This window comes from Alligator mississippiensis, chromosome 8 (genome assembly GCF_030867095.1).
Source record: "Alligator mississippiensis isolate rAllMis1 chromosome 8, rAllMis1, whole genome shotgun sequence".
NCBI lineage: Eukaryota > Metazoa > Chordata > Crocodylia > Alligatoridae > Alligator > Alligator mississippiensis.
Genome location: NC_081831.1, coordinates 76,161,762 through 76,450,119, shown reverse-complemented (window position 1 = coordinate 76,450,119; position 288,358 = coordinate 76,161,762). Strand labels below are relative to the sequence as shown.

The following is a 288,358-nucleotide window of genomic DNA, read 5'->3' as shown; positions in this document are numbered from 1 at the left end:
AGTCCATTTCTGGCTGTAGGGAAACTAGCGCCTTGCCCTAATGCCATCTGGTTTGGATGCCAACTGCTTATCTACACTTTCCGTCTCTCCCCCAAACTTGTTCCATTTTAACTACTGAGATGATCAAGACACTCTTATCAACAGGCCCCAGGTTGGTGCAGAAATGTCAATATTAGAAGATCGTTTGTTATCGACAGTCAATTAGGCAGTTGCGGTAGGAGACATCCAGAAATGGCAAAGCTTTTCTCTACTTCCCTCCACTTTGAACCATGCAGAGGCCCAAGCCAGCCAAGCTATAATTGTGATGTGGAAAGTGCCACATCACAATAATAGCAGAGGATGCTGTGATGTTACAGAAGGGAACATGATATGAAATAATGCAATGCAAATAGATCATTTCCCCCCCCCCAACTATGCCACATATGAAAAGTTCCACTATACACAGTGAAAACATTGAATTTAATATTTACTAGCAACTCCGAAAGGAATCAGATATTTTAGGATTAGCATATGTATACTAGCTAGACCAAAATGTTAATGAGGATGTTATGCTCCTGAAAAATGTCACAGTTGGTTCTAAGATGTTTCTCGATGATTGCTCTGAACTGTTCCAAGGCTCTAGTTGAAGGATGTTACAGTGGGGGTGAAAACTCCTCTCTCTTTAACCTGAAATGCAGCTTGACCTTTCCTCGGTGAAGGACGCAGCAGGGTAATTGTCCTGGCATTCCCTCCGGAAAGGCCTGAGTAACAACCATACACTGGCCATCCAATTAAGCAGTGATTGACATCAACTTTGAGGTGAGACAAGGTTACAGAACAACACATCATTTTAATACAACACAGTGCTGCACTGCTCGTTTCTAATTATATAACACATTACAAGCCACTGTACTTCAGGCTATATGCTGCTCTGAGGTTTATGCACGCAGCTCCCACTGGTATCAATAGGAGTTCCACTCCAACACAGAGCATAAGGCAAATGTAAACACTTGAATGCAATGCTGTGCTGTGGAAGATGACACTGATGTATGAAAATACTTATTTACATGTGTGTGTTAACTATTAGAATTAAAGGATTCAATAGATTTTTAACCAGGGAGAAAGTACAATAGCTATAGGCTATAGGTGAATATGCAGAAAATTCACAGGAGTAATCTAAGTGTATATAAAAATTATGCTGACCCTTATCCCCCAAGCTTGGCTGCTCCAATAAGGGAAAGGGTATCCAGAAATTTAGATCTGATATATATGCAAATTGTGTACTACTGTCATTATCTGTAACCAGTGTTCTTTACACCATTCAGTTTTCTTTACTATTCTTTTTGTAAACCATCAGTGCAATTATACTGGTCTGATAATGTCAGTACAGTCACACTGTTTAAAAGCCTTTTATACTGGTATAGTCTATTAATCCCTCCCTATATTGCAGGCACCATAAACACTTTTATGCTGGTATAACTGTGTCTACACTCGGGGAGTTATATTGTTTGAATTTTCTCTGCATAGTTATAGTGCAACTTTTGTGCAGATGTGAGCAATCCTCTTTCTTCTATAAAAAAGCTCCAGTTGTTGGTGGTAGGCCATAACCTGTTATCCCTGCCAACTACCTTACTCTTACTTGGCTGCAGTGACACTATCTGTTCACAGGCCTTCTGAAAAGGCTCATTGAGATACTACATATAAAAATGTATTACATTCATATTTCTCCTTCTTTCCATAGCTCAATACAATAATTGTTAGATATGAATATAGACACTTGTATAAAGTGTGTGTTTCATTGCGTCTAACCATGAGTAGACCATTTTCTTTTAATTGTTCATACCAAGAAGAACACATCAATGATTAAAAACTTGCCTTTTCCATAATGTCAAGAACCAAAAGTAATTACAGTACTTTCCTGAGCAATAAATGCTTTCAATAAAACTTTCATTTCAATCTAAAGCAGCTTCCTGGGGTTTCCAACTTAAGGGATGATACATTTTCATTCAAAACAAAATGTCCTTACCTCATTGCAATCTTCTTGGGGAAAAAAATATTCTCTAAATAAATAAATGCTAGTCTGCTCTTTCCCAGGGCAACTCTGAATTGATAAAGCAATTTAGTACTATTCAGATCAATTGTTTTCCTCCAGCTGGGGTAAACTCATTTATTTAACATCATTTCATCTACAGCCTTGGTTGCCCTTGCATCAAAATAGTTTTGGTCAGTTTTCTAGCATGTTGCTGTGCTCCTGGTTCTATGCATTGTCTTTTAAACTGGAAATCATTATGACATTGATGTGAAATACAAGGAAATCAATGGAAAAGCTTCCATTGGCCTCAATATCCTTTGCACCCAAGCCTTGTTTCCTGATGCATTAGAAGGGTTGGATTTTCAGTCCCAGCATTTGTCTTGAGCAGGCACAAAACACCATTCCATTGGGACAAATGGGCTTTGCAGATGTCAATACTCCCATCTGTCTGCTGGCACATAATTGGCCATTTAAGAGGACATTAAAGCTTCCACATAACTAGAAGGCTTTTTGCACCCTTTAAGTGCCTTTTTCTGCATGTACAGGTGTGTGTGAGGATGCTGGGAGATGCAGGTCTCATAATACACCCCAGTAGTATTGTTCCTCACCTTTCTCTCTCTGTTCCCCAGTAACCAATGATAGTCACTCACTCTCTGCATTTGGAAAATCATAAATCATGATCTAGAGAACAGAACTTGGAACTTCTCCCTGTCCTCCTCTCCCCACCCCTTTTTTAATACATGCACCATTTCTGACAACCCTTCCTTTAAGCAGTTAATTTATTTCTATTTAATGCCATCCTGTGATGTCAAAAGCCATTTGTTACACTTGCTATTTGGAAGGAAGACATTTAACAAGTGAAGAAAATGTAATTAAATAGGGCGGTTTTGCATACGGGTTGCAGAATACTAAAGCATTGCTGAGGACACACTTGTCAAGAAAGTTTTCTTTGAGTTCCTGACTGCCCTCCTCACTCAGCACTCCAGTCCCAATGATGAGCTTTAACTGGAGAAGATGTGAATTGTTATGTCAAAGGGTCTCCAGCAGAGACAGTAAGCAGAAAACCCTCTAGTTGCATTCACACAGTATCCAGCTTGATCATATTTAGGAATCCCTGAGCTCTCACTCTTTTCAGTGGGCACTAGTGAGTCCTCAACTCCTTTGAAAAGCTGGACACTTAAGGACCCAAATGGGAGGTAAGCTCTTCAAAACCTCTGACACCAGCTGTGAGTATTTATGGATCCAGGCCATATTCTATCAAATGGAATAATCAAACTGAGCGAGACCCTGAAAACAACTGAAAGCCAAAATAAAATGGCAGCACTTTCTACCTCCTGCAGCTGGCCTAATTCAGCTACCAACCACATCCCATTTGGTTTCTGTGGAGAAGGCTAGGAAATCCCTAGCTGCCAGAAAGTTGCGTTTTACTAAAATTAATTCGAAGACACAGAACTTCTCATCAGAACGTCTGGATGTCTCTCTACCCAATCATTATCATTATTGTTTAGAGCAGTAACTTTTATTACTTCATTCATCAGCAAAACATTGAGGAAGATTTGCCTAGGGTTGTTCATATTTTCCATTTAGCTTGTGTTTCAAGAGGTTGATTTAACCTCATGTGAAGAGCGGGCGAAGACAGAGGGAAACGCCATTTAACCAAGGGAAAGTAATAAGCATTAACATTGCTTTATGCTTTGAGGAAGCACCGTGTGTAAACTCTGAGTTGGGTTCCAGGGCTTGAAAGGATGCGATGGGCCTGATAGGGGGTAGATATCAGACAGGGAACAGACTACGTATTGGCTGCTTTTCTCCAAAGCATTTCTATCTAGAAATCTGTAGTCAATAAATGCTACCCTAATTGGCACTCGCTCCCCACTCTGTACCAAACTGCCCGCTCACATGTTGGGACCCTGAGGCCTTCAGGCCTGGGTTTGACCTTGTGCTTAGCTCAAGATACATGCTTAGCTTGAGTTATGGTCGAGGCATGCACCCAGTGAAAGGAGCAGATGGAAAAATAGTGCCCTTGACTTCAAATGAATTGGGAAGTTGGCTAACTACCTGAATAAATATAGCCTTGCTAAAAGTGAAACAGTCAGAGCAAGACCTACCCCCACCTAAGAATGAAGAAGGTACCTCCACATAGAAAATTCCAGTTAAAAGTAACCATATTTGGTGAACAGAAGCAAGATTATTAATATGCATTAGGAAGAAGGCTTAAGCTAGTGTTCTGTATTAAGAAATGCAAGCTATATGGTATATAAAGAGAGGTGAGAGAGTGTGCCCTGTGGAACAATCCTGAAGAAAGCCAGAAGAGTTCCTGTCATTGATCACAGACAATCCCAGCAGGGTGCAGGGCCTGGGGCAAAGCAGCCTGTATGGGGCCCCCCTCCCCATCCCATGGCACACTTACACCGGGGAGTGCAAGCCCTGGCACACCGGATGCAGCGGGACGGGTGGCAGCTGGGACTTCTGGCCAGAACAAGCCAAGAGCCGTCCAACCCACCCGGCGAGCGGGTGGGCTAAACTACAGCTGTGGCCTCTCTGCCCAGCTCTGCGGAGCCCCCCAAAGCGCAGGGCTCAGGGCAGTTGCCACCCCCAGGGACGGCCCTGCCAATCGAAGATCCTGCCTCAACATCAGATGTGGGAACCAGTGGGGGAAAAAGATGAGGTGGATGAGAAGGACAATACTGGAGGGGATCTCCACACAAAGACAAGTGGGTAGCACACTGAAGGGATTGCCACACCTGTGATACTACCTTCTGGACTCTCATGTTCTGTATGTGTTGAAAGCATGTCTCCTGTCCCTTGCCCAAGACCATGATCCTCAGCCCAACAGTGGGAGAAGAAGAGAACAACTCCGCACGGCATTCTGCTCAAATTTTTCATGTAAATGTAACCCTCACTCATTTAGGAGAACATTTAGACTAAGGCTAGTTTAATACCTTACACGTCCTGAAACGTAATACCAATTCCAGTCATTATGTGACTAGAAAACTGGATGATAAATTAAAATTGTGACTCACTGAATGTTGTAATTGCTACTTCACCTGTGTAGACCAGAATAACGATAAGACTCTGAAGATATGACACCGTGTGATTGTGACTGCTTGAGCAACACCAGCTTTTTTAAAGGAGAAACATCCATCTAGGTAGGGTAACATTTTCAGAAAAGCCACAGTGCTCTCAGGTCACTTAGGCCCTTCTAAGTATCCCATCAGAAACCCAGAGCAGAATCCCGGTACGTAAAGAGAGACCACAAGCTTAAATGAGAGCACTGGTGAAAACCTCTCCTGGTTATACTATCTGGTAATCTGTACCAGTACAAGGAGACGTAATGTAACTGGCTAGTAGAGCTGAATGGGAAACTGCTCTTCTGTCCCACAAGAATATTTGAGATTTTTTTTCCTATCCTGAAAAAGATGAAACAGCAATATCTTAACATTTTTCCGTGACTGAAAATCCCCACAAATTTTGGTTCTGGTCAATTGAGAAGTTTCATTATAACACCAATAATTTCTCTACACTGATTTAGATTAATTTATATTTTTTCCAGAAATTAAGTTGAATTTATTCAATAAAAGTCATTTTGAACCAAAATATAAGGGATTTTTTCCACTTAGAAAAATATTGAAAGAAGCTGCTTTGACAATTTTGATTTTTTTTCCCCATCTTATTTTCTGATGCAGGAAATGTTGAAGGTGGTCCTTTCTGAGGAACAGGTTCAATTTCAGCAAACTGACATTTTCTGACAAAGTAAAATGTCATCAAAAATAAATCTTGACCCCCCCCTGTACTGGGTGGACCATGACGCACCAAAATTGCAGAGTACTGTATTTCCACAAATCACTCATAGCCAGTTGCTGCAGCAATCTTGAAGTGGAGAATTGTCCCTAGATGTTAAAAAATAACGCACAAACCTGTTAGATAGAAAAAAGAACAAGTTGGTAAAAAGAAAGCCAACCGGTATTTCATGAAGCAGCATGTAGGTAATTTGGAGGACCTGTGACTGAAAGTAAAGCAATTAAAACTAACTCTCACCCCCTCTCTCATTTACTGATTTCATTTATTTTGTTTTAGACTAATTTAAGATTATGTTCCAGCATGTGAAGAAAGGTTGCTCTCTCTCATTTAATTGTTAAGCTTCTCTTATTTAATGGCTCAGCTAGCCTACCTACAGAATTACTTCCTTCCTCTGGTTATAAAATGCCAGTTTCTCCCAGCTTTGCCTACAATTTTGGAGAATCCGGGGGTGAGATTTTCAGTATAAACGGACTGCATTGCTATCCCCTTATCATCATGGAAAAAATTAAAATAGAAACGTATCCTGTACTCCCAGCACTGATTAGAAACAAAATGAACTGAACAAAATTCAATCTCTGATAGAGAAGTGGCAGCTAAGTACGGCATCACATGGACATTATCTGCAGCAGAACGATTTTGGTCACACAAACTTAAAGGCTTATGGAAAAGTTTTAATAAAATATTTAACAGACTTCCTCTGCTCTATGCTTATGCCACCTACACACACACACACACACACACACACACTACAAAACAGTAACAGCAGATCTTGTTCTGGGATGTGGTGTTAACAGCAAGCAAATTAACACACTACAAAAAGAATAAATTCTCTAATTAATATGTAACTTTAAAAAAGCTCCACAAGAAGTACATGATTTGAGAAGGATTTTAGCTTAGATTAAAGAGCATCAGAACTATGACAAGGACTGTTTGTTCTTAACCAATGAGCCATTTGTCATGTTCAAGAAACAGATACAAAATAATGACCTTCGCGGTAGCATATCTAAAAAAATACTCAGTTATTCTTTTCCATACTAAATACTTTGAGGGAAATTTCAAACTCAGTGAATTCAATGACAAAACTCTCATCCATTAAAATTGGGCTGGGATATTGCTGATAGTCTGTGTGTTTATAAAAGTTCTACATCACCTACAGCAACTCCACATGCATTGTCTATATTCAACAACCGGTACACATTATGTTTTAAAAGTGACTTTAGATGTTCAGACTACGAGTGCCCATCTTCCAATGGCTTAAAGGGGCTCTATTTTCAGCTGTTCTAAATACCAACTCTCTGGCCACATCATCCAGATGAGCGTGGCCATGCGGTATGTGGCACTGCGGACACATCTGCAACACCATATACGGCATGTTCAGCTGTTCTCTGCACTGCAAGGGAGCAGCACAGGGTTTTTGGTTGGGGGGGTTGACCTCTGAATATCCAGGGGTAAAAAAACCCCCACCAAACATAAAGCAGGATGGAGTACGTCGAGGCAGCGTGCACCGCTCAAAACCGGAGTTAGCCTGCCTGGAGCCATACCCTGGCTGCTGGTTGGGCTACGCACAGCAGGATCATTGCTGCTGCAGTCCCAGGAGGCCCCCAGGACCGCAGGTAAGGCTGCTGGGGCCATCCCAGTGCTGGCTCCAGTCTCCCCTACCCCACCTGGGGTAACTTGATGTGCAGCAGAGCATGCATGGCACAGGTGTTCCCTGGGGACAAATAGAGGTGGCACAAAGTATGCCACTGTCAGTTGTCCCTGGGGAAACAAACATCCACACACATGTGGATGCAGTCTCTAAGAATTAAGTTTTGTTCAAGAGATTCCAGTTGAACATTCAGAACATGAAACATATGCACATAGGCAACGTACAGACATTGAAAAAGCCTGAGGTGGAATTGGTCTAAGTTGCAGTTTTCTGTAAGTGGCACGGTTTAGGTCGGTGGCGAACAGAACACACACGTGCCCTTTGGTGGGCGGGGGCACAAATCTTAGACTGGATTCTGCCATTTTAAAACCAATCTGTGTGCGCCAAATGTCTGTTCTGTTATGGGTGCAGATTGCTTTGTGTGCTGAACTTCTGTTATGACCATAAATCAATTTCTGATCATTTATACCGGTAAAAAGGTAATGCCTGTACCTGGACACAGTCTTTTAAAACATACAACAGATATCCACTGGGTCCCAGATATGACCATAAAATGCATCTGATGGGAGGCCTTGGTGGTAACATGGTGGAGCTACTTGTGGTGATATAGTTGGTATAAAATACCACAATTTTGCAGCCTCTGAAGTAAAGTAAGTATAGGGTGCTTCAAAATCCTAGCCCCCACTGCTTTATGGGTACTCTTTGGTTGGAGACAAGCTAAAGGACATCACCGTGACAGAAATAAGCCCTCGCTGAGGCATTACGCAGTCAGCAGCAGCTCTAATACGTTGGTCTGGCAGAAACTACAACCATCAAGGCACTGTCTGAACTCAGTCTGGCCTTTGGACTCCATCTCAATGGTCTAAAGTGGAGATGGTAGGTCTTTGGCAGTCTTCACTCTTGCCTAAGCATACACACTGAAGGTCTTGGGTGATGGTTGCACGGACCTCTTGCGCATACACCATGATCCAGAGGATGGATCGTTGCCAGGACGATGTCCAGAAGCCATTTGCTGTGCTGTGTAGTCTAATACCATAGCAAGCCCATCTGCTTATACTCGGATAGTTGAGTATTGCAAGAACGCATGAAACTATATTCATGCATGTACATTTAACTTTGATTTCTTATTTTAAACTGCATCTCCAATACCACTTGTAGCTGTCCTAAAGTCAGAGAAATCTTAATCATGCTGGTATGTAAATCAATCCAATGAATAACACCAAAAACATAAAAAATGCATGTATGCATTATTAATGTGCCTTTAATTGCAAATATCCTTGTAAGTCATTAGGAGCCATGGTCCTCATCTCCATCTTAGACCTAGGTGGCAAGTAGGTATGTAGATGTGAGCCTGTTCAACCCTTTGTGAGTCCTTGAAAAACCACAAAACCACGTGTTTCCTTCTATTGCATGTCTTAACCTCGTCATTAAAGTTGCAAAAAGGAGGACTCGCCTACCTTTGGCACAAGCAGTTTTTCAGGAACTTGCTCAGGATGGACCTGGGTTGCATTTAGATGACCGACAGGTGGAATAGGATCTGATTCTGAGAGCTGTTAAAGAAACTAAAGCATGATTTCCTTTGTACATACATACTGGTTATTGTTTTGTAAGCACACTCTCAACCTTTAATAACAAGGGTTTGATCCAAAGCCTTCCGTCATCAAACAGAAATATGTCCATTAACTTTAATGGGCCTCTCCACTTATCCAAAAACAAAGAAAGCATTGATATTAATGATAAAAATCTTGATTCAAGATTTTCTAATCATAAAAACATAAAAACCTGTATCTCATTTACACATTTAAGGAACCGTTGCTGATGTTAAAGCTAATAGCTCCTTGTAACTCCTTCATAGGATATGTTGGAACTGTTGAAAACAACCTACTTTTATTTCAGAGGTGTACAAAATCATCAATCTTGCTTTTAGCTCGACTCAGTTCCTTCAAACAGTCTGAGGATACCTATTTCTCTGTAGAATATGATGTACTACTTTCCTTTGCAACATTTCTCCAAGGATTAGCCATCGTTTTCAATCGTTTCCCCAACAAAACATCAGGTGGCATATCATGACCTGAATAATATTTATTGTACTCCCGAAGATGTTTAGCTATGCTATTCTCTTCCACTATAATAAAACACTGAAAAGCACTCAACTTAGCTGTATGAGGGTAAAACAGCAGCCGATTCTTTGTGAAAATAAAAAAAGCAAACTAGAAACCCTACCAGGAACAATTTTGGAATTTCTCAATTGCTGCCAATCTCGGGCCTAACAATTCCAATTTCATGCTACTATAATTTTTATTCTCTTCCTCTCTAGGCTCTCCACACCTCCTGTCAGGGTATCATCAGTCTATTTTCTTTCAGTCCTTTAACAGGACTGCCCTGACCCTTTATCTTCTTAATGAAGGGACTACCATAAATCACAGCATTCACCAGTGGGAAACGTGTTAGTAAAAGCAGTGGTTTCATCAGGATTCAATACAAAATCTACTACTACTACTATACTGATTTGCCTGATCCTTGTACTTTTACTTTATTACAATCACTTACTAAATAATGAAATGATTTTCCCACTCCATCTTGTCTTGAGAAAAGGAACACAAAACCAAGCACAAAAATACAACACAGGAAACCAAGATGCACACATGCCTAACAAGGACTAAAATCTTAACTGGGGGCAAGAACCCCAAAACCCAGCTGCCTTTCATAAATGGAGGATCCAGGAGACTGTCAGGCCTAAATGAAAACTTCCCTTATTTTTTCACATGTCAACAGTTGCATGGGTTATTAATGCAATACCTGAAACTTTTAGAGGGAACAAAAACTGCTCTATCTTTTGAGCAACCATAAAAATCAAGCAGCCCAGACACCATGACATTGTAAACTTTGACGATTTCTTTCCCAATGTGAGTGAGAAAGCATGCACAAAACCGGGGAGCCCTAAAATGGTGCAGATCGAAGCGCTTCTTCAGTGTAACTGGAGCTTGCCGAGTTTGAGGGTTTGAGTCCAGCTATCTGCTTAACAGGCACAGTTAAGTAGCTAGTGGTGCAGGTGCTTCAGATTTCCACATCAATTGTGAGCATCCAAACACCAGTAGCAAATTTTGTGGGCACAATGTGTAGTAGTTCACTTTTCTGAAAATCTATAGTGGTGCGTCAAATGCCTGAACTGATTTGATACATCATAGGCAGTCAGATATTCATGCAGGGGATCATTCCCAGTAATAATAACAGTGCAAGGAGAAGAGAGTACACAGTAGTGGCTGACATAAAAAAAACATGTTAGAACAAGTGCTGAGGAAGAAAGGATTAGCAGTTCGGAAGATGGTATTTCAGGACTTAAGAAGGATAAACAATGTAACGAGAAAATATCTTTCTGAAAAAGCTGACAATTTGGAAAATAGCCACAGAGGATCCAACATGAGAATAATCGGCATCCTTGAACGTGCTCAGGGCTATGACTGTAAAATGAATTCAGTCTTTAAAAGTTGGCTGCAAGGCGAAATTCCAACTTTCCTAGCTACAGAAAGGGTTCACTGACACTGGAAATGTCAGAAAGTAAAAGCAATTCTGGTGAAACATTTAATGGATAGAGATATGGTATACATATTACATTTGTATACATACAACTTTACAGAAGCAGGACATTGGCCACTGTGGTCCCTCTGCTTTACCCGTGCACGGCTAGGATGTTACATCTTGTGCTGTGTCAGGATTGACTACCTGTAGTTTTGCTGAAAGGTTACACGCTGGATTTGTGCAGGAGGGTTTGTACAGAACTGAGCCTGCCTGGGGCATAGGGCTGAACTAGATGACCCCTGAAGGTCCCTTCCAGTCCTACTTCTATGATGCTATGAAATATTCTATTACAAAATTTAAAGATCCTAACATTTCTCTGCAAAAGTGTCAAGAGGGCAAAAAAACCATCAGCTCTATGAAACTCTAGTGCTTTGGTATGCTCAGCTATACCTAGCAACTTTGAGTGGGCTTTGTGCTTCACTGAATCTAGTGAAATATGAGCACCGACTGCTACTTGCTGACTAATAATACAGGGCTGGATTGCCACCCTTGGTTTACAACCCACAGACAGAGGCTCGGACCAGTAAAGTCCCACCCACTCTGAGGGCTCTTCCTCCCTCGTTCGTGCGAGCGCTGCCCTGCCCCAATTGATGACTTGCTAAAAATACTGTTTATCCCTGGAGGTCCAGGGGATACTCCAGTGGAGAAAAGCATCAAGTGGTTGGTCAGATGGTTTCATGACTTCTCTTCAGGCAGAGCCAAAACTCTTTGTCCAGCCCCACAATGACATAAATGACATATGGTTTCTCTAACATGGCACACATTTAATAGTTACAGCTTGCACAGTACATGCTGCTATGAGTAGACTCCTCAGACTGCACTGTCAGCTGAGAAATCCCCATTCATCTCTGCAACCTTCTGAGCATCAATTTGTGGATTAGCCATTGTGAGATTAATCACCTTGCCTTTCAAACTAAGGTCTGAAGCCCATTCCCATTGCCTTCAGTGGCTAAGTGACCATGTTATTCAATGGAACAAAACTTGATTAGGTCCTGATGCTGCAGAAAAATACTTATGGAATGCCTCGTGGACTTCAGTCAATCTAATCAGGGAGATGTGCACATTACATTATATTGCAATTTATTTCATATTTGCAAGTTGCACATTAATAGTGACTAAGGCTATGTACCCATATTGAGTTCACTTCGGTCTTTCAATAAGATCAACCACTAGGTTACTGCATAGCACAAATTCATAAGGCTGCAATATCCTTGGAGGGAAAGTCAATCATAAGTAAGGATCTTTCTCCTCTGTGACAAGGGAGACTTACTTTTCCCTGACAGGTCCCTGGACGCTACAGACTTTGGCACAGCAGACTAGAAATGTATGCAGCATCCATAATTAAATGTTAAAAAAAAAAAGATTTTTTTTTATATGCATCCACTATGAAAATGAACAATCAGTACAGCAATGAATTGTTCTCGGTACTCAGATATGCCACAAGGCAACAGGTTGTTCAACAGTCAAAGGCAGTCTTTTAAAATTTATTTGCAATAAAAAGATATATTTTAAAAAGGATATTCTTCCCTCTTATTATTCACTGATCTGGGTTTAGTCCAGCTGGTGGCCTGTATTCATTTGCAGTAGCTCAAAATGACCTTCACAATTCATCTCTCTCCAACACAATTGATTTACTCTCTTCTCTGGAACAATCAGGTGAACACAAATCTTACATATCATTGAGACAGTTGTTTAAAATATTAATTTGACATTGTACAGATTTAATTGTGCTCCATTACAATAACAAACTGTTAATCCTTTCCCTTTGTTGCAATAAAGAAAAAAGCATATCGAACCCTAGGGGAAGCAGACTGTGATGGTCCCATTCATTCCATATCTATGCTATTAGCTGCTTAACTAGATACAATAGATCTTTTAATTCATTACTCTGTACGCAATAGTCTAAAACACAATTACACAGTAGTATTAAAGTAGAGAGACACCAACTCAACCTTACAATTTCAAGCTTTATTGTCTTTTTAAAAGAGCAACGATATTGACTGTGTTGATAATATTGAAAAGAGGGTGTTTCATGCCATCCTTTTCATTTAAGGTTTGGCAAAAGATGAGCATAGTTTGGTAGTGGTAGTGACAGAATATGTTAAGAGGTGTACGCCTAAGAGAGCATATTGAATGGGCTATGGATCTATCCCTCAGGGCATGTCGATACCTACTTCTAAGCTAACTTAGGCATGCGACAAAGAAAAATTCTACCCATATGCATGTTCTTAGGCCTACAAATTAGACAGGATAAACCACCTAGGAACAAGCCTGAGCAGCTCAAAAAGGACTTGAAAAATTCAGGTTACTGACCTTGGCACCGAAAGAACCCAATAATAAGGCACAAAATTGACTTTGCAACTTGCATAGGGTCGAGCAGTATGTTAAAAATATGGTGGTTCCAAGAGCAGAAATTAATCACAGCACCCAGTTCCTATTAATCACAATTGGACAACAGGGATCCTTTTCTTATATCATATAATGCTTAAAGCACTATGCCTGCCACAAAAGCAAGAAGAGCTGATCATTACCCCGCCCTCCAATCAAAAGTTCTTTCATTTTTCTACCCTACCTACAAGCAAAAATAAAATCTTATCCAATCCGTGTCTTATGGTAATATCATGCATTACATCAACATTTTTAATTAACCTAGCTCTAGTGCATTGAACATTGTACAATATATGCTCCATGTATTTACTCCAGAATCACATTTACCCACACATTGCAAGGTAAGATAATAATTTTTTTAATGCACAATTTCAAAGGGCTAGATATTTTGAAAGGGCAAACAACTGTACACCTAATGTGAGCATGCAGTTCTCACAACTCTGTATACATGCTGAGTATTTCCGTACATCATAATGTAAGCAAACAAGACATGAAATTGTGCTGCAGCCCTTTAAAAAGGGAAATCAAGCCTTAATTGGTAACTCATCTAAAAATTGCATGCTCACACCTCTTTCTGGAAAAGGACTTTGAAGCTCAGTGTCAATCCTAGTCCTAGTACAGGCTGGTAATACCAGATAGCTCAACTATTTTAGTAACAGGAGACTGTCTTTTCTTCTTCCTCAGCTGCCAATTCTGAATAGCAACTTTCAACAGTCCTTGAACACCTTTTCCCCCGGCCTTTCTTCTCCCATCCCAAGTAAATATGAGGTCCTCAAGAGAGCAATTTGGTTGATGAATAATTTATTTGTAGATAGATCTTCAAGGAGAGGGCAACCACGTATGACTCCACGGGAAACATTTGTCCTTGGCTAAGGGATTGCACAGGCATAGTCTGGACACAGTAATGAGACACCTGAATGCTCTGTCACTTGAACACTGGGGCCTAATCCAGCCAAGTCCTAAGCACTCTTCTCCCACCAATGCCAATAGAAGCCAAGGTGCTAAGCAGGTCCATTACAACATGCACATGCATTAAACAATGTGTCCAAATATGTGGTTTAAGCGTTCTATTAAGATGTCCTTATTTGAGATCATCTTTCCCCCTCTCTTCCTACTTTTTCATATAGTTCCTGGGATAGAATCATTTCATTGTTTCCTTGTGGTAAGCTTTGCCATGTAACCAAGAGACTTTATTTAGTGAATGGGGACTAAAATGATTTAATACACACACACACACACACACATAAATATATATATAGAGAGAGAGAGAGAGAGAGAGATCTATCTATCTATCTAGAATAAATCTAGAATAGATAGATAGATAGATAGATAGATAGATAGATAGATAGATAGATAGATAGATAGATAGATAGATAGATAGATAGATAGATAGATAGATAGATAGATAGATAGATAGATAGATAGATAGATAGATAATGTTTCCTCCATGGTGATTAAAAAACCATAGAAATAGTTCCAGTCCAAATCCTGGTTCCAAACACCCCAGTCAGCTAGGGAGTTCAGATGGGCATTTGACATTTGAACTTTGCATCTCAGCTCATGTCTAAAGCTCAGGAGTGAGAACCGCTCTGCAAGACTATATCAGGTCAGCACACATGGCACATAATGCTTATGCTGCAGTCAATGAAATCTGCTGGTGGAGGACTAGTTAGACTAAACAGATGGATTCAAATACCATTATGAAAGATGAAAACTGGGGTGAGAACACAAGCCTCCCCCTACTGAAACATAAAATCAGTTTTCTTCTGTTGGTAAATGTTTAAATAAATTCTGAGAGAAAACTAAGGGGGAGAAGAGAAAAACCTCTCCAATTAAACTCGAGTGATGTTTGAAAGCCTAGGCCCTACAGTACAAATGCTTCCCCCACTCTGAAACTCCTGTCTGTTGGTATAAAGACGTGTCAGCATTCTGCTGTTCCGACTGGTATCCCTTGCACTGCATCAGCTCACTTTTCGGACTTTTTTTTCCTCTGGAGTCAGTTCATAAACATAATTTGGCTTGAGTTCTACAGGGCCTAAATTATTCATCGGTTTGTGAACTGACAAGAAGAATTTCATTTGGACAATAAACAGGGGCTGGCACGTCTCCATTAAACATACAGAGCTTGATTTGAGGAGATAGTGGAGTCCTGGAATCCTGTTGATATATGTTCATGCATAATAAATACATTGCAATATTGATTTCTTATAGATGCTAACTGAAATGTTTATCTCAATCTGCTTGCATGGTACGCTTTTAAATCTTCTCCATAGTACACTGACAACAAACCAGAGAGAAATAAAGAGGTCACATTTTCTATCACCAGAGGTAAAGACAACTTTACTAAAGTCAGTGGATTCAGACCCATGGAAAATACAGCTCCAAAACACCAACCTTTTCAGGAAGGGAAATTTTAAGAAGAGTAGACACACGGAGGCTATGTTGGGGAAGTAGACCACTATCCTAATACCCCAACTGTGGCTACTGCAGCATACCAAAAGAAGATGAAGGGAACCTTGAGGTAGGCAATTATGGGATACATTCCCTGGGGGTAAATTAATTATTAATCTCAAATGGTTCCAAGTTGGTTTATGCACTGAAGTATTCTGCGTTCTGCTAAATTCAACTCCAGTTATGTCCCATAGCAATGAATTCCCCTGGCTACAGTGTCACTATGTGAATGCTGTTTTCTTCAGTAGTTTGGTAGTTTTTCATTGTAGGTCCCCTTTCTGGATTATAGCAAAAAACAATAAAAATTAATCTATTAGGAAAACCTCCCCTCCCCCCCCCCACACACCGTATAAGGAATTGCTAGAATAATTCACATAGAAATATTGTATCATTAGTCTATTAATATTTAAATCCCTCTTTGACTTCATCTATCCACACTTAGATCCATTCAAACAAAGTAGCATGTTTTAAAAAATCATTACTACACAATGTGGTTATTATATAAGTAGAACTGATAAACATACAGGGCATTTTAAAGACACCCCCCACCACCTCTGCCCACAATTGTTGTTGAAATCTGAGTTCAAGAAAAAAGCTGCAAATTATTTTTTTCCAACTATAGTGATAATTATTGACATGAGAAGATCAAATGTAACCACACTGCATTAAAGCTGTTGAAATGAATTTGCCTGGCTGAAATACCCATGGCAGGAGAGACTGGTTACCAAGGCAGTCTCTTGGTTACCATAGCAAAGCAAGTCTTCAGCAGCTTTGGTGGCCAGAGTTTTTAGTGTCCTTGCTTTTCCTGATTAAAACTGTTGCTTAACACATTACACTACACTAAATGAGACAAGACAAAAAAAAAGACAGCACATGCACGGCAGCTTAGTTAATACGGTTTTAGAGCCGTCCTGTCTTTTAGTCATTTTAACTGTGTAAGAAGAACATCACCTTAACCATGCAAGCTGTTTTGCAATTTATGTATATTTTAGTTGGCTTCATTTTACTCAATGGTAACATTCACATACTCTGTATATTCAAAGCCCTAACTTTAGGTCATAGGTTTAACAGTTAAATACATAAGTTGTGTTGGGAACAGTGTGGCCATCATCACTGTCATGGCACTGAATCAAGGATCTAACTGCAACTTTCTCTAAGTGTATTTATTGCTATGCTGACCTGGTAGGGTTTCTGATACGCAACAGGCCAAGGAGAGGATAAACGCCCAGTGATGACTAAATTTCATTCTAAGCACAATTGCTAGAATAATTGAAGCTGCCTTTACAGGCATGGTAGACCCAAACCATGATGGCTATACAACCTTATTCTCTCTCTGCAGAACAGTGCTTCCTTTGCACGGATATCAAACTGCTTTGTAGGTTATCACTTGTGCAGATGTAATGCTAAGTTGTAGCACCTAACAGCAAGAGGAAAGGTACCTTTTTGATATGATAATACAGCTCTTTCAAAGACATTTAAAAATTGCTAAATCTATTGTACTTTGATCGCTAGTTAACAAGTACTTTTGCTGTTCTCAATGGATTTCTTGTAAAAACCACTTTGTAACATTTAAATGAAAACCATTTTGCTTTCTTCTTTGTTTTAGATTTTATTTCCATGTTTGGAAGAACACAAGCATTTTTTCACTCAAGTTTCTTTGTTGTGAACTGAATGCATCCTATAGGAAAAGGCTAGCTACTAACCCAACTCATTGGTTCAATGTGGGCAGTATGCCGTCTCCATCACTGATCCTGCAACCATGAGTGACTGGTGCCGCCTGAATCTGGGAGGACACCTGCAGAAGCCGCCGACAGCAGTGGCCCTGTCAGGTGGAGCGCCAGCTCTACCAACAGCATCAGTGTCGGTCATCGGGGGGCACTGGCACCTTTGGGGGGGCACATGCACCCCCTATAAGTTGCCTATGCCTGCAGCAAAAAGTCAGGGGGAGTCATCGTTGGCTTCAACAAACATAAATGTGAATTCTTAGGGTGGGAAAATGACAAGTAAGGACTGGAAGGACAGAAGAAAGATGTGGTCTTCTTGGTCAGGTACAGACATTACACTTTTACCAGTATAAGTGATCAGAAACCAGTCTATACCCCTAACAAAATAGAAGTTCGGCACACAAAACCATTCTTTGCTTGGAACAGAACAGAAGTTTGATGCACAAACTAGTTTAAAAATGGCAGAAGCTGGACTAAGATTTATTCCCCCACCCCCTCCAGCAAAGGGCAAATGTGTGTAGTGTTCACTACTGATCTAAACTATTCCTCCTCCAGAAAAGATCAATTCCACCTTTGGCTTTTTGAATGTCTGTACCTAGCCCTTAAGGGGTAAAACATGGAATTTGATTCCTTACCTTGTGAACCCCTCTCTCTCCACTAGTTCCAAAATTATAGAGTCCTGTACAAAATTCAGTGAGAGTATTTATCCATGCAAGGCATTCCACAAATTGGTTAAAAATGAAGTGAAAGCTACTAACGTTTTCTAGGCTGACCTAACACCTTCCACGCCACGTAGATATTCTATCAACTGACAGAGATGGTGCATTTTGCATTTCCTTTTATTATTTTTTTTCTAATTTACCAGGCAAAAATGTCAACACCAATGTTCTAGCATAAGTACCTTATGGACTCAGTAGCATTTATACCATGTAATGCCCATGTGAGCAGTCTAGATCAAATATTATCAGCTCAGGTAAATAGTACCCTGCCCATAATCACGCCAGGACATTCTCTCCCCTCATCCGAACAAGCAAGATCAAATTAGGCATTTAACACTTTTAGAATTTACTAGACTTTAATTAGATCAAATGTGGCGCAACCACGTTCCGCGTTTTAGCTTCTGAGCTCTAGAACTTCCTCGTTTATACTGTTTGCTCTTCTCCTTACCATGTCGTGCTTGATACTGCGTGAATGACCCAATGTAGGATTCTTCATGATGTACCTGATGTACCATGGGTCAAAGCATTAATCTGGTCTCACATGGCATTCATATGATTTAACAGCCAATTACCAAACTTGCTTTTAAGTCCTTAACTTAATACCACTCTGTGTGAACTTTCCAAGAACAACTCAGACAGCTCTTCCTGCCACTTCATGCATAAATTATCCCATCAAAGAGCTGGTGTTTATTCTGAACTCTTTGAAATTCTAATCACTTGTACACACCTCCCCAGGCCACTCTGTCCTTGGAAATTTGGATTGCTTACAATTGGCTATTCATCGGATTGGCCATAGAATGTGGGTTGCCGCCCATTTGCAAACCTCCATGCATCCAACAGCCGTCGCCATAGCCTGCTGATTGAGATTTGTCTCCAAATTAATTCCAAATCCTTTTGTTGAACCAAGATATGGAATTGAAAGCTATTTACATGCGAGTGCAAATACCAGTCACTTTGTGAGAGTACGTGTGCATGTGTGTAATTGTACAACGCCATGGGCTAGCTGCTATTCCCAGAAATTTTTGCAAAAGTTTGGTGTGAATATTGACTAGCAGAGTAGAGCAGCAGCCATGAAACTGGAGCCCAGCTCAACAGGGCTAGCAGCAATGGCTTAAATTAACCACTTAGTTCGAATGACAGCTTGCTTTAAATACCATGAAACCATAAAATCAAGTTAGTCACAGAATAATGGAAACTAATTGCCTGGGGTTTCTGGAAGGCCTAATAGAATAATGTTTTTTTAAGTTTTCCTTAAGCAATTCCTTATAGGCAGATAGAAAAAGATTATTTATTAATGAATTATCTGCCTAAAAATGTAAAGACAACATACTATTTCTTCCTGTAAAGCCTCAGCCCCCAGCCCCTATCCCCTTTCATACCGTGAATATCCACTTTCAGATCTACCTATATGAAGATCCACCTTCTGATGAAGTAGCTTCCTTAGTTTATCTGGTCTATTCAGTCTTTAACTGATGAATAACCTACTCACAAGTTCTACCCACCTGTTTCTGAAATCAATTGCACTCTTTATATTGACTTCTATGTGAGCTAGAGTAGACACTAAATCCTGACAAATTAATAAATTAACAATGAAAAAAAATCCTTTCTCCAATCAAGTCTAATGATCTTATACCAATTTGTCATTTTCTCTTATTGTTTTTGCCCGGCCCACACAAGCATCACTTAGGACAGACTCCAAATTGAAGTCTCGTGCTCCAACTGGTTTGATTGCTTAGTACCCCTTTTATCGCTATTCGAAAATAGAAGTAGGTTCCTCCAAAATGTCTCTTCAAATTAATGGAATGTCAGGATACTCAGCATGTCTAGCAGCACCAGACAAACTCATTTTCTGGATATGCCTGGTACATTTCTCTAGCAGCAATGAGGAAAAATAGAGAAAACTGACACTTTTTTTCCCATTTAGTCTGTCATAATGTATCATAAGTGGGACATCATGTATATTTGAAAGTCAGATTTGCAGTTGGAAGAACTAGAAGAACTTTAGATTTTATCTTTCTTTAAATTCAAGAGAAACTTTAGATTCCACAGTACAGTAGCAAGTGGGTGGGTGCGACTAATTTTTGTGCATTTCAGTGATTCAGCTGCATGGATTTCTCATCAGAGTAAAAGGTGAAATAAAGGTTGGAAGACATATTGCAGGCCTGTCTCCTGTCACATCGGAGAATTTCCCCCAAAACTGGTATATTAGAATGCTTGCCAACCATGACTGTATATTAGGTGCATTTACAAGCTTAAACTAATTGGATGCATGGCAAGGGGTTTTTTGTCAAAAAGTGCAAGACCAGAAACACAAGAATAGTAAGTGCATCAAGAGGAAGCCAGGGGAGATAGATCTGGGTTTAAACACTTAATTTTCTATAGCCATAGCTAAATTATATGGGTGGGTACAGAAATAGCACAAAAGAACCATTTGCTCCATCACCAAATTCTGCTTATTGTCACAGTTCACAATTGTGTCCCAGATATCCCTATTTTTTTTTCCTGCTTAGCTACAGCTTTTCAATCGTTGCTACTTTGTCAGTCCGCCCCCCCCTTCCCCCTGCCTCCCTCCCCAACCCTCCAATATAAAACGGTTCTGTTACTTTCTTCAGTTTCATCAACAATACTTGCACAGATTCAGTCAATATTTTGTGCTACAAATGAAAGATTCAAAGACAGATTTGTGGTTAATAAATACAAGATCATTTATTACAAAGTGGTCCCTTATGGAAATTCTTATGCACATTTATCACACAACAGAAGAGGGAAGATTGCCCTCACTACTACTACTATGAATTAATGCTTTCTGAACATAACCAGTAAGTCAGATTTATGAAACCTGGCTCTCTCAAAGTTTCTCCATATTAAATTTTTGACCCAGAGGAACTATGGCAATTTACATCAGCTCAGGATCCTATCCAAGGGTAGAGATATAGATTAAGGGTCTGAGTGGGATTTTAAAATAAAGAACTTTGATATACAGCGCAATCTGGAACTAGTGAAGGCTTCTGAAGATGGAGTGACAAGAAAGGAGATGCTTTTGGAAGCAATGTACTAAAATTATGCCCTAGTGCTAAGACTCCCTTCAAATAATTTTTTTTTTCCTTTGCACAAGAGCAGCCAACTCCAGAGATGGTCAGACACTTTACAAGAGACTTGCTTTCATCCCAGTGCAAGACAACAACACCAATGCACACCAACTTCCCTGGATTATTAGCAGCTTGGATCTCATTGATTTTAACAGGTACCCTTTGTATATTGAAAAGGGGTCTCAACTGGGCCATCTCATCAGGCCACTGGATACTGTAGCCGCCTTTAATTTTTCACCTTACCACCTAATAAGTAATTCTTCTCAAGGTCAGATTCCTATCTATTCTTCAGAGATCTGCTCCATGCTTTTCCACAAAGGATCCCCCTCCTTCCAACTCATATCCTTGTACAGGCAATGTTGGGATATTATCCATGCTTTGCCATAAAAATCAAGCTCGGTTATTATATTCCTATTTCTTCTCATCACTCTATCTGAGGCAGAGATTGACACGAGATCATACAGCAGTTAAGGTTAATACACATTAAATATTGAAACATGACTAATCAGGAGATGAGCCAGACATTTTCTAGAAATAGTTAAAAAACAAAAAAACCCAACAAACTAAGCTATAGGTTAAAGGCATTGTCTTGCAGTCATCCCCCCTGACACACACACCTTTGCTGGAAGTCTCACCTTTGGTATATTGAACTGCAGTCCCTTTCCAGAATAATTCAAGATTCTTTATATGACACAGCAAGTAAATAGGTCAGTTCACAGCACCCATGAGGCCAAAAAAATATAATAAAAAAGAATGGAGAGATTTAATTTTGAATCAGAACTTATTACATTATTATGTAGCATTTAAAGTTTACTTTCATGCCTTTATTAGCTCAACATGGAGCTTAAAATGTAGCTTTACACAAAAGATTAAACAAGGCAGAACCAAAGTTAACAATACAGCGAGAGTGAGAATCTTATCAATGTTTCCACTGAGACATTCTGATGGGAAATCGTTATGCATAGATGAACTCTGGAGCTCAAACTAGCTAGCTACTGTGCAGCTGGAAGAATAGAGGGCATTATCTATTATTTTACATGCAAAAAAAATAAGCTATTTCTAACATTTTTCTATAGAAAAGATTTTGGGAACATAGTTCAAGTATTTGTTCAAAGTATTACATTTGCTCGGCATTTTATTAAGTGGCATGTTGGTTGTTTTTTGGGGTTTTTTTTAACTTCTTACGTCACTAATAATACTGGGGTAAAGTAAATAGCTTGTAACCCATTTGAACCTGCAACATTCCAATGCTGTGACCATTAGAAGAAAATAATTGGCGTCGTACAGTCTGCTAGAGAAGCACGACATTATGTGGGGCACTCTAAGGTCTGATTCAAGTTTTTTCAACTCAATGGGAGACTCTCATTGACTTCAATCAGGTTGGATCATGTCTCATACCAACAAAGACAGCGACATTACTTGCTGAAACTCCATTATCTGCACAATGCACTCATGACTAGATCTACTCATTCAAGACAACTTACTGACCCATAGAAGCTGATGAAGCTACGACTATTATTACAAGATATTTCTTTAAAAAAACTTTTTATTTTAATACATTTTATCTGTAAACATAACGCAAAAAGAACCCCGCAAACAAGAAAAAATAAACTAGGGTCAACCAACCTTGGCATTACAAAAGGAAAGCAGAAGGCGGGGTAGATGTGTGCCTTATAGACTGACCAAAGTGTGTGTGTGTGTGTGTGTGTGTGTGTGTGTGTGTGTGTGTGTGTGTGTGTGTGTGTGTGTGTGTGTGTGTGTGTGTGTGTGTGATGCTGTGAAAGGTCATCAGATGCCATGAAAAGTCCTCACTGATGAAGTGAGCTTCAGCTCATATATATCTAGATAGATATAGATATAGATCTATATATCTAGATAGATAGATAGATAGATCAATCTATATCGATCTATCTATAGATCAATATAGATCGATCTAGCTATCTGTCTATATCTATATATTATATAGTACAAGTTTTATAAATTTGGGAGGGTATATACACACACACACGCACGTATGCACAGACAAATATATATATCTGTATCTACCTATCTTGCTAGATAGATTCTATCAATCTACATCTGTCTGTTTATTAATATATAGGTGCAAATCTACCCTGCCTTCTCCACGACTTCAGTCTAACATGGCTGACTAAATGCGATTATAAAAGGAAGCCAAATTCACACATTAGAGCATGAAACTAATTTTCTAATCAAATAGGTCATTGTGGCAAAAAGGGATAGCCTATTAGGGATTCGGATGGACATCTAACGATTTTTGAAGTCTACAAAAAAAAAATCTTATTTTTTGTGCTTTTACTTAGTTTACAGAGTAGAAAATTTATTTGTTAAATATATTTGTTAAAAGGCAGCTTGAGGTGTTTTTTCTGTTTTGCAAAAACTTTACATCTCCATTTTTATTTGTTTACCGCAGCCTCCTGCTACACAAACCACAACAATAAAAAGTCCCTGCTTTGAAGAACTTGCAATATAGAAACCAGAGAAAGAGTATGCAAAACACAAAGACAGAACTGAATTGGATAACAGTGTGCTAACCATTATAAAATAAGTTATATCTTCATTTCTGGTGGGACCAGTGGAAAGAAGAGGGACTTGAAAAGGAACTTGAATGAAGAAAGGAAAGTTCCGGGTTTGGAAATGGCATTGCGTGTGCCTTTTCTTTTACACATTAATCCCACAAGGAAAAGACGCCTGACTCATAAGGAGCGCTGGTGTACATGATGCATACACGGCATTGATTTAACAAAATCAATTTAAAAAGCAATTTAGCTACATGAGGGCAAAAACTGTGTGTAAGCAAATCTTAAGCACTTGATAAAATGTATCCCAATCTGAATTTCTTCAATACCTGGCTTTCAAGGCTGGAAAGAAGAGGCAGTGGATGACAGGAGAAAAGATTGTGCATAAATTTGTTACAAACAACGAGTAGCAAACAGGTGATGAGTTAGTACAGGGGTGGGCAAAATGTGGCCTGGGGGCTGGATGCAACCCACCAGGTCATTCTACCTGGCCCGCGGGGCCCCTAAAAAATTTAGAAAATTAGTATTTATCTGGCTGCCTGTCATGCGGCCCTCGATGACTTGCCCAAACTCAGTAAGTGGCCCTCCGCCCAAAATAATTGCCCGCCCCAGAGTTAGTAGCTGGACCTCTGATCCCTCCTTTTATCAACCACTAGCATCCGTTCCCATTGTTAAAGCAGTAAGCAGGTATCCCTAGTCCCTCTCTCATGTATCAAGAGCAAGATTATGTTTTGTAATATCTCCCAAGGAGTTATAACATTTTGGGGGCTAATCAATTCTTTCCCATATTCTCAAGCAAGGTCACTGCCACATAATGGCCTCATTCCCCGGGCAAGCATATTGTATCCTCCTTCCTGAAGACACATAACTCAGCTGGGATGCGAGTGGGTGCATGGTGAGGAAAGCAGAGAAGGAATCTGGTGCTTTCCCTTCTTTTGTGGGCCATTCCTAACAGTCCCTGTGCATCACTGCCCCCTACTCTCCTCTTTCCTCCAGTAGGTGCCATTCTTGTGCCCCTCAAAATCAGCACCTGGGGCTACTGCCTCAGTCATGCACTTCTGTGTGATGTGTAGCATCCTAGCAGGAGTTGTGCATCCAAGTCCTAGGGAAACTTTGCTTCCCGGGACATGATCTCCCTAGGGTTCCCCAGGCAGTAGCTAAAGTGTCTCCTGATCTTAGCTACTGTAGCATCTACCACAGAAACTTTGGCTCCTTCTCTTTTATGATGTAATGTCACTTAATCAATGGGACAGAATGATAAAGATCTCAGAAAAGCTCCTAATAAATTCATGCGAGCTCTCAGGCAAAACAACTGTCTCAAAAGGTAAGTGCTATGAAAAATTAACAGCAAAGAGGAAACCTGGTTTAAAAATAATTTTGGGGAACTCATTCTCCTTCGCAGAATATTGATCATGACTTGTAACCTCTCCCTGTGGTCACTTAACTCCTTTCCATTCATAAATCATGAATTTGTTAAAGATTTTTTTTATAGCTCACTGCCTGCCATTATGTATTTTCTAGTTCTCTTCTAATTTAAATGAATGTGGCCTGCTTGCACCGTGACAGAGTTGATTTATTAACCTGTTATATGATGAAATGTTTGTGCCCGCAGTTTTGCTGGAAGTATATGAACTGAGCAATATTATTACAAATTTTAAGGACTATCCCTCTTTTTTTATTGATGCATCATCACTCCACATGCATTCCCATAGAGGAAACTCACCTTCTATGAGAAACATTCGATTCATTCTGCTCAAAGCTTTGTAACAAAAGAAACTATAGCAACAAAAACAATACCAAATTTATCATGTTGACAACTCACTTACACTAAGACATGTGCTTAGTATGATATGAAAAAGAAAATCAACAGGATAAAAAGTAGCAGGAAATGGCAGATACATAGCAACCAAACCTTGAACTTTGGGAGTGTTCTGTTTTTGTTTAAAGTTGACTGATGTGCTTCTTTCAAGGCATTTTCCCCACCTAAAAATGCTTACTCTTGGACAATATGCTTGGGTCTGATTTCTCACTGCCTCACACCTAATGTCATTATTTGTACTCATGCAAAGCAAGTCATCTTGATTTGCTAATACTTTATATCTCACTCATCTTCCTTTGCAGAGCTGTAAGGGCGACATTTAGGGCACTGGGGAAACAAGCCAAGATAAATTCTGGTTTTATGGATCTTGATCTGGAGTAATGTCGCATTCTACACTTACATGTGTAAAATACTGCTCAGTTCATATACTTCTAACAAAACTGGATACGCATAAATGCACAAGTAGCACATAGAGGGTTTAAATAACTGAATCAGGAAGGATTCTACTTTTTAACAAACCAGCTTGTGTTTACAGAACCGAGGGTGGTGTATCCCTCCTGCATGTGTTGCTGATAGCTATAAAGTAGAGTTCACATACTTGTAAGAGTTGTTGGTTGTAGCCGTGTTGGTCTAAAGGACATAGGCAGTAGGGCTGTGCAAAATGGGCCCTATTCGATTCAGATTCAGCCCAAATTGGGGACAGCGATTCGATCCATTGATTCAGGTCATTGTCCTTGATTTGATTCGGCCAAAACCAAACATTTGATGCTGATTCGGCGAATCAGTGATTTGGACATGGGCACAGCTTTAAAAGTTTTTTTCTACATACCTTGAGGTAGAAGTGAGGCTCGTAATCGCTGCGGTGCTGGGGTGGATGGAGCGTCCCATGGGAGTATGGGGGGGCTCTCCAGCGCGTTTGGCAGTGAACCCAGAAGTGGACTGGAAGTACTTCTGGTCCACATCCGGGTCTCCTAGGAAGTATGCTGAGGGTCCCACACCCCAAGTTCCTCCAGCTCAGCGACTGGCCACAGGGGGACCCCAGGTGCCCCCCCGACCCAGAAGGCACCAGTCACCAAGGCGGGTGGGGGTACACCCCCCCTCCCACGCACTGCCTGATGGACTAGTAAGTGGACCAGAAGTGCTTCTGATCCACTTCTGGGTCTGCTGCCGAGCACGCTGAGGAGCTTCCCCCCATGCTTCTGTGGGATGTTGCATCTGCCCCAGCACTGCAGCATTCACAAGCCTCTGCTACCCAGAGGTATGTAGAAAAAAACATTTAAATCTGTATCTACACCCAAATCGCCGAATCTCTCTGAATCAATATGGAGGATTCTGAATTGATTTGGAAAGATTAAAGGGTCCTCTGATTCAATTTAGATTTGGAGATTTGGCCACCAACTTGGGCTGAATCTCTGCCAAATTGAATCAGGGACCGAAGATTCACACAGCTCTAATAGTCAGACAAGTTTCTTTGGGTAGATGTGATATATTTTATTAGACCAACTAAATAGTTAGAAAAAATGTTCTTTGCAAGCTTTTGGGCACAATCACCCTTCTTCAGGTCCATTTTGTTTTGACTTCTGTTTTGCCATTTTGAAGGGACAGTGTTTCATTTTGCTGTTTTGAAGCACTGTTCCATTTCATTTCATTGAAACTGTTTTGCTTTTCACTTGCAGCAAGCTGTTATCCCACACACAGATCCAGTGGCCTGTGCCCCCCAGGAGGGATGCAGGGCTGTGCCAGACTCCTCCTGGGGGGCACAGGCCCCAGATCTATGCGTGGGATGACAACAGGCTGCCACTGCCAGCTGGGATCAGCACCAGCATCCAAGTCTGCCTGGCACAGCCTGCGTCAAGCACCAGGTAGATTCAGATGCTGTCGCTGGCCCCAGTCAGCAGCAGAAGCCTGCTGTCATCCTGCACACAGATCCAGGGGATCACACTCCTGGGAGGAGTCAGGCCCAGTCCACAGCCGCACCCAGGGGGTGCGGACCCCAGATGTCAACATCCTACGCCCTCTACCCCCTCCCTCTCTTTAGTTTCTGTTTAGCTGCAAGCAAGCCGAGCTTCGAAACTTTTGAAATGTTTTGAGCACCCTTATTTCGTTTCAAAGCTCTTTCAAAGCCTTTCATTTAATTTTGATTTTGCTGTTTCGAGCTCGGAACGCGTCGAAACAGCTTCAAAACGAAACACCCATCGAAATTTTGCACAGTCCTAGTAATTAGTAGCATGTAGGTCTTTTTCACTCATGTACTCATGCTATTTCTTGCCACAGAGCAGGACCTCTTTATATTCCATCTTCATTTACAACAGCCAACCTGCAGCAAATTGAAGCCATAGGGCTATCATGTCAGGCAATGGCACACTCAGATATACTGCACTGCTATACGAGAGCTATCTCCTGGGCTGGAATCAGTGCAGCTGCATTTACGGTGCTGTGGGGAGAGGAACAGCAGGGCCTGTTTGAGGGCACCTCTGCCTTGCGCAATAAGCATGCATATAGCTAGGCATATATGCCTTTGTTTGGTTGACAAAGTCAGAAAGCTTCTAGCACCGAGGAAAGAACTCGTATAGATCTAACAACTCAGTGGCCTTCTGCCTCAATTCACCAACAGCTGGGACCAGAGAGCTCCTAACCTCTAGAGCTTAAGGCTTCAAGTCCTACAAAGGTGAAGACTCAAAACTAGAGCTGCCTTTAAAAAAAAAGACCTACCTCACTATTTTTATAATCTGACAGAAATTAAATGTTCAGGAGCACAGAATCTGCCATGCCAGAGTGAGAAATTGGTCCATCAAGTTCAGTATCCTGCCTCCGGCAGTGGCCTTCCCTTGAAATTTCAGCTGATGATGGGCAGGGGGCAGAAGAAATAGCCAGCTGCACAGTGCTATACCAGGGGAATATCTTCCTGATCGTAGCATGCAATCAGTTCATGCCCTAAAGCAAAAGGATTGATATCCCCTATAACTTCCATATCTAGCCAGAACTCTAGCAGTTGTTATTTTTGTTCATTTGGGCTCTGAACATAAGGTTTAAAATAAGAATTGCTAACACAAGATGTGGTAAGTTTTCTCAGACTAATGTGGCACGGTGTGGATGCCTAGTATCTCAAGTTTAAATAATCTGTTTCTAAAAAAATAAAAGATTAGTTTCAAGGCAGACTAACATTGAAAGTTTTGCTCCCAGTGGATATCTTGAATTTAACATCTTTTGAACTTGAAAAGACTGTCATGGAAACATATTTCTTAGCCTTTTATATTTTAAGTTGAGAGACAAGACAAAAGCAGCCTTTTTTCCAAGTACTGTATAACACGTTTGAGCCCTGATTAAAATATACTGCCCATAGAAACCATATATTCTCCCCTGCAGAGCAAAGAAGTGAAGAAAGGGATAAGATCTTCCCTAATAAAGTGTAGCACTGAACTGCATAAATTACCAGGTGCTATGACATGCAGATAAGAGAGAGTCCTCACAGACCATGACAGATATATTGCATGAAATTCTCAAGTCAATGGGAATTTGGTCTGGATTTTGCCCCTGAACTCTGCAGAGCTTGGGTAGTTTTGCATATAATAGGCATCATTCATCTTGCTACAAACTTTTTGCATTACCTGCCTGTTGCCTTTGGGGAATGAGTACAGGCAGTCCTCAGACTTATGACATAATTGGTTCCTGAAAACTGCATCTTAAATCAAAACGTTGTAACTCAGAACCAATTTTCCCATAGGAAACAATGTTATAAATGGTGGATTGCTTCCTGAAGCAAGGCCTGATACCCTATTTTCACCAAAAATAACACAGAATTTTGTACTCAATCAATTATAGATGAGTAGGATAGCTACATTAATGTATTTATATTGTAAATAGCAATCATATTGATTTGGAAGGACTTCTTTGAGGTGACTTTGCTGGACTTTTTGAAGGGCTCTTAGTTGGACTTTTTGAAGGGTTCTTGGCTGGAGTCTTCTCGGGAGTCTTGGCTGCAGGATTTCTGGAGTCTTGGCTGCTTTCTTAAAGAAAGTGTCCAAGGAAGTTTGGACAGATGTTCTCCAGGGAGATGGGTGATGCAAGTGAACTTGTTCGCTGGCGTGGCGTCGGATCAAGTGTTGTAAAGTTGAAACTGATGTCAGAAAGTTGAAACAGGACGTCAATTTATAAATGTTGTAAGTGTGAAACATTGCAACTCAAAACGGTGTAAGTTGAGGACTGCTTGTACTGCTAGATACCCTATGTACAAATGCAGGATATGGATTAAAGCCTGAGCTATGCTTTGGTTCATGCTGGAACCAACCCACTTGCAGTGAGGAGGCAGATAAGATCATTCAAATGTTTTCAGTCCTCCAAAACTTTTCTGATAATCCCCCAAATACTAGACAAGTTCTACCACAATTTGCAAGGGCAGAATCCTGGAATATCTCATCAGCAAGAAACATGGGATATGTCCTCAGACATAGAAGGATGAAGAAACATGTCATGTGGGTAAAGCTTTGATGTGGGGAAATAATTCATGCTCTGACTACATTAACCCAAATACTCCAAGGAAGGAATGGAAGTCTATGACCCTAAGCTCAGAATAAGCATATCCTGAAACAAAGGCTAAGAGCACAATCTGCCCCCATCCACCCACATGCACACACACAAAAAAACCAAACAGTTGTGGAACCTAAACTGAACTTCCTTTGAGGGAGTCCAGATGACACCAAGCTGAGGGGAGTAGTAGATGCACTGGAGGGTAGGACTAGGATTCACAGTGACTTAGACAAATTGGAGGACTGGGCCAAAAGAAATCTCATGAGGTTCAACAAGGACAAGTGCAAAGTCCTGCACTTAGGAGGGAACAATCCCATGCACCAGGACAGGCTGGGGGCTGACTGGCTGGGCAGCAGCTCTGCAGAAAAGGACCTGGGGGTACAGTGGACAGTAAGATGGATATGAGCCAACAGTGTGCCCTTGTTGCCAAGAAGAGCAATGGCATCTTGGGCTGTATTGGTAGGAGTGTTGCCAGGAGATTGAGGGAAGTGATTACTCCCCTCAATTCAGCACTGGTGAGGCCACATCTGGAGTACCTTCTCCAGTTTTGGGTCTCCCACTACAGAAAAGACATAGACAATTTGGAGAGAATTCAGCGGAGGGCAACAAAAATAGTTAAGGGACTAGGGGACATGACTTATGGGAGAGGCTGAAGAAACTGGTCTTATTTAGTGTGTAGAAAAAAACATTGAAAGGGGGTTTAATAGCAGCCTTCAACTCCCTGAAGGGGGGGTTACAAAGAGGATGAAGCTGGACTGTTCTCAGTGGTGGCAGATACAGAACAAGGAGCAATGGGCTCAAGTTGCAGCAAGGGAAGCTTAGGTTATATATTAGGAAAAAAATTCTCACTGGGAGGATAGTAAAACACTGTAACAGGTTCCCCAGAGAGGTTATGGACTCTTCATTCTTGGAGGTTTTTAAGACCCAGCTAGACAAAGCCTTGGCTGGGATGGTCTAGCTGGGGATAGTCCTGTTTTGTTCGGGGGGTTGAACTAGATGCAACTTCCTGAAGACCCTTCCAACCCCCATTTTCTATGATTCTATGAAAACGGGTCATATCCTCACTTGCAGCATTTTAAATAAACCTCATCCACATATGCTATGCACAAAAACCCATCATTATTTCTTAAAAGAAAAATATTAAATTCACAAGCAACATCAAGAACATTATATGATCTTTCATGTTACTTCCCCCTCCTCCCACTCTTTGCATAATCCTTTGCTGTGTTCTCTCAAAATTAGTCTGATTCTGCAAACATTCATAGAAAAAACACCCTGGTGAGGGAAGAGGCTCAGCTTTTTGACTCATTTTTCTCTGTAAATCACAAGGCATGCCAGATGCTGTATTAAAGAGAGAGCGACACAGATATGCAAGTTAAACACAGACACATTAAAAAGACTGTTATTGCAAGGTAAGATCTATATCCTCTGCTGATATAGATCTGATGTAGCCGCATATACATAATAGAGCTACATGAACTTATACCTACCATGAATCTAGGCCTAGAGGCAGGATACAATAGGTACTTGAGATCCTCAGCTGTAGTGAACTGTGATAGTCATTTTAACGTCAATTGTGTAACCACAAATGATGCCAGCAGGAAAAATGCCCCTTCAGCCTTTAACTGTGATATTCTGCCCTTAGCCAGTGTAAGTTATAACCCATAATATTTTAAAGCAGATTTCTGAAAGTGCCACAAGATTATTCTTTTTATGATCCATGCTTTTCATTAGCCAAGGCATATGACTTCGGCATATGTTTACAGGGGTGCCCCACCATCCATTATGCTCAAAGGAGAATCTCATGCTGTATATCACTGTGACAAGCAATTAAGTCCTGCTGAGTAATTAATTATTAATACAAATATTTATGTAATAACTATTCAGAGCATACATTGATACAATTATTTTCTGGTCCATAAAGACAAGTAATGCCAGCAATTATTGCCATCTCATTCAAAGTGTTACATATGTGCCCACAGAATGAAATGACAAAGTAGCTAGTGGCAAAATAAAGACTTCCCTGTCTACACCCCAAGGAAGACACAAGTGGTGTTGGGTTAGGAATGCAACACAGTCATCCGAGCTTCCTGTGCAGTGAACAAAACCTGGAGGAGGAATAAAGTTACAGAGGGAATTCTCAGCATTAAACACTCAAATTGGCCTTAGCACGTGAACCTGATCCTCACTTCTCCTATGCCGATTTTACTCCACGGACTTAAGTGAAAATTATGTTTTACCCCAGTACAAATGAAAGAAGAATGAAGTTCAACGTTTGTTGAAAGTAGAGAGCATTGAAAAGATGCCATTAATGATTTTTTTTTTAGAGGTTCTTTCCTTTGAGAAGCTATCATTTCCCAGAAATGACAATTTCTGGCCTGATTTGGATGAAACTTGCAGAAACAATAGCCCCTTCTGAGGGCAGGAAGCCTGCCATGTGTCAAGGAGATAGGTGCAGGGGTTTGGGGGAAACTGCACCTCAAGATACTGACAAGCAAAACTCATGACATGGGTAACACTGTGTGTGTTAAGGCGCAGCGGGGTGAAAGCTGCAGGGATGGTGGCCCCTGCTGTGGCCACAAAGCCCACCAGCTGTCAAGGAGATAGGTGCAGGGGGTCTAGGGCCCTGTACCTCTAGCTGCTGACAGACAAAACTGGAACATACAGCTCAACGACTGACACCAAGGAAGAAAGCAGGGCAGTTCAAACAATCCTGCCTTTTATACAGTATTTCCATCCCTCACCCAGAGCACTGGGATTGGAAGGGACCTCAGGGAAGGATGACAGTCACTGGCCAGCTACACAGTCACTAATGAGAGCATTCCTTCCTCCTCAACTTTGTTTTGAGGCTGTTTCGAAGATCTCCGTTTCATTTTGATTTCACTGTTCCGAGCTTGAAACGAGTCGAAACAGCATCGAAACGAAATTGCCAGCGAAATTTTGCATAGCCCTAATATAAAAGTCAACCTAAACAGTCTAACAGCTCCCTGGCCTTACACGCTATTGAAAGTCAAACAACCATAGGAGCCAATTTGTTTGCTTTGGGGGCAAAAATGGGCAAGAAACCACCCAGTTTCACACAGAGTTTATAACAATAATTATCCCCAGTTTATTCTTTATATACCAAACATAAGCTAAGTTTGAGGGTTGATACAAAACCAACACCAGAGCAATGACTTACCCATTCTCAGTTATAAAGGCATTTCATAACACTTCAATGCTACATGCTGCAGCTTCTGCATCATACCACACTGGACCAGAACAGAACAGGAACAATGACCCTGAGGCTAGGGACAGAAATGACACATAAACCAATATAAGTGATTGGAAAGTGGTTCAAATTTGTAACACAACAGAAGTTCAATGCACAAAACTGCTTTCAAAATGGTTAAAGCCAATAGAAGATAAAACTGGATGGACCTGGATAAACCAGAGCTAACTTGAATCTAGAGGGGATCTGGCACAGAAGTTCAATAAATTGATTTGACCTAAATCAATTAAGTGAAAGTGCCCCAGCATCCCAGGATGCTTTGCATCTCCCCTGCAAGCCCCTCTTCTTAGGGTGGACAGACTAGCTTTGGCCCAAGCTGTCCACTTCAGCCCAGCAGGGAGGTATTCTCTAGCACCCCCTGGCGGCTGACCTGGGCCACTGCGGGCATGTGGCTGCATTTCTGGAATCAAAAGTGAATGTGTGTTCACTTGCTTATCGGTTCAACCTACACAGCTTAGACTAACCTGTGAATATTGAATTGATTCAACCTTGGGCTTTTTGACTGTCTATACCTAGCCTGAAAGGCCAAAGCTACCCGAGTCATAATGACCACTTACCATATCTCTACTGAAGTAAAAGGAGTTACTCTAATAATGTTACACCTGGGGTGTATTTGGCCATAATGCTTGTTAGGTTTTTTGCTCTGATGCTATGCAGCAAAAAGTAAATGAAGACCTTCTTTTAAAAAAAAAAAAAAAAGGTTGATTAAATATTAATGGTGTATAGATTATGCTGTTATTTTGTGCTCAAAAATTTATTGTTCCAATAACCTACTGCAGACTTCTACCAACCTCTGAATGAAACTTGGGAAGTGATACTCAAAGACAGGTTGGTGTGCCCTCATATTTTCAAACTGATGCTTCATTGAGAAAGAATGACTTTAATATTAATCTGTAGCATAACAGGCTTGATGCTTGCTCAGAGAGGACAGTTTAGATTTTCTTGGTGGAGAGGGTAAAAAAGAAGTGATTATAAGGTAAAGAAACTAAGGGTGTCTATACACATGCAGCAAAGCTGCTCTGAGATGCTGTAATTACAATGCATGGTAATTACTGTCCTCCAGCCAACTCTAGCATCATGTGCATCAGCATCCCCACGCTAAAAAATGGTGGTGGGGGCATTTTAACTAAAGCTCATTCGAGCTTAGTCTAACCTGCATAGATTGAATTGATTTAGTCTTGGGCTTTTCAACTGCCTATACTTAGCTCAAAATAGATTTTGACACCTAATTATTTTTTCTCTTTCCTGCATTTGCATAGTATTTTTTTCCAAAGAAAAAACATCCCCATAAACACCTGCAAAGCTGCCTCAATAGCCTCTTTCAACATTCCCCTCCTCCCCAGTAAAATCAGTACCAGTACCAAGGCACTAGATTTCTACTGCTATGCTGTAGGCTCATTCCACACCTAAGATATGTCAAAGCAGAGAAAAATAGGTGATTTTTGCCACTGTAGGGGTGAGCTTCTTGCTATACATTTTTTGCCTTTTATCTCAAGAAGGATGTTTGTAAAAAAAGCAAATCCACTTACTGAAAATAAATATTATGCTATATAGTTTACCAATTTGTTAGTGTGTGATGAGTGTGTATCATCTCTGAAGAGACCTCTGTTGCTTTCTTTCTTAAACTTATTACAATACAACTTTTCACATATTTCAACAGCATAGTGCCCAACTGGATTCTTGAGTTCTCCTATTTTTTTCTAGTAACCTTGGACAAAATGCCAACACCAATGTTTTTAGTCAGTTGAGTAAATTAAAAATGAATTATTTAGAAGAGCGAAGCAGGAAAGAAACAAAAATTCATTAATTAATTTTGACTTAGCTGATTTGTGACTGGTTAAATCAAATGACAGCAGCTTCGAGCCACAGGCTTTTGACTGAGCTGGATTTAACTGGAAGAAGTTGGGGCGGGGGGGGAAATAGCCGACGAAGCAACAAAATAAAAGCCAGCCCAGTGGCACTGGATGGCATGTCTCTTTATTTGACATAGCCTACTTAAGATGCAAGGTTGTAAGCTTTTAAAATAATGGTGAAGGGAAGAGGTACATTTGTGCGTGAAAGCTGTACACTATGGTTATGCAGAGCTTTGGTCCCTGATTCGATTTGGTGGAGATTTGGCCTTATTTGGTGGCTGAATCTCCAAATCTGAATTGAATCAGGAGACCGTTTAATCTCTCCAAATCGAATCAGAACCTTCCATAATCGATTCAGAGAGATTCAGAAAGATTCAGGGATTCAGACATAGATGCAGCTTTAAATATTTTTTCTACATACCTCAAGGTACCAGGCAGCTCGTGAATGCTGAGATGCTGGGGCAGATGGAGCATCCCATGGGAGTGTGGGGGGCTCCCCAGCTCACTCAGCAGCAGACCCAGAAGCGGACCAGAAGCACTTCCGGTCCACTGGGGGGCACCCCCATGCCCTCCCATCTCAGTGACTGGTGCCTCTTGGACCTGGGGAGTCACCCAGGGTCCCCCCATGGCTGATTGCCAAGCCATGGGGGGCACAGCTGGGCCCCCCACGTGCTTGCTGGAAGACCTGGAAGTGAAGTGGAAGTACTTCCAGTCCACTTCCGGGTTTGCAGCTGAGCACATAGCCTGTCCCCCTGCCCACCACGCTCTTGTGGGATGCTTCATCTGCCCCACCATCTCAGTGTTAACAAGCCATGCCTGGTACCTCAAGGTATGTAGAAAAAACATTTAAAGCTGTGTCTAAGGCCAAATCACTGATTCTCCGAATCAACATCGAATTTTCAGATTCAGATCTGGCAGAATCAAATTGGGAACAGTGATCTGAATCAACAAATTGAATCACTGTCCCTGATTAAGGCCAAATCTGAATGGAATAGGGCCCATTTCACACACCCCTACTGTACAGTAGCAAACCTAAATGCAATCTTGCAATTGGAGCAGATGGATCATGTGCTGCAGAGTCAGCAGGGGCCTTTCTATCCCTCTTGTACTTAGAGTTAAGTTTTCAGATGCATATGGCTCTATTGAGTCCAAAAAAAAAAAATAATGTGTGTGGGCAAATGCATGTGTCCACATGGAGAATTTGCTTCCTACCTGTAAGACAGATTTGACAGCTTGCCAGAAGAGCTAACTGGTTTTGCTTTTCCAAACAAAGGAGGAACTTGGGCAAGCTCTGAAATAATTGAAGCATTTAAGTGAAGATAAAATAAAACTGAATGCATTAAAAAGTGCTAATTTGACACAGAGGCATTCGCCAAGATTAGAAATACTCCATTATTTGTCTCTGTGGGGCTTGCCTTATAAACGTTTCACCTGAAGCCTTTCTTCTCCTAGTCTGTTTTCTCTAGGTAGTACTTTGGTGTTTTTCCTGAGAAGCATATTTTTAAAATACTGTAACAAAACATGAATCAAACTTCTTTGCAGATGCATCAAAGAGATAAGGAAAAAGCCTTATGGAGTCGTTATTTTGTAGGAAACACACTCTTAATCCCCAATTCTGAACTTAGCTCTGTGTGGGTGGATGCCTAAATCTTTCAAAGAGCCCTACTGACTTCAATAGGACCTTGAGGTCTAGATCCGACCCTGGGAAAGCAAAGTTTTGGATACCCAACCCAGAGGTTAAAACCAGAGCCGGTCTTCCCAGTGCTTCCTCACACCACTGATAAAGGCCTTTTTGCTAGCTGAAAGTCATGCAGGGCTTTCCATTTGCCTTGCAGCACTTAATAACTCTGGCCCTCAACATGAAAACACTTCAGCACCTGCTGTACCATGTCAAGTTTTGGCCCTACATTTCAAGAAGAATGTGGAAGGATTGGAAAGACTCCAGCAGAAAGCAACAAAAATGATTAGGGGCCTGGGAAGCAAGACTTATGAGGAAAGGCTGAAAGAACTAGGCTTACTTAGCCGGAAGAAGAGAAGACTGAAGGGGGATTTGAAAGCAGTCTTTAAATACCTGAAGGGCAATTACAGAGGATAGAGGTGGTCTTTTCTCTGTGACCACAGGAGACAGGACTAGGAGCAATGGCCTCAAACTTCAGCAAGGAAATTTAGGTTGGAGCTTAGAAAGAACGTTGAGACTATGAGGGAGGTCAAGCATTGGAATAGGCCACCTAGAGAAACCATGGACTCCCCGCCTCTGGAAATTTGGAAAAGCAGGTTGGACAGTGTTGATTTAGTTAGGGACGATCCTGCCTTGAGCAGGAGGCTGGACAAGATGCCGTTGTGAGGTCCCTTCCACCTCTACTTTCCTATGAACCTATGATAATTTTACCCAAGTGAATACTACTTGAAGGATCAGCACAAAGATCATCATCATGCACCCAAGCATTTGATCATTAATAGAAGTTTCCTTCCTAGAATTTCCATTCTTCACTGGAAGTTCTGGGGTACGTTTCCCACCCTGCATGACGGCAAAGAAAACCTTCAAAACGTAAATGAAGCACAAGGTTTGCTGAGAGCCTGAAACCATTTCACTGAGAAATCAAGTGCTGGAGAGAGAATGGGAGCTATATGGACTTTGCTATTGAGCTATTTGCATTGGTTTAAGGTTAATACAGCATTAGGGGAAAATACATAAAACACACAAGTAGGAAGGAAAAAAGGATGAATCAAAAAGGATGGCTACTACCACCACTGGAGGATTGCTAGTGCTAAGACAGGAAAGGCATGGAAACCAAATGATCCAAAGGACAAGGGCAGTCTAAAAAGGAGTGCCATTTTGGGGGAGGCAGAGATGTAACAAGTGGTTTTTGCACCTTGGACAGTAGCAGCAATCCATATTATACCCTCTACACTGGTGTCCAGAGCTGGCACCAATCCCTAGTTATACTACTGGCGGAGTGGTGGGGAGAGGTGTTCTGGAGAACTGTTGGGGACCCACAGTAAGGTGCAGACATCCACTGGCTGTCTAAGGATAGGTTATATCACCAGGGATTGATCTGTATGCATGTCTTTATGGACTAAGCATCCTTTGGCTCGATATGCTTTTTTTTCCTATTGTTATAAAAACAGACTATACTGTAGTGACGTGAGAAGGCAAGTCACCTCACACACGGTGCAGGTATCAAACCCAGCTGGTTACGCACGATACGAGTGAGGGAAATGCACCCCTGGAAAGAAACCCACTCAAAAAGAACAGAAAAGAAACTGAGGATTAGAAGTAACCACTGCAATATGAACTGCGCTGGTTCATCTCAAGGCCGTAACAGCTGTTCATTTAAATGCAAGCATGAACTATTTTTGCTGCTGATAAAATGTTGGAGAAAAAAAGTAAGGATCACATTGTGAAGACATGCGCAGAATCATTGTCTCCTACCCACCCACCTAACATGCCCAAAGCTGGAGTGGCTCATCTGCTAACATGATTCAAACTAGGCTGTACATTTGTACAATCCCCTGCAATAATTAACATTAAACAAATAGTGCTTTATGTAATAGCATGACTATGAAAAACATTTATGGACCTTAACATTGTATGCACAAATTTAAAAAGAGAGATAGAGGGCTCTTTTGGGGGATTGATGTCCCCATTTAGGTTTTCTGGATTCTAGTCCATCTGTGTATGCTTCCATTTGGGAATTTCTAGGATCTTCCTCCTTGTCTAGCTTTCTGAAATGTCGTTCCACGCTTCTTTCAAAACAGTGAAGTCTGATTACTCTGCAGTGCTTCAAGTGGTCTCAAGTAGTACCTGATCATCAGTTACTTGCCTGTTGTAAGCATGGCATCGGCCACTATTCTTCCAAACCAAATCCCAGAGAACAAGTAGGAGTGTCTTAAAAAAAGGCTTCTTGAAGGCAACTTCCAACAAGGAGTTGCAACAAACTGAAGAGAGCCATTTATCCCTTAAAAAAAAAAATTGTTTTATGAAAAATAAGTAGTAAGCTGATGCTTCTCTTTGAACCTTTATGCTAACGTGTAGCACAGAGCTCATTATTTAATGAAGTTAAAGATAAACTTAGCATTATAATCATAACATTAAAACCAATGGAAAGGTCACGCAAGATTGGTATTATGCACTTTGATCACTCCAGGGTAAAAAATGGTGATCGTACTGACAGCCAGTCCTTTCATAACATTATGGAGTTTGTCTTTCAAATATATTTATCACTGCATTATCAGACGCATACAATTTACTCTAAAAAGGTTATACTTTTCAGCACGGAGAATTAGGCATGCTTTGAAAGGCATTCAATAAAAGAATGAAGCAAGGTAAAAGCTGTCTGCAGATTCACTAAGTGTTGATTCAGCCTGAATGCAGTTCATTGTAATGTTTTGCTGAGTAACCAGCTAGAGAACGGGTAGGAGTTCATTAACATACAGGGAAAGAAATGAGCATGCTGATGCATTGTATCATCTATTTCACAGCTTCACATTTTACCTATAGGAACTGTGGAAAGTGAATAACTTTTAGGGGACCTTAGTAACAATCAACAGTCACACTCTGCCTACAAACAAAACCGCAAATTGGTTTAAAACCTCGTTAGCATATGCAGCAAGAGCTGTTACATGCTGTCAACATTTTAAGTCACTTTGCTAATGTGATGGGACAGGCAGCGTGAAAGTAAAAGCAGCATGCTTGTTGGTGGGGCAAGGCAATGCGCTTGTTAGATCAGTCCAGAGGTTTCTTGGTGCTAGTCTCTAATTAGCCACATGTTTCCTGAGATCCCTTTGGCCGCTAACTCGTATCCCAGCACTCCAGCTTCCTAAGACGTTACAATCCTATTCTATAGTAACCTGCCATCACATTGCATTCCCCTGGACCAGGAGAACAAGTTCTGACAAGTGACATGGGAGCCACAAGCTCGATCACTTGAGCCTCATTACCCAAACAGGTGAGATAAGCTGGGCTTTATATCTTCAGCTAAAGGCAGGTTATTACAATAAATGTTTGTGTGACCAGCCATCTGAAACATCAGATGGAGTTCCCTGTGATAAAAGAAGTGGCTCACATAACATGTTAGAAGGTATAATAGATCAGTTAATGTCCTTGAGAACTACCTCTATTTCCTGCTGTGATTAATTAAAGGAATTAAAAAGGATGACTGTTATTTAAAAAAAAAATGCCATAAGAGGTGTCATCTGTTTGTCTTCCAGGATGAATTAAGGACATATCTTCCGACCTTTTAAGAGGGGCCGTAGCTGCAGAACAAAATGTTAAGCTCCTGAGAACTGGGGAAACATTACAGCCAAAAGGAGTATGATGAGCCAGGGGGCTAGACATAGGTGACAGTTTTGGTCATAAATACTGTGCTTCTTACATCAAATGACTCACATTTTTGGAGCAAGGGATTCACGCCAATATTCTTATTCTGGACATTCAGTGTACAACTATCCTCTATCATCCCCCAGTCCCTCACCTTGGCACCTTGGCAGACTGAACTCCCAAAGTCAACCATGATTTACTGGAGAATGAATCTGGCCTCCTGTTAGGCTAAGGAAAGGAAAGTTCTGCCTTGGTCAAAAGACAAAATACTAGCCTATAGGCAAAAGCAGTGTCAAACTTATGATTGCAATATAGGTTACTTCCTAAACTACAAGGCTGAGGAACACTATCTAGAAGTCAGTAGGTATCTGAAATAGCTCAGCTTTCCAAAATGGCAGAGAATTTTCTTGTCGCTTATACAAGTTAAATGTGGACATACCATCACTGACTTCAATGGAGGTGCTTTTGATTCATGCCAAGAATCAGGCCTTTTGTATTTTATCTTCAGAGTTCTTGAGGCAGAACTAAAGAAAAATAATGCTACAGGGCCATCATTGGCAGGCCAGGGCCCTGCTCAATATTTCAAGACTGCCAAGTCAGTGGAAGTCACACCATGTGTACGCGAGAGAGCGAACATAATGCTGCAAGAGGGAGAAGGGGAGGAACAAGTGCCATTTCACAAGATGTTCTACTTTGGACTTGTAATCTGCCTCTCTTGGCCATCCATTTGCTTTGGTAACTGCAATTTTGATGAGGATATTTGTTTTGAAATGCCTATTTATTACCTCACTAGCTGACTTTATAAACCTCTAATGGCATGTAACTAAATGCTAACTAATTAATTTGCCTTAGAAATAAAGTGAACGTCCTTATTTCTGTCTTTTTAAACAGTTTAGTGATATTCATGGTTTCAGACGAGCCATGAATGTTTGTAAGAGCTGTGATAAGGAAGGACAGGGATGGTCCAATGAGCTTTCAAACTCTATTATTTTCACTCATCTTATTTATGTATTATGCTCTAAACACTAAGTGCTTTATGCATTAAAAATCTATTACAGGGTGGCAAAAAAAGTGACAAGCCAGGCCATTTAGAAAAATCAATGGTAGAGGGAACACAATTAGTCCATATAACCCACTTAATCCAAGAATAGCATGCCACAAATTGATTGACCATGTTTAAGGCTGGCTGTAGCAAATTAACTGCACAGATAAGCCAAGTTTACTGGAAACAATTCATTTACCTGGTGCCAATGGCACTGCACCCAGTCCATCATTCAATATTTCAAATTTCTATAACCATCCTTGAAACTGAAAAGGTTTTTTAAAAGTGGAATAACTTTTACAATTCTGGTAATCAACTACAAGGGGCAGGAGGAAAAAAATATATATGTTGGGTCAGATGCTACAATCCTTACTGGAGTGAATGATCTCATCTCGACTCCTCTCTATTTATATGATGGGGGGGTCCAGAATCAGAGCCGGCCTTAGGAGTGGGCGACATGGGTGACTGCCCAGGGTGCCACGGTCACGGGGTGCCACACACACATGCACAAGCACACCTAAGTCAGTGGTGCTGCTTCAGGCAGAGGCAGGTGGGCAGGGGCATGGGGTGCCCAACCCCCCCCCCCCCCCACAGCTGCTGCTCAGTAGGAGCCGAACTAGGCAGTGTGGGCAGCTCTACCCCCCTGCTGGACTGAGCCATATGCCTCTGATTGCAACAGTGCTGCTGACTGACAGTTTGGGGGGGGGGGGGGGGGGAGGAACAAAATATAAGTCTGTCCAGGGAAGCCATTTTCCCTGAGGCTGGCTTTGTCCAGAATCTCACACAACACGTTAAATGATCATTTATGGATCCAAAGTGAAAGTCCTATTTGCAAGCAAAACTAATGCTTCAGGCATATGCATCCTCCATGTGAGGTACCAAATATATATTTTTAATTCTGGCAACTTATATCTTTTTCTTAACAATAAAATATTCTACATAACTCATTACCACATTTTGATCTTTCAGCCTTTATCCAGACCCTTGAGGGTGCTCCTCTTGTTGATTAAATAGGAATAATGGGTTCAGACAGAAGTGACATTTTTTGCATGGCCAGAGCTCTGAAAGCACTCTGCAGCCTTGACACACGTGCATTACTGAAGAGTGCTTTTAAAATGGCCAGTCATGCAAAAAACTTAACCCTTGTCCAATCAGGTATTAGATTAAGGCGCTTTGCTTTAGAAAACTTTAGGGAACTTGTGTTCTCTTGAGGGTTAATTTTTCATGTAGGGCCAGAGCTATCAGTGAGGAGGGAGGGGGAGCATGGAGCTGCTGGCTTGCCTGGCCTGAGCTAGATGGTGGTGGTAGAATGCCCCCCCCCCCAGCTACCCCCAGCTTGGGTACTGGGGGGGGAGCCAGGCCAGGCCTGTGAGACAAGAGGGCTCTATTCTGCCCCACCACCCCTCTCAGCTCTAGCTGGGCCTCTTGAGAGCAGCAGCAGCAGCTGCCAACTGCTTTACCTGGCCTGAGCTGGAAGGGAGTGTGGGAGGGTGGGTATGGAACAGAGCCTCCTTGCCTCACAGGCCCAGAAGCTCCCCCCCAATACCAGAGCCATGGGGTGGCCTGTGAGGCAAAAGGGCTCTACTCCACCTGCTCCCACCTCAGGCTGGGCAAAGCCAGCTGACAGCTCCATGCTGCTCCCTTCCCCCTCCCTCTTCATTGACAGCCCTGGAGCTGAGGGGAAGGGGCTGGGGAGAAGGGCAGTTCAGCAGCCTCCTCTGACTGCTGGAGCACCCGCACCTCCTGGCCAGGGCCAGTGCAGGCAGGTTTCAACCCTCCCCTCCCACACCTGAACAAGTAAACATCTGCTGGGTCAGGACAGGGGGCTCTAACTCATAGCGCTTTATGTAAAGTGTCATGAGTTAGAGCAGGGGCCTGACTGTCTGTAGACACTGTGAAAGCAAATAAGAACTTAGCTGCAGCGGTTACCACTCTTAAACAGGCCCTCAAATGATGAATTCTACATCAAATATGGGATCAGGTATCCTGCAATATAGCTGGAAAGAACTGAGCCCTGTTTTCATGGAACGCTACAAAGGGGACAGAGAATGTAAATGCTTGATGTGAAGTTAGAGGAGCCTCAAATTTTGCTGGATTAGGCCATACATATACAACATGTAAATTGTGAAAGAAGAACTGCTGGGTGCTCTGTTACCCCTTTGGATGCAGTGTACAGATCAGTTCAGCTCATTCAGTGGAGACTATGAGACTGAACTTTGTCATTTTTCACAGTGAGTTATGGATCAAAGAGAGAAACAGTGATAAATAACTGCAGCTATAAATGAAATTCATCTCCTCAGAGACTTCAGATAAGAGACTCTACCCTTCCTGTGGAAGATCTTTTCTTCTTGCCTATACCTGGTCACTGGAAATGCTAGACATGCACGTATCCATCTGTGCATAAAAGGACAAGTTTTCATTAGGGTGTAATTAGGCATGCAACTCCCATTATTGTTAACAATGCAATGAAGAAGAATAAGGCAGAAATAAGAACATTAACATTTTTCAAGGTAACAAATTATTCTTAATGGAAATTGTGTGCCTAATTCCCTGTGCACAGTAATAGAAATGTATCTCATTTTGTCAACGAAGAAGGAGAAATAGGACAACCTAAAAAGACACTAGAAAAGGAAGAAAAAGCAAGGATGAAATTTTGACTTCACAAAAAGTACTGGGAATATTCTCTTGACTTCAATGGAGTTAGGTTTTCACCCCAATATTCCTTGTCTACTGATTTACGACGTGCATTATGCTTCCATGCTATTTATAATCTCTGGAAATGTGCAATAATCTTGAGCTTGGCCAGACCCAGTATGTACTGAAGAAAATGGGTTATTTCCATCTACAGATTGCAATTCTGTTCAACAAAATCCATTGCCTAAAAATGTTCAAATATATTTTATTTTAATGCTGTATTAAAGACAGATAGATAGCATCCAGAAAGAGTAAAGCAGGAAGTTTTATTTTCCTCATTACTGAACAGAGTATAAGCCTCTCAAGCAATGAATACAAAAACATACACTTTGTTAATGTTATTCTGGAAAAAGTTATTTTCGCTATAATTATTTTTATTTACTTCAATTTCTTACTGAAAAAAGGCACTTATCCACAGCAGCTGGCAACCACGAGATGACAACCTGACTAAACAATTTATGTGATGTCTGATTTGCTGTGTTTGGTGATCGTGACAGAATGCTACTTTGCTGGAAAGTTGGGAGTTCAAAATTAAGACAAACCCCTTTTATACAGTCCTATAAGTTTTCTCGGCGTGCAGCTCCGAGCGACCTCAAGAAGGGCTTACACAGGAAAGAATTTCAGAAACAGCACACTACAAGAAATATCCTACTTCAATACTCATACTCAGAGCACTAATCCATCAGTTTAATAATTTTGCCTGTCTCTCAGAGAGATTATTGGCAGATGTTTAAGAGGAAGGTACAAATCCCAGGCAGGAGGCAGTTAGGGGGTAACATGCCAGTAGGGAAAGTGCTTCTTAACCCATTTATTTAGCGGCTGGCTTTTGCCCTGAAGCCAGAGCATCTCTAGCCATTCCAATTTTATTTTTAAATCCTTACTGATGCAATTATGTTTGCACAATTGCACATACATTTTTATTAAATTCCCAATCCTTTTTGAACACTGCTGAGCTGTTGGCTTCAGGGATTGGACACCCCATGAATAAGGTTTACTAAGAAAGTACCAGAACCTCACTCTTCAGCTACTAGATAACCACAAGGCTGCCACTCAAAAGTTGGTATTGGCTAACAGTTTTTAGTTAAAGAACTCTAAAATTTGAAGGATAGATTCTCTATGCGTGCCTTTTTCCGTCTCTACTGGAGACCTCAGTAAAACATATCGAGAAACAGTTACCAATTACTTCGAAGACCCCAGTGGCATCTATACAGAAGCCATTCAATAGGCGTCTAAGAATATATTCCTGATAACTCCTCTGTGAATCAGCAACTGGTCTCCCGCTTTCTTAATAAAAGACCTTGGGTGAAAATGAACATCTAACACATGTATACACACACACACACACACACACACACACACACACACACACACCCCTCTTAAAATGCAGAAGAATGACTCCTTTCCAGCCTCAGCTATGCATAACAAAGTATCACCAGCAGGATTAGTACAATATTGAAGACAAGGATCATGCTGGTGCCACTTCATGAACTACAGTTAAGTATCTCTAACATCTGTTTGACTATACTGCTTTAAATAAGGATGGTTTTTAACACTGATATTAATAAGATTACTTTACAGATGCCACTGTGCAAAGGAAAGAGTCCTCTGGTTTACTCAGTACACCTCAAAAGTATTGCCAACACTTGGTTTTTCATGTTTTCTTGATTAATTCTTTTTAATAGCTCCTACCTGAGAAGATTGGTGATTGGCTGTAGGAGGACCCTGGGTGACCCCCCAGACCCAGGAGGCTGAGCCAGGCGGTTGTGGGGGGGGCCCCCAGTGCACTCTCTGGTGAACCCAGAAGTGGACCAGAACTGCTTTTAGTCCACTTCCAGGTCTGCTGCCGAGCATGGTAGGGAACCTCCCCCCCGGCTAACACTTCTGTGGGATGCTCCATCCGCCCCACTATCTCAGTATTCATGAGCTGCCTGGTACCTTGAGTTATGTAGAAAAGACATTTAAAGCTGTGCCTATGTCTGAATTGCCCAATCTTTCCAAATCTCTCCAAATTGATTTGGACGGTTCCAATTTGATTCAGAAAAATTAAAGGGTCTCCTGATTTGATTCAGACTTGGAGAATTGGCCACCGAATCAGGCCAAATTGAATCAGGGACTGAAGCTTCACACAGCCCTAGCAGCCACAGCTTTAATCATGCCATGCCACATACTAACAGCTGACTACAGTGGCACAGATGAATACAAATATATTGTATGGAGGTAAGCACAGAAGTTTTTGGGTACTGTATTCTGATTTGCAGTTGAGCTGGCCTTCTCCATCCCTTTTTGTGACTGTCACAAATCAAAAGCATGTTGCCATTACATGTAAGCTATCTTCTGTCACACAGGAGGCCACAGGCATATCCTTCCAAGCAATCTAAACCCTTTTGTAAATGAAAGGGCACTGCCATAGCAACACTCCAGGAAGGCATGGTTTGAAATACTGAAATCTAATGGATCTGCTTGCCAAAGGAAAAGAAATGTGATTAAAAAAATCAAAGAAAAGAATTCTGGGCAGTAATTCCTCAGAATACACAGGCTGAAGATGGGTTTTAAAGAAGCCATAACATAGACTTTGAGGTCCTGTTTTCTTCTTTGTACCTGGGAATCCTGGTATTACCCATAGCAGCACTGACCCTGCATCTCTGTCCATATGAAACTGCCACTGACTTCTGTAATGGACTGCTACCTCTCAAGTGGAGACACCCTTGACCCAGCAAGTTAGACTAATATACTTCTGGACTCTGCCTATGATTACTAAGGGTCAACTTAACATTATGTTAGTTCTGCAAAAACTGTGTGCCCTTGCTACCAATAGGCTTCTTGCTCAATGTACCAAGCAATGTTCATTTAATTTTCACCCTTCTGTATGACACTCATTTTCAACTGATGGATTTTTTAAGTGTGAAAATCTCCGTCAAGTATTTTGCACTGTCCTTTCTCATACTTTCCTCCCAAGGAAACTTGCAGGCTTTGCTTTATTTTTCCTTTTCCTTCTCAATATTGGGTGAAACTCTACTCTATTCAACATTCAAACAAGACCACTGACCTCAGCACAGGCACAGGTCATTTCTTCTGGTCAAGGAGAAGGACCCTGGCAGGAGTGGATGCATCTTGCAGATCAATGCATGACTGTGCAGAGTGGTGTTGCCAGCAGGCATTTGGCTTCTCTGACCATGGGATGTTGTTCCATGGAAGAGGATTGCTAGGAAGAGATGGGATACACCTGATGAAGAGAGGGAAGAGCATCTTTGCAGACAGACTTGCTAACCTAGCAATGAGGGCTTTAAACTAGTTTCACCAGGGGATAGAGAACAAAGCCCCGAGGTAAGTGGGGAAGAAGGGGACCTGAAGGAAGCAGAAGAGGGCAGCAGGAGAGGCTTCATTCTTCCTGAAAAAGTAGGGAATTGGCTCATCACCTCAGATGTCTATACACAAATGCACAGAGCCTGGAGAAAAAGCAGGAAGACATTGAAGTCCTAGCACAGTCAAGGAACTATGACAAGATTGGAATAATAGAGGCTTGGTAGAAGCTCGCATGACTGCAGCACAGTCATGGATGGGTGCAAACTGTTGAGGAAGGACAGGCAAGAGAGAAGAGGAGGAGGAGTTGTGCTGTATGTAAAAGAGCTGTATGATTGCTCAGAGTTCCAGTATGAAACTGCAGATAGGCCTATGGGTTAAGGTTATTGGGGAAAGCAACAAAGGTGATGCTGTGGTGGGTGTCCGCTATAGACCACCAGCCCAGGAGGATGAGGTAGACGAGACTTTCTTCAAATAAGTAGCAGAAGTTTCCAGATCACAGACCCTAGTTCTTGTGGGGAACTCCAATCCCCCTGACATCTGCTGGGAAGGCAATACAGCAGTGCACATGCAATCCAGGAAGGTTTTCAATAGTGTTGGGGACAACTCCCTGGTAAAAGTATTGGAGAGACCAACTAGGGGCCTAGCAGATCTTCTGCACTTACTGCTCACAAACAGGTGGGTGATGTAGCGGTGTTGGCAAGTTGAGCAGCACCCTGAGCAAGTTTGTGGAGAACACCAAGCTGGGGGTTGTAGTAGATACACTAGACTAGAGGGTAGGGCTAGGATTCAGGGTGAGCTAAACAAATTGGAGGACTGGGCCAAAAGAAATCTCAAGAGGTTCAACAAGGACAAGCGCAAAGTCTTGTACTTAGGACAAAAAAATCCCAGGCACTGCTACAGCCTGGGGACTGACTGGCTAAGCAGCAGCTCTGCAGAAAAGGACCTGGGGGTGACAGTGGGCAATATGATGGATATGAGTCAGCAATGTGCCCTTGTTGCCAAGAAGGCTAATGGCATACTGGGCTGCATTAATAGGAGCATTGCCAGCAGATAGAAGAAGGTTATTATTCCACACTATTCTCACTGGAGAGGCCACATCTGGAGTCCTGTGTCCAGTTTTGGGCTCCCCACTACATAAAGGCTGTGGACAAGTTGGAGAGAGTCCAGCAGAGAGCAACAAAAATGGGGAGGCGGGACATGACTTATGAGGAAAGACTGAGGGAACTGGGCTTATTCAGTCTGCAGAAGAGAAGACTGAGGGGGATTTGATAACAGCCTTCAACTACCTGGGGGGGAGGGGGGTTCAAAAGAGGATGGAGTTGGACTGTTCTCAGTGGTGGCAGGTGATGGTGCAATAGTCCCTAGTTGCATCATGGAGGATTTAGGTTGGATATTAGGAAAAACCTTCTCACTGGGAGAGTGGTGAAGCATTGTAACAGGTTACCTGGAGAGGTGGTATAATCTCCATCCTTAGAGGTGTTTAAGGCCTGGTTCAACAAAGCTTTGGCTGGGATGATGTAGTTGGGGCTAGTCCTGCTTTGAGCAGGGGGTTGGACTAGACGTGACCTCCTGAGGTCCTTCCAACCCTCATTTTCTATGATTCTATGAATATGAAAGATGGTAGGAAATTTGACCCATTCAGTAATATACAGCATCTACCTCAGCATTAGATGTATAAAACCCAGCAAATTCCTGTTTACATAGGAACTGATGTCTTTGATGTTGTTTTCTGAATAAATGTGTTCATCACTGAAACTTTTAATATGGCAAAGTTTGCACCTGCTTCTGGCAAAGTGTCATTGGTTCATCCCTATTTTGAGAAGTTTCTTATATTGTATCAATGTATATTTTATTTATTGATAAATGACTTGTCTGCTTCCTAATCATCTTGATGACTGCGATTTCTTTCATCTCCTATCTTCTTAGTTTGCCCCACATTACTTTATTTTACCCCAAACATCACCATTTAAAACCAGATTTCTTCTTCTTTCCCTAACTCCTCTGTATTCTTTCTGTAGGTTCCCAGGCACCAGACCTGCTTACTCAGCTCCAGTCTATGTCTCCAATCTACCGGTTTGTTTTTAAGGTTTTGAATATCAAATGACACCTATGCTGTATCTTCTCACTCAAATCTCTGTGCCATCTTCCACATCTCTATGCCTTGAATATTCTCCACATCACAAAAGCAGACTTTCCAACTTTTTCAAAAATTGATTCCTGTGGCAAGGCCTCATAAGTGATGTAATTAAATGTTTTATTATGGAATCAATGATCTATTGAGGTCCCTTCCAACCCTAACATCTATGAATCTATGAATCTATGGAATAAGAAATTTATTAAGAAATGTATATGAATTAGTTCACCGTATGATTTGCATAATCCCAACACTAGTTTGTTAGTTCTAAAGAAACAGATAAAAGAGTATGTCTGTGTGTCTATACCATGCAGTATATATACTATATATATGCAGTGTAGCACTGTGTAGAGATACCTGAGGTAACTCCAGAACTAGAAGCAGTATCCATGCACCAGTCCAGTCTAAATATGGGGGTCAGGCTAAATGATCTGTTCAGGTCCCTCCTGACCCTAGCTACTACAAAACTATGAAACTAAAGGACTGTCCAGCACCAGGCCTGAAGACAGCATAGCTAATTAGCCTGGCTGGGGCACCATACTTATGCAGTTATGTTGGTGATGGGACCAAATGCACCATGGAGATACTTCAGTTTGTTCAAAGCTAATGTGAGGATCTCTACATGGTACTGCCTGAAAGCAGAAAGGCATGTCTTAAGTGCTCTTACTCATGTATTTTAAAAGGAAAATGAGATTGAAAGTTTGTCTACATGGGGACATTTAAGAAACTTGATACAAACTAACAAAAGAAGAGCGTTCAAAATGGTTAATTAAACCATGCTAAACTGTGTGTGGACATTATTAGACTCTGTGCAGTCCTTAATCATGAGATTTTAAAGGTATTCTTTTCCCTTCCATTTAATAGGAAGTCTACTACATCCAAAATGTACCTGATTGAAAAGTGTTCTGTCCCCAGCACAGAGGCAAAATTGGGATCAGCAGTGCAAGATTACAAAGACTGCCATCCCGTGACCTTGCTCAGGACCACCATGGGTCAGTTTACATGTCCTTTCAAGACTTCCCCATTCCTGACTTGCCAACAAGTTATGACATTAATGATGTCAACTGAACCCTGGACAAACAAACAGCACTTCATAAAATACAGAGCCTTGGACAAGCAGATTAGTTCATTTCAGTGTTATTACCCCCATTACACAGATTGAAATGGACCAAGTGAGGGTAAGTGGCTCACTTGAAGCAAGCCAAAGGTCAAAGTCCAGAAGAAAATTGACCATATAACTTTATTAGATTATCTATCCCATGCTCTTCTTCCCTACAAATAATATCTTAGCAATGAATATATACCATATAATAACAATTTCTGGTTATTAGCCTCTGGAACTGATAGGAACCAAGAGAGTAAGTTCTACCTCCCATTACAAATTGGTTTTCCCCTCGATCACCTAGCTCTTTTGTTCATCTCTTCACAACATTTCCCAGTTCAAAGTACAGCATTTTTTTTCCCTCCAAATTCCACAACCTGCTGTTTCCAGGCTTGGACTCCTTTCTAGAAATAAAAGCAGGCTGTCAAGTTGTATTACTTCCCTGATATTCTCTTGAAGCTGAAAGTACTGTTATGCCTCTAAAGCTCTAAAGAGAAAACTTGAAGGACAACTGATGGCATCTGTCATCAAAATACTCCTTGGCTCACCGGTCTTCTCAGACACTCCTGTCTACCAAGTCTTTGCCCACTAAAGGTCCTTTAGGAAACTCCACCCCTCTACAGAGGTAAGTGGTTATAACTGTTAATGGTTTTGATACAGGGAGTATTCAGTATGGCACAGAACAGCAGGGAGCAATGCTATTCTGGAACAAATATAAAAGAGAGAGTGCACCTACTGATATTTGATACTTAATCATGGGTTACACTCGTCTCTCACACACAAAAAAAGATGAGCTATATGGAAAATATAACTCAATGTAGTGCTTAATGTAGAGCAACTGTAATTTTCCTTAGACATATCATATACCAAATGATCACAGGATATTTTTATTAGCCACTCTGTTTCTGCTTTACCTTATTATTCCAAATGTCAGACCAAGACGATATTTTTAAGTCTTACTCAAAGCATCCGCATTCATCTGCATTCCATTTATGTTTTGACAAGACATAGGATATTACTTTCTCTGACTTTTGTGCTCAATTATTAGACTTACATGTCTTTAATAGATATTTATCAGGTGAGCCAAAGTACCTACTCTGTCTTTCATTACACATCTGTATTTGCATTACTGTTTTATGTACAGGTTTATAGGTAATAGAATAGATTTCAGCCCAAATGCTCACTGTATTTGATCAGATTTGTCCGCAAATGGAGCTATTCTATTTGAGCTGCATTAGATAAATCATCTCCAGAGATCAGCAGATAGTATAATATTCATGGAAATGAGCTATCTGTATGTGTTAATAATTATGCAGCTCTTACAGGTATTCATTTTATTTCATCTCAAAATCGTATATGTAATGTCTCCATTCAAATGAATGAATGAATACCCATCTAACAGCCTTTTGCCAGCCACCTCTGTAATCTCTAGGGTTTCCATTTTTGAAAGACCAGCATATTGCCATAAATATTCCAGGAGGGCAAAGATCCCATCTTTATTTAAATCAAATAATTGGTTCATAACCCAAATGGTTGCATTCATGTACTACCATTTATAATAAGTCACATTCAGAAGGACATGAAAATATGAATTAAGTATAAACAAAACCAGACAACACATGCCCTTCAAGTAATACTGTCATATATACCAGTCACATTTCAAAAGTGATTAAGTAAGAAATATGTGGCAATACCACATGATATTTAGACATGTAAATGTGCTTCTGAATGAAAAGGAAGTATGTTTGTAAACATGCTGTCAAATGAAAGTAAAAAAATCTCATATCAATGTTGGAAGAAAAATAAGTGATTAGTATGACTGATTTTATGACTGTTACAGTAAGGGGGAAATATGAATGTCATTGTGGACCCAACTCATGCTTTTATTGACTTCAAATAGTCAAAATTCTCCTGCTTTCAAATGAAAGCCTGACTAGTCAACTGTAATTAGGGTCTGATCCCAAGCCCAGTAAAATAATCTTTGCATTGACTTTCAGACCTTTGGGTTAGTATGATCCGTAGGTGACTTCCCCTCTCCTCCCCCAGTGTCACTGTATACACGTCTTTTTGTTACTGAAGTAGCACCTGTCTACACTGTATTAGAACACTCAGCAGAAGTGGATGGTAATGTTTCGGTTGGTAGTTGATATTTTACTTGGAAATCACTGCTGTGAATAAACCTTCCCTAAAGCTTCATGCTATATCCCAGCTGAAGTGACAGATTTAGCAATTTTACAACTATTCACCTTGCTCCTAAATGGCTTGTTTTATCTCTAAGGATCACTTCTCACACATCGACTGACCAATGTATTTACATTAGAAGTACTTTGCTTCTAGATTAAACACATTTGAATGTTTAAATTAAGCATGCCAATATGGTCACAATCTCTTATGATTCTTCTCGTAAGTACATACATTTTTTTTTAAAATTGCAATCATCCTGTACATAATGGATGCAATGTGTATATATATGTATCATGGCCTAATCATCCAGCAGTGCAGTGGTGCTCAAACCTTTTGCTTAGTGGGACAAATGGGCAGGGCCCGGTCCATCTGTGGGCCAGATCCAGCCAGTGCTCCCTATCTGGCATCCAGGGCAGTCATGGTGGGGCCCCATAGCTATGTACAAGTGGGCAGGGGGCAGCCCCAGCCTGGCTCTGTGGGGGCAAGGGGGCTTGATGCAGCCCCAACACAGCCCCACAGGGTAGAGGGAAGGGAGGAAATAAAGGCATGGCTTAGTCCCAATCCAACCATGGGGGGGAAGTGGGCTTGGCCTGACCCCTGACGAGCTGTGCGTGGGAGGGAAGAGGATCTTGGCCCAGCCTTTATCCAGCTGCAGGAGGGGAGGAGAGCATGGCCTAGCTCAAACCCACCATGCAGGGTTTGGGGCTTGGGGAATTTGGCAGCGGGGGCGGGTGGAAGCATTAATTGCTGCTGTTCCCCTCTGCCAGATTTCCCACCCCCCGAGGAGCTCCGTGGGCCAGATGCAATGGTCCTGTGGGCCACGTTTGGCCATGGGCCAGAGGTTGAGCACCCCTGCAGCAGACCAAACAATCAAATTTCTAACGTCACTGTGGGGAATTTCTCAAAAGATCTAATAAGTAGAGATTATGCTGTAAAATCCTTCAGGCACATGAGAAGCACCTTTGTCTAACTGCCCTATGATAAGCCGTATCTTTGGACTTCCTGATTGACAGACTTTGAACCAGTGCTGTGTATATGAGGTAGGTCTAGCTATTCTTCTGCATCACTTACAAGCTGGCTAACAGAGCTGATTTATAAGGAACGGCATGATTCTGTTGGTAGTATTGCTCTTGCAAAGGCCCTTCAAGGGCAAAGATATCTCTAGCCTGGTATCTTGCTCCCAGCTATCATTTATAGTAGCTGTTTCAGAGACAGTCAAACCTATGACACGTATGGCCAGTGGTGCAATACTGCCTACACAAAGCAAATCAAAACCACAAGATGTAGAAACTGCTGTTAACAGTTTGGTGTGAAATTGTGGCTAAGGATATGCCCTGCCTGAAGCTGGGATGCAGGAAAGACATTCTTAAATCATTAATGGGTTTGGCAGATAATAAAGTTGCTTTAAAAAAAGAGCTTAGATTGTGTTAGTCTGGGAGCAATTGGCACCATAATGCATTTTCAACACTATGAGTAACACCTGGCAGGGCCTCCTTGTAGACCTATAAAGATGGTTACCTGTATGACTTGGAAAGAAGGCAATTTACTGAAATTAGGTGACTCACCACTTGGGAACGCCTGTTCTGTGCTTCGCTTGGAAAATCCCATATTACCCTTAAGCAAGGCACTTTGCACCTAACACCAGCAAATAAAGCAAAAGAAGCAACAGATATTCATTCAAGAAATACTCATTCAGGGAAACACAGGATTCCCATTCTGGACCTCACAAGTGGCCCAAGTAATTGAGTTTCGTGTTCATGACACAAGCCAACTCCAGAATGTGCCAAAGGAAGGTGCTTCAGAGAAATTAAACCCTGTAGCAACCACATCAGCAATGCCCATAGGCATTTCTTCCTCCCCCCATCATCGTTTGACAGTTTACTACCAATACCTGGATCAGTTATGGTTTATACTGAGTAGGCCACAGGTTTTCCAAACAGAATAACTTTCCCAACTGAAAAATGCTTTGTTAGTAAAAGAATATTTTCCACAGGAAAAATTCAACTTTGGACACTATGTTATATTTTTAAATCAGGAGATCTGAATTTCTTGCTCTCTACCCACTTGCAGGGAAAAAGGGAAATTGATTTTCAGAGACTTCCAGGTGGATGCTTAGCAAGCTGAAATATTCAGTTCCCTTTGGGGGAAAGTGAGAGAGGGAGAGAGAGAGAGAGAGAGAGAGAGAGTGTGTGTGTGTGTGTGTGATGGCAATCCATTCCTGGAGAGAAAGTAAGAGAGAGAGAGAGAGAGACAGAGTGTGTGTGTGTGATGGCAATCCATTCCTGGAGAGAAGGAAGAAAAAACACATTTGTCCCAGTTTGAGACAAAAATTTGCGTTGAATTTTTTTTACATTTAACAGGAAAGGATTTCCTGTATCCAGCACAGCACATGCTATTTAAAAAAAAAAATCTTATTAAGCTGTTGGCTTCAGTGATATCTTGTAACAGATTAATAGAGACCATACACAAAGACCACTTAATTATCCAGTCCTTGGCATAGCTGGCTTTCAACCATATTTCAAGAGCTTTCAGTGTCAAGGTCTTTTCCACTTGTGAGACTTTCTGGTTTATGTTTGTGCACTGGTTTCTAAACATTCATCGTTATTCTTTTTTGAAAGTTGTCTGTATTTCATTCATTTATACTCTTGCTACTTTCCCCCAAATTACCTGCTCTGCTCCCAGCTCAACTGTATTTTCTGCCCTTTGCTTATCAAGATATGGAAATATCTTTGTATTATCATTTCTTCAGTAGGAGTTTCTGTCTGATGTCAGCACTTCTAGATATTCTCCCAGTTCCTAAATTAAATGATGGCCTAGACTACTGACGATTTCCTGGGCCAGCAATTTGGTTCTATTTTAAAAGGAGGGGCTGTGAGTGAGTAGCTCACTCTGAGCTTCTGCCTAATAAATTTGAAACTGCTCTTCTTTATGGCACCTTCTTATCCATTCACTGAACTTCCTGTCTCGATCCTGTGCTGGATTCTCAATCCTGTCTCAATCCCAGGTACTGGAAGCAGGCAGAGAAAGCTAGTGGAATGAATCAAGACTCGAGCCTTTTTCTTGGTATTCTAAATTTATTTTGTCATCTTTTGCACTTTTGTAGCTCACTGGTATCCATATGTGCTGCAACCACTTGATCCTCTCTCACATGAAGCAGAAGTTAGTTTAGGAGCCTTCAGCTTGCCATTGTGAATCACCCAACAATTTTCAGTCATTACTAGTGCACTTAGGTCCGCTGCACCATACCACTTTAGCAAGACCAGTAGGTCCATTCTGCTTGTGTGGAAAGGCATAACAAAATATGTTAAATAGGTAAGTGTGAACAACTGCAGCATAACCTAATAATTTAGGAATTTGCTTTTTCAAAAATAATCGATTTAGCAGCAATAAAATCCAGTCTGATTTGCAGAGGAAACTATATTTTTAGAAGGATTATTAGATAGGCTTGATCCAATTTGAGGTGGAATTAAATTAGGTCTCAATGTAATACAAATTGACAGAGCTGGCACATCATTAAAGGTATACCAAGCTATTGTTATTGCTTTGTTAAAAGTAACATTTGGAAAGACCAAAATATCCATGTTATGCAATATTTATTACATACAGGCCAACCATCAGGTCTGGTAAAAAGGCAAAGCAAATTTAAGATGCATATCTCTACTTCCTGTGCAGCAAGCAAAATTGCATCTCTACCATGGCATAGGTTTAAGCTAAAGTCAGATTCTATAACTAAATGTAGCAGCAGCCATATTTCATTCTGCTGACTTTGATATATAGCATAGCCTCAGGCATATTGTTTGACTTCTAAGTGTCAACATCGATTGCTGTCCCTTGGAAGATTCATTTAAAAATCTTAACTCCTTCCCTACTCAAGTATTTCCAGTACAAAGGAATGCACACATTCATCTACAGTTCTTGTGCAAATTTGGGGGCATATATGTTTTGACCTATTGCCACCAGCAGCCCTATAACAGCAAGGGAGAAACTTAGGGTCACTATATGCTGACCCCAAGATACTGCTTATTTGCAGACAGAGCAAAGCCGGCTGGCTTAGATTTCAACTTGCTTTCTTTACATGCTATTGTTTCTTTTGAGTGTCTGAGTAGCATGAACTAGATTGAAATCCTCAGTGAGTTGAGTCACCCCTGGGGAATAAGTGCACCTTGAAGCCCCCCACGCCCAATGGCCTGGTTTTGTTTTTACAGGTCATTGGGGATGGACCAATAATCTTAACCTCTTCAGTATAACCCTCAGAGAGTCTGTATGAGACATCTCCAGCTATAATAATGAGAAAGAAGGTGAGCATCAAAGACTAAATAGGTCTGGCCCGGTTCTTTTTTCCCATTTGAATGGTTTTTCCATAGAAAATGATGTTTCCCATCTCTGATCTTCACAGGTCTCTTACACTTGATCCCAACAACAGCCCAATATGTCTCTTTAGGACTGAGATGAGGTACTATACACAAGAGCAACACGGGAACTGGATGCTTGCAGGTCTGCTCAGCCTTGTTCTTATTACCTTGTACCTATGCACAGATGATGATACCCTAAGTAATGAAATCTAATAATCCCAAGTGAATTGTAATTTCAATGGTTACTTTTCTGTACTGTTCCAACTGAAATTCATTGCACAAAACCTGAATAATCAGACTTTATCTGAAGGAGAGCTTGGAGAAAAAAAGTATCTACTGACTCATCTTGGGTCAAAGAAATGGGTCGCCTGCCATGCAGCTTCTTTTTTCAGTCTGTCACCTGGAAAAATGCCTACAAGCTCTCCAAGCAAAGGCTGTAGGAACACAGACCACAGCACCACTCTTGGAACCAATCAGAGCAGGGCTAGCCTACACCAACAAGCTGCTTGTAAGATGAGCCACCACGGTTTACGTGATGGGTAAAACACAAGAGCAAACCTCAAAGCAACAATCAGGGATAGAGATCCCTTCCATCTGCACTTCCTCTCCTTCATGTAGTCATATAGTCAATGTTCACTTTTTATCTTTTGTCCTCTAACATTCTTAAAGAACTTCATTTTTTTTATGTATTAAATGTCTTTTTGTAGGGAAGCTTGTGACACACATCCCCACCTATAGGATATATCTTCCATACACAAACATTACAGTATTATGGCACATTTACTGTTCTTAAAAAGTATTCCTCAGCAACAAAGTCAAGATCTGGATCAAAGAACATACTACAACCCTTGTATGGTGGGCATGTCAGTAGCAACCCAGCTTGCTGGCTCAAAAGGGCTTCACTGATTGGGAGCAGCGAGCGGTGTGGCCCACAGCCACGCCGCTGAGAAGCATGATGGCAGTGCACAGGTCAGTGCACAGAGTCAGACCCTGGGAGCTGTATGAGGCAGGCCAGGTCTGCACCCCTGGCATGCAGTCAGAGATGCGGTGCACAAGTGCTGCATGGAGCAGGGACCCTGGGGGCCGCATGAAGCAGCTCGGATCCACAACTCCTGGCATGAGGCCAGGGGTTCAGTGCAGGCAGCGCTGCAATGCGGATCCAACAGGGACCAGCACCCTGGAAGCTGCATGAGGCAGCTCAGGTCCCCAACCCCTGGTAAGCAGCAAGGATCTCAGTGCATGCATGGTGCACAGCATGGTCCAGGTGGGACCAAGGCCCTGGAATTGTATGAGGTGGCTCAGGTCTCCAAACCCTGGCATGAGGCCAGGAAGTGCAGGCAGCATTGCATGGAGGGTCCCGGAGCGGATCCAGGTCTACAACCCCCCGGGATGAGGCCAGGCCTTTAAAGCTGAAGCCTTGCATGGAGGGCCCCGGTCAAAACTGCGACCCCAGAACCCGGCAAGGTGGCTCAGGGCCCCAACCACAAGCAGAAGAGTAGAGGCCTCAGTGCACACCATGGTGCACCAGGCCACTGGCAGTTGGCAGGCCCAGAGGGGGCCAAAGACAGCTGGAGTCTCAGCAGGAGAGGTGGCAGTGCACCAGGAGATACATGAGGACCCTTCCCTTGGCTCCCTGGAGTTGTGAGTTCCCCAGGAAGGGGATTCCCAACAAGGGAGGGGGAATCCACCCAGGTTGGGGAAGCCAACCACTGAAGGGGAAGCCTAGAAGGACAGGGCTCCCCACGTTTGAAGTTTTATTTTGTATTAAAGGATATTTTGGCTGGGCTAGGGAAAGCCTGAAGGGCACTGGAGGAGCTTCTTCTCTTCCTCCCCACCCCCAACCCCAACCCCCCAGAACACAGCCAAGGCTCCAGAATAGCCTGGGCCTTTGGGTTCCTGGAAGAGTTAATATTATTCAAAGGTGCTGCACCTTATATTTTGTAGGTGAGTTCTGGGTATTGTGTGGTTTATATTTCATGTTTTATAAGTGAAAGTTGTTATAGTAAAATCTTTAATCTGATATTATGAGGCTAAGTATTTGATAGAGTATATATATATTGCAATTCAAAGGGGGGCACAGCCCCAAAAGTTTGCAAACCACTGTCCTAGGGACAGAAGTCGGGGAGAAAAGAAAGAGAAAGTCTGTATGAGAAGCATGAATGCTGCATGCCCCGAGGGGCTGGGGGGACACAGCAAGCTCCCATAGGTAGCAGGCAGAGCTGTCAATGGTAGGAGCTTGGTGGCAGCAAGCAGGGAGCTCCCACAGATGGCCATAGCACTGCTGGCAGCAGTAGGAGCGGGGTGGCAAGCACCGACTGGCGGTTGGCGACAACCCGCAGAGACTGCTGGTAGCATTGGCAGCAGCCAGCAGTGATTGTGGACTGCCTGCAGAAGCCACTGGTGGTGTCGGTGGCGAGCGGGGGGCAGGGGAGTGGTGACCACCTGCAGGCACCGCTGGCAGTGTCAACGGCACCTTTTTGCAAGGGGTGCACCACCACACTCAGGGGGTGTATGTGCACCCCCTACACGTCACCAATGGTGAGAAGCCTGCCAACAGCAGCAGAACTGAGCCAGGCTACTTCATGGGGTCTGGGAAAAGACCCAGGGGCTGCGAGGCTAGAAGCAGGAGCACGGCAGCGAACTCATGGCAGAGAGAGGGAAGGAAGATGGTGGTGCTGAGAGAGCTGCAGGGAGCTGGAGTCTCCTTCTCAGGGGGTGGAAAGAGACCCTAGGACTGTGTTAACCCCGTATGGACTGTTATGTTTGTGTTATTGAGGGCTGATCTATGTTGTAGTGTTCCTGTGAGGCAAGTGTGCCCAGGAAATAAAAAATGGTGTGAAATTTTAAAAGGTTTCAGCTAGCAATGAATGCACTTGACATTCCCCATCTCTTCCTGCACAGCATGGGCACAGATGGCTGTAATGGAGAGTGCCTCCCCACAAAGGAGGCACCCCTCTGCCCCCACCTAGTCTTTGCTATGGCAGGTGCAGTGGGGGGTCAACCTTTTACATTCCCCATCCCTGCTGCTTTCCAGTGTCAGCACTGCCCAAGGCATTGCAGAAGCTTGCTGCGTCTACACTACTCATATCCTCAGTGTTTCCCACCTGCTGTAGGTATCTAGCCAAATCCCGGCCTCTGTTCTGGCGCATACGGTTTTAACCTTATCTGATAGCAAGGGTCTGGACTGGAAGTTTTCTTAGAAACTTTCAGCCAAATTTAACTGTGCAGCCTTCTCTCCTCAGAGCATCTGCCATTGCTCACTGTTTCGAGCACCACATGCTGTTTGCTATACCGGCAATGCGTAGATGCACTTGGCAGATACCGCAGCACATTAGTAACAAATGGCACTTATGGAAAGGATCATATAAGGTTCCAGGGCCTGTGCTGCTTGAAGGAGCTTTTCTATTTGAAAAAGAAAAATGTGGGAGAAAACAGCAAAGAAAAGTTGAACTATAGCACATGAAGTCAATCCGCAGCTTCAGCTGGTGAAATCAAATCAGACTCAGTGGGGAGGATCTCCCCCCCTGCCATCCCAAAGTGAATTAGAGAAGCATGGACGCAAAATTGCATCTGCTGTTTTCTATCTGGACTTCTGGTAAAAAATGTTTGATGTAGCGTGTCACAAAATGTTACTTGACAATATTAATTCAGATGGCCTTGCTGGTAAATATTGCACAGCTGAAGGGATACACACAGAGGGCAATGATAACTGCATGTCAAGTTGCTGAAGGATGTGAACGGAGAGGCAATATCCAGTGGGATGCCACACAGAGCGGCATCGGCCCTTTAACATCTTCATTAATGATGTGGCAGAAGGGGTAAATGGCACATTAAATTAAATTCACAGAATATATTACATTGGGATTTGCTCTGAACTCTACTGGAGACAGAAAAGTTACAAAGGAGCTGGCAAGATTAGAATTATAGACGAGAAATAAATGAGATTCAACCTGGGAAAATGAAAAATAGTGTCTGGGGGAAGGGAAATAATTTGCAGTTCCTGGCCTATCTAGCTGTCCTAGGCAGCACAACTTGGCCCAATTTCCATGGAATTCATGTGCCTCAGTCTTACATACATGAATCTTCATTGCACTCACCTGTGAGGGAGTAAGTGCTATTAACCCATTCATCCAGACAGGTACCGACGTGCACAGATGCCAAGGCGCAGAAGGTAGTATTTCCCCATTTCCTATGAAAATTAACCGATGATTTTAAGTAGGTCTCACATGAAAGACAATGGTACTGCAGGGATTGAACCCAAGACTGGAGAAGCCCTGGCTCTATCAGTTGTTTTCCATTTTGAAAATACGCCTATTACAAAATTGAAATGTCATGCACGGAGAAAAAAAATACTCCAAATTTTGGTTTACTTTTGGGCGAATCCTAGTGGTTACTTCCAAGTTACCTAACAATAATATAAAGCTATTTGCAGCATCGCTTTCACTGCAGATAAAGTGACAAAGTGCCTGGCAGGCAACCAGCAGAGCAAAATATTACCATTTCCTTTCTCCCAAAACAGAATGCCTTCCAATGAAATACTGCATATTCAAAGAGCTATTCCATATTCAAGGAGTCTAATGAGTAATCATGTAATGAAATTAAGCAAAAAGAAAACACTGACCCAAGTGTCCCTCCTAACAAACCTGATTGCACTCTGAAGTATTTTGGCTAGAAAATGATGGGAATTTGATTTCAAAAGACATTTAATATTGGATTGGACAATACACAAAGTGTGGGGGGGGGGGGGGGGCAGATACGCTGTATCAGGAGAGGCATGAGTGGGTTCTGATTTCTGTATTTGATACCTGGGCATTGTTACTGGCTTTCAGTAAGACAGGAGTCATTTTTCCATGTGACAATACGTGAAACCGGGTTCAAGGGTTTCTTAAAATTGCTTTTGTTCACAGTCTGTGTCGTTGTTTCAGTAGCAGCTTTTTCTGGTGTTCTTGTTGATACACCTGCCTCGCTGGCCAATATTTGGTTAAAAGGAAAAGAAACTACTTTGGCATCATCAATAATTCACATGAATGTCACCGAAAACCCCCAAAAACCTACTGGCCCATTTTCACAGGATCCCAGTATCGTCTCTGTGGGGAATATGCTGCGTACTGTTTTTCACTGTCTAAGCTCCTAACAAATGAGGAATGCAGCACGTCCTTTTATCTACGTACCTAGACTTCAGGCTTATGCTGAATGAGTTTAAAAGGTTTGCTTACCGGTAACATGTCAAGCCAGGTGAACAGCTGGACAAATCATCTGAATTCAGCTAAAAAAAAAAAAAAAAATCAAGTGAAAAGGGTGATATTTTTGTGGCTCTTCACTGAATTATGTGAACTCAGTGGTCATTCCCAGTCCAGTTGCAGTCTCTAATAGATAGGCATCTATAACTTGTTTCTAGTAAACAGTACCAACTACAGCTGGTAACTATTACCAACTAGTATTCTTGGCAGATACTGTAGATGAGCCATAAGGTTCACTAGTCAGAGATTGAACTGACAGAGATAAAACCAAGCCACCCTGATAGGACTGACTTTTTCCGAACGTGTTTGACCTGTCCTTTCAGTGACTTTTGATCCTTGTGAACTACGGCTAAATAATAAGCCTGAAGATTGAGGTCTGGCTGGTACTTATTGGCTATCTTTTTAAAGCTAGAGATTAAAATAAAATCTGGGTGAAACACATAGATAAAATACTAACCTTTCAATATTGATTATTTGACAAAGCAGAATCGACTCTTTAATGGTTTCTAAGGAAAAGCACCAAGAAATCCTGGACACTAATATTTAACTAAGCTACGCTAATACGTCATATCTCATTATTTCCCAGAAATTCAAGAACAGCAAAATTTATTGGGGGAGGTTATCCGGCATTTATGGGGGGGTGGGGGGGGTGCAGACATACAGTTCAGAAGGAAGCCTAAAGGTGAATGGCACTTGGGCTGTTAATTTTAATTAGGACCCTTACTTCAATATATTGCCCCTGGTATTTTCAGTGTATGTTATCCTCCATAGGAGAGGACCTATTATAACTGCTGCATAAGGGGTTTCAGCTCTGATAGTACAGTCCTGTGCTTCTGAAGCGGAAGGGTCAGCATTCTGGTTCCCACTTGTTTGCCCCATATATGCAAGTGTGAATTAACAGCTACATTTAGCAGCTTAGTAGGCATATGCACCTTGCAAATTAACACCTATATATAGCCCATTAGTATATATAGCAATTGTGCATCTTTGTATTTTTATACGATCTTTGGCATAACATCTAAAGAGGCTGTATCCAAATTCCCAAATCCCAAGCTTGGAAATCATGCTGTGAAACTCAGTGAATCTTTCTATTTATGTCTGCTTGCATCCCAAGCAGAGCCCGTGTAAAAAAAAAACTGAGACAGAGAGAGCAAACTGGCTAAATATTATCACCATCCTCAGCAATAGAACAGAAGAGCCATTACCATAATTTACAAAGGGATGAAAGGTCTCCTATTAAAAATGCATAGAAAATGAGAGTAATCAGGAAATACCCTGAACTTGCTGTTTTCAGAGTTACAGTTGCAAGTGGACGCAACCCCCCTATTGTATTGTATGAGAAAGCAGCTGTGCCATCATAACACTGTAAGTCATGAACCAGTTCACCATCTGCCCCATGTTGGATTTCTTCCAACCTGTTAAATAATTTGAACTGCTGATCTTTCATCTTGACATGTGTTTTTTGATTTTGAAAACATTTTTTTTTTTTTAAAAAAAGCATCTTTGGTGAATACAAGCATTACATTTCTGCTGCTGGAATTGCATAGAAATCGTAAGCATACAAACATTCACAATACTTAGTGGGTGTGTCTACATGTGCGCACATACTGTGCAGTAACTGAAATTGCTGCACAGTACAGGCATGCATCTATACGTGCACACCTGTAAATATAGCAACTTACACTGACTTGATCATAAATTTGATACCTGCATTATGCAGGGATTAAAGTTGCACCCGATTAATTACAGTGCAGTAACGCACGTGTAGACACCTTACTGTGCAGTAACACTGTGTATGTGGACTCACGTGGGAATAACTTTAGTCCTAAGTCAGTCCACACACAGTGTTAATGCACTTTAATGCCTGCATGTGTAGATGCCAGCCTATTCCTACTTACTGCACAGTACATATAAGCCAGCATAAATGCACGTGTAGACACATCCGCAGGGACCTAAAAATGGCGCACAGTATAAATTTAAACCTTGCCTGACAAGGTAGAAGTCTAGTTCAACAGGGATTCTGCTGGTTTAACAAATGCTTGTCCACTTACCTCTGATAGCAGCTCTCACTGTCAGCAGGCATCCCAGCATGCCTTGCTATGCGCTCCACCCTTCAGTGACAGAGAGTCTATGCCTTGGGCTGTGTTCTACTGCTGTAACCCAAGACACAGGAAATCACTCCCCATGACAGCTGAAGAACTGGGAAAGCCTTGCCCCTCTCCACAGCCCCTGGACTGTGAAACTTTTAGCCTCTCCACTCTATGAATCACTCCCTGAGCAGGTAGAGAAAGCAACCTGCCATCACCGAATCCCTCCACCATTCCTGGAGCCGCCCATCTTCCTCCCCCCTGGGACACTGACTGGCCCAACCCCACCATTTCCAAAATCCCCTGACCCTTGCCCCTCTCCAGACAGACCAGCCTACTCCTGCCCTCACCAGGACCAGCTGTCTCTAGGCAGACTGGGGAGTCTGCAAGCATGCTGGGATGCATGCTCTGCCCTCTACCCCCCCCACCACACACACGCACACACACACACCAGGTTGCCCTTCTCAGTGTAGTCTGTCTGCAAAGAAAGCAGCTGGCCCTATGAATGCTTGTTCACCTTTTAACCAGTACAGTTTCTAACTGCTAAACTTTCATTTGAATGCTTGAATGCGTCCCTTGTTTCTGATATATCCTATATATTTAATCATATTGTAAAAATTAGTATTACAGATTTAACCATTGCGCTGCCAATTATCCCCAATAAAGAGTGGATATGGGCTTGTTTACATCTTGCATTTTTCCACTAGTCAAAAGGAGCCCTATCTTGAAGCCACCAAAGAACCAACCTATTTCTTAACTCATGGAATGGTATCATAAGTAATCATTTAGTCTTTGAGAGTTTCCAGAGTCTGCATATGTGATAGCAAAAAAACATCCAGCTGATATGTTGATATACAACTGATTACCTCACCTAAGGTTTTCAATAATTTGTCTTAAAGATAGTGTTGTAGGGAAATCAAAAGAAAAGATGTCATAGCAAGCTTTAGAGATATCGGATTCACCTGAACTGCACGTTAAAAACAACTTCACACAAATGACCTTATGATTCCCTTTAGCAGGCCAAATAAAAATTACAGTATTCACCTTTTCCATTTGAGGATCCCCAAACACTTTTCAGTATAAAAATTATTTTACTTTGCTGCACTTCTAGACAGATACAGTACCCATGTTACAGAAGAGTCAAGTCACCAAAGAGGCCAATTCATTTCTATTTATACAACTACTGAATTTATATTTAAATTTATACTTAAATTTAAATATAAATGTATACAATTTATATTTCTATTTGTTATTTGAACCACCTTCAGCAGCAGTCTATGCCGAACCTTGGGGGCAAGAACTTCTTTCCTGTCCAAGCTCCTAAGGTTTGGAATAGCCTGCCGCCAGAGGTGGTTCAAGCACCTACTTTGAACACCTTCAAGAGACATTTGGATGTTTATCTTGCTGGGACCCTATGACCCCTGCTGACTTTCTGCTCCTGGGGCAGGGGGCTGGGCTCGAAGATCTTCCAAGGTCCCTTCCAGCCCTAATGTCTATGAAATTCTATGAAACTACTAAAAAGGACACCAAACTTACTGGGCTCTTGCCATTGGTATTCTTGACCTATCTTAACTACAACTGAAAAAACCATACTTCAAATCCCCTACACTGAATGAGGCACAAGGTATTGCTGGTATTAGGATCTAACTCCAGATCACTTCCTGAAGGTCACACATGGAGTTTGTGGAAGATTTTACAAGAAATTCCAGGAATCTAATCATTACATTTACTTGTGAGTAGTATGTTGGTAGATAGGGCTTAGAAATGCAAGCTTAAGCTATTTGTGACCTGATCTTGCCATAGCCTCGTAATTTAGTTGGACTCTTGAGACACTTAATTAAATTTACAAAGAGAATGAGAAAAAATGACAGAGGATAGTTTGGAAAATTTCACTTTTCCACCTCACCTGCATGGAAGGGGAAAAAAAAAAAAGAACATCAATTCGGTGGGACAGCTGCTGCCAAAAATAATTAGGATTCCAAAAAAAAATCTATGACCCCTTCCAAGCTGCTTTGTCTTGCTTTCCCAGGACACTTTAAATAAATGAACCAGCTAAAACAACTATTCACACTGTATATGCCAATGTAGCAAAACCCCCAATTTTTCTTTTTTTTTTTTTTTAATATTTATTTTTAAATGCATTCCCTCCCCTTCCCCAACCATTTCTGAACTTTTCTCTCCCTCTCTATTCCCTATAGATAAGTATAAGTGAGCTCAGACTTAGGATGAGCTTTAAACATTTTTATTTTGGTAGCAAATTTTTGGTTTTGGATATCCATTGTTTTATATTGTATTATTATTAGGTTTGTATTGATTCTTACTGTTGTATATTGTATTATCATCATTTTTGTACTGATTTTTATTGTTTCAAATGGATACTGTATGGTTTAGGCCTGTGTATGTAAGTGAACCGAAGTCATGCCAAATTTCCATTTTATATGTCAAGCCTCCATCTTCTGTCCTCTGCCTGGGCATCCCATGTTGCAACAATATGATTCATTGTACCCCTCCCATGTAAATTGGTTCCCAGATGAATGAGAATGATTGGGAATGATTGAAATACAATGGTAGCAGGCCTCTGCTGCATGGCCTGTAGCAACTGGGCCATCACCTTGCATTGATTCAACCAGGAACCATGGACCTCACCCAGGAACAGAGACAAGACCAGCATTTGAAAGACAAAAGACCCTCCAAAACCAGCAACTCTCACCATTAGACACCCGAAACTGCACATCCCTGCATGGAGCACACAAACTCAGTACGCCAGGGGCTGACCCTTGTCTGGGCATGCCTCCTGTCACTAGGGTCACACAAAGTCTGCCCCTATAAAAAGAGGCAGTGAAGACAGACCCAGTGGGACGCCCTCTCCATCTGGACCAGTACCATGCCACACCACCTATCCACCCAGAGGCCCTGCCGGTGACCCCCCTCTAGTCAACATCTGCTAGACAAGGACCCCTTTCCAGTCTGGATAGGTAGATATTACCTGCACACCTCCTCCTACAATTTGGACACTCTCTCTCTCTCTCTCTCTCTCTCTGTCTCTCTCTCTCCTCCTGGACTTCAGTGAACTTCAGCCCCTGCACCAAGCCTCTCTCACCCCTGCTGCCATTGTGTGTGGGTGGGTAGGTAGGTGGGTGCAAGGGAACCAATAAGACATTGTGTCACCATCTCCCCCGTTCAATAAAACCACTGTCATTTGCAACCCCAAGCTGGGTCATGTTTTACTGAATCCCAGTCCCTTCCCTATCTTAAATTTCAGTCTCATTTTCTCCATCTCTCTCAGCTCTAGCCCCTACCCCTCTCCACTCATTTCCCGATCTCCTCTCAATTCCTACTGCCTTTCCCTGTGACTTTCTGCTGCCTTTCTCTGCTTTCCTGCTGCCCTGCTGCCTGCTGCTTTTCCTGTGATTTTCTGCTGTCTGTCTCTCTGTTTTCAGGTTTCGCCTGCACCTTCTGTAATCCTCCCCCCGGCCCTCCCCCTCCAGATTCCCAGCTCCTCTTAGCTGTCCTGCAGTTTTCTCCAGCTTCCAGCACCTACTACAGCTCCCTGCAACTTCTCCAGATGCCCCAGAGCCATTCTCTGGCTCCCCACACCCAGAGCCCCTCTTTAACACCCACACTTTCCCTTAGTCCCATTTTCCCTGTCCACATCTACCTTTTCAACTCCCCTGTAGCTCTGGCTCCAGTCCCAGACTCTGTGCGGGCATGCTTCCCTGTTCTGCAGGCTTTTGGCATTGTCTTTTAATCAATTAAGATCAATTAAACTAAAGTTACCCCCAAGCCTCAGTCCTTCAGCTGAGGCCCCTCTAGTCTACCAGTTCTAATCCCAGTCCCAGTGCCTTTCATTTCCAGCAACTTTCACTCCCTATACTTCTACTTTCTTACCTTAACCTTTCCCCAGGTATCCCAAGTACACTAAGCAGATACATACATACATACATACCTATCACAACACCCAACTTAGCAACTCACTTGTATGTATGTGTAGGTGGGTGGTATGTGTGTAAATTACTGAATATACATACATATACATATATAGATATCATTGTGTGTGTGTGTGGTATATGAATTAGTAATCCACATATGTGTATTGGATGTGCAGGTGTTGGTAACTGGTAACTGATTCTGTCTAAATTTGGTGTGTGTAGCGTGTATGGCCTTAAACTGGTGATAGGTGTGCATGAACCTAGACTGGTTATTTTGAACATGTGTGTATCTGAGTTGCTAATGTGAGTGTGTGTGTGTGTGTGTGTGTGTGTATTTTATATATACATCTCATTGTGTGCATGATATATGAATTAGTGATCTGTCTAACTTTTGGGGTGTATAGTGTATGTGCTTGAATTGGTGATAAGTATGCATGTGCCTAGGCTGGTTTGGATGTGTATGTGCCTGAGCTGGTAGTGTGTGCATGTATGCACCTAATTGATTTGTGTGTTTTGTATATGTGCAATTGTGTCATACCCTCCTGTCCAACAGCACAATATTGAGATCCTGAGAGTTGGCCTGACCCCCCACGGCAACACCAGTAGGTAATACTACTACATCTATTCATTTTCCAGCCACAGTCCTTCTGCTGCTGAAGGACAGCAGTCCTTCAAATATACAACTACCTTCAATAATGAGGCAATGGGGGTCAGATTTCTCACAGACCCCCTCCAACAGCAGAGTCCACAGAAAAAAAGCAGCTCAGGGAAGGGCAGGATGGCTTCATATGATCATCAAGGAGAAGGACATGGGGGGTTTTCCTTGCCCTATAAAATATGCTGTGGAGGCTGCCCCACACAGACTCCAGGCTACTTGTGCACTCAACTCCCTTGAAGAGCTTCACTGGAAAAATGCACACTGAAGTGTGGTCGTCTCTTGCGGGAAAAGGAGGAACTCTGTAAAGTGGATAATGAGCGAGTTTTATCTGTGTCACTTCTTGGATACCCGGTCTTAGACACCTTAAAAGAAGTAACCTGATTTCCAGGGGAGGGATGCCAAGCATTCTATAAAAAGGAAAGACCCTTTACAGTTTCTCTAGCTGGGTGCCCCAAACATGAAGTCTTCTCACAGATCTAGTCATGTTACTCCAGGCTTTACCCTCCTGTCCATTTTACCCTCAGTGGGCCTAGAAAAATGATAAGTAGTCTCCATAGCATCACAAACCACATCTTAGTGGATGGCAGGCATCTTAGTGGATCGCTTCCTTTAGCAGATCCACTAAGATGCCTGCCACATTTATGATATAGCCACTAAAGAGCTGGGATTCTGGTTAATGGTGTCAAGGGTGTGAGTACACTGGAATCAGAAACAGGAGCAGCGAAGGCACAGCACAGCCTCCAGCTCCCAAGTAAGGTCTCAGGTCCTTGTTGGGCTCGTGCAGACCACAACTCCATTATTCTTGATACCCAAGATAGACAGACAAAAGCTACTAGGGTATGTCTACAGGGGTGTAGGTTGGTGTAGCTACTTGGGTATGTCTACACATTTTGCACCCCCACTGCAGTGAAGACATAATGTAGGATTCTCCTTGCAAGTGAGGGTATAAATGTGTGTACAAAGGGTCCACTTCAGTGACAGATCTCTAAGAGGGCAGGAGGGCAGGTCATGTTATAGTATGTGATTTTTAAGGGACTTTAGAAGAGCACTGAACAAATGTGTGGCAGCAAATGAGGGGTGTTTAACTGTTTTAAGCAATTCTCAAACAATTATATATGCTAACAGCATAGCATTTTCCATTATACATTGATCACTGCTATACATAGCAATAACATTTGGCATGGGCTGACTGCAGTAGCAAACATAATGGAAACATTTTCCTTGGTTCCAATTAGGATGTGAACATTTCTTCTAATTTATTTCAGTCGTGAAAGATAATATGTTCACTGGAAATTTTGGTGACCTCATCTTTCCACTGCAACGGAAAGGAACCAGGCTGGCCATTAATTTTTCACAGCAATTTGAGACGCCATTCAAACAGGAAACACTGCTCTTTTCCCTGAGAAGGAAAGAACGTTTCAGAGAAGTGGTCATAAAACAGACTGTACCTGTCTTGTTTTCTTAAAAATCATGCCCAACTTGTGTTATTCACAGGAGAATTAATGTCAATGTTACGCCTTGCTTTATTAGGAGGCCATTATGAGTTATTAGACCTAAAAACTATTTCAATTAACATATCTAATTGCCAATATTAGCAACTGCCAATAGAGACCAGAATGCTACAGACCATATTACAACATTTGTGGGGGCTTTGCTTGAGTGCCCGAAGCAAGCACATTCCCTACCAGTTTGTCTACGTGAAGAAGTAAACGCATTTTAGCAAAGGCATAAATCCAAAGGTCAGATTAGCTGAACTATTTCCAAACACCAAGTGTGAGGGGGATTACACCACTGAGAAAGGGTTCTTGACACAAAAGCAGAATTTTTAAAACCTCCAGACAGATAAGTTCCAGAGCACTGGACTGGTGACAGAATGATATACTCAACAATAGCAGTTTACTTACCTTAAAATGTCTAAATTGAGCCAATCAAACCCAAACCCAATGTATTTTTCACTTCAGAATACACCGGGGGTGTCAAACTTACAGCCCATAGGCCAGAATCAGCACTGTACCTAGACTCCTGGTGTCCCCGGGCAAACTTTTAGTATCGGGCCTGCCTTCGCCAGAGATAATGATAACAATAGTAAAAAAAATACCATTTTTGGGCTCCCTTGCTGTCTGGGCCCCAGATGGCTGCCCAGTTCGCCCATGCCTGTGACCAGCCCTGGCCAGAATGCAGCTGGTGAAGCCCTGCCATCCAGCTTCTGATGCTGCCCCTGTGTCTGAACAGATCCACACAGGACAGGTCATGAGGCTGATGCAGCACAGGTCCTGGATGGCAGGAGGGGGTGCCATTTGCAGTGTGGTTCCCAGAGTAGGTGCCCCATGTGGCAGAGTCTGGCCAAGGCAGGCACCCTGTGCAGCACAGCACAGCACTCTGCCCGCTCCACCCAGGCTGGGTCCCATGCTATAGGTCCCCAACCAGACTGCACCACACACACCTATTCTGGCTGTTACAGAATCCCTGCCACACACAGTGTAGATCCTAGACTGACTCAACCAGCTTCCAGACCTAGTATTTTGGGGGAGGAGGAAAAGGAGGGAACCTGTGGGCCTGACCTGGCCCATTGATGGGCCTGGTCCCACTCATCAGACCCACAGGACAAGTTTGACACCCCTGGGCTAGGCAGACCACTATCAAGGCATATAACAAACCTATGCTTGTCACTTGAGAAGTAACATTTGCTATTAACTATATGATAACATTTGCCACAGTAGGGTCAATACTATAAGGGTGATGTTGCTGTGATGAATTACAGACTTTCAACAACTGAAGGCAACTCTCTGCACACCTGACTTGTGAGGGATGATTTCCAATGTAAATCTGCTTGTCCACCCACTGAAAGAATCCATAAAGTTTACAATCAAAGCTTCTACAATCAAATAACTAGCAAGAAAGTAATTTTGGAAATGGAATATATACACTGGTACAGCAGGTACAGGTTTCCTAAATTGAATTTATATGTGCTATTGTGTTTAATTAAATCTCAGGCTCAGATTTCTTGTTCATGCTATGTACTTACTGTATGAGGAATGCATACAGTGTGCTGGGGCCATGAATGAAAACCAAGTAAATGATCGACTAGGGCACACTGCGTCTCATAATAGCTAGCTGGAAAGGATATTGCCAGGCCATGTAAAGCTGCTCAAAGGGACCCATTCCCCTTGATTGTATTTGCTGCTCAAATTATAAAAGATGGATAAGAACTAGTAGCGCCTACAATCAAAGATTTTGCTTGGCTAAGCTCCAAAATGTAAAAGTTCAGGAACGTTCAAGTGCTGGTGAAAAAGTGCTCAAATTGCCAATTCACAACCAAGTGTGAGCTTTGAACAGAGAATGGTGCCAAAACAGTGCTTGAAACTGGGGGGTCTCTATGCTGATACTTGCCACCTAAGAATCTGGCCATTGGCTAAAAAGTTAGTGTGCTGGAATAGTGCACGCAGGATGATAAATGCTAATAGAAGGACATCCAGGGGATAGTTGAGAAGGTGCTGGAAGAACACCAAGCAACTGCTTAGACAACAGAATGTATTATTACTGCCACTTGTGCTAATTCTGGTACAGTATATCATGGAGAAAGCCAGGATGCTCTTTATGTAATCAATATATAATGACAGGCAAAGAGTGGATGGCTTGAAAGTTAAGCAGATATAGCCAAATGACCTGAGCAGTTGCATATGAATCATCATAGCACTGGACACAAGAAAAAAGAGCAAAGCCAGAGATAGCAGGCCTTTGATCAATACAAAAAAAAACTTTACTGGGCCAAAGGAGAAACCCTCAGGTCTTCTGAGTCATTGCATTATAGTCAAGATGGAAGAACATAGGTAGTTTTCTGCTTCTCCCCCTCCAGGACATGAGCTAGTGTTTTAATTCTCAAAGACCTCCCTGACTCATACATACCTCCCACTTCATTTCATCCCCATCTTTATGGGGATTTTGGTTTGGCATCTTGTGCTGCTGAACACAACTGGCCCAAAGATTTCAGCTACACGTGTCCTGTACAACTTTTCAGAATTTCCCCCAAAAATTCAATTTTTCCATAATATGATATTCATAGTGGGCACAGTGTGTGGTCGCATTCCTCCCCAATGTTGACACACGCTCAAAACAAAATAGATCACTTTCCATTGCTGAATGGTAATCAAGGGCACTGAAAAATGAGGCCAAAATAAATGGAAAAATACAAAATCAATAAATACATATAATTTCCAAATTAGAAAGTAGCCATGGTTCCCATAAAATAAGCCCTTTCCTTGGCACAGAATTAATGAACATGGATGATTTATAACTCCAATAAGTCTGATAATTACATGCTTTTAATGCAATATCAATTTTCAGCAAAATTTCACAAGGACACTTTGAAAGATGTGGGTCTACATTCTGCTCATGCATCATGGAGACTTGGGTCAGTGCTTAGCATAGGGCATAAGACAGTGGGCAGCATTGGTTGGCACTGGATTTATGACCCAGATACTTAGTTCCAGGCAGACCCCAGCCCTCAGTCTGACTGACATCTCCATTTGATAATAAGTGAATTTTACTGATATACAGTGATAACGGATAAGAATAATGTAAACAATTATATATCTGCCACTCCTAGAGCTGTCATCAGAGTCGAGGTATGTCTGACCAGTATATGAGCTTCACTCCGAGGTTGTCTCTTTAAAAATATCCGCAACCTGGAGGTTGGAGGCTGAACCTCCCCCCACATCGGGTGGATGAGATGAGATAGGTTGGTGGTGTGCCCTCTGTCCATGGTGGCCTTGGGTTTCCCCTCTTGGGGACACTGTTGCTCTGAAATCCCTTCTTTTGTATTCTTTTCCCCTCCTGATGACTTTTCATCTATAGGCATCGTTGATTGGTCTTTCTACGGTCATCATATTGTCCATGTTCTGTCCTGTCAGCATATTCCTTTGTTTCACAAGCCCCTCACATGCACACATCCTAATTTAGGCTTTCCCAGCGTCCTCCTAATTTGGTATGTTCCCCCAAACCAGAAAGCCCACGGGCTCTCAGTTGGTCGCTGTGACCTGGTACCACCTTCTCTCACGTTCTGGAACAGTGTAGAACATGCCCTCAATTTCCCAGCCTGTGTGTCTATCCCTGTCTGCCTTGAAGGCTGTGAAACTGTGTGACAACTGGGCTTTTAGAAATCAATTAACCCTTGCCATTGCCCTGGACCATTGTTCTAATACATATCTACTTTACCTATAAGCCAATTCCCAAAAGCAAACCTCTAAATGCCATTTCTAGTCATCAGCATCCCTGAAAGGCCTTGAGTATGCTGGGTATAACGTAGGTCAAGAACAACACCTGCCAGGTCATGTACAGCAGGCTAGTCCCTCTATCTTTAGTCCACTGAGAGAATTAACCACCTCACACTCAGAGCACAGTATGAGATCCTCCACACAGGAACAGAGTCTAAAGTAACTAGTTCACTCTGAGTTCACACCCAAGCTTATTGCTTACTGTACTTGAGCGAACTACCTCATGCAGGCAAGCCCTCAGTGCAGAACTGCTGCAGCAAGACCGTGTGGTTTAAGAGGCAGCACTGGACTGGAAACTTGGGCCCCAAAATTTATCTGTTTCCCCACAGTTCTGTCTTGCCTATAAAACCTGTAAGGTCTGCAGGGCAAGGGAGGATGCTTGCAGTGTTCAGTGTTTGAGTAAGGGGCCCTGATCCTGGTAGGAAGGGTCTTGTAGGCACTACTGCACCCTTGGAAAGACTTACCACACGTGTTATTTTTTTTTTTTTTATAAGGGGCCAGAGACCAAGCATTGGGACTCAACTGCAAAGCAGATTTGAATTAAATCTCATGAGAATACACACATGCATGCATGCACACACACATAGTACAGACAGATATAAACACTGGAACTCAACTAAAAAATGTCCTGACTCAGGATGGGACATGTGGGAGAAGGCAGGGAAGGGAGTTCCATTCTGGGGTTTTCTCAGACATGCTGGAGGGGGGTGGAGGTGGTTTGGACCCCTACACCCTGAGGTAGGGGGCTCTAATCGATCTGGACCTTCACCCCTGGGGAAACCCCAAAATGGAGGACCTCCCTTCCCTGCCTTCTCCCCCTCCCATCCTGAGTCAGCACTGGGGGGCAGGCTATGCTGCAGCAGCCCAGCACCAGAGCAGACAGAAATTAATGAAAGCACTCCACTTTGGAGTGCCTTTGTTTGAACCCTCATACAATGAAGGTTAATTTGTCATGCGGTTGGAGTGCTCTGCAGCCATGCTCTTCTGTTAGGGCATGGCTTTAGAGTGCTTTCAAGGGTTGATCGCATGACAAAATGTAATTTGTCTGTGCCCAAATGCTTTCTGCTTCCTCACCCTTGAAGACTGTGGTCTCTGTAGGCAATAGATCTTTGGGCAGTACGGTTCTGGCTGCATCCCAGAGCAGTGCCATTGCCCTGCATGATTTGGGGGTTGTGAGGGAGGGGGCAGGTGATGAGAAGTGGTACAGTTTGGGATACCAAGAGGACAGGGCAGGCTCTAGGCATAGAATGCTCTATGTCCACATATACTCACTGATTCAAGGAGGACAAGCTCAAAATACTTGATTTTGCTGGCTTGCTTCTGAAATGTTCCAGGAAATTTAGACCAGTCTAAAGTGGTGCACATGTCTATGCTCTTGGGGTTTAAAGTGTATTTATAAAATTCTAGGCATTACATCAGTTCACATTCACACACCCACGCAACTTCCTAGCTGTAAAGACTGTAGGGCAATGGAACAACAAGCTGCTTAGAGTTGTTGTGGCATCTCCTTCACTGGAGGTTTTCAAGAAGAAACTATGCATTAGTGTGGGAAGATTTAGAAATATCAAGTTCTGTATTCATGCAAGAAGTTGGACTAGATGACGCCCAAAGTCCCTTCCAATTCAATGATTCTAAACTGTTGGGCCTAATTCTCTTCTCTTCTTCATTCCAGTGGTTTTATCATTTCAAAGAAGTTAATCTGGGTGCCAACAGATGAAGACCTTTATCCACCTGAATATTAAGAAAATGTTCATAAGGACACAAGTGCATGTAACCCAAGCTTTAACTATTGCATGTGATATTTGAATACGAATGCCAATGGCAGAAAGTGCCTTGTTTTGCTTTTCTTCTTCCTGGTTTTTGACACTTGCTTTTTGTTTGCAGTGCAAGGGTACCCAGAGACCACAAATCAGGATCCCATTCAACTGAAGTAAACACCGTACATGCACACCGTACATATAGCACACTGATAAGGTCAATGATACAACACAGTTTTCCAGATTGTCCTTTGTGTATTTGGTGGGAGCCTAATTTATTTTTTAATTGTACATTGAGACCACTGCCTATCCAACTGACCAATATCAATGGTCATCATGTTTACTCTGTACTCCCCTCTTAGTTTGCGTCCATCTCTTACATATTTGGAACATTGACTGAAAGCTTTTTGGAGCAGTGATTGTCTTTTTGTTGGACATTTGTAGAGTGCTTATCACAGCAAGACTAACCAGTGATGTGGCTCCTATGAGCAAAGATAAAGACTATAAATCATTCAAACACCATGAACTTATGAAAACCGTAAGTTTACCTGATGAATGTTAGTTAATTAGCTTTGCCTACAGGAACCCCAGTTTGACAGCAATCTTTGGACTCTTGCTCATTGAGCTAGAGAATTTTTAAGAGGAAAGGCCATCTATCTCCAGGGGAGAAAGTTCATTAGCTATGCACTAGAGACACCACTTAGCAGATGCAGTAATACTGTGCTGATGCTTCAAGCGCGTCAAGAGAAGAGGCAGTGAGGAAAATGAAGGAAATGGCCTTGAATGAAAGGCTACAATAAGCTATAATGGAAGTTGGAGATAAAAATCAGAACTTAAAGAAAAAAAAAAACTTACCTGTTGAGCAATAAAACAAATACCAAAACACTATATATATAATCCTATATATATATATATATATATATATATATATATATATAAAATCGCTCTTTATATAATCCTGGGATCAGTTTGATAAACCTGGGCTGATTCCTCCTTTTTGTTTCAAAACTGTACAAAAATAGTTGTTTTCCAAGTTTCAGATGTGATGCCAGGACTACAGCCATGAAAACAGGTCCTGTCCACTTGTTCCTATTCTCCACACACTTCCAAATGTCTCAAGTACATCATATAGCTGCCAGTTGGTGCTTGTCAGGTGCTCTCAGCCTTTTGTCTCTGGCATACATATGGAGACAAGGATAAGAGCACTCATATCGCTCCAATATTGGCTGTTTTTCATCATGCAGAAGGGAACAAGTGGCCAGACCACGTTCCTATAGTGGCACTCAGTAGCTTGGCACAAGATAATATGGCCATGCCCTATTATATTGATAGTGATCCAAGTGAAACACTCTAGTGTTTACTTCTTCAACATTTATGTTCAGCAGAAAAGTTTGATTTTAAGCTATGAAAATAATTGTGAAGTGTGAGAATTTCCCACCAGATAGCAATTCTGGTTTTAATCAGCATTTTCAATTGAGATTTGGCCCACATCCACATACAGCCTTAGGCTCCACCTATGAGTTCCAGAATCAGGCTGCAGTGTGGAAATCGAAAGTGCAAGTCCAAGTTGAGGCATACCATACATTGATTGAAATTAAATGTAATAAATTTAATTTACCTGCCTGACTAACCTGGTCTCATTTTATGACCAGGTCACAAAGTGCTTAGATGCAGGAGTTGAAGTAGATATTATTTACCTGGATTTTAAAAAGGCTTTTGACACAGTGTTGCACCCAATTCTTACGATCAAACTGAGTAGCTGTGATGTGGATTTTTTCACAGTAAGGTGGGAAAAAAACTGGCTTATGGGATGCACCCAGAGAGAAGTGGTAGATGGATTGGGTTCTTCCTGGAGGGATGTGGGCAGTGGTGTTCCCCAAGGCTCTGTCCTTGGACCAGTACTGTTTAATATCTTCATCAGTGAGTTGGATGAAGGTATTGAAAGTACCTTGTCCAAATTCGCAGATGACACTAAACTATGGGGTATAGTAAACACACTGGAGGGCAGGGAGCGAATTCAGGCAGATTTGGATAGACTGGGGAAATGGGCAGATCAGAATAGGATTAAATTCAACACGGATAAATGCAAGGTGCTGCACCTGGGGAGAAGGAATCTCCAACACACCTAGACTGGGGGGTACCATTCTGAGCACCACAACAATGGAAAGAGATCTTGGAGTCCTGGTTGACGCAAAAACGAACATGAGTCGCCAGCGTGACGAGGCAATAAGCAAGGCTAACTGCACTCTTTCTTGCATCAGCAGGTGCATCATGAGCAGGTCTAGGGAAGTGATAATTCCCCTCTATGCAGCATTGGTGAGGCTGCAGATGGAGTACTGCGTCCAGTTTTGGGTGCCACGCTTCAAGAGGGATGTGGATAACCTTGAGAGGGTTTAGAGGAGGGCCTTTCATATGGTTGAGGGCCTATAGATAAGACCCTATATGAAGACAGACTGAGGGACCTGAATCTCTTCAGCCTCCACAAGAGAAGGCTGAGAGGCGATCTTATGGCTGTCTACAAACTCATCAGTGGGGGGTCAGCAGGGAACAGGGGACACTGTTTACTGAGGCGCCCCTTGGGGTTACCAGAAATAATGGCCACAAACTGAAGGAGAATAGATTTAGATTGGACATACGGAAGAAATTCTTTACAGTGAGGGCTGCCAAAATATGGAATAGGCTTCCAAAGGAGGTGGTGCTTTCCCTTACCTTGAAGGTGTTCAAGAAGAGATTAGAGAGGCATCTGGCTGGGGTTACTTAACCCCAGCGCTTTTTCCTGCCTGGAGCAGGGGGTTGGACCTGATGACCTACCAGGTCCTGTCCGACCCTAGAAATCTATGAAATCTATTAAATGTAATAGCAATTTCACAGAAAGCCTTGCAAAGGTCTTACCTAAAGTGGCTCTCACAAATATTCGGTAAATAGTTTATGTTTTAAACCAATGGTGTACTGATGAACACTGGTAAGATTGTTCATTTTATGTATGAGTCTCTATATATTCTATTTCCAAATGCAGGGTATTTGAAAAACATTATAAAGCTGCTACTTTTAAGCCCTTCAAGCAAAAAAGGTTTAAACAAAGATGACCAATAATCTAAGGAAAGAAAAAAGAAAGGCATTGCATTACACTAACTCAGTCACATAAGGATGTTAAAGATAAAAGGACAATTACTTAGAGAATGGAAGTTAAGTTACAATTAAACCTTCAAAGAAGCAGAGAATCAGGTGAAGGAGCTCTGACAAGATTTTCCCATGCTCTGCGTGTACAGGGCAAACAGTTTGATGAGACACTTTTCTGGAGTGAACTGTAGGTCAGAAAGATCTATGATAAAAGTAAAGATTCTGCTTTTGAAAATCTGGGGGTCAGAGGAATGCATGACAGGACTGCAGAATCCATTTTGTTCTACACCAGCAGTTTCATGCTGGAGTTTTCCCTTCTGCCCCAGAGCTGTACATTGCATTTTGAGTCACATCACGTACCATCTCTGCCTGGAGTTGCTAACTGATAAAATGGTTTGTTTTAAACTTATACTCTAGTAAAGCAGGCACCTTTGCCATTCAATCCCTAGAACTTGTTAGTACGTATTGTTAGCTATGACTTTTGCTAGTCGAGATCAGTGCTAGAACCTGGGCCTACACCTAACATGAGAGGCACTGAAGAGCTGATGGACTGCAACAAAGGTGTGAAGGGAAAGAAAAACTCAGACATGTGTAATGTCCATTGAAATTTCATCCAGGTCTGTGGCTAAGCCAGAGACAGAGTCCCGGTGACCCATTCTACTGGCCTAAACCAGCATTTCTCAAGTGTCTGCAGTTGGCAGTCCCTTGTTAAAATAAAACAACAAAGGCAGTCACGTGCTTTTTCCATTTACCATGAAAGTTAAGGGAAAAGTGTATTAGAGATAACCCTATATCACCGATATACGCTTTGCAAGGCTGAGCTTACTAAAACATACAGGGAAAGATTTTGGTTGATTTAGATTATATATACATTTTGACACCTCATTAGAGCTTGGGAATCTTCTGACAAAATTTATTGAACAATGGTTATTCAATCAAACCAAAAAACACCATTTTTTTTTTGCAGAACTGTGATGCTAAGGGCAAAAATTACACACAAACTGGTATAAGTGATCAGAAACAAGTTCAAATCTGTAACACAACAGGGCTAGGGACAGACATTCAAAAAGCCTGAGCCTGAATTGATTCAAGCAGGGAAGCTTGCTCTAGTGCCCCCTGGCTTCTGGCCTGGACCACTGCAGTCATGTGACTGCATTTCTGGAATCAAAAATGAATGTCTGTTCACTTGCTTATCTTTTCAATCTACACAGCTTAGACTAACCTGCAAAAATTGACTCAATTCAGCCTCAGGTTTTTAGATTGTCTGCACTTTGCCTGAAAGGGCTGATGACATTTTCATTGAGGAAGGAGTCTTGTGTCCAGGATGGAATTTTTGGACTTAAAAATCAGAGAACAATCACCTGACCTACTTCATGGACTAAAGCTTGAACTCTGCCCCCAAACATTGCTAGTTACCAGGAGGACTGGGATATTGAGTATCTGGGGTAGGCGAGACTAAAACCCCCACAAAACACCATTTAAAAAATCTGTTTTTTCCCCATGCAGAATAGGAAAAATGATTAAAGTTATAAAAAATGTTATTTTCCACCTAAATTCACCACATAGGTGCCCTTCATCATCCTGCCTAAGGGGCTGAGACCCACCAGTCCAGAACACTGCATTAGAGCATGCTCTCACAACTGACAGTTGCTTCAATGCAACCTGCTTTAAAAACACCACCCAGAATATATCTCCCACTTAATATGTGCTCCAGATGCATACACTTCTTCCCTGAATTTCTAGTGGGCTGTCCCTGTTCTGTGTGCTTGGAAAGGTAAAAATTAAATCAAGGCCAAATCCAGGTGTTACCTCTGACAGCTGCTCAAGGAAGCAGAATGTTGTCTAAAATTGAGCTTTGACATTGGACTCCTATGCCAGCTGTACTAGTTGCTGTTCTAGCCTGATAGTTGTTGACAGTAGCTATAAAAAGCATAATATATTCATTTTCAAAACTGTACTTGTACATCAGACTCCCATGACAGCTGGGCTAGTCATTCTCCTTTCCTAATTGCTGCATGTTTAAGGGGAGGGGGGAAAACACACACTTTTTTCCAACTATAATTTTAAATCTGGATTTTCTGTTCTTTCAGTGTTTGACCTCATCAGCTTTCTTTACCACAGCTTCTTTCATTCAAAGTGAATGATAAAAGGGATGCTGAATGGTACTATCACCTGCAACTAATTAAAAGCAAAGCATAATTTTGGTAAGGAAGAAGAATACCACAGCATCAGTTCTAAATGAGACTGGGCACATCTACACAAGATGGTTTACTGTGCAGAAGGCTAATCTATTGTGCAATAAAGCATCACCATCTACACATATACAGCATTTACTGCACAGTAAATTAGTCGGCTACTACTGAGTACTACCTATAGATTCAGGTAGCAGATTAACTGCATGGTAGCTACTGCACAGTAGCGCACATGTGGACAGCTGACTGGGACAAATTGCTCCTGGTCAGCCCAGGCAGTAGGGGGCAGGGGAACTGTCACCTCCCCCAGGCAGCTACCTCCTAGCCCCATCCTCCAGTCTGCCAATTGGAGCACAGGGCTAGAAAACAGCTGCTGAGGGAGGGGACAGTTTCTCATATGCTAATCTGGGTGCAGGGCTGGGAGACAGCTGCCCCGGAGGGGAGACAGCTTCCCCTTTCGCCAGGAGTCCAGGCCTGACCCTGATGCCCCTTTCCAGCCTGGGGCTGGCACCCAGAGGAGCCTGGAGCTGCCCTTGGCTGCTGTAGGGGGGGAAGAGCAAGACTGAAGTAGCCCTGCACTGAAGTGCTCCGATCAGGAGCATATTTGCTCCTGAGGGGAGCACGTATAGACACACTCCCAGGGAAAAATTACTGTGCAAGCTTACAGCATATTAACAGCACATGTAGACAGGCCCAAAGACACCTAAGTCCGTGGTACAAAGCAAGAAGCAACAACTACTTCTGTAATAGGTTGCATCTGTCACAGAAAGCAGTAAACTTCTTGGGATTGTGTCCTCTAATTCACCAAAAATCAGTGTTTTCTGACAAACATCAGAACTGACGCTTTTCATGGTAACATATCAGATTTGTCAAGAAATTTCATTGGGAAAGGTTTCTGAGAGAGCCAGGATAAAATTTCTGGTCAAAACAAGAGACACACTGGAATAGCCAAGTTGACAAGGGTCTTGGGCTGTGGGAAGCCTAAGGGAAGTCTTTGTCTTCCCGTTCTCCCACATCCAAAGCAAGTGCCCTAGGTTATTTGACATTCTGGTATGCATCTCTATTTCCCCCAAAAATAATGGGATCTTGGTTCAGTGCTGATCCTGAATGGGAAAATTTTTGAAATCTCAAAATATTTTGCAGTATGGGAAAAAGTTTCCCACACCCCAACCCATCAGACCACGGCAGCATATTCTACAAGGATAGGACAATACTTTGATGATCAGAAAACAGAAACAGCTCCAAGATTCGATTGCTCATTTCTTTAGCGGCACCTTTCATGCACAAGCATATTCCCCAAATGCTCTATTAGCTACATGGAGGGTTCGATTTCTGGGAAACTCCATTCCTCCAGTACTTTAGGGTGTTTCTACATGTGTTCTGAGAGCCACCCTAATTAAAGCACTGCAGCGTCTCATGTATCAGTGTCCCTGCATTTCAAAATGGCAGTGGGGGCAATTTAGTGAAAGCTCGTCGAATGAGCTTGAGTTCGATACCCGAGATGATACATGAGATGCAAAGGCTGCCTAGAGTGTGCTTATTAGCACACTGTAATTACAGCACATTGAAGCAGCCTCCCGGCATATCTGCAGGCACCCTTAGAAACAAAACTTTACAATGAAGGCGAGCAGTAGAAGGCAGGAGGACCTTGATGCTTATTTTGTTACTTCCTGCCCTTTATTGTTCAAGGGGATGATTGAAGGGGTAATCAATAGCTTTGGGGCTGTTGGGTGTAGCCGGTTGGTCCAAGGACATAGGCAGACAAAATTTTTAGGGTAAATGTGATCTCTTTTATTAGACCAACTAGTCTAATAAAGCAGTGACACTCTATTGTGCATCTAGTTCAGGGGCGGGCAATTATTTCAGGTGGAGGGCCGCTTACTGAGTTTTGGCAAGCCATGGAGGGCCACATGACAGGCAGCCAGAGGCAGATAAATATTAATCTTCTTAATTTTGGGGGGGGGGGCCTTGCAGGCCATATAGAATGGCCTGGCAGGCCACATCTGGCCCCCAGGCCATATTTTGTCCACCCCTGACCTAGTTGGTCTAATAGAGATCATATTTACCCAAAGAACCTTGTCTGCCTAATCAATAGTTTCATATTCAAATACCAACAAGGGTATCTAGAGACTTATTTACTTGTATGCACACTAAAATTAAAAAAATAAAACAAAGAACACTGTTAATGATGCTTCATTCATCAACTCAGGCATAAAATAATTGCTTTAAAATTACTGCCTCCCCCCACTCCCCATTCTGACTTCAGAGCCAATTGGCAGCTAACAACAAAAATGCCCGTTTCCCGAGTTCCTGCACGCGTTGCAGAGCACTACAGATGTTGAATTGATGTCACACATGCTGAACAAAGTGTCTAAATATAGAAGCAAAACTTACACATGCAGACACATTCCAGTCTCTGCAGAGCTCACCAGACAAACAATTACAAATGTTTCAGCAACACACCACCAGCTAAATCCTTGCTCACAGCACAGCCATCATCTTCCTTTGATAATTGGCACATTACAAACCACCTCACCTGGTGTGGCAGGGACTCGGCGTCTATATTGGTAGCCTCTCTGCATTACGTTGCTGTAACTGTAGTGGAGTCAACTCAGATGTCTTGGATGAGAACGTTATTCTTCCGAAATTTCATTCACGTGCTGCTTTCATGCTAAATGGAACACAAAGACCACTAATCAGTGGCTGCCACAGAGCTCTCTGCATATGCCAGAACTATGTTCAAATCAATCCCCTTGTTAGAAATAGCAAGCTATGATAATAACAATGTTTAAAACTTAAAAATTACCTGACACCTTCAAAGCACCATGCAGACATTCAATTAATCCATGGCAGATATTATTTGCTTCATGCAAATGAGAGAAAAACAACATGGCAAAGCTAAAGGTTGCTTAGGGCCTCACAGTTAGCAAATCATTAGCAGGGCTGCCATCATGACTCAAGAGCTTCTGGGTCCTAGACCCAAGTTCTAATGAGTAGGCCTGTTGTTTTCCAAGACGTTTTTGTCCATGTTGTGTTAAGTTCTGAGATAGTCTTCTGTCAAGTTCGCCCTTCAAATAACCTCCTATATATGCCAACAGCCAGAGAAACAGTAGATCATTATGTTATGGCTGTCATTAGGTGAAACATTTGGAGGGTCTAGAGCAGGTTGCAACAGCAAAAAAAAATTAATAATAATAATAATAATAATAATGTGCCTGGGACATGAATGGTCTTTCAGGAAAAGAATTTAAGCAAGTTCACTTACCAAAGAGGAGGTTAATAGGAGACTTGATCACTCTGAAGGAACCCACTCAAGGAAGAGGGCTCATTAAACCAGCAGAAAAGGGGATAAGAACATGCGGTGGCCGTGAACTGAATCTTCATCATTCAAATGAGAAATGGGGTGCAAGTTTTAAGGCCTTGAAACCTTTAAAATTAAGATTTGGCCTCCAAGGGATACACCGTAGTTCAACAACATGAAGGAATTACTGAACAGAATCCCATGGCTTTTGTTATGTGTTCTCCCCAACGCTCACGCTCTCTCAACAAAAATTTCATTCAATATTTTCTGGGCTGCTCTTTTCATGACCTATTAGGTCAGATGATCTAGCCCAGTATCCTGCTTCCAACACTGGCAAGTAGCGGATGTTTTATAGGAAGGGTATAAATAATAGGGCATATGTGGAAGACCTCTGTTATACCCTCTCAGGCTAAAAACTGACATCATCCTTGGAGCGGAGCCAGCTGTGCTAGGATGTGTCCAGGCAGAGATTATCTGGTTCCTTGGGTGACGCTGGCATCACCTGTTGTCCCAAGTCCAGACACAGCAATGCGATATATATGCCGGGGGAACTCCCTGCTGGAGGATTCCCGTGATGTGAACCTGCAAGCAGGGAGGCATTCCTGGGGCCAGTCCTGCAGGAAAAGTTCCAGATTGCACAGGATGAAGCTCCAGGAGCATCTGCCCATCCTCTCGCACCATCAAGTAATCAGACATCCATCACAAAAAAACCAGCACACGTTTTTACCATCTATTGTCAGAACCACAATTTTGGACATTTGTGGCGTGACAAAAATCACAGAAAACTGTTTGCTTGGGCTTTGTGTCGCCATAAAAAATGCATGGGGGCACAAAGGCAATGTGTTTCCAGCCTGAGTAATCAGCAGACATGACATCATGCAGAATGGCAGACACTAGTTTCATTTTTGCAAAGAGCATGTTGTCACCAGGGCTGGGCAGAAAATTATACTCTTTGACAAAAATTTAAGGATTTTTTTTTTATTTTTTGGGGGGTAGGGGGGAGGTTCGGCTTTCATTAAAAACTGCAAACCTGAAGTTTTGGGAAACAGAAAAAATGTATCCATCTTCAGTTGGTAAAAAATGGGAGGAAGGCGAAGTAAACAAAAACCCAAAGTCTTCCAAAAAATATATTTTTGCAAAAAGGTCTATTTTTAAAATGCCTCCTGATCTTGGGAGAAAGTTTTCAGCAGAAACTGTTTGGTTTCTTTCAATCATCATTGTGGCCAAGGATTTACCATTGGCTCCTACTAACTTCACAAAGCAAAACATTGCAAACTGCAAAGAGAAAGGATACCAGAAAATAACTAATTAAACCAAAAGTGATGTTAAATAGAGCACCATACCCTAAATGAGTGAAGCTTTCCTTCCCTACAGAGACAACCCAGTATGAAAGAAAGAAGCTCCTAGTGCAGTATTTTCCAAAGGGATTTGATTCTGCCCTGTTTTGCAGGCCAAATCAACTGCAAGCCCAGCTAATGCCATTTACACATTCAAATCTTTAAACCCCCTTTCACCACAAAACCCAGATCACTTGGGTTATTTGAAAAAAAAAAAATCTAGAATTCAGTTCTTAAAAAACAAGCTTATATGATAGGATAATAGAAGTTTTGATGGAGTGAAGTCAGCAGCTTAAAATAGCCCTGGCAGTCCATGACAGTTTTTGTAGAGTACATTGAGTGAGACAGAAAAAGAAAACTGCAAACATTAAATTTAAAAGGTGGCTTCTAGCAGCTTGATATTTAATAGGCTTTCTTGTAACTTATTTGTTTTTAGTATATTTTATCAACTCAGAAACTGGATAGGTGACCATTAAATGCAACATTGATCACCACCGCTGCTTTGTGACAGCTGTTGCAAGAAAGCCTATCGGACTCGGTATTCATTGAAGATACTACCACCCCAAGGCACACAGATAGTTAAATAGAGGTTTAGGCCCTGTTGAGAAGACTAGATTGCCAATGAGAGAGAGATTAATTTCCAAAGCTGAAGCAGCAGCCAAGGAATCGTTACGTGGTTCCTGTTGCCTCTATCAGTCCTGTGCTATAAAGGGACTGCTAAGAAACTGCAGACTCCTTTGCAACAGTGGGGAATTCATAGGCATTTTGGAAGTGTTGCAAAAGCAGTCATGGGACTTCCACCATGTTGCTATGAATAAATTTAGGAATACGATGAGGCTGAGAAAGGGCTGCTAAAGTGCTGTCTCACCAGCCTTGAGACTGCTGTAACGTTACCAACGCTTAGTTCGAAGTACCACTGGAAAGGGGCTTGTAGAGAATTCATATTGTACTGTTAAAATTTCCTACAGCCTTGCAGAAATTATAACTCTCCCTTAGTTCTTCTCACTGTACCAAGATGAGAAGTGCCCCCAAATTAATTTGATCCTGGCCTTACAGATGTTGTTGGCAAAAACTGCACGTAAGAGCGAACAAAACAGTGGGCTCACTTGTCCTCTTGCAAACCTTCAAACCTGCAGCACGTGGGCAGGCTTTCCAGGGATGGATGGCCTGCCTGCTGCGATGGCCAAAAATAACAATGCAGAAACTGGTTTCAATTAAAGCCGAAAGAAATATCCTGTGAATGGGAGATTCCTGTTCAGTGCAAGACGTCAGTGAGGTCTCGTCCAAGCCATGTTTGCGGCTAGACACCATTGCTACTCTGCTGTGTGGTGGATATTCTCTTTGAACTCAAGAGCAGAAGCAACTTTGTTTTAATGGGCTAAGCCCTACCATTGCTGTGCAGATGAGTTTGGAGACAGTAGGAAACAGAGGATAACTCCAGATCTGAGAAGGTAACAGAGATGGTTTCTTCTCTAGCAATCACCTGGCTCGCTCTAAGGATTAGCACTCTTTCATTTAAGCAGCAAGCAAGAAGCAACAGGATAGAGGGACCACATGCAGCTCCTGAAGGAATAGTGACCCGCACTCAACTCCATTTATACATCATTCACACCCAAGAAAGAGCTGAGGCAGAGAATGCACTTGCTAATGCTCTTGCTTCTCTGATCACACTGATTAGGTAAGAATTTGGTCTTTAAAGCATCTACTTAGCGAGCGAGATAGTAAAGACAGTTATGTGAACCCCATACTCTAGTACAAGTCTGGACCCATCGATATCAAAGGAGACATTTTTTCCATGTGCTGTGTTCACTTGATGCTGAAAAATTCCCAAATATAATATTGTTTATGGAACACAAGTTCCTAATAATGGCCCTTTAAAAGAGAAGAATAATTAAATACTCAGGGCTTTCAACCTTCCAAACAATTTATAAGTACCAACTAGATATCTTTTATAGCATCACTGGGAGGAAAGTAATAATCATTTTTCCTATGACGTGGATAAAAAAAGCAAGACAGACGGCAAGTTGAAAATAATCAGGAAAGCATGGAGTCATTCTGGGTGCCCAATTTAAGGCAACAGGAACCAGTACTCCAAAGGTCAGTCAATACTAGTGAGGAAAATGGGTAATAAGCACCTCCCCTGTTCCCCTTCCCCTGACACCTCCCAAAGTCTTAGTTATCAAAAATGGAGCACATGAAAATCAACAGTCCCTTTGAAATTTTGATATAAGCTATTTGCCCCAAGCCAAGGAGACAAGCAATTCCAGAGGTAAATGATTTTCTGGCTCCTGGTCCTATATTCAGCTTCCTAGCAATTGCCTCTATTTAAATAAGCAGATTCAAGAAACAGCAGATAAGAAGAAACAAATGCAAGAAGTGAATCTTTTATAGAGATTGCAGCATGATATTCAGAATAGATCACTGGTATCTTCTGCAGCCAGCGTGAAAGAGGCTTCACCCACTGGAGGTGACAGAACAGGAGTGCTGTGCTGCAATGATGACAATTTACCTATGACAGCTGATCTCAGTTGCATGTTTGACAGTCTTCTTGTAAAATCAAGTCACAGCACAGTTGTTAGGCAGTCCCAGAGGTATCTCCATATCTGTTTGATTGGCTCCATTCTTTTATATAATAAAATGGGGGAGGGGGGGAAACTCTGTGGGCTTATTTTATTGGACTGAAGGAAAAAATTATACCTATTTCTGCAAGAAATGCCAACCCACTCATTTCTATTTTAAGTACAGATACTGTAAAAAGATACATCTGGGCATCATTTGTAACATTTAATAAAAATATCGAGATTCCAAACTATGCCAGTAAGATGGATATAGTCAATCGAGTTAATTTTTACATTTCTAAACAGCATTTCCATGTACTTGCCAGCTCTTGGCTAATCATCTTTTGCATTCTTAGAGTTCTTTCTACTTTGTTAATCAACGAGATGAACATCGCTTTGCTTAGTTCCAAGTTAAATTTATTGGGTGAGGTCCTGAACCCCTTGAAGTCAATGGGAGTGTTGCTACCAACAGCAGTGAGGCTAGGATTTCATCCACTGTTTTCAAAGCATGTGACACTATCTACCTCCAGACCCATCTTGCAAACAACTCCACCCAAAATTGCCCATCCAAAGAGAACAACTGTTTGAAAGGCAATGTTCGGGGGTGGGGTAAAGAGTGGAATAAGCTGGGTATTAAAACATCCTAACAAGTTGGTTACTGAAGATGCATCTGTAGAAGGTGTCAAAATACACAACGTAGTCAGAGCCTTCCCAAATATAAAAACAGCTATCGCCACAAATACATACTAGAAAACCAGGGTACACATAGCATGCTAGAAAATGAAATGGGGACAATTTTGTAACCAGTCTGGGAAAGAGGAAGAGTAACAAAGGTATTTTTTTTCTCCTTCCATGTCCAAAATATCAAGCAGCATGAGTAAGATACTTCTTCAAATTATAAGTAGAAGAAAAAAAAAAATCTTCCATTAAGGAGTAAAGTAATAAAACTGTGTATACCTTAGGGAAGAGAAAGAGACTGAAAAATCCTCATCATGATTCATGACATGTCGATACATTCCTTCAAATCTGAAATGGAGAATAATGCTAAGCAGACACACAGGGTAAGACTTGCATACCTTGGCAATAAAGAGTAGGCTAGAAGGTAGGAGAGACATCCTTGATATCTAGCCAGAGGGAAGTAGTACCACTTACCCCTACTTTGAAGACTTTAAATGCTACTTAGATTTAAGTTGGGAAGACTGGGGGATCCATTAACATTAGACCTTTTTTTTTTCTGGTCGGTAACATTTTATTTAACGAATGAACACGTTTCCTTTGTGAACACAAGAAGATCTTCAGTGGATTTCGTTGAACTGTTGGCCGGCAGAACTTTCTTATTCAGAGTCAAGGATTTCAATTTGTTTTAGCAAACCAGAGTTTTTGTTTTAAACACTACTGGGATGAAATAGGCATTGTTGCTAACTCCTAGAGAAAAAGCAAGATTTTTGGTCTACAGATGCTTGTCAGAAAAAAACAGGGGGCCAGGGGGGGAGTTCATTCCCTATCACCATCTGATTGGGAGATTACGAGCTAGGGGATGGGAACATGTGCCTGATAAAACTTGAAAACTGAAGACTTAGTAAGGAGCAAAAATCCTAGGTCGAGGTTTGCCTTTGAGCAAGCTCACACACAGCTCCCATTCTCTTCAGTGAAAGTGGCTGAGGCACAGCTGGGATTTAGCCTATGATGTTTTCACCAAAGAAGAGCTGTGTTTTACATGGTATTGCTGCCAAACAGAACAGAGCAAGCACACAGACTTCCGCTCCTTGGCAGACCAACACCGAAAGAGTGTGCGTGCACACACATCTCAAGAGAATGTCTGACACAGCGTTTTCTTATTTGCATTAGCTACCTCTTATTAATGAGTTTTAAATACTTATCCTTTTGTGACTACTTAAAACAAATGAACAACAAGGGGTGCTATTAATGTGCATGAGAAAATGCAGCGTCACACGTTAGCCTAAACCTAGCACAATTTACTCTCTAACAATAGCATTATCCCGATGTGATTTGATGCCTCTTAGCACCTGATGGTTGTCTCTTAATTGGCTATTGCACTAGGTAAACATAAGTTGTTGGGCCCACAGAGTCAAAGGTTTTATTGATGTACAGAGTTATACTGGATTATATTTTTAAATCAATTTTGCTAGAACCAGTGGGACCATTGAGTAGATTTCTCCACACAACTTAACATATTTTATCCATTTACCTTAATTCAAATTCTATGCAAAAATTGATTGAAACCTTGATGGCTTCCATCTGGAGGTATAACTCAGTTGACATAAAAATTGGTTTGAATTCAAGAAAGTATTGCATCTGTGTGTTTATGCAAAGGAAGAGCAACACAACATACATGTCCACCTTAATGCTTTTTTGCATCAAACCACCTCTTAACAGCCTCATGCACCATATCACAATCATTAGGCATGTAGGTTGTGTAACAACATGTCAGATTCATACCAGCTATGGTTTATTGATCTCCTAGACCTGTTATAACGTCCCAAAATGTAGCTTGTGCTACGGATTCTAGTCTGATGGAGCGGCCATGTGCAGTTCCTGCAGTCCATGTTCGGCAACGGATCAGTGCTCACATCATGCCAATTGTCAGGACCTGGTCCATACCAGGGAAACTAATGATCCTCCTAGCAAACTGAATTCTAAGAACTTTACTAGGAATCAGATGCTGAGCCTGTACTCTGAATCTTACAACTTAACATTGAGTGTCTGCTACGCAAAAAACATGTAATGACCCTATTGCTCAGCTGTAAGAAATAAGTATCACAACTGTAAGAAACACCAGATGCCTGAGTTTTCATGCTGTACATGCCTGTTGGCACTGGTTTTATGACCAAGATACCTTGTTCCAGGCAGACCCAAACCCTCAGACCAACCATGATGTCTCCTTTTGATAATAGGTGAATTTTATTGATACACAGTGATAGCAAATAAGAATAATGCAAACAATTCTATATCTACCAGTCCCACAGTTCACAGAGTCAAGGTACATCTGGCTAGTATGAGCTTCACTCTGAGGTTCTCTCTTAAAGGTCAGATGTCAGCAGCCTGGAGGTCAGAGGCTGAGGCCCACCCTCCCTCCCTGCAGTAGGGTGAGTGAGATAGGCCAGTGGTATGCTGTCTGTCCACGGTGGCCTCAGCTTCCCCTCTCAGGGGCCCTTTGCTGCTCTGTAATCCCTCCTTTTGTATTCTCTCTCCCTCTCTGATGACTCTTCATTGCTGGGCATCGTTTATTGGTCTCGTAGTCATCATACTGTCCGTGTTCTGTCTTGTCAGCATATTCCTTCATTTTACAAACTCATCACATGTACACATCCTAACATGGGCTTTTACCAGTTTTTCCTAACTTGGTCCATCTACCAAAACTGGAAATTCCCAAGGGCTCTGCAGTTAGGCACTGTGATCTGGCAGCAATGCTGTGGAGTCCCTTATCTCTGGTATGGAACAGTGTGGTACATGTCTTCAGTTTCCCAGCCTGTGTGTTTGCTCATTGCTTGCCTGTGTCAGACAAGGCAAGCAAGAGCTTGAAGGAAACTTTTGTCACAAACAGGCTTTTAGAAATAAATTAAACCTTGACATTGCCCTGACCCATTGTTCTAATGCAATATCTACTTTATCTACAAGCTAATTCCCAAAAGAAAAGCTCTAAATACCATTTTCTAGCCATCAATATTTTCAGACTGTTCTGTGACCTACAAAGCACTTGCACATCTCTGAAGGGCTCTGCCCAGGTGGTTGTATCAACCAGATGCCAGGTCTGCAACCCTCTTTCCAGGAAACACACCTTGAGCACGAATTTCTTCTATTGCTGATGCTAGAGGTTGCAATGATTGAGCATTTACATTCTCCTCTGGTTAACAATTAAATGTGCCTGGTTCACTTTGGGTTTCTGAATACTGTATTCCCAAGCTAGCCTTAGAGGTTCTGGGGGCTTAAAAGGGAATTAAAAACTCTGTATGTGGGATTTAAGAAACAAGCATATATATATATATATATATATATATGCTTGTTTCTTAAATCCCACATGGAGAGTTTTTAATTCCCTTTATTATTTATAATATATATAGTCATGCTAAGATATATATCAATACAGTAAAAGCTTTAGGATTCCATTTGCTCTTGAGCATATTTTGTCCTCTTGTATGGGTGCACAAAGTGAAGTATGTGGTAATTAAGTATAAAGAGAGAGCCCAAGAGCTCTTCCTCATCATGGATTAGACTGGAGGTGCTTACATTGAATTAATTGGTAGCAACTATTCACTATTTAAAAGGATAAAAATAGAGCACAGTAGGTAGTCCTGGGAGAGAAGCTACCTTATACTGTAACCCATACTGTACACAGTTCACAGAAGATGAGTCTGTTGCACCTAATAAGCCAAGCTCTTGGACTCAACATGTGCTCAGCTCAGTTTGTATCATGGCTACCAAGCCAAAACATACATTTCTATAGCTTCAGGGGTTTAGCCAAGTTTTACAGCTCCAAGATGGAACAAAACCACATCCTCTGTATATCAGACAGAGGGACACAATTCACACTGACCAGTGGATTATGCCTGAGGCTGCTCTTTCCATGGTTTACTGGACTTCATTCCCTTTCTGAACCACTGGGCAGAGTTCTTTTCCATTGCTTCATGCCAGTTCAGCAACAGGTGTATTTCAGATCTGGCTGAAGTGATCCATAGGAACAGACATTTTGGGGTCTTTCAATATTGTTAAAATGAGGGACTGTGACAAAGAAGAGAGCAGGTCTGACTTCCAACACTCACTACCCGCTCCACTCACAATCCTTTACATTTAGTGAAAGGTCCAAGAACAGTCTATCTGGAAAGAAGATCACCAACAGGATGTTTGTTTTGGCTAGAGGTGGAAATTAGCAGACTAGAAAAAATATTAAATATTTGTCAGAACAGTCAAGACCTCACCTCTGCTTGCCTTTGTATCTCAAACTCATTTGAGGAGTAACTGAACCAATCTCTGATCTTATTAATTTTACTGTGTTGCCTGAACAACAAGCTAGCCCAGAGAAAATATTTCCTATCTTTTTATTTCTGAGGTATTAACTTATTAAATGAAAGAGAGACCAAATTAAGGTCCACTGAAGTTAACAGAAGGTTGATTCTAGCATAGTTCTCAAGGAGAACAGAAATCGTCATGCTCTTTCACATAGATTAAGGGGAAAAAAACATGCATCATGTGATCCCGGTTACCAGTAGAGCTCTTAACATGTTGCAGTGACTGCTTTCTGTTTCCCTTAAGAAAAAGGTAACTCGGGTGTTGGAGCAAAGTTTAAAGGCTCTGGATGTAAGAGTGGCAACACTATATTGAACAAGAAAGGTCAATATTACCTTTTCTATCCAGCTTAAAAAATGCAGCAGCAGCAAAAGAAACAGAGTCAATTAAGTTAGCCAGATCCGAGTCTGGCCTTAGGCCACAATGTAGCTTCTCCTCTCTTCTGAGTAAAGGAGCAAGCAGTAAGATTGGTATTGCAGCCAAAGCATACACAACAAAAGCAGCAACACATCTTGTCATTATGCCTAAGAATACGTTACAAACCACCTTGGGCTCTCATGACCTACCCAAGTAGAACCACTGAACACATGAATCAAGACCACCCCCCTCTCATCCAGGATTAAGTCATTTCCAGTAATAAAGTTTGCTTATCTAATTTTCAAGCAGTGGGATTCTGGAACCTTTGCCAACAAAACACCACAGTAACAGCATGGCCATTGCTGCTGGCACTACAGCAAAACGCAGGGGCATCAACAGAAATGACATTGAGGAAAGTGAAGAGTGCTAACTTTGGCAGGAGTGGTCAGCCTTCAGGTTGACTGAAGCCCTAGTACAGTGGATAGGAAAGAATCTGGAACTAGCATTGTTTATTCAAAACATAATTACAAGTCACCTTATCTTCCATAAGTAGAGTTCCAGTTCAGGGCACCAGTTATTAGAAAATTATAAACGTAACTATAGGAATCACCACATTTCCTAGGGATAGTGGCAACTATAATCTCACAAAAAAAAAAGTTTGGATTTCAATTAATTGGCATCTTCCAATGAAGGATGTTGTAAAAAAAAAAATCTCAGCCAACTCTAATTAAAACTCTCATGGTTTGACATAGCCTCAGGAATCTATTTTGTTCTTCTGAAAGTCTTATTGATGCCCAAGATTAATAGCCACAGGCTTGCGGGCTGGGTGAAGGTTACTTCCTAGAAATGCTGAGTCAACACCTATAGGTGTTGCTGAACTCCTTCTTTCTGAGTGGCCAAGGAAGTAGACCAAGAACAAGGCTTTGTGTCAATCACAATAGCAGTGTAGGGGCAAGGACCAGCAAACAACAGTTACTACAAGTGCCACAGTACCTTCAACTACTGAAAACAAATAAAGCTGTCAGCAAGGCTTCTTACTTTCTTTCCATTTTTAAGGATGGTTTCTTGACTTCTTACTCTGTCTTGGAGTCCATCTCAGGACCCTTTTTGTGAAGAAGCATGGAATCTGTCTCTTCTGACACCACAGAAGGCATCCAATTAGGTCACTTTTATGAAAATAAATGACTTATCCAATACCTATAACTTCAGACTCAGGAATTAAAAAGATTCAAAACATATAGCTGATAGGTCGACAAGTTCAGCAATAGAGGCTTAAGGTTCTCACCATCACCTCACCCATGCTGAAAATATGGTTAATTTTACAAAAATATCAAAGGCAAAGCTAACAAAAGTTTGCAGTTGAATACATGGGAAATTATGGGATATGCATTCAGCCAGGCCCAGAAAGCAACTCTTATCTTAGACTATTCATGCTTAGCATCTCAATGTTTAATGGTAATTTACACAAAAAACCTGGAAGAAAGTTAGATGTAATTTGGCTGCATTTAATGTGTCTTTTCCTCCTAAAAGCCAATTTTGGCATGTGACTTTTATGTATAGGGCTACCTCCACTGTATTAGAGATCATTTTGCAATGAGAAAAACATGATTCTCAATAAGTAAGTTTAAACCAGCATGACAAAGACCTGTGCTAACTTGTCTGATCTAAGACATCATGAGGAAAACAAGAATGTATTAGAAGTTGGTACTCATCAGTGCTGGACAACTTTGTTACCTGCATCAATCTGGCGATGATAAGCAACAACAACTATTTTGCATCGATTCAGACTAGTCCAGTCTGTTACATATCATATTGGGAGCTAGAGGCACTTAATTTTTATCAAGTTTAGTTAATTAAAGAGCTTAATTAATTAAACTCTTTATTAAGAGTTTATTTAAAAAAGTGGAGTGGCAAAACAGAAGCAAACATTAGTATGCTCTTCAGTGTACTTTAATGCCAGGAATTTATAAGAATACGCTAGCTGGAAAGATAAGATTGGAAATAAAGTGACGAGAAAAAGTCAACAGAATGCCTCAATTTTAAAATGTATGAGTGATGTATAAATGACTAAAGATTTCATTCATAGTCCAAGGGGGTAAAAAATCCACAATATTGCCATGTCTATACGAGATGAAAGAGCCATAGGTTACAAAAAGAAGATCCCTAAAACAGAGTATAGGCAGTCCTCAAGTTACAACATTGTGAGTTACAACGCTTCGCACTTACAACGTATATAAATTGAGACCCAGTTTCAACTTTCTGGTGTCAGTTTTGACTTTACAATGCTTGATCCCATGCCATGCCAGTGAACAGGTTCACTGCATCACCCATCTCCCTGGAGAACATCTGTCTAAACTTCCTCAGACACTTTCTTCAAGAAAGCAGACAAGACTCCAGAAAACCTGCATCCAAGACTCCTGAGAAGACTCCAGCCAAGAACCCTTCAAAAAGCCCAATCAAGATCCCCTCAAAAAGTCCAGGAAAGTCACCTCAAAGAAGTCCTTCCAAATCAATATGATTGCTATTTACAATATAAATACATTAACGTAGCTATGTTACTCATCTATAATTGATCAAGTACAAAATTCTGAGGTATTTTTGGTGAAAATAGAGTATCGGGCCTTGGTTCAGGAACCAATCCCCCATTAATAACATTGTTTCCTATGGGACAATCGGTTCCGAGTTACAACGTTTCGACTTCAGACAGTTTTCAGGAACCAATTGTGCCATAAGTCTGAAGACTGCCTGTAACTCAATGTGAACTAAAAAATTTGCAGCATTTTCATAAAATCTAAACAATGCTTTAGATTTTAACATTAACTTTGATGCGATTCCCATGGCCTCAGTTTGTATCATAACATGTTGCCCCACAACTTTTCACCCAACTCAGTACTTAAAACTCCCATAGTCACGTCAAAGTCTGGGGAAAAAAAGGAAATCAGGTCCATTCCCACCCCCCCCCCTTAAGTTGGGTTTGTTCAGTGGTTTCCATCTCCCCTCTTCATTTTGGCTTCAGAAAAAATTTAGACATTCTCATGATGTGAGACAGCAAGCAGTAGGGACAGTAGCAAATAAATTACACAGCTATGGACTCCCTGCAGGGAATAGCCAACTTCAACTTGTTCTGTCCATTACTGGTCTCTGTTTTCTGTGCAGCAAGAACCACAACTGGATGATTAGTTTATTTTCTTAAAGCTGCCTTTGCTTAGGAGTGTGTTCTTGCTTATTGTCTCCCTTTCCCATTCTTTCTGAAGATGAATCAACTGACAGATAATCTCAAAGAGACTCACGTGTAACCTTCTTCCCCTAGAGAAAGGAAAAACATTTTGTCTCATCATTCCTGTTCTCTGTAACCTCAAACTTTGCAGACATCGCATCTATATTGCCTTTTATCTCTGCATCTCAAAGTGCTGTATCCAACCTTTTCTCCCCCTTTTGGTTGGTAAAACGTTAAGTGTTGTTTATTAGTAATAATAATGTAATAAGTGAAACGGTCGCAGAAGGAATTCTCTTTCACAAAAAGAGCTGCTTTCACTTGCACATTTTCAGAGAATAACACATAGTCATTTCACCCAGCTCAAATCAAGCAAGGTGACATACATGCTGTTGGCGATATATTTGGGAATGAAGCGAGTAGATTTCCTCGCTACAGATACACATCACAGTAATGGGCTTCTGCAGTTAAAAATAACTCTATTACATATATTCATATATATTGTCTGTGGTCTATTTTTAAAAAATAAGCCAGCGGTAAAAATGCGCTTTGGCATTTCAGATAACTTCGTATCTGCAGTGAACATGGAAAGAATTAACAATTCAGGATTAGCCCAGAGCTGTAAGTGTGTGAGATGGTGACTTCAGAAACTATTGCTGTAGTATCAGCAAGGACAGGCACCCTACTTGTCAGGATAATTCTGCCTGCAGTAGTGCAATGAGGTGCAGGGTAGGGGTCTGGTGAGGAAGGGCTGAAGAACAATGACACTTTTTGCTTCTGGAGTTAGGTCATTTGTTATTTGGACACACAACGTGGGGAGGTTACATAGGCCCAAAAGAACTCAAATAGCTGTTTCTACACCTAACTGCACAGCAGTTCTGTCTGGGTTTTGGTGGCTTCTGAAACAGAGACAAGAAGAACACAAACTATATAAAGGGATGCCGCCCAATTTCTATGCACTGAAGAAGAGTAATATACATTCCCATGAAGTCAACCTTGGGCCTGGAAAGAGAGTTGAGCTATCGTTCTTCCCTGTCCTACCTAGTTACTGTCCCCTTGGGAAACTTATCATTGAATCATAGAAGTAGGGTCGGAAGGGACCTTGCAGATTTTCAGGTCCGACCCCCTGCCTGGGCAGGAAGAAAACTGGGCTCAAATGATCCCAGCCAGGTAGGCATCGAGCTGCTTCTTAAAGACCCGCAGGGTAGGAGCCAGCACCACTTCCCTTGGAAGTTGGTTCCAGATCCTAGCCGCCCTGACAGTGAAGTAGTTCTTACGGATGTCTAATCTAAACTTACTCTCCAACAACTTGTGGCCGTTATTCCTTGTTATCCCAGGGGGCGTTAGGGGAAACAAGGTCTCCCCCAAACCCTTCTGGTCCCCCCTAGTGAGTTTGTAGATGGTCACCAGGTCCCCCCTTAGACTTCTCTTGTGAAGGCTGAACAGGTTCAGGTCCCGTAGTCTCTCATTGTAGGGTCTACCCTGCAGTCCCCAGATCATGCGGGTGGCCCTCCTCTGGACCTGCTCAATGTTGTCCACATCCCTCTTGAAGTGGGGTGCCCAGAACTGGACACAGTACTCCAGCTGTGGCCTGACCAGTGTCACGTAGAGGGGGAGGATCACCTCCTTGGCCCTACTTGAGATGCATCTGTGGACGCACAATAGGGTCCGGTTAAGCCTGCCGACCGTGACCTCGCATTGTCGGCCCATGTTCATCTTGGAGTCAATAATGACTCCAAGATCCCTTTCTGCCTCCGTGCTCTCAAGAAGGGAGTTTCCCATCTTATAAGTGTGCTGCTGGTTACTACTGCCCAAGTGCAGCACCCTGCACTTGTCAGTATTGAAGTGCATCCTGTTTTTGTTAGCCCACCACTGCAACCTATTCAGGTCTTTCTGCAGTCTCTCCCATTCTGCTAATGTGCCCACCTCTCCCCAAATTTTGGTATCATCAGCAAATTTGAACAGGTTGCTTTTCATCCTGTCGTCCAAATCGCTGATAAAGAAATTGAACGGTGCGAGCCCAAGGACCGAGCCCCGGGGGACTCCACTGCCCACTTCCCCCCAGGTCGAATATGACCCGTCCACCACCACCCTCTGAGTATGACCCTTCAGCCAATTAGCAATCCATCCGACCGTGTAGGCATCGATGCCACAGTCACCTAGTTTTTTAATGAGGATGGGGTGGTCAAGTGTCAAAGGCCTTGCTGAAGTCCAGAAAGACTACATCCACGGCAACACCTGCATCCAATGCTTTTGTGACCTGATCATAGAATGCAATCAGGTTGGTCTGACATGACCTGCCCCTAATGAAACCGTGCTGGTTGCCCTTGAGCATCATCCCCGATGCCGGCCAGTCACAGATGTGCTCCTTGATGACCTTCTCAAAGAGTTTCCCCAGGATTGAGGTAAGACTGATGGGCCTATAGTTGCCCAGGTCCTCCCTCCTCCCTTTTTTAAAAATGGGGACCACATTGGCTATCTTCCAATCATCTGGCACCTGGCCCAAGCACCATGAGCGCTTGTAAAGCCATGCCAAGGGCCCTGCAATAACCCCTGCTAGCTCCCTCAACACCCGGGGCTGGAGAGCATGTGGACCTGCTGATTTGAACATGTCCAGCCCCTCCAGTAGCACTCTGACCCGGTCTTCCTCAACCTTAGGTCTTGAGGCGTTCCCCTCGAGTCCATCTTGAATCATGGTGGGGGAGTCCCTGTCCCTGCAGAAGAAAATGGAGGTGAAGAATTTATGAAAGAGGTCTGCCTTCTCCTCTGGCGCGACCACCAGATTGCCCAGCATATCTTGCAGGGGCCCCACGTTTCCCGGTGCCTTCTTCATCCTCCCTATATATTTGAAAAAGGACTTTTTATTATCTTTGATCTTGGACACTAGTCCTAGCTCTATGTCCATCTTAGCTTTCCTAACAGCCCCCCTACAGGCCTGAGCAGTGGAGGTATACTCCTCTTTGGAGATCGCCCCCGCCCCTTCCAATGGGTGTACACTGCCTTTTTGGCAACCAGGCATTCCCAGACGTCCTTGGTGAACCAGGGAGGCTTTTGGGCACTCTTGCCCCCCTCGCTTCTAGTTGGGATCATCACCCCTTAGGCCCTGAGTATCGTCTCCTTAAGGAATGACCACTCATCTTGGGCACTGAGTTCCCCTGCCCTCGAGAACCCCAGCGCCTCTCCCAACAATCTCCTCAACTCGTTGAAGTTGGCCCTCTTGAAATCTAGGGCTATCACCTTACTGCAGGCCCTTGTCACCCTGCGCTGGATGATGAATTCCAGCAAGCGATGATCACTATCACCCAGGTGGTCAAGGACCTGGAGGCCCTTTACTAGATCATCACCTGTGGCCAGGACCAGGTCCAACAGGGCATTTCCTCTGGTGGGACTGTGCACCTCCTGGGTTAAGTGGAGGTCCTGTATCTCGGCCAGGAACCTCCTGGATCGGTCCGACCTGGCTGACTGCTCCTCCCAGCAGATGTTGGGGTAATTTAGATCACCCATGACAACTACATCCCTTGCCTTAAGTGCCTCTGCAAGCTGGCCCGAAAATTCCCGGTCCAGCTCCTCCCCTTGGTTGGGGGGTCTGTAGTTGACTCCCACTGTTACATCCCTCTCCCCACGACCCCCTTGTATCTTGACCCAAATCACTTCAGCTTGCCCCTCCTCCGACCTCATTTTGCTGGCAGAGGATGTGAATTGCTCTTTGACATAGAGCACCACACCCCCTCCCTTCTTTCCTTCTCTATCCCGCCTGTAGACCCTATAGCCCCTAATGCTAACTGCCCAGTCATGGGATGAATCGCACCACGTTTCTATGATCCCTCCTATGTCTGGGTTTGAACTGGCTATTCTGAGGGTGAGTTCCTCCTGTTTATTCCCCATACTCCGAGCATTAGTGTAGAGGCACCTGAGGCCTCCTGAGGGTGCTCATGCCTTCCTCTCACTCCCAGGACAGGTGTGGCCTCCTGCTCCTTGGACATTTATACTTACCTGTGCTTCCCTTCCTCTTGTCACTCTGTGTGCTGGTGAAGCATCCTCTCCACTCGAAGTGGCCCCTTCCCCTGGCAAAGCGGCCCCTTCAACTTAGTGCTGCTGGCATTCCCCCGCCCTCCATTTGATCCACAAAGCTCAACAAATAGTGCAAGGCACTGTCTGGCCTTCAGTCTCCTTTTCTGGGGTTCCTGTTCTGCTTCAATTTAATCTACATTTATCACTTCAGTATAATTCATGACCTACTTTATATCCTAGTCATGAAATTGCAGAGCCCCATCTATATTCAAATCTCTTACCCACCAGGATATACCATGTCACCTAAGGCTGTGATCCTGTCAGATCTGACATGCCAGGCAAGGCTAGATGTCATTAATCCCAGGGCACTGCAATAAAGGGATGCTGGTTATTCAGAAGGCAATGCCAGTCTCTTTTCACAGCACTAATCCAATGGAATGCATTTGGCTGCTAGAGAAATCTTTTAAATGAGTTATACAAAATTATTCCTAATCATTGGTGTTCATTAAGGAACCCATTACACTTTTCTTAATAGAACAGATGTTCGCCTCTGTCCAACATTAATTCCTACTCAAGTTATTAATAAATTCCTACCAAAATGGCTCCTAGAGTTTCAGCTGGATATGCTACTCGCCTTCAAATCTTGCTGTCGATTTGCTTTATGCTAGCAAACATCCCAAATGTACAAGCAAGAGATTTATGGATTTCACAAAGGGATGAAGTAAGGTGGATATAAATATATACACTTACATGCTTTTAGATGCATGAAGCACTCTAGAAACCTTTAAAGTGAGAGGGTAACTAAATTAAAGCTATTTTCTGTAAAGTCTTATGTTCTACATTAAACTAAACTATCACCATCAGGGAAAAAGGGATACACAAATAAAAACATACCCAAATAAACCCAGTGGTCCGATTATACCACTGGTCAGATGTCAATTCATTGAGAAGAGAAGCAAGAGGCAGAGTCAAGCATCATAACCCCCCTCCCCCCCCCCCCCCAGCTCCTATAATCATGCTTTTTTTATTTTCTTCTCAAAAGCTAGTTTGATCCAGGGGCTCAGCAGCTCATTCTAAGATGAACTTGCTTGCCAGGCGAGATTCTCTAAGGTCTCACAGCTTTAATGTTAAAAGCATTTTTATCCTCACATACAAAGTCATGCTATGATCAGCGTCCTAAATAAAGCACACATTGTAAGAGGTGATACTTATGTCTGCACAGAAAGCCTCGATAAATTCTGTCAGCCATATAGTTCATCAGACCACTGCCTAGCAAGATTATCCATTTCTGGTCAGTTAATCCTGACACTCTATATTCTACAGTAACTGTAAAATTCATCAATGCATTACCACTAAAATAAGTTACAAAGGACAATGAATTAAGGCATCGACTGTCTTCATAACTCTCCTATGAAGAGATAAATGAATGCATTTAGACATTGGCCAACTCTTCATTCTTGCTAAGAACAATAGCAGCCCCACACTGCACTTTGGATGGAAGTAGGGTGTTATATTTAAACAAAAAAAAAAATCCAAAAGAGGTTTAGGATGCATAATGTGTTGATCATGCCAAAACGCCAATAAAGCAAAAACTCCAGCAAAGTGCAATATTGCATGGCTTGCTATTTTAAATTACATTGTCACACTGCTGGTATCCTTTTATTCTTAGCAATTATTCATCAAATTTATCCCATTACGAGCTCATTTTTAAAGTAATCTACAGACCTCTCCCATCAAAAGGAAAGAAACATTTTTTCTTGCTTAACAGGTAGAAAATTGTTGTAATTTGTAATTGAATATATAGGATACACTCTATGAAGAACTAAAACAAAAAAAGCTAAATCTAGCCTATGGGTAGATGGTCACCCCAACTGTAAGGTCTTTGCTTTGGTGGCAAGAAGTCACAATATATTTGATTGGAAGCCAGATCAATTGAACAACGAGTTTGAGTTCAAGTGCTAGAAAATGAAACAATAAACCTATTCTGAAATCTATGCTTCCAATCTAATATCACAGAGTTTAGCTAACTCTAAGATCCAAATCCAACCAAGAAGCCATTTGTAAAAGAGATGGAGGTGTTTAAATAAATGAGCAAACCTCACAATATTAAGAGACACTATTCACACATACCCACACAAAGTTATAGGAAGATGGTCACTTTTACTGCAGAGACAAAGACATTAAAACAAGGGACTAACAGGTGTTCAAGTTAAATGCCTAATACCTACAGGATTTAACATATATTTCTATCTTCAGTACAGAGGGCTTGAAATTGTATTCCCTGCATACCCTAAACTCCAGGGGGAATTGAAAAGGTTTAAGATGGTCAAAGAAGGCAGGACCAGGCACCAAGTTTGCAAAGGTGGGAAGTTCACTCCAGCTGTGCAGAGGATGGTTTCATACAATCTTGCACACGATGGATGAGCTCTCAGGACTAGCTCTGTAAAGCTGATGCTGAAAGCACAGCAAGAGATGGGATAGAAGTAATTCAGAAACTATGCTGCTGTATTAGAGGTGAGTGTTGGCCCAGAGATTTTGGTGTTACCTACCATTGAGGAGACCCGGATTTGTTTCTCTGCTCTGTCTTATGCTTTTTGCATAATCTTAGGCGCATAACATGGGCCCAGATCCACAGTTACGTAGGCAATAATTTCTATCTATGCCTCTGTGTATAAAAAGAATAGTAATATTTTGCTAACTCACGGGGGGTGTTATGAGGTTAAGTAGATTAATGACCAAGACATATTGCTCATATAGTATGACAATGGAGTTCTCTGCCATTATACTAAATCGAGTGACACTGATAGCCACTCACATTGGCCAGAATAGCAGCTCTACTGCTACCCTTTGCTTTGACCTTATTTTGGGGGGATAATTTCACCAAGACAATTTCCCCTAGACTTTGTGAGGGTTAAGTGGTATTAGAAGGGCTATATATAGGAGACTTTCTGCCTTACATTCAGTTTATTGAGATGAAAGGATTTCATTTTTTTCCCCACATTGAAAATATTCCTTTTCTCAGGAGCTATTAAGAAAGGAAGTTTTGATTCTTGGGTCCAAGAAGGTAGATAAGAGACATTCTTGATCTTCAAAAGCCGGGGGAAGTTAGCTGTAGACTTCTATAAATATTTTAGCTGAAAATTGATCCTTGTTGCCCTTTCCCCTTTTATCCCAGAAACTTGTACAAGATTAGTCAAATGCCTTGAGGAGGGCTACTTTTTGTATGTAGACCTTGCACATAGCGTTCAAGGGGCCACTAGGTTCATTTACAGCTAATTTTCAGGATGACTTCCTTGCCCTTTCCTATGCAATAGATATATGAAGTGTATAGGGTCTGTATGGAGGTGCATTGGTCACAAAAATAATAAGGTAAACTTCAGGACCAGCTGTGCACCAAAGGTAGTTTACAGCTCTTATTAGCACAGTGCCCACTAATCTATATCTAGCTTTAAATCAGTCCTCCCAAGGGCATACCAAACGTACCCCTTCATTAGTGTTTAGAAGCGTAATAGAAATTGCTTGACACTTTCTCTCTCGAATGTACTTTCCAAATGTAGGGAGGGGTGAGTCTGTAGTTGTCATTAAGCCCTATTGCTCAGAAATGTCTACGGGCAGCCCGCACGGGAGGAAGCTTGGACTCTGAGTGAGAGTCATTAGGAAACAAATCCGGTCAATTCACTCCAAGTTCAGAAGAATTAGCAGGATTGGTATGAAGACAGAGGAGAGTTGCATAACTCCCTGGAGGTAGGCAGGAGATAAAGGATATGCCAATAGGGATTACATCTCTGGAGGAAAGAGAAGTTTCTCTCTCTCCAAATATTGACATTCCCTCAAGGCGATGGAGGGAATGTCAATTATCACTGACCTATGTCTCCTTGAAAGGCAGGAGGAGGAAAACTGAAGATGAGGAGAACAGCAAAGTCAGGCAGTTGCTAGCTAGGACCCAGAATGCCACCGGAGGAGTCTTTGCCGCTAAGGCCTGGGACATGCAGGACAATCCTACAGAACATCTACATTTGCAAACCAGTAATCCTCCCTTTTATTAATTAATGTTAAATAACAGCTTCTGGTACAGCTATCAAGAAGTAAGATGCAGGTAGCCCCATTCATTAGGAGTCAGGGAAGTCAAATCCTCCTACCTTATTTCAGATTAGATCTTCTGGTATCTACAGAATCTACCCTGGGGGAGCAAAAAGGGAAAGCGGGCTACTCACCACAGGAGCAGCCCACGGGCATTTTTGCATGTGTCCCAGGAGGTATGGGGTGGGGGGGCACTTTAATTAGTGAGCCATGCTAATTAGAAGCACCTGACCATCACATGCATCAGTGTCCCCACGCTGACAAGTGGTGGTGGGGCGCTTTGAACTAAAGCTCATTGGATAAGCTTTAATTCACAGTGTCCCACCACCATTTTTCAGCGTGGGGACGCTGATACACATGACGCTAGTCTGCTGGAGCGCATTCATTTCCATGCTCCAGCAGAGTCAATTAATCAAGTCTGATCCAGCACACTGGATTTCTAGTGCTTCAGTGCAGGCTCCCTGCACGTGTATATGAGCCCTAAGAGACTAGTATGGAACTAATCATACCAGAAACCCAGAGAAACCTTTGGGTGAACCTGGTATCTTTTATTAGACCAACTTAAATAGTTGGAGGAAACAAATTTCACTCCATCCAGGAAGAGCACACACCAACTACAGAGACTTCCTCAGCCTGATGAAGGGTTTTTAAGCCCCAATTTTTTTTCCAGCTATTTAAGTTGGTCTAATAAAAGATATCAGATGCACCCAAAGAACCGTGTCCGCCTATGTCCTGAGCCCAACAAGGCTACAACCTACACCCCAGAGAAACCTTTTAAAATCCCTTCAAAAGCTCACTACCTTCTCAAAATAACTCTGGGGTGAGAGGCACCATGTACAATAGCTATGTTTTAGGACCAAGACGTCATAGGAAGCCCTGGAGGAAAAAAATAGCAAAGAAACGAACCATGTTTCACAGCCAAAAAGAAAAGTGTTGTTTAAAAGTTCTGATATGTGGAAAGGCCCCGAATGGGCTGCAGGTTAGTGTTTCTCCCAAATAGAAAGGGGCGGCTACCAGGAAAGCAAAGAAAAGAACAGGCAAGGAAATGTATTGTTTCACAGTGAGACCAAACAAAGACTTGCATGATGGAATAACAAAGGGAAAGTCTTTAACTTTGACAGCCTGCGGTGTCTGAGATTTTCATAGCTGGGACTCTGTGCATTAGCTGTAGAAAGATGAAAAGAGAAACAAGTGAAAAAGATATCTATTGTATGTGATGAAGTCCTGGCCCTGCTGCAGTTAATAGGAATTTTACTCCATCTTCAGTGGACCGAACGTCACCCTTTATGTTTATAAAACAAAACTCCGGAGTCTTTTTGGCCATCAGTTGGATTTTTGTGTGGGCATCTTACCCTCACACTCTCATCAAAACAGCAACAGGAACTTCAGCCTATTTGCAGCGAGCCGTATCAGTGGTTGCTGTCAAATGTGGGCTCACACAGACCGTTAACATGGTGAAGAGTTTCTTAACAGTGCAGACTAACCTCTAGTGGCTTAATTATATATTCTTCAAGTAAATCCGTCATTACAGACCTTACCAAAATAAAACCCACGCACACTTGTAGGGTATGAAACTTGGTGTTTTACTAGCATGAATATTAAAGTCGAGCAGAAAGAAAAGTGGAATCCTCCTGTAGTGATAAGCACAGTCCAAGTGCTTGCACACTTGACAGATAGAGCTACTAGCATCCCCAGATTTTTTAGGTGGGCAATAACTAATTACTGGCACTACTTTTGTTTGGGAGGCTCTCTTTGCTGCTTCACATTATCCCCCAAGCACCAAAACAATTCCATTTTCTAACTTCTCTTTGCACTTCTGTAACTTTTTAGACAAATTCTCAGGGATTTTTAATGTGAAAGACATAAGAACAGGATACTTTAAAAGCACATATATGATACTTCTGGCCTTGTGGAGTACTGTTCAACATCATCTTCAGTTCTTTCGGAGAAGAATACCAATTCTCCTCGTGTGCCATCTTCCATTCAGGATTGAGAGTCTCATTTCAAAAAGCAAGTCAGTGCATTTTGAAATAATAAAGATATTTGCTTCTGGATAGGGACGACAAGATACTGGGTAGCTTGGATTCAGGCTTCACTAACAAACTTACCGGGGCCGTTACTTTAAAAGGGTGAGTTAAGGCAGGTGAGACAAAAAAGGGTTCTGTATTTGATACCACTCACTCATGTGGTACAAAAAGAGCAAATCACTTTGATCAACTGCATTGATTTTGAGCTCGCAGTTTCACTCTGAAATTGTCACAGTTTGGCATTTAGTTGTATTATTATTCTGCTATTTTAGATGATTTCTTGTTGCTGGCAGTTCTGGAGAGCCTCTGTATTTCATCCATAACAGAAATAGCAGAGCTGAGGGCTTGTATGTTAAACTTTCCACAAAGCATACAGAAGTAGAATCCACAGTAACTATGGACAAACCTCTTCTATTTATTACTCTTTGATTAAATTTCTGACACATTTGCACCCTCTGAAAGAATATAATAAAGAAAAATAGCGAGTCTGTCTCTCCCCTGTGGGTTTTATCTCACCATCCTAAACAGCTCTCACTAGCACCACATTTGAAACATAAGTCTGCATCTGAACTACTTTTAAAGACAGAGGAAAAAATACCCAAGGTCCTTAAAGCATCACCCAAGAGAGATCTTCTTTATTCCTCAACAATGTCTTACAACAAAACACAAGTATTTAAATTCTTTCTTATAGACTTTCATCTACTGCTCAAAGCGTGCAAGAAAAAAAAAGAAAGAAATATTTGGGCCGTCTTCTTGCAGAAACCCGGGGTTTCTTAATATACAACTATATATACCAGGCCACTCCTTGGCATGTATGAATGTATGGAAGATGAATGGACAATTCATGAATTTCAAACTCGTTCCACACTCCTTGCTTTACCTCTATAGCTTTAATTTAGTACTCCTTGAATAGCCGTAAGTAAGCACATCACTCCTGGGCCATATGCAACTATTAGTCAGGCTGCTTTCTAGAATTCCCTGTTCTTCTGGGAAAGAGTAGAGAGCAATTTAAAAGCTAAAGCATAATCAGCCCCTCAAGCTGACCCATTCTGCACACACACATGGCAAAAGAAAAGGCACCTTGATAACAGATATTGGGTTCCTCCAAGTACCAGGTGCCATAATCAAGGAAGCCCCAAGGCATCGGGGCAGGAAATGTTGCTCCCCTTCATCCTCTACCTGCTTGCATGAGAGTTAGGCATAACCTAACTCTAGCAGTGGGCAGCACTGTGGGATTGTTTTTGCGTTTTATTGGCTAGTCACAATTATCTTCCTCTTTTCCTTTCTCTGAAAGGAGGAGGGAGGCAGTGGCAGTAACACCAGTACATTCTGCTTGCACAAAGGAAAAAAAACCCAGGAACATCTTCTTAATCTCCCATGAGAGAGGTGAGGGAACTCTCCGCTACCCGAGAAAGAATGCAGGTCTTTTGTCAGACCTCATCTCAATTTCAGATGTGCCGTCAAAGTAGAGGGAATAAATACAGGCCCTTTGTACTCATCAGAACATTCCCTAGCGTCAGTGCAGGGTTCAACCTGCTGAACGTAGACAGATCTTTTACTTTATCATTCCTCGGCATATTCCACGTTCCTTCTCCACCCCCTTAGGATCATAGGAAAGCAGGGCTGGAAGGTACCTCCTGAGTCTCTTCTTTCTCAGTCAAACAGATAAATAACTGGAGGGTTAAGGGTTCAAGCATGTATATACCAAGCACATGAGAGAGAGACTGTGCTCAGGAAAAGCCAAATCAAAGATGAGTTTTGCTGGGCAAAAGGCAGCTGGCCTCACCTTACTTTACATTGAAGGCATTGCTGTTGGCTGTTAGACCAATGCACTGGAAGCCATCTTTTTTAAGTAAGCCAGATCCCAGTAAGATGCCTCCCCTCTGATCAAGTTGGATCAATCTGCAATATGGCATGATGGAAGTGTGTAAGGCTGCTTGTTGCTCTGTCTTCTGTCGGAAGAGATAAGTTACGCCTGGTGCAGGCCTCGCTGGAGCATTGTTCCATCTATGCGGCTCACACAAAGGCTTCGCTAAAGCATTGGCCAGTTGGCCTCACTAGCAAATCTGAGCAATGCATGAACACCTCGCATAAGCAAAAGTTGGCATGTGGGCCAGATGTGCACTCCTGCCAAGAGATGGGAGGGAGAGATGATGGTACAAGGTTGCACAGTCCAGTACCCAGATGCCAAGGTTGGAAAGTGAACACTTAGGTCAGTATGCGAAACAAGGCCACAATACAGGACGGTTTGAGACGTTCAAGGTGGAATGCATTATGTAATTTGTTTTGATTAGTCTATAAAAGGAGAATTGGAAAGCAGCGAAATTTTGTAGTGGCCTGAGACAGCCTGCATGGTGTTGTGCCAGCTACCTTGTCACAGATACAAATGGCTTAGCTCCTGGTCTGATGTACTTGTTAGACCAAAATGTGTTAGGGCTATGCTTGTAGACAGTAAATCTGGCCAAATCTTTGCCACCAAACCAAGCCTGTGGCTGTTCTTTAAGATATTAATGTTGGGATTTCCAGGCTGCGACTTTGCTGGCACTGCAGTTCCTGAGACTTCAACACTGACAGTACATCAATAACACCCATCAAGGACAACGGCAACGGGGACACTGATAACCCCAGACAATACCTGGAATGAACAGGATCAACCTCTGGAGGTGAACATGGATGCCCACTAAAGGAACGAGAGACATAGGAGCCTTAGCAGTGGAACAGAATAACTCCCTTGAGCCTGGAAATGTGTATTTGAGGCAAGCGTTGCATAAGTCTCAGTCATCTTAGAGGCAAAATAGGATAAGGGCCTAAAGGTGTCTATACATCTGCTCCAGGCTGAGCGACAGCACTTTAATCAGAGCTGCTCCCAGACAGCCACTCTAATTAAAATCCTGTAGCATCTTGTGTATTCAGCATCCCACATTTCGAAATGGGCATGGGGGCATGAGGGTGCTTTAACTAAAGCTTGTTTGACAAGTTTTAGTTAAAGTGTCCCCGGCACCATTTTGAAATATAGGATCTTGAATACATTTGATGCTGCAGCATGCTGGAGCTTTCTAATTAGAACGCTCCAGCAGACTCGATTAATCAAGTCTGCTCCGACACGTTCTAATTAGAACTCATTGGAGCACGTGTATAGGCACTTTAAGTGACCACACAGGGGTTTACTGTTGAGCACTTGTACTGTTCTGTAAAGACATACTGACATACTACATATGGACTTCCTCACCTGGGCAAACCCTTAATTAGCATGAAAATATGTGTATTGTTAACTTTGTATATAGAACACTTCAGCTTGAACTGTACCCAAGTCAAGATGCTTGCTTAGGAACCTAGCAGATCCTGTCATCTGGAGCACAGTATCACAAATACTAAAGTGTCCCAAGGCTGAACTTTTGGCAACCTATGTGATCTGCCTAAAATATTGGATGCAAGCAAATGTGACTTGTGAAAAGAAGAAACCTTGCAGAGTAGTCTTGTAAGACTTAGAGTGTACTGGGAATCTTGTAAAAGCATAAGAATAAATTGTTGTGTCCTAGAAAAAGTTCCTTTGACCTATATAACATTAGAGATTTGCGGTTATGTAGGACATGCCAGTGATATAATACTATCCCTAATGCCAATACAGTATCTCAGTCAATAGACACTCTATAGGGAAAGCTATTTCTCTTGACTAGTTAAGTTTCTGACATCTCTTTGAATAGCTGCTGGGAGGATAAAGTTTAGCTGTCATAGCTTAGCTGCAGGGATACAGTCAGCATAAGTAAAGAGAACTAAGTGCATTAAAATAAATTGAAAACAATGAAGACTGAAACTGTGTGCAGCAAGAAACAACTATCCTACCTGTTGGTGCACTTGTATATCCCATTACTTTTAGATTTTGGACTACCCCGGTCTTATTGTCTCATTTCCTAGCAATGAGGTAAAGGGCCTTCTATCTATAACTTGCTCTTTTGAAAACTTGATAAATGTCTGGCATTTGCCTCGACATACTTATGCCAAATATGATGTAGGCAACACTGTGGCAAAGGCAGAAAATCTTGTGGTTCCAAATGATTGTGCATTTCTACACCAATGATGACTAGAAAACTCCTACTTATATGCCTTGCTGCAAAAATTCTCAGTGTACCTGATCATGATGCCAGTGACATGCCAATAGTATATGGTGAACTAAAACCACTGAAAAAAACTGAACACAAACTCTAACAAAAAGTGAAAGCAGCTTCAGTTATGTTGAAGATTTCTGGGCCGCATGTCAAATGCAACAATCCTTTGCTCTTCAGTCTTCAATTATCACCACTAGGGATATAACTACAAATTCCTGAGTGACACCTAGCCCTACTGAAGTCATCAGCCGTTTTGCTGTTTATTTCAGTGGAATCGGCATTTTGCCTGTTATGTCTAGGAAGGATTAGTCAAACCTTGAGAGCAGTTAATAGGCAAAAGAGGCAGCAACCCTAGAAACACCTGGCTCCAAGGGAAGAATCCTTTGGCTTTTCACCCTCAGTACAACATCCAGGTGAGTGTCTCCATGACACCACTATTCCCAAAGAGGGACCCTGTTTCTCTGCAGGAGTCATCTCCCCATGACAGCTAACTTCCAGCGGAATAAGAAAGTTGTTAAGTAACAGAGTGGCCTAAATAGAGGAAACGGTTTTACATTGCCACTTCAGCCAGGTAGAGACATTAAAAAATCCTGAGATGGAATCGATTTAAGTTTCACGGTTTTCTGTAAGCAGTGTAATTTAGATCAGTAGCAAACAGAAGACATTCGCCCTTTGGGGGCAAGGCCAACCTTAGTCCAGGTTCCACCATTTTTAAACCAGTCTGCGCATGCCAAACTTCTGTTCTGTTATGGGTACAGACCAGTTTAGCACGGCAAACTTCTGTTCTGCTATGGGGATAGACTGGTTTCCAAACATTTATGCCAGTAAAAGTGTAATGTCTATACCTGGCCTGAGAGACCAGTCTTAGTGTAGGAGAGCAGATAGATATCTGTGAATCTGCTTCTTGAAGTGGGCAGCAGAAGAAATTCCTATTCAACTCAGTTGAGATGTAATTAAGAAATGTAAATGGGATGGTTGTTTCACTTGTATTAATCTTTTTTCAGCCTCTTGCTTTAGAAAGAGGTTAAAGTATCTTTCTGATGCACAGTATTCCAGCTAAGTGAAATGCGTGAGTACAGGAAACCCATCTGATCTACGAGCAGAATTAACTCATAGTGCAATGGGGCTAAGAGACTAGAGCTCTTCAAAAAGTTTTGTATGATGCGACTGACTTTGGGTTTCCCTAAATCAAAAGACAAATCACCCAAACACGCATATATGCACTCATTTTCGGCAAGTTTTTCCGTTCGGTATTAACAAAGAATTAAAATACAGTTACTGACAAAAAATAACAGTGAAGCGGTGAGTTTACCTTCTTGTTGCAGTGAGATGATTTTGAGGACTAAATTATTATGCACCCATTATCCAATCATTTTTAGAGATGTTAAAGAAAGGAAGGGTTGTACGTGTTTAGGAGAAAGTCTTTAAGAGTATGTAATAAACTAGCAGCTCATGTTACCTTGATCTGATTTACTGAAATCCTTTTTTTTTTAGGGTCCTTAATGTCACGCTTTATGCTGCTGGGAAGAAGGAATCAAATTTACAGTATGTCTTCAAAGTCAAAGAAAAGGATGCGTCTTTTGGGAGTAATTTGCTTTGTTCAAATGCTCCCTAACTCAGCCCACAAAAAAGCCTTACCTCAGAAAGAGTTGGGAAAAGTATTTGGGGAACATCAATATCCCAGACCCTTAAATCCTACCTGTGGCTCTTTAATACTGTTGAGGACTGTTGGGAATATATTGCTGTCTCCTTTCAATTATGTGTGGGCTCAAAGCCTCAATGAAGAAATGCTTAGTAGTGCATGGCACCTTCCATCACCACGCATGCAATGGCATCAGAAGTAGGAAGACCACGTTTGTGCCATTTCTGTAATTCACTGGTAAAAGGATATTCCCTTATGCTGGACTTTACTGGAAAGGACCAGATGGTACAGCTTCTTCCAAGGGCAAGTACAACACACATGGGAGAGGATTCAAGCACATGCTTAAGGAGCTAAGCACATCCGTAATCTTGTCAACATCAAGGGCAGGATCAAACCCATAAGAGATCAGCACAAAATGCTGAAGACCATTTAAGTGGGACATAAGTCATTATTCTATCAGAAACAGAAGATTATGTCACTGGAAAGGATTCACATCTCTCATTTACTTTGCAAGCCAAATGAAAGAGATGTGAACCATCAGAGCATGCTCAACCAATGTAACAGTGCCCCAGTGATGGCAGCTGCTCACTTCCTGGCGCTAGAAAGTTTTTCTAGAAGATAATTGTATTATCTCCTCGCCACAGTCACCCTTCAGGTGTGACAGAGAAATAAATTTTGTTCTTAAACAGATCTTGCTACACACCAATAACATCCATCAACACAGCGTATAAACATAAAATGAGAGTTAGATGGCAATTAGGAGGTAAGTCAATACGTCTATGTCCCACTGAAGATAATAAAGTAGAACTGTTTATATCCTATACCTAAACAACTTCTAGATTCATTAATAGCTTCATTAGTCAGACAGGTCCCTGGAGGGTATTACATATGCTAACACCCAACCTACTTTCCAGGCTAGGACTCAAAGGAGAAACCGGGAGATTTTTGTCTGTCTCAGTAATTCAAACAACTGTATGAAGGAGGTGCCCACTCCTAGGTTGGCTTCCTTACAGTATATTGTCTGCTTTCCCTTAGCTAGTGCTTTTCAAACTGTGGTCCACAGACTCCTGGGGTCTGCAGACTGTGTCTAAGAGGTCCATGTAAGATGACTATGATCCATCAAAAGTATGTGAATACCTGCATTTAAAATTCAAAGGGGTCTGCACCCCATTCAAAATTTGTTTAGGGGTCAGTAAATAAAAACAAAAGTTGAAAACCACTGCTTTGGCTGGATCAGATTATAATTCACCTGCCTCCATAAACAGAAAATTGCTTATTTACGGTAACTCATCAGCTCTCTAGTGCCTGGCTTTCATGGGCAGATGGCTTTTTTTCAAGAGGTTGACTTGTCTGAATAGCTACTGAGAATTTTGTAGATGATCACTGCTTGCATTGAGCTTCTTATTTTAGTGGATAGATTCAGTATAGTTATACGTGCCTTTCCTTGTTGCCCCAAAACAAATTCATCCATGTGGCGCCTACCATGATGAGCTAAGTGCTAAGAGTCAGATCTGCTTCTCTCATCTGCTATAGATCAAGAATCCAGATTACCACATGTTATACCTATCTCATGTTGAAAATCAGTATCCATCAGCTCCAGAGTGACTACCCTTACAGAGCAAACTAAGTTTAGAAATGGGCACAGGAAAAGTTAATATTATATTCTTTTCCCCGAAAATCTCCAACTGATTACCTGTGTACTTGTCCCTCTTCAAATTCCCCCATTTATATCCTAATCTATTGTGTAAAAAAGGCCATTTAAACAGCCAGAAATGCTTTTAAATGCATAAAGATAATATGTATTACCAAACAGCAGCAAATTAGAGATAAAATGGAAAAAGCCTAAAAGCTCTACACAGATGTTCATGAAACTGAGTAACAAATGTTTCTACTGCAGGACTCTATCAGCAGGGTTGCCAGATGAAAAGAAACCTAATAGCGCAAAAGTACCCAAATAATAGCCCACGCACTTGAAGGCAAGGAAAATGTAGAGAAAGGCCATGTGTGCTCTGACAATAACCCTATCTTTCTCCTGTGTCTTCTAAGCACCTTTATGTGCTCCCAGCTTCTTCACTGAAGTTAAACAAAATTTAAGACAATTTTGTTGGATCAGTCTTGGGATGTCACCACTCCAGAGGATGGCAAACCGTTTAATTTAATGAATGTCGCCTCTTTATTAACAAAATATCCTTGAATAGGTCTCTCCTTCAATGAGCAGCTCTAGTTCATTATTCATTCAATTCGCAGCAAGTTGCTCCCAGGCTGTAGATAGTTTAGTGAGCAATTCTTGACATATTTGTGAGCTGGGCAAGAGGGGAAGAAACTCTGTCCTCAGTAGAAGCAATCCCTTTTTTGGCCCCATTTGCAAGGGAGTAAACACACACGGATAGCATTTGTCACTGGAAAGGAAATATTATTCGAATGAGCTGAATTCATCCTGGGAACAAATAAAAAAATTAATACATTCAGGCCTTACCCTCATTATATTACACAGTAACAAGTGTGTGTTTGCAAAGCAAGGAGCAAGATGTATGGGTCGGTTCAAATAACATGGCTGATTAGGAAAGGTGCTGTCAGTGAAGGCAGATGTGGATATGTTCTGGGTGACATGAAGAGAAATACATCAAGCATGCCCTGAGGTCCAGAATATTTGCCTATGACTCTTACTCTCAGCATTACTCAAATGCAGAGTGAAAGTGGAAACAAGTTCACTCTTGCCCTCTCCCAAAATTCATCGAAACCAACCTGAAAGCCCTATGTCCCTACATTAATAGGAAGATGTGGAGTTATAGCATCAAACAAGACAGGAAAATACACATTGGTTGACCCGTCTTGAGACATCTAACAAAACAAAACGGAAAGATCTCCAAAATAAGGATTACATTGTGAAAAAAATAATAATAATACTGCTGCTTTGGGGAATTGATACTAATTTGGGCTCAATTATTATTCATTACAGTGCCCTCACTGACTTCAACAAAACAGCTACAGGTAAAAATCTTTGGAAACTGCTTCTCGCTTTCTCTCTCCTTAAAGCTGCTTTATCCATGCCTGACAGGTTTGGCTGGGTCCCTAGCCGACATTACACTGAAGACATGATTACCCAGAGTCAGGAGCACATCGAAGCCTTTGACTCCAGAGCCCTCGACTCCGACGCATGTCCGAGGCTGAGAGTGACCATCAGCTGACTTGTGCTCCGAGCTGGGTGCCCTGGGCACACAGCTTGCTACATGGTACAATTGTTGTGATCACAGATCAGAGCCCATCTCACCTTTAACTGAATATCTGCCAGGGGCCTTAGGCTGGAGGCAAATTGTGACACCTAACCTATGCAAACATAGCTCCTATCTTAACCCTGCGTCTTCTTCTTTCATGTCTGCTTATTCCACTTGGTGCACACTGCCTGGATCTCACGTGGTGAGCATTGGGACACTGCCTTAACAGAGGGGTGGGCAAAATGCGGCCCACGGGCCAGATGCGGCCTGCTAGGTCATTCTATCTGGCCTGTGGGGCCCCTAAAAAATTTAGAAAATTAACATTTATCTGCCCCTGGCTGCCTGTCATGTGGCCCTCGATGGCTTGCCAAAACTCAGTAAGCGGCCCTCCGCCAGAAATAATTGCCTGCCCCTGCCTTAACACAACAGAGCCACAAGGGCTTTGCTACCACTGCAATAGAAACTATCAACAGGCAACCAGTCAAGTATTAGAGACTTCCATAGACATAATTAAGAAATATCTATTAACATCTGCTTGGCAATTCTTTTTTACAAAGAGGAGGGGCTGGTAGTAACTGTCTTATTTTTAGACAAGTTTGGAAAACTGTTGAGAAAACTAGAAATAAATTGAAAAAACAGAAGGTGTATGGTGGTGAAAACAACAATCACTGATAGCCGAAAAGATCGACGTAAAATCTTCTATATGGAAATTGAAAAACCAGAATAGAGATCTCATCTGTAGCATTTTAGTCTTAACAAAAGTGACTGAAAAGCTAGCCCTTTGATCAAAACAGAAAAATATGTCTGTTTTGATTTAGACCTTCAATTTTCTGGGTGAGAATGGTATTAGATTTATACTTCAAAGGCATTTATATTTAAGTTATGGTATTAAACAAGAAGGGAAAGATAACGGTTGTGTTGAATTCATCATGTTTGACTGGTTATAATACCGCATGTAAGGCTATTCATCTACAGCAAAAAAGGATTCAGTGACTCTATTAGTCACTTTTCCCCACGTGTTTAAACATGCACCAATCTCCATTTCTACTAGTGCTGAAATTATTACTACTTGATTATTACTTATAGTTTATTATTTCTGTGTAATTTCCTTTTTATTTTAAGCTTCAGTCAAATGATGCCAGACGTTCATGCAGGTCAGTTTTACACTAGGTAGCTCTGTAGATGTTGCAGCAGTGGTTACAGTTTGGTGATGGTCTACTTTAAAAAAAATATTAATAGTCATTTACAAAATGACAAATTCATTTAAAAAACTGACACTGCGACACATGCACAGGAACTCTGAAAGCTATCAAATGCCTGACTTTATAATACACGAGGCCAAATATTCCTGTATAGGTACAGTGATTTTTTTTGCTCCTTAAGTGGTGAGAATTGATTTAGTGGCTGTGAGTGCAGCTGACAGCACATCACAATAGGTCACGCTTTTTTTTTTTTTTTTTTTTTGCAATTCTTTGTTCACATTTTTAAATCAATGACTGTTTCTGCCCTTTTTCCGTTCACTTTCCACAAACATTCTGGTGGCTAACAAGTACGCTTGCAGAAAAACAGCCCACAAATGCAATATAGCAGGATGTTTATCAGTACTGTCTAAAAGTCCTTTGCACCCAAGCAGAAGACGGACACCAGGTGAGACTTGTGAGCAGGTGAGTAGGCACATTTACCCAAGAGGTACAATGGCCAGTTATTAAGCAAGAAGCACTGACAAAAGGTTTTTCCTCAACAAATTTTGAATGCACAAAGAAATGCAATTAATTTAGTTAAAAGGAATAAATGAAGGAGAAAATGAAAGGACTGGTAAAAGGGAAAAGGCTATGAAATATAATTAATAAGACTTCTTTTTGCAAAGGCAAAGGATTAATCGTACTGGGTAAGTCACACACCAGACAAGACAACAGTACGAGACTTGCAACCAGTTCCTTGACGCTGCTCTGCCCGGTTGTCTACAGCTCTTATTATTCCAGCCTTGGGGAACGACTTGTCTTTTTCAGCTGTGCCAAACACTGTCGTTCTGTGATAAAACAGGGACCGATATGAGAGCGCTTTATTCAAACCTTTATACATAAACTACAGGCTAAGCCGTTCATGTGCACTATAAAGCAATCCCGTTCCCAAATTAGTAAAACAAGCTGTTATCAAAGTACATAGCAGCTTTGTTCAGAGTCTCATGAAGTCAACAGAAAGACAGACACCAATTGACTTGAACAGACCAGGTGCCAGACCTAGGCAGAAAACCCATGCAGTGCCAGCACAAACACAGAGAGCAGCCAAAATGCCAGGCATGTATTTGGATGTACTAACATACAAGTCAGGATGCGCAACAGAAAAAGAGGAAAGTTTCAAGCTTAGACTTGGTAAGACAAACCTCCTAGAAAAGTGGATATTTCATTTGGCTTGCTCAAAATCGGAGCATGTTTTTTTATTAGAGTCCCAGAAACTGCTTCATTTACAGGAACAACTCTTCCGCAGGATTTTCCTTATAATGCAAGGTGGGGAAAAAAATATAAATAAATATCAACCCTCTCAGAGAACAGCCACTCAAAATCTATGCTGAGAAAAATGTCACCTGACAGTCTTAAGAGTGCTTTACCGGCAGCCGGGTCAAGAGTGCCGCCTGTTTTGCTACTTTTAGGGCTTAAATGTCATCTTAATCTTAGCAAAACCTTGGGAAAAAAGATGTTCCCATTAGACTCCAACAGTGAACACTGTCCTTACCTCTTGAGACGGGCTAGGATTAAACTGACATCTGGCTACCATTCTGGGGCAGGGGAATTAAACAAAATAAAACACTTTTTAAACAAGTAAATACATGGTAGCAAGTTAAAGTATTCTCTCTAACCTCGGGGTAGCAGGCAAGGATCTTCACTGATACAGGTTCTGGGAAGCAGAAGCTAGCGGTGGGTGTTGTTTGATTGGCTTCAAAACACGTAACACAGGGGGAACTGTGGGGTTTTTTTCATGCAAAACCAAATTGGAGAAGCGACAAGTGAGGTCTGAGCGTAACCCACTGAAACCCGTACAAAGATGCCAACCGACTCACGAAGGCTTTGAATCAGACATGCAGGCTATAAATATTAACCAGCATGAATAAAACAGCAAGGACCAAATCCTGCAGTCTCTACTTTGCCAAAGCTCCCTTCAAGTCTGTTGGCAGGACTCTCCAAAAGCATCAGAAAGCAGGAAACAGCAGAATTTTGTTTGGGTTTCAAGGATTTTTGTGGAGCTACAGTATACAGATCCATTACAGAAAGCAGAGCATAGGTTTTAACTCTTGCTGTACCAACCAAGGGGAGGGAAAAGAAAGCAGGAAGCATTTGTTGCAATCAGAAAGGGATTTTACAAACTACTTCTGCATTTAAGCGAGGGGGGCTATTGCATGGAGCAATCAGAGACGAGTGTAAGGAGAGGAATGATGTCAAAAGGATGGAGCTCTCCTCCATTGCCCCAGGTACATTATCGTGTTTTGCACCCATGAAATCTGCCACCAAGAAAGAATACAGCTCTCACAAGCTGGAATACCAGTGAAAGACAGACATTTCAATCCTGTGACAATTCTGGGATTGTAATAGTCCCTCCTGGAGAAGGGACCCCCAGGATTCAAGGTTGAACCCACCGAACCCAATGGCATGTTTTACTCCCAACTTCCACAGAACAAGGATTTTCATTTCCTGCAGCCAGCAGCTGCCCTCTAGGCCCTCAAAAGAAAACTGCCCGTCACAAACATACACTGTTTGATGTGTTCATGGACTGTCACGCCTGTTTCCCTGAATTAGGTTTCTTGATACACAGTGTTTGCTGTCTACACGCTGCTAAAAGACAAGCTATGTCTAATTTTGCTATTGGTATATTTTCATGATGTGTGATGCTCGATACGCATGTCGTTCGATATCTTTGCATGATAACTAGTCAAAGAGGGCAGATGAGACTTCAGGGGGGACAAAGGCTATTCACATCTAGAGAAGCAAAGCCCAGATTGGATGGGAGAACAAACACTGATCATTTGCACATGCATAGCTATGCAGATTGAGTGCAAGGTGAAGTGCCAGTCAAGGGGAACTGCTTTTTTAAGAGAAATAATCTTCTATCCAAATAGTATTTGATTAAATCTGGAAGCTTGGATTTATAATGTTTATGCCTGAAAAGATGTAAATATTCCTCCAGTCATAAGTGGGTCAGTAAAGATGTCTGGCTGGTCAAATGGATATATATTAGTAGTAGTATATTATTATACTAATAATGTACTAATATAATATATGAATATTATAATATTATATCATTAATATATTAATATAATAATACACTGCTAATGTATTATAATAATAATACACTGCTAATATTATTAATACATTATCAGTATATTATTATATATTATTAGGCTTAATATTTACTCTCCAAGACTTTTACAGAAGAATAGAGCTGCATAGATAGGGTCAAGTATTTAAGCCTCACTACAGGGACCAGAGGGGGGCCTTCATTTTTTCCTGGGCATAGGAAAATGCTGGAGTCCCTCAGCCACTGGGCTTAACAGAAGCTGCACGCTTGGATGTAAGATGTAGGGGAAGATCAAACTGGTGCGGTGATATTTTCTTGTGCTTGTTTATTCTTCCATCTCTGTCTGTATCTCAACATATGGTTACTGATTTTTTATGCTTGTTTTTCATAATAACACTTTGTCATCTTTTATAGATCACCTATTCTCGTTGTTACCTGTGATCTCAGAGCATTTGACCATATAGGCAGGCCTCTGCCAAGGAAGGTGCAATCCAACTACTCTGAGCACATGGTTGGACAAGGGCATGGTTTTTCTAGGTGGCAAAAACCCATTTGCTAGGGGCTGGCAAGACCTGGGGGAAACTGGTTAAGCTGAGACCCTGCAGGCCAAGCATTTAGCCCCTGGCACATCTTAGCTGGTTCTAAGGAGTCAAATAGCACTAAGGGTTTGGGGGCAGAAAGGCACCATGTAAGGTGTAAGAACACCCCTAAAGAGTCTTAAAGGCACATCTGACTGCATCTGGGATTGGGGAATATCATAGTGTCACCACAGTAGATTAGAAGGGAGAAAAAAAACACCGGGTGAGATATACCCTGGAGCCTATTATCTTTCTCTACAATCCCCCTGTGGCAAGTGGAGAAGAAAGATGGGAGAGAACATATTTTCCTTCTGTCCCAGCTTTGCCCCAGTCACTGTTCACTTAGTCCTCTTGCTCCCTGCCCCCTCACCCAGCACACTCACTCCCTGTCCTTACAAAACATATTGCCATTCCCAGCATCCAGGCATAAAGAGCTGTACATGAACCTTGTGCAATCAAATCCTGAAGTATTTCACATCGGGCATGTATTTGATAGGGAAGAGCACTTCACATACATGAAAGCGCGACAAAGTGCCATGAACTTTTAAGGGCTAAGCCACCATTTCATGCCCAAATGAACTAGAGGGAAAATTCTTCCCTAGGGAACAATCAGGTCTTGGAGCACTAGAGAATCAAGATGCTAAAGATTGTAATATTTTGCATGTCTACTTTTTATTGAACTTCTGGGGAGTTTGTAACACCTGCAATGGATTTTTTTGTTCGAGAGAGAGAAGCAAAATATCCCTTGAAGGCTCAGAAATCAGAGTCCCTTTATGTCCCTTTGAAATAGGAAAGAAGAAGGAAGATGACAACTTGAGAAACAAACCTGGGATGTTCCTACATAGAGATGTGGTTCAGAAGGATAAAGATTTGTTGGGTTTAAGCATTACAAGGACCAGGAAGCAAAGGTTCTGGTTAAGGTAATAGCATTTACTTTGTACTTGTACTTTAAACTGAGGCTGTTATTAGGTATGCATGTTGTCTATTCAGAATTCCTTTATTCCTCTTTTATGTGTTTCTCTTTTCCCCTAGGACTCGACTGTACTGCAAGCACATGAGAAAAGATAAATAAGTAATGTAAATTCTGATAATGGCAGCATTTGTGCAGATTTGTTTAAAATACTGTAGCTGAAAATCCTAGATAAAAAGCATTCAACTGACAGTGCTATTTTGGCCTAGCCTGATACTAGGAACATTTCTCCAGCGCTTTCCAATATGGTGACAAAAGTCAGGGCCTCTAAAATAAAATAGTACAACTTGACTGGTACCAGCAGAAACAATCAGAATAGAATCAGCCAGTTGGCTTCCCGTTCAGTTCTTTGCTTTGGATTCTCTTGACTCATTTTTTCACACCACTACATGCAAGCTTAAATAGACATATGCCACACCAAAATAATATTATGCTACCCCACATCCTAGAAGGAGGAATATACTAAATGAAGAACAGTCTTCCACTCTAGAAGCTGCATTTCTGCCATTTCAGAAACAGAATAGTTTGGAGTTTCACTATGTTTGTACATTTTTCTATCCTTGGTGTGGCCCGGCCTTTCATTTAGTTTTATGACACTATCGTCTATGCCAACGTGTGCCGCTGGAAGGTCAGTCTGTAGAATAATTGTATGAATCAAAATGGATAATACTAATACTAAACATGTCCTGTGGGCTCCGTGGAGCCCAAGGGATAATTAAAAAACACAACCCACATAGAGAAACGGGCATGCCGATTATTAAAGAACAGGCATAAAAGAGACAGCCCTGTTCCAATACTATTTTCAGGCAATGCAAGATGAGCCTGGCTGGTGCTTCCAGCTCCTGAAGCAAAAAGGGATGACTTTTTAAACATTAATACATCTACTCTAAATATTCCTTGTATATACAGAATTACCCCTTACGCCCTTTTCCAGTCATACCAGACAGGCCATGCCATGAATACTGTATCTTTAGCAAAAAAAAACAAACCCTTTGGGGTCCTTTTAAATATTTTCCTATTTGAAAAGTAATTTGAAGAAAATTTCAAGAAATTAATGGCCACTGCAACTGCACATCAATAGGCCTGAATTTATTTTGCATTCCAGTACTGGAAACCAAACTACTGATTTCACTGTGAATAGCTACCCAAGTCCCCAGAGAACAGTTCCCTCTCACCATATGAGAACAGATGGAAAAAAAAAAAAAATCAGGAAAATCCATTACATGTTTTATAGTCCTACTGATCCTTATTTTGATTGTTGGAGATGGGAGAGGAAGGGGTGAAAGAAAAAGAAACAAAAACGGATGAGCCCCTGAATTCCATGATGTTTTATTTGACATCTTCATAAACCAGCATGAAACCAAAGCTGGTGCATCCTGCCAAGAGATGTGTCAGCATCCATCAGAAGACTAAACTTTTCAACCTGCATTTAAAAAGGCACATGACTTCAAGGTGATGATTTGTGAAAGTAAAACAAACCCCTTTCTATCAGTGATTCTGTAAAGGCATTTCTGTGGTGGGCCTGAAAAAAATATACCACCAGCTCCTTATGGGGCAACTGTCCAATATAATCAGCGCTTCTTTCATAATTGTGGGAAAGAGCAAGGTAGTCATGGGAAATGTAGTTTAAGTTTGCTATTCTTCATCAGACTGATAAGCAAACGTATGGACATACTCCTATACCCTTATTCATTCAGCTAGGCATTCGTGTTCAGTAATGCCTAGCTCCATGGAGTAGTCCAACCCAGATCAATGGGTCAACCTGGCCAAGGAGCTACTTACAAGTTTTTGCAGCATGCTCCAACCCATGAAGCTTGGGGTCAGGCCCTGGCATCCTGCAGATTTCAATAGATAAACTAAAGGATAGCTCATTGTCAGGCAGGGTGACCCAATCTGGCCCACAAGAATGAATTCGTGCACCAACTTTTATGAAGAGGAAAAAACGTGTCTTAACCAAAATGGCCTCTGCTGCCAGGAGTCAGACTTTCTGCTCCAACTTCTTGGCAGTTTTATTCTCCAGGCATGTCTCCAGAATCTCCTCCATAACATTAAAAATATCTTACAACCTCAAATAAGGCACTGCTTTTTCTTTTCCCTAGAGACCACTTTCTAATGAAGCATCCTGTAGGCCTAGGACTGTGAAAGAGGAAAGAGAAAACAGGGATTTTAGGGGAATTGGGTTTTTTGGGGGTTTTTTTGGTGCTGTTGTCATCATCTGCATAATAACTTTCGGAGAGCAAAATCGTTCTCCATCAAGTCATTTTGGATAAATAAAGCAGTGATACATGATATCAGAAACCTCTGTGGGTAGCCTTGAAGATTTTAGAAAAAACAAAGGTGATAAAGGAGAGGATTAACATATATCCACACTGGTTGTTTACCCCCTGAAGTCATTCATAGACATTATCAGTCAGAAGCAAAGACAGCGTTCTGTTTATGCGAATGAAAGGAAGAGAGACTGATTTAGGAAAATCTGTAATGCAAAAAAAAAAACAAAAAAAAAAACCCAAAAAAACCCAACTTTGGCACAATGCTGTGAGAAGAGCATCTGTGAAAAACTCAGCACTTTCCAAAATGTAAAATGATCCTTCTTAACATTCTGCAGTGAACACAGCAAAGGCACAGCACACTGTATCACTGCCCCACAGTGTTGATGGGCAAATGTAGGTTTTTATAATGGTTCTCCTAGTATTATAATATTATATATAAAGCATTTTACTCTACTACCCTCTCAAGAGAACAATCATAAGGAACCTCCCTCCTACCCAAAATAGGTAGCTGTCTAGCTGTGGGGGTCACCAGGTGCGGTCAGGTTAGTTGATGGAAAGTGAAAGTTGTACGTTTTAAATCACACACCTTTTTCTACCACAAGAAGCCATGCTCTGGTACAGGAGAATGAAAATAAAGGTGGCAATGCATTTGTCAAAAGCCCCATATGTATCCCTTGGTTAACTTGCCCACTAAACTCAATAATCTTGCAGTCTTCTCCAGATCTTAGGTCTTAGACACTGCTAGTGACCCTTAAATGGGCAGATATTCATTAACTTTGAACAGTGCTCTGATTGACTAAGACCAATAACTAATTTGACAAGATGTTTTTGGAAAATGCAGATCTGCTGGAATCAAGTGTTTCATGGGAAAATCGGATGGTAGGGTAGTTATGCATCTTTATAGATTAACTAAAAAAGATATAGGAAAAGAGCTCATCTTATTTATATCCTATAAGTCATTTATATTTTTTTTAATTTTTAGATATCTTCTTTGGTCTATAAATGTGCATATATCTACCTTGCCTTCACACTCATTTCAGACTAACATGGCTAACTACCTTACAGGAAAATGTCATCTACAACAATACTTCCAAATTAAAAAAAACATGCGTTGCAGTTGTCATCAAAACATTTCTGTTCCATGTACAAAAACCCCCAAAACTCTGGTTTTCCTGTTCAAAATGACCATTAAAAAAATTAAACCAACAGTAGTAAATGATACATGGAAAAAAAACCTTTCAATTGACTTGAGCCCAATTTTGTTCCCACTCCCCAGAGTGAAGGACCATGAAAATTCTCATGATTTCAACTTTTTCTTCCAGTTTAGGATGGGAAGATGTTTGCAGGATCAGAACACCATTTCCCACACATGACTAGATCTGACTTTGTAGACCCCACATGTACTGCACATCATGCTCTTCACAAGTACCGGTGTCATTTAGCACCAGATTGTCAACCAGACTCTCCAAATCCACTTGAAGTATTTCAGAACACACGATATTCACTTTTTATGTGCACAAGCATCCATTGGAGCATGTAAATATATATTTTTATGAACACTTTGGGTGAATTCCTACTGATCCATGGAAATACTGGCCCTAAAGAATGAAACAAGCCTCAAGCAATGCCAAAATGACCTTCAACCATTCTGAGCCCAGGGAGATGGGGGTGTTAGGTTAAAAGAAGCGTACTCCCATTTCCTTTTATCTAGCTTGTCTGTGTGCTGATAAATTACAAATCAATACAAGGTTCAAGATGCTTTATAGGGGTGAGTCACAGGAAAGAACTGGGGCCGAGCTCTGGGCCTTTTGCCCACAGCAGTCTACTTTGTGCAGGCACTAAAATCTTGTCTGCAGAAACAAGGTGTGTACCTCCTCCGCATCCTACAGTCGTTGAAGATGTTAGCATGCTTAGCTCACAGAGTAAAAGAATGAGAGGATTTGCCGTGGTATTACATTAAATAATGGCTAGAACTGAGATATGCTTCTAGTTAATCTTGCACATAATGAGGGAACAAGGGTCACTCAGTCTCCTAGTACAGGAACATGAAACAGAAATGAAACACATTTCTAATCTGTGGAACTCTCTGCTGCAAGAAATACTTGACCCAGTACATGATCAATGCAATAATTTACAATGTTAGATGACATTTTCTTGCAACAAGCCTCTGAAAGCATTTGCAGTACCTTCAGAAATAAACATTATTACGTGGCATGTTTGGAGTTGAATTTAATTGAATGCAGAAGTGATGCGATGACTCATCTATTAGATTGTTACTTTAGCTTATGTGGATTGAAGGTAAAATGGTCCAATCTGGAATCAAAACTTGCTCAGATTATTTAAACTACCTAATAGTTATATCAAGTTTTTCCACCAGGAAATCTTGGAGCACTTCACTTTAGAAAACGCATACTAAGGCATGCAAACTGCAGCAATATCTAATAATCAAACACCCCCAAGTAGATTCAATGCATCACTAAAAATTAAGTTTATGGAACTGTGCTGAACTTTTATGCTAGAATAAACAACTCTGATTTTGTTTCTGTAATCCTCCCTGTAGGACTATATTTACAAATATGGTTTTAATAGGGAAGAGGTGAATGGGAGGGGGAAAAATGTCCTTCAGAGTTAAACTCTCCTATCAAGCACATTTGATCACGGAAAAGAAAGCCTATCCTTCCCAGCTAATGCACAGTGATGCTAATAGTTCAGCATGTTCAGGGCAATGCACCAATGCTTCATTTCAAATTCAGCCCATCGCTCACAACTCATGTCCAGGGCCTTGATCCAAATGCTACAAACGAAGCATGGATGGATATCAGTTCTGCCGCATACCATTCTGGAAAAATTAACATAATTCTTGATAGGATGCAAATATTTGGACCTTATAATGTGCATAATGTTGCTTATTACATCTGCAAGATTAGGAACATCGCTTTTGTGCACGAGTTAGGCACAAGCAATATTATCTTCTGTTTACACAAGTCGCCACATTAGTTTCCCCCTGGCCCATATGCCAGGGAAAGAATCAGAAGGATAAATGTTCTCTGCTCCTCCTTTGTCCCTTCTATATTTCAAACGCATTACACACACACCAAGAAGGTGAATAATAACATTCAGCACCAATACTGATATACTTAACTACACCTGTCAAAAAGCTGTCAGTCTCTGCCAGGATGCCTTCTGTACAAGTCATCGCTGCAGCCGCTCAGACAATCTGCAGCACCCCTGCTATTTTAGCCTTGGGATTACTTTCAGCAAATGAATCTCTCTTGCCAAACAATGTGTTCTGTGATGCCAGCTCTGCCCACTGGAAGCCACTGCTACAAAACTCATTTTGCTGGATTTCAACCAAACAGGAAGCCTAGTGCAAAGTCAGCACAGATTTTCTAAACACAGCAGAAAGCTCTTAATTTTTTCAAAGAGATCTCCAGACGCAGTACCACTCTCAGGTAATTAAGAGTCATCTCACAGATTCCTCTCCATCATTGGGAAACTCTCCAAAACTGAGGCTATCTGTATAAAGAAAATTCTCCATAAGATTTCCCCCTCTTTCCAATCTCACAAATGTCGAGTGAAGCTGAGCTACGGTCTGAACAGGCAGACAGCCACAGAGGAGGTTGGGGAGGTGGGGGCTGAGAAAACAGCATGTGCCTTTCAGGCCACTGCAATGATGGAGAAGTTACGTTATCCTCCCCCTCCCCACTCCCAGAGGCACACAATCCCAAACGCAAATTAGACAGAGTCCGGCTGCACCCATTAATGCAGGCCCTTGTAGAAGCTCTTTACTATTCATCTCCCACGTGACAAGATAGAGCTCAAGGATCAAGAGACCAACGGGCTAAACCACCCCCACGGCCGGCAGCTGCTCCCCTAGGGAACATGCATGTAGAGCAGGGGATTTCTCCAGCTCAGCTTCAGACTCGAATGCAAACAGAGTCCAAATATTCCTAAAGGGAGGCTTCCATAAATGACATTGGAGAGGTCGATTCTAGCAGAAGAGCTCAGCAAAATTCATTTTAGGGCTGTCTTAAATCCACTTTGTGGCGTTTCATAATTAAGAGTTCGAATGCCTCTTAGGGGAGCCCATAAAAGTGCCAGTTTGTTAAGGGCTTTTTTTTTAATATATATTTTTTGTATGTCCACAGAGGTGAGAATCTTCTACATAAAATAAAATAAAATACTTGCTCTTATATTTGTCTCTCTTTCTCCTGTGGCGCTCATCCATCTACCACTCTCTTGTGTTTCTCGACATATTTATATCAGAAGGGGGGGGTATTTCTTGTCACTGCTATTTGAATTTAACTCAATACTCTATAGCAGGGATTTGCAGAAGCAAGTAATTGAACCACATGCTCAATGCCTACTGGCTTTGGTTGGCTGACTAATTTGAAAACACCAAATATATCCAACCTCTGCTTTATGGCACACGCTAATGCTGAGCAACTAAAGGACTAAAGGGAAATGTTGTGTAAGGACAGTTCTGCAACTGCCACATTTCCTGTCCCCCTTGTTAATCAGGAAATTCTGGTTATTGTTTGTGGCTTGTTTCTGGACTGGATGAGCCACTGATTTGAGCCAGTCTGGCAGGTCCTAATGCAAGACAGTCCCGGTGCTCTGGTGGTTTGGATGCAAAATCAGATGGACCCTTGCAGAGAAACCTCTCCAAAAACGAGATTTCAGCTGCCAAATTCACCGAGTTCCTTCATGTTTCTGTATTATTATGAAAAGAGATGGTTCGGTATTGTGACAACTTTCCAGGCTCCCAAGTCTTTTGTCATAATGCTGAATTGCACACCAGTGCAAACACAAAACAGAATTATGTTGCAATATCTGGGTTTAGGTTAAAAAAAAAATGGCAGGGTTATTTTTTATTCTTTTCTCTCTCTCTGTCATATCACAGACCAGCAGATTCCCCTCAATATCAGAAACCTTCTCAATCAAGCTGCTTCTATAGCTGTGCCGTCAAAACCGCATATTTTACTGAAAATGATTGGTCCTACTGTACTTCCTATATGTAAAGAAAGTGAAATAATCCTCACTTGCCAGGGACCAGAAATGCAGAATATGGTCCATGCAGGTTATTCAGAACGTGTTTACAGGAAGCTTTTTGTTTTGAGGTTGTGAGGAAGGATGGTGAATGACAGATTTTTCTGATATATGTGTAATTCTGCCTAAAACAGAAGCAGCGAACCTTGGAGAATCAGGTTAATATGAACAAAGCGATAGCTTTGCCAACAGCCAAATATTGTCATCTAGGGAATTTTTTTTTTTTTTTTTAAAGAAATCCTCTGGAATAAAAAGTGTGTTGCTCTGAAGCTCAATGAGTATTTCCAAAAAGGAGAGTGCATTCCCGTAACTGTTAACAACTTACAGTTACGGGTAAAGCTGGGGTCAATTCATTTTTAATTTTGATTCAGGCAGTAAAGATAGCTGAAGTGCAATGATTTTTTTTGTCTGAAGGGGTGGGATGGGGGCAAGGATTCATTGAATGTTTCTAAAGATTATTACCCCCCTCCCCAAAATTCCCTATGGAAGCAAACTCCCAGGAAAGGAAAGGCTGTCTTCGAGCCAATATAGCCATTGTGTAATGAAACATTTCAGTCTCTTTCAGCCTCACCTAGCAGGACCACTGCATTTGCTTTTGGCTAAAAATAATTAGTCAAGTGAATCTGTCATGTCTCTTTTCATTAGACTAGTGGGAAAACTAACCATTACTGCTCATCTCCTATTTCATAAGCTGGTGGCACGCTGGAAGAGCTAATGAGGAAATACAAGTGTGACTTCTTTCAAGAACTTTTCTCCAGCAAATAGGCCATTTATCTCCTTTTATCTCTAGGATGAACCATTAGGACAATAAACAGTAGAATAGATGGCTCATGCTATCTCTGGAAAATAATGCAGCCCGGGCAAAGCCTGTCCCTTGCCTATAGAACCAGAATAAATCTGCTATGCAAGACTAAAGGGCTGGTGAGGGAAAGTACTCCCCAGCCAAATAAGGCCTCCCTGAATACAGAGCAGCGTTGCAGGTGAATGTCTACTACACAGATCTTCCCTGACCCTAATCCCCCAAGAATTATGTTCCAGTTATTGAGACCACTTTTCTGCCTCAAAGTATTTTATAGCATCGGTGATGAGAGAACTCCTCACTCTTGCCCACCCGTATCCTCCCTAATGTCTAGATGAGACACTTGGGCTAGATACTCTGCGGTGAGTGAACCTGTAGAACAACTGCCTGGTCCATTTTATTGGTGCTGGAGCTCCTGAGCTGTTATCTCCGCATGTGCGAACCCCTCGTGTCCAGTTCTACGGAACGGAGGGTGTGAAATGAAGTGAGGTCACATGCTGCAATGCTTTCCTTCAAGAGTTCAGCACAATATGTAATAAAAAAAGGGGCTCAACACCTGATTGTATATACAGTTAAACCTTCACACTGAAGTCAAGGTAAAAATCACTGGGACTTGTGTCTTCAACAGTATTCACAAGAGAGCAATGGAACTTAAGATACACTGCTAATTAAGGAGCCTGATTTGTGAAAAATCAGGTGTCTTAGTGTCTTTAAAGTAAGAAGATGGAAGTACATTTCTTGGCCACAGAGACTAGGATGCGGCATTTCTTGAAATGCCCTAAGCTACTTAATGACTTTAATAACAGCAGGTACAGTTATTGGATCTGAATTCTTCCTGGTAAGCTTTTGCTAAAGAAAAAAACCCCCATTGATACAGAGAAATGATGATACTGACTTTTTCTGTCTGCAATTAGCTCTTCTCAATATAACCACTATAGTTTTGCTTATGACACCTTTAATTTCAAGTGGCAATCACAAGTGTGTAACACTCATTTTCAAGCTTGGGACCTTTAAGTTTTGTTCATACTATATTAGCTACCTGCCCTGATTCATCCCGCATCCTCTTTCTCTTCTGGCTTGGACAGTCAAATACAAATGCCAGCAGATGAAGTTATGGACATAGTGTCACTAATATGGCATATCTCCCCATTATGCTGCCTCACAATATTTTACACTTATAGACCCAGCTTTTTAAATGTATGCACAACTAAGTGGACCCAGAAAATAAGAATTCTGTTTCTCAAAGAAAACTAGAAATGTGGGGATTTGTTTTTGTTCCACTGAAAACTCTCAGCCCTGCATCATTTCTTTTAATGCTTCTGTATCTCCAGATCACATATTTAAAATATTAAATACCGCACGTTTTTATAAGCAGTTGGTATTGACCAAACTATACCTCCATTATAGTTAGTGGAAGTAGAATTAGCCAATATTGTATACTTTTAAAATAAATTCTACCCCAAACAAATATCAGGGATAAAATTTGCTACGGATAGTACAGGTGAAATACTGGTAGAAACATCATGATTATCACTTTTTAGTCTGTACTGTCCATTTTTAGCCTTCCTTTCCCCCAAAAAAATTAACATCCTGGAAAAAGTCTATAGAGGATGGTGTATATTGCATGCAGTTAACATTACCAAACATTATTGATGAAAGACTCAAATCTTGACCAGAATGCTAATAATTCATCTGCTCAAAATAATATCCATCTCCCCCTGTGAAAGCCTGGCCTAATTATTTTTATCCTCCCCACCCTGGATGTTTTCCTATGCACAAAAAATACATTTTGATTTAAAAATGAGGAGTCTAATTTACAGAGGTACTAGGCAATGTTATTTCTCATTGACTTCAAAGGCTGTTCCTCACTTCTGATAAATAGATCCTAAGAGTATTAACAAGATCACAAGCAGCCTGTTTTATAGAGAAATACATTTCTCTCCTATGTTGCGTTGTTTCGAAAATCAGGTGAAAAAGGAACTCTGAAATGAACAGATTTCCCTATATAGCTATGTGTTATTTCTGGTATAGGTCAAGGCAAAAAAAAAAAAAAAAAAAAATGATATACCCATAAGTAGTGTGTACCCACTGGGACTACCCAGACGTGAGCGGGCTATGGTCTAGTCCTGATTTTAACTCAGATCTATTTCACAGAGTGGGGGGGAACATCAGGCAGGCAGCAGTTGTTCATGGCAGCAGGAAGATCATACCACCTGTTTGAAATCTGGGCATTTTAAATCTGTTTACCTTAATTCATACTTCAAGATGTTCCTAAACAAAATGGCAGATGTCCTGCTACCTTCGTTTGCCTTGGTTTCAGTTTCAAGTTTCAGCAATTACAGAACAAGGAGGAAGTGTCTGCTGTAAGCAACATTTTGGAGGAATAAAATAAAGCAACATCCAGAAAGCTGTGTCTCAGTGCACGAGCGAGAGTTAAAACAGACTTGAGAAACAACTATGCAGACTGAAAAAAGAATGAATTAAAGAATTCATCACAGGGGAATAATGAAGCTTAGAGAAAGAGGGTGTGTGTCCTCTTCCAATCAACCTTTGGTCACTGCAGGATTTTTGCTTGCAATATATACCATACCTTTTCAGCACAGTGCTCAGACCGCCTAATGCAACTTAGCTACCATGACACACTCCAAGTAAATTATTCCCTCCATATGCATCCCCTATGGACAACCACACTAACCATGTTAATCCTGCCTCAATTTCCCTTACAGTCACCAGTGCTGGTCACATTCTCCAAAAACTCAGACCTATATTTGTAAACCCTCAAATGTTCTTTTTCAACATCCAATTCAAGCCCCATTTCCAGGCATAATTTATTAGTAGAAATAATCTAGGATTACCGTATTTCTAGTTTCAAAGAAGAGGACACCTGTCGGGAGGGGGTGATAATATGATTGTAGGGGGTGGCAGTGATATGCCTGTACCCTGCCCCTGCCCATCACTCCCAAGCCACAGCCCTGCTGCTTCCTCTTACTCCCAACCCATAGTCCCCTTCCCCCCCAACCATGCTGGTGCTTTCATACTCCCAACCTGCAGACACCCCCCCCCCCCCCCGCTGATACCCCTCACTCCCCACCTGCAGCCCCCTGGCACTGCCTGTGCCCTGGCACTCCTCACCCACAGTCTCCCACCCCCTTGGTGCCCTTCACTCCCAAACCACAGTCTCCCTAGCCCTCCCAGTGCCTTTAACCCCCCCAACCCTGCCAGTACCCCTCACTCCCAACCCGCAGCCCCCTGCTCCCCACCCCTGCAAGAGTCTCCCGGCTGCCCCGCCCATGTGAGCATGGGCACCGGCATGGCCCAGCCACACAGCTCCCTGCTGTCCCTTCCCTGCTCCCTTCCCCCGTTGGAGGAGCAGATACCTCCCCCACCCTGCTGCAGCCCAGTGCCGGGGAAAACTTTGATGCTGAGCAGAGCAAACTCCCAAATCCTGGACATTTGTTGATATCTAAAAGAACTGCCTGGATGGAGACAGAAGGACTCAAAAAGAAGGCATGTCCGGGAAAACCCAGACATATGGTAACCCTAAATAAACCCTGCACAGTTCCCTCAGAATCAGACACGATAAAAACACGCAGCACAATAAGGAGTGCAGCAATTTTCTGCCTCCTTGAAAGTCCTATTTTAGGACCTCAGTCTCTCCTCTCAAGAATTAAAGCACTTACATGTCCTGTGCCCTTATTTCAAAAATCTCCACCCTCTTTGACATTCGCTCACCAGCTGCACTGCAAGACTTCTGTGACATACTCCACAAACAAGAGACTACCCTGCAGGTTTCTTCTTCTGCAAGTCCAACCATTGCTATGTCCTTGCATGAGAACCTCCCCTTCATTATAAGCCTATAAGCTAAGCCTACCCCGACTAAGCTGCTTCTTTTCCTTGACCAACAGGCCTCTGCCGAAAGCTTCTTTGACTCTATTACCCCCAAAACTCTGCCCCAAACCTCTCTACCCTACCTCTCAACAACAGTCTTCCTCCACTGGGCACTCAGGTCTTATGAGCTCTCTTCAGGCAACTCTCTCCAGGTCCTTCCTACTTGCCCTTCTAACCCACAGCCTGGATCTTCAAGTGCAGCCAGGTGCACATTCAGGTCCCATCAGGAGGTGACCAGCTGGCCACACCTGAACTGGAAAACTCTCTCAAAGGGTCAGACACCCAATGAGCAGGGAGATTAATCTCCCATGTGATAGAGATCTCCTTGGGGAAGTTCTTCCTGCCAACATTTTCTTTGGCGAGTTCCTGAATCTCCCACCTGAAGCCTCATTTTCATTACTAGTTTGAATCTGATCCTGTAACCCATGAGATACTTGGGTAACCTTCCTCAACCAGGCTGTCTCCACAAAGCCAACAGGAAGTTACACAAGTAGAATGTGACTCCCATGCCTCGCTGTTTTCAGGATCGGGCCCTTGGGACGGACTGCTGTATTTCTAGTCAAAATATTGATTTTATAATTTGCCAGACTGTCAAATTACATACTGCATCTTCTATACTAACAGAAGCTGTAGCATAGCAACCTCCAGGTTGTCAAATCCGCCCAAAGGATTATTTCCAACTGAATAACTACAATCACCGTTTACTAGGACAAGCGACCTACCTGCCTTTCTGAGTCACCAGTACCGTTCACAGGGTACAATTTGCTGCTTTGTTTTGCTGTTTTCTACTTCAAGCCTCTCACCCTCCCCCATCATCATGGAGGCTTCTAATTCCAGCATTCCTTCCCTCACTCATTAAGAGGACATCACCTGAAGCAGTCCTTTCCCACTGTTCGAAGCAGACTATTTATTAGTTTTGAAATATTCTAACTCCAGAAATGGCTTGTTCCAAGGGTGCTTAATACCCTTTTCAAAATCTGTCATGCTGCATAGTACATTCCCTTACAAGCTCTACATCAATGCAGCTGTCATCTCGGTATTAATTAAGTCAATTTTATGTATTGTGTTCAACGTGAACAAGGAAGGCTACTATTGAAGTAGACACACTGGGAAAGAAATCGCCTTCAGACACATTCATGCAGCTTTGGTTGTAGCTATTTACTCAATAGGAGTAAATAATGAAAACCATGTAGAGAAGGAGCAGTGTCAATCTTTGTTCCTATTTAGATATCAGAGCATGTAAAGGGCTTTGAATATATTTTGGGATAGAAGCTAATGAATCTGCTCGGTTAATTTGGACAATAGAGCCCCAACTTCAGTCCCTGAAGACAGCCCATCCAGAGTTATTTCAAGTGCCTTAGAAAGTTTCTGATGCCCACCTGGCATTCATGCTGGTGTTTAAAGAAAGCCTTTAGTCTTCTAGGGTAGAAAGAGAAATCTCCTTTTGTCACTTCTGTGCAGTGGTTCCTGGAGATGGCTGGGAATGTGCCTCTGCAAGTGGGGAACGTGTCTCCCATAGCCCCACAAGATCGATGGGCAGGACAATGGGTGATGTGCTTCACCCAGTGAAGCAGATCAGCTGTGCCAGGACATCTACCAACACAGCTGATCTGCTTCATTTGGCAACATCTGTTTCGAGTTTGGGTGCCTAAACAGGGTGATGCAGTAGCAACCCAGTTCTCTAAGGCTAAAAACAGAGGTCGGTCTTCTCCTGGAACAAAGTCTTTTATTCTGGGATCCTACAGATGTACATGTGCATCATTTCACTAGAAATACCTGTGAAGCATCTAAAAAAAATACTTTTTTCCCCAGGACAGGGCTATATGAAATTAATTGCCATTCGAGCTGTGCATGTAAACAATTTTTCCTGTGCCTGTTTTGATGTGAAGACCATTGGACCTGGGATCTGTTTTCACCCTGAGATGCACAGCAGCTCCATAAAGTACTGTGGAAAGGAACACTTCTCCTCTCAGGCCCAATGTCAGTGAAGGAAATTACAGAAAGGGATTTTCCAGCCATCAATGCAATGCTGAACTTCATATACTGTGCATGGAATATGACTGCAAGTTATTACATTTTAATATTGCCAGTAAAAATGAACTCTAAGTGCATCCTGCACATACTCAACTCTTAATATTTGTAATGCAGACTTTCAGAGTTTACACAGCAGAACTGGCGAATACGTTTTTAATCACTGCACATATGTTGAACAGTCACTAACCTTAAGACATTCACAAACTTCAACCGCATCTGCATTCGCACAAATTAGTGCCTGGAAATAGGTATTAGCTTTGAGGTACAGTAACAATATATTATGAGCGCTAAGTTTAGTTCCCGTGCTCAAGGCCACAGACTGAAAACAAGAGGCTAAGGAGGAGAAATTAGTTTCTAGGCAGACAGTAGTGGTTACATTATTCTCACAGAACTCGTTCTAATCAGTCTATGCTACTGTGATGCCGACTATCACTATCATATTAAATCTCATGTCTGTTCACTTTTGTTTCAAAGCTATGTGAGGGTCACATTATTTCATTATCCTGAAAGCAACACTTGTAACAGCAAAATGATTGTTTGTACATCCTTGCCTGTCTTTCATCTCTGTGTGTCCTTGCCTTTTACTTACAGTTTAAGAAAATTCTCTTCTTACCACAGAGCTAAACAATTCATTTAGAGTGCTTACAGATCATCATGGTGTTTTAAAACCAGATACAGCACTGTACAGGACACTGTGCGCAGAGCACCCCACAGCTGGGGTGGGCAAGAATATTTTATAATTTATGCTAGGCTGATGCCAATCACCCATTTTATTACTCTGCACCCTACTCTCAGGCTTACTCTCTCTCTAAGTCAACAAACAGACATCACATTTATCCTGGGCTAAACCACAGGTTCACACTGATTCACAGAAGTTTAGGGCTGAAAGGGACCTCATGAGATCCTTGGCTCCAGCCTCCCCTGCTCTGGGCATGAAAGACTGCTGGGGTCAAATAGCCCCAGCAAGGTGCGTGCAGTAGCATAGCAACAGAGGGCATGGTCCCAGGTGTTGGTCTGGGGGGGGTGCCAGCCAGGCCCTCCAGGGGTACTCGGTCCCCCAGTGGCACTTCCGGTTTCAGGGGCCTTCCCCTTCCACCCCCCTGGTCAGCGATTGGCCGCCTCCCCCCCAACCCCCCCAGCTCGGTGATCAGCTGCGGACTGGGTGGTACAAATGGAAGCACTGGCTCTATGCCACTGTGCATCTAGTCTCCTTTTGAAGATCTCCAGGGTAGGTGCCTGCACCACCCCTGCTGGGAGTCTATCCCAGAGTCTGGTCACATGAACCATGAAGAAGTTTTTCCTTATATCCAGTCTGAAACCTTCTTCTAGGATTTTATGACCGTTGCTCCTGGTTTTCCCCTGGGGCACTTTGGTGAATAGTTGTTCACCTAGCCCCTGATGCTCTCCCCTGATATAGTTGTAAACTGCTACCAAACCCCCCTGAAGTCTTCTCTTTTCTAGGCTAAACAGTCCCATATCTGTCAGTCTTTCCTCGTCTGGCTTGCTCTTCAGGCCTCTAATCATATGAGTAGCTCTTCTCTGGACTCTCTCCAGCTTCTCCACATCCTTCTTGAAGTGCAGCGCCCAGAACTGGATGCAGTCCTCCAGCTAAAGCTTCACCAATGTCAACCAGAGCAGGAGAATCACTTCCTTAGTTTTGCTTGAGATACACTGGTTGATGCATGCCAGAGTATTGTTTGCTCTGCTAACTGTGGTATCACACTGGTGGCTTACATTCATTTTATGATCAATTATGACCCCCAGGTCCCTTTCAGATGTGGTACTACCTAGCATAGCACCACCAAGCCTGCAAGTTTGCTGCGGATTTTTCCTCTCCAGATGGAGCACTTTACACTTCTCAGTGTTGAACAGCATCTGGTTCTGGTCCATTTTATCACAGGAGAAAGTGCAGTCCTACAACCATCCATGTCTGTTGCCCCAAGATAAAAATGTTTAAAGCTTCATGGATAAGAGGTGGTAACAGTTTATCCTGGGGTAGTGAAAAGTATGCCTATATGGTTATCCCAGGATTGAGTCGTTGAATCAATGGCAGAAAAGTGACCCTAAATTCAGCTGCTCACTAAACCCCAATTAGAAGAGTGATGTGTGTACACGTCAATCTCGGGCTAGCTTTGTTTTTGGACAAATGCAGGTGTAGCTCATCCAGGAACTAATACAAAGTTTGTTCCCAGCATAATAAAAGGTCATTGGAACAGGGCTGAACCAATAGCAGAGTATCCAGTAGCATTTCTAGAAGTGTTACAGGGAATTCTGTTCAGCCTTGACTGAAGAATGGTGGGACAAAGTATGGCTCCCAAAGTTGGAGAAAAGGTAGCAGAGTCAGGACACAAATTCAGACCATTTCAATTCCAATCTAGCACCTTAACTGCTAAGTTCCTTGTAACTATTTCAAGGCCTTTTGGAGGCCTATATTTTGGACATGCCATAGGTTTTGGTTTTTGCAGTGCACTTCAACTGCAATAGTTAGGAATATTTTTATATGGTTACTGCGCTGCTGTAATTGTCACAATTTTTGTTGAGTGTCAAAGGTGCATTTTAGCATAAAAGCCTCTGACAAATATGGAAGTAATTTTCATTCGTTTGACTTAGCATGTCTACCAAAATGAAAATTTAGGATTTATGGAGTTAATTATGATATGGCAGCTTTTTGACTTGCAATCCATGTTAGCCTCTGAGAAAAATGTTTCAATCAGTTGTCTATGTCTTTCTACCAGCTGGAAAAGCCACTGTGACTATAACCAGGGTGTAAACTGCCATTTCTCTTTCTGAATGGCTTAAACTTCACAACAGTGACACAAAAGTGGCTGATGAAATCCAATGTTTGATATCGTCTGTGCCTCGGAGCACTCCAGTTGAGAGCAGTGTAAAATGTAGCTGCACTGTTTTGCAGAGGTCATATAAAAATAGTCTTTTGTTCTAAAGAATGCAAGAAGAATGCAAAAGAAACTTAGAAGTCTTTCTCTGAGTTTTAGAATCAAACTCAAAGTCTACATGAAACTCAGCTGATACTGGCAAGTTTGGTGAAGTTAATGTAACTTGATGGCAAATGAGACCATGATTCACTTTGCCAAATACAATTCAGGTCCTTTACCAAACATGAACTAAAGTTTGAATTTGCGATGAGGTATAAAACAGAAGTAGCACCCACACTAGTATAGTTTGCTTATAATACTCTACTGGCATAGTTATACATCTTTACTAACTAAGTACTGCAATAAATCTTTACTAACCAAAAGCTTGGTGTTACATACATGCAACTACAGTTAAAATGAAAGAAAGTTAATGTGTGGTCCAAAGAGAATTAGGGTGACCTCCTGATAGCAGGACTACCTAACCATGTATTTAGAATTAGGAAACTTGATTGAACTTGCTTCTTCCTCCAGACTAACCAAAGATCAAAAATTAATCTGACAAATTTCAAGCGGGGCTATGTCAGAGAAAGATATGGGAATGTTTTACTGAACCTTTCCTTTCTCATGTCCTTGTAGCAAGGTATTTACTATTTAGCAGATTTGTTGGAATCAAACATGGCCATGTGGTAAGCACTTGTATGGCCTCAAACTCTCAATCTCTGGGCTTCCAGCCCCTCGCCCCATCATCCACACCACTGGAGCAAGGTGTTTTATTGATTTAATATATGCTCTCCCCATAACTTCCATGCGTGAACACTGTGGAAAATAGGGTTTCTCTGTAATATCAGAGATCTGTGTATGTAATGCTTATTCGATAAGCTTTGCAGCAACAATACAGGAAGGTAAAAAGGAAGACATAACTAGATGATGTATCAAAGCCTGGCTCTAGAGCAAGTAATTTATGGTCAGAATCGCCTTGGAAATAGGTGACTTTTTGATAAACTTGTTTGTTGAAGTTTCAGTGAAATTAAAATGGTTGGTTGTTTGTTTGTTTTACCTGAAAATGTGACTTTTTGGTCAAAACAGTCAAAAAATGCATCCAAAACTTGCAAATGATGCAAAATTTTTGCCATTTAGTCTAAGAAACTTATCAGAATGCATCTCTGGAGCATTTGCAAGGGTATAGCCACTGAGGCTAGGGACAAAAATTACACATAAACTGATATAAGTGATTGGAAACTGGTTCAAATCTATAACACAACAATAGCTGAGTGCAAATAAACCACTTTCAAAACAGCCAAAACTGGTTTAAGATACACCGGGATGGATATCATACTTCACTGATTTAGGCTATATCAGTTTATTGAACTTCTGTCCCAAATCCCTTGCAGATTCAAGTTAACTCAGAGTCCCCCAGCATCCCAGGATGCTTTTCACCTGTCCCCTCTAATTCCCCCCTCACAGGGTGGGCAAGCTAGCCTTGGCCCAAGCTGTGTGCTCCAGCTGAGCAGAGAGGTGTGCTCTAATACCCCCTGGCTCCTGATCTGGGCCACCGCAAGCATGTGGCTGCATTTTGAGTGAAAAATGAATGTCTGTTCACTTGCTTATCAGTTCAATCTATGCATCTTAGACTAACTGTGAAGATTAAATCAATTCAGCCTCAGGCTTTCTGACTGTCTGTACTTAGCCTGGAAAGGTGAGATAACTGAGGGTTTCTTATGTGGAATCCGGTGGTAGGTTTGCCTAAGGGAGCTTAGTGAGCAACAAGACATTAAGGAGGGCGTAGTTGCCAACCAGTGTGTCATGTTCTTATCGCAGTGGATGGAGAGATTAGGTCTATCTAATGAGGAGACATTTAAAAAGGATTTTTTCATGCTATGGAGTTGCGTGTATACCGGCCAAACCAAAGACTCCACACGAAGGACACCAGCCCAGCTGAACACTTTGAAATGCTATTTTCAAAGCACATAGATGGTATCATCACATTCAAAAGGGGAGGTCTACCTTGTTGGTTATGGAGTTCTCTCATTAGATTCACAATGTAGCTAAGTAAAATCACACACTCCTCACAGTAGACTTACTTCTTACTTGGCTTATGAAGATGTTCCCACATTTAAGTACGTAAGTGCTAAAACAAAAGTTTTAATCCTAAGCAAAACTGCTTCAGCTTTAACCCTGCTTCCTCCAGGGTCGAAGCTGGGGTGATTTAGTTAACTTGCTTCACAGGATTGCACACGTAATAGTTACAATGTAAAACCTGCTGCATATTCCCAAGCAGATGTCCCTCCCTTGTTAAAAGCTCTCCAAGTGATTGTCTGTACCCTCGCTCCAACCTGCAATGCTATACCACTGTTCATGCTCACAGATTGCTAAGTGGAGGGCTTCAGTTTAAAAATAAACAACGGGAGGAAAAACTAGCCTCATTCTTGGATTTACTCTGTTTTAAAGCTTTTGTGAGACTCAAAACAGATGCCAAATCACCTGTAACAATGCATAATGAAATGTCACTGAGTCGCAGCTGAGACGTATAAAAGCGACTACCCCAAACTTTGCAACACTGAGCAGGGTTTATAGATTGTTCCATTATGCTATCGTACATTAATTTCACTGTTTAGCAAAACCAACTGCTTGAAGAGTCAAATTTAATTTATTTTAATTACACGATGTTCTACTCCGGCGAATCGTTACATCAGTTACAGACAGAAAAATGAACAGTCTTCATCTGAGAAGACTATCTCCACTCCAGGCATGTTTCTATACTTCTCAACTTGTTTAAAACGTACTTACGGATTGTGTAGAGGAGCCTCTTTCACAACAAGATGCATAAACATGAAAAATGTTCAGCAAAATCCATGGTGTTATTTTAGCCTTCCTGCATGCTGTAAGTAGTTGATACTGGCTTGCCCCTGGCAAGCAATAAGATGTGGTTTTTCCCCCACTATTTTCTCGCTACATTTTTGTGCATGTAAAACAAGGGTGTATGTCACAATATTGCGAGCGCTCGTTCAATGCACCATAAAAATCTTGTGTGCATGTGTATTCTTGTAATGTTTACAAGATATTTACTTTCTGAAATGCTGGTTTGCACAGCTGCTGCCAAATCCAGCCACATTAATGGGGACATTTTTGTTCAGATCCAAGAACATTCAGATAGACAAATCAATAGCACATATATACAGATTAATTGCTACCATTGTGTACCCAGACAAATAGAAAAACCAAGCAAATATTAACTAGGTCTGGTTGTATTTTTGTCAAAGTAAGGTTCTCTGCAGCTTTCCTTAAGGGATTTGAGAAGCACATCAAAATGCATGGACTCTCCATCTGCTATAGCCTGCAGTGCAGCCGGCACAAAGCAAAAGCTGAGATTTTTATGCTTTTCTGTTTTGTCATATCATTCAATTTCCTTCAGTTCTGTAGAACATCAACCGAGATAAGCTGAGAGAATGGTGATCAAGAAAAAGATTTAAAAGCTGAAAGGATGCTGCGGTCAATCAAAAAGTTTTCTGTTCTTTATAAAAAGAGTTATAATATTTTCACTGGTGTTAACAAACAGTGGAACCAACACAGGAAAAAGATCGACTACTTGATAGTATGGATGCTGTGAAGTTTGTCGCTGTGACTTGGATACAAGTGGAAGATCCAAAAGTTAAACAAAACTTCTCGAACAAGTGCTGTAAAAATTTCCATATCACTGGCCATGATATTATGCATTCTGGCCAGATCCTAACTTCAGTTAAGTTAGTTAAGAGTGTTTTGACATTTATTTAAATGGAATTATATTAGTCACAGAGCAGAATTTAGCCTGTTTGTCAGGCTTCACCTATTCTCCACATGACACATACCCTTTTGATGTACAACAGCAACCGCAGGAACTAGGATAGTGGTGGAGTTTATGATTAAATGCAAATATAGCATAAAAGGTTCTGTGTCACTTCCAGCACTCGTTTACAACACTTACACGCATGCGGGGAGCCTGCTCCAACACACTGGAAATCCAGCGCTTTGGAGAAGACTCAATTAATTGAGTCTGCTGGAGCATATAAATTGACACACTCTGGCAGCCTTGCATGCCGCATGCATCAGCAGCGCAGCATGCCTCCATGCTGAGAAAATGGCAGCGGTGAGCTTTGAACTAAAACACGTTCAATGTGCTTTAGTGCAAAGTGCACCGCTGCCATTTTCTCAGTGCAGGGACATGCTGCACCAGCGATGCATGTAATGTGCAGGCACTTTTAATTAGCATGGCTCACTAATTAAAAGTACCCAGCGCTGTGTCGGGAGCACATATTGAAATGCCCTTAGTGAAATAAAAGAGCTTAAAGAGAACAGTCAGCATGACAGATAGACTATTGACTTAATCAATAAGGCCCCCAAACTTCATGAGACTGTGAAGGGAGAGAGAACCATCCAAGAAAAAGTCGTTATAGGAGCAGGGCCTTATTCTACAAGATGCTGAGGAAAAAAAAAAAGAAAAATATGAATTGTCTGATGAAAAACATCTATCCATCAGACAATTTAGGCTTTAATTTTTTTTTTTTAAATAAAACCTATTTAATATTGCTTTTACTTATAACCCCAGACCCTCCTACTCCAATACTCCAAGTCCCAAATCCAGGAAGCCTTCAGCAGTTTTTTTCCCCCCTAAAACATTTTGGGAAATAGTAGCTAATGAGAGACTGCATTAGACTGCAGTTAGTTCCCTCCACTTCCAACTAATCCAAGGCTGGGCAATTATTTCAACTGGAGGGCCTCTTAAGTTTTGGTGAGATGTTTGGTTGGCTGCAATGGTAGCCCACCCCTTGGCAGATGCCCCACCACCTGCTCACCATCTTGGGACCAGAAGTCCCACCTCTAACCCTGACCTTTGCCCCCGGAAGTCCCTTCTACTTGTCCCAAAATTACTCCTTTTGGGTGGGAGGGTGCTGCCATCTTGAAACTGGAAAAAAATCAAATCATATACTAAAAAATCGAACATCTGCTATAACTTAGTTTAATGTTATTAATAAAATGCTACCACCCGGTCCCCATAACATGCACCTCCCACCCAAATCCCAGGCTGCACATGGTGGCAGCATGTGGGGCCAGCTCCACCTGGCCCAATAGTGTGCCCAGTTGAGTCCCCAGCCACAGGGTGACCAGGCACAAGGTCTGCCAGGCAGAGACTCCTTGTTTCTAGTGCCCCTAGCTCAGAGCTGAGGTGGGGCTGCCTAGGCTGGGGTCAGGCATGGTTGCTTAGCAGGGATGTGCTGGCTTGCAGAGAGGTATTCCAGGGCCAAGGCTTGCCAAGGGTTTACCGTGGGGCTCTGTGGGCCAGATGGAAGCGTCTGGCTGGCCAGATCCAGCCTGTGGGCTGTATTTTGCCTGCCCCTGAACTAATCACTGGGCTCAGGATGCCTTAGAGTGACCAGTGGCGTTTCATGGGTCTCAGGCACCCAGGGAGCAAATCCTGCATTTGCACACCCCCCACAGGATGATCTGAGAAGGGTGAGGGTCCCGAGGCAAATGAGCCTGTGCAGGGCCCTACCTCCAGCCCTGTGGCACTTCCGCAGGAGAACTGGCAGTGTGGCACACCGGCCACAGAGGGAGGGGTGGCACCTGGAATTTCCATCCAGAACGGCAAAAGAAGCCCACAACCTGCTGGGCGGGCAGGTGGCCCACACATGAAACATGGGAGCCAGTGCCCAGGGGCTATGGCTCCCTACTGCCCCCTCCCCCTCCGTACCCCTCTGCCTAAGACTTAACTGAAGTTCAATGCTGTTGTGAAGCACTCCACAGAAATACTTTCCTTGCCGGAGAATTTCAATTCATCAGTCATTCAAAAAAGCATTTTTACTTACTATTTCTGACCTAAAGAGCTTGGTTTACAAGGGGAGATTTTTTTTTATTTTATTTTATTTATTTTTTTGCTGTCTTTTGAGACAGTGTAAAGAATGGTGCATTATATTTTTTCCCAATCTGATTCATACCTTGAGATCAAACAACTTAGAAAGTATAAACTAAAGAATGCTGTTAAGAAGTGTTCTACAGAAATAAAAAAAGAGTATGTGGTTTAACATGTATTTGCATGAATTGATTACCCAGATACAAACTCAGGTTATATCCTTGGGATAAACATTTTTAGGCCCGGTCCAACAAAAAATGAATATGAAGATGTACCAGATGTCAGCTCCAGATTTTCCCTAGCTTCAACTACCCAGAGGGTAGTAATTGATGGAAGTCACTCATCGTGGTGTCCTGTGACCAGTGGGGTCCCCCAGGGCTCTGTCCTTGGACCCATACTGTTCAACATCTTCATTAACGATGTGGACACTGGAGTCAGAAGCGGACTGGCCAAGTTCGACGATGACACCAAACTTTGGGGCAAAGCATCCACGCCAGAAGACAGGCGGGTGATCCAGGCTGACCTGGACAGGCTCAGCAAGTGGGCGGATGAAAATCTGATGGTGTTCAATGCCGATAAATGCAAGATTCTCCACCTTGGGAAGAAAAACCCGCAGCATCCTTATAGGCTCGGCAGTGCTATGTTGGTTAGCACTATGGAAGAAAGAGACTTGGGGGTCATCATTGACCACAAGATGAACATGAGCCTGCAATGCGATGCTGCGGCTAGTAAAGAGACCAAAACGCTGGCTTGCATCCATAGATGCTTCTCAAGCAAATCCCGGGACGTCATTCTCCCCCTGTACTCGGCCTTAGTGAGGCCGCAGCTGGAGTACTGCGTCCAGTTTTGGGCTCCACAATTCAAAAAGGATGTGGAGAAGCTTGAGAGAGTCCAGAGAAGAGCCACGCGCATGATCAGGGGTCAGGGAAGCAGACCCTACGATGACAGGCTGAGAGCCCTGGGGCTCTTTAGCCTGGAAAAGCGCAGGCTCAGGGGTGATCTGATGGCCACCTACAAGTTTATCAGGGGTGATCACCAGTATCTAGGGGAACGTTTGTTCACCAGAGCGCCCCAAGGGATGACGAGGACGAACGGTCACAAACTACTACAAGATCGTTTCAGGCTGGACATAAGGAAGAATTTCTTTACTGTCCGAGCCCCCAAGGTCTGGAACAGCCTGCCACCGGAGGTTGTTCAAGCGCCTTCATTGAACACCTTCAAGATGAAACTGGATGCTTATCTTGCTGGGATCCTATGACCCCAGCTGACGTCCTGCCCTTTGGGCGGGGGGCTGGACTCGATGATCTTCCGAGGTTCCTTCCAGCCCTAATGTCTATGAAATCTATGAAACTACCAGCAGCCTCTCCCTGTGCCATCCCCATATTCCTATTACATAGTTAATTGTTTTTTGCCAGTGACAAATATACCAGTAGGCAGGGCAGGTTTTCAATTCCCAATTTTTCTTCTTTAGATATTTGGAAGACAAGATATGCACCAGGATGCATGATTACAAGGGCTGTGTAGGTGGTGTTTGGAACTATTTAAGATATTCCTCCCTCTCTTTCTCCACTCTCTTTTGCTTTAGCAGGGTCATCAACACAATATCTGGCCTCAAGTTGCACCAGTTCCTTAAGACCCTGAGAACAGATCTGCCCTAATTTTCGACTCCACTTGACTTCATACCAAAACTACAAAGCAGGTTTAGTTCCAGTGGTTCACATCTAATGGATTTTCCAGGGGATTTTAGTGAACAGTCCAATTTTGCCCCATCTCTAATAACACAAGTACTAAGTTCTTTTGGGTGCCTGAGTCCTACTTAACTGCCTTCTTATAAGTATCTTTATCCAAAATGTAGATAGTCAACCTTTCCCATGCTCAACTGCATCCTAATCTAGAAGGCTCCTAAGTTTTCACCAACAAAGTTACAGCTAAGCACCTAAACCCCACTGGGACCCACGAACCATGCATTCCTCTGCCTGTCTTGTTCACAGGTCCAATCTGATAGGTATTCTGAAAACACATTATTGGAACTAGCCTCACAGCCGGAGGAAAAGGATGTACTATTTTGTCCTTCAGACAGTGGGAACTTTGAGTTCAATTCCTTTCTCTGCCTGAGGGCAGTGGGACATGCATCTCAAGTGAATGCTCTCAGCAGCAGGCTCCCAGTCCCTCCTGCTGAGTTTCTTCTACTCTGTATTCACTGAAGCAGGAAGTAAAACTCATGTCTCCCAGATGAGTGCCATAATCACTTGTCCATACAGATATGCTCACTCTCCCCTCCCCTTCTCTGCCCCAGTGTATATTGTATTATTTTTTGCAAAGTGAAAATGAGTCAGTGGGGGAGGAAGAGAGAGGAAGAGGGGCCAGAACAGCCTATGGTCTGACAGTTGGAGCTTTTATTGGATGACTGATTGTTGCAGGTTCAGATCTCTTCTGTCACAGGAAGAAATCAAAACTAGGTCTTCCATAACAAGGCAGCTGTGCTCTAACCACTGAGCCACTGGACAGAGGGTGGCATCATCAGCCCCACCACTCTGGCATAGGCATCTAACTCCTTTGTGACTTCAGGACTCTAAATCTCAAGTCAGAGTCACCTGCCTTGATATTCAGCATTTCCTCCCGCCACCTTAGGTTGCCCCTTGCCCAGCATGTGATATTTTCAGATCCCACTCCTAAGCTCCCCAGTTTTTCCCATCTATTATATAAGGAGCCTATATACATATCTCCTGTAATATTCCACTGGGCAGCTAAGCACCTAAAGGTTAAATCTTTTTGTTAATCTGAGCTCTAAACCCTTATTATAACACTTGGACTAAGTACAGACAGTCAAAAAGCCTGAGGCTGAATCGATTCAATCTTTACAGGTTAGTCTAAGATGTATAGATTGAACTGATAAGCAAGTGAACAGACATTCACTTTTAATTCTGGAAATGTAGCCACAAGCTTGTAGTGACCAAGGCCAGAAGCCAGGGGGCACTAGAGCATGCCTTCCTGCTTGGCTGAAGCAGACAGCTTGGGCCATGGCTAGTCTGCCACAAGGTGGGGTTTGCAGGGGAGATGTAAAGCATCCTGGGATGTTGAGGAACTGTAAGTTAACTTGAACCTGGAGGGAATCTGGGACAGAAGTTCAATAAACTGATTTAACCTAAATCAGTGAAGTCTAATACCATTACAGGTTTATTTCAAACTGGTCTCAGCCATTTGGAACATGGTTTATTTGCAATGAACTTCTGTTGTGTTACAGATTTTAACTGGTTTCTGATCATTTATACCACTTTATGTGTAATTTCTGTCCTTAACCTTGATATCTTTATAGTGTTCCATTGAACCTAATTAACTAAGTGTGGTAAGCAAAATATCTAGGTCTAGAAGAGTAAAAACTGAGAAGCACATAAGTGAGTTGATGATAGAAAGTATGGATTTAAGACCCAGTTCATACTTGCATGGATTCACCACAAATAGAAGCACTGAACATTGTGGGATGAGCATTATTACCTGCAAACAGGGTAACTGGGTAGAAAGGTACTTGGTTCATTTCCACCCCCTTGCTGTTCATTTCCATTATTTGTTGGTAATGCATTTGAGGACTGAACACACAGCTTCACCCAGAGCCTAGTTCAGGAATGCCACTACTGCTTGATGTTAACAGTACCAGTGTCTCCTTAACCCTTCCGACTAAAAAGGGATTTCCTATTTTAAGAAAGAAGCTGCACCACAGTCCCTTTTTTCTTTGTTTCTGATCTAGTCCATGCTGCCCTTTGATCACTACCTCCCTGTGGATTCCTAGCTCAGTAGCAGTAAAACATTCTTTTCCTGATTCATAACTCAATCATATAGTATTTGGAAAGAGGGGGTTTTTTTCCTTAATAAAGGAAGGATGAGAGAAGCATATTTTTCAGAATACTGATGGGTTTCATTTTATTCTTGCATTTGAAGAGGTTTTAACTTTATTCCAGCAACTCACTTAAAAAGGAACAATGAATTAGTAGAGTGGAGAAATACTGAAGTCGTATTCAAGGATGCACGAGAGTTTTGTTTAATAAAAATTGAGATTATTAACTAGCAATGATCCAGGCCTGGACGTTTAAATGCAAGACCCACCTAATGTTGGGAAACTTTACTATTTCAATAATTTGGTAAGCAAACCCTAAACCATAACACTGTCAATTTACCACTTTAGATGCTACACTAAACCATGAAGCTCTGTCAATTAATAAAAAAGTGGACACTGGAGCAAATTCATTAAAGATAATCTTCAAGCAATTAAGTAAATTACTCTGCCTTCAGACTCTATATGGAATGCCCCATGTGTTATGAATATCACTCCATAGCACCAAAAAGCCTGCTAAAAGATGCTCAGTTTCATTGGAGATAATATGCATATGTGACATATACTATAGGTATTTAGTGGAGACAATAGAAACACAATTTCATGAATTAGTGCCGCATAATAAAAAGTAGCAATTAACTCATTTCATTTAATTATAGCACACTCCATGATTTTGTGGATTTGGGGGTGGGAGGTGTTGGACATTATAGGGTGACTTTACTAGCATACAAATAGCTAGAGCTAACTAGTCATGATTATAGAAGACCTGAAGAGGCCAAAAAATACCCCTTTTCAGTTATGTTCTTGTACCTTAGCTATTGCCAGTCAACTTGGTTTGCTGTTATTGGTGTGTTTCATAGTATTGTTATATTGTCTTGCAACTTCAGCTGTTTTGACATTTCCCCCCATTCACAAGTTTGCTCATCCTTATTTGATTCAGCTGAAAAAAAGTTTGAATTCATTAGTAAAAACGTATATGCTATGACAAATTCAATATCCCTTTCCTACAAATCCATTTCTCTCCACAGTTTGAGTTGTTTATTAAAGCACATCAATTTTTTAACTAGGACACTTTTAACTGGTGATAATGGCTGATTTCTTAGGATTTGCTGCTTAAGTATTCAGCTGTGTGCAATCCACAAAGCAGGATTGCCTCAATTTCAGAAGTGATGAATTACTCAAATGTTTTTAAAGAAGATTTAAACATTAATAGAAAAAATGTATATTGATATTTATAGGCTTATGAATGCCATTTATTAAAATAAGAGTGCAAATTACATTGCTGTTATCAACCATGCAACATTTTTACTTCAATTCCTAGGTCATTTAATAAGTCAAAGTATTAGTATCTATTGAACAACATTCTAGACAATATAAGCATCCAAAGGGCATCATTTAAAAACTTGTATTAAGGAACATTGAAATCTGAGGATTTCTGCAGGATTTTTGCAAAAAAATTCCCATGCACTTTATTTAAATTGGGAGCTCAGAAAAGCACTGAAACATTTCCCAACTAGCACTGAAACTTTCCCAACAAGTTTCTAGATTTTCCCTTAACTTCCTCAAATCCAATACCGCATTGTCTTTTTTCCTTCAATTCCATTACCTGTTCTCCCAAAGCCTCTCCTCTGCCTCCACTACACATCCCTCTCCTTCCTTATCCTGGAAAACCTGATCATTTCCTTTTAAATATCTTGAGCCATAGGCAATGCGTGGTGAGGAGCACATGCCCTCCCCACTCCACCCTGAGAATGGCCCTCGCCGACTGGGTAGCACCAGCCAGTGCCCCCCCCCGAGAAGCACCAGTATTACTTCCGGGGTGGGCAATCGGCTGCTGGGCCCCCCTCTGGTCAGCGATCAGCTGCTAGTGCCCCCCCCAGAGTCAGGAGGCACCAGTCACCCATGCCTTGAGCATCTCATGTTCTGCACCAAATTCTCCTTTACAAAGTTCTGCATAATTATGTCCATCCCTATGTCAGCTCTAATTGCCTGCTACTTCCCTCTGATGCATAGCTGAATACATTCCAGTGATCTTCAGCTGAAAGAGTCACTCCCTTTTGAGCAATAAGGGCCTTGTTACACATGGCACTTTGAGCTGCTAAAATGTTGATCAGTGTTAGTGCTAGCTCGAGTTTGGAGCAGTCACACAGGTCAGATATAAACCTGCCCTGGAGTGGCACAACTTTAAGCTTCCTAAAGTGCACTTAAAACTGCTTTCCAGTGTTAATGTATGGACAACCAGGGATTAAGAGCTCTAGGAGCCACCTAAAATTAATGTGTAATGAGCCCTAAGATTCTTGCTCCACCCACTGAACCAGCAATTCAGTGTTCTGATCTTTTGCTGCAGCTCCAAAGATCTGAGTGGGAGAATCCAAAACTTCACCATTAGTTTATTCACTTATAAACCAGACTATAGCCCCCAACATTTACATGGACCGTTTCCCCTTTAATTTTCTATAGGAAAAACCTTAGCTACTATGAAAAGACTACAAATAAATTAATTTGTCCTTTCTACAGAAAATGACTTTCAATTCTTGTGACATTTTCCACCTTATATTCCAACTTGATTAAATATTCTTGCCAACACACAAAATATAACTCTAAATGTTGGCCACAGGATTCATTTACGAGGCTGTATCCGTCATGATTTTGTATTCCATATATTTTGTATGTATGCAATAAAAATTATTCTACTGAATGAACCTTAAAAGGGACGGCAATCTCAGCCTAATCACTCATCCTGAATCACTGAAGGGTTTCTGTAATAGGAAAAAGTTTTGACAAAAATCAAGTGCGTCCTTTTTTGTCTTTTCTCAAAACACACAATGCGCTGATTTTATCAGTTTCTGGTGCGTGAACTATTCAAGTAACTAAAGAACACAGCAAGATAGTGCAGTGTTGAGAAGAGTAATAGAATGGAAAGGCCCATTTGTACCAAAAGGTTCTCCACTGTTTTAATATAAACAGGGTGCATCTGCACATTCATTAATGTGCTTTTGCTAATGTGCATTAAATTTAGTACCTCTAATGTGAGATACTAAGTAAACATGCATTAGGCTGCCCTAATGTGCAGTAGCCAAAGTGCATGCTTTTTTAGTGATGCTTAATGTGCAGTAGCCTAATTTTACTGTGCATTACTATATTAGCACAGTTTTTGCTGTGACACTGTAATGTCCAGTAACATAGGCTACTGCACATTAAAGTACATGTGTACACATGCCCATGATGTAACAACTGTAAGCAGAACTGGACACACAGTCGGTAGACTGAGAAGAAGGTGGCCAGTACTAAGTTGCCTTCAAGATGGATGTATGGTGCATCTCCAAAACAGTTTTGATGCACCGAAGTGGAGACCAACTACTTGAGCCCAGTTTAACAAGACATGTAGGCTTACACTTAAGTCCATCCTTACATACAAAGCTTTTACTTACTTATTTTTAAACAAATACTTTTGTGCTCTACTGAATCAGGCTGTAACAGTTTGCTGCAGTGAGTAACAACTTGGAAGTTCCTTGGAAAGGCCCCTTCTATAAAGCATATCTTATTTGAAGGAGATTTTTTCTTTTTCTCCTTCTGTTGACATTTTTTGGCTAAAAGAAAAGCATTCTTTTAAACTCTGTTAATATTACTTGATGCATTTCCTGAAATCTTCTTCATAAACTGACCATCTTTTTGAAATGGAGATGTTCGCTTCTGCTGCCTATAGTTAGTAAGCAATAAAAGAGATAGAGCAGATATAATCAAGGCTAGGGACAAAAGTTACACAGAAAACAGTATAAGTGATCAGAAACTGGCTCAAATCCATAACACAACAGAAATTCAGTGCACATAAACCACTTTCCAAATGGCTAAAACCAGTTTAAAATAAACCTAGATGTAGTATCAGACTTCAGTGATTTAAGTTAAATCAGTTTATTGAACTTCTGTCACAGATTCCCTCCAGATTCAAGTTAACTCACAGTCCCTCAACATCCCAGGATGCTTTACACCAATCCTGCAAACCCCACCTCATGACAGACTAGTCGTGGCCCAAGCTGTCTGCTTCAGCCAAGCAGGAAGGCATGCTCTAGTGCCCCCTGATGTTTGGCCTGGGCCACTGCAGGCATGTAGCTGCATTTTGGAAATCAAAAGTGAATGTTTGTTCAGTTGCTTATCAGTTTAATCTACACACCTTAGACTAATCTGCAAAGATTGAATTAATTCAGCCTTGGGCTTTTTGACTGGCTGTACTTGACTGAAGAGTTTGACATATCCCACTTTGCTGAGAAATCATCTCTTTGTATTTTCATACAGCTCTCTTTGATTTTTAGGTCTTCAAAAGAAAACTTTATAGCATTATGTCAAAGAAGATGGCACCCAATATATCTAACTGATGTAGTGATTGTAAAGTATAGGAACTCATTTTCTACAATAAAAAAAATTAAACAATTAGTGCTTTTGTCATTCAGATAGTATTTAGTGTATATTAAGTCTAGAAAGAAGTTGTAATAAAACAATTTTATATAATGATACTTGCAAGCAAATAGGCTAGCACTAATTTATAAGGTTGTAGAATGTGAATAAGAAATGTAATGTTATAAAACTGAAACAAAATAATACAGTTGAAAGCAAATGTAATATTTTAATCAGCATTATATGCAAAGTTTCCCAATTCCCTCACCACCTCCCGAACTGGGTCAGTGTGGTCAATAGCTACAGACTGAACAAGGCTCAATTTGTAAAGCGTGCAGAAAATGTGGGATGGACCTGGTACCCCAGTCTAAGTAGCCACAAATCATGTGATTCCTGGATGTCCTGTTACTGGAAGTATCCATTCCTATTCTAAGAATGAACCCTAATCAGACTCAGAATCTAGAGTATCATATGCTTTCTTTTTTTCTTGTAGAGAGTAGGGATGGCATTACTTAGGGGAATGGGATGGTCAAATATAAGCCCAATGAGTTTCTTTCTTTCATATAATGGATGCAAACCAAAATCTGAAGGCTTCATACCCTGATGAATTTCAGTGACAAAAGATCAGCAGAATATCAGGCTCCTAATGCCACTGGTGTCTGAACTTTTTAGTGCATATTTGAATTCTACTGGGAAATTCCAATACATTCAAATGTGTCTTTGAATACTGCAGCTTGTGATTCAAGACAACAAAAAGCAGGAAATTAAGACTTTCATGATAATCTATGCCCCATGAACTGCAGCCACACCCTTCCCATTTATTTTTGTGCCTCTCCATTGGTTTGTGGCAAGAGATTTTCATTTTAATAAGGCACATCTTATCTATGAGTTTCTCTGAGTTATTTGTTTGGGCACTGGCCATAAATAAATTAAAAGCATGTTGAAAATTACAATAATAAAAATAATAGCAGTTCACTCTGAGTGAAACCTTGGCCCACTTGAAGTTAATGGTAAAAAGCCAGTTGTCTTCAAAGGGTCAGGATGCTACCCTGATAATATTTGATTTGGAACTGCTACAGTATATCACATGCTCTGGTCCACTGTATGAGTATTTTTGACCTTCTTGAAGAAGAATAACTTATGTGGAGCCATGCTACATTTGAGAGCGCGCTCCCATTTCACTCGAGTGAAATATCGTTGCCCCCGTTTTATTTCAACACCAGTACCATCTTTCTGCCACACAAGAGTCAATGTTTGTGGTCTGAAGCATGGGGATTTATCCTAGAAAAGAGAAACAAATAAAACAGGTGCTAATCCTAACCTTAAAGAACATGGAGTCTGAGAGAAAAGAACCAAGGGATGCTTTCAATGAGAGCACTACCAGCTGAAGGAGGAAGCTGCCGGTAGCAGTTGCATCGTGATTTCAGAGGAGAAACCATCAGCACAATTGGAGATGCTGAACATCCTAGGAGACTAACTAAACCCCAAAGGAAAACACAGCAGGCAAGTTGTATTAGGCAGGAATTTTTTTGTTCATTTTTTACCTAAACTCTATGCCTATCTCTTGTGCTATGTCAAGGGTAGTTTTATTATAAATCTTTGCAAACCTGTCCTTTCTACTAGCATCTGTTCCTAATCTACAAACCAGAGTCCACTAAATTGGGCATTGGGAAAGGAGCTCTGCACTTGTCATGAGGTATAGGGGTCTTGGACAGTATCCCCATGAAAGGGACAGAATCTGTGCCCAGAAAATGGATCGGGGGCCAAAGGAAGAATCAGTCCTTGAGGCTTCCCAGACAAGAAGAAGAAGAAGAAGGGCTCACAGATCCAGCCTAGGAGAGACCCAAACACAGGAGGCTGCCAGGGGATCTTTATCAGGGCTGTGACAAAAATAGACTCAAGCCAGGCAAGTCAGAATCCTACAACCATCTGAACTCTGCAGATGCCAAAAGCAAGCATCTCTGATCGAATGTACCCATTTTGGTCTGTCCTTACTACCTATGTACACTGCACGATTATATTAACAAACATCACATCCACTACAGCCTTCTTCTTAACTTGACTTATATGTTCTGCTCCGCCAGGATGCTTGCATCAGTTGTTACAGTTAGAATGGACATTTTGACTTCCACAGCATTAGGGAAGTGGCTAGTTTTGGCTGGAGACCCACAGTCTCTCTAAATACACTGTTTGTTCACTCAGCTGAATCTTTACTGTTTTCTCTCTCTTGTTTTGTTTTGTTTTGGTTTTGCTCTTTCCAAAAAAGAGATGTTCTGCTTGATCTTTACAGCTCCATTGCAATAGGTCAAGCACACATCCAAATGAGCTAACGCATGCAATAAGAGGCAGCTGCCCAGAACTTTAGTTGCAAGATGTTCATTTTGTACAATCAGAGAGGACACTTAAAAAGTCTTATGGGGGAGTGACTGATGACGTCCAGTGTCCTACAGGGGAAAGGCAGGCTGCACTAATAACAGTGCTAATGGCCAGCAGTTACATGTGCATTCACTGATATCAAAAGTACCAGCCGCAAACGAAGTGCGACACCCATGGGGACTTTACAGACTGAGCTGATAGCTACGCTAATGGCCAGCAATTACAAGTGCAGTCAGGCCCTCGACCATGTATGGGAGCAGGCTTCTGAGGCAGCATTTTTTATTAGTCAGTGATGAATTTACTCAAAATCAAACTTGCACAGATGATTTGGAAATGTTTTTAAATTACCCTCAGTGGAACATCACCAACTTGCCTATAAATTAGATTTACTCAAGTCTGCTGATTTTACAAGCCTTAGTTACATTCTGTAGGGCTGTGGTCTAAGCTCTCACTACCACCAAACCAGGGCAACTGTCAAGGTGTGCTGGCTTTACAGCCTTTTTTGAAAAAGCAACACTGTAAATAATCCTAATAACCAACATAAAATGTTTCAGAATGAAGCCCTACAGACTCCCCCTCGGGGTTATAAAGTGGGGAAACCAATTTAAAGTTAGAGCAGTGAGTGCTCAGTGGTACTTGTCACTAACAACTGACAACACACTTGGCCATGAAATGAATAAGAGGGAAAAAGCATCCGATCCCTTCCTCGTACAAAACACTCATAAAATACACACCCTTTTCTCAGCAACTTGGAACAACGTATGCAGCACATAACCCAGCAAGCAGAATATCACTGTACTACCACCGGATTCAGAAATGTGCATGAAAGTTGATGTCACTGTAAAGCAAAAGATAGTGGAAAAATCATTTCACTGTTTTGGTGCCGCAGAGCAATTGCACAGTAATACCTTAGCGTACAGTGTAGATGAGCCAAAGTGTTTTATGTTCTCAGATATCCATTGCCACAAACCTGGAAGGTTACAGTTGTGTTGCAACCAAATATATTTTGCTTAGGAAGCAGGCTTGTCATTCAGTGTTTTTATGCCATGAACCTCTGCACGTATCTATCTGATCTCCTTCTGGTCTGCAACAGTATGTGTGATTATTTCATTCCCTTATCTATTTTGGCTCTAATTTAAATGTTCTGCCCCTGGACAACTGCTCCTTATCTTTCTACTTGTCATTTTATTTATCATGCCCCTAACTCTCACCTCTTTCATTTTTCTCTTTTCCCCCTCCTGTCTTCTGGATGGCCAGCCTATGTTTCTTTTGCAAGTATGTTCCCTTTTCCATGCCAGGAATACATTTAGATTAAAATACAGACAAAGGTTTCTAACCATCCAAAGGGTGACTTTCTAAAACAGTCTTCTAGACAGAGTAGTGGCAGCAAGAAGGTAGTTTCAAGAGATGAAGCTTGATTAGGTTATGGAAGGAATCATGATAGCGATTAGAAAGAACAGAGGACTGGATTCTCTTATCCAGGGGGTCTCTTTCTAACCCCATGTACCTTTTTGAATAGGTTACAGCATTAACTAGTCCAGCATCCAGTCTCCTTGAAATGCCCATTATCTGAATTTTCAGGCAAAGAACAACAGATCACACATAAAGCTCCATGGTCTTTGCTTCTTTCTAGCATTGCCCCTTCTTGCACGTCTCATTCTATATTTAATCTACATGCATCTTCCCAAATCCCACCCCCGAACAAATTTATGTTGCACCCTTTTCCTTTTTCTTACTTTCTCCTTCATCTTTCACTCGGTTTGTGTTCCTCTGATCCGACTAGGTTCAGACTATTTTCCACTTAATCAGAGCTGCCTGGGTATCTCAGAACTCCCTAGTGATGAATATGGTAGGTCTCTGGCTTAGAAACTCCAGGCTCTTCCAGTCTGCCAATGTGTCTTGGAAAATGGAGAATAAGATTCTTAATGAATCCAAATTGCCTCAGTGGTGAACCGTTTCCCACGACATTCACCTAAGCTGCTAAAAAGAGACAATAGACCAGCAATAGGATTGGATATAATTCTAATTTGTTTAAGGTACTTATGGTCAAGATGTCATGGTCAACTTTATTATCCAGTTTCTGGAATTATCTGAAGTGGTGCTTCACTGAATTTTTCAGCCAGAAAAACTCAAAGCCATCGCTTTTGTGTTAAAAAAGCTATTTTGCAACCTGAGGAAAAAATCCAGTTTAGCCAAAGGATACCATTGTTCAGCAACTGAGCTTTTCACCTCAAAACACAGGTTTCATTTCCTGCTAGTCAGTGGCTGTGTCTGCATGAGACGTCGACTGTGCGGTTGTAACAGGAGTTACTGCTCAGCTGCGTTGCCGAATGGCTTCTAGGAGATGCTGACTGTGCAGGAGCTCGTTACTACCGCGCAGTAGTGTCGTGTCTTGCTTCCTGCCATGCAACCCTACCGCACGGTAGTAATGAGCTACTGCGCAGACAGCATCATCTAGAAGCCATTCAGCTTTGGGACAATCAACTTCTCATGTAGATGCAGTCTCAAAAGTGAAATGATCCTTAAATGGGCTTTTTCCATCTCCTAGAACTTTTCTTATAAGCGTTCTGCTCATGAAGTAGGAAAATACCAGAAAGTGTATAATATCTGCCTGCAGGAGACCTGATTTGTTCTTAGGACTTCACATTTCCTCATGGTCTGGAGAACTAAAAAACCATCAAGCCACCATTCAAAGGAAATGGAGTTCTGCTTTAGTAAATTGTGGAAGGGAAGACACAGACCTACATGGGGTTGTAAGTTCTGCAACAATGCAATAATAAGGATATAAAAAAACTCCTTAATAATTTTTATTTCCTTTCTAGTTTTATATCTTTGAGTACTGTTTCCAAGTCTCTTTGTAACCACAAAGACTAGGTGGGTTCAGTCAAGAGCCTCATGGGTACTGAGGGAATCCATAGTCCCTTCTGTACCTTTAAGGATCTTGGCCTTGTTCTTTTTTTTAAATAAAAACGAGAATTTAAAGGAAAAAAAATCCAAATATTGCAATACTCATGATAAAATTGCTCAAGAAGGCAGCACTGGGCAGACTCAATATTCCATTCATCATCCTATATCCCTGCCCGTCCGCCTATCTGTGGGGCCAAGAGAGAGGGGAAGCAGCAGCTAAGTGGGACACACTTCTTGCACACATACCATGACCAGAGATCCAGGTAACCCACCAGTCATGGAAGGAAGAGCATCCCTACCTGGTCCCCAGTTCAGTTAAGGAATAATTTGTCTTTAAGAAGAGCTTTTTCAAATCAAGAATTCCAGTGAGCCATCAATAAGTTTCCCCCAAAATAACTCATCAGTTGGCTAAGACACCATCTTTAACAAAAAGCAGCAAGCTTCTGTGCCTCTTGCAGCTAAAACTGAAGCAGCAACTTCTCAAGTGTGCAATGAAAGTCAGACATGTATCATACACGTTTCATCGACTAATAAGTCCCTGTGAAGCTATAAACAGCTTTTGACCATGTACCACCTCAATGCGTCACCATTGTCACTACAGTGACAACATAAGTAGTTTACGGGAAAAGATGTCCTGTGAAGAATACCTCAGGACAATAGCCCAAAATGTTTACATCCCCCCAAAACACAAAATAGCTATGAAAACAACAAGACAAACTGGGAAAATGCTTTCATTCTTAGACTGTATTCAATGCTGGAGTAACACTGGAACAGGAAGTGTTCAAGATACAGATGTAGCATCTTTCAGAAGAACACTAAGTCAATTAAAGGAACCCTTTTGGTTACAACAGAGGAAGTTACCCATAAGCAGTTTGCAAAGAGATCTGCCAGAACAGCAAATGTGTAATCCTATGGACGAACACCGAATGCATAACTCAGTCAACATTAATATTGCACGTGCTGCCTACTGCCTCCATCTTCTGAATCCCTGTGTGCGCAGAAAGCTTGTAAGTAAGGGTTAATTTTCAGCCAAAAAAGGGGTTTAATTATAAGTTAATGAAATGCTGCACATCAAGATGGTTATAATAAACTTCATTACAAATCTGAGATGGATCGGTTTTAAATATCTATTACTTCTAGTAATTAAACCCCAGTCTATACTTAGTGATAAAACATTAAGTAACTTGTACTATCATAGACATCTAATTACTTATGAATTATAAAGTTTAGTTCTGTATGTTTGGAATATTTGATTTAAAGAGTTACCCGTTGAGACCTGATTTAGCTTTGACCGGAACGTTTAATTTCAACCGCTGACTTCAGTGCTTATGGATCAGGCTCTTGTTTAAGTCATGAAACTCTTAATAATACTAAGCTTTAACTTAGGGCTATGTGCTGGCATCTCACACTACACTCATGGATATCAAGAGTGCCTCCCTCTGCCAATGGTCTGATGGCAGCATTAGGTGGCAAACTGGGATTAGCATTTTCCTCCTCAATTAACAGAAACATATACCTGCTGAGGAAGACTCAGAAAGACAGAGTAAACTAGATTCACTTCTGTGATGATTCCTGTCATTACTCGTTCCCCAGAGGTCAAAGTAAAATGAAAAAGTAAACCAGGATGAGAGAGATGACCACTAAAGCTACTTTAAGTCAAACTATCTGACTTCATGTCAAATGACCTGTGGGAATCCCCACCACCACTACCACCAGCAAAAGAAAAAACAGCTAGGAGGGTTTTTAAAGGGAGACTTATTTAGTCTTTAACTGTTGTAACTGGATTTTATTTTTGTGCAAATTTGGGACTAAGGCCAGATTCATCGGAGTGCCAGAATCATCTCCCTGGTCTATAATGGATTGTACAGGGCTTGATAAGGAAGAGTTTAGGGCATGATGTTGCAACCATATGCAGCATCCATAGCATTTCCTCACACAAATAATTGACTTAAGACAGCTAATATGAACAAACAATCATGCAGAGTAAGCATTGAAGAATTTGACTCTGATCAGAACTCATCAGCCATCCTCGTCTATAAGCGTTTCACAAAAGGGTTTTGTTGGTGGGTTTTTTTGAGGGGTAGATGAGAAAGCTATTTTGTTTTGTTTTTTGCTTTTAGAGAGACTTGGAGAAAACAAATTAACAGACTGACAAATTAACAAATTGATTTAACATTGGGTTTTCTGGCTGCTTGGCATTTTCCAAAGCATATTACAGTATATGATACTGAGCTAATAATCAATTAGTAATAAGATTTTCAGAATCCAGTTATAAAAGACAATTTGTTTGAGAAAAGGCAAGATGAGTATTCCCGGCTATAATGAGATGTAACGCGCTGCTTTCGGCCACCAGTGAATATGCATTTGGAATTTGTTTAATTGTAGCATAACGAGGGCAGTATCGAGCACGCACAGTACATCTTACAGAATAAAAACAGGCCACTAACTTGCCTACAAATAAACCAGGAGTACGCTGAACAATATTTTCTTCTTCAGGTGTTTCCAGAGAGGTTAAAAAGTAACAAAGGCTAATAAAAGAAAAGACTACGGGGCTTTGCTCAGGGCTGCTTATAAATGCTTTTAATCACTGGAAATCCACAGCTAGGTACGCTCTCTTGAGGGCAGGTCCTACATTATTTCTTTCAAGGACTGGGGAGGGGGCAACCTCTTCAAGTGTGGTGGTATAGTGCAGGCATCTTATACAAATGCCTGATGGTTAGAATATAGGCCCTGCAAGTGAGGAACTTGGGTTCAACTGCTTTCTCTGCAGAAAGCAACTAAAATGCATACTTCTCAAGAGCATGCATGACCACCAGGATATCATCTATCAGCTGTTTTTGGGGACAGGAGAAGGTGATATTTCATAATAAAGGCACTCTTTTGGCACTACATGAATATATGCAGTCATGGCTCCTGGCCAAGCTGCACAAAAAGTCGACTTTTCAACAATCTGTCTGGAGTACTAGGCTGACCCCAGAACTTATTCCTCTATTTCTTTGTCAGCTGGCAAATATCCATGGATTTTACTCATAAGGACTATGATGGTTAAAAGGCCTTTGCAACAAGGGTGTGCGATGTGCGCCCTATTCGATTCGGATTCGATCCAAATCAGGGACAATGATTCAATCTGTTGATTTGGATCATTGTCCCTGATTTGATTCGGCCAAATCTGAATCTGAAGATTGGATGCCGATTTGGAGAATCAGCGATTCGGACGCAGACACAGCTTTACATGTTTTCTCCACATACCTTGAGCTACTAGGTGCGGCTGGTGATCGCTACGATGCTGGGGTGTATGGAGCATCCCACACAAGTGTGGGGGGGAGGCCCTCCAAGTACTTCTGGTCCATTTCCTGGTCTGCTGGGGAGCACACTGGGGGGGCCCGGGTGCCTCCCCAGACCCAGGAGGCACCAGTCGCTGAGCAGTGGAGCCCCCCACACACTCCCTGGTACACCCAAAAGTGGACTGGAAATGCTGCTGGTCCACTTCTGGGTCGGCTGCTGAGTGCGCTGGGGAGACCCCCGTGCTTATGTGGAACACTCCATGAGCCCCAGCATCACAGCATTCATGAGTCCCTGCTACCTAGAGGTATGTAGAAAAAACATTTAAAGCTGTGTCTATGTCTGAATCTCTGAATCTTTCTGAATCAATTCGGAGGGTTCAATTCGATTCAGAGGGATTAAAGGGGTCTCCGATTCAATTCAGATTCAGAGATTCAGCTACCAAATCAGGCCGAATCTCCAACGAAACGAATCAGGGACCAAAGCTTTGCACAGCCCTACTTTGCAAGTAGAGAACAGCATACAAATTTGCTATTTCTTTAGAAATTATATGAAGACCAAAGAGAATTAACTATCAGAAGAAATATCTGGTCATATAAATAGAGATGTGCATAGAGCTGTTTTACAATCCTTAGAAATATCTCTAGGTTCTGTGCCTGAATCAAAATAGAAGGTTTCCATCTTTTCTGAGTTCCCGGTTATCAATGGGAACAATTTCTCTCAGCATCCCTCATTCCAGGTTTAGTTAGATGTCTCTCCCAGGTTAGCATGCACTTCTTGAATTTAGAAGCAACTACTTTTAGAGTAATTCAAGCTTGAAATTTTTATTTGCTGTGGTCATAGCTAATGGATAGAGAAAGGCAACACCATTAATAGTTTATTAACAGTCAGTTGAGGTTAATGCATATGTATTGATTATCCCGTGTTTGCTTTAGGTCATTTTCTGCTGTTTTGCTGAGTGTAGAAATAATATTCAGTCAAGGACCAAGTAGCACCACCTATACTAGTTTTGAATAGTCAGCATAACTTAATTTGATTTGTTTCCCAATGTATATGTCATGATTACCAGATGCACATCTCATATAAAGCTACTTGCAGCAAGAACTTTCTTTAACAAAGAAATACTTGGAGAGGTGAAATAGATGTTTTTGTCTGCTTTACACGTGCTAGCATGGCCAAGGCCACATTCTCTCTGGCATGGCCATATCCAATATCAAACTGCACTAGTACAATACATATAATTTAAAAGGATCCTACAAGTCTTTGTGATTTCAGCCCTGATGGATCCCAAATGTCATTGTTTATAAACTCGGATTAGAAATCTCCTCCTTGCATCTAATACACAGAACAGGTCGAGTATCAAGAAGTATGCAGGATTAGGGCAAAAACCCAACACCGTTTATACTAACTGCTGCAAGAACTTCACCCCAGCTCTTGTGCAGCACCCAGCAGTTGTCTCTTTTTGAAAGATTGAATAGGCTTGTTATGTACAGAAGAAGGTTAACTGGTCATATTTTTAAAGACTCGCAATCATAAAAAGAGAATGATACCTAATTGACTTGCACATAGATTGTACTGCCAAATGTACAGGAATAATGTTGATTGATTCTAGGCAAGAAAAGTGAGTCATTACAAACATCAGATAATGGTGTCTTCTCAAAATCAGCAGTAGAATTATTTATAAAGCTCAAGACCCTGAATATACAAGGAGTCCATGGAGGCAGAATGCTTCCTTCCATGGAGCTCAATGCAGCACTGGAGGCTAAATGGATATCCAAAGCACTCTGCCAAATCCTGGGTCACAGAGCGCACAGTTTTAGATTTCATGAAGACTCTCAGTTCAGCAAGCTCAGCAAAGGTGAAATTGTCCCCCATGCAGAGAGCCAACAAAGTGTTGAGGGGGAAATCTCCACCCATGCTCTGGCTCTTCTACACTATGAAAAAGGTCTTTGGGTTTGGGAACATCTGCATCTGGAGGCTGTTAAAATCCCAAGCAATGCAAACACCCCAAGGCAGTTTTGAGAGGTTACTATAATGTTGAATGCCTGTACTGAATCTGAGTTGTGTCAATGACACGTGTAGATATATCTCAGCTAGCTTGGATATCAACAGAAAAGGCACAAAAGTAGAATTTAGATTGTCAGCTAAGGCAAACAGACATATGCCCTGTCACCACAGTTCATCATTTGACCTGGTAACTTTTGTCACTGAGTCTGGTGTCACTGGAACTACTGTAATGTTTCAGATTTATTTTCTTCTCTGCAACTGAAACTCATGTCAACCACATAGTACTATGCTCCATGTTATCCCAGTTGTAACCAAGAAATAAACGGTTGATTTCTAAAGATTAATGATGGCATGGTAGGTTTTATTTAGGTGTTTATTGTTTTTAAATGAATCAATTACTCATTTTCATGTCTTCTGCAACCAAGAGATTGCACAGGATATTTCAAAGAGCAACTAAGAAGATGCAGTTTGCCTCCCATGTTTAAGTTATTTGATACACAGCTCATGTTCTTCATCTCTGATGGTGAACTAAACCAGATGGCTTGTACAAATAATGTTAAACAGACTACATACAATGGCCCTTAATATTTTACCACTTTATGTTCATGTCTAGTTGGAGGACTGAATTAACAATTCTAGTGACACTTTTAGTATGCAATATTTCAAAGGCATTCACAGCTTGAGAAAATCCATATCTTGCAAACATTAAATATTTTAGCACCACTCTAAGATAGAATTTTTCTGTTCTATGTTTATGTGAAATTCAATAAAATACCAGTTCCTGAAAATGTATTACACGTAAGAACTTTGTTTAAGGGGAAAGGCAATTTAAAGTCTTGCGTCATGCTGTAACCTAGTACTAATATAAAAGCTACAATTTTACATACTTAAGGAACATTCAGCATTAATACTAGTATTCTACAACAGGTTTAACCTGGATGAAGATCCTGGGAGAAAGGTCAGGGAAAGACTGAAGAAGTATGATGAATATAGGTACCACTTTTCAACAACTTCTATATTGCTCTAAAGACCTACTAATGCATAGCCAAAAAGAGTAATCATGTTTCATTGCTTATATTTACTCTAGCAAATGTAATGTGTAACATTTTGTAACCAAAAAGCAACAGATTATCTAAAAATCTTCATCCTTTAAGAACATGAATAAGGGCCAACTCCATTTTATGTCCTACTCTGCAGGCAAGAGTCCCAAATGCAATTGCTAGCTCTTCTATTTCATGCCTCAGGACAGCTGGCAGTGAAAGGAGGATGGCAAGTCTTTTGTCTTAGCATACATAAAGGAGAAATGGAAGGAATTTTATGGGACTCTGGAATGGGGTTGGAGGACCTACACGTGTAGGGGAGGGAGCTTAAGAAATTTGCACAGTGGGGATAAGGAAGGATCAGCTGGGGGAGAATACAACATCACGCAGCTGAATCAAGGCTGGAGCCTACAGTCCACAGAGTTTTTATTCCCTGAAGCACAGAGTCTCTGAGAGCTGCATTTCAAAAATCACACAGTAAATGGGACTTCCTGGTCATAACTGTAATCGCCAGGACCTTATTTAAGGAGCCGTAGAAACAAGTATATTGTACACTTTGGCATTAAATAGTAGATAAAGCTATCATTGCCGTTCAGCTCAGTAACAGACAGAAACCAGTTTGGACAGGTTCTGATCTTTTTTCTTGCCTGGTAGCTTTTGCTCATCTCTAATTGAATCATTAATTCTCTTCTCCCCCTCCCCCTGTAGGCAAAAACCCATTTGTCATTACGATGAAATCCCTGTCCAAAAAAAAACTTCATTGTGACCTTTACAGAGGTGGCTTGAAAGGGGAAGATGAAGTAATTGCAAACCTTTCAGAAAGTAATAATGGAAACGTTAACAGTAATCTAGTTTATTCATACGAGTCCTTCCTCTAAGTGTTCTTCCACATACTCTTTCTTGGAACTTGTCCAACCAAAAGCTGAATTTAATACATACATTATTGGCATCACTACATTACCAATAGCATGGAAAAGATATGCAGCTTCTGACTTACTTTCAAAACGAATGCAAACCAATTAGCATCTTTTAATTATGGCTGAGCAAACCCGTACACACACGAGTAAGAGTCATGAATCATCTTGGTCCTCTCCTCACCCCGCTGAAGTTCATTTAAATCTCAAAAAGTTCCATTCGGCTCTAAATTCCATTCTTTTTGTCACTAACAATGTCAAAAAATGACTGTTGATAGCAAGAGAAAAGGTTAACCTACCAAGATGGCAACTTTCTGCTGAACCTCGTAGGGCAGATTAAACCTTGGTGATGTAATTATGTAACTGCAAACCCATAATGCAGGTTTATGGCATGAGAGCAAAGTGGAGCTTATACTGAAGTAGCTGAATCTAGAATTCAATACAAGATACATGGACTGTTTCTTGCTTTGAGTCTTGGCACCCATCTGTGTTAGGGACTGGTGCTGGCATAGCTACTATAGATGTGCAAATGTCTTCATCACAGATGGGACATGAGATCAGCTAAATTCACAGGGTCACAGCTTGCCCTTTCCATACATTAAATATAATGGAAGCTTGGTTTGCGGTGGCTCAGTCTGTTCTGTAGAGTAGGATGAGTTTTAGAAGACACGACTCTGCAATGCCCCTCGCAGCTATGTCAAAAACAAGCTAGTCATTCTGAATCACGAGGTTGAGCTCGGTTCCTACAAGCCAATGTGTCCCTGAGATGACAGTCTCTTTGGGAGTCACAGCAAGAATGCTGGCCAGGCTCCCTTTCATACCATTTGGGAGTACATCATGCTCTGGGGAATGTGAAAGGGTGAAAGAAAGGCCTCCTCGTGCTGTCTGCTCATTAGCACACTCATGCAGCATGGGGCAGAATGCCACACGAATGACAGTTATTGTCAATGAAACTAAATTCTGCCTCCAGATGAAATAAGGCCAACTCCATCCTGGAGCACTTCCAGTCTGGCTTCCACCCACTTCATTTCACTGTAACTGCTCTCAATAAAGGGCTTTGATGGGTTCTTCTTGGCCAGTTTTTAATTCTCTTCTTTTCATCCTTCTTTTTCTTCAATGCCCAAATTTTGACCATTTATAATATCTCCCCCCTTGTCTATTTTTTTCATTGGCTTTTGAGGAACTCTGCTCCTCCCACCTATCTGACTCTCCTTTCTAAGTCTTTCTTGGTAGGTTCTCTTCTTCTCTGCATTTGCTCAGAGGAAGGCTGGGTGGGGTGTGTGGGGGAGAGTGGAAGTGTCTTCCTGGTTTTATCCTTGGTCCCTTCTTCTATTACTTATCTCTCTCTCCAAGGCTGTGTCCTCATCACCCACCTTGGCATGTCTTGAAAGCAAGGTCTAGTGGCAGCAGCACCAGAGCGAGCCCTCCCAGAATGGTGCACCCTTCACCAAGAGAAGTGGTGACCTCCAGTGGTGCCTACTCCATGGGACCCTGGCCCTGGGCACCCTTGTCTACCCCATAGACCTGCTGACATCATCAGCATGTCCTTTCTGTGAGGAGGAAGTGAAAGAGACTCTTTTCCATGACTTCCTGGACTGTCCCCAGCTGCAGCCAATCTTTGCTGCCCTCAGCACCATCTTTAGCATACTAGACTTAAATTTCTCTGAGACTGAACCCATGTTCTCCACCCTGTACCAAGTGAGAAAAGGGAGTGCGATCTGCCTGGCCAATTTTCTGCTGTGCCAGGCCAAAATGGTAACTCTGAAAAGCTGCAGAAACCAGCTTGGAGGGGCAACTCCAATGACACCCTCCAACTCTTCCACTTCCTCATCTGGGCTCATGTCATATGTGAATTTGGAAACGTCATCTTGCAAATAAATGTAGACCTGTTTGTGTTTTACTGAGCTATCAAGGTAAAAGATGGCAGCTGGTCCTACATGTACAACTCCATGGGAGACATGAAAGAGGAGTTTTCAATCTTTGATGACACGATGTTTTCTATTGCTGACAAATGTTTCTTGCTTGGCACCTGAGAACACATACCTTAGCACTTTCACTTTTAGTTTCTAATATTTGTGTAATAAAGTATTTAAAAAGAAAGAATAAAAGTCTCCTGCCCTCCCTCCTTCTCAGTTTTCACCTTCAATTTAAACCTTGCATGGCCAAAACTCAAGTGCCCGGGACCCCGATTTGAATGGGAGCAAGAGCTTTATGCATCTCTGAAAAGCAGGTCACGTATTTACAACACAATGTAACCATTTCTGGCCACATTCTCCTTTTCTGTCTTGAGATGCACAATAGTCAAGGTCAACGATCTGCTCAAGCCCAGCAAACCATTGGGCCAATATGGTAAAGTCACAATGAACCCATAAAAAGGTCATTGGGCTGGCATCTCACCCAGCTGCCTTGGACTGAATGAGCAAACACCTGTCTACAGCAGGGTCATTTGGGAAACCCGGTGCAAGGCTCAAACTCATTCCTAGCAGCCCGTATTGACATGTCATCATGTTCACTGTAGAGTGGAGGGTCTTCTTGAAAGCTTTACCAGGTTGTGCTGGAAATTTTTGGATGTGACACATTACAAATCAGTTTTTCTTCTCTCTCTCATCCCATCCCCTTTCTAGAACTCATGTAAAGAATGTGCTCCTGCAAAGCAGAGATTTTGGCTTAGTCTGACCTGACTGCAGCTCCTTGTGTTTTCCATCTTCAAAGCTGTGTGTACACAAAATGAGGGACGTGTGCGCACAACACTTTAAAATGGGCTAAAAGCTTTTGCACTGCTTTAATGGTGTCAGTGTTTGCACGCCTCAGCAGTGTATTGCACATTAATTCCTGCTGCTGTAGGAAATTCGCAGCATAACGCACCTTAAGTGACTTGGGGAGCAGCAAACTAAAACTCCTTTGAGGAGTTTTAGTTTGCTGCCCTACAGCCACAGAGCGAAGCAGCGGGCTCCCTGCCACTCCACAGCTCTGCAGGAAGCCCTGCAGGCAGCCTGACAGCAGCCCTGGAAAACAGCTCTGCCCAAGAAAAGCGACGAGTCTGATCTTTTTTTTTTTCCTGTCCTGGAGCCTACCTGCCTGCCTGAGCTGCATGGGGGCCCAGTGCTTCCCACTGCAGCGGTGCCCCCCAGGGCTGCCTGAGCCAAGTGCCTGCAGGTGGGTGCTGCCTCAACAGGGGGCATACAGCTGCCGCAGGGGGAAGCATTCACCCCCCCACAGCCCAGGGACCACTCTGCCCACTGGCAACTCACCCTCCCCTCCCTGCTGGAGCAGCAGGTAAGTCAGCGGGGCATGTGCACGCCATGGGGGTTCAATCAGCCCTAAACTGGAGTGTTTTTTAAAACACACCGCTTCAATTTAGGGCCCCTGTTTCATCTACACATGCCCCTTGTCACATTAGCCACAGTACTCAAGAGATGCCTATTCTGGGGACTGTGTTGACTGGTTGTGAACAGCCTCTCAGAAGCGAGGCAAGAGCCATTGTCAGTGTGCGTTCCTCTATGCTGGCTCTCTGCTAGACCTATTGGCTGATGTGTTACAGACCAAGAGATCATCAGTCTCTCAGTATTTTATTCACCTTGCTTAATTCCCAAGAATTTATTCAGAGCATCTGTATAGGTACGATCGAAACCAGAGAGGTGTAGGAGGTCCTGGTAGGTCAGCTGAGTTGCTTTCATTGCTCGGGCCTTTCTTATTAACAGAAGCAGAAATGCACTGCCTAAGGCCTCAGTGTTAATAAGAGTTATTGCTAATCAGCAATGAGATCATGATGTCATTGATTACCCATAAGCCAACTGGGGAAAAGAAAGCAACAGCAGCCACAGATTAAAATATTAAGGGATTTGTCACATCCCTAATGAAATTAGATCACATGCAAATAAAGTATGCCTGATTTTCCACACCACAGATCCTTAGGCACAACCCCAGATGTCATGGAAATAAATATTACACCTGACTGAAAAAAATAAATTACTTAACTTCTCCCTTCAAAATTAAAAATATCATGGGTGCAACTACAAATAGCTCCTTCTCATCATAGGGGAGCATCTACGGACAAAAGGGAATGCTCACAGTATGTTGCATCCTTGGTAAAAGACACAAGACACATTTATGCATGTGCTGAAAAGACCTCATTCTGTGTTCAGAGAAAAAGAGAGCGATCCATAGGATCCAGATGCTAAAATACAAGTAAAAATGATGCACGCATATTATTATTTTTCCCCTCAAGCAACGTTCCCAACTTGATCTACATGTTTAAAATTAATTTCAAGTAAGAGAGATTTTTAACTTGATATTGGTATGTGATTAAATGTCTAGCAGGGAAGAAAATTAAGGACCCAAATTTGTTTCTCAGTGGGCACATCTACATGTTCATTAATGTGTTGTGATTACTGTGCATTAAGTTTAGTACCTGTATGACCAGGTACTAAATCAATGTGCAGTAACCAGCATACTGTGCATGCCTTTTAAGTGACACTGATGCACAGTAGACTAATACTACTGTGTATAAGTATATTAGCACGACTTTTGCCGTGATACACTGATGAGCAGTAGAATTAGGATACAGTGCATTTAGTGTCTTGTGTAGACACTCTCAGTTATTCACATGCAACTTCACTGTCTCCACATTAACTCTTTGGAAATGAACAATAACAGCTGAGAAGGAATTTAATTTACAAGATTACAAAGGATATTATGGTGATGATAAAAATCTGTCCTTTTTTTCCTTTGGCCATATAACCTTATAAGCTTTTAAGTCTAAGATCTAGCCATTTCAATTATTATAAAAAAGTTAACTTGCTTTCTTCTCTTAGTCTCATTCCAATCTCCAAAGTGCTACTTTAATGTCCAGACACACAATGAGATTTGTGGTCAGACATGTGGATGCCAGGTGATCCATTTTCTTGACAATTAAGTCTGTAGAAGAGCAACTAAAATTGCTTCTCATGTCATGTAACATTTAGTGACACATGAAGCATGATTTGAAACAGGGGGCAGTAAAACTCACCAACAAACCTACCTTACATAACATTGAATAGTCCCTTGCCTGTTAACACATGCCACAAGACTTGTATGCAATTGCCTGTCATGGTAGCTTGAATTCTAAGCAAACTCGTCAGTGCCATGCATCAGTGGTGATGCGTAGGGGTGCACGGGGGTGCATGTGCACCCCCTGAGAGCACTGGTGTACTCCTGACAGGCTGCGCTCCCCACTTAGGCGATGGGAAGGGGGGCAGGTGGGAGCGCTGGTGTGTCCCCGTCCTCCCCTCCCCACAAGCACCACCCAGGGAGTGGGAGTGCCAGATGACCCAGCTACTTCCAGGAGCACCACAGCCACTTCCCAGTCGGTGCGATCAGCCATGGAGGTATCCCCTAGTCGCTGACCTGCCATGTGCCCCCCCTGACTAAGGTGGCACCAGTCGCCCATGCCATGCATCCTTGCTAAAATACTGGAAGACTTTCCTGTGAATATTTTTGTTTACTAATTTTACATATTTTATCAGTATTGCTTTGCCTGTTGAAGTTAGACTCCATGCCCAGAGCCATAGAAAAAAAAGAATTACTCACATGAGTGTGGTCATCAATACTTAATGCTGCATAATGTCCTTTAAGTAGATCTTAGGGTTAGGGTTTCCTTTACTAGCTGGGGTCATTCCATGCTCTGCATGTAGGCTGGCTGCATTGTACCAATTACTAGCTCTCAGTCTGATGAGGCTATGTATGTTGCCTAGCACAGTGGTTTTCAACCTGTGGTCTAAGAACTATGGTCTATCTTTCACTGACCCCAGACTATGTCTAAGGGGATGGTGAAAGATGACCATAATCGAGCAAAAGTATGTGAAAACCCACACTTACAATTCAAAGGGGTCTGCACCTCACTTGAAATTTCCAAAGGGGTTCACACCTCCATTAAAAAAATGTGGGCACCTATACATATACTCTGGGGTGGGGGTAGGGGGACTTTAATTAGAGTGGTTCTCGGGAGCTGCTCTAATTAAAACGTCTGCAGCATCCCGCATTTCAAAATGGCTGCGAGGGTACTTTAACTAAAGTCTGTTCAATAAGCTTTAGTTAAAGTGTCCCCACTGCTATTTTGAAGTGCAGGGACACTGAATACAAAAGACACTCCAGCAGACATAATTAGTCGAGTCTGCTCTGATGTGTTCTAATCAGAACATGTTGGAGCACAAGTAAAAGGTTCGCAAATGAAAAAAAGGTTGAAAACCGCTGGCGTAGCAAAAGCTGGTCTCCATACTGTCACTGTTCCAAACATGCCTCTAATTTGGCAAGGGACATAAAAACTTTGCAAACACAAACCCTCTAAAATCATCTGATGACAGCACTTCATGAAGGTGACTGCTAATATCACAGAGCTTCAAAGGGCAAATGTCCACTGGAAAACTAAAATGTCACTGTATATAAGCAAAATGAAGTTTCATGAAGCAGTTTATATCAGGTTTATATTCTTGCAAATAATCTCAAAGAGATTTCAGTACATTGTAGGCAACAAACCAAAAAACGATGTCCACAGGCAATATAAAAACTTAGCTCCAAACTAGTAAAACCTTGCAGTATTTCAGCATGTAATAGTACTAGGCAGGTAGGTGAAATCATATGTACCATGGGGCCCACTCACGTAACAGTTAAAAGTTAATTAAAGTCCAATACTATCAAATGATTGTTAAACTGTTGAAACACTATTTTAGGCTAAACAACTGCAGTGGTCAAGGTAGACTGCCTGAATGCATCAGAGAGCAGAAAGGATTATCCAGCCTCTTCTCCATCTGTCAGAATTAACTGAGTTTAAGTCCATGAGGCTTATTTATCAAACATCTGTTCCTCTTGCTTTACATTGTCCTTTCTCCTCTTACCGCGTGAGGCTGTTTCTCACTGGAAAGGGAGCACCTCTCCAGCTGTTTTGCGTTGAGGAGAAGCTTAGACCTTTTCTTCTTTTGAGCACTGTCAATCAGAATTAGATCTCTTCCTCATGGATATATGCATCTGAACCCTTGCTCTGCCACACTGACTGAACAACAGGGATAAACCCCTTTTGTTGATTTAAAAACAAAAAGATAATCAGAGGTAGTAGACCAAATCCTCTGTGCCCAAGGAAACCCACCGACTTAACTATAAGACTTTCTTCCTTCCCACTAATTCACCAGTTAGCGAAACAGTATGCATGTAGCTAAGTCTGGCATGTTTGGATATACAGTAGAACCCAGATCTTTCATATCAGGGTGATTCTGAACCCAGTTCATTCACACTGGATTACTGAATTAGGGATGAGCTGCTCAGTTTATGGCTGCAGCTTTAACTTCAAAGGTACTGTTTCTCCGTTCAACTGGAGCTTCTCAGTGGTCCTGTGCAGCTGAATGGAGAAGCAGCACTCTTGAAAATAAAATATTCAGCAAATAGTGGGAGCACTTGGCTCATTCACAAGTCCCCATCTTTGAAAGGAGCAAAGGAACCAAACCTTGCAAAGGACCTGGGTTACACTGGACTAAAAACTTGGTAACCATAGACCCAGCTGCACTTCTGTGATTTTTCATATTGGGTGAAAGGAGAGAAAAAGAAAGGATGACACAGAAACATAATGTTACTACTGCTCCACTATTATAAATGAAGTTAAAACTGATGTGCATCCCATAGAGATCAGAGATATGGATATAGGGTGCCTATACACATGCTCCGACGCATTCTAGTTAGGACATGTTAGAGCAGACTTGATTAACTGAGAATGCTCAAGCATGCCTCATTCTCATGTGTATTCAGCATCCCATGTTTCCAAATGGTGGTGGGAGTGCTTTAACTAAAACTCAAATGCTTTAGTTGGTCTAATAAAAGATATCAAATTCACCCAAGGAACCTTGCTGAGCTTTAGTCAAAGCACCCCGGGACCATTTTGAAACACGGAACACTGAATACATGTAATGTCATGGCATCTAATTAGAGTGGATGTTCAGAAGCCACTTTAATTTATCCCACCACCACTGAGTATGTGTACAGGCACCCATAGAAATCATCTTTTAGGTAATAAGATGATAGATGTTGCACAAAAAAAAAAAATCTGTATTTTTTTTGTCACAAAAATGATAGTTCATCCCTTTAGGAGTAGGATGCCTCATCACATTATCCTGAGGTGGTATTAAATATCATTACATGGGAACAACACGTATCTCTAAAGGATAGCACAATCGTTAGAAGCTGACTGCCTCCTTACTAGGCTTAAAGGCCTTCTTTGCAGGTATTGTTGCTATTCCTTCAAAGACAGCTTCTGTGATTTGATTATTATCCTAAAATGATAACTTCACTGTATCTCAAGTAACTTCCCCCGAGTGGTACAAACCAGAAATCAAGATAATACAAAATTATATTGTGTGTTTTCCTTTGTTTTTCACCTTAGTTGACACTGGGACAATCACAAAAAAATAAAAATAAAAATCACAGAATGAATCATTTCAATGTGTCCCTAACATTAAAGGGTAGCCTTCCATGACATGCCTGCTGTTTCATATGATTTCCAGCACATCTGCTTCTTAAAAGCTGCTGCCTTCACATTCTGCTTTGGGGTTTTTTTGCTTTTGATGTCTTGACATACCTTTAAGTAGATTGAAAGCAGAATCTTGGCCTGGCACATCAATTTAAATCCTGATCAAGTCAATAATAATAACAGATCAAATCATACCAGTTTTGCACTGCTGCAAATGAAGCCTATTCACTTCCACTCTTTCTTTGCACACATTCATTCATCATCATCCTTTGTTCTTGACGAATGCTTTGCATCTCACAGTTAAGGTATTCACTGATGGGCTCTCTGTAGGGAGATTTTTTTTTTCCTAGAACATACTTACACACTAGATAGATGGCAGTAGATACTGCAGGTTAGGATGGCTCATCCTTATATGAAACTAGTTGCAGATGCATCCCTGACACATTGGTGAGTTGTATCATAATGAACACACACCCATCTTGTTTTTGCTCTCAGCTTATAAGTTCAATGTCATATTGATTGGGGGTTGTTTTTCAAAACTCTGTGCATCTTTTCATTTGCCTAGCACTTCAATGGGTACCGAAGAACAATTAATTTTAAAGGATTTTCATAAGGAGCCAATTATCACACATCCTAACTAAATGATCAACTGTCTTAATTGTGCTTTCATAATCACAAGGCCACATGGCATATTGCTCTCCAGAGCATTCATAAACTTGTTTGGGTAGCAATTATTAGACTCCTGCTTCATTACAAATGTCCCCCCCTCCCCCCACCCAACATCTAGCTCTGTTCCTTGCCCCACAACCCCGCATTTCTTTTGTTAGCATTAATCTTTTTCCTATAAAAACTTTAATCTATTTGGGTATCAGATAGAGGGAAATCCAGTCTTCTCCCACCCCACATTCCCTCCCTGCTTAAATGTAAAGATTGAAGAACCCATCTAGATTTTCTTTCTGTACCAAACTCTTAATTAGTAATTTCAAAACTGTATTTTCCTGAGTGCAGTTTCCATTAGGGAAGGAAGAAATGCTTCATGGGCACTGGAAGCTAAGCAGAAATGGTGATAAATCTATCCTTTCACATGCAGATTCCAAGGCTCAGACCCTGGGTCAATGCATCCAGCAAAAGATGGCCTGAGAAAGAAAAGACCTATAAGCCTAAAGCCCCCTTCAGACCTTGCCTGGCATTACACAGTGGGGCCTCATTTATCCCCACCACAATGGGACAAGGGTTTACCCATGATGCTCTCCCAACATTAACCAATCATGTCTCACAACATCATTCTGAAGTAATTCGCATTATACCTATATCAAAGATACCTCTATTGAGTGTCTTGTACACAGCTATAAACCTTAAGAGATGTCACAAAGCCACAAACAGAACCCATGTGTTCTCTTAGTTCCTCCTTTTAACCATGAGCCACTGCTCCCTCCAAACTTACAGATACCAGAGATTTGTATCCTCTTTTTTATTGCATGAAGCAATGAACTGCTGATGCTCTGTCCTTTTTTCACAGTACGTGCCCTATAATCTTTACTATAAGGGACAGGTAGTTTCCACCAGACTTGGGTAACAGGTAACATGTAGTTTCTTCACCGATTAAATCCTCAGGATGTTCAAATTACAGTTATACGTACACACACACACAAGCACAAAAAAAAATGCAGTCCATGCAAGGTGGAAGCCGTAGCTTGACTAGGGGTGAGCAACTGAAGCAGCACCACTGGATGCCAATTTAATGGGGGTACCAAAATAAGCCCCCCTGGGTATTTCATGCCATGGCACCTGCCGGACGTTATGGTAGCACCTTGGTGCACAGACACCGCACTGCTGCTGTAGCAAGAACGGGGTGGGAAGGCCACATGCGGCAGCACTGCCTGGAGACTGAGTCTCTGGATCAGGTAAGAGTCCGAACCTTGCCCTTTCCACTTCCCCTCTCCCACCCCCCATGCTCAGCACCCCCTCCTCTCTGGGATTTGGCAGCATACATCCCTCTTTCCTCCCACTTTGGCAGGGTTTTACACATGGAGGAAAGCCTGGTTTCACCTCTGGGTGGAAGGAATGGAAACAGTTATATAGAAGTTACTGAAAGTATGGTAGGGATTTAGGACTCCTCCTGGTTGAGAAAGCAAGATAAACTTTCCTTCCTAGTGCATTCAGGTGGGATTACTGTAGATTTTTGATTCGTGTTTGTTTTGCGTGACATAGTCAACATGGTGTGTAACAGCTTAAGAGCCATAATGCATAATGAATCCACTGATAACGTCTCTCTCTGATAAATCAGATTGCTGTACCTCACAGAATTGAGAAAGGAGATTATTTCAAATGCCTCTTGGCATGCAATACAAAAATGTCATTTTCTTCCTGGCTTTTTAATTTACCTTTCATTATTTTTTATGGCCCAGGAAAAAAAAAAATCAAATTTGAGTAGGTAAGTTTAAACGAATATTGAAACAAGTGAGCATTCATGGAGAATGAAAGATTTTGGAGATCTGGAATACACCAAAGAATTGCATTTGTAAAGAGGGTTAAGAACAGCAACTAACAGCTTAAAAAAGCCTGAATTTTAACACTGTGTTATGCTTGCCAAGTATGGAAAAATGTTTAGGGTTTAGATGGTGTTTTGCTTTGACTTTTTAAACTTAAAAAAATTAAAAGCATTTCCTAAAGACAGTTCCATTTTAAGAAGGATGCAACTTGAAGTTGAAAAAGTTATGAAAGATTGTTTTGTTTAGTTTAACTGATTTTTATCAGTAAACCAAGGATGCAGTTACAAAGCAATTTATAAATGACTAAAAAACACCCTGAAAATTCAGATTCTATTTGGAACTTGCACTATTCATTCATGACTACAGCTAGATTCTCTCTCATCCTACAAAAATTTTGCAGATTGCAAAAATTCCACCATTCACTGCTTAGACACATCCCAGATATTTCAAGAAGTAAGAAAAGAAAGAGGCAAGGGGGAGATGGACAGAATAGTGACTGTCTCGATGATTCAGGACTCAAGTAGGTGATGGCCCAAGTTGGACCCAACTTGGACCCTGTCACAACCCAAAGTTGTGATTTGTTGTTTGTGTGTGCTTCGGCAACGCTAAATTATGTTCCCGCTTAAATTACAGTTTCCTTGCACGGTAGAGTTCTCTGCTGCGGGAGAAAACTCTGGTGCAACGGGGGATTTCCTGCCAATTTGCAGTTTCTTTGCATGGTGCATTTCTTTTGCATCTCAGAGATGTACAGTGCAAAGGAGTTCCTGCCATTTGTATTTAGATTCGCGCCACATTATTGCCCGGTTCTAAATGTAGGCACACGTGGCGGCTAGCTATTGGCTTGCTAGCCGTACAAAAGGCTTGGGTAGTTTCCGCCCAAGTTGGAGAGAGAGGAAAACTGGAGCACTTAACGAACCCCAGAAGGAGGAGACTTCATGCTGTGTGAAGATCTCTAAGCAATGTGGACCCATGCGGACCCAACGCGCCTTTCTTAAGCAGGCAACAGAGGTCTAAACAGCCTCTGGCCTCTCCCCATCACCGAGCACAATCCTAGACGTATCCCTATCCTTCGTACCCAATTTTCGAACCCACGGAGTCTTAACAGCTCCGGGGGACCTGAGAACCGAACAAAACCCAAGGAGATTAAGCCACTCCGTGAGGAAAGAATTGCCGAACCCGCGGAGCCTAAACCACTCCGGGGCCAAAGAACCGAGTTTGTCAGAGTCCTCCAACGAGAACTCAAGCGGAGCTGCACCTGGAAAACTGTCCAGCCTACACCGCGACCATCTTGGGTGTAAGTAAATAATCTTTTCAATCAACCACTATGCCTCTGTGACTAATTCTAGCTCGCGCGTACCAAACCGCCCCGCGGTTTTCTCCAGCCCCGCGTGTCCGGGCTGCTGGCCACAGCCTGCGTGCGCAAAGATGGGCCCGGCTCGTCCCCGGCCCGCACAGACCCAAGTTGCAGTCATGGATTTAAAGAGTGTAACTATGGAGAGAAGCGAGTCATTCGCATTTTTCATACGCACTTCTTAGGAGTGAATACCTCTCTGAGCTGTAGGATGCTTTCCACAAAGCATAGCCACAGCTTGGAAAAATGGAAGGGAACAATCTCCACTGCTACCACCAAACCCTTTTATTACACTGTACAGACAGGTAGAAGACAGAGCAGAGAGTAACTCATTCTGAACGGACAGAGTCACATTGGGAGTCACCCACGAGCTGTGATCTTTCCAGAGTCCACAAAAAAGAGGAGAAGAGGATGGTGGATGCATGCATTCACAACAAGGAATGCTTGAAGGAGGATATTAGGTAGAACAAAGATGTGCATGTGCACATCAGGAAGGAGGATGCTTATTACTGTCATCGGATCCTTCCATGGATGCCAAAGGTTGCAAGACCTTACTTAAGGGACTGAAGGTAGAACTGACTAGGAAATGAAATATTTGTGGCAAAGTCTGATGTTTTAAAATGTGATTTTTTTTTTAATTCCAATCAGAATGAAAAGCCAATATTTCAAAATGCCCTGGAGAATTTTCGTTGCATTCTGAGAAGGTTGGGATTTCCAATGTTTTAGTACAATTAAATCAAATCGTTTCATTCTGATAATGTCAGAGTGTAACATTTCCTTTTCTTTTGGATATAATCAAAACTTTATAATGTAACTGGTAAAATTTGATTGAATACATGGTATATTATTGAACAACCCTCTTATTAAAGTGAAACATTTTAACACATGAAAATGAATTATTTCAACAATACCAGAATAAAAAGAAAAGCTCTAGTAGTTGAGCTTATACTTCCTGTTCACTTGACTGTCTAGTCAAAATCCTCTTCCTTTTTCACCATTTCTCTCACTCTGCTGCAGTCTATTTGCATGTTACAAAAACCTTTTGCCAGATGACAACTTGCCATTTCAGAACACATGCAAGAATGACAACCTATCTAACCAGACAATAGAATTGCAAAGATAATTTCAGAGGAGACAAAAATTGAACTTTGAAGCATTATAACAAAACCCACTCTTTGACAACTTGGTATCCCAATAACTTTTGCCATTAACTATTTGCCTCCCAAATGTCTGAAACCCTGTCTCTAAACTCTTAAAAACTTTTTACAAGATTATTGATATGATGCATCTAGATATGGAAATTGGGTCCAGTTTTTGGGAAAAGCATTTCTAGTTTTATGGGTATACATTTTTGATTCACAGATTTAATTTAGATTAGGATCCCAGGAAACTAGCTCTCCATTAAATGCAATTCTCCCTGCTTCATTCATCTCATGCAGCCCCCTGGAATGAAGAGCTAATCAGGAAAACAGAATCTGTGCTTCCTATTAACAGGCATTTCATGTGTTTCAGCAGCAAAAAGAGACACTAAATGGATTAGAAAATGTCAAACTGCAAGTCTATGATGGAAACAGGAATAAAATCCAAGTTCCATTCCTCCTACCTTCTAGCCATTTAATAGCAGTAGCTCCCTAAGCATTAGCTCCCTACTTGATGCCTTTAGGGAAACCCTTTTCAGATGATACCCAAGAGCACGTACATTGTCTATACTTCTTATTTGAACGGCTTGGTCAACCCACCTCAGATACCCACAGGCAATAGCAGCAAACATTTTAATCATGCAAATAGCACAGGCAATTTTTCCCCAATAGTATGAATTCAATATTAAAAGCACTGTTGAAACTGAATTAAATTGAACTGAGCTAATTGGAACCGTGTATCATCTGTTTGCATCTGATTAAGGCTCATTACCTTCTTATTTAGGCTAAGTACAGACATTCAGAAAGCCTGAAGCAGCATCAATCTAAGTTATACAGTTTTCTGTAAGCAGCATAGTTTAGATCGGTAGAGAACAGAACATGCATTCGCCCTTTAGTGGGAGCGGGAGGGAAAGGCACATCGTAAACCAGGCTCCACCATTTTTAAACCAGTCTCTGTGTGCTGAACTTCTGTTCTGTTATGGGTACAGGCCTGTTTTGGGTGCTAAACTTCTGTTATTTTACAGATAAAGACTAATTTCCGATTACTTATACAGGTAAAAGTACAATATGTCTACCTGGTCTTAATGTTGTTGAGTCAGCCAGCATGTGCCTTGATCAGTCCTCTCAACCTTTTAGACTCAATGCACAATTTGTAAAGACTTTAATGCACCCCTCAAAAATACCAGCTCTTAGTTTTTAATCATTTTTTGATTATGGAAAAATACTACAGCAATCTTTCTATTGCAAAGACCTCTAGAAGACCAGAACAGGTCAGAATTTTTTTAAGACTATGAATTCTTACTTGAAATCATTGGTTTTATCGTATGAATTATGTTTACTCACCTAACAGTGCTAAGCGTGTGGCATCCCACGGCATCCCTGAAAGGATCCTGCTCAAGGCACTCCAAGGTGCTGCTGCACCCTAACTGAAAATCACCGGACTAGATATTCACATTTCATTCAGAGTGCTGGCAAACACAATTAATGAAACCATTCCCCCCTGTATGTGCCTTGTGCAGCAGAGCGCGTATAATGGCTGCAGCAGCACACATGCCAGGGCAAGAAAGCCACTCAGCCTGGGGACTCGAACAATTAGCCCATCAGTCACATCCTGGAAGACAACCTACCTTTAACTGCATCTTAGCCTGCAATGAAAACATTTTGCATGATCCTTTTTTGCTATTTTTATTCAATTCCCAACTTTGGACCTATATTATTAGTAATAATACACTACAGCCATTATAGGAAGCGAACATGGGAACCTCTGGTAGAATTGTATAAGGATATATGATTTAATAATAGACTGCATCTATGAGGCCTCATTGCTGAGTAAAGGAAAAATGTATTCTGATAACCAGCTTACAAAGCCGGTTGCGTCCTTCTTCCTTTGCATTGCTTTAATTGGCCTGAACACATTTCAGTTAAGATGCTTGTTTTGCCTACATTTTGGCTTACAGAAAGCCCACCATACACTTGTTTTCAATTGACTTCAAAAGGATTTCAGGTGGCAAGAGTGTTGGCAGCACTGGGTTCAGTGGGTCAATGCTTGGCAGAAGAGATAAGGGCGTCATCATCTGACCAAAGCAGACTCTATGGTTTCTGTAACAGTTCTACCTGTATTGACTTACACCAGCAAAGACTCAGGCCCTAGAAAAGAGCTAAATAAAGTTCTGAGAAAGAATAAAATAAATTGGATGAGATTGGTAGACGAGCCCTAGTAAACACTGCAGTTAAACCAAAGAATAAAGCATCACTCAATTAGACTCTAGCTTACTTGGAAATGTTAAAGTATAATCTCTTGTCATATCTTAATAGCCTCATTTATATCCCAGCTCATTAAGAACATCAATAGAAGCAAAGGAGTAACTTGTCTCTTGTTCCCAGTTCCTCTTCTTCTCTTTTTTTTCTTTTTAATCACACTCTCATGTATTTGGTCTAACAGCCACCTTATGGGGACTGTAAAGTGAGGGCAGTAGTCAGGCAATCCTCTCTAATTAGGTTATGTCATGAGAATGTAATGGTGTGAAATCAGAGGAACTCTATCTTGTGATATGTCATCTAAGAGCAAATTATGAGTTGCCAAACATAATCAGGAGAGTTCATTACAAGAGTTAGCAGTAGAGTCAAGCAGGATAAGGAAGTGTGGGCTCATTATATATTCAAAGACTTATGACAGAGGACATCATATTCTGACTGGTTAAATGGCTGGTCATATTCATAACTGGTTAAACTAAGTCAGCCGATTCTTTCTCAACAAAATAGTGGGTTTTATCAAAAAATATGTTTGAGGAAATATCAATTTGGAGTACCATTTTTAGTCTTTTAATAGGAAAATTCTCAACGAAACATCCTAAAGTCAATGTTTTGAAATGTCAATCATGTCTTTTGGTTTCAACAGGAACATGTGCTTTTTATTTCAACATTTCCAAATCTCACTCTCAGTCTCTCTGTTTTTTGAGAGCAAATATTCACATTTCACAATTTTGTGCCAAAAGAACTTAAATCCTTGGAATGCCTAGGAATTGGACCTATTTTTTGGAGCAGGAGGAAAACCCAAAGGGCTGCCCTCATGAAACTTTCCTTGAAGCCTTTTGCTCTTCCACTCTCTTGAGTCCTTCACAGTAGACCACCTTATGAAAGCAATGCTGACAGGTACCCTAAATGATTAGACATTCAAGAGCCCTCTAAGCCAGCAACATGTTTCTACAGCATGAAACCCTCAATGGGACATGAGATTCAGTCCTAGACTGGATCTTTTGCGGTAACCACAGTGAAAAGGGTACATCCCCACCGCTTCCTACACTCCATCCAGCCCTGACTCATTTGAGGCCAGATTCCCAAAAGCCCAGCCTCAGGTGCTGGGGCACCCCAGGGACTTTACTGGTGACAACATGGGTTTCAGGGTTCACATTTAGTGCCAGAAGTCTATATTATTTTGTGACTGAGCTCTCCCTGCTCCTTTCCAGCTCTAGCCCCCTCAGGAAGAAGGACTTCCATGAGACAAAAGCAGAGGTTAATAACAAGATGAGACAGCTAGAAGGAGGACAAGATATCAGTAACAGGAGCATGGTTTTGCATGGCAGGCAGTGGCCCCAGTGTGCCACCTGCTTGGCCATGACCAGCTGGCAGCTACAGGCATAAAGCCTGCAGCAGCGTTAAGCTGCCTTTTACCCTTGGTCTTCTCAGCTGAGCTAAGAGTAAACTTGGCACAGCTGAGGACCTGGCTGACAGGCTGTGCACACGCTGTGTTTTGTAATCTGGTCTTTTCCCTTAGGAACTTTTGTAATGGCTTAAACCATCCATGTACACCAAGTGCTCAATCAGCAGCAAACATGTTCATTAGGGCTGGGGTTTTCAAAGGTATTAGAGAGCTACGTGCCCAATTCCCATTGTATGTCAAAGGGATCAGTGTGCCTAATGCGCTCCGAATCCTTTGGAAATCCCAGCCTAAATCAACTTCATATTTTATATCAATGACATGCAATTTTGGTTCCAAATTTTTAAACATTCAGAAGTCTCCTTAGATTTCCCCTGATGATAGCTAAGGTCTTAAAATCCAGACTCCATATTTAGCCTATTAATGTTAATGCCTGGGACCACATTCTGCTCCTAACATGTAGTACAAGAGAGTTACCCAGAATTCACACATCAATCTAAGTTACGCGGTTTTCTGTAAGCAGCATAGTTTAGATGGGTAACGAACAGAACGCACATTCGCCCTTTGGTGGGGACGGGAGGGAAAGGCACATCTTAGGCCAGACTCCACCATTTTTAAACCAGTCTCTGTATGCCGAACTTCTGTTCTGTTATGGGTACAGGCCTGTTTTATGTGCTAAGCTTCTGTTATGTTACAGGTATAGACCAATTTCTGATCACTTAAACAGGTAAAAGTATAATGTCTATACCTGGTCTTAAGGTTGTTGACTCAACCAGCAGGTGCCTAGATCTGTGTTCTCAAACTTTTAGACTCAATGCACAATTTGCAAAGACTTTAATGCACCCCTCAAAAATGCCAGCTCTTAGTTTTTAATCATTTTTTGACTATGGAAAGGGAAGGGAAGGATTATTCAGGCATAATGGGGCATGGTTGCAGAAGGGGAAGGGAGAAGGAAGGATTATTCAGGCATAATGGGCATTACAATTTTGAAAGGAGACAAAAAAACCTTTTTTTCTTGTGTGCATGCAGTAGAATGATTAATATATTTCTCTCCCTTTTAGTGCTGATATGCTCCTTGGGTTTATTTCTGAGTTAATGAACAGGAATCAGCGGGCAATCAATCAACCGATACAACAAAAGACAAAAAAGTAGAAAAATTTGAAAAAACCTCCAATTTTCCAAATCTCTCTAGTTTTAATGAATGGGTAGTCAATTCTTATAGACTGCTAGATAGTCCTATTGGTCAATAGATTGCTTATAACCAGCTATAGCTTTGTTAACTGACATATATAAAAGGCTCTAGTGCATACATTATTCATGTTTGCAACATCCTTATAATTAACTCCCTAAATAATTGATATATGGCATTTTAACACAAAGTGTGACTGATTAGAGGGGTGTCCTGCCTGTAGTTGGGCCAGAATTACTCCTGTAAGTACAAAGTCTCTCTCACGTTACACTGACACATCTAGGGCCAGTCAAATGCTAAAAGGAAGTATGAAAAATAAAAGGGATAGCAAGGAAAAGAATAAAAACAATTCGTTACGTGTATTAATGATGTATTACATCAAATTAGCACAGTTAGACAAAATAAGCAGTGCCTTGACCTTTCTGTAATGTGAAAATGTACAAACAAAGAGAATTTGGTAATACCCAGGGAATAAATACATCATTCAGTTACTACCACAGTAAGCAAATGTAGCTCCCACACTTTATGGAATACACGATAGCTAATATCTACCCTCTTCTTACAGTACAGGTTTATCAATAAATTGAATAGCAACAGGCAAATAAAAATGAACTACAGGACTTTTTACTGAAAGGTTTCTTTATCATACACTATAGTTTGTCTGATGACAGAGAGAGGAAGAAAGAGAGACATTGCTCATGTATGTTAGCCATTTTCCATATTTTCATCATAGCTTACAACTTTGCCAAAGGTCTTGGTCACTAGATAGCAGCCAGTAATGTGATTGGTCCCATATATACAAGGTAAAAAAACAAAAAACATACATGCATCGAAAAAGTTTAGTATGAGGTTTTGGCAAAAGCCTAAAAAATACAGGGGTATCAGGTGGATTTTTCAATGGGTTTACATGATATAGGAGCACAACTCTATTCTACTTTTGGGGGAACTTGTGCTCTAAAATGATTTAGGATTAGATACACTATTGGACTTTGGCACCTAACCCAGACTTAGGGTCCTCAGTTCCACCCATGTTCTTTATAGGGTATGTTCCCAACACCTCAACGTCAAGCCTTTAAGTGCAGTATCTAAGGGTGTCAAGACCTAGTACACAGGCACCTTTGAGAAACCCACTGAGGCTTTCTTATGTATAAAGAACAGTTGGCTCACCAGAAGAGGTGCAGTATTCAAGCAAATACCCACAGTAAAAGTGATGACTCCGGTTAGCAGTTTAGGTTTCCAGGTGTCAGGTTGATTCAGTGTTGGATAGTGTCTTTTGCAGTGATTCTTGTCGAATCTTCAAAGTTAAATCTAAATCTTTCAAAGTTATAGATGATTATTGTATCCATAATTAGCTAGGGCATATTTTTGTTTATGTTGGCAGAATACAGATGCTCATGTAAATAAGTGTAGACCACACCTGATTTGGGAGGTATAGTGGGGGGGAGGAGGGGGGCACTCTGCGTATTATATATTCCATTGTATGATGACCTATTTTGCATCACAAATCCAATCAATATTTGGCACTGAGTTCATTATTAATACCTCAAGTTTCCTCTAACTCTAACAACCTAGTCTAAATCATGGATATCTGAATGCATATTTACACAGAAGCTAGGCCCTCCTCCTTGTGTAACAGGAGCATTCTGGTTCATTGAGCATGAGTTAAAGAATTAGAAATGCATAGACTGTCTGTCTAACAGTAGTGTAGGAACATCTTCTCTCACTAGATTTAAGCAAGGGAAACTAGGAAGTTAATCCCAGTGCCATAAATGTACATGAAGACACTTGAACCATTAACATATCTTATTATATTATACCCCACCAAGGGTTTCCTGGTTTTCAGCCCACTTTCTAATTGAATCCTTCCATGTGCATGTATATACATTATATTACATTAATTCTATTCTATTATATACCATACCATAATGTATATATATCATCGCAACACTTTGAAATGTTATATATATATATATATATATATATATATATATATATATATATATATATATATATATACACATACACATACATACACACACACACACACATATACATATACACACAAACCCGCTACAATTCCTCATTCTTGCTATAGTCTTCTGCATATGAATCCCTCACCTTCCAGCAAGGAGGAGGACAAAAATTCTCAAAAGGTTCATTTTAGAATAGACGGTATGTAACTCCTTGAAAACGGCAAAAAAAAAAAAGCATCCTATTTGTAAATGAAATTGCTGCTTGTTCTCTCAAAGCCAATCATCTGAGAAAAGTCTGATGCACATTTTTAACATTTTCTTGCTTCTTTCACTTATGCCAACATGAACTCTCGCCTTCAGAAATGATGAGTACAGCCTACGGATCTCCTGGGTGTGAATTTCATGGTGATAGATTTACCTGGCTAAGGATTGGGAATATCCTATTTCCATGGTGTTTTGACTAGAGAGAGAAATATTAATTTTAGGAACCCATCTGTTTTCCTATGATAAAAATGATTTTCTCCATGAAATTGGCTGTGCTTGTTTACCTAAAAATACCAAAATGGTAAACAGTGCAACATTTTTAATTGCTTTGGGGGTGCGATTTTTTTTTTTACCTTATAATTTTTCTTCTCTTTAACCAATAGGCCCCATCTGCAAGTTACACTTAAGGCATGATTAATCAGTTAATCACACCTTAAGTTGTGACCAAACTACATATTGAACCAATTAATGGTGCAATAAAACAAGCAATAGGCCACAAAGTTATTCCACAAAAAATGTGAAATAACTTGGTAGCTTGTTCTCATCATGCCATTAATTGAACATGTGGCTGGGTTCTCCCCTGTGGCTGGGAACCCCATCAACTGATGGGGAGGCCAGGATTGCAAGACGGGGCTCCCCCTCCATCAGCAGTAAGGCGTGATTGGATGTGATGCTGGATCCCACAATCAGGCTGCCTGCCATGCACGTGTGATTGTGTGGATCGCACATCACATCCTATCACACCCTTAGCACACTATAGGGGCCCCTATGTCACCTTAGCACTACCTCTAATCAAGAGATTGACAGAAAACTAGGGGTGCAACTATTTATTTAGCTTCTCAAGCACACACTTGAGAAGCTGTGCGACTGCCTTTTACTCCCTGTAGCCCTACCTACTTTCAAATGTAGAACAGTATTTCAGAGCCTACATCTATATTATATATATATTTATACAAAGGGTTCAGGCCTCACGTGGCAGGTCTTGGAACTGACACAAATGCCTGAACCCAGGCTAATGAACAGCCTCAGCTCTCTACTGGGAAAAAGAACTGGTGCCACAGGGACAGACTTTATCTGTATTGTAGGAACCTGGCACAATTTGCCTCTACCTGGCCTCTGAAGCCCAGGTCATGCCTTGGTCAAGACTCTCCACATGGGCTGGCCTCACACTGAGCCATGAGTTACCAATTCATGTTCTCCCATCTCTGTTTTCTAGGTTGTCTTCAACATCAAGGCAGGCCTCATCGCATCCATAAGTCCTCCTTTGTCTTCAACATCCCACTAGGCTTCAGGTCCTTCAGGTAGTGCTCCCTGATTTGGGGTTCATTCCTACATCAGGTCTGGTCACATAGGAAATGACCAAGATTAAGTAGGGGCTAGATACCATTTCAACTCTATCCGTGGGCTCCTTCTCCAGGAGGGATGCATTTACACATCCAAGGGAAGTCATTCCTAGAAGTTCTCAGATTCTGCCCCATTTCTCCCATTTCTAGAAGCCTAGAAGAATTTGCATACGGCAGATCTTCACCTCCAAGAGGAAGGATTACACTACCTGACTGAGCAATAACTAGGTCCAGTGGCCTGACGGTCAGTTTTAGGAACCACTGGAAAACAGCTGTGCACCAAATCTACTAAAATAATTCCATCAAAATCATCCTAATAAGCCTGGTCTGAGGTACCAGGGGTGGGGGTGATACTTTCAGATTACTGGCTAGGTGGCAGTCAGCCTTGACCCAAATTCTCCCCAGCTCAGGCCCATGAGCAATCATCAGTCAAGGAAGTCCTCTCAGCTCAGTCGTGGCAACCATGAGAGTGGTTCCCTTGAGACTGGATGCAATGGCAGTAGCATTTAGGTTATATGAAGGGCAGCATTTGCAGTTGAACCGTAACTGGTCAACCCTGAAGCCTGCCTCTCTCCAGATCTCTGATTTGCGTCCCGATTAATGACTTCTGGCTCCTGACCCTGTCATTTTGGTTTCAGACTTGGGTGCTAATATTTGGGTGCTAGCCAAATCTTTACAACAAACACAGTGGAGGAGTCAACAGAGATAGCCGTGCTTGAAGTGTCTCCAACCTGCAAAATGGTTGTAATAATTCCTCACATTGAAGGGAACTTTTGCATTTCAATGCATTGTGTGCTCCTAGCAAGACCACATCATGGTTAGCATGCCTAATTCCTCCATAGTAGACAGGGCCTTTTAAAGCAATGGAGCTGAAGGCTATGAAGCTGTGCAAAATTATTCAGCAATGTTGTTCCTGTAATTGTGATAGATTAGGAACATTTACAGGGCTGAATTAAATTTGGGAAATGTCTGGCTTGTACAGACCAGAATACATTTTTATTAGCTACAGCTTGTTTTGTTTACTGCTTCACTGATAAATAATGGAACTATTATGTAGTGGAGGATGCTGTCCCATATACCAGGTACCTTACTGGGATGTGCCAAATACTTAAGAGAATCAATTAAATTAGATAAGGAAAAGACCTAAAGCAGTCAGCCAATGCAAGTTGACTCCCTATAGTTTATTTCCTAGTGCTGTGGGCCACTGAGCTTTCACTGTATCAAACAGTGGAGGTTTCTTCATTCCCAGTATAAGGACAATACACACTCTAACAGACCTCTCGCTATTAGGAAGATTTTCCTGGAAAGCTGGCACATCAGAGGAATACAGAAGCCAAAGATTTCCTTTTGCTTCGACATAGACATTGCCCTTCAGAAGACTTATGAGTAAATGCATCCAACTGAAAGCACAGGAACAATTTAGCACAGGAAACAGAATGAAATAACCCAATTTGTAACCTGCATTTCAGAATTAACATGCCCAGGGTCCTTGCAAATCTTTCATTGCAATTCAATGGATGCATCTACACGTGCACTTTAATGCACAGTAGGCTAATTTGCTGCACAATAAGGCATCACCGTCTCCACATAAACAGCAATTAGGCTGACGTAGTCTAATTTACTGTGCCATCAGATAGTCCAGTCAGACACAAGTACTATCCGATGGCAGAGAAATTACTGTGCTTAAACACACGTGTGCATGGTGATGTCTGGATTAGTTTACTCTGGCTCAAATTGCATCAGTGTTTATTCAGTCACATTAACTGCACATGTAGACATGCCCGATGAGGACAAGTTGCTTGCATATTTGTTTAAATTTCAATTTGACCTATCCAGTTACTCAAAGAAGCCCTTCCATTAGTCTCAGGTATTGGGTGGGGAGGACTACATCTAAATATAGGACTTCCATTTTGTAAATGCCATTTTCTTCCCTTTGCCCAATTTCTGTCAGATTAATTTTTCCCATGCAAGCTAAGCTATTTGAGCAAAAGCAAAAGTGAGGTGCAAATCACAGCAAGAAAATGTCATTATGGTTTTGTAGCTTCATGGGAAAGAAACAGCCTACACTGAAGGAGTAAGGGAAGGCAGAGCCATAATGATCAGAAAGACAACTCTGAAGCAAACAGAGAGAAAGATTTATTTTGTTCTTAGAAGGCTGTTTAGAAAGGGCAGTGTCACCTGCTGTAGACAGACTTGAAAGGCAAAAATTGTGTCTTTTGCTTTTGATAGGGATACATTTGCAGACTCAGACGTAAAGGCTTTGTTGATTTTTACAGAACATGCCCAGTAAAACATACCTTCTGTGTAGCAGGTCTCTTCTGATATGACATCAGCGTGAGTTCCATGACTTGACTAAGATGCTAAGACTTCATGGCTTTGAAGCAGAAACTGAGTTTTGTCTCTCTTCTTTTGGTAAGTCTGACACTTCTGCTAAAGCTCATAATGAGGCCGCTGTGTTGTTTGATAACATGTTTCCAGAACACCATATCCTACTGCAGAAAACAAAATCCAGGAAGGTGGTCAAATAAGCTGCCTTAGTTTGACACAGCTGGCTTGACAGAGCTTCTCAGTCATGGGCTCTTCAATACCAGCAATCCTTTACACACTTCTCCTATGAAGTGGCAAGTGCAGCATTCAAAGCTGGCCTGCTAGAGGAGGCTGATTTTAGCTGTAGCACTGCAGATTCTTTGCCCACATCAGCGAGTTATTCGATACCGCGAGAGGCCTTTATGCAACTACACTGCACTTGTGTGTGACAACATCTCAATACATCGTGGATGTCTCCAATATTTGAGCGTGTTAATTGAACAGGCGATGCCCTTGAGATGGCTCAGAGCACTCCTACCATTTGATCCATTTGCGTACACAAAAAGGAAGCCGGTGCACTGTCAATTGAGCTGACAACGGTGACATGTTCTTACTAGTTTTCTATCATCTGCAAATGCAAGCAGCTGCCTGTGGCTCAGGCAGACTGTGCTTTTGCAGCTTTGGGTAGCTTTGGAAATATCATGCCGCTGTAATGAGAAGACGTGTCGTGCATGGCTTCTGCAAATATTGTCTGTCTGTGTTCCCGCGCCTTGTGTCAATCAGATGGTACAGGGGGAGCCATCTAATTAAAAGTGTGTACGAGACTCAGAAGTGGGTTTGAGTCCTTGATGTTTGAGTTTGGAAGGATTAGTCTTAGTCAAAGCAAACAAGCCAGTACAGTTTGTAACCGTTTGCAGCCATCTTGTTCATGCTACTTGGCAAGTTATTTCTGAAAAGTGACTTTTCTTTTTTCAAATGGATTCAGTTTTTTTCTTAGCTGGAAGTTAGCGTCAGTGGTTGTCCTGGCCTAATTCCAAGATATATACTATTCTAATGATCTCATGGTCCCCCTGCATTGTACATCACCCCATTGGAAACAACTGTATTATTCCTTTTCCCCTGATCTGTTGTGTGCTGTAATTCCTATTAAATGTTTCTGCCTTTTACTTAATACATGTCTACAGCTCAGGGAAAATAGCTAGTACACATGTACAACAGAAAATGTTCTGAAAACATTTGCACTTAGTTATACTTTGATTATCATGAGCTTCTGTTCCTTGGATAGGTGAAGGTGATCCAAAGATGAAATTATCCAAGCATGCTTATTGTTCCCACTGACTTTCACCTACTCAAGTTATATCTCTTTTTAATTATGATAGTTCTTAGAGATACTGCAGTAAAACCAAGTTCCTTCTTTTTTCCTGTTTATATTCACACCACCATGCTTTCCTTCCCCCCATAAATATATATTCGCCATGACAAAAATATATGCTTGTCTGGCATCTCTCATTTTAAAGGCTTCATTATTTATCCTTGTGGATCAAACGGCTTTCCTTGCCTATTTATCAAATTTTAAAAGATCTAAGCCTTCCCTAGATATAAAATATAATTTCTTCTTCCTCATTATTTGCAAGTACTGTTCCCTCTAAAACAATTTAATGAGAATAAGCCTTCCTTATTTTCTTGCACTAGATAGTTCTGCCATCAAATTTTAAGAGATTTTATTGGGTGTCACACCTTGACATTAATCTCTGATGTGTGATCTATTAAATATGTTTTCTAAGCAGTTTTGTCATGAAGAAGTAATTGCAATTGTGTTCTACTGCCTTTCCTATTTTTATCTTTAGCAAAAGAGATTAGGGTAGAGGGCATTAATTGCTTTCTTTATACTGGTCAAGAAATATTTGTCAATTTGTGCTTCTGCATATTTTCCCTTAGTCGAAATTCATTAATATGCGTACATGGTTCTTTCATTATAGTGCCGAAGTCTGATGAGGCTCTAAACATGATGGCAATGTTATTTGCAAACCTGAAGTCACGCAGATCTTATTTACTGATCTTGGAACCTTTACATCACAGGTTTCTGAAGATATTCTCCCAGCAAGTAATGAGTTCAGGGTAAGGACAAATGATCAAGCTGCAGCAAGTTAAAAAGGACCAGGGACTGGCAGCTGAGCGGCTGATGCACAGTAACTATTCCTGTCTGCCCTAACCCTGAAGCAAGCAAGAGCTTAATTGCCGAGACTTCAGAGGTTTCATTCAGGGGTAAGCTGCCTTGGTTTAGCTTTCATTTACTGGGGTAAAAGTGGGTGCATATCCGGTCAATGGGCCTGTCTACACATGCAAATAGTGTGAGATCAATTTACTCTAAACTGCTCTAGAGTAAATTGTCCCCAGCATGCTTCTACATGTGCAGGAATGCTGAAGCAGATCAGCTGCTGCTAGCAGCAGATCTGCTCCTGCTCCCTGCAGCCCTACACCGGCCCCCTGCAACAACCAGAGGGAGCTCTAGGCTCATCCTGGGTGCTAGCTCAGGGCAGGGAGCGTGGGGCCAGGAGACAGCTGTCTGCTGGCAAGGGCTAGGACATTGCTTCCTGCCCCTGGGAGCTGCCTGCTACCAGTATGGGCTCTGCCACTGGAGCCTGGGTGGGGATAGTGTCCCCCTGCCCAGATAGTAGGGAGCTCCCAGCCCCCACTCCATGATCGGGGGGCCAGGGCTGGGGGGCTCACTTTCAGCCCAGACCCTATGGTTGTGGGGCCTAGGCTGGGAGATAATTGTAGAATCTCCCAATCCCCACTCGCCAGTGGTGATCGGGAAGTGGGGACTGAGAGCTCCCCTGCTTCCAGGGCAGGGGGGGCATTGTCCCAACCCAGGCTCTGGCAGCAGAGCCCACCCCAGCAGCTGGTAGTTCCTAGGGGCAGAGAGCAATCTCCTGCCCCTTGCTCTCCTGCCCTTGCTGCACATTTGTTCCCAGTCAGCTGTCTACACATGCAGTACTGTGCAGTAAGTAATTCAGAATAAATTTACTACTTGTATTTACAGGTAGCAAATTTACCCACAATTAGAGCAAATTACTGTGCAGTAAGCAACTGAACGTGTAGATGGTGATGCTTACTGCCCAGTAATTAGCTCTAATCTTGAGTAAAGCATCTCATGTAGATATGCCCACAGTGTGCCAAATGAGTTTTGCCAAGTTGTGGCCCCTTGATCTTTTATGCAAACCCTTAGTCAAATGAAGGACTATTAGAGAAATCTTTATCCAGGTAGAGAGAGTTGTTGACAGCAGTTAGGAAATTAGGATTTGGGGGTTCTAATCCCACCCTGTCAATGACTTGGTTCCAGCTCAGGAAAGCACTTAAACCAGTAGTCCAATACATCCCCATTCAGGAAAGAATTTAAGCACATATGGCCACATTTTCAATCAATGTAATTTTGACTATCACCTTTCTAGGCAACTCTGGAAAGGCTACTGGTGCTTCTGCACCTCTAGGCATGTAAATGCCTTTCAAAACCTTGCCTGTATTTAAGTAATTAAGCACTTAAGTCCCATTAACTGGAAGGGTCAGTGGTGTCCTAGACAAGGATATTTTCTTGAATCAGGGCCTTACATTGTGTATTTGGCCAATTAACTTGACCAACCTCAAGCTGACCATATTTTACATCCCATGCAAAGATGTTAATTAATTAATTAATTAATTAATGTTTATATAGGTTTCGAGTGGCTAATCTCGGATCCTCCTAGCATGCATATACAAATAAGAGGGAACCAGTGCTCTCCAATCATAATGTTTAACTACTGATCAACTGCTGACTAAGCAAAGTGAGCGAGTGTTGTAGAGTCAGGTCCATCCTGCTCCAAGAGTTTCAAATTACTGGTCTATAAAAAAGCAAAGTATGAAGCCATGTAATTTCACGCTTTGATAGAAACTTTACAGTTTGCTTCCAGATTGCTGTTGCTGCACTATTTATATAGCTATTTACCAATTCTGCAGTATTTATTAAAACTACGAATTGTCGCTTTAGAAGTATCTGGATACACAGAATAGCTCATTGGTCAGCAGTCTCATGATAACTCCAGAAAGAATATTGTTCTTTCCATCAATAAAAAACAGATTTTTGTGGCAAAAACAGACAAACAAACAAAACTATTACAGAAGTTAACCCTTTGCATCCATTGATAACTTCTATGAATTTATCTTGAGTTAACTTGATATGTTCACAGTAAAATAACCTCTTCTAAGGATTTAATGTCTCTTTATGCCTGTAAATAGGTTTTTTGTATTTCCAAAAGCAAACAAAAAAGCTGAGCTTTGTCACTGAGAATTTAAGAAAGTTTTCAACCTTCCTGACTAGCAATTAAGTTTCTTTCCTGCCTAGTTCCCTCCAGAATTTTCTATTTTGATCCTTTCTTTTCTTTCTCTTTTTCCAGTAGTTTATGCCCTGTTACACTTTCCATCAGGGCAAAATTGTTTGCTGAACTCATAAAAACACACTCGCTGGACAGTTTTCTCTTTTTCCGAGATAGATTCACTGTCTACAAGTGAACTTTGTAGAGAATTCACTTCCTAGTCCTGCTCTCACAAAATAATGTCATCTTTATAGGCACTTTACTGGAGCTCCTATAGTAGCACGCATAAGGCTGTTTTCAAAATGTTTCCTTATACTATCAATAGGCTCAATCAAGCACCAATTAAATTCAGCAGGAGTCTTTGATTTGATTTCAGTGGGAATCGGATAAAACCAATGTTTGCCTTCTTTCTGGATGGCACGTACTCATGTTCCAAACATCTTGTAGACAACCTGGCAAAGAGTGTACAATGCTAATTCTCCATTGGAGTATCTAAGTCACCTATTTCCGTGCAGCCTGGGAACTTTCATTTTCATTGGCCTGTTACTATATTATATTGTATTACAACTTCAAATATATCTAGTTTCTATGGAATACCAATGTAAAGAGCTACATAAAGCTCTTTAACTGGCATTAATTTATATTAAGCTTCCCTTGTCTGGCCTGTACTGTATGCCCAACACTGTATTGCTTTTGCATTTATCAACTGGCTACATACAATATTTCCCCCTAAATATAAACTGTATAGATCATTTAGAAACCAGCGGAGTCATTATCTTACTGGCTGCTGCGAATTAGTGAAGCTAGTTACCTGGCAGAAAATGTGCCCCAGTATCCAACCATTGTCTACACCTCCATTTGCATATTTTGTAGGTAAAAATATACACACCATTTTTTAAAGTTATCATAATGTTGATATCCTATATGTACCCACTCATACATACACACAGACATATATACACACACATATCTCTATGTATGTATGTATCTTAATATGCACACATTATGTGTGTGTATAAAACGTATACAGCCCAAATAACAACTTATTGATTAAGTGGGTGTGAGAAACAAAATATGGATGGATTTGATTTTTAAGTTCCCGTTCAGGAATCTCACAAGTAGTTTCTATTATCTGTACTCCAGTTCCAAAAGGGACTTCATATCACATTTTTACAAGCATTTCTGGACCTTAGTGTATTTGCTCTAAATGTAGGAATACAATTCCATGGAGAAGCTATTACAAGAATATCTCTTCAGTGCAGTTGGCATTCGTATAATCTCCCAACACCTGACTCATGGTTCATGGGCTACTAATAATTGTATCTTTAAAAGAATGATGTACTGATAATCATTATATGCCGTGGGGTTACTAGTTCATGGTAAGCATTTCTTACCCTAAAGCCACATACTAAAAATCTATTTTTAACTTGAAAGTGCTAGGCTGGAATGTCTTAATACCAAGAGCTGGTGTTGTACAGATTAACTCAATCAGAGATAGGGAAACAAACCCATTTACTACTTTATATCATCGCTGAACTGGAATCCTGGAAAAGGAAAAGGACTCTTATGACTTGCTAATGTACACATTCCACTTTTCGTTTAGTTATGTATAATGTTAATGCAAATTGAAAAAATGCCGTGATGGAAAAAGGGCTCTTATTTATTTATCCCAAAGTGCCTTACAAGCCTCCTGCGTACAGAATACAGCTGCACTAAAATGGTCACTATGGAACATTTTATGGAATGGATCATGTAGTAGGTCAGCATTAAACAGGTACAATAAGCATACATCTCTACTGTCTTCTAAAAGGGTACTGAGATGAGAAAATGAAGTTAAATTGTACTTCTACCTGTGTTCTCCAGTTAAAACAACTGTAATTGTATGCCACGTGAAATAGATTTTAAGGAAAATAAAGAGGAACAAGCATATGCAATTCTGAATAAGATACTGAGGAGGAGATCCTGTCTGTATACATCTCTCTGACAGGAAAAAATTGATGTTTTGTTCTGAAATTTTAATTTTTATGATTAGTGGGATTGGAAATTATTTCTATAGCTAGAGCTGGTCAAAGATTGTCAGTCAAACTAGGTTTTTCCCATGAAAAGTGCCTGTTTCATCAAATCAGTTTCCAGACAACATATCTATTTCTGGGGGGTTTTGTTTAAAAAAAAAAAAAATGCGCTGGGTTTTCACTGAAATTCTGAAAACTTCAAAAATAACTTTAAAAAATGTTTTTCGTCAACTGAAATCCAAAAAAAAAATTGCATCAGAAGTGAAGAATCAGAAGTTGAGGATGCTATTAGCAATGAGCCCCTTAGGAAAATGGTAACAAAGAACAATTTGCAGTAAGGATGAAAACTTGATACCCAGAAGCCTCTGCTAATGTTTGCAACTGAAACTGATGCTTATGTATAACACAACTCCTCTGGCCATGGCTTGAAAACAACACCTAACAACCGTGACTTGCCTGTCTATGTTAAGAACCGAACAACAAGCCAAACATGCTACCAATTAAATTACTGCTAGCATGGCATAGCAAGTCATAGCAGTGTAAAATGCCACCAGCAGATGCATCAAGTAAATGGCAACCTAGCCTCTGACACCTCAAATGCACTTGTAATGTTTCTAAGAAAACCACCCGCAGCACATCTCAGGGCCAGGAAATAAATAAGAAAATTAAAATAAAATAGCAAAGATTGTTTTGGGAAATAGTCCTTCAAACACTGAAAACAGACTCTAATTAAAGCTCTTTAAATGAGAAGCTTGATGATTCATAACCATAGCAAAACAACAACAAAAAAAGAAAGAAATTGAAATGGAAAAAAATGCCCCCAAAAATCCCTATCCTCTTTCTTAAACAATAATTGCAGAATATGGATAAGAACAAATGCTTTAATTTTAATTGCAGTTCATTCTGCTTATCTGATGAGAAAAAACACTTTTATTTTGGCTTTGGGTGATCACTTGCATCTTTCCACTGACAGCATTGAAGGAGAGCTGTATAGACAAGATGGAAGTGTCAGGTTTTGTCACCTGCACAGGGAAATATACTCCAGTTCTGAAAACAGCCTTACTTGAAATAAAAACTAAATGTCTGGTGCATAGGCTAAGAGAAATTCTCAGCTGCTGTCCATTAGTAATTCAGTTATTCTCAAACAGGGTACCATAGCACCTTGAGATCCTTTCAAGGTGCCATGGGGTGCCACTCAGTTAGCACTGCTAGGTATGCAAACTTGATTCACAATATAGACCTAGAGATGTCAAATCAGACCCCACAGTGTTAAAACACTCTAGTCTGTTATGGTCCTTCTGAGGTCTTTGCACCAGAAGAATTGTTCTGTTATTTTTCTGTCATTAAAAACATGACTGAAAATAAGGATCTGAGGCAAGCCTTGCATGTATCAAGGGGTGTCTCAATTCTAAAGCAGTTGAGAACCACTGCTGTAAAGTGTCTGCAAACTTACTTGTGACCTGCAGGGAGAGATGTACACTGAGAATGTGGACAGACCATTTTACTACGTGCAGAACTGGACCCCTCTAGACGTGCAGCTAAAGGTGCAATTGGAGCTAAAGTGCGAACCACACAATTATGCTTCCTGCCATGCCACACATGCATAGCAGGAGACAATTGTGGGATCACACATTAAACGATCCCACAAGCAAGCTTGCAGGGCTGGAAGCCTCCACAGCTGAGGGGCTCCCAGCCACAGGGGTGTCCCGTGCACCCCTGCAAGTGGGAGATGCAGCTGCCATGATCCCTCAGCCTTGGGGGTTTCACACACTCCTGAGGCTGGAAGACTACAGCAGATGCAATCTCTCAGCCCCAGGGGCTCCACACACCCTTGGGGCTGGGAGATAACAGCCATGCCCTGTGGTTGCCAGGACACAGCTGAGTCCTAGCACCAGAAGGTGCACTGACAGGACCCAGCATCTGCCAGGACTTGGGACCCAGAGTTAGCAGCTGCTGGGACTGAGTCCCCTCAATTGTGGGGCTCCCAGATGCAAGGGGGACTCTGCTACATATGTAAATTAAAGCTCAATAGCAACCAGCTATAAAGTTAATATCAATTTTTGAGGTATAACTTCATAGCTGGTTAGAGCTTTTTATGGCCTAATAGATTTTATTGCACATGTAGCAGGTCTGAAGGTAATTGTGCAATTAACCATGTAATTGAGAGAGAGCTGTAAAATGTAGAGGGGGATGTAGAAGAGCTCTGAGGCTGCTCTAGAGTTGCATTAAACTTTTCTCCAGCTATTTCATGAGAAAGCAATAGAAAGGTGCTGATACTTTTACTCATCTTCTCAGCTGTGCTGGCTACAACACAATAACCATTTCACCCTTTAAATAATGTCTTGACCATGAAAATTTAGGTCACCCATATCTTTTAAAATGAGGTCCCTAACTTTCAGAACCTTAGAGGGATAGTAATGCCTAATGGATGGGATACTGAGCTTGGAAAATCTCTCAGGGTGACGACAGATGCTGTAGCAAAACCCCCAGTTTTTCTTCTTTTTCTTTTAAAATGCATTCCCTCCCCTTCCCCAACCATTTCTGACTTTTTCTTTCCCTCTCTATTTCCTATAGATAAGTATAAGTGATCTAAGACATAGGATAAGCTTCAGCATTTTATTTTGGTAACAAGTTGTATTTGTTTTGTTTTTTCTCCTTCTTTATATAGTATAATTATTATGTTTTATATTTATTTTTACTGTTCTATATTACTGCTTTACTGGTACTATATGATTTAGGCCTACATGTGTAAGTTAGCGTAAGCCATGTCAAGTTTCCATTTTGTCAAGTCTCCATCCTGTCCCCAGGCCCAGTTGTGTAACCCATGACTCACACCTACCCCCTCCTATGTAACTTGGTTCCTGAATGAATGGGGATGAATGAGGGTGCTTGACAGACAATGGCAGTAGGTCTAAAAATAGCTCCCTCTGAATGACCAAACCATCAACACCAATACCTGGACCAACGACCCATACCTTGGACCCACCCTCAGCATTCAAGAAACAAAAGATGAGGCAACCCACCATTGTGCCAGGCTGCACATGCTCAGTAAGAACACCTGGAGCCCTCTGGGACAGGACTGACCTTGCCTGGACAGGCCCTCCCCACAGGAGATCAGAGGTAGTCTGCCCCATAAAAGGGTCAGTGAAGACTGACTCTTTGGGATGCCCTCTCCATCTGGACCAGTGCCATGCCACACCACCTATCCATCCAGAGGCCCTGCTGGTGACCGCCCTCTGGACAACACCAGGTTGGGTTTTTGTCTGTTTCCTGACTGTTTCCTCCTTGCCACCACTTATCTGCCCTCCCCCCACCCCCAGTCTCTAAGCTATCAGCCTGGTTCCAGCCCCAAGCTCCCAGGTTTTTGCCTCTCTCTCTCTCTTTCCTGGCTGTCTCCTCCTTGCCACCACTTATCTGCCCCCCACCCATATCTCAGCTGTCTGCCTCAGCTTCCATCCCCAATCAACCTTAAGTAACCCCAAGCCTCAGTTCCTCAGCCAACTTCTCTCTAGTCCATCAGTTCTAATCTCAGTTCTGGCAACTTTCACTCCCTACACTTTAACTCTCTTTCTCTCTCTCACCTGAACCTTCCCCCAAGTATCCCAGGTACCCCAAGCACACACATACATACCATGCCATTCAAGTTAGGAACTTACCTATGTGTAGGTGGGTTGTATGTGTGTGAACTGGTGAGTGTGTGTGTGTATATATATATATGCATGTCATTGTGTGTATGATATATGAATTAGTGATCTGTGTATGTGTACTGAGTGTGCGGGAATGGACAATTTATTTTTGTCTAACTTTTGGGGTGTATAGTGTATGTGCTTGAATTGGTGATAGGTATGCATATGCCTAGGCTAGTTTGGATGTGTGTGTGTGTGTGTGTGTGTGTGTGTGTGCGCACGCATCCAATTGATTTGTGTTTTTGTATATGTGCAATTATGTCACACCCTCCTGTCTAACAGCACAATATTGAGATCCTGAGAGTTGGCCTGACCCCACAGGGCAACAACATGATGGTTAGTTGTGCAATCAGCCAATGAAAGTGCTCTACAGCTGTGCACTAACAGAAGTGCACAGCTGTAGAGTGTTTGAAAAATTCCCAATCACACAACAATTTGAAGGGTTCTGATGAAGGTGATCCAAAGCATAATGCCTTCATTAACATCTGTCAGTGCAGCTCTGCTCTCGGCGCTGTCATCAGAATGGGAGGGGGAGAAGCAAGGGGAGTGAGTTTGGTTTGAGGTTTGCCCAGCCAGTGCCGGAGGGGGGGGGGGTGAATTGGAGCCCTCACAAGGTGGGGAGCTCCAGTCACCCACTTCAGAGCAGGCTGGGGATACCCTGGAATGGACTTCCCTCCTTTACCTTCCCCCCGTCCCATGCTGAGGCAGCATGGGAGCTTAGAGAAGGAGGTGGGGCTAGCGGACAGTCACTGCAGGCATGCAGCCTCTCCCCCCAAATCAGTTCCAAAGTAGAGCTCAATCACTTGCCCTCTTGATCCAACAGCAAATGTCTGTTGGGTTAGGAGGGTCAGTCTAACTCAGGGGTTTTCAACCTTTTTAAATCTAAGTACACCCGGTAGCTGGACGCCATTTGGGGGGAGGGAGGGGCTGGTAGCACGTGGCCAGACATGGAGCAGGGAGGCGGGGATGGTGCCTATGTGGGCAGGGAGCAGAAGCAGGGCCAGGGCAGGATGGGGAATCTCACCAGGCTGGTGTGTAGTGGCAGCAGCCACAGCATGTGAGCTTTCCTGCCCCGCAGAGAGGCACCACTGCCCTTCCCCAGTCCTGGTCCTGCTCCTAGCAGGTGGCAGTGCTCCGTCCCTGCGCACCCACGCGTATGCCCTAGGACAAGTCCAAGTACCCCCAGGGGTATGCCTACCTCCAGTTTGCAACCACTAGTCTAACTCATGGCACTTTCTGTGAAACACCATGAGTTAGACTGGGGAGCTGCATGTCTGTCAGTGCCCTCAGACATGACAGAGTTCATAGCAATTTTTTGCAAAGTAAAATCTGCTGACTGGCATACAGCAAGCCAACCTACTTTACTTTATGCCAGCAACCCACCCATTATGAAAATAATACCTAATGTACAGACACTTAGCTAACAAGCCACCTAGCATGCCTTGTCTTTTAAACCTGACAAAGGGCATTCTTAATGTATTAGCTGAATACATATGTTTTAAACTCTATCAGAATATTTATCTTGTTATTGTCACACAAGAAAGAGTAATTAGTTTTACAACTTACCACTCTGCCTTTTGGCACATGCATATTCGAATGGATAAGTTCAAAAGCACTGCTTCCAACTCTACCATTAGTCTCAGAAAAGTGAGAACTAACACTCCCCCAAATTAGACCTTAATAAAAACATTTTTATTTTACTTTAATTAAGATTCAGCAATGTTCTCTAAAATATTAATTAGGTTGTAGGTTCTTTCATGTACAAGATGATAAATAAAACATTTTTATTCCCCCAAATACTGAAGATTTTACAGAATTATAGTACAATGTTTAAAAAAATATATCAAACCATGTCTCATTAACTGTAATCAATTGCAGCTCTCTCATTATCCACTTCTGTGCTGTAGGATTTACAATGTACACTCAAGGAACTGGAATTTACATTGCCCTGTGTGTTTTACCTCACATCAACTGAAAATAATTGAGGATCATTAAAAAAAAAAAAAGGCTCAGAGATATGTATAGAATGGCCCAAGGAATGTCCACAAAGCAAGATTCGTCCAAATAATAGGACAGTTCCAGAGCTCACTCCCAATTTCTTGCTGAACTTTTTACGCTGTACCATCTAAAATAACCATTGACTTGGCATCAGGCATCTGTAAAGGAAACGTGATGCATTCCTCCAAAGGCCACCAGGCACTGTTGTTTAGGGACCTTGTTCCTAGAGCATGGGAGGAAGCAACAGCTAATCTGTTTGAAAGTGGGGGCACCTCTGAAAGCTACTGAGACTCCTCTGGCTATTTTGCAAACAGTATCAATGAATGTCATGGGGAGACTGAGTAGAGAAAACAGATACTGTGACATGAAGATGCTGAAGGGGGGTGGGGAAGCCAAAAAGAAACAGGATTGGAAAAAACCTTTGGCACCTCTACATGTACAAGGTAAACCTCCCCTGTACCTGCAGACCAGAGGAAACAATATCATTATTATCAGACATTTTGACAGTATCCCAAGACTACGTTATTCCTACAGTTCCCTTGTGATAAATTGACAGGCTGATGCAGGATTGTTTTAATAAGTTAAAATACCAGGGTGGAGCAGTGAAAGCAGCTCTAAGTATTGCTTCAAATAATGGTATTAACATGCACGGTGTTTACCCAAGGCTCAGATTAGGTGCAATTGATTCACATATATTCCATTTCCAAGATGGACTTAGTTTTAGAGAGTAAATTGATTGCCACATCTGATCTATACATTTCAAGTTTGAATGCAGCGAATTATACAGCATCAAGCATGCACCACTTTAATACTGCAAATCTAGTCAAGCTAATTCTGTTAACTCATGTTGATCCATCAGCAGGTCTGTATCGTGGGAGGTGGCCAGCGGTGTCCCACAGGGTTCAGTTCTTGGCCCCATGCTGTTCAACATCTTTATCAACTATTTAGATGAGGATGTGGGAAGCATGCTGGCCAAGTTTGCAGATGATACTAAATTAAGGGGAAAAGCAATCATGCTAGGGGATAGGATGTGGATCCAAGCAGACTTGGACAAGCTACAAAGGTGGGCAGAGAAGAACTGGATGCAGTTCAATAAAGATAAATACAGAGTGCTTTATCTGGGCAGAAATAACCAGTGACATGAATATAGGTTAGGAGGAGAGGTCCTGGTCAGCACAATGGCTGAAAGGGACCTTGGGGTTATGGTTGATCACAGAATGAACATGAGCTGCCACTGTGATGCTGTAGTCAACAGAGCTAATAGCATACTGGGATGCATTAGCCATTGTGTCACAAGCAGGGCTAAGGAAGTGATACTTCCTCCCTACTCAGCACTGGTGAGACCCCAGCTGGAGTACTGTGTCCAGTTCTGGGTGCCACACTTCAAAAAAAGATGTGGAAAATCTTGAAAGGGTCCAGAGAAGGACCACAGGAATGATTAAGGGCCTGGAGGACAAAGCTTATGAGGAAAGACTAAGGTATCTAGGACTGTTCACCCTGGGGAAGAGAGGACTGAGGGGGGACTTGGTGGCCATCTATAAGTATGTAAGGGGTGAATATCAGGAGCTGTGAGGAACAAAAAACCTGTTCACTAGGGTGGCCCATAGGAGAACAAGGAGCAATGGCCATAAATTGTTAGAGGGTGGTTTCAGCTTGGATGTAAGGAAAAAATTCTTTACAGTAAGGGTGACCAGAACCTGCAGTACATTTCCCAAGGAGGTGGTGCAGTCCCCAACCTTGGAAGTCTTCAAGAGGAGACTGGACAGACACCTTGCTGGGATCATTTGATCTCAGCAGTATTCCTGCCCAGACCAGGGGATATGGACTCAATGATCTTTCAAGGTCCCTTCCAGCCCTTAATTTCTACACTTGTATGATCATTTCATTTATTTATACATACACATATGACTGATATGCTCTCCCCCTCCATGGTTTATGGAGGTTTCTGCTACAGAGAATGTTTACTGTGCTCAAAACCTTTGCCAGACCTTTTTTAATTATTATTTTTCTCTTTTCTTCATAGGTCTATCTTCTATGCTGTGTCCCATTAGTCACCACATTCAGCATTAGATAGATAGATAGATAGATAGATAGATAGATAGATAGATAGATAGATAGATAGATAGATATGGTGGGGGAGAGCATGCCCCTTTGTAACACAAGTCATATTTTTTAACTGATAGACAGCAATTGACTATAATACATTACTGCAAAGTCATGTTAGATTAAGGCGCTAAAAGTGTATTGCATTATGAAAAATAGGCTTTAAACCACTTTGTTTGTTTGTTTCCAGGGCTTTTTTGGCTGGTTTATTTGTTGTTGTTTTTTAAATGTTCAATTCATGTGACCCAAATCTTCAGAGACCCATTGTACTCATTTTATTGGTACTTTTTTTTCCCTTGCAACAGGAAATATTGATAAACAGGTACATTGCTAAACCATATAGAGACGGATCTTCACTTCAGTAAATTAATCTGGAGTCCAGAAGTGAAAGCTATGAGACTACTGGGAATATAAGTATCTTTTGTATAATGCTGAATGTGGTAACTAATGGGACACAAGATAGAAGATAGACCCATTAAAAAGAGAGGAAAATAATAATAAAAAAAGAGGTCTGGCAAAGGTTTTGATCACAGTAAAAATTCTCTGTAGGTCAGCAGAAACCTCTTCAAACAATACATACTTAAGCAGTGTAATCCAGGCAGAAGAACTGGTTGACAGTTGTTTAGAGACCTTGTTCCTAGAGCAATATATTTTCAAGCTTTGTCAAGGATGGAAGGCTTACCTGTGATATATGTTGGAGCATCGCCCACATTTAAATAGTCGTTCACAGTTCACAGCATATGAAGCTAAAGAACCTATAATCACAGGTCCAGATTAACTACTGCTCTACACTGGTGTCTTTGATTCATTGAGCCTAGCACAAAAAAGGTGCCCTATTCACCTCAGTCCAACATCAGTGATGAATAGTACCACAATTTCTATGTTTCCACAGTGTTTCAAAGTTTGTTTAATTACAACAATAGTTTCCATGCTGCTGTAGGCAGCCTTCTGCTTGCTCTTCTACTAGAAAAAAAACGTTATTACATCAGTTGAAACAACGTGTAGCAATCTGTGGTCATATCCTAGTACAGTGGTTCTCATCCTTTTTAAAAATTGTCACCTGCCCATCAGACTCAAGGCACCCCCTTCATAACTTGGTTTTTGAAATGGGATACCTCTCAGTTCACACAAGTTATTTATTATAGGGCTTACCTCTTGCAAGGGGGCAAGGTACCAGCCAGGTTAGAGACCTTGAGCCTTTCAACTGAAGCTTGAGCCTGCTTTTCACTGCTCATCTCCTCACCCCTTGCTTATCTCCTACCACTTCCTCTGGTGCCCCTCACAGGATCTCTCAGCACCCCAGGGCAGCAGATGAGTATTTTTGCATTTCTGGAAAAAAAAAAAATCATAGAAAAATTGGGCTGAAAGGGATCTCAGGATCAATCCAACCCCCTGCTCAAAATAGAGCCACACTAGTCTGAACCATCACCAACAAATTTTGTCCAGCATATACTTAAAACCTCTGGCGAGTCCACAACCTATGGTAGGTAACCTTGGTAGGTAACATGAATTAGCCATCCTCCTAAAATGTTCTTTCTAACATCTAATCTGTCCTTTCTCAATCATCTGGGACCCTATCTGTTGACTTCTCAGAGGCATTAGCCAATGCTCTGCAATTACCACAGCCAGTTCCCTGAGCACACTAGTATGAATTTCATCCTACCCTGCTCAAAACATCGACCTTACCTGAGTAATCTCAAACCTGTCCTTTCCCTACTCTGGACCAGGGGGGGTCAATCTTAGGAGTGGCAGGTCAGATACCTGTGACCTAGCTGCATTGGGAACCACCAACCCCCTCCGGCAGGGTAGGAGAGGAAGAAAACTTACCTCTGGTAAACAGCACCAGCCACAGGGGCAGGGGGAGAGAAGATCAGTCGCACAGCACGGGACAGGGAAGGGGATGTGCTGTACACACTGTCTGCCACTGATCCCCTGTGCCTGTCACTTCATGGACTAGATATGGCCTGCAAGCTGCCAGTGAGCACCACTGTTCTAGGCTGATTATTGACCATACCCCGCTTGCCATCTGACTGTAGACCTTTTTTGTGATGGCTGACATTTAAAAAAAAAAAGGCATTTCAGCCTTTTCTATGTCATCTATCACCAGCTTCCCCTCCCCATTCCTTCATCTTCTCCTTGCTTCAAATATACTCGTAGAAAGTATTTTTACTGCCTTGTACATCCTCACTACCTGTATCTTTCTTTGTGCCTTGACCTTCCTGACTTGCTCCCTACATGACCATGTTATCATCCTATACTCATTCTTCAAATTGACCAATTACTTGATTTACATAAGATTTCTTTTTAAGTTTCAGGCCATCAAAGAGTTCACTGTTTACTGAAGCTTTGCCTATTCTTCCTTCACGTTAGAATAGCATACTCTTGTCTTTTGCCCTTAATACTGCCTTTTAAAGGTACATCCAACTCTTTTGGACTCAGTTTTCCTTTCTAGTGGTTTCCCATGGGCTTCTCCCCTCTATATAATTTATGTTTCTACAAATAATTAAAAGAAGTACAGCAAAGTCCAGTTGTAATCTGCACATTTCCCTATGCAATATCGACATCAAACAGCAACAAATTCTACATATAACAAGAGACCTGATTTTATGTTACTTTTAATGTGTTTCTTTATTTCTCAAAGACTCCGCAATTAAAATGGGCTAATTTCAATTCCTTAATTGAAGCTACTGGCAAAACTTAAATAAGATATTAGTTCTTGGAACTTAAGGACGGAACTAGCTTAGTAATGTCAAAAAGGGAGAGAAAGAGAAATACTGATAGGGAGTTTTGGGAGGCAGAATGCAAGCCATTATATTAATCGTGACACTCCTGAACTGTTTACTTTTGCTGTGAGCCAGATAAATCTCAACTACTGTCTTATTCAGGGGACCAAAATCAAGTGAAAGTATTAAAAGCACATGGGTCTGATTTGACCTCATTCTGTGATGCACAGCGGGGGTAAACATATTACAGACAAATGAGCTACTCTGATGCAAGTGAGATTGGAATTTAGCTCTACAGGAAGTTACAAAGAGAGTGTCTGTTCTACCATGTTGGCAGAAATATTGGAAGCTGAATCAGGGATCCACAAAGCTAAAAACGTGAGAGGTCAGAGGCTGTGGTGATGAGTGTGGTATAAAAACTAGAGTAGAATAGAACAAAATAGAATAGAATAGAGCAGAGCAAGAAACAAGTATCTGTAGAAAACCCATATCATCTTTGATAAGGGAAAGAGAGAAATCTCTAACACATGTTCATAAATGGCTTGCATACTTCCTTTCAAGAAGACATCGAATGCCAAAGAACCACAGCAGCGTAAGCCCTCTCTTATGTGAAAGGCATTGTCAGTAAATTTAGCATTGTCTGTAAATCTGCCTTCTACCTGAGTACAGACTAACATGACTACGTCTCTTGATCCACTGTCTGTTACAGTCCCCGGCTAAACAAACCCAGGTCTTGAACTGAGGCCTCATAGAGAAACCACGAGTCTACAGATGTTCAAGGTTTTTCTCCCATGGTAAAAATGGCTGCTCCAGGAGAAAAATAATCTGGGAACAACTAGGGTTAAGTCACTCCAGGAGAGTTTCTCCTGGGATAGCAAATATCTATATGTGCCATGACTTCTCACAGACTCACAGAAGTTTAGGGCTGGAAGGGACCTCATGAGACCACTTGGTCCAGCCCCTCTGCTGTGGGCAGAAAAGACCACTGGAGTCAAATAACCCCAGAAAGGCGTGCTTCAGTCTCCTTCTGAAAATCTCCAGGATAAATGCCTACACCATCCCCGCTGGGAGTCTGTTTCAGAGTCTGGTCACACAAACCATGAAGAAATTTGTCCTTATATCCAGTTTAAAACCTTCTTCTAGCAGTTCATGACCATTACGAGGAGTTTATGACCATCAGAAGAGAACATAGTCCTCCAGCATCCCTCCCTTCCTCCCCAAGGAGACAGTGCACCACTTGCTGCTAGCTGCTGATCCAGCTAGAAGCAGAACACACCCATTCACACCCACATTGTGCTGCAGGGAATCACGGGCCATGGATAGTTTAAGTCAGACAATCAGGGCTTCCCTGTACAGTCCCCCCACTCTCCCGTCCTCCCCTCCCCTGTGCCCACAGCTGCACAGTGTCAGTACTGTAAGCTCTCCACTCTTCAGGGCCTCAGCATTCAATTGTCTGTACATGTGGCTCTAGGTAAGTTTCTTTACCAGGAGAACAAACCTGGGAGAATTCTCCCAGATTATTTGAATGTGTGTGTGCAGCCTGAGTCTTCCCCTATGTAATTACAGCCCTGAAAGGCATGTATAATGCATGCTCACAAGTGAGTGGCTCTCACCCCCTATCTCTGCACATGGCAAGCTACAAAATCCTCGCTAAAGGTTTTGCTTCTATCGTCCTCCTGGCACTTGACTACCATCCTCCCAGCAGTTGACTACCATCCTTCCTTTAAGAAAGATAGCTGACAAGCACGTGCTAATCAAAACCATCCTGTTTAAACATCCGTCTTCTCCCTCAATATCATACAACATTTGACTTGCATGTTTTCATGTCTACATTCTCTCCTCGATCCTGACATCTTCAGTTCCATCGCTTATATTCTTTGGCTTAGTCTGCTGCTATTCCCCACATATGCACTGTACGCTGTTTCCTTTGATGCTCCACACTTACACTTTTATGTCCTTAGTGCATTTTATCTGTTATTCTTCAAAAGCCATTACGAACAGATGGTATCCCTGTATGAGCACTCACTCAATCTGCTGTGGTAGTGTCTGCTTAGAACTGGACAAATTGTTTTGCTTGCAAAAGTTTTTGGTTTGACATTGGCGGGCATATTAATTTGTACGCTGAGCTTTCACAATGCATTTTGTTAATGCCTTGTACCAAAGCAGACTTTTTTCAATATTGCTAAATAGTTCTTCATTTCAGGGTTACACAGACCCCTTAACACTTAGCTTGTCAGTCAGGATTTCCTACTGCAATACACAACATCAAATTAATAGTTTTTCAGATGCTCAGAATTATATGCTGCCAGATCTAAAAATAGACACAAGGATGATTGCGCCTTTTTTTAACAGTTTAGTCCTTTTGGAACCTGTCAGAATTGTTCCAAAGCTCAATAATTTGGCTATCTTTAAACAAAAGTGCTATAGCAGCCAGCAAAGAAAAAACAATTTCATCTGCCCCTGTTTCAGCAATAATCTGAGACATTTCCCCAAACTCCTGGTCTCCAAATCACTGAAACCCATTTTTCTTTATGAATCATGAACAAATTGAACACCGTGTGCCTATCTGCTGCTTTACAAAGAACTGCAAGTTAAACTGGCCAAATATGACTTAGGGAGGAGTTTTATCAGTAGCATAGAACCACATAGCTCCCAACTTGTATGCACATATGTACTGATGATTGACACTATACAAACAAACTGCCTAATGGTACTGTACTCCACCTTTAATCAGAATTGAAGACAACCAAAATGCAGTTTTGTTCTCTCATTTCAGAACCACAAGACCTACCCAGAACCCTTTCAAACTCCAAAGGAAAAAGAGAGAGAGAGAGAGAGAGAGAGAGAGAGAGAGAGAGAGATGAAAATTATTTTCAAAGGAGGCTTTTTTGTTCATGGCATAAATGTAATCTCTTCTCATGAAACTGAAGATTTTCAAACAGGCAAGAGTATTTTTGAGTTGTGCTTGAACTTTCCTTTATACTTCAGCACTAAGTGGGACCTCACTGACTGACAATGGAGAGACGAACAAATAGGAAATCTGAGTAAATAAGAGGTACCCATACACCAATGTTATTTGCAGTACAGAGCTCTCAATGTTATTCTGTTTATTGGCTTAGGGCTCTAGCACCAGGGTCCTCCATTCCCATGGAAAATTAAAATGCAAGCCCTGTACTCTAGAAGGTGTTTCAGAGTGGTCAAGTCACCACTTCTACATCCTTCTACTTAAACTCACCACATGTATAAATATTCTGTTCCATCTCATGCAATTTATATGCAGGAGTCACAACTGCCTGCCTTGCCATGGGTTGGTCAACCACTGAAGTCTTCAGGACTACCTGTGTAACGTGTTTAAAAACCTGCACCAGAACTCAACAGTCCCCATACTCTTTTCACTTTGCCCATTCTTTTTATGTAAATGAATATCAAGAAACAAAGGATGAATTAAATTTGAGGGTGGTGGGAGATGACAGGAGAAGGGAGGAAAAGAGATGGAGGAAGCAGAAGAAAACAAGATAGCAGTAGGAAAGGACAAACAGGACAGCTAATCGCCTCTTTCCACAATAAATGTTCAAGCCTTGGTTATACTTTCACTTACAGAGATGAGTGAAAATGGTTTAATGCCCCCTCCCTCCACCTTTTTTTTTTTAATCGCGCTTTTCCTCAACTACTCTGTTTAAGGAAACATAAAAGCAGGATCTGCAATATCAAAGAAATAAAGAAATATGGTGAGATAATCGTGGTTCAAACACAACAAGAGGTTCTGCTGAAGTACTGCTGAGAGGCTGCTATTACTTTAGGTTGGGGTTCAATATAGATAGAGAACATTAGGATATTCTTAGAAAAATAGTGGGCCTTTGTTCATGCCACATTTTTTGCCCTTTCTTGCGCTGCAACTGCATGACTGTTTGCATGAACAGGTTTTCTGGATGCTTTAAAAGTCTTTCTGGTGCATAAAACTAAAACTCCTCGGACATAGTTTAGTTTGGCTCACCGGGAATTAAAGAGTCACATCCATGGATTCGTTGCTTGCAAACACAAAGGCATTCAAAGATGTGTAATGAGCCTCTTTGTCCACCAGATGGTGCTGTGACTTTTTTGTAGTTCACCCCTTTCAATTGCTTTTGCTTTCGAATTGCTTCCGCTTTTTTTTCTTGTGCAGTTTGTCGGCTCCCTGCTTCCACAGCTACATGGCAGGGCACGGGCACAGAGTGGGTGGAGGGCCCCCGAGCCAGGTGGGCAGCACTGTACCATCCCACTCTCCTGTGGTGCCAGCCTGGGACTGGGCTTAATTAATCTGAAAACCTAGTGCATGCAAACACAGATGCGACTGTCCAAAAGAAACAAGTTTAAACTTTTTAAACCTACTCAATGGAATGAGGATTAAAGCCTGTGGTGTGTACAGGTGCCCAGTTATCTCTAGATTTGATAACTGACAGATTTCTTCACCAAACACTTCCTGAACCAACATAAATAGATACTGTTTTAGACTTTTGGTAATTGATGAGGACATTATAGAAAAAATGCATGTAGAAAACATGATCAAGTAAGAATGACATGATTCATTGAAAATGTAAGGGCCAAGATAAACAAAAGTAAGGGTGCCTATAGACATGCTCCAATGTGTTCTAGTTAGAACAAATCAGAGCAGACTTCATTGGTTGAATCAGAATTAGAATTAGAATGGTCCAGTGTGTCTCACCATCTTAGGCATTAAGTGTCCCATGTTTCAAAATGACTGTGGGACACTTTAATTACAGCTCTTCCAAAGAGCTTTAGTTAAAGCATCCCTCTGACCATTTTGAAATGTGGGATACTTAATACACGTGACGGCAAGGTATTTTAATTAGACCAGCTCCCCAGGGACCGCCAAGATACTCCCTTCTCCCCCCCCCCCAGCCCAAGCACTTGTATAGGCACCCTAAGTAAGGTTAGAAGTTTTAAAAGAAGCAAATACTGACAATTTAGACACTACTGCATTGTTCTGATCATAACTGAACCCTAAATATAAATTAAATCCGCATAATCATGTACATTTTTAGGAAAAACAGTTTCCCCTTCATACAAGTACAAATAAAGTCCCTGAACTGCTACTATCCTTACACACTCTCACAGAAAAATGAAGTAACTGAAGAAAGCATCACAGGGTTAAATGCAATAACATTACTAAAATAACAAATAACTAAATCAGAGATGCATAGCATAAGGTTTCATGAACCTCAAGGTTTCATGAGCTCAATTCATCAGATGCTGACGAAGTCCAAATCTACCCTGCCTTCTGCCTGACTTCAGACTCAAACAGCTAACTCTCTCTCTCTAAAATAGAAGGTGCCTGAAAGAAATTCTAATTTGATTTTTGAATTGTTGGCATTAAAGCAATGCAGCTACTACAGTTAAGACTGTTGGGAGCCCTATCATGGGTTAACCCAAGCATAGAACTCAAACACGATTTTTAAAGTTCTTCTGCAAGAAAAAGACTCAACTTATTGAAACAATATGGTAAAATATTTTTAATTGTCGCCCACAAGTTTGTATGGCTACAAAACTGCTATCTGCCTTTTTCCCATTGGTAGTTCCAGGAGTACTTGAAAAGAGAAAGAGAAAGACTTGCAAATGGCTCACTTTTGCTATGTGTACTTACTTCAGAAAGGAATTTATTCCAGCTATCACTGGTTGAGCTTCTGGCTGGCTCTTTGATGTACAAGCATGCAATGAAGTAGCACACTGACAGATAAGTGTAGATACTGGGCAGAGATGCATTGTTACAGATAGAAAAGTGAACTGAAACTTTCAACATGAATCCAGACTAGTTACATTTGATAGCAGAAAATCAGGCAAGCCTTTGGGTCAAAATCAAAAATTATGTGAGTGACATTGAGTTATATTTGTCCCTGCATTATAACACAGCCTTTAGGAGAAATCACCTTAAGTTGAGTATAAAGTGTACAGCAAAGAGATACCAGCATACAAGCAAATTATCCCATGCCATTCTTAATATATTGTTTGACATTCTTTTTCCTGGAAAAGAGGCAGAGAATGCTTCAAACAGAGTAGCAGCTGCCCACTGTACATGCCAATACATATTAATCCCTCATTTTCCCCAAGGAAAAATGTTCTATCCCATCCAACACACAAGAACTGCATTTGGTCTTGCATGTTTTCTTACAAGTTCAGGCTATTCCAAAGCATTTCACAATAACAACTCTGACCTAGATAACAGAGGGCCAATAGAGGTGATCAGGACAGACATTTGGGGCCTGATCTTTGAAACAGCTCAACTAAAGACAATAAACCTCTAGAAATGTGTAGCTCAAAACAATCTGACTTTCTCCTTCAGCATGCTAAGCACGTTTACTTTCCCAAGACCGCTCTCATCCCAACAACTTCAATAGCTAGCACACCAGCTATTTTGCCCATTTGGCCTTATGGGTCTTCACTCTTCAACTAGAGATATGGAGGTGCGGAGCGGGGCAGAGCCCCTGAAAATCAGGACCTAGATCTATAGATCTTGGGACTTCAGAATTTATTTTATTGACAGATGGACAAAGTACTGCAGGGTTATACGACAGCTTTACCACTCTGCTCCACCTTCCAGGTCCACCACTTTTACACTTGTTAACTAAGTAATGATTGTTGCTCTGCACTTTCATGCTATTCATTTCACTTGTGTTAAAACAATGCTTAAAACTACAATCAGTATTGCCATTGCAACCTACCGGACAACACTTGTTTTGTGAAGCATGCATTTTCTTTGTATCATGTTACCGTGCAAGTAAAATGCAAATGGAAATAAACTCATAGTCATTAGTACTACTTACACCTCTATGTTCTGCAATTATTTGGAAGAAAAAAAAATGAAATAAGTGACACACAAAATGTCATTTACACACACTGATAATGGGAAGTCATCTGGTTATTGGTTAAAATCTCAAACTAAATGGAATATCTCAAATATACACTATATTCTTATTCTTTAGAACTGGGAACAAAAACACATGTTGGCAATCACACACAGACCAGTCACAGAATGCTCACTACCTTTATACAAGGGTGCTTGGGCCCACAGTGAGACTTTTGCAATACAAAGAACCCAACAACAGATGTGTGTACGTGTACATGTTTGCAGGACTACAGCATTAGTAAAGTTTTATATTGAAACTTTGGGCTTTAAAAAGTGCTTGCACACTGAGAAGAAACAGTCATTTCTTCAACGGGAGACTGACAGCAATAGCCCTTTGTCACAGAAGCATATAAAGTTAGTGTTGGAAGGGACCTCAGGAGGTCATCTAGTCCAACCCCCTGCTCAAAACAGGACCAGCCCCAACTAGATAATCCCAGCCAAGGCCTTGTCCAGCTGAGTCTTGAAAAATCTCCAAGGACAGAAATTCTGCAAACTCTCTGGGTAACCTGTGCCAGTGCTTTACTACCCTCCCAGTGAGAAAGTTCTTCCTAATATCTAACTTAAACAGCCCTTGCTGCAACTTGAGACCATTGTTCTTTTTTTGTCATCTGCCACCACTGAGAACAGTCTGGCTCCATCCTCCCTGGAGCCCCCCCTTCAGATAATTGAAGGCTGCTGTTAAATTCCCCCTCAGTCTTCTCTTCTTTAGACTAAGTAAGCCCAATTCCCTCAGTCCGTCATAAGTCATGTGCCCCAGCCTCCTCACCATCTTCATTGCCCTCCACTGGAATCTCTCCATGTGGCAGTGCACCTTTGGTTGCCTGGCACTTTAAGGGCTGAGTCAGGCAGCCAGCAGGTGCCTGATGGTGGCAGCCATTTTGAGAACTATATATATTATATAAAGGCTGCAGTTTGCAGCTGCTAGCCCAAGTGGAACAATCCCCTGGTTGAGTTTCAGCAGGAACACTAGGAGGTAAGGACAAGAGCTTATGGGGATGGCTAGAAGGCTCTTGGTCCTGGGCATGACCTAAAACTGACACCTGCCAGGAATGGGTGGCCTGGTAGGGCTTCTGGTGGTGTGGGAGCGCCCAGGAAATGCCAGGCCAGTTACCACCACGGTGAAAGGCGGGTCAGGGCACCTTAATAACCCCTGGCACCCATCTTCAGGTGGGTTACATCTAGCAAGTGGGGCCAGGCACCACCGAGGCCACCTGAGCCCACAGGGGATTGAGACCCCGGAGGCCCCAGGAGGGGATAGAAGTGTAGTGTTGGAGAGTGGGGTGGTAACGTATTCCCAGGGAAGGGACAGCTGTATAGCCCTAGGGAAGAGGGCAGGGTTTTGTGGCCCCACACAGAGTAGGGTTGAATGGGAGTAGGCCTGAAGGGATGTGCATGAGGGGGGCTGAGTAGGGCTAAACAGGGAGTAGACCTGAAGGGCAGTCCCAGAGGCGTATTGAAAAGGCCTGAACTAGGAGTAAGCCTGAAGGGCAGCACAAGGGCCATTCCCATGAGTAGTTGATTATGAGGATGATGAAAAGACCCCAGGGTAGGGCACAGTGTAGAGGCCCTAGTGTGGGCATATGAGGAACCCCATGTGTGGGGAAGAGGCCAAGCTATGTCCATAGATGCCTGAGGCTGTAGTTTGGGCCAGAGGCCAAGTGGGGGGGGGGGGGCTCAGCCAGAGAGTTAGGGGTAAGTCCTGACCCCAGTAAGTCCTCCACTGCAAGGATGCCAAGTGTGGGTTGAAAGAAAGTCCTAAAGGTTTAGCACAATGATCTGCTGCTCCAGGGAGGGAGGGAGAGTCTCTATAAGCCCCTGGAGCACCAGTCATGGTACAGGTTATGAGCATCATGTGGATGCCATCTGCGGGACATGGACTGTTGTGTAGGGGAGGTTTCAGAGCTACAGATAACACCCCCTGGCATCAGGGTGGGAAATGGTCACCCTCCCACCTGGGTAATATCTTAGTCATTTTCCATCAAGGCCTGGCAGGCGAGAGAGGTGGGCAGACCAAATTCTAACCATCCATGGGAAGGCCCCTTGTTACACTCCAATTTGTCCACATCCTTTCTGTAGCGGGGGGCCCAAAACTGGACACAGGACTTCAGATATGGCCTCACCAGTGCCAAATACAGGGGACTAGTCACTTCCCTTGATCTCTTGGCAACTCCCCTCCCAATGCAGCCCAGTATGCTGTTAGCCTTATTGGCAACAAGGGCACATTCTTAGCTCATATTCAACTTACTGTCCACTGTAAGAACCAGGTCGTTTTCTGCAGAGCAGCTTCTTAGACAACTGGTCCCCGGCCTGTACTGGTGCATGGGATTGCTCTGTTCTAAGTGCAGGACTTTGCACTTGTCCTTATTGAATCTCATGGGATTTCTTTTGGTCCAATCCTCCAATTCGTCTAGAATCCTAGCCCTACCCTCCAATTTATTTTACTCCCCCAAGCGTGGTGTCATCTGCAAACTTGCTGAGAGTGCATACCATCTCATCTGCCAGGTTGCTGAGGAAGACACTGAACAAAACTGGACCCAGGACCAACCCCCGGGGCACTCCACTTGATACCAGCTGCCAACTAGACATCAAGCCATTGACTACTACCCTCTGAGCCTAATGATCCAGCCAGCTGTCTATCCAACTTACAGACTATTTATCCAAACTGTACTTTACTTTTGCTCAACAGTGAAAAGGGCTCAGCATATGTTTGTATTTCAGTACACAAAAAGCTCCTTTTGGTTCATTTCAATCTGTTCTTCATCAACCTAAGGAAAGTCAAATTAAGACTGTCCACAAAGAGGCTTACACTGCTAACCTATACCAATTTTTCATGCAGATTTTAGCTCATGCCAGTGTAACTCTTTGGTGCAGATGATCTGTTATGCATACAGAACAACTTTTGCAATGTTTCTGGGAGCTTCTGAAAAGCTTGAACTACCAGACACACTGAAGCATGATATTTATTGTGGGATTATTTACAACCCATTTGCAGATCAAATGGCCAATAGCCTTCATCCCCTGTCAGTTTGCCTTCTCAAAAACTCTGAAGTTTCTGTGACTAGTCAACCCATCCTTCAGGTAAACATTGAAACACATTATAACTATGCTCTTCCTTTCCCTTGCTCACAGGTGCACAGCCTGCTCTTTGGGCAGCCATCACTACATTCATTGGACTATAATCCACTTTTTATCTGCTCCTGCATTACTAAATGGGGAAAAAAACTTGTCAGAAAAGCTGCTCATTTTCTACTGCATTACCATGTTCTGCTGAAAAAGTAATGAACAATATGCAATCTGTAGAACTATTCCTGAATTGTGGAGCTGTCCAGAGGCTAAGGTGATAGGTGACAGTTTAAAACTCTAAGATAGATACATGTGAGAAGTAGCAGGGTTACACAGTGGGTGGGAGAATAGGAGGGTGACCTTGCTTTTTCTTATGGGTTCAGTACCCCCTTTTCCACCTCATTTTGCTGTGTGAGAGCTGCCAGGCTCCTGCATGCCATTAGCTTCTTTTCCTAATAACATGAAGGTGAGTTTCACACACTGTTCTTTCACACTGCTATCTTGGGCAACTTTTAGTGGCTCTTAAAATATATAATTTACACTACTACACTCCTTTCTGAGGCTTGCGGAGTTGTATTAATGGTGTTAAGAGAGTCCAGGACTGAGCATTTAAAACATCACAGGTTTTAACCAAATAAATGGCCTATACACAATACTTCTGACTGTGGAGCAGTATAATGGTCCTACTGGAGTTCACTTGAAGGAAGCTGAACAATTCATTTGTAAGTACTGCAGCTAGGCCAGACTCATGCTGAAAAGTTTATTCCAAAGCACACTATCAAATGTACTTTCTACACACATAGACACACACACACTATCTATCCAGAAAAACTTATGATATTATTACATCAACCTGTCAAATGCAGTCCACTCCTTATTCAAACAGTCTGCATTTGTTCTAAACTAACAACGCCATAAATGTTTATATGTTCTTATTACAGAAAAGTCGTGAAAGAAGAATACTGTATATGCTTTTCATCTGCCATAGCATTTATGTCTGACAGTTGGTGTGTTTATTTTAACTGTCAAATTATGATGTCTGTCAAAACATATTGCATTCTTTATATCACCATATGCCAAACTAAGTTCTCATATTCTCACTTGAATGTCACAGTTGCTTCAGCATTTTGTTAAGCATACTTCACGCACACACAAGAACATTCTTTGCAATAATGACTTCCTTTATCAAAAGTTACAGAAGCATAAAATGTCTGCCATTTTAATTATTTCCCATATCCACTGCTCAAAGGCAAAGTGACTTTGGCAGGAGATGGCTTACTTGTCTACTCTTAATTACAACAGACATGTTTGCACCTGTTACTTGCTCAAAGGATGAGATTTTTAAGTGAAAGTGAAGTAGGTATATTGAAAAAAATTTTCGAAGTGCCTTAGTCATCCCATTTCGAAGAAGGTGGGGATTTGTTTGTTTGTTTTTTGAGGGGGTTGTTTTTGTTGGGTTTCTGGGGGGGTGTTTTTTGCAACTACAGCACATTGTTGACTCATTAGTTTATCATATACCATAACCCCCACGTCCATCTTTGCAGTTCTCCAGTCTACCCAACTATTCCACAGTCTGTATTTGTACGTGCAATTATTCCATCCCAAGTGCAAGACTTGGAACTTGTCCTTGCTGAATCTCATCTGACTGACTGCTGACCATTTCTCCATTCTGGTAGAGACACTCTGGATCCTAGCCCTGCCTTCCAGAATGTCTGCAAATCCTCCCAGTTTTGTGTTTTCCACAAATTTGCTAAGCAAGCACACAGTCAATCCCATCATCCAAACCATTACTGAAGATGTTGAACAATACCAGATTCAGACCCTGATAAATCCTACTTAATACCTCCTTCTGACTAGATATTGAGCCATTAATTACTACTTGTTGAGTGCAATGATACAACCAGTTATGGATCCACCTCATAGCACCTTAATCTAGTCTGTTTTTTCCTAGCTTGTTAAAGAGAATGTCATGGGAGATGGTGTCATAAGCTTTGCTAAAGTCAAGGTACATCACGTGCACTGCTTTCCCCCGATCCTTGTCATAATCACCTTATCATAGAAGGAAATCAGATTGTCTGGGCATGACTTGATCTTAAGGAATCCACGTTGGCTGTTCCTGATCACCTTGTTCTACTCTGGGTGCTTCATAAGAGATTTCTTGAAACATCTGCTCCATTATCTTTTCAGGTATCAAGGACAGGATGACTGGTTTGCTGATGACACTAAACTTCAGGGAAGAGCGTCCACACTTGAGGATAGACTGCTGATCCAGGCTGACTTCTATAGAAATGTAAGGTGCTCCCCCTCGGAGGGGGAGGGGAACCCGCATCACACTTACAGGCTCAGCAATGCTACACTCACTAGCACCATGACCAAGAGACTTGGGGGTTACGATTGACCACAAGATGAACATGAGCCATCAATGCGATACTGCAGCTGGCAAAGTGAACAAAACTCTGGCTTGCATCTACTGATGCATCTCGAGCAAGACCTAGGATGTCATCCTCCCTCTGTACTCAGCCTTGGTGAGGCTGCAGCTGGAGTACTGCATCCAATTCTGGGCTCCACAATTTAGGAAGGACATGGAGAAGCTTGAAAGAGTTCAGAGGAGAACCACGCGCATGATCAGATGGCAAGAGAACAGGCCTTATGAAGAGAAGCTGTGAGCTATGGAACTCTTCAACCTGGAGAAGCGCAGGCTCAGGGGTGACTTGGTGGCAGCCTATAAGTATATAAGGGGTGTGCATCATGATCTGGGGGAACACCTGTTCACCAGAGCACCACAGGGGATGACAAGGTCCAACGGTCACAAACTCTTGCAAGACCATTTTAGGCTGGACAGAAGGAAAAACTTCTTTATTGTCCAAGCCCCCAAGGCCTAGAACAGACTCCTCCCAGAGATGGTGCAAGCACCTGCTCTGGACACCTTTAGAAAACATCTGGATACTTATCTTGCTGGGATCCTTTGACAATACCTGACTTCCTGCCCCTTGGGCAGGGGCTGGACCCAATGATCTTACAAGGTCCAGCCCAGCCCTAATGTCTATGAAATCTATGAAGTCTATAATTCCCTGGATCCTCCCTCATTCCTTTCTTAATAATGGGCACTATATTTGCTTTTTTCCAATTATCTGGGACCTTACCCAACCTCCACAGTTTTTTAAAGACAATAGCTAACAGTTCCGAAGTTACCACAGCCAATTCCTTCAATACTCAAGGATGCATCCCATCCACCCCTGCCGACTAGAAAGTATCTAGCTTCTCAAAGTAATCCCTAACCTGTTCTTCTACTACTCTAAGCTATTTGCCACCTTCCCTATTTTTGCTGCAAATGCACTCATCATCTGGCAGCTATTCATGAAGGCATAAGTAAAACAATGCATTAAATGCTTCAGCCTTCTCTACATCATCCATAAATTCACCAGTAGCAAACTGTTTTGCAACGGTGTCCCCATTTCAACAAATTTTGGATATAGTACAGACTGTGACCATTTGTCATAGCCTGTTTGTCTGGGTGGATGCTGGGTTTCTAGGTCCTGGAATTTAAGAGTAGCATGACCATAGGTCCTGGATTCCATGTGTGGATGGGGTGGCACCTGCTCTAGTCCTCCCACCTTGCTCCCACACAGCAGCAGTGGTCCCTGGCCAGCTGCCTGCCTGGCACATCATGCTGCTCTGCCTCCTGCTGGACTCTAGCTCAGGACTTTTGACCAACTGGCTGGGACTGGCCTACAGAATCCAGGACTGTCCCAGCCAAACCAGGACATATGGTCACCCTACCTAAGAGGCACCTCCACAAAGGGGATGGAAACTCCGAGAATCCTTGATCAAACCAGACTTGCAAGGTCTAGGTTGAGCTAGGGTTCTTTGGGCTTGCATGCTCTTTTGCATGCAGATAGGAGTCTAGAGATCCTAGGATGGCTTTAATAGTCTACAGACTCTAGAGCTCCAGTACTGTAAAAACAGTGCCATGCAGGCTACCTGGAGCCCTGGGGCTTCTGTGCTCCATAGCTGTGGAGGCTTGCCATTCAGTTTGCCAAATGTCTAAGAAATAAAACAAATATTTGATAAAGTTCCCCCCTAAATTGTGGTGGAAAGGTACAATAAATGAGATGTCTTTATCACTTTCACCCATTTTTCCTATCTGCAAGGGAGTCTATATTGGCAGCTATTGGAGGAGTTGGATATGGAGGTCAGAAAGATGGATAAGTAATCCCCTCCTTACTTTATTTAATGGTCCATACACATCAGTAGGATAGGACTAAAAGAGATTTCTTCCTTTTATTCAGTCATAATAGAACATAACCCCAACTTTATTGTTTCATTTAATTAGCACAAGTTTAAAGTTAATAGACTTTTAAGTCCCTTTTGGGCTGAGACTGGGCAAGCTTAATTAAATTAATTAAAAACAACATTTAAAATGGTCATATTGTAATAGACTTCCTTCAGCTCCTCTGACCCTCATCTTTCAGTCAACAGCTAAAGCTAATATTTCATTATGCTCATGCAACAATGTCTAAATACACTCACAGCTCTATGCCCACTACCCACACAATCAATCCTAGTTCACAGCACTAGGATACAATAGCTTCATTTTAAAGGCAATTGCCAAATAAAATAATCCAGGCAGAACTACAACCCATAAAAAATCCCAAAATAAGGAAGCTAATAGATTATAGTGCCAAAAATCTATTTATTTTAAAAGATAGTTGGAGTAAAGAAAACTCAAATAGATAAAATTGAACCGAGTCAGTAAAAGAGCTCAGCAGACCAAAAAAAAGAGAGAGAGAGAGAGAGAGATACTGGAACAGTTTAAAAAAAAACAAACTGTATCAAATCCATACTCCTGCAGAGTGATTTTTACTAGGTGGACTGGAAGTTTCCGATGACTGTTAGATACAGAAGCTAAATCACAAGTTTAAGAAGTGTTTATAGTATAAGCTTTAAGCTTCTATCTAATGTAGTATCCAATCTTTTTTTTTTTTTTTTTTAATGTTACAATCACCCACACAATCACCTCTACAGAGATGGGTCACCAATGAAACTATAGGATTCATTAGTCTGAAATCAGTGTTGATTACATGATGCTCAATGGCTAGAAAAATGGCACTGTATTCTTAGACTTCGTCCAGAGTTAGTGCTAGTAAAACAACAGCAACAAAAAAAACCTTGATGCAACCACAGCTTAGAAATCAGAATTCTGGTCATATGTACTTGTCAGTAAAACAACATTTTTCTTTGGCTGCTGCTGCCTTTCCATGATAGACTTGCCTATGTCTAGTAGGGGAGTCTAACAGTATAATCTCACTGCCGCCAGAATGCACCAGGGAGTGTCACACGGCACCATGGTGTGTCTATGCCATGTGTGCTAAACTCAGAAATGGCACTGGACATACACATAACAGAGAGCTTACTGGCATATGCTAAGTACCACTCTTGTGATGACTACATTTCATCTATTCGGTACAGAAGTGCGCTTCTGCTTCACTGCAGTGTTCCCCAGCCTGGAGGTAATATAGACATGTCCTTAAATACAAACTCTATCTATAGATTTTTTTTATTTATTTATTTATTTTTTTACCAGTAATTAACATTTCAGACCAGGATGCTATATTGAACCAGGAAACACACTTTTTTGTATTAAAATCATGTCAAAGTGGGACATTCCAAACATTTTTCAAATCTTGAGATCCTCTCAGAAGAATTCTGCCCTGAGAACAATTTTAAAAAATTGATATATTCAATTTCCAAATTTTTTCCTCCGACAATTCTTGACTGGCTCACAATAGAAGGGGTTTTCTCTGTAGGGGAATGACAATCCAGAGGTAGGCGACAAATTTGATTGCAGATGCAAGGTTTTCGCGGGGGAAGGGTCGATGCAGCAGAAACATGATGGAAACAAAAAGAGAAGGCAGCCTAGAAAACAAGACACAGCCAGGGAGGAATCTGCAACACAACCCTGACAAGAGCTGAGAGAGAGCTGTTTTGGATAAAGTGATGGTTCAAAGGGCCTGGGAAATATGTCCAAGGAATGGTCTTTTGATGTTTGATACCTACCTGTTCAAAGAAACAGGCCTCTGTGTACACTCTTTCTAACTAAACAGGAATTCATCGGAGAAAAGCCTGATTCCAAAGGGAAAAGCACTCAGGTCAAAGGTATAACTCAATGTAGGCCAAAAGGAAGTACTATGCACCCACATTCTCTGCCATGTGGCATAGTCTGACATGAGATTTTGGTTAAAACATACCTTATGGGCATGCAGTAGGCATGCATAACCACCCCTGCAACTCTGGCTCTAGCAGACTATATTATATTGTCCTTATTGTGAGCCTTAAAATATCATTGGGAATTTGCAGAGATTAAACTTTACTGTTTTATGATTCAGAAACAAAGGCAAAAGCGCCCTCTCACAGCAAGTACTACTAGCTTTAAGTTACTTAATTTTTGGAGTTTACAACCTTGAGGAATCCACTTAGTCTATCTATAAGAAATTAATGAACTTTTTCAAATGGAACTATTGAAGGTATTTGAAAATGTTCAATATCAGGATGGAATATTATTTTAGAAACCTACTCTGTGGAGCTTCACATAGCCCTATGAATAATTAATATTCATTCTAGTACAAAGCTTATTCTCAACAGTATAATCCCTTACCAGTGAAAAGTAATATTCCATTTATTCTCCTGAAACAGATAAAGTACTAGTCAGTATCTGGGCATCTTTCATTTTTCTTATTCATTACAAGACAAGATGGAATATTTGAAAATATATTGTAGTTTCAAGAACCTGCATTGGCAAAGAAGGACTGGGTGACCTAAGAGCTGGTTTCCATCTCTGATTGTATGATCTTCAGTGGTTTAGGGACAGCAGTGACTACTGATAGGAAAGATCCCCTCAACAGGCCTATAGAAATGCTGGACGTATAGCGCCCTTTGTCGGTCTCCAACTGCCAGTAAAAAAAAAAAGCTGGGACACAGGAATACTGGTCTTATCCAAGATTTATCACTCAACAGGGAAATTTCCTCATTTTCCTGGGTCTCAAAAATGACCAGACTTGCTGGGATACTCCCTGACCTAACCCTGTAAGGGTAAGGGCTTCCTGCAAATCCCTTGCATTAGTTCCAAGCATGACTTTGTACCTCACACCTGTTTGTTGTAATGCTTTAGATCTCTGGGCTTGGCCCTACATGACTGGACTCCATCATGGCTATGGCCCTGGAGACTCAGCTTTACTGTGATGGTGCTATCCAAGGCCTTTTTGCATTTTTTCATAATCTGCTTAACCAACTCTTCTGCCAGAGGGTAAAGAGGTCATAAACCTGCTTGGGAGCCCAGATGGTCAAACAGTGAGCAGTACTGGATATAACTTGGTGAGCTGTTTGTATAGTGATAAAAGTTATCACTACACAATAACAAATATAATTTAGAGAGGCTCCCTTGGAGGATATGGAGGAAATTGGAAAGTGGGAGATGGTCCCTCTGTTCAGAGCAGCTAGTGAGTTAGTTTGGAGAGAGACAGATAGACACAGACTCTGCAGACATTGCATACTGCTCAACAAAGTACAGTGTGGCGTTATTCTCATTCATTGTATGCCTCTATTTATTAAGCTGTGATCACTACAGTTTGGGTGGTGGGTTGGCTTGTTGTGGATGAGTAGGCCAAAGTGTGAAGGAGGAAGTCCAATGGCACACAAAGGTGGTATCATACCTCAATGTTCATAAAAAGGCCAGGTCACAGGCCGTGCCAGTGAACCTAAAGAAGTGAAGAGTAGAGGGAAAGCCAGCATGATACCCTCATGGAGGACTGGGGAGCCCTGTAAGTTTCTGTTGGGCTGATCAGCCACCTAAATGATGGAGATGGCACAAGGGGATGGAACCTGTGCCAACGTATAGTTCACTTGATTCATCCCAGTATAAATTTGCCATGGATGGACAGGTTTATACTTGTTCAGGACTATACATCGTGTATGCAGCTTGTAAACCAGTTTAAGGACACTTGAGATGGTATAAACACTTCAGCTGTTCACATCCTAAAAGGACTTCAAAAGGAACTCCTTGTGGTCTTAAAGTTACATAAATGCATATATTTTTTGTTGAACTGGAACCATAATCCCACTGAAATGCATTGGTTTATGTATGTAATAAACCCATTAATCTGTGCAATTTATTATCAGAAAGGACACCAAACCCTGGCAGAGAGAACATCTTCTGAAACCTAGAATAACTACACAACTGATTATCAACAACAGTAGAAATAAATTTTATGATTCAGTTGAACCACAAATGCAAAATGAGCTGCGTCAGAACAAGTGCTTTAAATGTACTCTGATCTTCAGAAATAAACAAGTCCAATACTGCTTATTTTTTTCCGGAGACAGAACTGTGCTTCCCACTTAGGAGTTTACAGCAAAGTAATTTGTGAAGTGCATTAAGATTATGCCTTCCCAGGCTCTAATTTACTGAGACAAAGCTTAATTTATATGTAGACATTAGAACATACCATTGCCTCATTTTGCACCAAATATTCTTCCTTGATGAATTTTTCTCATATAATTACTTTGAAATAAATGTGCTAGTAATATCCAACGCACTGAACCCATTTAATCTGTACCTGAAGTAGGTATGTATTCGTCAGAAAAGGGCTCAAGGGTTTTCAAATAGAGAAGTAACAGTTAGTCAGATGGTCAAGTGGGCAGTTTTAGTGCAGTATTTTACTGGCCAAAGCATACCCCACACATAATGCTAATGATGTTTGTCATTGTCATCATCACCATCATGATGTTAGCACTATCCGTGAGTTAGATGCCAGTACATTTACTCATGCTGCTTAGTTCCCCAGTCGGCAGATAATTCTATTTGCTTCAGAGGCACTAAGTGCTACTCAATCCTCTGACTGAAAACCCATAGAAAAAAAATGAGTCTCTCCACTGATTTCAGTGGGCTTTTCATCAGGTCTAATGCAAGGGACAGCATTTAAATCTAGCCCGAAATGAAGAGGCATGGAGAGATGGCACTTTACAGCATTTAAGGATCTGCCAGCATTAGGGCAAGTTGTCCAAATTCGGAAAGTACATAATGGTCAGAATAAGAGTTGCTATCCATGCATTATCTCAATGCTGGTAGGCTCCCTCAAGCTGCCATTTAAATAGCCTTGAACAATTATGGATCTGCTAGGGATCAAAATGTGCTTCTTCACTATAAATTATCAGTGATTTATCTTGTTTTCTGTAATTTAATAAACATTCTTAAAGCACATTCCCCCTTCCCCCCCACCCCCCTCTTCCCACCCTGCCCTGGCCCTACACATCCTGAATAGTGCTTGGGATTAGATTGACTTAATTCACTCCTTGATTCCCAAAAATCTCAGAGTGTTTTCAGAACATTTTTAGAAAATAAAGATCTCTGTCAAAAGTCTTTCCAATTCAAGTGTTTTTATTTTTGTGTTCCTAAAAAAAAGAGAAGACACAAATGATCTCTCATGATTTTCAGTAGAAAAGTCCTGTCTTACATAAGTGATAGTCTCAATCAGCTAAAGATGTATAAAAGCAAGTATGAGAGAGACATTACATTAAGTATATGTAGCTTATTTTAAATGGTGGGCTTCTAATCTCCAGTGCACAGGTCTAAAGCATAAATTCATTTCTCTATCTCATTGTCTGTTTGATGTAACATCGTTCTTCAGAATATAAAATATTAATACCTTAAAAGACTTTCTGTATTGTTATATTAATCCAGGAAATGGATAATTTATGTAAAGTAAGTAAGTGGTATCAGGGTATAAACTTGGCAAATAAGGGATTTCGTTCTTTAGGGGTTTGGGGTTTTTTTTTTATATAAGAAACGTAAATGAAACGCATTTTTCATCACAGGTCTCAATAGGAACCTAATAAGAAAGAGAGAAAGAAAATCTGATAAGACGTGTAATTTGTTTTATGGACTAAAGTACAGTTCAGTGTTCAGGAAACTGAAAAGAATTACGCTTAAAACATTCTTCAGGCTCCGGTCCGCTAATGACTGAAGTAACTTCCTCTTCGTAGATACTAATAGGACCCTTCAAAAATCACAAAATCTTACAATGCTGGGTCACAAGGCCAGCTCATCCTCTTCTTTGGGGATCAGCAATGGAGGATGCAAAAGGAGGTTGACTCCTCTTACTGAGGTTAAGGTCATTTCTTCCTGTAATAAAACTAGTAGGGGATGGAGGACTGAAGAGAGGAAGCCTCTAAGGACACTTTTGTGGAGACCCACCTGCCTGCTGACCCAACACATGCAAACCACACAGCACAGGAGATGGGGTTTACTACCTCCATAATTGGGACCAAGTGAGGGCTTGTGCTTCTGTTGTGTTGCTGATCTCCGCTGGCCCCCGGGAGAAGACAGAGGCTCAATGGGACTCCTCCTCCACCCATCATCTTTGGAAATTTCTATCAGTGAACTCTGACTATTTCAACAGGATCTACGAAACATTGTTAATGCTATTATACCCCTGTGGAATATGAAAAAGATCAGTAGCTCAAGGAACCAAGTTTGCTCATTATAAGGTATATTTTCAGAGGTCAGAGGCATAACCTGCCTTTCTGCAGGAAGAGTTTGTGCTCGTAATTCCTTAATTGTGGCACAAAGATAAGTATTTGCTCCCCTGACTACTAAATTTGTGCCTCCAGTCTCTGAGGACTACATTTTGATATGCCTACTTCAGCGCATTAGAGCCTTAATCCACAGGTTGTCCAGCTGGGCCCTAAACTACCACATGGGACACCTCCATCACTCCGTGCCCCTTTCCTCAGCCCTGTGCTGCCCACACCACCTCGGTAGGGGTCTATACCACCCGTGTTGCTTCCCTAGGGCACCATGCCATCAGATCCGGGCCCCTTACCACCTCCCTCTCTAGGCCACACCCACACGCTGAACCAGCATGCTATCCAGCCCGCAGGGCTCCCCATAGGTCCAGAAATTTGGTGGCAGGAGAGCAGCAGCTGCTGCCACTGTTCCCCACTGCCAAATTTTCAGACCCATGGGGACCCCCTCTGGGCTGAATTACATGACTGCCGACCAGGGGTTGAGTACCTCTGCTTTAATCATACTGACAACAGCTGTCACCCATTTCTTCATGAACTAAAAATCTTATTAAAACTTAATAAAACGAAAGATTGTTCCCAACATCATCATCACCTTGTGAACTTTTTTTTTTTTTTCTTTTTTTTTAAATTGCAGACCTGGAAAGTTTTAAAAAGAATTCCCTCTTCCCTTCCAAACCCCGTGGTATAGTATCAATTCAGCCAGCTGCTAATGCCTAAATTGAATTTGACAATGCTCGGTACTTTCCGAGCACAAAGCCAGTCATTGCATACACGCAACTTTTTGGATCTACTTCCACTCCCAGCAGCCTTTTGGTATTTCATCATACCATTATTTCCCCCCTCTTAGCAACAGCTATTCAGATCAAGCCCCTAATCTGTGAGTTTTGTTGAATAAAATGCAGTGCAAGGCCATTACCGGGCAGAAAGTGGTGTGATTCTTATATGATAGAAGTTTTACTCAGAGCCGTAGCCTTGTTATTTCCCTTCTGTGGGAGACTCAGGCTTTTATCTGGATAGTTGATGGCAAGGCCTGTGCTCTTTCTTCTTGGGCACAAATAATGATCATGTAAGAACCAGGTTTCTGGCTTCGGGTTGTTAGTGTATTTTTGTTTGGTATGTTGGTTAATTTAAATTTATCTCAGCCAGAGTCTGCAAGTGAGAACAAAGCTATTTCCGTCCAGCAGGTGGTAAAGATCAAAAGTGGAATAAATCAAAGAGGATGCACAGTGGTTAGAGGCATTATTATACCATCTCACTTATGATGATACAGTTAAGGTTTGAATATCAATTTCATTAGAACTTATTGTTGCTCATTGCAGATAACTTTGAAGTAAAAATTCCCTTGATGTGGAGCCTCAAAACAAAAAAAAATTCTTAACTAAAAAAAACCCCATCCAACACAACATTATTTCTTTAAACTAGAGATTTTTTTTTTAATTGCAATAAGCTTTCACAAAGTGTTAGCAAAAGAGCTTCCCCCATCACAAAACAGGCTGCTTGTCTTTAATAAAGGTACATTTCATTCCGTGCAGTGTAAAAGTACCTTCTTACGGGACCTTTTATTTCTTTTCTATAACAAGGAGCATGATTTAAATTAACATATTTTATTCCTTGATTTCATAGGATAGGGGCATACCTGTTACAGCAGGTAACTGCTTGTCAAGATTCCTCATTCCTCTTCCTAATTTGGCTCTTTAGACAAGTCTGTAATCAGTTCCATCCACTTTATTCAGACACACAGATGAGCATGGTCCCCATTATGTCCTTTCACTTGGCTCTGCTCAGATAGTGTGGGGCAAGAGCTAGTCAACGGCTGCTTTTCACTACAACAATGTAGGTGGTAAGGGCGATGGAGCAGAAAGAGCCCCGAGTCCTCTTCCCTGCCCCACACTCATGTGCAAATAAACTGCTTAGTATAAAGTCATTCCACAGCCAGAGCAAGGGTCAGAAAACATGACTCCAAGTGATGGGTCGTTCTTGGTTGTGTCTCAAGGTGACCCAACTATGTGCCAAGCATTTACTTAGGATAGTTTCTAGAATGAAAGTTTGGTCCTACATCATCCAGAGCAAGGTGCATTCACTTCTGTGTGCTGCAGCTACTCGTCTGTGCACAACGCTGTTTTACTGACCAGTGCAAAAAGTTTATAAAAACAAGTCCTTGCTAGTTTAACATTTTTCTTTATAGAGAACAAGATGCCATGTAGTTCGAATACAGGGCAGTCATTCAGTGACAGTCTTCCACAAACGTTGTTCCAAGCTCTGGAATGACAATCCCTTCTCTAAAGGAATCTCCCCTTTTTGCTACAAAAGGAATGTAGATGTTTCCTAGTATACACACAACTTTACATCAGACCAAGCACAAGTCAACTGACAACAGGACACCCACACCGAATGAAGGTCACCAGCAGATGTGCACATAGGAAGTCACAGTTGCTGCGTGTATGGTCTATAAGCAGTTTCTGGTTTGCTGTCACATTCACACCCTGGACTATTAACATTTTCCATTCAAAGGACTTTCTAGGAAATTCTTCATGATTGTGGGGTGGGGTGGAACAGTGTTAAATTGCACATAAATAATTCACCCTGTTTTTATGCACAGAAAATGCACACATGGATTTGGAGAGAAAGAGTTTAGTATTGTGATTCTGTGCAAGAAACACTATTAATCCTCCCATAAAGTGGTAATGATCTGTGAATCTTCCAGAGACTGAAATTTAAAATCTCCTCCTTAGCAGAAAACACAAAAAATATATATAAATAATAACCATCACCAATTTTTAATAGCCACAACACAGACAATATATAGCTGATTGATGTGTTAGAGGAGCCATAGAGATTGTGGGGAGAGTGTAAAGCAACAAATTAAGCAGTGGCAACAATGGTCTGGTCCCATGGATCACATCCACACACACTGGTTGGGCCCCGGGGCCAGGTGCCAAGATCAGCATCTAGGGCCCCACGCTGCCTGCCCCTGGTCCCAAACACCCGATGTAGCACTCAGAGCCACCACAGGCCAGATGATATGGCACTGGGGGCTGGATCTGGCTTGTGAGCTGAGGGTTGAGCACCCTTTAATTAAGTCATACGGTCATGAGAAGCAGAACTGCTTAATCCGAGAAGATCAAAATTGTTCCAAAAAACTGGAATTAAGAAAATTGAAAGCAACACAGCTGCGATCAAATCCAATACCCAACAGATCTCAGCAAAAACGGGGGAGGAAGTACTGAAAAGACAGTCAGAGACAGCTCAGAAAATGAGAACATAGAATGTGTCTACACGTGTATTTACACCGGCTTAAATTTACTGCACAGTAAATTACTGCACAATAAGCGGGGATAGGCCAGCATCTGCATGTGTAGGCATTAAAGTGCATGAATGCTGTGTGTTAGTCCCAAGTTAGTCCACACACACAGAGTGTTACTGTGCAGTAAGGCATCTACACATGCATTACTGTGCAGTAACTAATTGGGCGTAAATTTGATACTTGCATAATGCAGGTATCAAATTTACCCTCAAGTTGGTGTAAGTCACCATATTTACTGTGCAGTAGGGGCATGCACATGTAGACATAGGCCCATACGCAGTAATTTTGGTTACTGCACAGTAAATACACGTGTAGATGTGCCCAAAGCAAAAAGAGGGAATGATCTGAGAGAGAATCAGCATTGAGGGTTTTTTTTATATGTTCTGAAAAGATCATCAGACCCAGCAACAGGGATACAAATGAAGCTGTAGTGACCAGTGGAGAAAGAAGAGGGGTTTGATTTCTAGTACCGACACACTAAAAGTTTGCTCAGTCACATCCTCCGATTGAGAGTGACACGGCATAGGTAATACATGAGAATATGAAGGAGTGAAGCATGGCCTGTAAAATCTCTAAGAAAGAAATAATACAAAAAACCACACTAAACTTATCTTTAAGGAAAACATGGCTGCAGGCTGTGACATAGTCAATACACGGACGATGCTAAAGAAATCTGTCACATGGTTAGACAGTCACTTGCTGTGTACAAATCTGAACCTTTCTTTGTGAGGAGAAAGCATGCTTAGTCTAGTCATCAGCATGCAGGGGCTGCGCTCCTATTTAACACTCTTCAAACATTCTCCCAAGCCATGATCCCATCTAGTCATTTTAGAGACAGAAGGTTAAATAATCACATTTTATGTCTTTTGGAAAACTCAGATGCAAAAGTCCCCAAGCTCTTTTATTTCGTGCATGTGCAGAATTAACAGCCATACCTAGCTGCACACATCAAAATTCTGTTTGAGCATCAAACCAGGGATCTATATAAGATATAGCATTACCCTCAGGTACATCCAAACATCTCTTTGCACATCAGAATAGAGGCATATTTTGCCTCCTAGATGTGCCTTTAACAGTAGCTTTATTAAGCCCATACATTATTCTAGAAAACATGAACATTTCTTTTGTAGAAAATACTAACACCTTGTGGAAAACTGTCTGGAAGCAAAGGAGGGTACTGTACAGCATATGTCTTACTGAGCCAATTTTAGATTCACAGCTGAAACAGGAACAGTTCATATCATTGTTCATCCTATTCTGTATGTGCATGGCAGAAGTGCAGTTCAACCCCTGCCTCAGTGAAACAGAAGCCCCAATCCTGGGCGATACTCTTACTGAAGTTAGTGAGAAATGAAAATGCTCAGCCCCTCACAAACACATACAGTGTGCTGAAACAAAAAGGACCTTATACTGCAGGGGTGGACAAAAAGTGGCCTGTGGGCCGGATGTGAACCGCCAAGCCATTCTATCTGGCCCATGGGGCCCCTAAAAAATTTAGAAAATGGAATATTTTTCTGCCCCTGGCTGCCTGTTATGCAGCCCTTGATGGCTTGCCAAAACTCAGTCAGCGGCCCTCCGCCCAAAATAATTGCCCACCCCTTTCATACAGCATGCATGAGGTTTACACAAATTATTCACTTAAGCCACATTATAAGAAGGTTCCCCACTCCAGTTGGGTCCTCAAATCTATGTTAAAACCTCAAAGGAGGAGAAGAGAACTCAGGCTAACTCCTTAAGGTTTAACAGATACAGTTTCTGCCTGTTTTCCCTTTCAAACGCTGGGTTTTTTGCCTTTTGAAAGGGCAAGGATATAGCTTCCTAAACCCAGAACACCTGGGAATTGCTGGGGGAAAGGAACCGAATATCCCCAAATTCTGTTATCTCTACGCAAGGCAATAAATTCTTATATAATAAAGGGCTAAGTCCGTCTGTCTGTCCGTCCGTCCATAACACTCTTGGAGCACTCCGATTGGTTAGTAAAACAACCAGAGTGAAGAGTGCCACCATGATGTTGGGGACACTCCTTCCCCGCCATCACGGTGGTGCTCCGCCACATCCAAGAAGCCAGGCGGGGTGGGGTGGAGTGAGGCCAGTGTTGCTGGAGGCAGTTGTGGTGTGGGGTGCTGGCGGAGGCGAATGGAGGGGACAGCAGGGCAAGCTTTCCCCCCACATCCCTGGGAGGCAGCAGCGGCAGTGTGGAGGGATGGGTGGCAGCGCTCCGTCCCCACCCTCCTGATCATTCTTGATAGGCTCTCGTTATAATACTTCTCAACCGCCTTTTCCATTATGAAGCTATGCTAGACCTGGCTCTACACCCGTCTGAGCGTATGCAGAATTAGCTTTCATACAGGTACTGACATGCTTTCTGATCCTTTCTCAATACACTACCGACTTCTCCACAAGGTAAAAAAAAAAAATCCATCTCTAAAAGGATGTCGGAGGGGCCCCTCAGTCCCCACCAACTTAAGTACCAGCATACAAACCGTTAAAGTTAAGCATGTCCAGACCATGTTGGTGAATCGGAGGTAAAAACTGAATTAGAGGGTGTGTGGTATAAAGCAGTGTGCCATGCTTTATCCCTCTGAGGCCATTTTCATCCTATTTTACTACTTGTCCTTGCTCCCATCTATGCTTTGCAGAATAACTTCTGTAATGATTGGTTTGACAGGGCTCTAGTTTTAGATACTGAGACTTTCTGAGCAATAACAAGTGGGTGGTTGCACACACACACACACACACACACACACACACACACACAAAAAGCCCTGGAGCATGTTTGTGAAGACCTACTTTGATAGCTAGCGCTAGTATGAGCATTTAGCCCAAAAGGAAATGCCACTTTGAATAAGGCACTGAATAAGGAAAAAGTGAATGGACGCAGGCAACAAGTCTTTCCATCTATCATATTTTTCAACCAGCTGCCAGGCAAATATCACTAATGAAAAGAATGTTTTACTGGTGACGAATCAAAATGGAGGGAGAAAAGCAAGCAACTTTAGATTAAGTTTAGAGGTTACAACTTGCACATTCAAAAGGACAATGTGTGAAGCGTTATGTAATGCTTCTGTCTTATAAATTGAAGTCACAAAGTTATATCTATTTGCAATACATGATTCCTTAAACTCAAAAAGAAAACATGCATTCATCGGGCACAATTTTGTATTAGACCTTAGCTTCTATTGTCTATCTCATCTGAAGCAATCTCATGGTCCCATGTAAAATATTGATTTTTCAGATTAACCTTGCAGATAATTTTAAGTTTTCTAATAAATGCTGTGAATGGATACTAGACAATTAAGCATATTCCATAGAGCTATAGTTCTAGATTCTTGCCCATTAGCACCATGCCAGCCTTCCCTACTATCCATTAGTGAGAATATTAATATTCATACATCTAAGGTATAATATTTTTGCCTTAATATTTCCTGTACCAATACATAATATCAAAGGAATAACTCAAAACCTCTACCAAACCATTAAAAAGATCATTCCGAATACATGCTCTAAGTATCTGTAACCTAGATGGATAGTTATTCAACTAGAAAGGACATAATCGTAATGAAATATTTTCCTCTGGGTGCCTTGAACTCTTTCATTAAATAAAACACACTCTGCTTTTACATGAAACCATGATATATTCTCACACAGGGCTTTTTCTAAAAATTTAGCTAATGTCCATTATACAATTACAGTGTAAGACTGTAAGACAGGCTTGTGCTGTTTACAAGATGTAGACTTTTGAGGGTTTTTTTATTTAAAAAACACGTCTTACAAAATGAAGACAAAAACAGGTTTATGCTTTTAATGGTTTCCATATCTAGGATTCATAATGATGACCACAGTAAACGAGCATGTGGTCATTCATAATGATGACCATAGAGACATGAGGCTAGCTGTCTTAAAAGCAAGGCAAGCAACCTACTTTGAAATCATCTTTTTTAAATAAGAAAACAAACACACTCAGCACTGTAGGTAAAACCAAGTCTCATTTTTATCAACTTTTATCACACTAATGCATTCTATCAAATTATTTCAAACTGCAAACTAATACGTAAAGAAATTAAATCAGATTAGTTAATGTTGAGATTATGCTCCATCTATGAAGAAATTCAGGTCAAAGCTTCCAGACTATTCAAAATGTTGATAACAAATATTATCAGTAATATTATCCATAAGGATGATGACGATTTGCTTTCAGCAGTGCTCATCATGTGTCAGGTACTTTTCAAGTATAAAAGTAGATCGTGCCACTGTGCTGAAGAGACTTTAAAACTTAAGAGAAGGGAAAGAGGTAAACTAGAATGAAAGTAGTTCAGTAAGTAATTATGTGGTTATATGTGGTTTTTTGGGGCCTGATTCAAAAGCCAAGGGATAACATTTCCCATTAGCTTTGAATCTGTTCCATAAAGTTGAAGAACGTTTTTTTTTTTAATTTCAGGTGTGATACCTAGATTTCCAAAAACTCAGCGTCTACCTATGATCTATGAGTGCATGCCCCACAGGACTCACACTACCCGTGAAGATACAGCTGTGTGACAGTCAATCTAAATTTAATTTATTTTCTGTGCTTTGAGAATATCTTCAGCTCTTCTGCATCTGCACTTGCAGTTAGCCCATGGGCCCAGATTCACCAGAGTATTTGAATTTTTGTGCTTTCTAGCATCATGACCTCTGCAAGCAGGTTTTCTCTGCTTGAACTGACCCCAATGCATTACTGTGTGCCCCAACACAACCAACTAATTTTCTTTTCCAATGCTTTCAAGACATCTTTGAACACTAGAAAGGACAGGATTCTCAAACAAGCAGAGGTACAGTGAGTTAGCATCTTGGCTCCACTAAAGTCAATGGAAAAATGCATTTAACCTCAAGGGAATCAGGATTTGCTCTGCAGTGACTTGCACTAGGCCACAGAATAAATCTAGCACTCCATGGCTCCAGCTTCCTATCTTGTCCCTTTGATTTCAAGATAAGGTACATCTTTAGAGAAAGAAGCTGAGTAGAAGACTGAGGAGAAATCTGAATAATTTTGTTCACACAGTAAAAAACAGAGATAAACACAATTCACCTCACTAATCCTGTCGGTCCAGGGGCAGGCAAGGTCTGGCCTGCAGGCTGGATCGGGCCTGTGGCAGATTTAATTTCCCAGCAGTCCCTGCCTGCATTGCTGCGGTCAGTTTCCATAGAAATGCCCAGAAACATCGGTGCCACGACAGCATGGGGCCAGGGCTTCCACGGAGATTGGCCTCAGCCGCTCTGGCAGGGTGCAAAGCTGGACGGGGAGCTGCTCTGGGGCTGGGATCTTGCAGCAGTGACAGTGTGGTCCAGAGCCAGGGCAGAGCTGCAATCTGCTGCCCACGTGACCTGGGCCGCAGCATGAAGACAGCAGATCGTGGCTCTGCCCCCGTCCAGACCATGCTGTCACCACTGCAAGATCCCAGCCCCAGCCCTGGAGCATCTCCCTGCCCAGCCACATGCCTGGCCAGTGCTGCTGGGGACAGTCTCCATGGAAATCCTGCCCCCACCCTGTCACAGCACCGCTGCTGCTGCTGGGGTCTCCATGGAAACCATCTACAGTGATGTGGGCAGGGGCTTCTGGGAGATGGAGTCTGGCCACCATTTTACCCACCCCACGGTAGTCCATTGCAACTCAGTGTCCACCCAGTGTTGCAAGGAGAGTTTCTATAGAACAGTTTCTGTCTGCTGTATTTGTAATATTCAGATCCAACCAGGAAAATCTCTTAATGATTTCAAACACTTTCCCTGCCTTTAATGTCTGCTTGGCTAAATATCTAGAGGTCTATGTCAAAAAGAAACACCTGCCCCCATGCACTTGTTTCCAACAGTGTTAAAAGTCCTAGCTGAAGTTGCAGCATCTCTGTACACAGTTCTCTTCAGAGAGGGCTACTTTCAATTTTACAGGCATGGATCCCTATTATTATTATTATTATTATTACTACTACCCAGCATACCATCAATGAACCATGGTGGGAGCCAACCAGTCCAGTGAGAACCCTGAAAAAGAAGCGTGCCCTTAGCAGGTAAATAAAGCATAACCTACACACAAAGCAAGAACAGAAAAAGCTTCCAACTACCAGAAATACTAAATTTCCATGAGCAGCTTACACAAGTACAGAAGTAAGAGTTGATTCTGTATGTAGCCTTGACTAGGGGAAACAAAAACCAGAAAGTGAGGGGAAAGGGGTTTTATTGCTTTGTATTTTTTGGTTGCGTCTGTACTATCTCATATGGGGGGGAAAAAAGGATGAGAATCAAGTGAGACATTATTGTCAGAAATAATGCCCAAAACCACAGAACAGCAGTTTGATGCGTGTTGTCATCCCAGGCAAAACAAAAATGAAGATTCTGCTTCTTTGTCTGGGTTTTTTTTAAACAACCAAAAAAGCATCAAAGAAGAGAAGAGACATTAATATCCTAGTGCTGAGAACTCAAGCATAATGTAGCCAACATTTGTCTTGTAGGAGAAGAAAATGGAAAAAGAAGAGGGAATCCAGGACCATGCTACTAATCTGAAGCAAAGCCTTTGCACTGTTGGGAGCTGAACTTTCAGCTGAATGCACACAAGATGAAGCTGTGGAGGACCCACAATATTAACCCAAGTTAACAGTGGTTTTCCATTGACTTCAGTGGGCTGAGATTGTAACTGAATATGCCTCTATTTGTTCGTGAAACTTCTCTCTGCTTTGAAAGCATTGGAAATGCAAATTATTTGGTTGTACTAATCATTAGAGTAATGCATTAAGGCCCAGTCAAATCAGAAAAACTGACTGCAAAGGCCTTGATGGACTTTTGTGATCTTCTGAGGAATTCTGACCCGACATGAGAAACTAGAAGCCATTAAGGAAACACTCAAGCCAAAAAATATAGATGGAGTTTGACAATCTTTTGGGAAGCCCAATTGCATTTTCAGTTGGGAAAACATCTCAGAAGTCTGTTAATCCTTGACATGGTTAATACATGAAGATGTACCATGGGACTGTTCACAGACCCAAAAACAGGTATTTGGAAACGTAAATAACACGATTGGTTTATGGCATCTTAAAGCACTACAGCCCACCAGAGCAACGTCTCTCAACCCATGGGTCGCGACCCAAAAGTGGGTCGCAGAAATATATGAAAGGGTCACAAACAAACTTAAAAAATAGATCAACAAACTTTAAAAATGGATTCTCTTTTAAGGGAGAAAAACACGGGAAACCACGGCTTTTTCCTTGCAGGCTGGCAGAGTTCCAGCCTGCGAGGGGCTGCTAGGGGCTCCGCATGCCCAACATACACCCGCTCCCACCCTACACAGTGGGGGATTAGAGCCTGGGGGTGGAAGGCAGTGAGCCAGGAGTAAGAGGCACTGGGTCGGGACTGGCCATCGATGTTTAAAAATGGGTCCTGGTACAAAAAATGCTTGAAAACCACTGCTCTAGAGCTGGGGTGGGCAAAATACAGCCCACTTCATTTTGAGGTATTATGCAATCACTTCTATTGCATAATGCCACGCACATGATCAGAGGTCAGGCAAACAGACCTTACGACGACAGGCTGAGAGCCATGGGGCTTTTTAGCCTGGAAAAGTGCAGGCTCAGGGGTGATCTGATGGCCACCTATAAGTTTATCAGGGGTGACCACCAGTATCTGGGGGAACGTTTGTTCACCAGAGCGCCCCAAGGGATGACGAGGTCAAACAATTATAAACTACTGCAAGACCATTTGAGGCTGGACATAAGGAAGAATTTCTTTACTGTCCGAGCCCCCAAGGTCTGGAACAGCCTGCCGCCGGAGGTTGTTCAAGTGCCTTCATTGAACACCTTCAAGAGTAAATTGGATGCTTATCCTGCTGGGATCCTATGACCCCAGCTGACTTCCTGCCCTTCGGGTGGGGGGCTGGACTTGATCTCCCGAGGTCCCTTCCAGCCCTAGTGTCTATGAAATCTATATGCACAGCACAAACACACACAAATCAGGACAACGGTTTTTTTTAAAAATAACATTAAAATACGTTATTGTGGTTGTTTGATTTTTAGTATAATTTGTTTTTTTTCCCCCCAGTTCCAAGATGGCAAACCCCCTTCCCAAAAGGAGCACTTCGCGGGGCAAGGGGGGGACTTCTGGTTGCAAAAGTCAGGGATGAGAGGGTGGGACTTCCGGTCCCAAGATGGTGGCAATGGGGTGGGGCACCTGTCAAGGGGCGGGGCTACCCTTGCAGCCCAACAGCTCACTAAAACTGGTTAAATGGCCCTCTAGCCAAAATAATTGCCTGCCCCTGCTCTACAGCTTTCAGAGCTACAGAGTAATGCTTTAGAAACAGGCCTACCTAGAAGCAAATCTGATGCATAAGCATTCTGTAGCATTTGTTAGCAGACCCTTGACAGACATAGAAAGCAGATATAACCAGATGGAAAAGAGTGCTCACTGTGCTCTTTGGAATGGAACAAACCCGTCAGTTCACCTTTGAGCATAAGGTGGACATGCAATAAGACTGTAAGCATTAGAAAGCGTCACAACGAAGCCACTGCTGAGTATGCCCAAGGACTACAACATATGTTATAGAGATGGCAGCACTGAAGATCAGAGGATAAAGTACTTCCCAGGAAAGTCACTACTGGTGATACAGTAGCTGATACAGCAAGAAGGGCATACTTCCAGAGCACAACACAGATGGCTCTGTGAACAGGAGATGAATCAGCAGACTACAGTATCTTTACATATTGTAAAGGAAGCTTCAAGTCCAAAAAAGCACCAGGTAGGACGAGTGCTTCAGGGAATAGAACAAATCAGATCTCAAGAAATAAGTAATACAGGATCCTATCTCTTGCCAGCAGGTAAGGGATCAGCTGTATGTGTAGTGTAACAGGGTTATACCGTAAGGTTGGTCTTCCCCACGGCTTGCTTGCCTGTTTGGGCAGTCTGCCCCACTCTCTCACCTGCCATGCCTTTAACTGAGTGAATATGTTTTAGTTATGGTAAGAGGCTGCCCCTTTCTGTATGCTGGTGTCCAGGTTTTAATCTATGCCTCCAACCTCCCCTTAGTTATCGCCCATGACTCACAGGTGTTATACTCCAATCACTTCTGAGCCCTTCTGGCTCTCTGGTCTCTCTCTGCCCTCATCTCTGGGCCCTGATAGGCTCTCTGGGCTTTCTGCAGCTGCATCCCCTCCCCGGATGCTAATGAGGTCTCCACCTCCTCTACAGCCTCTACTACAAACCACTGGACTACACATGAATGTAGTCACAAACCCTTAAGCAACAACTTAACATGCAACCGATAACAGCAGTATAATACCCCTTTAAGGGGACCGAACTTCTAACCTCTGGACACTAGGCTCCTAGCCTAGGTACCTGACAGACGCCATGGAGTCGTATAACACTTTGCTAGCCAAGCAGGCAGCCTTGGGGGTCAGGCAGGCAGCCACAGGTCTCAGGCAGCTTCCACAGACAGGAGCTCTTTCCCTGGCAGTTGCCAGAGGGCAAGTGGGTGCTGTTCACTCCAGCTGTTAGCTGAGATGGCCCAAACCCAGCTTCCCCCAGTCAGGTGGCTCCTGCAGGTGTTCCCCATTCCCTCCTGATTCCCTTCCCTCCCTAGCAAACCACAGTTGGAGGGCTCTGCTGACTGAGCAGAGCCCTCTAGCCAGGCAGCTTCACCCCTAAAGTATCAGGCTCTCTTTAGTGCCCTGCTGCCTGCAACATAGGGCTTTGTTTAAGTAAGGCCAAGGGCACATCCCTGCACATTTAAGAGCTGACATCATGAAAAAAATGCACATTTCATAACTGGCAATAGAAACACACCTGGGATGATCCAACCTACCAACCCAGCATGAATGTATGAAGTGCATAGTTAAGGACAACTACAGCCTCACGAACAGCAATGTCACAAATAAGAAGTGAGTATCAGCACACCTGAAGTCTACAGATACACCTTGAGATGGCTGTGAAGGCTGTATCTGTAGTGTAGGCTATCTACTGGCTACCTCCAGCCCCCACAAGTCAGAAAATGCTTACACAAAGTACACAACAATGGCAAACTGCTAAATTGAAAGGTGTAGGAAGCTGCATGGAACTTGAAGGGTGGAGTGTAAACCAGGGAAAGGAAAGGTTTGGAGGAGACGCTAGGCTGCATCATGTGGCCATAATGCAACTGCAGTTCCAGAACATCTGTAAAGGGCATCCCTTTATGCTGTTACCCAACATGCAGAACCTGACACACTCAACTGTAGAGTCACTACCATGATCATAGTCAATACTCGTCCACACTCATTTGTGCTCAATTCCTTAAGGGTTGAGCTGTGGTTGCTAATAGATTTTCCCTATTTGATTGAAAGGTGGAAAGCTATTAATAGTGTTCTACCGCAGAACAAATGAGCTGTTGTGGATATTTAAAATAAATGGTAAGAAAAAACCCCACAGCTCCAAAGTGACTGAGAGTCAGGCCCATATTCAGTTGTCAAATGAAGTGTTATCTTAATTACAGCCATTTGGGCTTTTTATTGAGCTGAACACTTTTTTCCTATATAGCAGCTGAATCCCAACCATTGCAGGATTACCTTTTCATATCTTAATACTCCAGGCAACAGTCATAGAGCATCTACCCCATGAGAAAAGAGGAAATAGAAAGGATGGTTTCTAGAGGTATGCAACGTAATGAGCTCTGGTCTGCTGTGAATGCTAAAAATGCTTCCATGAATTGAGAATACTGGTACCTGCTTCACTTTGCACATATCACTTCTATGTGTAATTGCTGCATTTGTTAATTAAAAACAGCCCTTTTTATTCCTTTCCAATAAGGGAATAAAAAGGTCAAAGTCAGAAATATTTTAGAGATTCTATTCAAATAGCAACAACCTGAGGGGACTGGCCAGCTCCTGAACAAAACAAGGATTTATAACCCAATCCCCCGGTCCTCCAGACCAGTTTTACATCAGCGTCATTGTTATCCATGGACATACTCTAGAGTCACGCCAGTGTAAGTGAGAGAAGAAGCAGGTAAACTAGGGCAGTGGGAATAATTTTTCAAAATTGCATGCGGGAGAAACGTACGCAAAGCCTATTAACTCTGCCTCCTTCTGAGCATTTCAATGATCAACCCTCTTTCCCTTTTTCTGTATGCTTTTCTGCAAACTTTAGTGGAAGGGAAACATCAAGAGTCCAGATGTACAAGTTCCACTCAGTTTTTTGTTTCCTCTGCCAAAATAGTTACTTCCTGTTGAAACATTCATGGCAAACCCACTCCACTGCTGCTTTGTGGTGAAACAGAAACTGCCGTTTGCCTGGACTATGCTGTCTCCACCAGCACGAAATCTATAATTTGGTTTTTTTTAAGTGTGGAAATCTACGGTTATATGCAAATTATTTCAATTCAATCAGCAAAAATGCTGTCCACAGAGTTGCAAAGCCGAGTCCTCCCAGAATCGACGTGGTTCTTCCCAAGATCTCTAATACAGCAGACCCTCACCATTCATGGGGGATACGTTCTAGAGATCCCCACGAATGGCAAAATCCATGAATACGTACTGTACTGCGTCATGCCACCTAGGAAACTAAAAATCCAAAAAAAATTGCTTTGGCTCAATTTCCATACAAGGTTTCCCAATTCTGCCCAAATAAAAAATAAAGCACATTTTTTAGCTTAAACTAAGGGTAGAAAACATAATATAACCATCAGCTTTCACAGCCAACAAAACCATTGGGATCACCTGGTCTGAAACCCTATCATTACACAACTTGATTAATTTTGCCCAGGGTTTCTTGGATCAAATCCAACAATCTCCAGTTAACAAGAACTTTTCTTGACTAAAAGATTTCAAATGATGGAGAATTTATTCTGTCCTTTAGTCAAGTCTTCTAACCTGTACTCTTAAAAAAACTGATTCTTATTCCCCATTTGAATTTGTCCAGCCACTGGATCTTATTATGCCTGTCTCCTCTAGATTAAGGACTCCAGAAGAAAACTGCTTGACTTAAGAAGAGTAGAAAGAACCAAAAGAGGGAGTTTAAAATGGAAGCTGGGGTTCACAGCCTTACTTTTCAAAAGACAGCTGTGAAAGTCAGGGGATACAAATTTACCTTAGGAAATGCAGCTATAGATATAGCTCCTTTGCACTGAATACCAGGTATCTTGATTTTAAATAATGGTTTGGTCTATAACCATAAGAAACTTTTATAAACATTTGGATCTCTAAGCAAGAATAAAGCAAACCTAATGGTTATATCATATATGCTATCTTGCAATAACAATATCAGCAATGATCAGTCTATTCCATCGGTATGCGAGGTTACCGTCAGTTCCTTGAAGTCCTGTGAACCTGTGAAGTCCCAATCCTATCCAGATGAAATAGGTTGTGGAATCAGGTCCCAATTCATTCTTTACACCATACATCCTTAGAGGTCCACTCTTAGATGTATACCTGTACACACTTAGTGCCTAACAGAAAGGGGTTGTCCACGACTACAACTGCTACAAGCTACTGCAATGCAAATAGCAGCATGCACAGATGGGTGCCAAATACCACGTCCCATCTGGAGTAACCTAGGTGCAGAAGCAGACAGTTCACATCAGAAACACTTTCTGAAGGGACACAAGAGATGCCTTTCACCTACACCTCTTTCTATTATTACCTCCAGTTGACTCCCTCTCCCTGCTTTTTCCATTCTGGCCTTATTTTATATCTGGGTCAACCAGGCTTCCAGTCATTTATATAGAATTGTAATTCCTATGAGGGCAACAAGTACAGCTTGAATGGGAAGTGAGTTTTGCCATCACCTTAAACTGCTGACATATTACTGTGCAATGTTCCCATCCCATTAAGCTTCATAAAGTTATGTCACATCATACAAACCGTGATCTGACCAAACAACATGGCATATTGTCTGCAACACGTTGCACAGTGTGCAACGTTACTACACTTTAATACATCCAAAGGATCATAGGAAGCAGGTCATTTTATCCGACAGACAGTGGACTGTGTTCTCCACCACTGAAATCGTAAGCAGTCATAAATCCTTAAGAAATATATTCTTCTTGGGGCTAAAACAAGAGATGCCTCTTTCTATTACGTGGGAAAAAATGCCTCCTTCATACTGATGATTCATGTTAGCCTTTTAGCGTTCAAAGCTAGGGTGATCTACCACAAAGGGTTAAACACATCTGGTTACATAGCAATGCATGCAGTGTGCAATCTCAAGTAAAGCAATGCAGTGCAAATGTCCTGTTGCTCTGTTGACTGTGGAATCAGCTCTCTCTTTCTCTCTCTCTGTCTGTCTGTCAAATGGGAAGTACAGGCAAGCTGGTACATCAAAGTATGAGATGCATAAAAGCTTTGAGGCATGCTTTCCCCATCATATATATCTACAATTCCCATAAGAATGTCTGCCTCTTCTCTCTAAGCTAATACTCTTCTATTTTCCAATATAAATCAAACTACTTATAAACAAAATGTATTTCAGGAACTCTCGCAGCTAGGAGAGAAAGTTGATAAATGTGTTGGTCCACACACCATACTCCCAAGGCAATATGCCCAGCCCGTTAGAAAGTAGTGGAGTCCAACCCAGTTCTGCTTAGACACAGCAAAATGCACTTCAAATCCTAGGCATCCTTTCATTCCAGCCCAGCCCACAGAATCAAGCCCTGTTTGGCACTTATGTGAACTGTCTTGCTTAGGGGGAGACAAAAAAAAGCAAGTGCCTTGAACTATTTACTTCACTCTGATCTGGAGCTATCCCAGAAATAGTGCCTTGATGCCCTATCAGAGCAACTGTGTCCCCAGAACACTAAACTCCCCATGCTCAGTGCCTGATCCAAGCTTTCAAGTTTAAATTGCAGTATATTCTCTTAACACTGCAATCAGTGAGAATCTCTGCCTTCTGGCTGAGACATAATAAAATGAAAAATAAGAGCCTTCCTAAGAAATGTGTTTTTGAAATCATGCGTAACACACCCAAGTATCTATCCAATCACTAATTTAAATATGTATCCAATGGGGTTTGGGTGGCTGGTAGTTGAATAATGTCAGAACAACTGAGAAACAGATCTCGAGATGCAAAAATTAGAGACTGTGAGCAAATACTGTTAAGTATCTCAATGCAGTAAACTATGACCGAAGTTGGATTCTACATGATGTGTCCACCTCCTCTTTCGGGTGGAGGCAAATTTAGCACAGAAGCAGCTAGGTCTTCAGCAGAGTAAAACTTAAGGGCATCTATACACATGCTCCCTGGGATGGGGGGGTGGGGAGCACTTTAATTAGAGCAGCTCTAATTAAAGCGGCCACAGCGTCCCCCACTTCAAAATGGCAGCGAGGGCACTTTAAAGCTCATTCAACAAGCTTTAGTTAAAGCATCTCTGCCAACATTTTGTAACGTGGGAGCGCTGAATACACATGAAGCGAGGCTGCTGGAGCGTGCTACTTAGTACACTCCAGCAAATTCGATTAACTGAGTCTGCTCTGACGCATGCTAATTAGCACACATCAGAGCAGAGGTCCTTCACATGTATAGGAGCCCTGAGTTTCTAGCTTCAGGAACTGTAAAAGGAAAGCAAGTGGCTTGCTAAAAGAGGAATTAGATATCCTTGAAATGGAGATGAAATGAAGGCTTTGGAACATTTTGTTCTGAAAGTGTCCCTTTTATCCCCAACTTCAATTGAAATGCACCATGTGTCTTTCTCTTCAGACTTGGAAGGTGCCCCAAATACTTTGAAGTTCATCAGCCTAATGAGGAAGTCCATATAGCTCTGGCAACTTCTGCATACTTAGCAGCTTTGAAAGGGAGAACAATTTGTAAACCTCAGGGACAGTTATACTGATACAAATATAAAATCATTTACTAGCTTTGTTGCTGGAATGACTCATTGGGGCTTTTAGTACAAGATTTAAATGTAAAATGTTAATGTATTTAATAAGGCTTTGTTTTGATTAATTGTAATATTGTACATGATTCAGTTAAAGCAAAACCAATCAAGCATACTGCTTTTCATCAAGGTGCTATTTTCTCAGTGTCAAACGTGCATAATTTTGCTTGATCCACATGCTTTGTTGTTTTCAGTGTTAACCAGCTAGAATTTAACGGGACTGAGAAAAAGTAGTGTATTTGTTAAACAACAACCTATTGATGCTTGATATAAAATATATTTATTGCATTAGATTTCCACTCTGAGGATCTGAACCCCTGAATTCAATGAGTTTGAGCGGCCCCGGGAATATCAGTTGATTGGAAATGAAACAGTTGCTTCTTTTTGCCAACAGATAAACCTGTGCTTGATGCGTGTACCTGGGAAACAAGGATTGTGGCTTCGGTGGCCAGTTGTGCCACACACTTTCTTAATGATTTTAGGAAGATCACTTGACTTTTCCGTGCTCCAGATTTTTCTACTTCCTATTCTGCCAACTTGTTAAACATCTGCCTCTCATCAGGATGCAAGTCTAAGCCAATTAATGTTTAGAAAATGAATTGGGGTCAGAAGATGGAAGGTTCTTTAAAAGTACATTGCTGTTTTGTCAGCACCATGTTGCTTCATGATGCACTTTTCTTACATATACATTTGCAATATTTATATGTTTGTTACCTGGGTATTTTTACGTTCCTAATTACATCGTATCTGCATTTCTTAAGAAAGAGAATTAAGAAATGAGAGACAGCACAAAGACATGGGTGGCAATTAAGCTGGAATGGCCAATTTTTTTCTTCAGAATAAACTAAAGTATCATTATCCAAGTGAAGTCTACTGCCATAGCATCCCATTAACCGAGTGCCAATAAGAAGGCTTTCTGGTTGAGCTAGATGGAGGCATACCAGTTATTTTACTCTGCCAAGATGGAATATTTGAAGTTGCCTCATAATTGCAAATGCAAGCAGACAGAACTTTAAATCAGAAAGGAAATGAGATATTTATAGAGTTGTATATTTTTCTTTGTGTCCAAGCTAAGTCGGCAAAACTATCCCAGAACTCATTAGGAGAATGCATTTTCATTTTCATTGTTTTATGCAATATAAGACCAAGAACAAGTCTGTGCTCCTAAATTAAGAAGAAAGTCAAAATTCTGGGGGTATAATACCAGGAAAATGGAACTAGCTATCGTGATGGAAAAGGTGGGAAGGCATATTGTGGGGAGAAGGGAATGAGGTATAGATTTGTTCACAAACAATCTGCTGAAGCCAATACAAATCTCCTGAATGACTCTGGGTGTGTGTGCTCTCCAAATGAGCAGTCTAGCTGCAGCAGCATGCATTGCATTTGGCTAATTTATCCTAGACGTCTCCAAGTGCTTTGGTGCCATGCACATGAAGGAACTGGCAAAAATTTTCAATCATTTGAATAAAACAATCATTTAACTAAATAATTTGAAGCAACGATTTGAGTAAAACACAGCTGATGCTACAAAACACAAAGCTGTACCATCCCTTCTGAAATCACAGCACATTGGCTTCAGAGTCTACTGGAAAACAAGTCCATTCATTTGTTCATTCATAAAACTTTCTATAGTTCAGGGAAAACATCATTTTGGAAATGACTGAGAGTTGGCTTGGAAAAAAAGGAGGACTGTTAAGCAGCGCTGGAGACAACAGTGCTAATATAATACATGTTTTTAATTATATAATGTGCCTAACACCCCGGAGCTCCCCATTAAAGGTGCACTATAAATAATCCATGGAGAATCCTCAGACCAGGTCAGCCATTTCAAGTTTTCTTCTGCTGTCTCTCAGCTACATAGAACATGGAGCACATTAGCCTGGTTATTATCCTGCTGATTCAGCATGTGATGGTCCACTCTCTACCAGCTTTAAGTTTTGTCAAAAAATAAACCATTTTGCAATGTCTTTTAGGTTGTAACATCTATTGCCAGCTAGCTAAGTCTGTCCTACTGAGGCCCCACTGTATCTCTAGCACTATATTTGCTTCATTCAGTGATAAACCCTGAACTTGGAGCACTGAACCTACTACAAAATGAAAATGCTGTTGAAGAGCATTAGAAACCATAAAAGCCAGGATTTTAGAATGATTTCAGATTGGTTCAACCTTGCTGAAAAAGAGCTAGGAGATAGATACCTGATCCCTGCAGCCATGTCTACAGCATACAGACGTGTGGCTGAAAATGCAGCAAGCCTGACACATTTAAAACAAACACACAGGCTAGGGACATAAGTTGCCCATCAGTGCTCAGAAACTGGTTCAGATTTGTAACACAACAGAAGTTCAGTGCACATAAATCACTTTCAAAATGGCTGAAACAGATTTAAAATAAACCTGTATGGATGTAGTAAGAGATTTAACTAAGTTAGCTGAGCGGACAGTGGTGCTCGAGCGCCCCCTGGCTTCTAGCCTGGGCCACTGCAGGCATGTGACTGCATTTCAGGCATCAAAATAAATGTTTGTTCACTTGCTATTCAGTTCAATCTATGCAGCTTAGACTAACCTGCAAAAGACTGAACTGATTCAGCCTCAGGCTTTTTGACTGTATTTAGCCCTAGGGAAAGGCCAAAAATGAAAAGTCTAAGACAAAAGTGGAAGTAAGATAGATTTATCCAGCAAGCTGCAATGAGGCAGCAGGGATACAAGCATAGGTGCATGGGATCTGCTGAAAGAACATCAGAGCAGTTTCAGAAGACAAGATTCTGGCTCCTGTTATGACCAGAGATCTGAGTTTTCCATTTGCCATGGAAAAATGCAGTAAAACCCAGATTTCCTCATTTTAAGAAAAAAACCCTGATTTTCTCCTTTAAAGAAGATAAACATGGGAAACAGTGGGTTTCCCTTCACAAACTGGCAGAGTCCCACCTTGCAAGGGGCTGGGGGGAGTGGGGAAAGGCAGGGGGCACCAAGTGCATGTGTGCAGATACACTTGCACATGGCAGCCAGGCAACCTGGAGAGTAGCTCCCCTCAGGTAAGTCTGGTGGGGGGGGGGGATTGATGCCCCCCATAGTAAGGGAGGGAGGGATGGAGTTGGGCAGGGCTGGAACTGCTGCCCAGCTGCAGCAATGCATGGGGCTTAGGGCCTTGGGTCAGAATGCATGGCTGCAGGGCCCAGGCAGAGAGTGGGATGGAGCTACAGGTGGCTCATCCAGAGGGTGGCAGGGGCCTGACTCCCTGCTACTGCATGCACTTCTGGGGGGGGAGGGGGCAAGTGGGGCACGTGCCCTCCAGATTTGTACAAGGGGTGGGGATGGGCTGCTCGGTGCAGGTTTGGGCTCCCCACCCTGCTGCCCTCCTGCTAGGGCCTCCAGGATTCCTGGTTATGACCCACATGTCATACCTACCTAGCCAGCTGAGGATTCTTGTCACCTATATGTCACCTATTTTTGAGATTACTGTGTAGGAAAAACAGGAAAAGTGTACTTAGGAGGCTCTGCTTGGTGTGATGCTTTGCTCCTGCGAGTGTTTGTCAGCAATAATAGACACATACACACATAGATCGATTGATTGATTGATACTGGGAATCGTTATCAGCCAATTCAAGTTATTAGCACTGCAGTTTTAAAGGCATGGTATATCTTTGCTGGGTTGTTGGTTGTAGCCATGTTGGCCTAAGGACATAGGCAGGCAAGGCTCTTCGGATAAATGTATTATCTTTTATTAGAACAACTGAGTACTTGGAAAAAAGTTCTTGGCAAGCTTTCAGGTGCAGTCTCATAACAATAGAGATTCCCTGTGCCTAACAAAGGGTGACTGAGCCTGAAAGCTTGCTAAAAACTGGTATATCTTTGTCCTTTCTTAGGTTCTACACTGAATCTATGTTGATATCAGATGCAAACACAAGAGAAAGGCCAATTTTCTTAAAATGTACCTGCACTTTGCAACGTGCAGCCGGGCAGTAACAGACTGTACACAATATATATGCTAAACATCAGAGCAGTACGTTGTGTACTTAGTGAACTATTTGTGGTAGGTGTTAACCTAGGTTGCTAACATAATTTGGATTCCAAAGTGTCCCTGTAAGATAAATGACTAACTTTCCCCCTAATCTTGACTTATTTATATTAATTGCTGAATTAATAGGCATCTAAAGTAAAGTTAGGTACTGTATGAATCATAGCAAGTGCATATTACATCTCTCCTAGTTTTACCATGCATTCATATTTAGTTTCTTCTCATTATGTGCAAGCAAATACACATATTTACTGGGAATAGGAAAAGATGTGGAGGCTATTAACCCATGCTGCCAAATTGCAGAGTAAACTGCAGGAACTTTTAGCAGAATCTGTGGGACTTTTGTTTAAATTTGTCTTGGCTTTTTATTGCTGTCTCCCAAGCTTATCTCATCAATTTGCATGCTAAACATGTAATTAAAATCACAGCATTACACAGATGCCACTATGTAAAACAAGTAGAGGAAATAAAAGAGGAGGAGAAAACAGGGAAATTTAATTTTACTTACACAAATAAATAGATGGCAAAACATGACCATGAAAATAGACAAGCAGATAGGGAATGCACGGGGAATAAAAGCAAAGAACACCATCTGGGTGTTTAGGCTTGCACTAACAGCCCATTCCAGTGTCCAGCTGGCCAAGGGATGAGATGCTGTATAGATAATGTATTTGACGAGCGAAGCACACTCAGCGCTGCAAGGCAGGCTGCACATACACATACTGCGAGACAGCTCTACAAAACAGGTGACATTAGGACTCTAATAGTGAAAAATTGCCTTGTGAAAATTCAATGGAAAACCTCCTACCTGCTTAATTGGGCAAAGGCTCAGACCTTAGAGTTTAAAGTTAAGTGGCTCAGGGACCTCCTTTTGTTTGTACCCATCCCTCTCTATATTGATGCCTTTTTTAAAGACAATCCAGAAAACAGTGAATATTTGATCTCTGCACCACAAAGCACATAGAAGATGAATATGACAATATGGTGCCTACCTATCATTAACGACTGACTGTTTTCCTTGAGATTACAGTATATCTCACTATGTCTCTCCTTCTGTGAAATTTCTCTGTGCCCCTTTATAATTATAATTGATGACAATGATAATGGTAATTTTAAGGCCCTGGCTTCTAATCTTTACTCAGTCATAACTCCCTCTAATTTGCTTGAGAGGGGACTGCAGGTTCAAACTCGTTACTAGACTGTATAAGAATGTAAGAACTAGAATGACCATTTGAAAAGGACGGTGATTATTACTTCCAAAGGAGGTAATAATGGTGTAGATATTTCATTTGAAATTACTATATTTAACTTTGACAAATTTGAAATGACTCTCTTCGCTTAAACTACAAATATTCTAACTGCCTCATAATGCACAACGGGATACACTGTGATCCATAACACGTCTCTCTTGCAATTCTTCCTTTGCTCACTATTTTTGCATCCAAGGCCAAGATCTTGCTATTCCCTGTCCCCATGCTTCAGAAAGTAAATGGGTAAATAGCTCTGTGTATTCCTATTTGCATAGACTTTCAAAGTTCAGGTAGCCTTCATAAGGATTTAAGGAATTCTTGTTCTGTACTGGACTCTACGTCTGAATTAGAGATGCTGGCTATGATTGTAAAGTAGAAAGGCATTTCTTAAGAAGAAAAAAAAGTTCAGTTCTAAAGACAGGCATAAAAATAACATGATTTGTACCATTCTGCCTATAAAGCATTTTGTTCCTTATACACAGCTGGAATTCTAGCAAGATTTAAAAAAAAAAGCTATGTATTATTTGCATATAATTTAAATACTTTTCAGCATCAAATCACTTATTCGCAGAATTCCAAAAATAAATGTATAAGTGTAATTGGTCCTGTACCTTTATTGAGAAAGATTTAAAGAAACATGCTGCCAAATGAAATTTGAGTGATATTAATTAAAAGTGAGTAAGGGCAGTCATTCAGATGATAATGGCATATCCTCCTCTTCAGAAAAAAAAATTATGCAGGATCAAATGCTGCTTAAATGCTTAAAGAAAAAAGCCATTTAAACATAGATATTAATATACAAGCCTGGCTGGCACCATTGAACAAACTGTTTGGAAAGTGTGAAGGACCAAACAGAGGCTAGTGCAAATTTCAGGTTGCCGTGAGAGAAATATTAATAACTAAAAGGAAGTGACAACATTCTCAGCCCCCTTTAAGTCAATGGACCTTTGGACATTAAAAAGAGTTTTGTCTGTGTAAGGCCTGAAGTCTCCAGGATTTGTCCCAACAAGCATGACCATGAGCTGCCTCTGAGCTATGGGAAGTCGGATTCACAAGTATTGCAAGGCCACACTTCTAGGTTGCCATGCAATTACAGCCCAGGTTCGATGGCCGTTGGCCAGGCCATTGGCCCATCACGGCACCGCAAGAATAGGATTCCTGGAAGGCAGTACACCAAGAGGGAAGTTTCCTAAGGAAGTGGGGTGAGTACACAGAGGGCTCCACTCATGACCCTAGACACCTAGCATTAGGCACCTCTCTCCACTCTGTAGTCACAGCTGGAAATCTTCTCTTTAAGACAGACATCAGACCCCAGTCAATATTTTCTGCTCAGTAGGCCAGCAATCAGATTGACTGAGGTCTGGGATTTGAACCAACTATCCAACAACCATGGTGATCACCCTATGCCAGTGCTTCTCAAACTCAAGTACCCCTAGATAAACTCAAGGCACCCCTCGGAAAATGCCAGCTCTTAGTTTTCACTCTTCTTTTGCCTACAGAAAAATAATACAGCAGGGGTTTTTTTTCTGTAGCAAAGAACTCAGAAAGACCACAACTATGGATTTTTCTTTGAAATCTCTGGGTTCATCTTGTGAATCATGTTTGTAAACCTAACAGTGCTAACACTGCGTGGCAATGCATGGCACCCTTGGAAGGATCTCAAGGCGCCCCAGGGTCCTGCAGTACCATGGCTGAGAATCACTGCTCTAGGCATTGGGCGATTATGTCTGAAAGGGGGCACAACAACCCCACCCTGCCACTCCTCATTTAGTTAGCTGTGGGGTCTGGATCAGGACCTGCCACTGTGATAGGTGTAGAGAGTGCCTAGTGTATGAATCCCTTTGCGGGCAAGCATAAGGTAGGCCTGACCTTGGCACCATCAAGATTTTACCAATTCTACACATGCCTGCTAGCAAAAATGTGGGACTCAAGGAACTGTATGCATTTACATAGCAACTGAGAGGGATTTTGGGAATGCCAATAGTGCCTAAATGTTGGACTCAGGTATACAACTAGGCACCTACCAGCCCTTTGTGTATCTAGCTTGTACACGAGATCTTCACCCTTTCCCGGTGGGTGACAATTTATTCAATCTAAGAAAAAATCATGTTCCTCTGATATTCAATTTGAAAATAAAGGTGAAAATAATCTATGAAAGTATAATGTATTCATGCATGTGTTTTGAGAAGCTGACACAGAACAGCTAACCCTGAAGGCCAAGGCAAGTAGGACAAATCAGAAAAATAGGGAAGAAAGGTTTTATTTTTTTTAGCCTGTAATATCTCTCTCAATACCTCTCACCTCCCTTACTTGCCTTTTGTGACCCCAAAAGTTCAAAACACAACAGTTGAGAAACGCTGACCTAGAGCAAGCCAAACCTAGCAATTTACTGCTGTTTTAACACATCGCTTTGATTTGCTAGCTCACCTTCTAGTACTTTCATACTCACATAGCACTTGAGAGCTGTAATCAGAAACATATTGTGCTAGGTACTGTATAAATATTATATTGAGAGAGATTTAATTTGACACTTTCCCACGTGCTTCTTATTTCCCTTTCTCTGGCATGCCACAGACTTGCCACTTCTTCATGAAGATTTATGGCAGCACACTTCCATTTCAGTTAAGGTCTATTATACTAGAAGTGGAGTGGAGAATCAAGTCCATCTTCCCTCAGCATCTGCCAATGGCCACCATGGTCAACAGAGAGACTGAGTGGCTTCAAAGGGATAAGGCCCGCTAATACCAAGAACATCTCCAAAGACAGCAATCCAGGCTGTTTCATGTCTCCTTCAGTGGTGCTGTGACATGTCGTCCAAGAGAACAGAACATGCAACTCCACCAGACAACTATATTATTTAAATTCATTTAAATAATGTTGCCCACTCTCGTGACTCTACCACTGATCTTATGGTACAGGCTTTCAGTAGCTTTCAGAAATAAAGCGCCAACTATGCTTCAACACCAAAAAGCAAGTACAACATTCAGTGCATCTAGCAACAAAAATAAAGCAACTTAAAAATAAGCACCCTGATTTTTGTGCGACTTGACTCGTAATTTCTGAATGCTTATGTCTGGCCACCAACCATGAATGCAAGGTTTGAAATAGAGCCACTGGTTTTCCTTCCTTCATGCTGCTCCTCACTGAAGCTGTAGCCTTGCATTCAGAGTACCAGACGTGGTTACTTATCAATTATTTTAAAAATGCACATGCTGGAGATAAATAATTGAGCTTCTCGATATGGGTGATTGATCTGTATGTGAAATATAACAGAAAAGGGCAGGGGCGTTTAAAACTCCCGACTCAAGGACAGATGCCAGTCACTGCAACCTAACAGATAGCTCTTTTAATGCAATCCAGCTGCCAGAGATGGCTTTTAGCCTAATGAAGGGCTGAGATCAATAATGATTCCGGTGTCCAGCTAATTAATACCTAATCTGTATCTGTCAACTCTGCACCTCTCTCATTAAGCTGGGATCATTTCACACATACCGAATGAGAGCTCTGTACAAATAAATCTATTGCAAGGGAAATGAAGCCCATGTAATGCTGTCGAGCTAAGCAGGACCGTTCATTTCCCCCTGCGACTGTTCCTGAAGGGTTGGAACAACCCCTGCTGATTTACAGGGAAGTTGGAGTTTGCCCAGACAACTTAAAATCCCCTCTCTCCTGGTCAGCCTCTGAAGAGGAGCTAGTAAAGCCCCACAGGTCTCCGCTGTGTTGGTTTCCAGTCATTCCTCCGGGAAATTCCTTGTGTTGCATTTACTCCAATATTGGATTTGGTCCAATAAAAGATATTGCCCTAAGAAATCCTTGCCCCTGTGATGAAAGGCATTGCTACTGTCCTTGTTTTCCAGCTAGGAAACTGCAGCACAGAGATGCCAAATAACGCACCCAAGGACAAAGAGTGGGGAAGGGACCCCAGGTTTCCAAGTCACGGCCAAGTGCCCTAACCGCTGGGCCACCCACCCTCTTTGCTTCCATCTTTCTCATTATGTGATCTCAGAAAACAGAGACGATCATCACATCCATGAATAGCTATGTGTTTATTGCATGGAAATACCTCCTCTTCACAGGAGCTGCCCCACAAAATACTGCCTCATTAATACAAGCAGCGTGAGATCCAACATGTGTAACGTTGGTTTATCTAGTTGGGATTATTTACTTTTTTTATTAAAAAGATGAGTCTATGCTCGGTTACTTTAAGACCAGCATACTCAGCTCAAGATGTCGCTGGCACTGCTTGTTCGGAGGCATTCAAACCTCCCATGAGCATCTTTGGCACATAGACAGTATGCAGTGTTTTTGTTTGATAAGTTCTTCTCTGCTCACAAATGTAAAAACGAGGTCCTTTAAAGTCCTGTAATTTACAAAAAGGTTCTAAGCAGCTAATCCAAATAACTCGAGGATTATAAAATTTCTCTCTCCCAATGTTCAAGTGGTAAAATGAGCAATAGCTCATAAAGTAATAGTGGTGCTGGAATCCATTCATTTTCTGATGACCTTCTACTGGCATTGAACTTCGAGTTGGCACCAAACTGTCTCACTGTACCAACAGTGCTTACTGATGGAGAATATAATGAATGCAACCTGCTTTTAGGAATATTTTGTACTTTGCACAAATGTTCTGTTTTTTCTGATAGCTCATGAATTCTGCTGCTGCTCTCCTGCTCGTGGGAAGCTTGCTTTCAATGCTCCTAACAGCTGCCTTGAAAATTCTTACTATAGCTTATTTAAAATGTAAGATTATTGAGATCCTGTTAAAATTTCCACAACCATTAAGCTGTTAATATCCAAAAACTAATTTGAAACTAAAGCCCTCATTTCAACCTGCTACACAGTGAGGGTTGTGTTAATAGCTTACTAATTATGCACTGCTAAACTTCTTGTCTGAGTATTTTCTAGCCTATTGTACCTGAAACAATCTCGTATTAAACAACTTATTTAACTCATTAGAAAAAATTAAAGTAGTCTGTGTTCAGTCCCCTGCCTCACATAATTGGAAATTTTTTTTGGTAAAGTTCAATTACATTTTCAAAATAAATTGTGTTTGTTTTCTTTCACCGATTTAATGAAGTAGGAATAAAGATCACCTAGCATTTTTTTGCTGGAGGGCCTTTTTAATGCTTATTATTGGAAAGAGAGCATGCAGACTTTAAAAAAAAAAAAAAAGGCTTTTGTGGGAATTTGTACTTAGCCATGAACTAAACAGTGTGTGACTGAGAGCTGAAAAATTCACTGCATGGCATTTCACCACAGTGCAGACTACTAAGGCATCCAGTTAAAAAAATGTGAGAAGGAAAAGAGAGTATTAGTCCAAAGAGATGGGGTGGGTAGAAACTACTGCTCTAAATCAGTAGCTAATCCCCTCTGTGTCAGGATGTCAGAAACAGACCCCCTCAAATCAAGCTCAGGAAATGGAATTAAACGTACATGAATTGTGAAGAAAACATAATTAGTGTTGCACTAGAGAATCAAGTGTCTATAACACTTGAGGCACTTCTGTAGTTATATTTAATATTCTATTCTTTCTAGTACTAGAAAGCTATTTCCTCAACAAAATAAAAACTAGAAAAAAAGAGGCATCTGCTGACAGCAAGGAAAGCCTTGAAATAAATAGGGACAAGACAGCCAAAGTGACAGAGTAGGATATACAGTTTTTACTGCACAGTTCTTCAAATAATAGATCTGAAACCTATAGCGACTGGAAGTAGCTAGTAGGAAAGAATACCTTGGTGGCCCATTGTATGCAAGTGCTATTAGTGACTGCGTCCACTTCATTAAATTACCAATGCAAAGGAGTGATTGAGCATTAAACAGAACTAGAAACAGGTTGAAGAATTCTTCCAAAACTTTTTTTTTTTTTTTTGGTAAGTTTTGATGGAAAAATCAGTTTATGGAAAAATTTAAGGGTTTTTTGTTGGTGTTGTTTTTACAGAAAACCCATATTTTCCTTGGGGGGAAAAACAAAACTGAAAAAAAAAAAAGGAAATATTTGGTTATAGTTCTTGGGTTTGTCCATAAATGGTTACTTTCCAGATTTTCTACTAACTAGATTTTTTTTAAGTTTGTGTATATCTATCTATCTATCTAGATAGATCTATATCTATATATATCTATTTCTTCCAAGAGCACATATATATCTATATACAGATACAGATATATATGTGCTCTTGGCAGAAAAAGCCACTTTCCTACCAAGTGCAACCTCTCCATTTTTGAGCTAATTTATTCAGAACAGAATAAAAAGCACAATAATGGCCCAGCTTGTCCTGAAAATGAACAAGACTTCCCTTTTTGGGCCTGTTAATATTTGAACAAGGAAGAGCGATAAGCAGCAAGTAAGAATCATTAACAGCGTGATGCTTCACCCTTACTTAGGCTGAGCAGTACCACGGTTTACAAGGAAGTTCAGCAGCACTGAGGCCCTTGACAGACATTCGGGTAAAGGTGGAATCTGCCACCCCAATGGGTAGGCTTTCTGCCATACCACACATGCATGGTGGGAGGCACAATTGGGGAATCATGGATCAGATCCCAAATGTACCATGCTGGGGTAGCCTGAGCTCCCTCTGCACCAGGAAGTATGAAGCCAGGGGTCTAGTGCTCCTGTTCTTGGAGCAACAGTCGGCTGATCGGTGCTCCCAGCTATAGACGTATGCGAGGACATTTGGATCCAGCACACTCCATGGTTGGGAGTGCGGGTCATCTGACTAGGACTCCCAGACTTGGGAATACACTGGAGTCTTGAAGGGTGCCAACATGTTCCCAAGGCTAGGAGTAGCCACACGTTCAATTTAAAGTGAAATGGGAGCCGGCTACACAAAGTTACTACACATATTTCATTTAATGACTTTGTGGCTTATTCCCTGCTTTATTGCACCATTAATTGCTTGAACGTGTGGCTAGGATACTACTTAAGGTGCAATGAACTGCTGTAGCACTTCTTAAGTATAATGCCCACCAGGGCACATAGACACTGAGCTAGCATAGGTACTGGAAGCTATAGAGCTGTATTAGTACAGTGTTTTATCCAAGCTAATGTGATATGCTTTTCCAACAGCTCAAAGACCACTAGAAAGTGGCCTCAGCAATCTGCCAAGTGATGTCATGTGTTCAGACTCTATAGCTAGTTTCTACCTTAAAAGGGTTAACCCTTCCTGTGAGTAAAGTTGTCAGAAAAGATTTAAGATAACACAACCCAACAAAAGAAAATTGGGACAATTCAGGTATAAAATGCAAGAGTGGAAAATATCAGCTGACAAGCAAATGAATCATAATCCTCTGCCAACTTACTTCTCAGTTAGATTTCTTGTTTGCTGTAAGAAATGTAATTGCTACTTAATTGTCGACAGCTTTGTCAGTCTTGCTAAACAATCAAAGGAAAAGAGGAGGGAAATGCAGAAGACAAAACTTCAGACTAAATTAAAGAACAATTTTGATTTTTCAATTCAAGAAAGACTTTTTAAAAGTTAAAAAACAAATAAAATATTCTGGATTGCCTTGAATTTTTCACAAATGGCATTGTGTGGAAAATCTCAAAATTCAATGTTTGGTTTGGCTTCGGGACAAAAACAAATCAACATTTTAGAATTTCCAAAAAAAGGAAAGGTTGGTTCCCACTTTCTAATTACGATTCTTCTACTTCTATCGCCCTTCCCAATATGCTAGTACTTTGTGTTTCTAGAACTCATACCATCTACATATATCAACACGGTGAAGGAAAATTAGACATTAGAAATAATTGGTAAAAATAATCTAAACAAAATTAAGGGAGGTAAGGAAGCACTGTTATCAGTGTTACAGATGATGACTATGCAGCACTCACTAACATAATATAGGACAGCCCCCATTTACTAATTGGCAACACTTGACCACCAGTGTGTTGGCAACATTAGACCACATTTCTCCTGCATTACAAAGTGTTCAAGCCCAGGAGCTGACCCTTTGCAACAACATATCACAGCCCCAAGTAGTTTGATCAAATTATTGTTCTGATTGCAACTTTAAAAGCAAGTTCACTTCATCTATGAAAAAAAAGTCAAAATTTGCATCAAAAACAAATTTCTGTCAAAAAAATTATCTTCTACACAACCTGGTTTTATATCAGCAAAATTCTGTTTGCTTCAGTGGAATAAATCTGAATTAATGCAAGAGAGAAGAGGGTCAAGCCTTGGCTTTCTGAGACAGATGCTTAGAATTAAGGTTGAACAAAACAACAAAGCACGCAAATTGTGAACCATCTAGAAATGCAGATAGAGTAGGAAAGACCTTTCGCCTAATGGATAACATGGGTCTAATCTGGGTGCTGGAAGCGTCCAATGCATTTTAAGGTCAGAGAACTAATACCTGGGTCTTCAAATAGCACCAAGTTGCATTTAATGGTATTACAAAGGGGAAGGGAAGAACCCAAGACTATTATTAAAGCATTTGTCTGAGTAATGCAGTTATGTGCATAAATATAAACAAGAAAACACATGTTCAGGCATCTCTCATCGTGAATAACAAAGGTACATACAACAAAACCAGCAAATCTCATAGATATCCTAGATTTAAAGGACCTCAGTGAAAAAAGCCACCTGCAAATTTCTCATTGTTGTACATACACACAATATGTGCTGGTGGCATCCAGGTGAAAAACTGTAGAGCACAGAATCAAAATGACATTTATCTTGTATCTTTGGCCACCTCACCTGTATTCTGACCAATAATCTACCAGGTCTAGAACAATGGTTTCTTACTAACCTAGGGGAACAATAACTTATTTTATTAGGTATGGAAAGGATCATTCCTGCTACTGATTTGGAAATGTATGCTGTTTTATACACCCCTCTCTATATAAAACTCTGTCCAAAAAGCTAAAAAGGAGAGTGAGCAGCAGAAAGTACAGTGTGGTAGACACCCCAAGAGCAAGGGATGAACATGGGAAAGAAACTGGTTTTCCACTTAAATCTGTGACCCATAACATTTACTTCTCAGAAACCAAGCTCTAGATGGCCAAGAGTCCAAAGTGAAACCTTTGAAGTCTTACAAGTCCCCACTGTAACAATGCCCAGGATGGATAATCATGAAGGTCTAGGACCTCTGGATCCAAAGTCTGGACAATCTAGTTTAGCTGAGTTGAAGGGCAAAGGAAAACTTCAGGAAAATTAACCTCAGGAACCTCTATAGTTGATCCAGGTCATTTTATGCTGCATTCACCTTCCATGACTATGCCAAGTATGTGCCACAATTCCATTAGAAATTCCCCTCGTCTTTCCATATCAGTTAACACCTTGTTCAGTAGAAGCACAAAACCACCACCATGGGACAAAAAGATGTGAGTACCCTGCCTCAGCCTAACCCAATACCCCACGAAGTCAGTGGAAACCATCAGATTCCAGTATCCTCCAAATCTCTCTCTGGTGTAAAGTATGGCACATACAATGGAATCACACCCCCGATGAATGTGACCCATCAAATCTGTAACATCTTCACCAGACTTAGATAATGTACTTTAACTGAACTGGGATAGTTGAGTAACAGGAAATGCTCTTCCCCCTACAGTCTGTATTGTTCCATCCTGTGAAGTTATCGTGGTGGATAAATCTATAGTCTTTGTCATACAAGAGTTATGTAAAGGTAAGGGACCTGCCAAACAGTTTACTGGTTAATTGAATAGTCCATGAATAGCAGACAACTGCCCTGTTCACAATGTTCTTCTTTGTCACTTATTTTCAGCCCTTATCTGAATAGATAACAGCTTTGTGAACTAAAAGTGAATGGGATCACTTTAAATTTTCATTATTGTCCCTGTTTTATCTTAATGCCAGTTTAAATTTTGGTGCCTTTCATAGACTATGTGACAGAACATATACAACAGTGTTTCCTAAACTTCTGATACCCGAGGCACACTTTTTTTTCTGAATTAAAATTGACAGCGCACTTCACTCGTATACCCAGAGTATTTATATTGTCCTCAAAACATGTAACGTTTTCCATTGCCCTACCCAAGGAAACCAGCGCTGAAAATAACTCCATATTTTTTTTCTGAATTTCATAGCTGCCTCACTGAAAATCACCGAGCTGGATCTAACTTCAGAAAAGATAGAGAGGGGCCTGAGGCTAAAAAAAAGGTGAGAATCACCAATCTAGCTGGCCCCTTTTGACTCCTGGTCTCTACTTCAGGGGACAAGGGCAACCCCATGGCTGAGGCTGCTTCTACAAGGTCTCACAGGCTGGTGACCACCCTTGCAGCCCCTTCTGCAGGCTCTGGCAGCAAGGGAGGAGTGGAGGGGACAAACAAGGCAGCATAAAATCATAGAAAATTAGGTTTGGAAGGGACCTCAGGAGGTCGTATCTAGTCCAACCCCCTGCTCAAAGCAGAACCATCAACAACTATATCATTACAGTCAAGGCTTTGTCTAGACAAATGTTAAAACCCTGAAAGGATGGAAATGTGTGGCTCCATCTGTGTGTCCATCCACTCTTAGCATGGCATGCTGCTGGGAGCATGGGAGGGGCATCATAGGGGCTGCCCAGTGGTGTACCAATGAGATGACCTGTGGGGGGGGTGCCCCTTAGCATTGGCCTGGGGCGGGGGGGCCCAGGCGGGGCCCTCCCTGGGATACTCGGTCCCCTGGTGACACTTCTGGTGAAACTAGGCTAGGCAATCACCTGCCAGAGGACCCCCACCCCGCTCTGTGAATGGCTGCAGATGGGGGGGGGGGGGAAGAGAGGAGAGCAAATGCAGGCATTGGCCTCTAGGCACCAGAGATCTATGGGACATCACTGGGGCTGCCTGGGGGTGGGAAAGGGGAGAGGAAGGCAGCAGCACAGAAGTAGCCTCAGGCACTGCTGGAGTAGCTGGGGCAGGTTCAGGGTGTTGGATGGGGGAGGGAAGCATTCATCTCCTCACACAGGAAGATCTTGCTGCACACTTCTGGCAATCTCAACCAGACAGTTTGCTGCTACAGAAAAATAATGGGAAACAGGTGAGTCAAGAGACCTGCCAAGCCTAGATGACGTACTAGGTTAATCTCAGCAAGGTACACCTGGTAGCTGAAGGCACACAAAGGAATGAAGTGGCAAGCATTATAACTGACTGCCTTTGAAGACAACCTCCCTGCTATGCATGTGAGTCTACAGCAAGGCTCAAATTCATGCCCCTTGTGTTTTAACTGGTCTGTTACCACCCCCCCCCCCCATTGTTTTGATAGTTATAGTTATGTCAGGCATACTTCTCTTCTTTTTTTTTTTGCCATATATGCATACTGGCATATTTTTTCAGTGAAATCTCTGACATTCATCAATTCCTCTCCCATTAAATTTAAAGTTCCATCCAACAGAGAAGATATTTCAGATATTTTTTCAGATTCTCAAGTGATTTTAATGTGCATTAGCAGAATTATACTCTCCACATATGAAGATGCCTTGGTATCTAAAATGAGAAAAGCAAGTTATTTTTTCCCCCGTGCCAAGATGACCCTGAACTTCAGCCTTTGGAAGCAACATCCAAACAATAGTGGCAGAGAAACAGTCTCTCTGTCCCATCCCAGGCTTCACTCATGGAGAGGTCTTGCCTACAGCAGCCTTCCTGAAGTCTCCATCCTCCTTCCCTTCCACCTCCCATCTCCAGCAGCGAAGACAACTCTCCAGGTTCTCCTGACCATCTTGAAATGCATTACTGACCTTATTTCCAATGTTTCCATTACACTACATTCTCATATGTAGAGCAATAGTGTTCAACCTCCAGCCCTCAGAGCCATTTCATCTGGCCCATGGGGCTCCTCCCACAGGTCTGAAAATTTGACAGCAGAGGAACAGTTGCAAATAACACAGCCAATACTTCCCCACTGCCAAATTTTCAAGGCCTACCCCAGACCTGCATGCCAGATCAGGCCCTGGCCCCCTGCACTGGATCCAGCCCATGGACTAACACCGCACCACTCATTGAGCCCATGGGCCCTAAAGGCTGGGTACCAGTGGTAGAGTTTGTGTGTGCACCTGGACCTCAATCTGCATCATAGAAGCACAGTGGTTCATCTGCATCAGGGCTTTTTAGTCCTGTGGGGGTGAGAGAGAAGGGAATGAGGCACAAACACTTGTCCTGCAGAGGTAGCACTCCAAATAATGTACTGGCAGTCATTAGGGCTGGCCACACAAAAGCAAGTTTTCAAAAGAATGCAGTAAGGCAGAATTGGGTATCTTCCATACGTTAGGGTTGTTGGTTGTAGCTGTGTTGGTCTAAGGACATAGGTAAATGAGGTTCTTTGGGTAGATGCGATATATCTTTTATTAGACCAACTAAATAGTTGGAAAAACTGTATTCTACCCAGGAAAGCACACAAAACACCAACCTCTCTCTATGCCTGAAGAAGGGTGTTCGTGCCAAAAAGTTTGCAAAGAACAATTTTTTTTGAACTATTTAGTTGGTCTAATAAAAGATATCACATCTACCCAAAGAACCTTGTCTGCAGTAAAGCAGAGCTTCTGTGTTCATTCTGGCTTGAAATTCAAAGGATGTGAATCAATATGAAGCAACCTTGGAAAGAAAGAACCAAACCACCTCTGACATCCTCAAGAGTCTGAGAGAAAGAAGTAGATCTAAACAATAACATCAAGGTTTCCTCAAGGAACGAGTATTTCAGGAATTTAAGTGAACTTAGATATATCAGATGCTTTGTATAGCAAAACCATTTTTTTCTATTTCCTGTGTTACTATAATTCAGCTCCTCAAAAGCCAGTTATGCAGATCTATAAAGCGTTAGCAACGTTTCTCCATATAAATAATGTTAAGAGATGCTTCTGATCTTGCATTTGCAGCTAATTTGACAGTAGCATTAGAGGAAAAGGCGAACTGACAAATTCCCACCTGCTGAAAACGCTGATGGGAGGTTAAGGCTTGACACATCTGGCCAAAAGTCTCTAAGAACTTAACGTTTCAAAGTCATAATATCATGTTAAAAATTAAAAGCCACCTATACATGTTAAGTCAATCTGATGATTCAATGGATGCAACATTCTGTTTCTATCAAAGAGCTGTCACCTGGTGCAGTGCAATGGGTTCCTTTTTAATAGATTGTCCTGTTAATTTACTGTAAGAAAGAAAGTCTTTAATAACTTGTGACAAGGTACATGCCCTAACATCCAAGAAAGGAACGGAAAGGAACACAAGGAGTGCTGTGGCCTACATGACTGTCCCCATAAAGAAAAGGAAAATGAAAAATTTACATCAGACATGCTTTATGAGGTGTAGAATAGCACAGAAACCTGCTGCTAGGCATGTCCATAGTGGCATGGAGTGGGCAATGTGTGTCTAAGTTTCTCATCTCTAGGGCAGAGGTTCCTTTGAAATACAATAATGAAAGGCCAAGTCCATTTTGAGTTGCAAAGGAGCCCCTTTTATTTGAATCACATATGAAAAAGATGCCAGCATTCAGATTAAGGGTAGTTGTAATTATCTGAATTATCTGATTAAGGAATAATCTTGAGAGGTCAGGCATTTGTAACAGCATTTTAATGTGCTATGTGTGTAGCAAATACAGGTTGCACATGGGGCAACAATTCAACAAGAAGCAACATATGAAGGGTCCCTCTAGGTAGCAAACGCCTTTAAATTAGGGGGTCTCCAGTTATAAATCAACTGTCCTGTAATCCAATGACAACAAGATTTCAAACATGACTTATCGGTATTCTACAATCAGGCACACCCATGTCCAATCTGATTATATTCACAGTTCATCCACTGAATATTTTTACTATGCTGAAACAGGCTGAAGGAACAGCTGAGCTGAAACTGGGTCTTCTGATTCAGTCATATCTCAAGTGAAGAGAGGACTTAATTGGCTGGGAGTTGAACACAACTGCTTCCTTTGGGCAATAGGCTTTGTTGCTACTCAGCAGTATCTATTCTGGGTCAAAGCAATGACAGAAACAATGTGTGAGTTGATCATAGGGGAAGAAGAAAATAGGATACTAGGTCATCTACTCAACTACTCGTACTCGGTTTTGATTTAACAAGGGAGAATAAAACATTTCAGAATTCTACAATTTTCTCACTTCTCAGGAGTCATGTAGGGCGAGAAACTCCGATATGTCCTGGTCCCTAAATGCTGTGCCCAAGCTATGGTGTATGGACACGTATGAGCAGCTACAGAGCTGCGATAGCCAAAGCCATGCTAGGACTCTACAAATCAAAGAACCCTAACTCAGTCGCATCTCCTCCTTCCCCTGCTGTGCTGAACAGAAAAACCCACTTGCGTTTTCTGACGTCACATGATAAATTTGGGCAATTATATCTGGAAGTAGCAGAATCCCCATTCTGTAGGCAAAGCACATCAAAGGATTGATTGTTTGTTCCTCTTTCTAACGGAAAAGACTGGAGTCATCTTAATGAAATTTGCTGTGGGCTAGGATACAATCCTGATCTTTTTTTATTTTTTTTAATGAACTTCACCCAACACTCATGAAAGATCTGCTTCGTACAAATGTATTGTTCATGGTATGAAAGAGATCTACTCATTTAAACAAAGTCCAATTTAAACACACTCCAATTTTCTCATCAAGTTACCTAAATCAACACCTTATACTTAGCACGTAAACTTTAATTCAACAATGAAATAATTCTGATAAAGAACAGAAAATCTTACATTATAATGTAGGATGTAACATGTAACTCTGAGTCAGTCTTGCTGGAAAACATGACTAAACTGCAGGGAGAATTCAGGGGTCATAGGAAAGAATCAGAGCTGAAGGGGCCTTTGTTTTTATTAACCTGTTGGTTGAAAGCCTAGTTTGAATCAAGCTTGCAATTTGTTATAGCTTTCAAAGATGTTCACTGCAAATATTGTTCTAAAAGGTCACAGGCTTCTAACACCCTTACAATTAATTGGCTTGCATCGAACAGGCAGGATTTGAACCACAAATTCCGTTTCACTTTCTTATTGCTTTTATTCTTCAACATATTCCCATCTTTTTCTCCATACGTACCCTCAAGCATCTTGGCTTTGGTGATAAAATAATTACTGACAGAAAACTAACTGCATGCAAATGGCTCCTTTATTAAATTGTAACTTCTTATTTTAAAGGAATCATTAGAAATCCTTTAGGCTATTTCATCTCAGAATGAAAATCTACATGAGTGATGGGACAAAAATGGACTTTATGAAAAATGTTGACTTGTCATCAAAAATGTGGATAGGCATCTGGCTGGGGTCATGTGACCCTAGCACTCTTTTCTGCCCAGGCAGGGGGTCGGACTCAATGATCTGTTGAGGTCCCTCCTGACCCTAGCATCTATGAATCTATGTTTTGGTTTTCCAAAACAAATCAGATATTTTTGAGGAGTATACTTTCCATAAATTTTTAAGTTTAAAGTACCAATTTTCCACCAAATAAAACTTTTGACCACAAAAAAAAAAAAGACTATAAATAGAGTAGCCCTTACCTATCGGCAATACTTGGATTGAAGTTTATAGGCTCAAAAGTTGTCCCACATTTCTTAAACACAAACCTTTCCTCCAATTAAATAAGCATTACTCTGTGGGGAAAAGAACTGCCAAATACTCATGAGATTCACTGAATATCTTTATTAAGCAAATAATTATTTTTACAGAGAGGTTTTCTTGGTTCTGTGAAATTTTTATATTAGAGTCTTCCTTAGACACTAAGTTGTTGAGGGTTTTTTTTAATGACATTCACTCAGCATGGTCATTTTTCTGATACTATATTATTTTTAAATTGTCTAACTCAATGGGTCTCAAAGTACTTGCACTTCTGAGACAAAGAATACGTTAAGCTGTGGTAAGAGCTCTAAAGATCCATCACAAATGCTGGAACCCATGGAAATGAAGCCTTAACCTCAAACAGCCTCAAGGGGCAAGGATTTGTGTGGGTGATATCATTAACTGGATTAACTGTATAGTTGGGAGAAACATAGATAGGCCCCTGGGACATCACCTTCCTCTGGTCTCTGGGAGAGGAGGAGACACAGAAGAGCTAAATAGCGGATGAAACAAGGTCTTATGTAAATCTCTATATGTAAATAAAGATGGAATGTAAGATAAATTATTCGATAGACAAGAGAGTCAGTAGAAACGGGTTTATTGTTTGCAATTTCCATCATTCCCCACAATAGCGACTGCATATCAATTTAGACTGGCTAGTTTCAGAATGAAAAGTGAAGAAACACATTAAGCAACGACTGATATTAGGAAAACTGGCTTCCACCTTAGTACAGACCTCATCCGAACATGGCAGTGTTTTTAATTCCTATTACAGCAGAGAAAAGTGCTTGCTTCCATTAGCATCTCAAAAGGTAATTAACATTTTTCTAAACTAGTTGTAAGTATAGAAGAAATTCTCACATTTCACTCTTACTTGCTGGCCCTTAAAATAATAGAAATTAGGAGCACATATAGTCTCGTGTCTAAAAACAATTCAGCAAAACAACATAGCATTATCGGACTCATCTTATCTTTCTTTTGCCATCTGCGATTAGGTCACCTGATGATAATAATGTGATAATAAGGAAGACTATCAAAGCGTCAAAGCTTTCTTTAAATATGAAAGCAAACTAGCTCCGTCAGCCCAAATAAGAAAAGGAACAGCATGATTGATTTATCCTTAAAAAATGAGAACAAACAAGTGTAGCAATTCCCATTCAATTTTATTTGTAAGGGGTTTTAAAGTTTAATTTAAATGCTGAGGCAATCTTGAGAACTGCACAAAGCATCGTAATATTAAAAGTTTCAGATAATGCATCCCGCCTGTTGACCCTCGTTATGGCTGTCTGCCGGTTCAGCAGAATCATTAGCGGTAAAGTCAACAAAGATCATAAACTGATCATAAGACTTAACTGCCTCAATACAGATAAGAATTTAAGGGCCTACATTCATGTTAAGACTCCCAGTGATTTCAGCAAGCGTGCACGTGGAATTAGAAAAGGCAGGAAAGGGCCCTAAAGCAGCTGACAGAGTCTGTGAAAACTGTGTACGTCGCCTTAGTCTGCAATCATCTTCATCTAAAAGAGGGCATATACACTCTAAAGTGAATTGAATACATATAAGAAAGCACTCGTTATATATTACAACAGAGCTACCAATTGATCCATAAAACAAAACTTTATTTTCCTAATATCTGAAACAGGTTCTGTCTTATAATATTAACATCAAAATCTAAATCCTGTGAGAGAGTTTCTTTAAGCTGTACCCAGGGCCGGACACAGGCACGGGTGAACCAGGTGGCTACCCAGGGCCCAGACAGAAAGGGGGCACAAAAATGGTAATTTTGTTTTCCGTTGTCCAATTATTATCATCATTATCTCTGGCAAATGTGGGGCTCAATACTAGAAGTTCGCCTGGGGCTGGCAGGAGTCTAGGTACGGTGCTGGCTATACCTCATATTAAGAGCTCATTACTCCAAAGCGCTAATGTTAGTGTTAGTATTTCTTCATTACAGGGCCATTGCCAGTCATTTAAATCACTCCCAGCTAATACACCCAGCGACTTCCCCAGAGAGCACAACCCACTGCGCCTCATCTGCACAATACTATTCGAAAGAGTTTTATTTTGCTCGTTTGTTTTTTAATGATGGACGTTTAAAGTTTTTAAAATAATGGATGGTTAAAGCAGTTTATGTAATACTGAGGCATCTGTAGGGCAGGAGAGGCAAAGCTGTGTGTTTGGCCACTATGCTGAGATTTATTTTTGTATCAAAAAAAACAGCAACTGGAAAAACTCTTACAAGGAGCTAAACAGGACTTTTTTAGTGAAACTGAGTTTGCAGTTGGGGGTGGGGAATTTGGGGAGGGTAGGAGCATTAAATCAAAAAAAGCTAATTTGCTAAAATCAAAGCATTTGTGAATACATATGTATAAATGAAATTTGATCACGATGAAGTTTCTGATCAAATAGAGACACTCACTCCACCACACAACAGCCAGCCCAATCAACAGGAATGTAGTAGACAGTTTCAGGGTTGTTGGTTGTAGCCGTGTTGGTCCTAGGACACAGGCAGACAAGGTTCTTTGGGTAGATATGGTATCTTTTATTAAACCAACTAATCAGTTGGAAAAAATTGTTCTTTGCAAGCTTTTGGGTACAAACACCCTTCTTTAGGCAGACTTAGTAGGACCTTTCTCTTACTCTTCATTCAAATTCTTGTTTTTTTTTCAGTGGAAATCATGCAGGCAAGTCAGCTGCAAAATTAGTTTCACTGGATTGGTGGAAGTGATCATATGGAATAAGTTGAAGACTTCAGCTTAAATGCGGTGTGAAATCATAAAGAATCTAAAAATCCTGCTTAGCTTCTTGTAAGAGTTTTTCTTGGTTGCTGAATTTTTTTATACAAAAATAAATCTCTTCAGAGTGGCCAAATGTTCATTAAATGGCAACACAGCTTTGTCTCTCCTGCCTTTAGGCAGACTGCCTGAAGAAGGGTGTTTGTAGCTGAAAGCTTGCAAAGAACTATTTTTCCAACTATTTAGTTGGTCTGATAAAAGATAGCACATTTACCGTAAGAACCTTGTCTGCCCATCTCTCTCTCACTCACACTCTCGCTCTGTCTTTGGCCCCCTTGATCTCACACTGCATTTAAGCTGACGTCTTCAACTTATTCTGTATGACCACTTCCACCAAGCCAGCGAAACTAATCTTGCAGCTACCTTGCCTGCATGATTTCCAGTGAAGAGGTAAAAAAAAGAATAAAAAACAAAAACAAAAAACGGGGGTCAGGCTAGATGATCTGTTCAGGTCCCTCTTGACCCTAGCTACTATGAAAACAATGAGAAATGGAATGAAGACTGAGAACACGATCCTACTAATCGTTACACTATTGCTAGCGTACTACTGCTATGTTTATACAGAATGAGGCAACCAACTACAGCATCATACACTTACTCTTCAAAAGAGACGCTTTATTACTTTGGGTCTTTCCATAGCTGAAGATTAGTTTATCCCAAAATCAAAGACAAGCTCAACTGCTGTCATTGATCTATGCTCAACTAGGCAAGGACTTTGATAGAATCACATTCTTGAAGCATGATATCAAAGACCCACAAGCAGTTGTCAGCCACGCAGCAGCTTACTCAATTTGAAGTGAAAAATTCCTTACCTGACAAGGTGGAAACAATAATGATGATTCTGAACAAACTCCAACCAGTACACCCAAACCACAAGCTGCACTTGGGAACCTTAAGGCCAGATATGACCCACCAACCAGGAAAGAAATTATAATTGACAACATAAAAACATGGCACATTTATAATATCTTGTTCGGTTGTCTTACTTCTCTCAGTTTGTTTTTTTATTCATTAATTTACTCATTTATTCACTAATCCTTGTGATTTATCACAAAAGACTATAGTTAGAAATATATAAGAAAGCCATCCATAGACTGTGTTAAACATTTTCTATAATACAGGTGGGATTAAGAATACTTATCCAGTCTATTTTGATTCTTTATGATTATAATACTGTACCTAGTCTGTATCAGTAATACTTCTATTAGTATAATTATCCTGCAATACTTAGTTTAATGTTAGGAAATTGGTATTACAGAAGCAGTACTGCTATTAGGCAATCAGTTACTATAGTGAGATTACAGAGGAATAAAACAATGGATGTAGCAATAGACTCGACTAAAATTGTTCCTGATGAATTGAGATTAAAGTTTCTCCTTTAATTTCAGTAAAACATGGAATTAACTACGTATATTCTTGCCTTCTGCCTGTAGCAATGTAAATACATTTCTTAATGGCCACCGGTAGCCTCAGGTATTGTTTTAAATTACCCTACAGGTTCCAGCAGGCTAATCACCTCCTGAATCCTGCAGATTTCACAGAAATGTGTGGGGGACATGCCATAATATATTTTCAAACGGCTGAATATTTGGCTTCTGTTTGCATCCATATACAGTCAAATTCCTCACAATCAGGTTAAAAAATAACCAGCCTTCCACCCCCAAATAACTACTCCAACTGGGACATCAGTACTCATTAATCAAAAGTATGCTTGGATCCAAATTAGAATATGATCAAAGTTTTGGTCTTCATTTTCACGGATTCATATTCCCAAGTTTCACCTTTAATTTCAAGCTCAAATAAACCCCAAAATACAAGGCAGTATTAAATTAAAATTACTTAGATTTTGTAGTTCCTACATGAAATCATTGATCAGGTCAGTTGATTTCAAATTTGTACCTTTTGGGAAGGTTTTGAAGAAACTAGATTGATCTTCAGCTTGTAACGGAAACAGAGCCAGTTAGTTGCAATTGAGTGGGTATGCAAATTTTGCTTCCAATTAACGTTTTCCTTTCCTCTGCTTTAAATTAGAACACTGGATTCAAACACTTTATCCCCAAATATTAGATGAAAACTCCATACCTTGAAGCCATGTCTTCTCTAAATAAAAGTACATGCATCTGGAGCAAGTGCAATGAGTTCAAAGGGGCTGCAGCAGATTTAGAAAGACATGACTTAGATCATAGTATGAGAAGTGAAAGCAGTCAGGGCTGAAAAGAAAAAAATTAAGTGAGACAGTAAAAGAAAGTTGCATTTTAGGTTGGTGCACTCTCGTATTCATAGATCCAGTTCCACCCAGGGAGGGTCAAGTGCATTACTTGTATTACTTTACCTTCACAGCACCTGAGAAGCAACTATTGACTTATCCATTTTACTGATGAATAAACTATGCCAAATAAAGCCTCATTTCCAAACCTCAGTTTTCGGTTGTCACTTTGAGGCTTCTATTGAAAGCTGTGGCCTAAATGACTTATCCAGGATCAGCATGTCAGTGGTGGACCCAGACAAAGCCCAATATTGCTATTGGTGAGTAGTGCACTAACTCATTAGAGAAAAAGGTTTTAGTATAAAGCTTAGTACAGCCACAGGAAAACATCTCCTGGATAAAAGCCAGTCAGCTGTCAGACACAATAGCAGAAAATGTTACCAGCTTTAAGGACATATTCATGGACAAGTATACAGTTGTACAGTCCCAGTGAAAGTAATGTGTGTGTAAACCCTGTCCAAACACGTCATCTGAATATATCAACATTTCCTCATAATCCAGATAAGATATAGAGATATGCAAGATAGACTGAAGTCAGGCTTTGATTCATTACAAAGGACAGAACATGAAATGACAGCTATAGGTTTTAAAGTACAGGCTTTCATCATTTTCATGAGTCAAATGGATTGTGATATTCTCTTGCACCTAGGAAAGTTACTTTTTAAAAGTGGATGTAATGTTCATTAAAGGTGTCAGACTGGCAGTCCTGGCTTTGAAACCAAGGCAAGGTATAAATAGTACGAGCCTGGGCAGTAAGCTTCCTCTCAGGCTAGGGGACAGACATTCAAAAAGCCTAAGCCTGAATTGATTCAATCTTTGCAGGTTAATCTAACCTGGCTAGGTTAAATCAGTTTGTTAGGGTACAGACATCCCAGACATACAGGCAGTGGCTCAGGCTAGAAGCTGGGAGGCACTAGAGCAGCCCTCCCTTGCCTTCCACAGGGTTGAGCTGAGGGGGGCGTGGCCAAGCCCTGGCAGGATTAGGGAGGGATTCCCTCACTCCTTGAATGATGACAGAGCACTTAACAGTTCTGTTATCAGCATTTATCACCCCAAATAGCCTTTCATTAGTTCAAACTCTTCTTAAAGAAGGAATGGAGGGACATTACCTGCTGAGCTGTTGATTAACTCCAAAAAGCCCCAAGCCAACACTGCTGTCTGCCACGGCATGGACCGGAGCCAGCATGTGGTCTGCTAGCTAATGCTGAGGTGTCTGTGTAAGGCAGAGGGGAGGGGGGATCCCTGCTTATCAGGGAGTGGTGAGGGGAGGGGGAGAGCATGAAGAAGCCAGGCAGATGGTGCAAGTCTCTGCCGGAGCTAGAGCCTGGGAGCAGAGGGCAGGGGCCAGCCCTGCTGTGAAGCAGAGAGCCCTGCCCAGCCCATACAGCATGCTGGGATGCTGGGGGAGTCTGGTTTACCTTAAACCAGCAAAGGTTCTGGGACAGGCATTGCATAAACTGGTTTGACCCAAATCAGTTAAGTCTGATAGTACATTCAACCAGGTTTCTCTCAAGCCAGTTTCAGCCATTTCCAAGCCGGTTTCTGTGCACTGGGCATCTGTTTTGTTACAGGTTTAAACCAGTTTCTGATCACTTAAGCCGGTTTACGTGTAACGTCTGTCCCTAGCCTTGGCGGCCAACCCCTTTGGTAGGCTGTGAAGTCAGAGGAAAGGTCTCTGTTCTTGACATGATTACCTTCTCTTCTCTGAGTACCAACAAATTGCTGGTGTTATAGATACATTTTAATGCAATCAGGACATCAGCTTGCCAGAGAAGGGATTGTACTAGGACCAGTTCTACTAATTCATTTCTAACAGGCCATCATTCATACCGGTAGCAACCTGCATCAAACCTAGAGGAATGGGCACAGGGTGTGGAAGACAAGACCCTAGAAGAGGCACCAGTAAGTCGGTTCACATGTACATAGTTTGAATTTTAGCTCTGGTTGCAGCAGTTGATAATTAGTCACGCTAGCTACAGAACAGGGGTTCCTTTTACACCCTGAACCAGCTATCAATATAGGAAAAAAGTGTAGATAGCAATGGCTATTATTCATACCTTCTGAGTCCTGATGGTAATCAAGAACCTGAGGCATAAAGCCCTTTATACTATATCAGAATTGACAACCCAGATCTACCAGCCTCTGAAAAGAAAATATTTGTACTAATGAGATATTCAACAGCAAACTGCACAGAAATCATGATGTTATTGACCTCCTGAAGCAGTCAAGTGCATCAGACCTATAAGGTTTATGAAAGAGAAAGGGAATAAATTCTTCCTATTTTGTGAAAAGCAACATCAGAAGAATCAAAATGGCTTGAGCCAGCTGGTATGTGCAGGTGTTGAAATGCTATGTGGGCAGTGAAAGCATTAAAAGGATTATGTTCTATGAAGACAGAGTGCTGATGCAGTGATTATAAGTTTTGAGGGGGTAGATGGCAGAGCCTCAATTATCTATATATGGATTTTTTTTCTAACGGTAGTTTGAAAATTATATATTATTGACTACAGTTGTGGAAAAATCAGGTTTGAACAGTTATCTTGATGAAGGCATTAGGTGACAAGAAGCTAAAATAAAAAATGAGTTGGATGCTCCCCTCCATCTCTATTAAGAGAAAGGTGAAGTGAGAGTGGGGAGTGAGGAACAAGAATACGATGTGCCAGACAAATAAAGTCTATTATCTCAACCTCTCTAACAAAGGCAGGCAGCGTGTACCTGGTAAGTGAGCAGCCAGGACTCAGAGAAGTCTCTCAGGAGCAGAAGGGAAATAAAATAGCTGCAGCTGATATTGCAAAGCTCATGTACAAAGGCAATCCATAGGAAGGCTGCTTCTACTTCGACAAGACAAAGTACTACAACCAAAGCTTTGGTTGGGATGATCTAGTTGGGGACAGCCCTGCTTTGAGCAGGGGATTGGTCTAGGTGACCTCCTGAGACGCCTTCCAACCCTAATTTACTACGATTCCATGCACTTCTGATTGCTGAAGAAGAAATGAATGGAGCTAATTGAAGGTCTTTGCTCCAAAACACATGCCTACCAACATGAATTTGTGACACTACATTTTAGAAATGTTGTTTCACACTTCTGATATATTTTTGAGGGGGCTGTAACTTCATAATAAACGAGGAACACTTATTGTGCTCCTCATTATCAGTATATCATCAGTGACTTAAATATTCCTTATCATCCTCATCTCTACCATCTGTAGCATGTGTTTATTCCTTAGACAGCATTCTACTTCTATTGTTCAATTGAAGTTTATCCAGTATCCTAAAATAACTCCACATTCTGGCATTATTCAGCACAGTTGGCAATCTGATTAAGAGGAGCTCAAGACTGGAAGGAAAAGTCGTGGGAGTTTTGTAAAATTCAAGCATACTGATGGGTCTGGCCTGTTTATGCTGGCTGGTGCCATAATGCTTCTGTGCGCACTAACTGAAGTTTAAATATTTTAATGGTATTAAAAGCAAAGTTCCCTATTTTTCACAGAATTTCTTGTTGCCTTGGGTTCTTGCCCGACACCTATAAAAATTACTTTAGTATAAGCAGTAACAAAATCCTGGAAAAACGTGGTCAATCATTATGCTATCATTTCTAGACAGCAAGACATTGAAAAGCAAGGGCAAGTATTTCTTAAACCCCAGAGAATTTCAATAGTAACCAAATTTTCAAACAATGGAGATTTGTCTTGTACTTCAGCACGGGCAGAACCAACCCTGTGGATGACATGAATTCACTGGTTGGCGGAAAGTGTAAAAACGATCAGATTGTTTGCCATTGCAATTCTTGTAACAAAAGAATGGTATGACTGGGAGGAAGCTTTCCTGAAGGAAGCTCTGCTTACCCAGGGTTTCTCATTTTGCCGTAGATTTGTTTTCCTAAAGAAAAATGACGGTTTATCTGCTCTTTGCAACCATTTGGTCACGTACTGATTGTTTTTAACTAATTTCTTCTAGTTTGGTGGTTTCTATGTTACATCTTTCCTATCTTATGCTCCTTCCCATTTTCCTAGAGCTTCTGGGATATTCCTGACCTGGGTGGTCACTTTAAGAATTGCAATCTTCTATGACCAAAATATTGGAGAACTTGGTACTTTGTTCTATGCCATAGTTCCCCCCTTCCTAATTATTGTTTTTTCTTGGCAGCAATTGTAGTGACAGCTGGAATTTCTTCAGCCTTTATTGCTCTCTCTCACCTTCCAAAGCAAGTTAGATCTGGATCTCTTCTTCTAGACATACACCCTGCTGTCTCTTGGAGCGATGCACATAAGTAACTGTTGTCGACAAAGGCCCCTTTTCATTTAAAGAAATTCTGCTGGAATTGCATATAGGATTGCTTCTCTGTATTTCAGCCACTTGTCACTTGTCTCTTATAGTCTCTTGTAGCTTTAAGCTCTTGCTAATACCTGGGATAGGCACTTCATCTTATTTTAAAATTGCTGTCACAGGTCATACAATGTGCTCTCCTTTTCAGATGAAACAAAAAGGTACAATTAAAAGCACAACCGGTTGTTTCTGAATTGCTATTGCCCTACCTGTGGAATATTATCACCATTAATATACAGAAGTTAATTTCATCAAGCTACAATTTTCATCTGGCAAAAATGTGAAGAGGAGGTGCAGTAATAATAATATATTGCAATTCTATTTTACCAAATGAACTTAAAAGCACTTCCCCAACAGCACTTCACTAAAAACCCAGGGGCACGTCCACACGTGAAATTGATCTGACATCATAAACTCCAGTGCATATCGCGCTGGAGTTTATTGCTCCCAGGCACGCCGTTTGAACATGCATCCAGGACTGCAGCACATTGAGCCAGGTTAGAGCAACCCCAGCTGGCAGACAACCTGAGGGATCAGCCCAGGGAAGGTCTGACCTGGCTCAAAGTGCTATGGAGGGACTGGCTAGGGCACAAGGGTGATCAGGCTAGGGTGACCCAGTGCAAAGCACCCTCATGACTCAGCCAGCCCTGCCAGCATCTACATGTGCGTGCAATGGAGTAAATAACTCCACCATAAGATAGTACTCATGTTTACAAGTACTAACCTACAGCAGGGATAATTAATTTATTCCACCCCAATAACACTGCACATGTAGACACTGAGACTTTAATGCAGAGCTAATTTGTCAACTCTACAGTCAACCTCTGCACCCCATGTAGATGTGCCCCAGGAGATCCAATGACCAGTCTCCCTTAGGAGACTGCTCTACACAACTTTCACATTGCTGTGCTGCAATATTCTGCTGCAAATTAACAAACCCCCCCCCCCATATAAAATATTAAATGGTTGTAACATGTAGTAATTATTTGGCAAAACTAATTACAAACACTTTGCAATGGTTTATTACATCATACAATATTATCAAGTTAAAAAAATACTGCGTAGAGGTTGTAAAGACAAGCACTTGAAATGGAAATGCTGGATCTACACCTATCGGCACAACTCTAATTTGGCTTGCTCTTAAATTCATCTCATGGAACAACAACGGTCACAGTCCAATGGCGGGGGGAACATACGCACTTACAAATTTATCATAATGAACACAAGGGGTTATACGGGTTATACAGGCAATTGCTATTTTAGTGTTTTCCAACTTTTGAATACTGCACTTTACGCCGTAACCAATGTTCCCTTCATGTTATGTATTTTATGTAAACTTCCTAGTTGTGTTTCCTTACATCAGCTTTCCAACCTAAACTTTCAAACTCGTGTGAGTACTGATGTGGGCGGACGTGAGTTGTAGGTGCCTAACTTGAAAAGGGGACTTGATTTTCAGAAAGTGCTTGTGTTTCACTCTCTGAAAACCAGGCCCCTACCAGGTGCCTCAAACTGAGCACTGAGACATTCAAGGCAGCTAGAATTTCTACTCCTTTTTAAACTTTAGGCTTACCTGTTCATTTATGTGGTAGGCTCAACAATATTAGAAGTAGCTCATATTCATCACTCATTCTCCTTGACTGTGCCCCTTTAAATTCCATTTACTTTCTACTAAACTCCAGGAAAAGAAAAACTATTCAGAATTTAGTTAAGAACAACGTATTAGTAATTTCTGTAACTCATATCTGATTTTCCATTAATTACAATCGTCTACTATTTGTATTTGATTTGATCTCATTTCTACCACGTGCCCACATCTGTTCAATTGTGTATACAAATGCAAGTATCTCAAGGAAAGAAAAATATTGAACACAGAACTGATGCAATCTAAACTTCAGCTAGCAATCACCAGGGAAACAGAATCAGATTACAGCCTTCATTGTAACAGTGTCTCCAGAATGTAGGAATACAGAATAATTTATCTGACTCATAAGTATTTATATCTGCTCATTACCTGCAAAAATCTACATCACAAATTTACTCCCAAAAATGATGGTGGGTAAAAGATAAGTTGCCAATTATCAACAAAATTGCAGATTCTAGTCTTTCTTAATAGAACAATAAATTATAGTAATACAAGACGTGAAAGGGAGATTATTTTCAAATTTCCAAAAAGACTACATTGTGTTTAGATTCTTCATGACTTGTTATACCACTCATGATATAAGAAGAGTTGATCTATATGTATGACATGTTGAAAACAATAGAAGAATTCTTACATGGTCTGCAAATTACTATCAGATGGAGTCAGAGATTTCTGAAAAGAAAGAACTGATTTTAATTAAAGATGCCCAATTTCTTCACTCGTGCATTTGTGTTGCCTTTAAACAATATTCTTGTAACCTTATATTTGCCTTTTGCTTTTATTCCTATTCTTAACTTTTGCCACATTTTATTTTATATATATAATAACTAATCCTTTTCTTATTTCTCTTGGTCAGCTCATTCTTTAATTCCCCTATGCTTACTACTCATTGCATCAGATGTTGATTCCTCTCTCTCCAAAATAACTTTTGTGCTTTATGATGGTCTTATTGGTAATGTTATTTTTTTCTGCTTCTGTTCATTTTCTTTGCCACATGTCTCTTTAACGTATATTGTTTATTTGATTTTCTCCTTTGTAACATCATAAAAGCAGTTAAATGATTTTCAAACCCATTTCACTTTTTATTTACTTCCAGTTTCCCTTAGCAACACCATTCTTTCCGATTCAGGTCACCACACAGTGCTGCTCTCTGCTGTCGGTAAGTAGCTCTCGCATGAAATTATTACAAAACTGGCATTCATGTTAGGTACTCATTAGTGCCTGGGTTGGTCTCCTTTTGATTTTTTTTCCTTCCTTTTCATTTCCCCTCTCTTCAGAAGATCAAAACTTACTGTATCTGATGGAAAAACCTGTACAATGCCAAAACAACAAGGACAGACAGAAAACCCCACACAACCTCAGGTGAACCCAAGTGGGAATTACAATTTTTTTTTAAACCAGCTGCACTTGTTTTTGAATTGTGTGTCTGAAGGATCATTTATCCCCTCATGGGTTTCTATTTTTAGCACCTAATTGTTCATTCCTGACTTACCACCAACTCCCAGTGAATTCAGAGAGAGGTTGGCATATGCCAAGAATGCAGAATTAGGCCCAAGGAATTTCCAAGGATCTTACAGTAAGCTCCATCTGGGGTGACTTCTAAGCAGGAGGCAAATTAGGAGAAAATAATTGTCACAATAGTTTGTGTTTTTCTTTGCACTGCCAAAGACAACAAGGAAATTAGGTAGAAAGTATTTCTTACAGGGGAACAGTAGAATTGGTCTATTTAGCGTGAAATTCTTAAACATAGGAATCCCTCAGAGATCTCATATATGTTACAAAAGAAAACCTAAAATGCCAGGGATAACTCCTTTTCTTGTATTTGTTTTCAGGGATTAATTTTAAGGTACCAAGATGAATAGGTTTCAAATGAAACAGTTTACCTAGGGACACCAATTCTTCAGAGCAGGAGCACTCTACCAACAAGTTTTCAAAAATGCTCTGTTTGCCGTCTCATTTAAAAGTGGCATCCCTCTACACACCTGCAGAGAGGAAAAGAGAATGGCCCTCTGCCAACAGAGATCCTGATCCTACATGAGTTCTGCACAACCATTAACTTGGACATCGAGTCTGCAGGATTGGGCCCACCTGAGTACCTATAAAAGCAAAATATATTTTGCTTATGGAAGAATCCAACCCCAGCTTGTACCTAGTAAGCCAACCCAGTTGCAATTGTCAGATTAAAAAAAAGAAAAGAAAATGGTTTCAGTGCTTTCCATTCTTATCACATTTATTGTCACAAGATTGACTGTGTTGCCCCATTTCTCTTCTTGTCTATTATCTTTTTCATGATACCATCTACAGCCTGAAGTTCTTGGAACAATGCACAGTAGAATTCAGTTATAAGTAATACTAAGTGGAGATACAGCCAATATCAGCAGATAAAACTTATTTTTATATGAACGAGCCAGAGGGATATTATGCCTTTTCTATGCAAAGTGGATGGGAACCAAACACCCGCGTCCTTTTTCTGTGCCTATCCAGAACTACTGAACTACTCGACGGAAGGAAAAGGCTTCTGGAAATGCCTTTAAAATGCCAGTGAAAACACCGTGTACTCCTATAACACTAAGTAATCATAATTAGTTACTGGACTGCTCAAAAGACATGGATGGGATTAGTCAGTCTTCCTGGTGCTCGTGGACATGAGCAGTGCACAAAAGCTTCTTAACTTCTTTAATATAAATCAGGATTTGACTGAGACTTAATCAGTTAACTGCCATATGAATAGCATATAAACTAGCAGTTATCTGGGGCATGCTACACAGTCTACTTATCTCCCCACATGGGCTGGCTATGACACAAAAACTTTCCAGGCCAGAAAATCCCAGCCATGTTTCCTCATTGCCTCAAATACACCTTGTACCTACCAACTCCAGAGGCTAGGGACAAAAGTTACACACAAGCCAGGTTAAATGATCAGAAACTGGTTTAAACCTGTAACAGAACAGAAGTTCAGTGAACATAAACCAGTTTCAAAATGGCTGAAACTGGTTTAAGATAAACCTGACTGAATGTAGTATCAGACTTAACTAATTTAGATCAAACCATTTAATGGAACTTCTGCCCCAGATCCCCTCCAGATCAAAGGTACCTCACAGTCCCCCAGTCTCCCAGGATGCTTTGCACCTCCCCAGCACCCCCCCCACCCCTGGCAGGGTGGGCAATCTAGCCTTAAGCCAAGCTGTCTTCTCCTGCTGAGCAGTGAGACGTGCTCTAGCACCTACCTCACTTCTGGCTTGGGCCACTGCAGGCACATGACTGCATTTCCAGAATCAAAAATGAATGTCTGTTCACTTGCTTATGAGTTCAATATAGGTAGCTTAGACTAACCTGTAAAGATTGAATTGGTTCAGCCTCAGGCTTTTTGGCTGTACTTAGCCTAAAGGACTTAGGAACTTAAATTCCAAATTTAGATCCCTGAAGCTCAGCTACTACCTAACCTTAGAGCACCAAATTCTCTAGGCACTCGCTCTTCTACCAACAAAATTCCCAAGACCCTTCCATTCCTGTCACTCATCATATATGCAGTCATCCAGGTTTATCAGCACACAAATTTAGGAGCATTCTTAAAGGAGGTGTTTCTATGTCCCAATCCCACTCCTTTGACAGGACAAAGCTTACCATTTTGGGGAACAACAACAACAAAAAAAAGAACCAATTAAATCTCATCAAATTTACTGCATCATTTTCTTAAGCAGCGCAATTCCCAATAGACCAGGACAACTCTGGCCAAAACTATTTCCTGAGAATAAAATAAGGAAAACATTCAGCTGCATATTACACTTGTCTTGACAGCTAAGACAGTATTCTGATTTGCTGCCCCTACACAAAGAGCAGTTGGTTCATGTGTGGATCCCTTTCAGGTATACCCAGTCAGAAGGTACAGAAACCACCCACTTCTACCCATCAGATGCTTATAAAGGAGCATGGGTATTACTGACTGTTTCAACCATTTCAGGACAAATAGGAGATGCCAAAAACCCAGTGTGTGTCTACACGAGACACTAAATGCGCAGTAGACTAATTCTACTGCAAATTAGCATGTCACAGCAAAAGCTGTGCTAATGCTCTAATGCAGAGTAGTCTATTGTGCATTAGCATCACATAAAAGATGTGCACCAGAGCTGCTACTCAGTAGCACCAGTTACAGCATATTAAGTTAGTACCTGCCATTACAGGGTACCCGTAGACGTGCTGAGGGACTGCTCTGACGCACTGTAATAACAGCACAGGGACAAAACTTAATGCACCATAATTAGGCACATTAATACATGTGTAGACGTGCCCGATACAAACATGCAAATTTTATCTGTAGCACTCCAGTGAAGGACTTCAGGCACATCTTCTCTGTACAGTTCACCTTGTTGAATAGCACCCAGATCTGAACACCTGAGCGAGATCACTACCAGAACAAAGCCATACCTCAATAGAAAATGTCTTCACTGTTTCTACAATTGCCTTTAATTACCTGATGGCATCTTTATGTCATGCTGCCCAGCATGAACGACTCATGCCCCTGGCAGCTGGCAGGGGGGCACAGTGGAGGTGGTAAGCAGGAGAGCTCCCGCAGATGCCACCAGCAATGTTGGTGGGGTCAGTAGTGAGGGCCAACCAAGGGTCATCAACCACCTGCCGCAGCCAGCAGCTAGCAGGGATTGCGGACCACCCACAGACGCCGCCAGCAGTGCTGGCCATGGGGTGACGAGTGGCAACTGCTGCTGGTGCCGCTGACAACTTCGGCGGTGCCTTTTCGTAGGGGGTGCACTGCCATGCTCAGGGGGTGCACATGCGCCCACGTGCATCCCCTACGCATTGCCCCTGCTGCCCAGTCACTTGTGAAAAACCAGCTTGTTTCTCATTGGGAATTGTAGAAAGGGCACTGGAGGACTGTTGCAACATTAAGGACTTTTGCCTATACCCACCCTGCAGCATGAATGGATTCCAGCCTGAAAGAAACCAGATCCTGGATTTTCATCTACTAACCTCCCCCTCATGGTAGGTAAGTTAGTCAAGGTTTAAAAAACCTCCAGCTCCCATTCAGAGATTTTTCTTGGTGAATAATGGAGGGATTTGGAATAAAACATAGATAAGAATCCAAATTCTCTCTACAATGAAGAGATCTTTTTATTGGCAAAGCTAAGTTTATATTTACCTGTTTGACAAACAAGTATAAAAGTATGCTTTGCTTTATTTGTAGCACCTACAGAAATACTCTAATTGGGGCAGTGCTTGAAGACTAATTCTTCTCCACAGCACACATGCAGTGTGGTTGTTACTGTAAGAGTCCTCCCTCATCTTGCTCTAAGCATTGACTTCAAGGAAACTATTCATATCCTAAAATGTTTGAGGGCTTTTCAGGACCAGGCTATTAGTGCCTTTTGCTTTTTTCGCTCGTCCCAACAATGTATTTCTAAGAACAACAGTACCGAGAAAAATAAAGTACCACTGCATGCATTATTGTTCTGTTGATTTAAATATTTCCAAATTATACCCAAAATGAATGGATAAAGGGTTGATTTTCTTCTTTTATTTAAGCCTCAGGATAACTGTAACTGTAAAGCACCAGCAGAAACATTTACAACAGATACAATAAACTAATAGCTCACTCTTCCCCCTCTGGATTCTGAATTAATTCTTGGCCTATGCAGACATAACTTTCACTACAAAATTCAATTTGCATCATTAAAGCCCTGAGTTTATTACATTTGCAACTGACACAGATGTTCACCAGAAAAATTCGATAATTTTGGTAAACTGTTGTTAATATGATAACTCTTTTTAAGCACTATTTCAAATTCTATTTAAACATTAATAAGCTGCTTTGGTTGAAGAAGATATTATGTGAATGTCAATAGGCACAAAAATGTAATTCACTGATAAACTATCTGACTTCTCACTTAAGACCTGATTACGCCTAAGCACGTACTTAAAGCTAAGTGAATAAAGGAGGAACTTTCTGACTCTGAAGGTAGCCAAGCATTGGAACAGGCTACCTAGAGAAGCTGTGGAATCGCCATCTCTGGAAATTTTCAAGAGCACGTGGACAGACACTTGGCTGGGATGGTTTAGTTAAGGATGATCCTGCCTTGAGCAGGAGCTGGACTAGATGACCTGGGTACATGTACATGAGCTGCTTTTCTGCAAAGTAGTGTAATTTACTGGACAGTAAGCATGTGCGCCTACATAGGCACATGCTTACTGTGCAGTAAACTTTGCTAATCACAAGTAAATTAGCTACCTGCAAATGCAAGTAGCAAATTTACTTGCAATTACTAACTGCACATTAGCACTCATGTAGACACCTGACCAGGAGCAAATCTGCTTCCAGTCAGCCAGCCACCAGGGTGCAGAAGATTGCTCCCTGCCCCTGGGGGGCTGCTTGCTGCCGGGATGGTGTCTGCCACTGGAGCCCGGGCAGGAACTATGTCCCCCTGCCCCAGCAGCATGCTCCGAGACTGCAATAGGGGAGTGGGGATGGGAGATCCCCACTCGCCATCATGATCAGGGGAGCGGGGGTTGGGAGATCTTTATCTCCCAGTGCGGGCTCCACAGTTGTGGATAAGGATCTCCCAGCACTGACCCCACAACCATTGAGCTGGAACTGGGAGATAAAAATGTCTCTGTGCCATCCCCACAAGTGTGGAGCTGGCACTGGGAGCTCCCTGCTGGTTGGGCTGGGGAGCCTGTTCTTCACCCAGGTCCATGATCACAGAACTGAGCAGGGAACAATATCTCCAGCCCCTGCCTGAGATCATGGAGTGGGGGCTAGGAACTGTCCCAGTCAGGGGCAGGTCCCAGCTCCATGACCCAATCAGATCAAGGCATGGGGCTTGGAAAGAGCTGCAGGGGTGGAGCAGCTCCCAGCCCCCTGCCCTGATATGCCAGTGGGGCAGCTAGTGGTTCGCTCTTCCCAAATCCCATGTCTCAATCAGGGTGCTGGGAGCTCCCTGCTGCTGGGACTGGGGGAAATTGTCCCCACCCTGGGGGCAGGGAGCAATGTCCCAGCCCTGGACAGAAGACAGCTGTCTCCTCATCCAGTACTCCCTGCAATTAGCAGCAAATCTTGTCCCGCTTCCCTACACGCGTAGATGCCTCCCTGGGAGTGTTTACTCACAAGTAAACTGCTCCCGGATCTAATGCACGTGTAGACATAGCCCTTGTGAAGTTTCTTCCGTTCCTACTTACTATCATTCTAAAGTCAATTGCTAAACTTGGACCTTAGTGCTTAATCCAGCACAACTGACTATTAACCTTCATGGGAACAGTGTCAAACCTCAAATACCTTGTTTGAGATTAATTTGGATTTAGTTACTGGTCAACAGTTTACACTTTTCCTCTGTTGCCTCCTGACATTTATACTCATTCTAAGTGTTTATGCTTTCCTCTGGAGTGTCAGACATTAACAACTGTTAAGCCACAGCTTGAGAAGAAAATATTGGAACCTACAGACCAATATTTTGGCACAGAATAACAAATCCTGTGCTCCTTTGTATTTGAAGTTGTTTTTAAGGCACATCTGTAAAGCTGTAATTTGGTATCATTATCCTTGCTGTTTCATTATCTCAGCTCCAGAACGCTACTCAATTGACAACTTGATCCTGAGCCACCTATCGGGAAAGACCACTTTCTTTCAGGTAGATCAGTGCAGGAAGACATACCAGAGTGTGTCCTCAATATCCTTTGTTGTTCCTCAACGTGACAAAATAAATTATGACTTGTTCCACTTAACCAAAACACGTTTTCTTGTCAGCGATCCCAGGAATCTGCTGTCACTCAGAATATCCAGTGAACTTCTTGCTTTGCTCCTATACTTACAACAATATTAGTCGGGTTCATCAATAAAATATAAATCATCCATGTTAGAGAAACACCATCAAATTGAAAGTGTTGCGCCTTCTCTTAAGGTAAGAAACATCTGCAATTATTACCACTGACAGTGACTGGAGGTATTACATGCCTTTAACTGCACTTTGTACTTTGCTGTACTTTGCTGATAAATACCTTTTTCTGAGACTCTGCATGATGGTGCTTACCAGCAATAACAGTTGCAAAACTGAAAGTGAAGAAGCCTAAGGTAGGCACGTGCTCCAAAAGAAAATGGGGTAAGGCAGATGCATGGACTTGAGAATATTTGGTGGTGCTCTTTCATATACCCCCAAATATCCTGGTAGTCATAAAGATGGACATATTAAGCATAGAATATTAAGCACTAAACTTGGTTAAGGCTTGTACTAGTAAGCAGTACTAGACTGGAAGGGATCTCCTGAGCCATTGAATCTAGTCTTCCACTATTGCAGGCAACCACGTAATATAATATCTTTCATTACCTGGCATTAAGAAAGAGCTTGATCAGGTTGAGAGATAGTGGTTAAGACCTTCCTCCTCCAGTGGTTAAGCACTTCCTTCTAATTTCCAGTCTAGGATAGCTGAAAATAGCTGCTATTTGTTCTCATTATCTCCACTGGTCATGTCCTCCTGAATTCTACTAAATTACATTTGATCCTGAGTGACCTATAGGAAAAGACCATTTCCTTCTAGGTAGATTTTAAGTATCTATCATCAGCAAACAAAATTTTAAAACGGACCTCATATAGACTTTCAGTTTCTCCTGGGAGAGTCACTGCTGTCCCAGAAGAAACCACAAGCACCCAGATCTTTAGGCTTTTTTTCCCCAAGGTAAAAATGGCCAATCCAGGAGAAAAACAATCTGGAAACAACTAGATTTAAATCACTCCCAGGAGATTTTCTCCATCTGAACATGCCATGGCTTCTACTGGAGAACATGATCATCCAGCTTTTTCCCCTTTTTACCCCCTGCCCTTCCCCCGCCCCACGAGACTGTGTCACTCACTGGACTCTGCTGCTCCAGAACACCCCCTCTTCACAATCCCAACACTGTGATGCAGGGAAAAACAGGCTAACCTTAGGCAGTCTGTGTCAGCCAATCAGGACTGTCCTATGCACTGCTGTGATCTGTTGCCAGGCAGAACAAGGAAGCCTGCAGAGCATACTCCTATGAGTATTCAGGCCTACCCTGCCTGGCACAGTGCAAGGTCTCTACCCCTTCGGGTCCTTAACATTCAAATGTCTTTACATGCAGCTGGATAAATTTCTCTACAAGGAGAAAAAGGTTGGGAGACCTCCCAGGTTATCTGAATGTTTGTACACAGCCACTGTTTAAAATAAAGAGCCTTACCTTCTTTCAGATGAGGTTCTTTGGGTAAATCTGATATCTTTTGACTATTTGAGTCAGTCTAATAAAAGATATCAGATTTACCCAAAGAACCATGTCTGCCTACATTTGTAACATGTAGGGGGTGCATGTGGGTGCACGTGCACCACCTGAGATTGGCCGCACACCCCAGAAAGCGCCAGCCACCAAACCAGAAGTGCCAGCAGAAGTGCACTTCTGGTTTCACTGCTAGTGGTTCCGCACTCAGTGATCAGCTTCTGGGGGGACCCCCCATCAGTTTTCGATCAGCCGTGGGGAGACCCCCCCCCCACCATCAACAATCTGGTGCCCCCCCAGACTCAGGCGGCACCAGTCGCCCACGTCTCCCTATATCCTTAGATCAACACAGCTATTACCTTCTATCATTGTTCTTTGGTAGGTTTCTCCTTTTCCTTTTGTTACAGATTATCAAGATATTAGTGCAGAAACAGCTTTCTCAGTCCTTTGGGGTAATCTGATCTCTCTTATTAGACCAACTCAGATACTTGGAAAAATTCTTCCTTGCAAGCTTTAGGGTACAAATACCCTTTGTCAAGCTGAGGAAGCATCTGCAGTTGGTCTGTGCTCTTCCTGGATGGAATGTTGTGTAGTTTCCACTTCAAATGGCAAAATTAGATATCTTCCATGTTTCAGGGGTATAGGTTGTAGCAGTGTTGGTCTAAGGACATAGGCAGACACGGGTCTTTGGGTAAATCTGATACCTTTTATTAGACCAATGCAAATAGTTGGAAAAATTCTTCTTTGCAAGCTTTGTTACAGATTACCAAACTGTTTGTATGTAAATAGCTTCTCCTTTTCCTCTTGGCTTTCACATCCTGGCATTGTTTTCCAGGGATATCATAATTCAGTGCCTGTGATAGTAATAGTCACCTACATGCAAGCAATTTGGGATGATACAAATACTGCTGCCATATCTTCTTGCCATATATAGAATCCATTGTGCTGACTAACCACCAACACCCACATCATCCTGGTTGTTCTCTTTATCGAGCACTACCACTTGTCAATTTTCTTACTATCAAAAAATAAAGAGAAAATATTTTAAAGAAAACATAAGTATTAATGAACTCAAGGTAGCGTCTAAAAGAAACTGTATTTCTTGGGATTATGGGAAAAATCAGGATATTGAGAGAAATGGAAAAAATGAAGAAAACAGATCCAATCTCTTTCAACCATTATAATAGTCAGATACTGTAATGGATATATATATGATGACATCTAGAAAGACCAGACTATTCAAAATTTTCAAATGACATTGAAATTAGGGAAATAAGCTATTTACCTCTTCTAAGTGTCCAAGAACATTCATCTACAATATTGCAACTGCTGTACATGCCAAATCATTTGTATGTGGGTTATTTTTTTGTAGTTTTAAAATGCATATTACAGTGGCTATATAAAATGTGAAGGAGCCTTTCGTTTATAGGGCTTCTAAAGGAAAAGATAACATTTTTGATACGAAGACACTGGCATGGAAATTCACTATATATGAATGTACCACATTCAC

General features: G+C 41.6%; 1 long non-coding RNA gene across 1 annotated transcript; it reads right to left on the bottom strand.

Moving 5' to 3' along the window:
* Positions 1-62,763: 62,763 nt before the first annotated feature.
* On the bottom strand, positions 62,764-205,739 carry LOC109284424 (uncharacterized). The gene is made up of 3 exons (XR_002091877.2): positions 205,567-205,739; positions 84,341-84,475; positions 62,764-62,814 (listed from the first exon to the last, which is right to left on the bottom strand). It is a non-coding gene; the product is annotated as an uncharacterized LOC109284424 (long non-coding RNA).
* Positions 205,740-288,358: the final 82,619 nt, after the last annotated feature.